At 39.6% G+C, this 288358-nt stretch overlaps 11 protein-coding genes and 2 long non-coding RNA genes across 28 annotated transcripts; 6 read left to right on the forward strand and 7 right to left on the reverse strand.

Annotated features, from left to right (window-relative positions):
• Positions 1-13457: 13457 nt before the first annotated feature.
• Positions 13458-45901, reverse strand: dchs2 (dachsous cadherin-related 2). The gene is made up of 20 exons (XM_038713013.1): positions 43675-45901; positions 40114-40305; positions 39682-39913; positions 37855-38091; positions 34967-35995; positions 34697-34884; positions 33975-34074; positions 33726-33895; positions 32108-32951; positions 31325-31564; positions 28191-28325; positions 25791-26000; positions 24385-25245; positions 24187-24300; positions 23167-23378; positions 22901-23052; positions 21942-22072; positions 20754-21040; positions 20078-20219; positions 13458-17122 (listed from the first exon to the last, which is right to left on the reverse strand). The coding sequence occupies exons 1-20, from the start codon at positions 45418-45420 to the stop codon at positions 14511-14513; spliced, it is 9834 nt and encodes a 3277-aa protein (XP_038568941.1). The 5' UTR covers positions 45421-45901; the 3' UTR covers positions 13458-14510.
• Positions 45902-48238: 2337 nt separating this feature from the next.
• On the reverse strand, positions 48239-54380 carry plrg1 (pleiotropic regulator 1). Of its 2 annotated transcripts, XM_038713015.1 has the most exons (15): positions 53843-54378; positions 53500-53606; positions 52852-52988; positions 52619-52672; positions 52408-52501; positions 52191-52281; positions 52000-52098; positions 51765-51857; positions 50994-51143; positions 50748-50849; positions 49948-50050; positions 49723-49831; positions 49220-49359; positions 48913-49106; positions 48239-48821 (listed from the first exon to the last, which is right to left on the reverse strand). In XM_038713015.1, exons 1-15 carry the CDS (start codon positions 53849-53851, stop codon positions 48762-48764), a joined length of 1542 nt encoding a protein of 513 aa, XP_038568943.1. In that variant the 5' UTR covers positions 53852-54378; the 3' UTR covers positions 48239-48761. The 2 variants fall into 2 exon arrangements, with proteins under 2 accessions (XP_038568943.1, XP_038568942.1); XM_038713014.1 differs by having other exon boundaries at positions 53500-54380.
• A 3077-nt stretch (positions 54381-57457) lies between these two features.
• Positions 57458-62383, reverse strand: LOC119898787 (fibrinogen gamma chain-like). Of its 3 annotated transcripts, XM_038713017.1 has the most exons (8): positions 60022-60137; positions 59897-59941; positions 59735-59781; positions 59200-59330; positions 58770-58903; positions 58468-58652; positions 58033-58310; positions 57458-57824 (listed from the first exon to the last, which is right to left on the reverse strand). In XM_038713017.1, exons 1-8 carry the CDS (start codon positions 60082-60084, stop codon positions 57637-57639), a joined length of 1071 nt encoding a protein of 356 aa, XP_038568945.1. In that variant the 5' UTR covers positions 60085-60137; the 3' UTR covers positions 57458-57636. The 3 variants fall into 3 exon arrangements, with proteins under 3 accessions (XP_038568945.1, XP_038568947.1, XP_038568946.1); XM_038713019.1 differs by having other exon boundaries at positions 59648-59781; positions 59897-60120; XM_038713018.1 differs by lacking the exons at positions 59735-59781; positions 59897-59941; positions 60022-60137 and adding an exon at positions 62349-62383.
• A 1572-nt stretch (positions 62384-63955) lies between these two features.
• LOC119898786 (fibrinogen gamma chain-like) lies at positions 63956-68949 on the reverse strand. Its single transcript, XM_038713016.1, has 9 exons — positions 68796-68949; positions 68671-68718; positions 68381-68567; positions 68041-68125; positions 67595-67725; positions 66849-66982; positions 66088-66272; positions 64807-65084; positions 63956-64601 (listed from the first exon to the last, which is right to left on the reverse strand). The coding sequence occupies exons 1-9, from the start codon at positions 68856-68858 to the stop codon at positions 64414-64416; spliced, it is 1299 nt and encodes a 432-aa protein (XP_038568944.1). The 5' UTR covers positions 68859-68949; the 3' UTR covers positions 63956-64413.
• Positions 68950-69092: 143 nt separating this feature from the next.
• Positions 69093-73195, forward strand: LOC119898788. Its single transcript, XR_005443631.1, has 2 exons — positions 69093-70610; positions 73017-73195. It is a non-coding gene; the product is annotated as an uncharacterized LOC119898788 (long non-coding RNA).
• A 4063-nt stretch (positions 73196-77258) lies between these two features.
• lrata (lecithin retinol acyltransferase a) lies at positions 77259-78511 on the forward strand. The gene is made up of 2 exons (XM_038713021.1): positions 77259-77926; positions 78359-78511. The coding sequence occupies exons 1-2, from the start codon at positions 77387-77389 to the stop codon at positions 78509-78511; spliced, it is 693 nt and encodes a 230-aa protein (XP_038568949.1). The 5' UTR covers positions 77259-77386.
• Positions 78512-79894: 1383 nt separating this feature from the next.
• si:dkey-30k22.5 (lecithin retinol acyltransferase family protein) lies at positions 79895-81793 on the forward strand. Its single transcript, XM_038713022.1, has 2 exons — positions 79895-80380; positions 81582-81793. Exons 1-2 carry the CDS (start codon positions 79895-79897, stop codon positions 81735-81737), a joined length of 642 nt encoding a protein of 213 aa, XP_038568950.1. The 3' UTR covers positions 81738-81793.
• A 10217-nt stretch (positions 81794-92010) lies between these two features.
• On the forward strand, positions 92011-93565 carry npy2r (neuropeptide Y receptor Y2). Its single transcript, XM_038714818.1, has one exon. The coding sequence runs from the start codon at positions 92026-92028 to the stop codon at positions 93127-93129; it is 1104 nt and encodes a 367-aa protein (XP_038570746.1). The 5' UTR covers positions 92011-92025; the 3' UTR covers positions 93130-93565.
• Positions 93566-100655: 7090 nt separating this feature from the next.
• Positions 100656-113806, reverse strand: LOC119898791 (PDZ and LIM domain protein 3-like). The gene is made up of 7 exons (XM_038713023.1): positions 113631-113806; positions 107321-107472; positions 106398-106482; positions 106089-106276; positions 104584-104711; positions 103662-103773; positions 100656-101139 (listed from the first exon to the last, which is right to left on the reverse strand). The coding sequence occupies exons 1-7, from the start codon at positions 113721-113723 to the stop codon at positions 100950-100952; spliced, it is 948 nt and encodes a 315-aa protein (XP_038568951.1). The 5' UTR covers positions 113724-113806; the 3' UTR covers positions 100656-100949.
• Positions 113807-116873: 3067 nt separating this feature from the next.
• Positions 116874-185977, reverse strand: sorbs2a (sorbin and SH3 domain containing 2a). 11 transcript variants are annotated; one of them, XR_005443634.1, is made up of 28 exons: positions 185839-185977; positions 181266-181305; positions 161587-161766; positions 150814-150869; positions 149161-149250; positions 146920-146946; positions 146648-146772; positions 145727-146359; positions 144549-144974; positions 142454-142580; positions 141720-141895; positions 139517-139583; positions 138638-138688; positions 138322-138535; positions 137916-138030; positions 135049-135120; positions 133409-133465; positions 132644-132693; positions 131464-131639; positions 128128-128207; positions 127767-127864; positions 127257-127371; positions 127008-127136; positions 126399-126593; positions 124989-126005; positions 122955-124230; positions 122524-122561; positions 122183-122286 (listed from the first exon to the last, which is right to left on the reverse strand). XR_005443634.1 is itself a non-coding variant. In XM_038713026.1 (27 exons), exons 3-27 carry the CDS (start codon positions 150821-150823, stop codon positions 119179-119181), a joined length of 5076 nt encoding a protein of 1691 aa, XP_038568954.1. In that variant the 5' UTR covers positions 150824-150869; positions 161587-161766; positions 167833-168327; the 3' UTR covers positions 116874-119178. The 11 variants fall into 11 exon arrangements, 3 of the variants coding, with proteins under 3 accessions (XP_038568954.1, XP_038568953.1, XP_038568952.1); XR_005443639.1 differs by having other exon boundaries at positions 149042-149250; XM_038713026.1 differs by lacking the exons at positions 122955-124230; positions 124989-126005; positions 181266-181305; positions 185839-185977 and adding exons at positions 116874-119240; positions 129306-131141; positions 167833-168327 and having other exon boundaries at positions 122180-122286.
• tlr3 (toll-like receptor 3) lies at positions 185841-195978 on the forward strand. Of its 3 annotated transcripts, none has more exons than XM_038713028.1 (6): positions 185841-185977; positions 190284-190409; positions 191816-192273; positions 192865-193056; positions 193214-195069; positions 195255-195978. In XM_038713028.1, exons 3-6 carry the CDS (start codon positions 191818-191820, stop codon positions 195484-195486), a joined length of 2736 nt encoding a protein of 911 aa, XP_038568956.1. In that variant the 5' UTR covers positions 185841-185977; positions 190284-190409; positions 191816-191817; the 3' UTR covers positions 195487-195978. The 3 variants fall into 3 exon arrangements, with proteins under 3 accessions (XP_038568956.1, XP_038568955.1, XP_038568958.1); XM_038713027.1 differs by lacking the exon at positions 185841-185977 and adding an exon at positions 189535-190124; XM_038713030.1 differs by lacking the exon at positions 185841-185977 and adding an exon at positions 189535-190082.
• Positions 195979-200708: 4730 nt separating this feature from the next.
• LOC119898795 (cytochrome P450 4V2) lies at positions 200709-208507 on the forward strand. Its single transcript, XM_038713031.1, has 11 exons — positions 200709-200976; positions 201096-201208; positions 203575-203660; positions 204391-204581; positions 204733-204802; positions 204907-205033; positions 205134-205307; positions 205465-205567; positions 206244-206378; positions 207315-207494; positions 207643-208507. The coding sequence occupies exons 1-11, from the start codon at positions 200784-200786 to the stop codon at positions 207819-207821; spliced, it is 1551 nt and encodes a 516-aa protein (XP_038568959.1). The 5' UTR covers positions 200709-200783; the 3' UTR covers positions 207822-208507.
• Positions 204130-207297, reverse strand: LOC119898796. The gene is made up of 3 exons (XR_005443640.1): positions 206927-207297; positions 206294-206402; positions 204130-204505 (listed from the first exon to the last, which is right to left on the reverse strand). It is a non-coding gene; the product is annotated as an uncharacterized LOC119898796 (long non-coding RNA).
• Positions 208508-288358: the final 79851 nt, after the last annotated feature.

The raw sequence follows: 288358 nt of genomic DNA on the forward strand, positions 1-288358 counted from the left end.
TATTTTTATAGTCACTGATCCTTGTGACAAGACATTTTAGCAGAAAGATTACATTTATAGTATTACATGTAATGCTCCTCACGGGATAATGGGTACTGTTAACATAGGACAAAACGGTCCAAAGTAGTTACCATCATATGTGACCTTTGTGATCATTTGGTCTGGGCTAGTATGGAAATTGACCCTGTCCAGATGGTGCAGAGTCAGGAGGATAGTATAGATATAGGAATACTGTAATTTGATACTTTGTGTATCAAATTTTCCAAAATGACTTTACAGCTTGCTCCTTCACAGGGAACAGCTGCTTGAAATCATGGCAGTTGCAATGGATTCCAATGGCAGCCCGGGTTCAAGATGAAAAATGTCCACATACTGTAACTTCTCAAATCATTTCTCCAGCATAATCCATGTCTCTGCTGTCTGTCTATCTGTTTGCTTAATATGTTCAAAATACTTAAAACCACTTTACCCTAAAAAGGGCTGAATATGCTGCTTCCATTTGTCACTTGCATAGTCAGATGTTAATGTCTGTTTTTCTCGATGTGTGCAACAAAGCTAAACAGTTTACCAAATAAGTGGCAAATGGAAAATGTTTATATATTTTGGTAAAAATGGCGACTTTCTGAGCCAAAACGTGGAGTTTCAAACCAAAGACTACAGTATTATTTTTACTCCCAGCCGAATTATTTGTAAATAAAACTCATTGACATTGACTAAAAAAAATGCCTCTCACCTAACCTCATCAGCATCAAACAAGATATATTTCTTGATCTATTTAATTCTTTTCTTCTTTTCATACTTTTGCCATCATGCCTGGCATTCTTATTTCACTGCTCTCCAAAGTTTATTTTATAGCTAATTTCCAAAAGTAAATGTCTCCATAGAAGTAAATGCTTTTGTAAAAGTGCTATGAACATTAAGTTGTGTAATGGACGCATCAGCATGCCATCATTGCTTCCCTGTTGTTTTCATATGAACATTAAAAGCCCACAAACGGAATTATCCTACTGTGGTAACAGAGGAAAACCCTAAATGCAGTCAGAGGGAATCACCAAGCCCTTTATTATTCCTCAGTAGATTCCTCAGAGGAGAGCGTGTTAACGCTAACTTACAGTAGCGTCCCTACCTTGTGTGTGTGTGTGTATTTATGGCAAATGGTGTGCGGAGGCAGATGGAACAAGCCAGAGGCAGTGCACATTAAACCTGCAGAGTCCTGCTGAGAGAAAGAGGAAAAGACCCTGTGTTATACTGAACTCATTGGGGAGACACATTACTGCACACACACTTAAAAACTGGCCTCATATTAACTAAATGATGGCTCCCCTTCAACGCCAAGGGCTTTTCCAACCTCAAACATCGAACAAAACGACCTCCTCTAAAGTGTTTCTGCTCTAATCATTTGACATTCTAGTTGTATTTGTCGCAGAGGGATGAAACAGAAGTCCTCTGAAAGTGTTTTAGAGCATCATCACTGCACCACAAGGCACATGACCAAAAAGTATGCTTATCTTCCGAGCTTAATTAAATATTCTGCAAATGTTTGCTTGACAGTCCAGGTTGAATTATAGTGATGGCGCAATATCGAGGTATAGTGTTCCAAACAAAACATCGCCCTGGATCTGCCTTATATAGGCCTACTGCCAGAGGTTACATATGCCCTATCAGATGACACATTCAGTGTATACTAGCTTATATATAACATTTATTTTAATCCATTCCATGCATGATGTCTGGGTTTTAAGACGGCTGTTACTACTAACATGTTAAGCAAGAAGTGACAAACTTGCTCAGTGTCAAGATGATGAGACTGCTGTGTTTGCTTTATGTTTTGAAGAAAAACTTTACTTAGTTACTGTTGCTCTGCCAAAGGAGCACAATAATAAAATGTCCCACTTATAAGAAATATTGAAAACAAAAGTTTCATTGTATTCTGAAAAACAATGCTGGCATTCCATCTTACTCCAGATGACATAATATTCAAAGTAATTTTAGGGTTGGTGAAGTACATGTATATTGTATAATGAATAGTAAAGTCATCGTTCTTTATAAAAATTACCTTTAAGGTTAAGCCTTGATAAGGAAATACTTAAAGATGTTACAACACAACTGACATAATAACATTTACATTCACATTTACTCATTTGGCAGATGCTTTTATCCAAAGTGACTTACACTTGAGGAACAACATACAAGCATCAATAAAGCATCAATACAGCAAGAGATCTACAAGTGACAATAGCTACTAGTAAGAGCAACAATAAATACTAGTAAGCGGTAATAGCACGTATGGCATAAATGGGGTAAATACCTAGGGGAAAGAAGTAAGAGGTAAAGAAATAGTGCAATCAATACAAGAGAATCGAAAGGGGATAGAAGAAGAAGAGCACAGGAATTGCATGTTAGAGGTTAGGGGTTAGAGGTGTTATAATAGAAAGTGTTCTCGGAAGAGATGAGTTTTCAAGAGCTTCTTGAAGTTAGAGAGGGACGCCCCCGTGAGCGAATGATCGGCCCCAGTGAAGTGGTGTAAATTGAGAAGAGAAGGGGCCCTAACACTGAGCCTTGGGGCACCCCTGTGGAGAGGCAGTGAGAAGAGGACAATTGTCCTTGCCACAACACAGAGAGGTAGGATTCTAACCACAGGAGTGCTTTACCTGAGATGCCGATTGCCGTGAGTGCGGATGGCAAGATCCCGTGATTGACTGTGTCAAAGGCAGCTGATAGGTCGAGCAGGATAAGAACCAAGCACTGGGTGGCAGCGTTAGCTGACCTTAGGGCTTCTGTCACAGACAACAGAGCCGTTTCAGTAGAGTGTCCACTGACTGATATGGATCTAGGACGACATTCCATGAGAGGAATTTTAATAGCTTTGGATAGAAATGGTAGAAGTCAAACTGGCTGATAGTTCTCAACTCGAGTGGGGTTGAGGGAGGGCTTTTTGAGCAGGGGTGTAACCCGAGCCCATTTGAAAGCAATAAGGCAAAATATTAGACACAAGCTCATATGGGACCTTCAGATGTGACCTTCATGAGCTACGAATTGTACCGTCATGTTTATGAACCTGCACAGTCTATGAATGCTTCATTGTAACAAACTCAGGAGATACAACGTGAGTCCAGCTCTCTGATGCATACGACATAGTTTGCATCCCCCCCCAAAGAAATTCAACATTTGGTTAAATACGCTCATTTACATTCTTCCCAAGAGATAGAGAAGAAGATTGATGCCACTCTGTCATCGAACAATTTCAATTTTCAATTTCAATTTGCTTTATTAGCATGAATGTCAAAAGAAAAATGTAGCCAAAGCTTTACAAGAAAGTAAATTTTCTATTCTTTTAAGTTTTAATCACTCACACTCCAGACACTTTAGTAATAATAATAACAATATATTTAGCAAAAAAAAAATTTAACTACTGGCTCTTAGATAGCAAAGATTGGATTCACTTTTCTGCTGCAGATTAAGGTTTAGGGTAAGAAATACTGTCTACTGTAGCTTTAATAGACAAAGCAATTATGTACAACATATTGACAGACATGAAATGACTCAGAAAACCAAACTGATGTACAAATAATTCACACAGGGAATAAAATGTAAGTTAAAAGATTATGAAGGATACATAACATTGGGAGATTGTTTTTATAATATTTCTGTCTTGTTTATACGTTTTTGCTCTGTATATAAGTACGCTAAGAAACTGAGAGAGACAATCACAATCCTTGTGTATGCCAGTAAACTCAATTCTTGAAATGCACACACGCTTTAAGCTTCTACACTCCGCAGATTATCCTCAAAGTGAAGGGGTAAAATGAGCTCCACATGGGACACTGTGCATAGTCCACAACATAGCTCTTTGGAACCCACACACACACACACACACACACACACACACACACACACCTCTATCTTCATGGGGACATCTCATTGACATAATTCATTCCCTAGCCCCTAACCCTAACCGTAACCTAATTGTAACTTGAAACCTAAAACTAAGTCTTAACCCCTCAAACAGTAGTCTCTACTCGTCCGGTAACACAAGTCCCCATCGGTTAGTGTGCATTCAGGTTACAGTCCCCACTGGGACATAAAAACATGACATATACACACACACACACTGAGCTTTTCCCTTCTGTCTCCCACATCTGTGTCTATGGCCTAAATTGTTTAATACCTCTCTCCTTCTAACCTCCCTGTGTGCAGCCGAGGCACTAATAGGCTCATCAAAAAAGTACCGGGGCCTCTAATTCTTGTTACCCTGAGTTTACTGATGGAGATTTCACTGGTCAGTGGATGAACTCATTCTACTCACCACCTGTGTTTATTCCACATGGTCGTTGTGGCAGGATTGTGTATATGAGTGTGTGTGGAGGATGGTAGAGTAGTTTGGAAAAACCCTGGGTTGTAGCTTCTTCAGGGGACTGAGGAAAAATAGGAGAAAAAAGTTTGTCGTCTGTTTGTTTGAGTCTGTCTGCCCTTAATTTATGCATGCTGTTGAAGTTTGACATGAAAAAAAATCCCATTGTTTTTCCACAGTTTTTCCACTTCACATGACATCAGCTTTCCTTTGTTGAGCAGGGCAAACCCAAAGACTCAACACTGGATCCAACGGAACAATTGACACTTGTGTCTGCGTCATTTGCTACCTGTACTGTTTCAAGTTTATCTACATGACACACACTGAGGGACACCCAGTGAAGACATTTAGGTTGGAGAAACTTGACCCTAAAGTTGTTTGAAGCCCTTCTTCCCCCTGATGGCCCGACAGACAAAAATGGATGAATTCTTTTTGGACTAGAAGGCAGGGAAGCTGTCATTGACACCTCGTCTACGCTGTGTCAGACACAGCCGTTTGAACCTGAGGTTGGGGCATAAATCTCCAACCTCGAGCCAGCCTTGACATTCTGTTCCCAGATGGTGCCTCCCCTGCTGTGGACTCCGCCCCAAAGGGACCTGGCGTCTCAACTAGACCCATCCATCACACAAGAACCAGGCCCCTTATACTGGGAGGGGAGGCCCCAGCAGGGAGCACCTGCCCTCGTGTTTTCACCCTTGTGTCTAAAACAACCCCAAGCTCACTTCATCCCCCGCTGCTTTCCTGAGGGGTTAGAGGTCATTTGAGGGTGTGAGACAACTTTACATGTCCAGAGACACTTTTTTAAGGTGACATTCACACTCAGATCTGTGGTTAAATGTATAAGGCTTCAAATTGCAAGCAGGTCAAAGGTTGAGATATTATTAATGTTAACAGAAGGCCACACAAGGTACATGCAACACACAATACTAATCAGTACTGGAGAAAAAATAATAGAGTGAAAACTACAAAACAACACTTTAAAGAAATATCATGGACATATGGACAACATATTAGAAAACAAAAAGGAATGCTGCAAAGCAAAGATATATTACTTTAAAAAGGAAAAGAATGTTGCTTCTTCGCTCTGAACGTGGTCCATCTGTTTTATATATTGTGGCCAAAAAACATCGCTGATTTGATTGGACCCAAATGTGATGCTTGAGGCTCCTTCATACATCCAAAGCCTGTTTGACCCTCCTTCTCCTGCCCTCCACCAACAAAGCTCCCTTTCCCTCTCCCCACTGGTCTCATTCAAGGAGCTACAGGCCTGACTGCATGTGCGTGTGTGTGTGTGTGTGTGTGTGTGTGTGCGTGTGTGTGTGCGTGTGTGGTGGGGGGTTCTTGTCCCAGTTAATTAGGCTCCCAGCTAAAGTCTGTACAGTCCATACTGTGAGGAATACTCAACCGAAAACCTATGATTTAACTATCTAGGCTTAAAAGATGGCTTGGATTCATCACAATTAAATTCCCACGGTGGACCCCATAATGTGCAAAAATATGGCTAAAAACACAGTAATCATTTGACACAAGCACGATTTGCTGTTTGTTTGATGCATGCAACTAACAACTAACAACTGGTGTCAAATGAAAGCTGTGTATAGTCATACACCAAAGTTTTGGACAAAATAAAACTTAAAACAATTCATCCAATAGTTTTTGCAACATTTCATTAAACCACAAACGCTAACCTTATTGTGACACTACAGGAAAAGTCAGACTGACATTGCCATCCATTGAGCCATGCCACTAGGATGACAAAAAAAAAGGATTTCGAATGGATTCATACATTTCTGGATATTATTTATGGTTTTATAGTTGTGAAACTGGATCGTTTTTGAAATCCACTGTAACTCTTGTGTGTCCAAGCTAACTACAGCTGCCTTCCTCCATGAAGGAGTGCTACAAAGAGCCACCATTCAACGAGGTAACTGATATTCAAAGCATAGCTTTGCAGTGGAGTATTCCTTGTTAGTTGGTTTGAAGTTACAAAATGTCAAAGTACATATTTGGATTTTATCTGAACAATTCTGAGCAGTTTCATTCTAGAATCACACAACATTTTAAAAAGCGTGCGTCTTACTGCTCTTGTATTTGCACTGATTGAAGATCTATACAATAAAAATGACAACACCTTTTCCAATTTTAAAAGGAACATTGGTAACTAGTGGCGGAGGAGGTTCTTTTATTTTAGTAAATGTAGCATTACCAAAACATCAAGGTACTCAATTACATATAATTATTTTTGGATTAATTTACTGAAGTGTCCACTATCTAATATTAATAAATTTTAACTATTAACTAATATTTTACATTATTTATATTATTGCTGATTCATTATATACTGTTGAATGATAACATTAAACAGTATTTACATCTGAAATGTAGTGCTGTATTATTATTATAAATAACATAAATGGACTTTTAGTAAGTCAAGTATTAGATATCTTTTGTACCTAAGTACACTACTTAAATAAATGTACTTAAATACTTCTTGTTTATATTGGTTTATATTAACAGGGTTTGATATATTTAGGATATATATATGAGGATTGGAAGATTTGTTTTCCAATGGGCTGCTTATTGTTTTGGAATGAAACTCCTCAATTACCAAAGATATTATTTAAAAAACGAGCCTCATTAAGAGTCTGGAAGAAATCTACCAAACATCAAGCCAGTCTCTATACGCTGCATGCTACCACCCCCACTTAAAATCCTGGTTCCCAGCGCAGCTATCCCACATTGTGTCTGTTTTAATTTCCATCAACACCAGGCACAGCAACATACTCTGGCATACAGCACCCTACACAGTTGTCAAACATCTGAAAAGAAGATAGAAAGGATGTTCCACATGGTTCTGATAAAAACAGATGTAATGGTAGAGATAGTGGCCAGCGCAGATTACTTGTACTCGTTCTGTGATTCATTCTTTATGTAAAGTGCATTTGGATTCCTTTATAAAGATTATAAATGTGGAAATGTCAGAGGAAATGGCTGCATTATAAATAAATACTATAACTGGTCCCCGTTGTTAATCAATCTTGATGGTAACATTTCTTTCTTCTGCTGTAGAAATGCATGTGGCACCTTTTACTTTTAGGGAAAAAATGTGGAAGCGAGAAAAAACAGAAAACATTTGGACTGTTTCCAGCTTGCAAATGAAGCATAAAACAAGCTCTCAGTGCGACAATGTTTATACAGTCTTTCAGCAACACACCTTAGATGAACTTACAGATTAATGGAAAAATATCAAGACTCTGCACATGATGATTGTCTGGAGTCAAAGGGTCCAGTGATAATTAATGATACTGAAGATGATATAGGCCATATGTTTTTGGCACAAACCTGCTGATAGACCGTAAACAGATTGTGGCTCTTCTATAAACTAAGAATTTGAACATCAAATTCAATGAAAGTTTCATCAGTGCAGATATAATTCTCCAGTAACTACTTACTTCGCACTGATAAGAAGCAAACTGTAACTGCCCTGATTAATTTATAAATAAAAAGTGGATGATCTCATTAACATTAGCAGTTGATTTAATCTTGCTCCACATAGCAACTCGAGGTTACATTAGCTGCTATAGTACACACAAATATCCAATAGTCAATAGTTAAGTTGAATATGGTTAAATTGGATAATACTATTTTAACTTTTCTTCTAGCACCTTAATTAAAATAATAAAATTTGTCAAATATTTTAGTTTATGACCAACTAAGTAAATGTACTTTCAGTCACCTCAACTGCAACCTACTTTGTGTTTAGTGCTAATTGGCAAATGGTAGCATCCTAATATGCTAAACTGAATTTAGCATTCAGCCGGTTAGCATAGTGCCTAAGTCCCTCGCTTACGCTTACACTTACACACCTTATTTTGGAAAAAATATGCAAGGTAGTCAATGGTAATAGCCAAGTTATTAATTTATCCCGTTAGAATTGTGCATTACACTTATGATGTTTGTCAATTGAAAAGATAACTTTGTCAGTCAAGAAAGTTGCAGTTTGTCATAAAACAGTAAAATAACATTTCGTTTTGTGTGAAAACCGTTCAATGAACTACTTTCGTCTTGCACAATATACGTCACCAACATATTAATGTGATAATGTTAGCTATGTTCATTACTTGGTTGCTCTTCCATGCTGAAATATATCTCACCTGATGTGTCTAGTCCAACAACTCGTGGTCCTTTCTTCACATCGTCTTCTCATGTAAGTTCTTTGACATAAGCTTCAGTAACGTTAGCTTCAGTCATTGAGAGAAAAAATTACGACGACACATACACGACTTTTGGGTTTGTGATCTTTGTAATTATATATTTTCTTATAGTCTTATACCTCAACAGTTTTACAACAAACTGTGTCTTTCTTGACTTTCAAATGTATATTTTAAATAGACAAACATTACATGTAAGTCAGGGCACAATTCAAACGGGATCAATAAAAATGTTGTCTCTTGCCACTGACTACCGTAAATATTTTTACTGAAATAAGGTCCCATGGTTGTTGTGACGGAAAGGCAAGAGCAGTAACCCCACTCGGATTTGAACCAGGGTCTACAGGGTACCAAACATGCAGCTTGACGGCTACATCAAAGAGCCAGGCTTGTTAGTATGGCAGTCCCAGCACATACTGAACCGTAGTGACAGTACACCGTCACAGTTGTCCACCGGAATGGGACGGATTAAGGATCTCTATTGTCATTGGGAGCATGCTGGCTTGCTGACTTTAGCATTAGCTCAAAGTACTGTCTAAAACTGGCAACTGTTATATTGAAATCAGGAACTATCTGATCAAAGAAAAAGTGAACAAGATTATGAATCTGCTCAGATATTTCATGCTAGCTTTTGGTTCTTGATAGTTTTGGATACTTGGTGCTATATTGTTACGTCCCACCCTTTGGTGGCAACATGGGACGAACAACATCCCAACACTGACCCAAACTCAACACAAATAAACACCTTTAAAACAACCAAATCAAGTGAATTTATTAATATTAACTAGACAATAAATTAAGAACACCAAAAACACAATACAAAAATGCCCCAGCTGGGACGCAGCAAGGCTAGCAGTACCAAATCAAGAAGGGTCCCCTCCTGACACTTGCACAGCAGCTTTTAAAGCCCGCCTTCAAAGGCCAGGTGGACCTTATTCGGTAATTAGCTGGAGCACTCCCAGAACAGAACTGAAAGACAGAAAACATGGGCACAGCACAGGGAAATACATACAGCCGTAGATGTTGGTTGGTATTAGTGTTTCCAACTTTGTCACTATGAAATAAGAGACAAAAAGTGACCTGCTGCAGCAGTACAGGTATGGTTTTGTGTGAATATACAGTGTATTGTTTTAAGCAATTTGTCATAATGATAGCTAATCTCTTAAATTAAATATTTGGTATGTTTAATAAGTTTATTTACAGCAGGTACCTCACAGTCCTTTAATTGAACCACTACGTGTTACTTTTACAATCTGTCAAAACACTTGTGGCTCTTGCACTGTAGGTTACAAAAGGTTATCCCCTTCATGTACATATGACAAACCAAAAAGAACATAGTTTGTGATGTGTTTTATTTCCAGTTCATGCTTTTTCAGGCAGTTCATCAGAACCTGATGAATACCACTTGCAGTTTAATCACTATCTTCATAAAAGTCAAGTAACTTGCACCGCACTCCATCAGACACAGAAAAATATCTCACGCACACAGGAAATATTTTTCTGTTTCCCTTGTTTGAGGCGTCGGTGGCAACAAAGTAAAACACAGACTCACCTTCAATTGGGGATAGATCATTCAGGATATCCCGCACAGTCTTTTAGGCCTAATATAAGGGACATCCCGGCTAATATGGGACATTTGGCAACCCTAGTTGGTATCAAAGTGATAATACTAAGAAACTTGTGCAACTGAATAGGATATGCATGCCTTTTTTAACTTGAAAAAGTATAATACTGTATATAAAACATTTAATAACACAACGCATAAATATGCATGATTAAAATGTCATATGAAGATAGAAGACTGATGAGCTGCTTAAGCTGTTTTCTTTTATGTAAAAGAACTTCCTAGTTCCTAGATGCTCTTGGACTTACAAAAGGTATAGAATTTGTAATGAAAATTGCATGCTCACAAATCTGCATTACATAAACACTTTCTACACTCCAACAAGCCACTATACCTCTGGCACCAAACATAACAAACCAGTATCAGACTGCTGCAATTAAATTTAATTGGATTATACATTTGTCAAAGTTAAAATATGTGTGTACGTGTGATAACACACAGTAAACACAAAAAATATGTCTACCATGCTCTGTATATAATCAAGACCTGACTACAAAACAGTTTCAAAACAACTTATTATAAAATCAGCTGTCACCCTGCCAAGTGAATGTAACCTAAATTCCTTCAGTGCATCATAAAGCCTCACTCCCCTGAGAACCTAGCCAGAAACCACAATGCAGAACTTAAGAGGCCAGTACATATCTCAGTAGAATGCATATAGAGATAAATATACAATCCAAGCCAGGATGAGAACACAGAGTTTATTTGTCACAATACCTCCTCTTGATAGTGACTTTCATATGATAATGTTTTCTTCTTGTTCTGCATGAAAAGAAGGCTCAGGAGGAACATTACTTGACCCTTGACCAGATTTGACGTGAAGTGATGATCTTTTTATGACTATGCATTATTGTGGAGATAAGCTATTTTTATTTGCCTTCATTTATCTGGGCCTTTTTGACTGCTCTGTACACCATCATTTGCTCAAGTGACACTGATGTATTTAGGATTAAGGCTTGATAGCCAACTGCACACAGTAGGTAACTGCCCAAGGCCCAAGACCCTCATGGGCTTCAGAAGACCCAGGCTCACTGTGGGTCAACTGGTTTGTGGTAATTTGATTAATGGAAATTTTATTTGCGAATATGTACCACTAAAGCATCTGATATGATCAGGGCCTTAAGAGGGATCCTGCTACATTAACTGATCTTGAAGCCCTGTCTTGAAGAGGGTCCATGTTTTAGCCTGGTTCCAATCCTCTGAATTTCAGCCCACATCTCAAATTTGTTCAGTAATTCAGTAGAGGCAGGCCTGTAATAAGCCCAGCACTGGCTGGCTTACAAGCCTGTCTACCTGCCTACCTGCATGCACTCTGCTTGTGCATGACAATTTGTTTTTAATAAGTGGCTTTGCCTGAAGGGAGGGGGCGGGATTCTTTCAGTTGGATACTCTAGCTGTCTCTTGCTAGTTTCGCCAATGTTATCTACCCTGGCTTTAAGACAAAATTGCTTCTAAAACTGTAAAGAAGTTGGTTTCTACCCCTAAACATTTTAATGCAGTGGCTGATACAGTGGCTTAGATCACAAATAATTTTTTTAGGAGAAAGCCATGTTTCCAAAATAAGGGTCAAGGGAGAAATCTGATAACAGACCTATTGTATGTCTACACAGATTTATAGTAACCAGGTTACTTCAGTGCATGTAAACATGTTCTATTACCTGCATAGGTGTCTCTGAGTAACCTGGTATGGAAACACTGTTACACTGAATAATGAAGTGAAAACAAAATGGCAATTCACTCTATCAGAGTGTCAAAATCTAGTTTTATGACCTTTTATAATGTTTGTGCTGACATGTTGCATATTCCTTAATTCATTTGTTTCATTTATTATTAGTGTTGAAAAGAAGTTCCCAAGCATCAAACATGGCAGTATTCTAGCATATCATACACAGTCCACATAGAGTAGGAGGTTCAGTAGGTTAATGGAGACCCAGCAGCACATTTTTGCTAAAGGGCTTCCTAGCAGATTAATCTGACCATGCTGGGAATGACATTCAGTTTACACACTTCTGATTTATCAAACTATGAATAATCTCAACTATATATTGTACATAAAAAAGTGTTTGTGTCAATTTAGAAACTTTCTGTCTTTATAGAACTGCCAAGGAATCCTATTGTACTTGAGACTTTCTGACCTCTTTCTGCAAACGTAGTCGCCTGACTGAATATTTAATAAAGATCCACTGAGCTGCTCTTTACCCCAGTTGGAACTGTTAAACTGTGTGCGGAAACACAGAAGCTTGTTTAGCCAGATCACCTGATATGGCGAGATCTCTTCCATCACCGTGATCCGGGGGCCAAGGACCCACTGAAATCACAAATACAGAAGAGCGTAGAGCTTCTCAAAACCTACTGAGGTGCAGAGGAGAGATTGGACTGAGTCAATAAATAATTATGCACCTATCAGTGACTACATGCACGGCACATTTGGTTAATATGGTTCAGGGCCTGACTGTTTATTATCTTTAATGAAACTATCTGATAAAGACTTTAGCTCCTCAGCTTCCTCAGCTCATATGTTCCCTGAGGGCAGCACATTAACAGCAGACCAAGTGGAGCCATGGTGAATCAGTGTATTTTTTTAAACTTTTCTTAGAGAAGCAAAATTCTTGGATGTTGAGATAACTGTTAAAATCAGCAAAAATAAAAGGTCTCTCAAGACTCTCAACCATTTCTAATAATAAATAAAAATTGCAGAGATTCTGGACAAAATTAACAGAGAGAACAAGCATCTAAAAAAATTCTAAAAACATTTGTAAAGTAAAAATGAGCTGCAATTATACATGAACACAGACGGATATATAATAAAGTGTCAGATTAATCAAAAATGAATATGACTACAAATTCCCATGGTTTATGTACGATAGTGTTGTTCTCTACCTCATAAAATGTTTGATAACTTTAAAGCTAAAAGTAAAACATTAAAGTTAAAAAGGTTAAGATCATGCTTTTAACCATGGCATTCCCATCTTTTTTTATGAGGGAAGCAGTGTGAATTGATTGAAACCCTTTTACCGTTACATTATGGATACTTCTTCAGAAAAAACACGGGAAAAAACTGAGGACGGGCATGTCAAAAATCGATTCAGGAAAAAATGCCCAAAATATATATGATACCATCATATGTTTTAAGAATTATTTCAATAAGAAATCCTGTCTTTGATTATAAAATTATACACACATGTAAGCACAAGCTAATAAATCTAATAAATCATCCCGAAAGACAATCAGTACCACAAAATCAGACCTTTAAATGCTTAACCCAAGAAAATACAGAAGAAAGTTTCTTTATTTTAATTTTTTTTTAATATTTATCAATATTTGAACTCATGCAATTCTCTGGTAATTGTCCATAAAGTGCTATTTATTAACAGAGTGTCCACAGTCTACAGTCAGCACACACAAAAAACAATCATGAAGGGAACAGACCATTTTCTGTTCATGAGAAAGAGCCAGAACCTGGAACTAGTTTTTGAATATCTGCCGCCATGCTGACCAGTGACAGCAACACAATATAATACCATGTCTTGAATCTGCACACAAATAGCCTGTGAAGCAGGGAAAAAATCCCTCATGTTTTAGTTTTAGATGATACCTGCATAAGCCTCAACGCTTATCTAGCTTTGAAGACTGAACATAATTTTGAAATTAAACACTCAAGATTTTATTGGTATTTAACAGGCAGAATATATTAAATAAGAGGTAGTGGATCTGTATTCAAAACATATTTTTTATGATTCCAATGAGACAGACTTAACCTCAGAATAATGTTGTTTTCTTAGGTTATTAAAGTTAAATCAACCTTGAAAAACTTCCATTTAGAAGCGGCAACCAACTGCAATAAGAAAGTGTTTCATTTTCTGCACATATAAACTTGTTTACAATAAAACATTCAACATTAATTGCTGACTCGAACATCTGCTCTTATTCAAAGTGCTGCATTATAAGAATATAATGCAAGACTGAGTTCAGGCTTTTCCAGATGTTAGTTTTATTACAGAAGTGAGTTATGAAATCAACCTCAATCTAAGTAATTAAATTACTATATTATGTTCAAATGACAAATTTGACTGGTATCACCCCTTTGAGACTAAACTCATGACACTCATGAGTCTAAAACCATAGAAATGGGGACAACAATGGAAATAAGTCCAGGACTTGTCTGAAAGGATATCACTGAAAAAGTATGATATGCTGTATTTAACTAAACGCAAAACTAAACTGCGCAGTTTTCTATCAAGTCTCTTAGAAATACTAAGAGAAATACCTTCAGGTGGTGAATGGAAGATGGAATTGAATGTCACAGATACAGTTGTTGTTGTGTTTACACCTGGATTTCTGCCTCCAATAGGCTCGCAGTGAGGGGCCCTGAGTCAAGTCTGATACCCCCCACCCCGGTCTCAGAGACAACTGGTGAGGCACTGGGGGTCCTGATGGTGAGAGAAGACAGTGATGGGGAGAAAGTGGGTGTCATGGCTGAAGGGGTAAGTCCTGTGTTCCTGGCTAAGGGGGAGTAAGCATATTTGGGGTAAGAGGGCTTCCTGCACAGGCTTGGCATACGTCCCGGCTTTCGTGGAGGTACAGTTCTAATGCCAGGCTGAGCTACTCCTGTTATGAGTGGTGGAGGGTACATGAGACAGCTTGCCTCTGCTGCTAAGTCCTCACGGCCGCCTTGAAGCTCCTCGTCAGGGAGCATTCCAATATCAGTGAAGACGGAGGCCAGAGTCTGGAAGCGTGGTTCCCAGTCCAAAATGTAGTCCCAGCTGTAGCTGCCCTGCAGCTGCTCCTCTAAACACAGAAGTGAAGAGAGAGAATCTGCAGAGATGTGGGATTCTGAGAGGGGAGCATACCCATTTGTCCTCATGCTCTCCTCCGAATCTCTCACCCTAAGTATTGCAGGAAGAAGTCCCTCACCTCCTCCTTCCTCTTTGAAGTGGTGGAGGCTTTCTGTGCTGGCCATCCCTGAGACTAAACATTTATTGACAGATAAAATGTGGTCTGGCCCTACATCGACAGAGTGGCAGGAGATGTTGTCCCCAGGTAAAGCAGAATCTGGCATCTCAATGGTCAGGGTGCCTTGCACAGATTTGTCTCTTTTACGGCAGGGGTACTCATTAATCCACTTAATCTCCTGGTCCTCAGCGGTCTCACCCTCTGCTGATCCACGGCCACTCGAGTCTGATTGATTGTATGGGTTTGATATGTCTCTCTTGTTCACCATGATCCCGGGCCGTTTAATGTCTTGCAGAGAGATGGCACTTTGCGTGTGGCTATTCGATCTACCAAATGAGCCTGTGTCGTGGTTCAAGTTAGCGGCGATGGCAGCTGCCTTTTTGATTGCTGCTTCCTTGATTTTGTACCTGAGAACCAAGCCCACAAAAATGAGCAGGATGAGGAGGAACATGATTAGTGAGACACTCAAACTGAGCATGTGTGCATCAAGACGCACCCCGGTGAGTGCCTCTGCAGAGCTGGAGATATTGACAAAAACTAGGCAGGTAGTGGTCCTGGAGGCCAATCTGGGACTACCTGCAGACACTACCAGCTTCACCATGTCCTCTGAGGCATGGCTGCTTCTTCTGCGATATACAGGGCCTGACACAAAAATGGCACCAATAGTTTTGTTTATTGAGAAAAATGGCGAAGACTTCACAAGTGAGTACTCAACCAGCCCATCCACCCCTCCATCATGGTCCATCGCCATCACATAACCAACTGTCTCTCCAAGCTTGGCATTTTCTGGCAGGAGGAAATGGTACTGCTTTTGGGTGAAGACAGGACTGAACTCATCCACTCCCTTGATGGTCACCTGCACTCTCACTGTAGCTGCTTTGCTGCCTTTATCCCTGGCCTCCGCTACAAAGCAGTACTCACTCTCGCGTTCGTAATCAAATGTCTGTCTGGTGTGAATGTCGCCTGTTAAGGGGTCAATGGTAAACGCCTCCTTCTTCTCAGGGCTGCCACTGCCATAGTCCATGAAGCAGGAGGACAAAATAGAGTAGGTGAGCTGGCCGTAGGGGCCTAAGTCATTGTCAACAGCATGGACAGAACAGGTGTGGGTAAAGGCTGGGAGGTTCTCCAGCACAGAACAGTTAACAGTAGGGAACATGAAATATGGAGTGTTGTCATTTTCATCCAACACTGTGATGAAGACCACTGTAAAAGCCACTTTACGTTCTTCAAATGATTCACTGCCATCAGATGCTCGGATAGTGAGGGTATATTTAGAGTCTTCCTCATAGTCAAGCGAGTGGTTGAGGACCAGAAGGCCAGACTGAGGGTCGAGCTTGAGGTGACCTTTGCTGTTCCCTGAGATAATGTCATACCGCAACAGGCCGTTGGTTCCCAGGTCAGGATCCTGAGCACTGACCTGGACCAGCCTGCTACCTACATGGCTGTTTTCACTCACCTGTGTATGGTATTCTGTGGTGGAAAAGACAGGGGTATTGTCATTGCAGTCCGTCACAGTCACCATAATGACAGCAGAGCTGTTCAGTGGAGGCGTTCCTCGATCAGACACACTCACTGATAGCGCATAGCTCTCCGTGGTCTCACGGTCTAAAGGGTTACACAGAACAAGTTTTCCTACATTTCGCATCTGATTCTCAACCTGAACCATTTTTACTTCCATACAGAATCGCTTCTCTTCATTTCCCCTGAAGATGGCATAGTCCAAATGGGTATTTTCAGGGCTCCAGTCTTGGTCCTCTGCAGACAGAGTCAGTAAGGTGGTGTCTGTGGGGGTGTCCTCTGGGACAGTGAGAGTGTAGATATCCTGGTGGAACAAAGGTGCATGATCGTTGGTGTCCAGAATCAGCACATCTATGGAGGTGACAGTAGACTGTACAGGATCACCTTCGTCTCTGGCCTCAACCAAAAGATGGATCAGGTTGCTGTTTGTGATGGTCTTTAAGGGTTTATTGGTGAAAACAGACCCTACAAGACAAAACATGTGTTAATGAGTGAATTTGATTTTTTTTAAGTCGCACTAATAACAGTGGATCCAATGACAAAGGAGTTGCTCATAATGACAAAACCACTAATAATTACCACCAAACTACCATTAGTTCTATGGAGCTTTTTGCTAAATGATTTTATTTTCCATCCCACCATACACTGTCACCAAACAACGACAAAGTCAGCGACTAGCTGTGAACATTGTGGAGCATCTAGCAAGTTAGAGACATATTTTTTGGCCCCCGGATATTTTTCTCAGGAGTTGGTACCAACAATTGAACCAATAATTCAAATGGGACAAAACGATCATAGAATCTTTCCATACCAAGTTCTATAAGAGCATCCTGTAGGTGCAGAAAAAAACACCAAATAATCAGTTCAGAGCAGAGCTTGGCCAATACCCCCTCTTACTAAAAATACAGAAAAGATCAATTAAATTTTACAATAACTTAAAATCAGTTAACCCCCAGACATACCATCACAAAGCCCTAATATACCAGGAACTAAAACCAGAGAAGAGTCCCCTCAGCCAGCAGGTCTTGAGGCTCTCTGCAGTAACAAGTCCCCAACAGCCTCAGGACAGCAACACCAACTCAAGCAGACCAAACCAAATTATCAACAAGCAAAAATAAAAATCTGACTCTAAAAAGAGAATTCACACTGGCAAATTACCTGAGCACAATAAAATGTCCTAAACTAAGAAAAATGTTGACAACAACAGACTGAGTGAACACAGCCTGGCCATAGAAAAGGGTCGCCACAGACAGAGCTGGCTACCACAAGAGGAGAGACTCTGCTCCCAGAGTGACAGAGGACAGGTAGAGACAGAGCTGCACTTTCTAACCTCATGCCCTAAATATAAACACTAAGACAAAAACACTTTGCAAACATTTCCCATATATACCCCGAATTCGAATTTATATCAGACCCACAAAAACTCCCCTATTTAAGAGAAATGCCCAAATGTCAAATAATTGCTGCAAAATATATCTCCTCATGCCACGAACTGAGGACAACCAGTGGAAACTCAGACTGATAAATAATTGTACAATTTTTTTTTAATTAATAAAAACAAATTTGTGTGTGTATTAATATACCCACACACATTTATGGTTTTATCTATTTATTTTATTTAAATTTGTAATATATTATTATAATAGCACACACGTTACTGTTTCATTTATTTATTTTATTTTAATTTTTTAAACATACACACACACTCACGCTACTGTTTTATTTATTCACTTTTATGGAATTTTTATATTTTATATATTTTTATTATTTTTTTATTTATTTTATTTTATATTAACACACACAAACACAAATTTTACTGTTTTATTTACTTATTTAATGAAATGTATGAAATTAATTGTTCTTATGTAATTTATATGTAGCTTTGGCAATACTGTTGTTGTACATCCATGGCAATAAAGCTGATTTGAATTGAATTGAATTGGTAGAAAGTAAAACAAAGCTTTAGGTTTCAGAAACCGAACTCCAAATAAATGCTGATGTTGCTCCGTATCTGCTTGGTGTGTAAATAAGCATCTGTTTGCTAACACATTACAACTTTTTGAGGATATAATATATCAGAGTTCAGTGGCCAAAAATCAATTACTAAAATCAGTTTCACTTCAAATATATTGCAGTCAGTCAGTCAGACATGTTCATTTTATCTTACAATGGAACTGCTTACAGGTAGAGAAAGACCTGACATCTGGTCTCACCAACATAAAACTATAAAACTCTTGTCAATTGATTTAACAGATGGTTTAACAAATACACTGATTGTTCCTGGATTTGTTTCTCTTCAGCATAAGAACTATAAAACATGTCTGATTATATGACAATATAGTGAGAGTTTAATCAAAATTGTACTTGTCATTAGACACTGCAATGCAACATAATTTCCTGTGTGACTATTATTTAATGAATTCCATATGTGAACTGCAAGAGCAAATTTTCCTCTTGGATTACAACAAAGTGTTTGTCCATACAATTTATTATTCCACTTCATTGCCACTTAAACTTTTCTATGTGAATTCTGAGGCACTACTCTAAAGTGGCACCATTCATTGTTTGTGAAACAAATTGGCATCGAATAACTGAGAAGCACTACACTGCAAAAAGCACCATATTAAATCTTTTTTTATTGAGCTTTAGTCAACATTGATGCGAATTTCACTTTCCATTAGTGCTCCTCACCGCAAAACAGGGCAAATGCATTTCTCTGATATTAAACTTTGGAGTTCAAACATGATAGAAGCTCATAAATCACACTTGAGTGGAAAAGACTGGCCAGAACTGAGGAGTTTCCTTTCAGCTCTGTAGGATTTTTCTTATTTCTTGGGTTTAGGGATTTTTAAAAGGGAGATAATAGAATAGGCATGGCTCCTCTGAAGCACTTTATCTCAATGACCTATAATTGCCTTCTCTGCTGCTTCTCTTCCACCCTGTCCAAGGAACCCACTTGCACGACAAAAATATAAACACTGCAGAAATACTCTCAGTAACCTCTGATACTGTATGATGAGCTTGATATGATGAACACCAGGCAAAGCCTTTCTCTGTGCCCTATTTCTTTGGCATGTTCCCATTTAAGTTAACTATACCAGAAAATGGATGGAATCAGAGGGATGAATATGAAAATCAGACCACCAGCCAATCATAAGTCATGAAACGTGTAAAGCTTGAAGTAATGTCATTCCCAGAAGAACTACCTTACATTTCAGATCAGTGTTTTATCCTTCTGGTGACTTCTTAACCTTTCTGATACATACACACATACTGTATATATGTACACACACACACACACACACACACACACACACACACACACACACTGATGGTTTGCTGTCAATGTGACATTTATATTAGCTAATGCTAATATGAGCTAATGCAGGATGTCATTTCCATCAGTTAAGCTGTTCTTACCATTGTCTGGCTCAATGTAAAAGCCTTGTAAAGGAGATGAAAGAAGTCTGTAGGTGATCTTGCCATTGAGTCCAGAGTCTCTGTCAGTAGCGGACATGGACAAAACCAACGTATCTGCTGAAACCAGCTCTGACAACTCCACCTTGAAGACAGATGAAGACAGAACAAAATGAGTCTCATCTGCAGCAAGATCAGGTACCACTTTCTAATGAGTCATACTTTTTCTAAATGGTTTACAATTGTGTTTATGATTTATAATTGTGTTGCGGTAAATTGAAGATCCAGTGATTTGCCCATAATAGGGACTTAAAGTCTTGATATCTCAACCTGCGCATTTTGACCATTCTGTTGTGAGTTCCCCAACTTTATGGAAGTGACAGACCAAATAACTGGAATACCTCTTTAATGACTTTCTAATAAGGCATTAAGTCTACAGTTAATGTTTGCAAGTCATCAATGAAGGGTCCCAATTTTCACCGTCTAATAAGCCATCAAAATTCATGAAAGAGCTAGCTAAAAAAAAAAGACCAAGTTATGCTGAAGGATAATGACACATGGACTTCTTTTGTCATTTTGCAGTGGTAAAAACATACTTGTACCCTTTCATTGGTTGGTGACCCCAACCATTTTATATATAGGCTGTCTACCTTTTTAGTGATAAATTTATCATTTGTACCTGGTAGGAGACCTTGGTGAAGACTGGAGCGTTGTCATTGACGTCAAGAACTTGAACTTTGACCTCTCCAGTGGTCTGGTGGAGGGAGTCAGAAGCCCAGACTGTCAGCATGTACTCCATCTGATCCTCATAGTCCAGGGCTCGGGTAAGGGTTACCACACCAGTATATCGGTCAATAGCAAAGGGAACATTGGTGCTACTGTTGTCTGAAAAGCTGTAAGTAATGGTTGAGCTTAGATCCACATCGTTTGCAGTCACCTGGGTGACCATGTAACCTGCCGGCAGATCTACGGTAAAACAGAAGATGTCAGAATAAGTCCACGAATAGACAAAGAATATAGACAGTGTTTATATCTTAAAGAGGTCATATTATGCAAATTTTCACGTTCAAAATCTTATTTAGGGGTTGTACCAGAACAGATTTACATGGTTTAATTTTCAGAAAACACCATATTTTTTGTCATACTGCACATTGCTGCAGTTCTTCTTTTCACCCTGTGGTTTGAATGCTTCGTTTTAGCTATGGAGTGATACATCTTATCCTCCAAAAGGTATTTGTTGTTAGTTGCACATACGCAGTTTCTAGTTAAGGACTACTAGCCAATTAGAGTCAGAGTAGGGTGGGTCGTGAGAAGCCGGTAAACATGACTTCGGTTCAACTGTATATCCCCTTACCAGCTTAGCAACATGGACTGGAGCAAGAGTAGTGAGTTATTAATTTGTAAAAAAAAAGTATCTTTCATCCATAAAGTTATAACTGGGCTCTGTCTCTACATCACAGTAACAACTTTATGTCCATTGACTGCTTGGAGGGTAGCTAGTGTTTGGAAGGGAGAGGAGAGGCAGCAGGTGGACGTCTTGTCACTGTGTGCTGCAGTTCAGTGAGTTTTTCCAGCCGTTTGGCATGCATTATGACGCGCATTTTGCTGTGACATCACAGGGATTAAGTGAAAAGGCTGGACTACAAACAAGCTGTTTTCAGGCAGTTCAGAGCAGTGTTTTCTGTGGGAGATGGGAACTCCCTTAGGGTGGACTTTAGGCTTTTTCACTTTGCAAACCTGTTACATGCACAAAAAAAGAGATATATAACTCAATAAAGGAGAATGAAAAAAACAAAAACCATATATGACCTCTTTAATCTATAATTGTCATTGAAAGCAGTCAGAGGGCACTGGGGGTTGGTCTTACTCTCTGCTATAACCACAGGCTCCATGGGGGGTATGGCAGGGCTGTTGTCATTGACGTCCACCACTTGGACCCTGATGGTGGCGATGCTGCTGAGCGGAGGGTTCCCCCTGTCTGCTGCCTGCAGAACCAGCCTGTAATATAAAGGCAGTAAACAAACGATGCCACTTAATCCAAATTCATATTATGGATAGGGTATTTATGTTTTATGCTAGGTTGGAAATGTACTTAATACTCTTAATGATAGAATTGATATTATTTATATTTTCGGTATTTGTACTTACATTACATACATTCCAATATTGTTATTTCTACTTTCATTTTATCAGATTTTTGGCTGAAAAGCAAGAAGTACAGAGTAGTCCACAGTTATGCTGTTAAAGCCAAATCACCTATGTGAATAACATATTCCAGTTTAGTTAGATTTAAATCCCTTTTGCCAAGTCAGGAAAGGACAGGTTTTTAATGAAGCAATTTCATTATGTCAGTTCACTGCCTCCAGTGAATTGACATAATGAAATTGCTGGGTCAGGATCAGGGGCCCATTTCATTACATTTGCAAGATGCAATTTGTAACATGAAATTGACACATTTCACAATTAAACTAGTAACCCATGTGTGAGCGTGAGGCTTGTAGGACATATTTTTCTGAAATCTTACGAGAGACAATGATTTGTGAAACATAATGCTGCCACCATTTGTGAAACTGGCCCCCACAATGCCACACATAGTAGAAGTTGAATGTAGACAGAAAACCCCAGTCTCATGTTTCAGCTTTTTAGACTACTGGCAATTAAGAAATATTAGAAAACTCACAAATGCTGGTGATACAGAAACTAGTTATGACAGGGAATGGTAGTCTCTATTTTGTAAGTAGAAACTTACTTATCTAGTTTTGTCTTGACCATCATACAAGCTAGAAAGAGTTACATAACAGTTTATAATATGTTAGGTCAGCATACTTGTATGACGCGGTGATCTCTCGGTCCAGTAAGAGATTGGTAGCAAGAATCCCACGAACAGAGTCTAAAATGAATGCTTCATTAAGGTTACCGGACACGATGGAGTACTCAACCTGCCCGTTTATACCACTGTCAGCATCAGATGCAAACACCTGTAGAAAATATGAGCGGTGATAGTTATACTCTTATTGCCAATAAACAACAAAATACATGCTATACCTGCTTGGTATTTCTAATGTAAGAGCTTAAATATTCATAGTATCTACCTGCATAACATAGGTGTTGTGCACTTGCCCCTCCCAGACAGCTGTTCTGTAGTTGCTGCGTTCAAACACTGGTACATTGTCATTCACATCCAGCAGGCTGATGGAGACCCTGCAGTGAGCTGTCTGCAGCCCGTTGTCAGCCAGCACCACCAATTGGATCTGAGGGCTCACCTCAAAGTCCAGAGAATTATCTTTCTGCACACGGATCTCACCTGGGTGAGAGGAAAAAACTATGGTATTGTATTCCCCAAACACTGTGCAAACCCAACATCAAAGACTGGCATAGCCCCTTCTATTTCAAGGGCAAAGTGTAATGTTTATTCTAAAACACAGTATTTATTATAATATTAAGTTTTGAATACATGTTCTGCTTTGGCAGTAGTCTTTTTCACTTTGGCCTTGTAATGTGTTTTTTTGTAAGAGGTATCTGGGTAAAATGAAGGAAAAAATGGAAAGAAAAACAAACTTTTAAAAAAGGTCCTGACAGAAGGACTTTTAGGTTCAAGTTTCTGTGGATCACACTGAAAAAAATATTCAGTCCAATGTCAGTTTAAGATTTGCATTTGAGCAACTGTGTCCATTTCATTTCTTTATGTAGACTTGAATAAAAAAAAGATTTCGAGGTAGAATATGATCAAATCAGGCAAGGGTTAGCAACAACAATAATAGTTCAGGAAACACTTGTATATAAACAACCAGATGAACCAGATAAGTTGAAAGTCAATTTTGAAGCGAGACAGAAAATAACAAGAGGGTTGGATTAGAAGCTCTGATTGCTTAGACATAAACAATGGTGAGGACTGGAAGTCAAAAGTAATTTTCTGGACACTTTTGTGGAAAATAAAATGGATGAGTGAATGAGAATTTGTGCTATTAGTATAACTTAAATAACGAAACCATGCTTGACGTTTCTGCAAATAAATAACAAGAATGCCGTCTGCTAATCATGATAAGCAAGAAACGGCAAGAAACTGGAACAAAAACAATGTTTTTGTTTGCAAAATGTCTTATATTTCTTACCCGTGTGACGGCTGATGGAGAAAATGCGATTCTCGTTGCCACTAAATATGGTATATGTGATCCTTTGTCTGCTGTTGGTTTGGTCACTGGCCTCCACTTTTGCAATCCAAGTACCTTCACAAAGAGAAAGTGAAAAGGTTGATGAGGTTTTTAATGGCATCAGTGAAAAAAGAAAGAATAAAGGTGGTTAAAACGTACCAGCTCTACTGTTCTCCTTGACAGTAGCATTGTACACTTTGTTTGTGAACTGTAATCCTTCACGTTCTCCCTTCAGATGGATAAAAAACAGGCAGGTGGAGGTCAAAGCAGGTCGTCCACGGTCTGAAACCACAACCTGCAGCTTCCTCCCGGAGAAACCTGCTCTCACTCGTCGTCTCAGCGAGATCTCTCCTGACTCGCTGTTGATGTCAAACAGGTTTTCATCATCTGACAACATAAACTGTATAGTCCCATTCTCACCCTGGTCACCGTCTGTTGCCGTCACTGTGGTGACTATCTCATTTGGAAGAGTCCTCATGGAAACCCATGCGTTTATAGGATTCTCGTCACAGACTGGCACATTGTCGTTCACATCCTCCACCTGTATGGTTACCGATGCCACAGAGCTCAGCGGTCCTTGAGTGCAGCCATCTGTAGCTACAGCTTTCAGGGTGTATTGAGCCCTGCTCTCTCTGTCCAGAGACCTGGTGGTACGGATCACTCCTGTGAGAGCGTCTACTGAGAAGGCCCCCTGGCTGCTGTCCTCTGTCAGAGAATAGGTCACGTCCCCATTGGACCCCTCGTCAGGGTCATAGGCGCTAACCCGGAGGACCTCAGCTCCTGCAGGTAAGCTTTCACTGATGGAGGCGTGGTAGCTCTTACGGGTGAAGGAGGGGATGTTATCGTTCTGGTCCAGCAGCACCAGCTGGAGTTGGGTGGAGGAGCTCAGCGGGGTTGGGCCATAGTCACGGGCCTGTATGGTGAGTGTATAATTCTGCCTTTCCTCACGGTCAAGGACCTGCGTGGTGCTGACAACACCTGTGTGGCTGTTGATGGTGAAGCGACCTCTGTAGTCCTCACCTAAAGACAGTGGATAGGAATTAAAGGGTAATTCCAGTTTATCATAACTTGGGTCTTGTGTTTACAAGTTGTCCATTATGTCTTTCCATTATGGTAACATTATACTCACCCATGTAATTACTTAGATGGGTGAGCATATGGTGAACAAGGGGTCATACATTTACACAGTTTGTAAACAAGACAACAGTTTATTCAAGTGATCTAAACCACTTTATTTGAAGGTAACCAAAAATGTCACTAATAATCCCTAACTGCACAGAAAAACTGTGCATGCGACTAAACTGAAAGTTGAACCAGTGAATTGTCAGTTAACTGGTATGGTTGTTTACAATAGACAGTTTGAGTGTTGTATAATTTGCCTCAATTTTATCTTCCAAATTAGTTTTGCTTAACCTCAGGGTTTGTTAATTTCACAATGTTAATGAGTTGCCAGACCTAAGCAATAACTTGTTAAGGTAATGTTATATCCGATAAAATGACAGCCAAAGCCACAAAATTATAATCTATGATCCACTGATATACAGAACACTATCTGGGTTCCTTACCTAATATGGAGTAGTGTATTGTTCCATTTTCCCCTTGGTCTGGATCAGAGGCCTGAGCAGTGTGGATGACCCCAGGAGGCAGGTTTTCTGGCAGGCTGATCTGGAAGGATGACTGCATGAACTCTGGAGGGTTGTCATTGTCATCCAGCACAGAGCACAGCACTGTGGCAGTACCCGACAGAGGCCGTGTGCTGCTGTCACGAGCCTGCACTGCAGACAGGAATCAAAGGGAATTCATACTTACGCTCACTGTAGAAATCTTGGTGTAATGTTTATTTTGTTTTGATTGTCACAAGATATCAGTAATCCAGTGTTTTTTGTTGCTCGAAAAAAAACAAAACAAGGATTCCCATTATAAACTATAGTTTGGATTAATTTGTTGGTGTTTTTAGGAGTGGGGAGTATCTACAGCTGGAAAACAGTGATCACAGTATATGCCTCTTAACCACTTGTCCACAATGATGCCCCTGATCTATGGTTCTTATTTCCTTCCTGGACTTAAATACAATGGAATAATGAAACATGCATTCCTGAGTACGCAGTGATTTCTGTGGGTGCACAGTGAGACTTTTGCTAGCATACAAGTTATATTTTGAAGAGGAAATATAAATTCGAAAACCAGCCAATCACAGACTTGGGGAACGTAATCCTGACTGGCTGTTTTTTGTATCTATTCAGGCCAATAAGTAGGGTTCCACATTCTAAAAGTACAACATCAAGTGGCTTGATTCAGATTCAAACATTTTGATTTATTATTATTGAATTACACCCAGAAATTCCTATTTAGTGCTACATTTGCATTGTTTCTCCACGTTTCTTGAGCTATTAGCTGATAATATACAAGGATGTGGGAATGCCCAGTCATCCACTGAAGCACATGCGAGAAGAGGCTCCTCACCAGCTGCACTGTTACCCCATCTGTAATTTGTGTAAATATATACAGTATTTCAAATAAAAAGAATTAAAAGCAATTTGAAGTAATAAAACTATTGCCCAAGGATGTTTACATGTGCTCTACACATTACACCAATAAATAATAATATATAATAATAATAATAATATGGTGAGCAGCACCCAGAATGCAATGTGCCATCCATGCGAAAATCTGTTGCATTCTATTCGTGGAAGTTAGCAGCCCGATTGGAAACAAAACAGCCAATCTGGGTTACTTTTTCAATGTCTGTGATTGGCTGGTTTTGTGGTACATTGTAACGCTGTGCCAAGTTGAGAAAGCCCACAGACAGAATTGAGAGCACACACAGCGAGATGTTGAGAGGGGAGAGAGAGAGACGATTGAGCGAGCCCACAGATGCCTAATATAAACGCCATATATTTTGGCACACCAGTGTTTTGAACTAATGGCTAACATCAACATGCTAAGCCATCAGTGACACCCCTAACATGCTTCTTATTGGTTCTGTCTCTGCTGACCAAGCCAGATTGGAGTTTAAATAAATTTTAAAAATCCTGTCAACATAAGGTATACTGTGACAGCTTTTAATACATGTTGAAAAGTCCTTGGTATTTAATTTCTCTGTAGTCAGAGAAAATTGTGCCCACATATTTCGGTATTTCCCAGTAAGCCCAGTGTGATTCTGGCACAACTTCAAGACAATCAGGCTTTCCTCTTATTATATTTTGTTATTATATTTAATTGTTCATCATACTGCAGACTGTACAAACATTATGATAAAACATCTGAAAGCAGTTTATCACTAAACACTGCTGAATAGTTTAAATGTAATTACTGACTGTATGCCCCTGAGAGAGTGAAAGCAAACACTTCAAAAGGCAGAGGGTGCAGCAGCGCAGTCAGTGGAGGTTAGATATACTGTACCTCAGCCCTTTAAAAGTCTACTGTTTCCTTTACATAAATCAATCTGCTGAATAATGTTTCCTTTATACAAAAGGCAGACCTTGAATTCTTTATGACTTTGACTGTGAAGCATGACAAGAAGGAAGAGAATGAGAAACGGAGGGGGGTAGAGACTGAGAGAAATGCCTGTGTTTGATAGAGACTGTAGGAGACTACTTCATATGTTTTGTTTTAGCAGATTCAGATTTTTTTAGATATAAGATATTTTTATAGTCTCACGATTTGAGCCAAGGATTGACTTAAATGTGTAGCCACTTGGGAATATTGTACAAAGAACAGCATTCACAGGCTTTCAAATAGTTGGTTGAGGTTGTGCTTATATTTTCAAACACATTTCATTTAAAGACATTTTTCATTTGGGAATTCCTGATCACAGCCATTGATCATCTACTTTAAACTTATATAAACTCCAAAACAAAACTCGCACAAATACATGGCCGTTGCTGTGTGATGTAGCACCACTGCTCCTTTTCCCTGAAGCTTAATAAGCAAAACAAAAGCATGTGTTTGTTCATGTGTCCTACCTCTGAGAGTGAAATGTTGCTGCTGTTCTCTGTCTAGGTAGGAGGTGGTGGTGATCAGACCGGTGTAAGGGTTGATGCTGAAGAGCTCGTAGCCAGTGCCAGGCAACAGACTGTACCACACCACAGCATTCTCCTCTGGGGGAGAGACACGGCAGGTTAATGTATGTTTTACACACTCTATGATTTTGATTGATTTTGAAGCATCTTGAACCACCTGGTCTCCAACTCCAGCTTCACATGATGACATGGCAGATCATAATGTACAGATCCACAAACAAAGATTTACTTAAAAGACATGCAAAGGACACATGGTACTCATATCCTAAACAAAAACCTACTCATTAAAAAGCCAACTCAACATCACATTTAGCCAAACTTTCAATTAAAATTACGGTGTTATGTCAGGTTGAGTTCAGCACCTCATCAGCTGAGTTTATGTGAGTTCCAACAGAAGCAGTGTCAGTGTGTTAAAAATTGACAGGAGAGCAAAAGCTTTATCTGAGCCCTTTGCTGCGCTAGTCTGGCACTGCTGCTTACAGGTCTTGTGATACACATTAACCAACAGAAAAAAGATTGCATTGAAATTACACACAAACTGTGGTGGTGAAGCTGTAACAGAATAATGCACAAGTTTTACATGATCTGAGATCAGAGGAACTCTGCAAAAATTCTCAATAGTCTAAGTGAAAGGTTGAACCATCTCCTCTTTACCTGTACTGGACAATGAATGGATGCAATTTTCATGGATATGAAATAGTGTGGGAGCTCTGAGTGTATGGTGCAAAGAAAACAAGGATGATGGGTGGTGTTCAAAAATTTAAATAACTGAAATATCATCATCATATGATCATTAATCATTCAGGTTTATTGATTGCTGTCAGGATTTCTGGATTGGGATGTTGTGGTTGAATCTATGTAATTATGAATTAATGTAATTTTCAATACTGTGAACACTAAGACAAAATTCAAACCATTCTACCCTTTGAAAGGTCTCCCCTCTCAACAGTCCAAAAACTGTGTTGAGTGATTGTCCACAGAGTGATGTGAATGTCTTTGTGCCCACAACTGCGAAACCTTGAATGACCTTTGATATTTGCTTGTTCTCAACCTTTAACCTATTATTAATTAAAGAATTGATTATATATTAATTATGTATTATTTATTTAGTGGCTCAATTAAAATTTATTTAGTGGCTGGTGGGCAAGCTACTGAAATGTGCTGTGTGTAAGGGTTACTTTTGATGTGACATAGTGTCTTCCATTTGTTATGTGCTGTGACATGTCTGACACGTATTTGTTATTTGTCACTGGTGCAATTAACAATTATATTCTTTAAAGATCATTCTGTTGATTATTTTCACGATTGATAAATTAATCAATCAGTATAAAAAATGTAAAACATTGTGAAAAAAGATCATCATAATTTCCCAGAGCACAAAGTGGCGTCTTCAAATGACTTCTTTTGTCTATCCAGTAGTTCAAAACCCAGTGAAAAATCACTGTAATGACTAATCGATTATCAAAATATTTAGCAATTAATTTTCTTTCAATCGACAAATCAATAAATCAACTAATTATTGCAGCTCTATTTGTCACTGTGCATGGGCGACTAAAATAGTTTCCGCTCTGGGGATTCATAAAGTTTACAGTGTGATATTTACTCAGCACTTAAGATCATTGATGTTCATCTTGATAACATATAGAAAACAAAAAAAAAGAGTGAAAAAAAATCCCAGTATTAGAATGTCCTTATGCAAATGTGTACTGATGTGGTGATGAATTCACAAAATGTATGTGTCTGTTTTCTTGTGACCCGAAAGACAAAGCAGTTGTTTTTTTTAAAAACAAAGTGAAATCCAGGACACGCAGAGTAACACAAAGGTTAGCTGTCACACTCGTTGATACTGCACATCTCCTCTGACTGACTCCAACACATGGAAACTGGATACAGAGACCAACACAGCCACAAAACAATGGTCATCTTTGGTAAGTGTTGGGGGGAGGGGGGGGAGCAACGCAAATGATAATCAAATAACACTGGTGGGAGAGTGGGCTGAGCTGCCAGACAAGGCGATTTGAGGAGAAAGATGAAAACACAGCGCCTATTGGCACAGATGGCTTGGATTATGGAAATCATCATGAGAGAGGACCTTTCAAATCTCCCAGAGGAGCTCTGTGCTTGCTATTCTTGGGCAATTCTCACCCTCAAGAATGTTAGTTCACATCAAAACCCTTCCTGGACAGATCCTTCTGCCACAAGCCCTCCACCCCGAGTATTTAAAAGGACTCATACTGTCAACATTACCAGACAAGATGGGATTTAGGAGGGCCTGTGGACAACGTGTTAAAATAAACAAGACTGATGTGTAGATTTGTGACTATGATTAGATATCAGATGATGGAGATTTCCTGGGATGTACAGTGAACATAATGCATAAAAAAAGACAGAAATGGAACAACTCATGAGGAAAAAGGGCAGGGGTTGGTTTCAATTATACTGCTAATGGAGTGAAACAAAACAGATGATGACCTTGATTCACTGCAGTGCTGAAGTTTACCAAAACATGGCAGAGTGAGCTGCTGCTCAACTGTATTTTGTATGTTTATATGTGTACCCTGGTTAAATAATAAAGAGGAATAGTTATACTACTGCTTAAACAGATAAATGTTGTTGGGTAATGTCTTCTTTTTGCTATTTAATACTAGTTTCATGCATGTGGTCTATGGTTTTGTTATGGTATGTTAGGGGCAGGAACACATGCTAGTGCTGCCATCTAGGCGCTTTGGAGCCACACTACCATCTCCACTTCTACAGAAGGACTATTTCAGGTTAAACATGACGCTACTAGATGAAAGCTGCAGCTCATCTAACAGTTTCCAAACTGAACACAGCTGGGTTTTTAGAGAAGAACAGACCTGTTATTTTTTTTAATTTTTTTTTTTTATCATTTACCTGTGAATCTACATAGCCCCAAAACTATACATGTATTTGGGAAAATAGGAAAAACTCCACAGAGAGAAATCAGCAGAAGAGAGATTTGTCTTCCAGGATGGACAGATGATGATATTGATAACACCAACTTACAAAAACATGATCCAACCGAAAACATGATATAAAAAGAGGATAATTATTACCTGAATCCTCATCAGTGGCAGAGACCCTGATCACTGGTTCTCCAGGGTCTCTGTTCTCAGCCACACTGGCGTTATAAATGTTCTGACTGAAGACAGGCAGCTGGTCGTTCACGTCCCCCACCTCCACTGTCAGAGTCTGGGTGGAAGAGAGCGAAGGTAGGCCGTGGTCCACTACGCGGACGGTCAGACGATGGAAACGTTGTGTCTCATAGTCCAGAGGGGCTGAGAGAAACAAAAGGCCTGTAGAAGATAGAAGAATGATGGACAAGAGGGGGAATGGCTTCTTAATCTTGGAGCATGGAGAGGTGGCTTGAGACTTTCTGAAGTCACATGCAATAAAACAAAACATCATTCTAATTTGTCAGGCTGATTTTTTAAAGTAACTTTTAACCTCATTGCTTATTTCCTTATGGATTTTGCATAGATTGAAAATTATCCAATTATTTTAAGCCAATATAAAGTTTTTTAACAACACATTACATAAACAAACATTATTCTTAAGGATCCCGTAAACTTATTTTTTTTCTATAGAATTGTACTTACGATATGCACTGACAGGGACATTTTACATTTAAAAAATAAAGATGGCAGTGCTCTGGTGGGCAAACAATGTAATGGAAACACTGCTTTTTAACTTTCTCTACTGCAATATCTTCTTTCTTATTGGCCGACACATGAGCCAATACAGATATAACAGCAATAAGCTAGTATCTGCAGATATATCAGCCCTGCCTATCGTTCTCTATTAGAAATTGTCATTAATACATCAGTCACAAGTCCTACCTGTTTTCTCCTCTAGTGTGAAAAACCCTTTCTTGTTTCCAGCCATGATCACGTAAGAGACGACCCCATTTTCACCTTGATCTCCATCTATGGCCACAAAATGATGCAGCAGACTCCCCACCTCTGCATCCTCCATCACCTGAGTAGTGTCTGCTGATATAAACACCGGCCGGTTATCGTTCACATCCAGCAGGAAGACCTGACCTGTCACAGATGTCTGTTTGCGCTCCTCTCTCATCCTCGCCTGGTCGGTGGCTGTCACAGTGAAGGCAAAGCTGGGGGTGGTCTCCCGGTCTAAAGGACCTGCTACAGTCAGACTCCCTGTGTGAGGGTTGATCTGAAAGGGGAAGCGTGATGAAGACCTGCTGAGTTGAGGGTCAAAGGTCAGGGAGTAGCGGAGAGCACTGTTAGGAAACGTCCCATCAGAGTCCCTGGCATGAAAAGCAAACGCCAGTGATCCGACTGCAGCATCCTCCCACAGACCGAACGTCACCAGTTTATCAGGGAACCAGGGTGCGTGGTCGTTTACATCCTCCACTATCACGCTGACCAGAACAGACATGTTCACTCCAGGAGCAAGTCCTATTTCTTCAGCTCGAACCATGACGAAGTACTGCATGGCGGACTCGTAGTCCAGCGGCTGGTTGATATATATGTCACCAGAGGAGCTGTCAATGCCGAAGTGAACACTCCCGTCGCCCTCAGTGATGGAATACTGGAATCTTCCTTTATCTGAAACACTGGCAGAGCCGATGACAGTGGCCAGCTCCGTGTCCTCCTTCACCGTAAAACGCCTCACAATTTGGTGGTCAGAGCTGCCATACAGAGCCTCTAACCCATGAACCTGCAGGTAAAATATGTCCAAGTGTGATATTGTTTGTTGGTTTATTTGCACAACATTTTGAAAGTCACATTAAAATTACAACAGCTCAAACAAATAGGAAGAATTAAAAAGTGGACGTGGTAGGGACACACAAAAAAAGCAAGTAATGTGACTCCCACTGAAGAGACATAAAATCTCCCAGAGTGGTGATTTTTCTGAATATACATACCTGTGTCACCCTGTGGTGTAGATAAAGACTTTGATAAACTGTAAATCCCTTTTTGTAAAATTAATTAATGTTTCCTACTTTGTTCTTTTCTTTTGCAAAATCACAACATTGTGACTAAAAAATATGTATTATATATCATGCAAATGCTAGGGCCTGTTTTATTCATATAGTGGTGACAATAGGGGTATTTTTGTATCATGTTATCTCCTATCTATGGTGCAGTATTCTGTACAGTATGTACACATACACATAGGAGATTGCAACTCTATTTGTAAACTTATTATGCTGAAAAAATTAAAATTACAGACAGTTGAGTGTTTTGAAATAAAGTTGCATGAACTGAACAAACCATCGTTTGTGATTTGGAAAACACAGAGAGGCAGAGTTTGCATAAAGGGCATCTGTGTGTTCACCAATTCACTGCAGTAACTTATGAAAAAGAAAATTACATAATTTACATATCATTCATGCAAGAGTTTAAGAGTCATCTATGAAAATAATTCAGAATCAATACAGTATAAAAAGAAAACTATAAGCCGTCGTATGAAGTGGAGGAAGGACTCTACCTGTACACGAATGACTGCGGTATCCTCCAGGTGTGTGGCTCCGTTGTCCTTGGCACTTATTTTCAGTGTGTAGTACGGTTTGGGGTTCTGGGTGAAAAGCTCCGTTGTACGGATGTCTCCACTGTTACTGTCAATCTCAAAATGTCCGAGACTCTCATCCTCTAAATCAACTGAGAGAAATAAAAGATCAGTTAAAGTGCATACTGTACAGCTCCACAGATCCAAAAAAACATAATGTGCCTAACTCACCTTTGACCAATGAAAGGGCGACTGTTCCATTTTCTCCTGCATCTAAATCTTTGGCAAACATGTTTGTCACCAAGGATCCTACTGGTAGACCAGCCCATATCTAAAATAAAGAGAGGAACATGTCCTGCTATAACAACATATCAACCACTCTGTACGCTTTAAAGATATATATCTGTGGTTCTGATGTCTATCCTTCCTTTATATAAGTCACTGTTGATGTATCGTTTGTCCACAGAAACAATCTCATCAGATGAATATATTACTGTAAACTTGACGCAACAGTCTCACCACAAGGTCCACACTTTCCAAATGAACTTTTAATCTCAGTTTGTAAACTGACATGGATGAAAAGTACTTAAAGTGAATTTAAATGTCTACAATTTCTGCAGAGGAAATTTGTGTGAGAATAACAAAATGGACAAATCAAGAATAATTAAGATATTTAGGGATTCACTCTTAATAGGCAAATACAACATAATCTCTTCATCATAGGCTCATATTGAGTAGAATAAAACATTAGAAATAAAATAATATAATGGTGTCTTTTTTGTTGCATTAGTGTTTTCTCCATAGCCTGTATAAAGTTTTTTTTCCCCTTTGTTTTTATAGTGCCATAATCTATTAGGAAATAATTCTTACCGCCATAAAGAAAAATGTCCTCTGAAGGATTCCAGAATCACACATACCAGGCCAATATACAGATAAAATCCCATCATGTTTACCTGGACATTAAGCTCCTTGCTTGCCGGCAGATGTGTAAACTGTGGAGTGTTATCATTGATGTCAGTGACCAGGATTTGAACGGTGGCAGTGGCATTGAGACGAGGGTGGCCCTGGTCTGTCACCATCACCTTCAGACTGTGCTGGCAGTGCTGCTCCCGGTCCAGCGCCACCCAGTTTATAATTTCACCTGGAAGAGTGCAGAGAAGAGACAGACAGGTGAGTACGAACAACTGCACAGTGAAGCTAAATATGACCTCCAATCTTTTTACCTGTTTTAGAGTTGATTCGAAAGAACTTCCCATCTGAAAGCAGGATGTAGGACAACTGGGCGTTTTTCCCAGAATCCTTATCCTTGGCCTTGACAGTTCCCACCAGGCCTTGAGGCGACGACCCCTCTGACACAGTGAAGTAGTAGACCTCACTGCTGAACACCGGGGCATTGTCATTGATGTCCAGCACCAGCACTGTCACTGTAGCTGTGGCTGTGATGTTGGCCAACGAGGCCTCTCTGGCCGTGGCAAAAACTCGAAAACGGAACACGGATTCTGCCTCATAGTCGAGATTGTGGGAGAGATGCAACCATCCGGTCTTTGGGTGAATCCGAAACGGAGCAGGAAGAAATCCGGCTTCTGCCTCCAAAGAGTAGGTGAGGCCTGAGTTTGACATGTGAGCTCCACGGCTACGGTGTGCCCTCACCTGGATGACCCTCGAATCTTTCCTGTAGCCCTCACCTATCTCCACCTGGTAGACTAATGTCTCGAAGGCCAGGCTGTCTTCAGCAGCAGTGCTATCCACATTGACTAGGAGGGTCAGTGTAGAGCTCAGCGAAGGTTCTCCTTCATCTTTGGCCACGATTTCCAGGATGTACCTCTGCTGATGATCCACCTGTAAACTCTGATTTAATGTAACTGTCCCACGATTGTGGTCAACAACAAACGTACCGTTTCTGGTACTTTTTAGGTAATAAAGCACCCTTCCATTGACACCACTGTCATAGTCGTGTGCATGAGCTATGAAGAACACCGTCCCTGGGAGTGTGTTTTGAGATACTGTGATGGTGTCACTGAGTTTAGGGAAAACAGGAGCATTGTCATTAACGTCAACAATAGTGATGTTGACCTGGGTGGTGCTGTAAACTGGAGAGGTGTCAGTGTAGGACTGAAGAATCAGCAGGGCATAAGGCTGCGACTCGTGGTCCAGAGGTTTGATGTTGCTGATCAGGCCGGACATTGGATGAACGAAGAAATAACCCTGAGGGTCTCCGGAGGAGATTCGGTAGGATACTGATTCTGTGAAGTCTGTGAAGACACAGAGTTTTTATTGACAGAGGGCATCAAAACACCAATCAAAATATAAAAAAATTCTCCTAAATTACAAACATTTTAAATCCTCCAACTTACCTTTAGTGGTTGCATTTAACCATGTGGATAGTTTTGGATTTATTTGTCCAGGCTTTAAAATATCTATATCTGAAATTGCGGCCTCATCAATGACGATAAATGGAATAAATAACAATGACGGTAAATGGAATTTACAGAATTTATGGAATTTTTGTTTTGGCGCTCACAGCTATTGAAACACATATATTACATAATACATTGAGAAAATAATAAAAAAAAGAAAGCAACCCACATAATCTATACATTAGTATGCACATGGTGAAGTATATGTAATACAACATACTATTTTACTTGCCACAAGAGTGCACGCCACACAGAATAAGCAACATCAGGTAATTACAGTGCAGGTCAGAAGCTCCCATTAATCCCCTCTAAGTGTTTGTTACACTTCAACAGTAATTACAAACCACTGAAACAAGCAGAGAGCTTAACGGTGCCCAGCCCCTCTCAAGCAGGCCCAATTCTGTTGTTTCCACTTTAAATTGAAGTGTTAATCTGCTAATTTATTAGACAACCTCGAATGACTGTCTAGTTTAATGGAGTGCTTTAGCTGTAGAAGGGACTTAGTGGCAACGTAACAAGTGGACTGTGAAGGGATAATCCTTTGAAAACTGGGGAGTCAGGAAACCCTCCACAGAGAGAGGAGACTCTATGTTACTGTAGATCAAAAGTTCCACGGAATACAAGCTGCTGTATCGCCGTCACTCAGAATCCTATTTATATTTCCAATTTGCAATTACTCAACTTTACCTGTAACCAAACTCAAATAATATTATAATAAGCATTTTTGTAGTAACAATAAATCCAAAGCCAGTCCAGGTGTGTGTACATTTATGACAGGACTATCTTTGACCTAAGTGTGTGCAATTGTCGTTGACCCTTTATCATCCGTCATCTGTACATGTGGCTAAAGAGGATTAAAGATTAAACAGCAGCCTTCCTCTTTACTACTGCTTTACTGCCTCTTTATGTCTGGAAGGTGATTTGAACAACGACATTGATCGCTCAATTGTCTTTGAAACAATCATTTGTCAGGACAAATCCTGCTTAAATACTGCATTACCGCAGCGTAAATTGCAGACTTGCTCTGAATCTGAACAATATATTTTTTTAACAAGAGTGATTGTTCATTTTGTACTCGTACCAATATTCTTTTTAACCTTGTGCAAAACTTTATTATATTGTTCTAAAGGGTCTATAAAATTGTGAGGCAAAGACACTGAGGTGAAAGGGACATGCATGCTGACTGGTGTACTATAAACAACTGGAAGTTGTGTTAAAACCTTTAGAGCCTTATTGCCATAATTTGCATCAAAATTCACAAACATGATACTCATATGTTAAAATTCCTTCATGAAGAAACACCCACAAATTGAACTGAATCACAACAAAAAAGATGTTCCTTATAATCCCAGAACTTGCCTGGGAATCCTCACGTTTTTAAGTTTACTTCAGCATCAAAGTAATCCAGTGATAGCTATCTGTGCATCCATGGGTACATTGCAGACAGGAAAAGTATAATAATGCTGAATAATAGCTAATTCAGCATACATTTAGTAGTAGTGCCAATTTGCCAAAATGTAATCTAATATAGTTTTGAAAAAGCTGTAGCACACAGCTAACTCACTGACTCCATGGTAATATTATACTTCTTGTCTACAAATGTTTAATAAAATATTGGATGTTGCTATCTCCACCCCCTCTCATACAGCTGCTCTCAGACTAAAGAACAAAGAAGTGGTGAGATATACACAAACCTGCTGGGTTGATGGCCTCCACTGTCCCGACAGAAGTCCCTGGCGGTGCATCCTCAGGCACCGAGAAGGTGTAGCGTGACCTCTGGAACACAGCTGGAGCCTGGGCGCTCTGTAAAACATTGATGGTGACCTCTGCAGGCTTGACTGAGGTCAAGCCCTCCCCATCCTGTGCTGTTATTGAGAGCTTCACACTGGCTGCACCCAGGTGGGTCAGAGTGGAGGTCAGGAAGAGCATTCCTACAGGGACAGAAATATGTTAAAGGTTTTATTTACTATGTTCTAACAGTCAGGTGATACAGTCCTTCCAAAGTTATTGTTTTGTTTATTGTTTTTTTGTTGTTTCACTTCAATAATACCTACTTAACTGAAGGTCATTATTTTCCTTTATTTGACCAGGTAAAAGTCTCATTGAGATTACAGCCAAGACGAGCTGATCAAATAAAATTAATCAGCGAAAGTAATGTATCAGTCATTTCTCTATGCTTCCAGATTCTCAAATGTGACAGTTTGAGAGTTTGTTTCATTTCAATGTAAAATTATTATTTTTTGGTTTTGGACTGTTGGTCAGACAAAACAAGCAATCTGAATGCATCACCTCTAGGCTCTAGGAAATTAATTAGAACATTTTTCACTCATGTCTGACATTTTTCAGACAAAACAATCAATGGATTGAGATAATAATCATTGGATTGATCCATAATGAAAATGATTGTTAGTTGCAGCCTTGATTGAGATTATAATATTTATATTATTAAAAATACAATTTAGACAACAAACAGGCAAAGAAACACTGCACAAAGAGACATGTGCAACATGCTGCATTACTACAAATGCCAGATGGCTCATTAGACGTGACTAATTTTTGTCACCAAAATTTACCTAGCAATCCCATCCAAAGCAGCAACTATTATTCAACACTTCTCATACTGCTCATTCGAACAAACTACTTAAAATTCTTACACTTCAAAAAGTTTAAAGTTTAAATTTTTATTCAGTTTTACATTGTGGCTGAGTGCAAATCTTATCACAGCCACATGGGGGTATAAAGCTTTGGGCTTTCTACACCACCCCTGCTGTGCAGTGACACTGGCAATCATATCACAGGGACTTACACAAAGTAAGTAGTTGTTTATCCCAGAATACTGGGCCTGCCAGTCACACAAGTTAAAGTTAAACTTAAAGACTAGTTAGTGTGACAAGTCACTTAAGCTTGATCATGTTGTGTAATCATTGCGTTACTTTCTGTTGATATGATGTGCAGTGTTTTGATTATGATGGGCTTATTGGCCGGTGAACGTGCAAACAGTAAGGCAGCTCTGAGGGGCAAACCGCCACAACATTTCACAAAACACAATGACATTTCTGTAAACACAACAATTTTTTAGAAAACATATTGTGCTTCAGCAGGTGTCAGTCAGTTGATCATTACCATTATCGCAGTCGATTTTTTGTCTCAAACTTCATCAGTTTGTTGAAATGTTTTGTATTTTTTGTTTTACTTTTGTTATTGTTTTGTCGAATGTTGTAGTTTTTTTGCCCCTCAGGCCACCAAATTTAAGACAGCTAGACAGATAAGATACAGTAAAATAACCCTCAGATGACCTTATACCCATTACACTATTTTGAAGGCACTGCAGATGTATGAATTGCTAGCAGTGCATACATTTCTTTATTCTATTACTTGATAATCTGTTGCTCTGTCTGAAAGTGCTGTGTGGTGCTCTTTTGTTCAGCACATTTTCTTTTTACTTTTTAACTGCAACACAACATTTTTCTACAAGAAAACAAAACAATAAAGATGTTCTGTGTTTTGTTATGCCTGCCTACCTGTTTGTTTATCCAGGGCAAACAAACTGGACATGTCACCAGGAAGGACTTCGTAGGTAACCTGTCCAAATCCGCCAGTATCTCGGTCAGTGGCGAGAACGTTGAGGATTTCTGTGCCGGGCTGTGCGTGGTTGCTGATGCTCATGGTGTACTCGTCAGGGTTAAACACTGGAGCGTTATCATTCAGGTCTTCTATGTCAATGTGAACGTAGGTTTGAGCGTTCAAGCCTCCCTGACATTAAAAAAGAAAAGAAGTGAATTTTGTGTGATGGATGGAATGAAATGTAAAAAATCTGCAGTTTGTCAGTCAAAGACAACCTTGAAATGTTGATGTGTTGATTACAGTGCAGGAAGTAAATGATGATTGTTCAAAAATGAGGGTCAGGTACACAGAATCTAAAAACATATTTTTCCCGAATGAATTCCACTCACTGGATCTTCAGCTTTGATCAGAATGTCGTGGACCGTTTGTCCTGAGTCTCGATCAATATCCTGAGAGACACACAGCTCTCCAGTCTGTGGGTGGATTTTGAAGAGAGGGTGTTTGTCTTGCTTGTCAAAGCCGTCAGACAAAGAGTACAGAAGTGTGCCAAACTCAGGGCTGTCTGCATCTGTGGCAACAACCTAAAAAGAAGAAAAACACAGTTTCATGCAAGCAACTGAAACAGCTATTAGATTTATTTTGTTATGGTTTCTATTTAAATAGCAGGTAGATAATTAATACTGGAATTACTCAAGCCTGAAAATAGTACTACTAAATGTGTATAAGAGTGCCAAAGAAGGTAATGTGTTTGCCTTTATGTTCCTGCAGCCAAGTTAAAAAAAAAAAACTAGCAACGGCAGCACTTTGTTTTTCTATTATCAAGACAAACCAAAAATGCCATAAAGCCTCAAAAAACGTTCACAGCTCTGCTGTGACTTATAGTGTAACCTAATCTTTGCTTTATGCAGCTGACCAAGTTACAGATACAGATGACCAAGTTTTTGTAAGTCTTTTGTGATAACATAACTCGAGGTCCACTAGCCTTTTCCAGAGTTTTTGATAGTATCTCTCTGCCTTCTTCTTAATTATTTTTAGTTTTGCATTTATATACACACATTTGTATTTAGAGCTATTCCTGCTAATCACTCACACTCTGTATGATGTAAATATTTTGGTTTTTCAAAGATACAATTTGCAGTTTTTCATGTACAATGTTATAATGAAACTGTTGTTAACAGTACTGCTACACTGTAGTCAGTGTCATCTGTCAAATATCAACGAGTAGCCTCTGTAGTAGCTGTGAATCATTATCCTTGTCTTGTTCTGCCAGAGAAGGTCAATATAATAAAAGCATAAAAATCCCCACAATCAAATGATGAAGAGTATCACCGCAAGGGAAAACAAGAAAAAGCCAATCTGCAGAGTAAAGGCCCGCCTCAGATCCGACAGACCTCCTTTCATGACTGACTGTGCCCGTGAGAAGCGGCACATTTACCAGATAGACAGCTCACTTTCCAGTCATAAAGATGATATCATCTCAGACTTATGAACTTTTCGAGAGATGGGCCAAGGTGTGATCAGATGTGTGACACACCCACACAAGCTTTTGAAGCAACATTACATCCTGAAACATCGCTAAGTGGTTACCAGTCTGACCTGTTAGCTTTCGTGTTAACAGAGTGTTAGCTGACCTTATGAAAATTATTTAGAATCCTAATCTTTATCTGTGCCTTTTTAAACAAAAAAATTAAAGGCGATTGTCTGTTTTAATGGCTGACCATAAAACTATTTTAAAATCCTGGATTCTCCTGATATCTGTGTGCAGTCATTATGGATAATATAATCTATTCAACATAGTTAATGTGTAATGTACCCCAGACTTAAAAACGCTCAATCTTCTATAGCTGAGGCCTGGGATTCCATATTGAGGGAGATCATTCATTCTACACTCAGTTCACACTTTATTTGGTACACCTAGTTAAAACAAATGTAGTCTAATAAAACTGTCCTGCAATAAATGCTCCCTTCATGAAGGTTATAATGTTCAGTTTTTGTTGAAACTCTTTATAAAAGGTGTTGAATCAACTTAATGGTCCTTTTGTAGGCTGTTGTTTATCTTGCTTTTGAATTGTATTTTGAACTCATTGTTTCATGAGCTGCTTTTGTTATTTCGCCTACCCTCACTGATGGTCCTGATATAAATGGCATGGACAAAATAATAAAATGTAATAGTGTATTAGACTGCATTAGTTTTAGCTAGGTGTACCTACCTGCTTTCCAATGTTTTATATTATTGTACATTTATAATCTTTGTATTTTGGACACATCACATTAAGCTCTGGGATGCTGTGCTGGGCATTTGTCATAATATTTTGTAATTTCATAGACTGAAAACTGATGACTCGATTCTGAAAGGAGCCCTAGTTGATTCTCTCTCACTTCTCTTCCATGTTGCTTTTGAAGACTCTTTCATATACAATATCTCACAGTACACCCCTCGCATTTTTGCAAAATATTTGATTATATCTTTTCATGTGACAACACTGAAGAAATAACACTTTGCTACAAAGTTAACTGTTACTGTTGTCTGTCTGTTGCAGAGTAAAAGTGTGTATGGAGCAACAGATTGTGAGTGACAATGTGCAACCAAACATCAGTGAAACAGCCTCTGTCTCACCTGCTCCAAATGGATTTGATTGTTTCTTCTTCTTCTGATTTTCTCAAAGTAACGTTTGTGCTTAGTCTGACTTAATCACTTTTCTGAAGGTATCTTCAGAAAGACTTAAAAGTAAAGGGTCTAAGCTCGTATGCAAAACAACACACACAGTTTGGCTAAGTCACTCTACAGTGAAAAAAGACATCACTGAAAAACTATGATTTCTATTATTTTCACTCCCTATTTATTTAAAATCTGAATTAAATGCCAAATATCACTTACGTTTACACAAAATGCATTGGTAAATGAGGCTTCTTTTGTAATGGGCTTCAGCTTGTGCCAGGCTGCAGGAGTGTGGTACCAGGCATCACATCTGTAATAGTGTGTGTGTGTGTCTGTTGCTTAGGAAGAACACTATTGTCTTTGTGTATATAGACTGAAGGCTACTTTTGTCTTATGCGATGTAAGAAGGAGACAGCAAGACAGAGAGCTTAAGATGTTGAATGCTCACACTGGAGATTTTTTTGAAAAACAAAAGTAGTTGATATATAACTGATGTATAACTGAGTTGCTGTTTTTTTTTTTGTCAGTGACAGGCTCAGGTTGTTATTATAAGTGTCTGACAACATTATGTAAAGAGATACCTTTTTGTTAAACCAGAAACAGTCTAACAGCTATGTCACTCTCATCAAAGCCACCAGACTCCTTTAACAAAAACAGCTATTTTGTTATTTGTGAATAATTATTTGACTAATTGTTTAATCTGTAGTATCAATTGGCCAGGTTTTAAGATTCAGAGATTTCTGCATCCATCACCAATACAATGGAAGTGAATGGAATTTCATTAGTGGTGCTCACAGCATAAAAAAAATACATTTAAAACCGCTTACAATGTGTTCTGTGGATTATCAAGAGTAAGCAGGACAATGTTTCTGGAAAGACATGTTGCCACCGAACATTAATATAAATTTTCAGTGCTTAAACCACCAAATTTAAATTCTGATCACTTAACTTTTTTTGGGTGAGGGGCATCATGGCGGCCTAAAAGTTTAAGACACTGACCATACAATTCCCATTTCCCTAGTCTGACGTCCGGCTAGGTACCTTTGTTGCATTTCTCTCTCTGCATTTCCTGCCAGCTCTACATACAGTACTTTCTAATGAAGGCATACAAATGCCCCGCCAAAAACATGAAAAGTGTACAGGGGTGAAGACAAAAATCTCACTATCTCAAAAGCTGGACAATTAAACAAAACTATTTGCATGGTAAGTTACCCATAAGGGAAACAGTTATTTATGTATTTGTTTACCCTGAGTAAATGGACAATTTTCAGCTAAATATTCTCCAACATACCTGTAAAAAGCAGCTCCCAATGTCACTGTGCTCTGGTATGGACACATTGTATAGCTGCTGCTGGAAGACAGGCTCGTTATCATTGACATCCTCCACCTGCACAGTGACTGTAGCCGTGGATGACAGAACCGGTTCTCCTCCATCAGCCGCCACCACCAGGAACCAAACCTCCATCTGTGTCTCTCTGTCCAGAGCTGCAGATGTCGTGACGAGGCCTGATTCCGGATCGATACTAATCAGGCTGTCCTGGTTGGATTTGAGGATGGAGTACCTGACGTCCGAGTTGACGCCCTCATCTGCGTCTTGGGCCTGCATCTGGATGATGGAACTCCCCTGAGGGGCGTCCTCGGCAATGCTGATGATGTATACATCCTTCTCAAAAGCTGGGTGGCAATCATTGGTGTCAGCCACCCTCAGGAGGAATACCATCTCACTGCTCAGGGGTGGGCTCCCAAAATCTGATGCTTGCACCTTCAACTCATACAGATCCTTTTCTTCCCTGTCTAGCTCTGCATTGACGCACAAAGCATACAGAAAATCATCTGTTTGCTTCAGGGTGAACTTCCCATCACCCCCCTCAAGCGTGACAGCGACCCTCTCCTTCTCAAAGTCGGCGTCCGACACGGAAATCCGGGCAACATAGTCCCCAATTGCTGCTGCCTCTGACACCACTGAATCACCTGTCTCACTGAGAAACAACACACTGATGGTGGGACTATTATCGTTCATATTAAGCACCTTCACACCCACAAAAGTGCTGCTGTACTCAGGCTGAGCCCCGTTATCTTTTGCGCTGATGATCAACTCATGAAAAGACTGAGTTTCATAATCAAGCAGCTTGTTGAGATACACCACCCCACTGGTTTCGTTGATGGAGAACACCTCATTTGGGTCACTCTGCCGCCTGTTGATCTCATAAGTGATTCTGCCGTTGTCGCCCAGGTCGAGGTCGGAGGCGTGCACCTGACACACAGCAGACATCACCGGAGCATCCTCAGGCAGTGAGGCGTGATATTCAGTCTGGTTGAACACAGGAGGGTTGTCGTTCTCATCCAGGACATGGATGTTCACCTTAAGAGTTCCCGTCCTGGCTGGGACGCCACCATCAAAGGCCTCAATGGTGAGGGAGTAGAAGTCCAGTGTTTCCCGGTCTAGTTTGCTTGTGAGGATGACATCCAGGCTTAGGTGGTTACCAGATCCACTGCGATACTCCAGGTGGAACAAGTCCCCCATTTCAGTCTCTGTGATCCTGTATCCCTGGGTACCAAACTCACCCTCATCCTCATCTTTAGCACCTTCAAGCTGAAATCGACTTCCTGGGGGGCTCAGTTCTGATATTTCCAGGTCAGCCTCCTCTGAGGGAAACACGGGGGAGTGGTCGTTCACATCTTTCACCTCTAGTTTAACTTTTATCATCTCACCTGTGAGAGTGGCTGCCACAAATTCATACTTATCTCTGCTCTCTCTGTCCAGGATCACAGCAGTGGAGATGATCCCCGTGTCTGCGTCTATTTCCAGGTCTCTGAACACATAGGAATCTCTGCTCTCTGAGATGAAGAATCCAGTGCTTGGCCTGCTTAAAACGGCTCCCAGATCTCCAACGATGGTTTTGGCAGGCAAACCCTCTTTAACAGAGAGCGTCAGGTTGAACACCTGCCCGAGCGACTGCGCGCAAAGCAGCAACAGGACGAGCGTCGGAAAGAGCGAAGTTGCGGCATTTTTGCGACCCATTCCTCCTTTACACATGGCTTTGAACTCTTGGTTAGTAAGTCGATAAGGCTACATATTTCCGTGTAAAAATTCAAAATCATAAATCACATTTTACAGCGTCTCTCCAAACGAAAACGGGTAAATGCGCCGTGCATTTTTGCGCGCAGGAAAACCGCCAGCAGTCATTCTCCATCACAATATTTCAACAGCTTGAGTGATTTTGGAGAGTAGAAATCCACACATCTAGTGACGCTAATCCCCTGAGCTTCTTCACACATCATGGCACTGAGTCGCCACAGAGCACCAACTGTGCGCATTGAACACACCTCCTGGCAGGCGGCACGTCCCACACTGATCGGATGTGGCCCTGATTGCTTAAGATTTAATTAGGCCGAGAGATTAAGTGCCACGTGCTGGCAGGTGACCTGTTGAAAATCATAAAGTGTGCATGAAAGCAGAAAAAGGTGGCAGTAGCTCAAGCTCAGTCAGCTCGGGTTAAGAGATACAGAGCTGAAGAGGTGCCAGTTCACCTCCTGGGCACTGCCGACGGTGGCCTTGAGAAAAGTCCTGAACCCACAACAACCCTCGCGCTCAGATCACTCCATGTGTAGATGTGTAGCCTAGTTGCATGCTGAATAGGTCCCATTTGAGTATGTGCGTGGACCTGTGTGTGTAATAATAACAGAGAAAAAACATTGACCCCCTAACGGGGATATAAAGTTTGTCTTCATCTTCTTATAAACCAATCAGTGATTTAGCACGCCTGGTTTTGGTTAAGTGGGATAATTCAAATAAGCGGTTTAATAGTTTTTAACAAAAGCCCATCCAGTGTTGGAGTGGCTCCATCTACTGGTAAAAACAAAAACTGCAGGCATTGCACAATGAAATATGTTCTTGTAACTCCCAACAGACAATCAAGCAAAGTTTATGGGGCCAATGGCGCGCTCAGTGTGCAAAAGTGTCAACAAGATTTTAAGCGACTGAAATGATGCTCGTGTGCATTTTATGGAAAAAGTGCACGTGACACTAATGTTTTTACATGCGCACAGATGTTAGGTGTGTTTTTTGGCCCTGCTTTTAGCTGTTAAAGCAGGGACAAAAGAAAGCATTCCTTTTAGCTGTGTCTGTTGCTATAATTTGTGCACACCTGTTATTTAAACTCTTTTTTTATACTACAAATCTTTCTATGTATTTACAACCTTGAATTAGATTTTTTTGAAGTTTAACAAATGATGATAACAACTGGCTTTGAAATCTCCTCTGAACATTCGTCTTTGAGCCCACTGCCATAAAATTAGGACAGAACATTGAAACAACCTCAGCATAAGAAAATCACCCCATGTGATGAATAAGGAGATGGAAATCCCTTGCTTTATGGAAGGCATAATGACACAGTTATAATCTAAGACTGGGCTACAGACAAATTAATAAAGATGGAAAGAGACAAATAAATTAATCAGAATACACAATAAAAGTGCAGGTTTGATGATGGACTAAGTGCTCAAGGTTCAGTTAAATACGTATTTTTTAATATATTTTTAATTGCCAGTTGTCTGTGTTTGTCTTTTCTTTTTAAGCAACCATAGAAGACAAACTAAGAATTCCATTGGACAGTACAGCTTGTTCTCTACACATATCATGGTTAAGCTTTGAATTATTTTATTCTATGCTTGTTATAGAATCCAGGCCTCCATAAACATTTTGAGCCTTGGAGCCCTTATTAGTCTGGCAGGCCTTAGTAGCCATCATGCATCCTCCCATTGGTGCCTGCAAGCACCGTCACCAAGCAACAGATGTAACTTGAGCTGTATACCTGAGTAAAGAAACTGCAGAGCTACTGCAGGCCTGCTGTGGGTAGACTTCAGGTGAGGAGACCTTTTGGTAAAATGAGTGTTATCCCATCAGCCAAACATTTGTGTTTAAATTCATGTAACAGTCTCAGTGATTCATTTTCAGAGAAAGAGAAGGTCTTGGCCAAATTAAGTGTATTTTAGAGATTGGATTATATGTATGCACACAACACTGATTAAACATCTTTCACCTGATCGCGCAGATATTTTACATCTACCGTCTATGGTGTTGCCTTTAGAAATGCAGAAAAGGATGAGGAGCACTTTGAGATGTGTCTCAGGTCTCTGGAGGAGGAGATCATGTTTAACGCCCATCACCTCCTAGCATTTAAAGAACCTCTAGAGAGCGGGTTTAACAGTCAGAACCAACAAAAATCCGGCCTTAAGAAGAAACCGAGCCGAGGGTTTTGCCATGCTCTCTCAGAGCTCTACATCCAAGAGTCAGGTAGATATGGATATAAAGCGCTCAAAAAAAAAAAATCCTCTGGGGTGCATGGATGTATGTAGGGAGGTCACGGAAATTAATAGCTGTGAACCAACTGACGCACACCGACATTCCTAGGATGTGTTTTTAACAGCTTTCATGTGGTTTTACACTGATATTTCAGAATAATCCAAAGTGGGACATTGTGAAAATATTGGTGTAATGTAACTGCATGGCAAGATACTTCTTGAAGTATGCATGAAAATGTCATTCTTGTAACTCTGGTGAACCCTTTACTCTAAAAAGCAATCTGACAATACACACGAAAATTCAGCTGGTGGGCTAACTATCTATACCTCTATTAAAATTTGTGTATTTGATGTATCTTGTTGTGCTGCGCTTTCCCAGCTAACCCGCCCAACTGGTGACACTATAAGCACAGTGGAGCTCAGTGATACACCTGGAGACAATTGCTACTGGGAGGAGATTAAGGGCAACAGCTGCAAGTACTACAGGAACATTGTCACCAACAGATACCTTAAGTACATAAAGCCCTTCACTGAACAAAAGACAAAGGCAGTGTGTGAAAAATGTGGTCTTTATTAAATGGAGCAAAATAAACTTCACATTTTCAGCCAGAAAAAGGGCAATGTTTGTTTCCACATCTGTACAACTGGCAATTCTGTTGAGTAAATACAAAAAAACATTTTCACAAACAATTTATTCGACACTGCAGCCAGAAGCAGGTCTACTCTGAGGCCAATCCGTCTGTATATAAGGAGTGGTCGATCAGACACACCATAGCCATCAGAGAGCCGTCATCATCAAGAACAAACACTCAGGGGAGGTTCCTGGCACTCCAAAATGGCCACTTTACCGGACTAATGTCATACAACGACGACTGCAAATGGTTTTTAGAATAAAACGGGACAATTGAACGTCATATCGGGATGTGGTTGCTTCTGTTAGACACGTTAGCTATGAAGAAGTTTGCCTGATGGAAAAAGTAGTAGCAAGAAAAACCTGACGTATATCTACAACAGGAGATTTGGTAGAAATAAAATGAAACGTTACTGTGACAAAGAGGAACAAATATAAAATCATTAGAATCTTTTTCTCTTGAGGATTTCTGGTTTCCAGTTGATTGGATGGCTTTCTTCCGTCTGCAAGAAAGAAAACAGGAGTTGTCACATGATCAGCTTGGGAACTCACACTTCAATCTAAATTGACTTTAAATAGAACAGTGTAACTTACGGCAGTGTCGTCTTCTTTGTATACTTTAATGGTCTTGTCAGCCTCAGCGGTGATCAGCCTGCTTTCTGAGTTGTCGAACATGCAAGCAAAGATGCCGGACTCGCTGTCCAGAGATCCAGGCTGCACAGCTGCATGAATCCGCTGGAAGTTGTAGCCTGTCCTCCAGTCCCACATGTGGATGGTTCCGTTGTCAGCTACAGAGAGAACAAAAATGCTACCATCTTATTAAGAATTAAAAGTGAAACATTTTCTGTGGATGAAACAAGCTGTTTAGGAAGAAAGTGACAGTGTAACTAGTTATGAATACCTCCAGACACCAACACGCCATCAGAGTTGACAGCCAGAGTGTTGATAATGGCGTTGTGGCCCGACAAGTTCTGGATGAAGTTGCCATCTGGGAACATCCACTGCTTGATGTTATCAGCAGAACCAGAAGCAAACGTGTATCTGTAAAACACAGGTAATAAGATGACAACAAATTAAGTACATTACTCTTAATTAGTTTTCATTATGGTATAATAGGTATAGTATAATCCCCTAGGATATAATATCTTACTGTTCATAATAACTCAAAAAGAGCTTTGACTAATGATTTGTTTTGTAATTGATTAAGCTTTTAGTCCATTAAAATAAAGATGAAAATTTGTATCGCCCCATCAAACCCCATACGGATTCAATTTAATATTATATAAAACTGAGGAAAGCCAAAACTCCAATTACTCTTAGCCATGTAATTGTTTCAGCACTATCCTTAACAACACTGACTAATTAAACCATATATGTTTAGGTTTGGTAACCTCGGTGACTTACTGTCTGGGGTGCAGCACAATACTTCGGACAGACTTCTTGTGGTTTGTCAGAGTCGCTCTGGTTTTTCCAGCAATCAAATCCCACAGTCTGATGGTTGAATCGTGACTGCCTGCAAGAAGTTAATCAGTTGCAGTTGTTATCTGACATTAACAGTGAAAAGGCCAACCAATCGGCTACAAGGTCAACCACTTAATGGTGATACACAATGATTTGTTTGGTATTTACCAGTGATGATCTGTGGTTCTGCAGCCTGACATCTCACTGTGGCAACAGTGTTGGTGTGGCCCGTTAGTGTGTGCACGTTCGCTTTTGTCCTGATGTCCCACACCTGCATGGACAGAGAAAAAAATCCAATTACTTTAATTAATGAATCCTGCAGAGGCCTTAATTACACGCATCAAATTCAAAACATATGCAACAGCTGCCTGATGTAAGGATGGTCTCTTTAAACACCAGTCCATTCTGAAACTTGTACTCCTTCGGTTTTGTGGGAGAGATACATGCTTAGGTACACCCCACATAAAACTACACTAAAACCAAGCAAAAAGAAAGCATTTTTTTTTATTATTAGGGAAGAATGAGTGTGGTATTCATTATTAAACTACTGTTCAATAACGACAGGTATAAGGTGACAAATGCAGAACTGTGAAAACCAGAAGTTATTCATGCTTGGAAAACACAACACAACATAAAGAGCTGAACGCAACCCACAGAATGGTAAATCACAGCCAGGAGCAAAGCAGCCATGATGTTTATCAGAAAATTCAGATACTGGAACCCTCTTGCCTGAATCTCAAATGAAGTTTTTTTAAAACTCAATCCAGAAGTAGGTAATTTTCAAACCCACATTTATTTACATGCTTTTATCCACTTGTAATTGTGCAGAGGAAAATGTGAATGAAAATGCAACAGTGACTGCTGAAAGTAAAGGTGAGAACTCTTTCTTAAAACAAAACTGAACCTGTTAAATTTCAACGTTAACATTCGTTTACATTCAATGACGAACATGCAACGTATGAGCTCACCCTTGCTGTGGCATCTCTGCTGCACGTCACCAGCACGTCAATGGTTGGATGTAGGTCTATACCATACACAGCACTAAGGTGTCCGTGGTAGTGCCTGATGACCTAATACACAGATTGACATTGTCAACAGGATCGAGAAATACGACAAATCAAATGAAAAGTCTTTTTATGGCTTTTTAAGACTTGTATGTATGGGTTCGGAAGTAATTCCATTGCATCAACCTCTTTCTCATTTTGATGTCATACCTTGTTGTACTCCAGATCCCAACACTTGACCTGCTTGTCTTCTCCACAGGAGAACAGGTAAGGGCTGCGAGTGCTGACCGCCACACCTCGCACTGTACTGATGTGTCCAGTCAAGGAGAGTTTCAGTTTCCCACTGGCCAGGTCCCAGATCTGTCAAGACAAACACCCATCAAGTTATGTTATGAACATTACAGAACATTTCCAGAAACAGTGCCATCTTGAGGTGACAGGAGGGATGTTATCATGAAAGCTGCAGCTGTAGACACTAGAAAAAGTGCTATACTGATCCAGCCTGTGGGTCCAGAAGAAAATGTAAAGGCGCTAAATATATAAAGTCTGATTTGATTAAAAGCAAAGTGTAATAATGCTGCAATTAACCATTCTGGCATTCATAAACCTACTTAAAATACAACAGATTTAATGAAAGAGAGGTTAGAAAAAATTTAGCACAGTAGATGAGGGGTAAATAGACCCTGCATCTCAGTCTAAATCAGCGAGATGTCTCAGTTGTCATCATGTGAGCAAACAGAGATGACTCCACGGCAACTGAAACAACTTCAATTTGCAGATGAAGACCATGGGATGCAGCTGAGAGCACTGGAGATAGAAAGTAGACCTTGAGTTTTTAATTTTGTCAAACTGCTATTCCTGAGATCAAAAAAGTGTTTTCATGCTCAAAATGTGTTCTTGTTCTTACACTTCAAGACACTCTTCAGTATAAAACCTCTGGATAACATTCATTATGAATTCGTTATTTTCAGCTTCACTCACCTTTATGGTTCTATCAGCAGACCCTGTGACAAACCACTGATTCCCAGGCTCCACAGCGATGGACCTCACCCAGCCAAGGTGACCACTGATGACCTATCAGATAAAACATACTACTGTTAAAAATAAGGAAACATCCCAGATGTAGGCTTCACTTTGGCATCAGTGCAGCAGGCACATCTACAAATAATGGGAAAATACAGCACACAAAGGAAAAGTTAAAATGATTTGTAGTTACCCGAAACAGCTTCCATGGTGGATGCCACTGGGGTTTAGGCATGGTTGGAGCTTTCCTCATTAGTGAAGAATTTCTGGTGCCGCCTCCCTCCAAGAGAGACTAAAATAAATGCATTCATTATCAGCTCTGCGCTGCTTTCAGAGATTTTACAACAAGGGTAACAAGATAGCTTTAAACACACTTCAACCTACCACAGCAGACGACTGAGGGTGAGACCTCTCCGCTCCTCCTGCATGCCGATGGATGTCACCAACACTAGCAGCGGTGCGGCTTACGTCCTGCCTGAAATTCAACAACGTGAACCTTTGTTTATATAAGTTCTTTCAAAATCCTGAAAAGTTCCAGAGTGTTTATACCAAATTACTACCAATAACTTATTACACTAACACACTGTAGGGGGGGCGTTACCTGGCCTGTGAGGGGGGCAAAGCCAGTGCCATGGAGTGGACTCCTCCGTCACTTGGATTCCTGTGCAACTTTGTGTCAGCAGTCAAGGCCACTCCTTTTGAATACAAAAAAACTGTCATAAACACTAGAATAATGCTGATGCAGTTCACTGAATGGGCTCAGAACAATTATACACATGCAGCTTGGTTAAATTAATAAGCATAGTACTTACCAGGTCCAGAGGGATAAGCGTGTGTCCCAGTGATCAGATAGTCTGGGTCATCCCCTGAAAGACATTGGAATAAAAACCACCACCTCTAATGAGTGAGTTCTAGAGCATCAATGTTCAGGACAACAACAACAACCTTTTTAGTTAGTCCAAATAAATTACAAAACAAAAACTGGGCTTTCTGGATCGACTGTTATGATACTGAGGGTAACATGCAGTGTTTGTTTCATCCTCACCTGGTTGTGTGTAGCCCTGGTGGCCTTGCATGCTGCCAGGAAGCAGTGAGACTCTGTCTTTCCCTTCCTTCAGGACAGGCATGTGTAAAACTGCACCATATTCCGCTTTCAGTTTCACACCCATCTTTAACTTGAAGCTACAAATACAGGAGACAATGGTGCATCATTTCTTCTTCAAAATCACTCATGTGCTCACTCAAGTAATGATTCTGTCATGTTATCATTTGGTCTTAAATGTCAAAACAAACATTAAGGTCCACAAAAGGCTGAGGAGAACTCCTGAAGTTTAGGGGAAAGTTAAGGGAAACATTTCTATGCCCATTCGCTCTTGTTAATTTAAATTTAAAATTAATTAACAAAGAGCTACTAGACATCATTTTGACAAGCCTAAAGATCTGACAGACTAATCAAAATCATGACAACGGAAATAAGAGCAATTTCACTGTTGTTTTTCTCTGTGACTTCCTGACCACACGGTCAAATTGAAAGCAAAAACCGCTGCCCCTCACCTGCTGGACTACATTAACATTGCAGACAAATGCTTGTTTTAAACCCAGTTCAAGATGTGTTAATCATTAAATTTACTTGCAGAAAACAATGGAAATAAAATGCAACATAAATTAATGTACGTTGAGTTGCCAGAATTACCTTTCATCATCCTGTGCGATGGTTTTCGCATGGTCGGACACAAACATATCGTGCGTCCTTTTGAGAGATCTGAAAACCAGTGTGTGGACTGAGTGCTTCTGGACATCCTGTAGAAGAAAATAGTGTCTTATGTTAAAAATATTATATTTAACACATTTAAAGGGGGCAAAATTTATAAACGACTCTGACGTTACCCTGAAGTATAAGTTTTGCATACAGAAAATCGTATCGTAAACGTAACGCTTTCCAGCCATTAGCCGGGCCCGGCGGGGCACAGGTTCGGTAGCCAGCGCTTTGCGGGCGCAAAGAAACATACACGAAAATACTTCAAACCTCGCCTTACCTCAGTCATCGTGGTGATATAAACACAGAAAAAACACCGCAGTTGAAGAAAATACTTTTTCAACGATTGTAGCTTGGTCGCGCTCAAACATATATCACAACCGTGAAAACATGCCCATCACCAAACACCGACGACCACACGACCCGGAAGTAAACAATACCAACAGCAGCTGGTAGTTTGTCATCGCCACCTACAGGTCGGGAAATGTAAGCCCATGTAATTCTGCAAAAAAGAATAATAGAAATAATGTATTCCATAAATGTCAACATTTTGAATTTTCACTAATAATTAGTGTCAATATATTGATACAGTTAATGTAATTTAAATGAATGTAACTTGCACTCGTTGAGCACATGCCAAAGTTTGGTTTTCTTGTCTTGTGTACAGGCCATGTTTGCCTAACAGAGTACATTTACCAATGTTTATCCAATCCTTCAATGGCAAACAAATAAATAAAAATGTACCTAGTTGGTGCAAAGTGTGTGGGTTGCTATGTTGTGAAATAGTAGGGCTACAAATAAAACAACCCTGTTCTCCCTTCAGACCAACCTCAAAAACACCTGTTGACTGATAGGAATTTAGGGAGTGAGGGGAGCTGTATATCCTTTATATATCCCTAGCCTTTTGCATAACCATCCTCTATATTAGGCCATACAAAGGCTTTTGACATTTGGCGGAACCATCTACCTCGAGCCAAATGGATTTTGGACTCTACAGGTGGTTATCAAGGTGAGTGTGATGAGGCATGAGGACAAGTACTACCAGTACACAATGCAAAGTAGATAAACTGTCCAAAAGGGGAATCAAAATAAACACGGCAACTGTGGCCCTGATAAGATCTAGGTCACCAAGAGGATTTGATGTCCTGTGAGACACAAAAACTGTAACCATATAATTCCTTCAGTTAGTCTTAGTTGGTACTATTCTAAATGAATCTGTTATTCTGGGGTCAGCTGAGGAAAAGTCTGTTTGGGGTGAGTTTATTTAACGTGAATACCCTGTCTAACCATGTCTATAAAGTGTACCCTTGAGGTTTTAGTGAGAAAAATAAAATCAATCCTCATGTCATTTGTAATTTGTTTTGCAAATAAATCAAAACCAATGCTTAAAAATGTGTCTAAGGATAATGGCATGCAAAAAAGTATATTTGGTTGAACATGACTAAAATCTGATCTCATAGGATGACATAGGCTATAAACAGCTTGCTAGACATTCCTGTTATATCTACACTTTTAAAGGTTTTCGCATGATTTTTAGAGCTGCTACAGATGCGGCATTTCACGAGTTTTGGAAGTGCAGGAAAGGACAAAGTCAGGTGAACTTTGTATTGATATGCAGATGACCATTGTCATCATGGTAACAAGAATGAACATGAGGTAAACATTATGAAAGTTTAGTTAGGTTTAGGCAGTAAAACTACTTGGTTTAGTGAAATAACTTGGTTTGGGTCAAAATACGTCGGCTACGTTAGGAGGTTAAGTTACGATATGTAAGTTAACTTCCATCAGTAAGTTAAAAGAAGTCCATGTTGACTTTTGGTTTCACACAGGACACGAACAGCGGTCTGCCAGGTGAAAGTCCTGTCCATCCATCCCGCTGATGGATAATAAGACCTGGATGGGGTGCTGCTGCTAAACCTTGCTTTCAATGTTGCCCAGTGGCCACCTGTGGTATTGAGCTGCATGGGCCAAAAAAAATCCCAGCCCGACAGTGTTTACAATTTTTAAGCCCAAGCCCGACCTGAGACTGACACCAATGTCATATATTAATACTCTAAGCTCTCTCTGAGGCGTGCTTTCTAATGTGTGCTTCAAACATAACTACCAGTGCCACCAACAATAGAAAATTAGGCTATGTCTAATATTTATAATATAATCAATATAGCCTACAACATTTCATACAGTGTATGTATAAATGGATACAATGGAAGGAGAGAAGTTAAATCAGTCAGAGCCCAATCTATACAAAAAAAACTTGACTCAGACCTCCACCCTGTGGTCCAAAAAGCACATTTCCCTTAGACCACCATATTAAAAAAGACGTTTGTAAAACTATATTTGTGAAACTTTCCTCATGCAAAAAAAGTGATCGAAGAATCCGTGATGTCATCACTATGTAAAGTCTATGGGCAGAGTAGGAACTTGCAGGTAAGATATGCAGGTGAAACATTACTGCACATATTTGTTGGGCTGCATACCCAGAAGCTAGAAATGTTTTTGGTGTATATGCCAGGCAGATGAATGGGCACCATCTTTGGATCCAGTCCCCAGGGGTTTGTTCCAATACTCATATTTCCATACTATTTTGGATGACAGAAAAATATCTAGTATGTCTCAATATATAGCATGTCAAATACAATATGCCAAAAACACCAGGATGTCCTGCATTCGGTTGCATTTTGCAGTGTGCAGGCCAGCATGCTTTTTTTCTAGCTATTCTGACCACAGTCCCCTCTGCATAGCATGCGCATGAGCAAGAGTCAAAGTTTAAGGGGCAATGTTTTGATTTTGAAGTAGTATATCCCAATTCTTTGTATACTGCATTCAAGTTGCAAGAGTACATACTTTGTGAGGGCAGTTGCAGTATGTACTAATAGTAAAAAGAAAAAGTATGAGATTTGGAATGCAGCACAGATAATCCAAATCATAGCTTCTGTAATAAATACAACAATTGTGCAACTTTGATCATTTTAAATGATTATTGACAGGGGTCAGGGGGTGTTGATTATATCAAGATAGCATAAACAAATGAAGAAGACAAAATAATGAAATTTAAGGTGGTATTAGAAGTAATTCTCAGGAAAACTCATGATGTCTTACAAAGCACTGCTTATTGAAGCAAACAGAGTGCGGACACAATGTGGTACCAAACTAATATGAAGAATACTTCCAATCTGGGGATATCTATCCTTCTTAGACATGCAGAGATTCACTAAGTGTCCAAATAAGATTATTGTGCACCCCTCTATGCTTGTTTGAAGACCCTATTGGATTTCGGTTCTAAACAAGACACTGTGCTTACCTAAGTCAACCCAATTCATGTTGTGTGTCATTCAAGTTACATGCAACACTTTCTAAAGAGAGTCAGTCAGTCAACAAAAAAACCCTTGGGTTACCTAGGAAGTGGCTCACAGAGTGCATCCTTACTGAGGCAAATGCTTCAAACAGGCACAACAGGCAGAAAGGAGAGACAGATTCTGACCTACTGTTTTGGCTTACTTTAGCTCAGCAATTGAGCTTATCATGACCAAAGGAAACCTGTGTCATAGTACACATTCAATTCTTCCACATTAATTTCAAACTTGATGCATTGCATTACATATAGGTGTGTAGAGCTGGTTTTTGCAATGTATTCAGACACATATTTTGGATTTTTTGATTATTTCTGTTTACCAGTTGCTTTTGTCTCATCTGCACATTGTTGTAACAAAACAGCTGCATGCCAAAGGACTTGGGTTTGACTCCAGGCTGGCAGACAAACTAAGTCCAGACCAAAGTAAGACGGCCAATGAGGTAACCCACAACTCATATTTGGTTAAGAAAATACTTTTATTTAGTGGTCAAAGCAACGCTGAGGAACACTTTTCTGAATGAAAAATGGGAAACTGTTGCCGGTCAGATCAGCAAAACATGGACACATCATAAAGTCGAGACATTATGGAGTCATGTTATTTACTAATTTCTGTCAGAGATCTTCCAAGGAGGCGCGTTATTTCATTTAAGGCGATTTCAGTGCTGTTATACTAAACACCTTAACTGCAGCCTTAACAGACCACAACCGTATTAATCTACATTTTAAGCATCTCCAAGTCCACCAAACTGTTTCTCCCCAGCCTGCTGTCGACTGCCTGCTGTGATGTGACTGAGGGGAATGAACTTCATGGTGGTCTCTTTCAGGGAGTACCAGCGGTCGTGCCATGTGACCCAAATAATGCCGTTGTCGTAGCCAAATTCACCTGCATCCTTCTCCGTGTACCTGCCACCTAGATGAAGAGAACACAAACAGTTTAGAGTGAACCTTAAAGGATTTTTACTTATATATATGTTTGGATAAAAGTTCTGTCTTTATTCTTCAGGGGCTAGTTGTTGATTTGTTAATAAAAACAAAATTGTAGATCCTTAAACAAAACCCATTAGCTAAATGAACACTGATTAAAGGGTTGGGCTCAGGTTTCCGCTATGTGGTCTTACCCTGGTAGTATTTGCCGTTCAAATGTGCAGCATGACATCTGTTCATCCACCAACCGGTGCCGTCCTGCGCAGCACAGTTGCCATCGTACTTGTCATTGTCCTTGTCGTGGGTACTGAACTGCATGCCATTGTGAGACGTGTAGAACTTATCACTGGGATCATCACCAAAGTCATAGCCATCGAAAGCATCTCCAGCATCACCGCCAAAGTAGAAGCCGTATGTTAGACGGTACATGTCGATCTCTGGTCCAACTCTGAACATGTTGTAGTCGGCATACCTGGAGAAAGGAAGCCACAGAGAGGAATGGAGGATTAATGTTGAGTTTGGGTAACCTCTAATGAGTAATTTTTTTCTTCTTCAAAGGAAACCTAATCCTCATGGTCATTTTTGCCTTGTGTGTGTGTATGTGTGTGTTGGTGTGTGTGTGAATGTACTTTTTGTTTCCCTCCCAGTCAACAAGGTCTATCCTGAGCACATTTGGAATGCTTGAAGTGGCAGTCAAGAGATGCATCTTCTCTAGGCCAAGCCAGAACTCAGTTGTGTCATCTGATGAGAGATTACCAAAGCCCTGCTTGTACTGGATCCAGTCCTTGCGGAAGTCCACGCTTCCATCGCGTCTCTGTAGACATGAAAAAGTGTCAAAATGTTCTTCTTCGACAAAATAATGTGTAGGAATCACACAGCGCAAGATGGAGACAATAAAGGGCCATTTCCCTTGATTTTGTTCATGGCATACCCTCTGTATTACTGTAAAGCCACGTCCAAAGCTGTCAATCTCACAATAGACCAGAAACTGCTCTGTGGCTTTTGCTGGTTTCACATAGTAAAGACCACTGGTGGTGGCTCCTTTGTTTGCAACATCCTGACAGTCTGATGAAAAAAAAGAACTAAAAACCTCACTCCAGACAATTGTTGTTCATTATAAAAAAAGACGAGACATTACAAAACATATCTTTACTAGCTGTTATATAATATATATAATATATATTATAATAATAATAATAATATAATGTCCACATTTATTTTAATTATGTTTAGAAATGACTTATTTGAATGATCTAGAATAAATCTTATAAATAAACTTTGCATTGATGCACTATATTAATTTTAGTCTCTAAATAAATGGGAATGCTCGAGGGTAAATTAAATGATCTTTTTCCTTTTACCTCTCCCTGTGGTAGGCTGGATCTTAACTGTGTCTTTGCAGGATTCCTTGCATTTCTGCTGCAGCTGAATGGAGAGTTGTTTCAAGTCTGCCATTTTCCTCTCGTTGTATGAAATTAAATTCTGAAGTTCACTGGAAAGACAAACAGATATGAGTCATGTGTCTCAGTTTCTTAAACAGTGAGAAGTACAAAACAATGGAGCTCCAAGAGGTTTTGCAAAATAGATAACACACAAATAAGAACATGAGAAAATGAAATAGAAGCAAAAAGAACAGAATATGAATGAAATTTGGAAAAAGACATGAAACATAATTAAATTTGAGTGCTCAATAAATGTCACAAGTGAGTCTGAGTTCCTGTGTTTATAGGGGAAAGATGAGTCGTGGCAAAACGCCCCACTGGTGTACAGTCCTAGCTGTGCGGGCGTGGAGTGTTGGTGTGCGTTGACCTGGAGGTTTGGGAGGCTGGGTCAAATTGGCAATTGTTTCAAGTTCCTGTTGCAAATTGTCCAATCCCTGTTCACCCCGGCATATACCTCAGCAAGTAATCAGCCATTCCACATGTAGTTGGACAGTACTTTCCCTGAATACAGACAGCGCAAGTGAAAAACATTGATGATAGTGTTCTCATAAATATATACATATACAATCCACACAGCAAAAACATGTAAGGTCATTATTTGTAACTGCATACTTACAAAGCCATTCGTGGTGCATGCTGTAACATTGTCTACTCTGACTTGCTACACAAAAAAGACAAAAACGATTTTGATTTTTTCCCAATAAAACTGTGTGAGTGAAAAACCTAAATTCAGTGACTCACTCCTGATGAGAAGGAGAAAAGTAACAGAAGTCCTCCTGCTGCTGCAAGAAGTGATGGAGCCATGCTACTTTGGCCACCAGTTGTGGTCTTGCCTTCTAGGAGAATGACAAGCTACTCGACTGTGTGGGATATTTATCTGGACAAGGTTCAGTGTTTGATGAGGGGTTCATATGCAAACATCCCACTCAGTAAAGCTGTAACTAAAACATCCAACAGCAGTCATTTCCCAGATTTTATTGGGGGGGGGGCATAGCAGTCAAATCGGACACATCTTATTTTGTTTTCTTTTTAGCCTACCAGATACTTTACTTCTTACAGTTGGTTGTCAGCTGACCCAAGAGCAGATGTAGAACATAACAATTAGTGGTAAAAACTAATAGTGTTTAAAGGTACTGTTGGTGAGATGGTAGATAAGGCTAAGGCAGGTTAGGTAAACAGCATGGCGAGAGCTGGTGTGTACACAAGAATCCTGGTGCACAGGAAAAACACACATTAGAGAGGGTCACTGGAGGCAACAACAAAACTACTAGTGAGTAGATACTGAAGACATGAGGCCACACGTACTTCACCACATTTAGACACTTGGAACACTCTTACGACAAGTAGTAGAAAGCCAGGAGTATTTGGATGATGAGATGATTGAAGTCAGGTGTGCTGCTCCACCAGGTGCCCTCCAATTTAGCCATGCCCATACACATATACACTCACTGGCCACTTTATTAGGTACACATTGCTAGTACCGGGTTGGACCCACTTTTGCATTCAGAACTGTCTTAGTTCTTCATGGCATAGTTTCAACAAGGGGTTGGAAACATTCCTCAAAAACCTTGGTCCATATTGACATGATAGCATTGCACAGTTGCTGCAGATTTGTTGGCTGCACATCTATGATGTGAATCTCCTGTTCCGCCACATCCCAAAGGTGCTCTATTGGATTTAGATCTGGTGAATGTGGAAGCCACTGGAGTACAGTAAACTCATTGTCATGCACAAGAAACCCGTTTGAGATGATTTGAGCTTTTTGACATGGTGCATTATCCTGCTGGAAGTAGCCATCAGAAGATGGGTACACTGTGGTCATAAAGGGATGGACATGGTCAGCAACAATACTCAGGAAGGCTTCCACAATTAACGATGACCCAAAGTGTGCCAACAAAATATTCCCCACACCATTACACCACCACCACTAGCCCGGACCGTTGATACAAGGCAGGATGGATCCATGCTTTCATGTTGTTCACACCATATTCTGACCCTACCATCTGAATGTCACAGCTGAAATTGAGACTCATCAGACCAGGCAATGTTTTTCCAATCTTCAATTTTCCCATTCTAGTGAGCCTGTGCAAGTTGGAGCCTCAGGTTCCTGTTCTTAGCTGACAGGAGTGGCACCCGGTGTGGTCCTCTGCTACTGTAGCCCATCTGCTTCAGTCTTCAACATGTTGTGTGTTCAGATTTGCATCCCGGCAGTTTGATGAAAAAAATGTGTAGCGTAAAACATTGTCTGGCTCACTCCAGACTATTGCTGTTCATTATAAAACAGGATTCAATTTTATTTCACTTTATAAAAAACAAGACAAAACATATCTTTACCTGCTGTTGGTGTGATTTATTTTTTGGGTAATAATGTTCACATTTAATTAAATTTTGAAGTTTAGAAATAACTAATTTGTTTAGTGTGTATTGATGCACCATATTGATTTAAGTCTCTAACTAAACATCGAACAAGGACAAACGTTGTTCAGATCAGGCATGATTGAGAAACCTCATGTGAAATGGTAATGACCAGATGGCTGATGATTTTATTTGTTTTCTTTTACCTGTCCCTGTGGTGGGCTGCATCTCAACTGTGTCTTTGCAACCCTCACTGCATTTCTGCTGCAGCTGAATGGAGAGTTGTTTCAAGTCAGCCAATTACTCGTTGGATGAAATTAAATTCTGAAGTTCACTGGAAAGACAAACAGATGTGAGTTGTATGTCTCAGTTTCTTAGACAGTGAGAAGTACAAAACAATGAAGCTCATAGATATTTTACAATATAGACATGACAAGCATAAGATGAAAAGGAAATCAAATAGAAGAAAGAAAAACAAAATATGAATGAAATTTGGAAAAAGACGTGAAACGTTAAGTTAGTCATTTAGTTCCTGCTTCTATAGGGAAAAGATGAGTCGTGCCAAAACACCCCACTGGTGTACAGTCCTAGCTGTGCGGGAGAGGAGGGTGGGTGTTCATTGAACGTGAGGCGTGGTCGGCTGGGTCAAATTGGCAATTGTTTTCAAGTTCCTGTTGCAAATTGTCCAAATCCTTGTTCATCCCGGCATATACCTCAGCAAGTAATCAGCCATTCCACATGTAGTAGGACAGTACTTTCCCTGAATACAGATGGGACAAGTGAAAAACATTGATATATATATATATACAGTCCACACAGCAAAACATATTAGCCCATTATTTGTAACTAGATACTTAATTACATAACTACATACTACTACAAAGCTGTCATTTGTGGCGCATGTGTCACGTACCCTCGGGCGTGATGACTGGCTGTTTTTGTTCTTTGTCTATGATTTGTGTGCTGGGAGCTTGGTGTGTTTTTGTTTTGTCTTGTGGTGTTCTGTGTCACTCTACTGACAGTGCTCGGGGACGTGCCTATCTCTGGCTGCTCACACACCTGGCTGAGCTCGTCACCACACCTGCTCGTCATCTAATCATCTGCAGTACTTAAGGAGCAGTGACACATCCAGTCACTGCTGGATTGTTGTGAAGTATAGAATATGCTACAGCTTTCTAGCCAGTTTATTGATGATGCTTTTTGCTGCCTGCCTGAGCTGTATACTTCCTGTCTGTTTCTGCCTGCAAATTAACCGTGTGTCTCTCTGCCTCAGGAATCATCATTGGAGACACAGTCCTGGAAATCCTGTCCGGAAACCCAGTTCGCCTAGCCCACGCTTCCTGTAAGCCAGTATTTGGATCTACCACTCTTCAAGCCTGCCAGCCAGCCACTCTCTGGATCACCCCCGCCTCTGGACTCCCACTCTCGCCTGCCAGCTTCCCCTTTTGCACCATTTACTCATTGTCTAAATAAACCGTTTAAACTCTTGTCCGATCTGCTTCTGGGTTCCCCTCAGAATCCTTACAGCATGTTGTGAAATTGTTTATCCTGATTTGCTACACAAAAAAGAAAAAGATGATTTAGATGGTTTTTCTCAAGAAAGCTCACTGCTTATGAGAAGGAGAAAAGTAACAGAAGTCCTCCTGCTGCTGCAAGAAGTGATGGAGCCATGTTGCTTTGGCCACCAGTTTTGGTCTTGCCTTCTAGGAGAATGACGAGCTGCTCAACTGTGTGGGATATTTATCTGGACAAGGTCCTTAGTTCAGTATTTGATGAGGGGTTCATATGCAAACATCCCACTCACTGTGTAGGGACAAACCTGTGACTCCAAAGTCCAACGGAGGTCATTTCCCAGATTTAATGGGGATCTGTAACTGACAGCTTTAGCTGAGTTATCAGAGCACAGCCATATGTGGCTTTACCATGAACTGTATATTTATGAATTAACCCAGTGCTGGTAATGATGACAAAGCAAGTCAAGAGAATGTTGACTCAGCTTTATATATCTTATCTTATTTACATGTACATGTCCCTGTAAACATTAACATTAGTATGTTGTCAATGAAGACGTGCCAACAAATACTGGACGAATGACATGTTTGTGAAACAAGACCACAACATGTCCATGGGAAATGCTAATTTTGAATTGGCGAGCAGATAAAACATTTTAATGTTAAAGACATCTTAAAATATGGAAAACAGTTTCTGCCAGGAAAAATAACAAAATAAAGGAAATGCTCAGGAGAAAATAAATGTTATGATTATTGAGTGGTGTTGATCATATGAAGACAGCATAAGCAATTGAAGCAGACGAAATATGTACATTTAAAATGGTATTTATTTCAAGCCTGTTGCATTACATACAGGTGTATATTTCTGGTTTTGCAGTCAATTCAGACATATATCTTATTTTAGCATTTTTGATTATTTCTTTTCACCAGGTGCTTTTGTCTCATCTCCATATAGTTTCACAAAACAGCTGCTTGCCATATGGACTTTACTAGATTGTGTCTCCAGACTGGCAGCCATTCAGTCCAAACTAAAACTGTCCAATGAAGTAGTAATGACAATCCATATCTGGTTAGTGCATTAGCCAAAGCTGAAGATGAAAAGGAAAAATGTAAACATCAGTGTCCATGCTGGGTCAGATCAGCAAAACATGGACACATCAGAGATCTTCCAAGGAGGCGTGTTATTTCATTTAAGGCGATTTCAGTGCTGTTTTACTAAACACCTTAACTGCAGCCTTAACAGACCACAACCATATTAATCTACATTTTAAGCATCTCCAAGTCCACCAAACTGTTTCTCCCCAGCCTGCTGTCCACCACCTGCTGTGATGCGACTGAGGGGAATGAACTTCATGGTGGTCTCTTTCAGGGAGTACCAGCGGTCGTGCCATGTGACCCAAATAATGCCGTTGTCGTAGCCAAATTCACCTGCATCCTTCTCCGTGTACCTGCCACCTAGATGAAGAGAACACAAACAGTTTAGAGTGAACCTTAAAGGACTGTTACTAATATGCTTCAATAACAGTTTGTTTCTTTGTGTTGAAGGGGGCTAGTTGTTAATTTGTTAATAAAAATAAAATCTTGGAGCCCTAAACAGCACGTTCAGGCAAATTAACACCAGTTGAAGGGTTTGGTGCTGGTTTCAGCCAGGTGGTCTTACCCTGGTAGTATTTGCCGTTCAAATGTGCAGCATGACATCTGTTCATCCACCAACCGGAGCCGTCCTGCGCAGCACAGTTGCCATCGTACTTGTCATTGTCCTTGTCGTGGGTACTGAACTGCATGCCATTGTGAGACGTGTAGAACTTATCACTGGGATCATCACCAAAGTCATAGCCATCGAAAGCATCTCCAGCATCACCGCCAAAGTAGAAGCCGTATGTTAGACGGTACATGTCGATCTCTGGTCCAACTCTGAACATGTTGTAGTCGGCATACCTGGAGAAAGGAAGCCACAGAGAGGAATGGAGGATTAATGCTGAGTTTTGGCCTCTAATGGGTCATTTTGTGGCTGGACTGCAGCATAGGGGGACCAGTCCCATAAACACAAAAGTCAGTCCCTGACTGAGAGATGAGGGTACACTGCTGGTTGGTCAAGTACTGGAGTATCCCCATTGGCAGTAGCTCTGTCTAAATGAGTAGGTGCAGACAGGCCACCACAGAGCTACGAGCATGCACAGAGGCGTTTATGCTCTGTTGTAATATTCTCCAAAATGCCTGGGGGCTCATAAACAAAACATTATATGAAGAAAGAAAATGGTCAATGAGTGTTACCGAAAGATCTCCATAGATCAAACATGGCTGCACACTCTGCTATATGTTCCAGAGGAAAAATTGTAATTAAGTGGAAAATCATATCTAGTCACGGACACACTTTATCGCTGTTACACAATCACTGTATAGAAAGAAGTTAAGTATTTGGAACAACTAATGTATTCTGAAAGTAAGGCTGAATATTCTCTAAGGAGCCTACACAATTTGATTTCTGCTGGCAAAATATGATTTACTCATATATAGAATTTTAAGATCTCCTGTTTTTGAAGTATTTAAAACAAATTGGCCGGCATTTTAGAATCATTGAGACATATTAATAGTAAGAAGTCAGTCATTACTTTCCTTGTTAATTTATTTGTTTTTTATTAGTACTTATGGTTCTGTGTTCAGTGTGTTCTCAGCTTTTGTATTCAACAAAGTGTGAACAAAACAAATAAATAAAAATAGCGCTTGGTGCAAGACGCACATTGCCATTACTTTTGGTAGACGTACCCTTGCGCTGGGGACACTGCCACTAAGTTTCCTAATCTTGTTTCTTCTTTAAAGGGAGCCTCATCATCAGGGTCATGATTTCCTTATCAGTGAGTCCCTTTGCTCTCCTCTTACATAATCTGTTATCGTGTGTGTGTATGTGTGTATGTGTGTGTTGGTGTGTGTGTGAACATACTTTTTGTTTCCCTCCCAGTCAACAAGTTCTATCCTGAGCACATTTGGCATGCTTGAAGTGGCAGTCAAGAGATGCATCTTCTCTAGGCCAAGCCAGAACTCAGTTGTGTCATCTGGTGAGAGATAACCGAAGCCGTTCTTGTACTGGATCCAGTCCTTGCGGAAGTCCACGCTGCCATCACGTCTCTGTGGACATGAAAAAGTGATCAATCCAACATTTATCACGGCATTGCTAGATTTGACTCCTGTTTCTGCAGTTAGTCAACCAAAACATTTCTCAAATGCTAATATTTGAATTCCACTCTTAAAATAGTCGTTTACTAAGGGACTGTATACTAACTTTCTCATGTATGTGTTAATTGGTCAGATATCAGACAGCTTTGAGCTATGATTTCATACATAAAAGCATTATATATGAGAATACTAACATTTAAAAGTAGCTACACTCCCATACATTATTATGCTTTGTCTCTTTCAGTTGTAAATGGTGAAATTAATTGTCATAGGGAAGGTCAAAAAGACATGTCACACACTGGGGAAGGCTGTTTTTAAAGATCAAAACATAATGTCCAGCCCCCGATCCCATCCAAATAACATTCATACAATCAGTATTATCAGTGGTTTGCTTTGAAGTTGGCGAATTACAAACTGTTTTTCTGGGTATTAAATTCTTCTTCTTCGACAAAATAATAATGGCAATAATCCAGAGCAAGATGAAGACAATAAAGAGCTATTTTCCTCAGTTGTTCAAGTGAAGCATACCCTCTGTATTACTGTGAAGCCACGTCCGAAGTTGTCAATCTCACAATAGACCAGGAACTGTTCTGTGGCTTTTGCTGGCTTCACATAGTAAAGACCACTGGTGGTGGCACCTTTGTTTGCAACATCCTGACAGTCTGATGAAAAAGGGAAGAAGAAGGAGAAAAAGGAAAGTTCACTATTATAAAATGTCACAACAAAACTAAAATCTCAACTTAAAGGATCATTTCAGTATTTTTAAACCTGGGCCCTGTTTTTACATATTTGATGTTGAAATGACTAGTAGGTACAAAAAGTTGTGGAAACTGTGCAGTAGAGAGGAGATATAACAGCCTGAGCCTGTCAGAAAGAAACACTTTTGTGGACGTAATTTTGACAGTTGCCCCTAAGGAATTTGTTGCAGCCCCTGCAGCCTGTTCATGGCTGCTGGGTTAAACCATCTACTGCACGGATTCCAAAATGTTTTGTACCTACAATTGGGCCCAGGTTTAACAATACTGAAATTTTCAAGTAATTACATCCATATTTCTTTAAGTTATGATGATTAGACGTAACCTTTTTGAAATTAGGTCACGACTTATTACATCTAAAATAAATCTGTTTACTTTGCATTGATGCACCGTATTGATTTTAGTCTACTAAACTAAACACCGAACAAGGACAAATGCTGTTGAGATGGGGCATGATTGAGAAATCATTTGTGAAATGGGAATGGCCAGAAGGTCAATGAATGGATTTTTTTCTTTTACCTGTCCCAGTGGTGGGCTGGATCTCAACTGTGTCTTTGCAGGGCTCACTGCATCTCTGCTTCAGCTCAACGGAGAGTTGTTTCAAATCTGCCATTCTCCTCTCATTGGATGAAATTAAATTCTGAAGTTCACTGGAAAGACAAACAGATATGAGTTGTATGTCTTGGAATTTGGAAAAAGATGTGAAACTTAAGTTAGTTATTTAGCCTGAGTTCCTGTGTCTATAGGGGGAGGAATGCAACTGGTAACTGCAGCTCTTAAATAAATGTATTGGATTATGAAGGGTGCAATGTTTACCTCTGAAACAAAGCAGAAGAATAAAGACACATATAAAAGAATTACCCAACTAGCTAAAAAAATAACTTAGATAAAGTAATTGAGTAAATGTCCTTAAGTACTTTCCACCACTCACTCATGTCAAATATTATACTTCTATGGTAACTTACAACATTTGCTGTTCCTGTGTGATGATGGTCTTTTCAAATCGAGCAACATCATCCAGCATACTTGAGGACTTTTTGAAGTATGAGTCTGAAATAAAAAGTCAGTAATTATCTCAGTGCAGTTTCAAAACTACATTTCACAAGCCAAGTCAAATAATGTATTAGAAGAGCAAATTTAAAAACAAGTGTTGCCCAAAGGGCTTTACAGGGGAATTTAAAGTAGTTAAATAAGCAAATAATTGTAACAGACAAATTGTCTTGTTATATTACAAAGGGACTCAAGCATAGTTAATTAAAGTTGAATCTTAAGACAATTTTTATGCTACCAAATTTAGTGTGTTACCTGATGGGGAACTCTTTTGAGCTGAAGTAGCAGAATCTTTCATGTTGACAACAGTTAATTCGGCCCCCTGGGTCAAATTGGCAATTGTTTCAAGTTCTCGTAGCAAATTGTCCAAATCCTTGTTCACCCCTGGCATATACCTCAGCAGGTAATCACTCACTCCACATGTAGTAGGACAGTACTTTCCCTGAATACAGACAGGGCAAGTGAAAAAACATTGATTTATACATACACAATCCAAACAGCAAAAACATACTGTATAAACGAATTATTTGTGACAGCATACTTACAAAGCCGTCATTTGGGGTGCATGATGCAATGTTGTCTCCTCTGATTTGCTACACCAAAAAGACAAAAACGATTTAGATTTCTCAAGAAAACTGTGTGAGTGAAAAATCTAAATTCTGGGACTTACTGCCGATGAGAAGGAGAAAAGTAACAGAAGTCCTCCTGCTGCTGCAAGAAGTGATGGAGCCATGTTGCTTTGGCCACCAGTTGTGGTCTTGCCTTCTTGGAGAATGACGAGCTGCTCGACTGTGTGGGATATTTATCTGGACAAGGTCCTTAGTTCAGTGTTTGATAAGGGGTTCATATGCAAACATCCCACTCACTGTGATGGAACAAAGCTGTGACTCAAATGTTCAACAGCAGTCATTTCCCAGATTTGATGGGCATCTGTAACTGACAGCTGGGATTGGAACACAGTTTATTTACCATTCTTATTCATAATATGATAAAAATCAAAGTCAAACGACAGCCTGAGTCATTCTTTACAGGCACAATGTCATTGTAACATGTCCCTGTAAAACATTAACATCAGTGTGTTGTCAATAAAGGCATGCCAACAAATACTGGACGAACGAATAAACAAGACCACAACATGTCGACATAAAAAATTCATTTTCAACTGTTAAAATATTTTACCAAGACATCTTACTTACTGTTGCATATCTAAGTGATTTTGATGAGATTCTAAGTAGACTTTTTTAAACTGAGTCAGAATTATGAGAGAGTAAGTAAAGTAAGTCAAAGGTTTAACTTAATACCGCCAAATTTAGAATTGCATGTTTGAAACCATGCTCCTAAAAACAAAACTATAGACTTTGACATGGGAAATGTCTGGGAAAAAAAACTGTGAATAATTACAAATAATTAATCTAAAAAATATTAAATTTGAGTCATAATTTTCCCTTACAAAATTTGATTTACACAGTCAAAAATACTTTCTAGGTCATAAAATTGTTAAAAATTCTAACTTTATGGAAAAAAATCTGATTTATCATCTCATTATTTTGAGTTTCTTTTTTAACATCCTTAGTTATCCTCTTTTACTTTTCCTGGCGGAAATGAGCGTCTATACAAATGTATGATGATAAATCGGAGTGTGTTACGACCCCCTGTTGGTCTAGGGGTGTTGGGGCCATAAACATATAGGCACAACTGGTAGATCTTAACAAGGTAACGTTTATTGGTAACAGAAGAGATGTAGACAGGTAACAAAAAAACAAAAGGAGGGTGGACGAGGGTGCTGCGAAAATAACAAACCAAGTTAAAATAAAAAGGTCCTCAAAAGGAGGCCTGTACCTATCTATCGTTTTAAACAGGGTTGATTCTTACTACAAAAGAACACAAAGAGCACAGCACCCACTCCACCTGGTGAAAACTAACACAATAGTAAACAGAACAATAAGTGAATTTCTCCACTGCACCCAAATGTGGAGCTAACATACAAAGGTATGCAAATGTTTACCTAAACACAACGTACAGCTAATAGGCAAGGAAGGTGGATAGTTCCACTACACACAAAGTACAACAGACAGGCTATGCAGTCAATACCAGCGGCACACAAGTCAACAGGCGGTGACAAGCTGCCTGGAGCAACAGGTGGACTCTCCTTATGAGCTGGAGGTAATTAACGTGGTGACGAGCCATTGGTTGAGTGGAAAACAGAGGGAACCAATGGGCGGTACAGATGTCAGCACCCCAGAAACCAGAAAGTAGGCGGGTCTTCATTCCCCAGGGACACAGCCTACTTGGTAGAGGTGAGACAGGGAAAAGGGGAAACACAAGGGTGACAGCGACAGCCGTGACAGAGTGCAGTATATTATATTGCAGATAATCATGGCAGCAGCTGCGCTCTCTATAGTCACAACTTGCTGAATGTAAAGCTGTTACTGTTGAGACGCTGGCATGGGGTAAACTATCAACACTAATTCTCTTTTTGCCTGTGGTAAGTGATCATAATATTACTCAGAGGTGTATATTAGATGAAAAAACTATGATTATAAGCTTTAGAACAAGACTTAACTTTGTGATAGTTTAGCTAGGAATAAAATTCAATATTTCTTTGCAATCATCCTTACTCATTCACTGAATAGGCTGCATGATAGGTTGATGGTGTTGACCTCTTATTTGAAACTTGGCTGCACTGGCAGGGAAAACCACTAGTGGGAGTTGAACGACAATAAACCAAAGATTCATACCTTACAATCAGGAGATTTCTAGGAGATCTGTGTGACAAGATACATTTTAACAAATGAAGCTCAATCTCACAACTACACACTGAAACCTACATGAAATACACTGTATCTATATATATACAACATTTGTCGATGTGTATCTGTTCATTTGTGGCACAGAAGGAAGACAAATAAATCACTGGTGGATTTAACTTTACATAAATTGTGGAGAATTAACATTTTGTATTTCAGAAACAAGGTATTCACTATTTGCTTACTGCAGTCTGCAGGAAAATCAGCTTCAGCATGTTTTTCTGAGAAAACAAAGCACATTTTTTACCGGCTTAATTTGTAAGAAGCACATGTGCAGCTGAGCTACTATTGACTTAAGTGGAGGTTGAACACAAGACAGATCAACAGAAGAAAGCAGAGAAAAAGAAATCTCCTGAGTGTAACCACTGAAAACAATTTTTTGTCATCAACAAATCAAATGACAGTCATGCTGTAAATGAATCATTATGATCTTGCTTGTCAAATCAGAAACCTGTCAGATGACCAGAGTAAAATAAAAGCAATTAACAACAAAGAGGCATGCTTTTTTGTATGTTGTGGTGGTACATTTTTCAAGTGATATTTTAATGTTGTGTCATAGTTCCTTTTTTTTACTCCCACTCAGTTAATCTGGAATACTCTCATTAGGAATCTTGTGTCAAATAAAGGATTTCTACAATACTTCTCAAAATTTTAAAAACTCTTCAACAATGAAAAACTAGCAACACAGCAATCTCAGCAACCCTCGTATTTAGGACACATACGTTTTTTGAAACACAATTTAGACTTAGATGTTGGGAAAAAACATTTACAAAAAAATGGAACTTAACAGCTAACTGAGTAAAAAAAACAACAAAGTATCCATAACTGACTTGATATATCCCCCATTACAAATTGTTTGGGGGTGTATTGGGGGATCTTGGTCCCTCCAGTCTCTTTGCCAGAGGAAACTTAATGTACGCGCATCTCATTTTGCTAGGTGAGCATTTTAAATTGTTGGACTGAATTCATGAATATATTTGATGAATAAGTTAATTAAAACTTTGTGAGAGGCTGTTACACCAGTTGCATCATGATCATACACAATATTTTTTGATGTGATACAGTGCATTTGTTGTTTAGCCAATAAAACACAGCATTACATTTACACAAAATACTTTTCCTGAACTCACAATTAAAAGAGCTAAAGGTGACGTGTCTTGGTGTGAAATCTCCTCAGAACCAGCTGAGAACTTTACGTGCATCAGTCAGTAGTGGTCAGTGAAAACTTTTCTCAGTACTCACAATGGATTTTCACACAAAGGGGCGGATGCACCAATTGTCAGTCAGTCTCTATTTGAAAATTCATTTTTTGGAAAAGGGGAGGGGCTACATGGTTAAATAGTAGTGGGGTACAAGATGCACCACGGCACATGCCAACCCACCCAAAAAGCATGATTTACTTGGTACTGGTTTCCTTAAATATAATGTAATAATTGTAATAATTGGAGCAAGATGGACTTCAGGAGTTCTTCATGGAGATCAGAAATTCAACTCTGAATTTTGCTGGTGATGATTTTACTTATAGAGAGAAAGACATTGCACATAAGTGATCTATCTAATGGTATGTTCAAAGACATCAAAGTGCATGTGAATGTTATAAAGTTTACTCATCCAATTTCACGTCTTCAAGACAGTAACAAATCCCCAATCACCACTTGTCTCAGGCACATTTAGCTTCCCCACAGGGCTCTGGTTTCATGCTGTTGTGCTTGTTTGAATTAAGTTATATAACTAATGTTCAGAAACAGGACCACGCCTCTCTCTCTCACTCACTGATTCAACGACCTGCGTCTCATTCAATTCCTAGAATCCAACCACCCGTGCTTCACTCATTTCATCCACCTGTGACTATCTAATACAGTCACCTGCACATACATATACAAGCCTGTCTAACCCCTTTCTCTCCCGTTTCTCAGTTTCAAACCCTGTTTCTCACCTCTTTCAATGGGCAGCACGGCGGCCCAGTATGCATGACTGTGACTCTGTGTGGAGTTTGCGTGTTTGCGTGGGTGTCCTCCCACCATCCTATACATGCATGCAAAAATCCATAATTCTGCCACAATATTGTTCTTCTTCTACTGCAGGAACCACAGGGTGTTGATTAGGAAGCTGCTTATCGAGATGAGCCCCAACCCTGAGTCTCGGTCCACGGGATCCATGCCGCTCTGGCCACCAAACCTTAGACAACCCCCTTCACCCTCCCCTCTATCCCTCCATCATAAATACTCCTTATTATCCAAATAAACTACCTTTTTATACCTCACATTGGCATGGTCTTTGTTACTAAAGTCACAGTTAATGGGCATACATGTATTTTCTTGTGACTGATGAGTTTGTGGCCTCTTTTTTTAGCCAGCCAATGGAAATGTTTGTCTGCTATGGATTTTAAAGGTTAAAATGTCTGTGGATCCATCACTTCCGCATTACAGATTGTACACATTCTTTAACACTGCTGGGTGAAAGTGAGCTAAGGCGATATCAACGAGTGAAGTGCAATGCTTTTCTTTTCTGACTGAGAAACTATTGGGGGTCAATTCAATACTGTTCAATCCCACGTTACACTGGTCTTATCACTCCAATATGGTGATAATGGTTAGCCAGTGGAATGGATATTCTTCAATGTGCTCCGGGCATACACATCTCTTTTTATTACATCAAAACAAACAGTGCAGATACTTGTGACAAAATAACGCTGAATGCCTCATCTATGGACCCCATGACATTAGTTGATAAATCTTACCTTAACTGCCTCTGTGTGACCTGGTTTTATTATGTGTAAAAAACAGACCTAGGATAGATATAAAGCCCCACTGACCTGAGAATGAACTGGTAGGCCCATGAACCTAAACAGTACTGAACCTTTGCTGAACTTGTCTCTTTGTGAAGAAACACCAGATGGAAAGTGTCTCTTTCTTTCTTTCTTTCTTTGGTGTATTCAGACACTGATGCCTGACTGACATTCGTACATTGTTTGTACATGATCAGGATGCAAAGAAACAGAAAAGTATTGTTTTCTTTATTGTGAGTGGTAGCTGAAATTCCCAAATGTTTAACATGTAAATCAAGCCAAACTAATATGGTGCTGAATCAGTGTTTCTCATAAAAACATTGTCTGTTTCAAGTTTCAAGGCTGAATAACAAAGAATATTTCACAAGTGTTCTGACCAGGAATTAAATTTAAAGAGACAATTAGATTTGTATTCACTGAGCTAAGAGACACTTAATATGGCCAGCACTGGTACTGTATGGTTGATAATTTCCTGGAATGAATCTTGAATGTCTGTTTTTAATGGAGGTGAGATTGATGATGGTATGCTCCCTAGTGGGAATTTAGTATTGTTTTTCTGTTGTTTGTTTTGGGGTAGTTGTAGTTTTTTTTGGTTTCTTAGTTTTTCGAATGGCGTTTTATTGTGTCTCATCGCGTCTTTGTTTTACTACAACTGATCTTTTATCTCTACTCCCATTAAAGATTTCAACCAAACCAATATGAGTGACTCAAAAATGATGAGGCATTTTAATAGATTAAACTACCCAATACAAATAATTAAATTAGGTCCTTGATCAGCTACAACAGCATCACTAACATTTGAAATGATAACTAACATCTAAAAGGAGCTATTGCATTTAATGTGTACTTGCGATGTTGATGCTGGCACTAAAATAAAGCATGAACCTTACTTAAGTAACACTGTGAATGAAAGACTTGTACATATAGTGATGTATTTTTACATTGCTGTTTTGCTAATTTTACTTAAAGTAAAATATCTGAATACTTCTTCCACCATTCATTAAGTAAATAAGTAAAGTTTTTTAGTATAGCACCTTTCACAGAGAAAGTCTATAGAAAGAGCTTTCCACAGCACACCACTCAAAGGCGCGATGCCCTTTTGTTATGTTTGTCAGAAGACCTAAGTGACCTACTTGTGATATATGGAGGAGGTCACGTACACAGCATGGTACACAGGTGCCTGATCACGTGTTTAGTTTTTATTTTCAAATACAACACGATAAACGGTATTAGACGTGTAGGCATGATTAATTTATCAATAAGCGAATTTGAGTAAAATAAGAGAGATTATTCTTGAGTTAGTTTTTTGCTTTTAATTTATGAAAAAAAGCTTATCATAAGTTTTTGCTGGTTATAAGTCCAATATTTGAGCAATGTAGTGCCGTATACTCATCAATGACACACTTCCTCAAAAGTAGTTTATGTGTGCTTTGAGGGTCAAACTGTTTTTCTCATAGTCTGAAAATGCTGGCTTAATTTAAATATTTTGCAAGGACTTTACAGTATCTAGGTCAACAAATGCCCTGTAACAAACTATTCAAAGATCAAAAAGGCTGAAGTGTTTCTCAAGGTATTTTCTGGGTTAAAAAATGAGTGCGTAATTGAAGCCTACAGGATTACGGTAATCTAGTCAAAAGAATGTTTTATCTCCTCATATGGTTCCTCTGAGAAGGTGCAGACCATCCAGCACAGCCTGCTTTTTCCAACACTGATCCTGGATTGAAAAACGGGACAGAAAAGATTAACCACTGTGAGTCAACAAAGTCCACTGCATACCGCTTTCTCTGTAACTCACCATCTGGAGGGTAACCAACTTAACCAGAAGGGTAAACAAAAGTTGGAAAACAAATACTGCACCCTGGAACTCACCAGTTCTCCACTCACTCTTCTGTGAATCCTACCAGACTGCCACAATACCTACCCTCTGGAAAACTGCTACCATAATCCCTGTACCCAACAAACCCTGGCCCACAGAACTCAAACACTTCTGCCCAGTTGCCCTAGCAGCCATAATAATGAAGTGCCTGGAGAAGTTGTTGCTAAATATCATCCTGCCAGTTGTTGTCCCACAACTGGATCCCCTCCAGTTTGTCTATAAGGCTAACAGGGGCACAGAGCATGCAGTGGCCTGCCTGCTGCACGTCCTCCTCCAGCACCTGGATTCCCCAGGCACCTTTGTCGGGATCCTTTTTGTGGACTTAAGCTCTGCTTTTAACACCATGCAAAGGCTGTCCTATCCATCTCATGGACAATTTGGGCCAATGTCACTTTCGGCTGACAAAAGTGACATTGACGAGTACATGTTTCAACAAAATGCACTTGATATAGCTAAATGGTCAGCTAGCCAAACCCAGACCTTCCTTATGTTCTCCCTGTCGTCTGTCTCACCACTTCTCTGTCTGTGGTTTTGTATGAAGAACTGCTCAAGTTGCCACAGAGCAACCCAAACAATCAGGATTTCTCCCTGTGCTCCGGTGGCCAGTAATTTTTTTTTCCTGGCAGTGTTTCAACAACTCTCATTTGACTTATACCTGCATTGCGTCACGTCCTGCCCCCTACTCAGGGCAGGGGTGTACTGAATGATTAACAGCGTGGCAGGTGGGTTAGGGGGATTACGGTAGGTTGTAGTTGGGGGTGGTGATGGTGCTCTGGATAAGACACATGCTTTTGGTGTGAGAGACCCAAGCCTTGCTGGCAAGGCACTATAGGTCTATATCAACCAAACCCACTTGCTTCAAAAACAGTCAGAACACTTAACACCCCCACTAAACCCCCCATGCACTGAAAACACTGGACTGAACTCAGACCGGACTCCATGAAAAATGTGTCAGACTCATAATCCTAGCATAAACAATAGGTTCCTTTCACTTCGTGCCAAGGACACCGTTGGTCACCTCAGCATTCCATTCTCATCAATAAACAAAACAGTTGAAATGGTTTTCAGTTTCAAATACCTTGGAGTTAGACTGGACAATAGTTTTGACCAGCACACTCATGACATCCAAAAAAGGAGCCACCAAAGACAATCATTCATCTGCAAGCTTAAATGACTATATGTTGCCCCTCGTTTCCTCCTCTTGTTGCTTAAGAGCATTATTCAGCCCACCCAATTGTACTGTTCCTGCTGCTTCTTTAACATGTTATCCGTTACAATCAGGCCAAACCTACATACATACATAACCAACACTGCTACCAGGATAATTGGTGTTCCCACACCCAACCTGGCAGAGCTAAATAGTAAGGCCATTGCACGCATTGCAACCTCAATAGCACAAGACATCAAACACATCAGTCACCATCTTATCCTACTGCCTTCTAGGCACAGGTAAAGAGCACTGAGATGCAGGAGGGCTCGTTTTGGGAAAAGCCTGATCCCCTCAGCCATATCCACCTTAAATAAAAGGCCTCGCTGAACTGGCTTGAGAGTGTACCGTTGTCTGTCTGTTATTGTATGTTGTTAACTGTGTGATGATGTCTGATGTGTACAGTGCTGTGAATTTCCCCCTGGGGCCAATAAAGCCTAAAGGAGAATGCACACGTGTACAAGGTGTCTCGTGGCTAATCGTATCCTAGGGATTTCCTCAAGAGCTTTCTCCTCCTCGTGCCAGAGAGGATAAAAAGCTAATTTCACTCAAGCATGTTTAGATTTTCCTCCCGAAAACTCTCATGATGCTGCAGCTGTTGACATTCCTGGTGGAGAAGCTTTCACTTCTCTCCATATTCAAACTTTTTGAGTCCAGCTGGTCAGACTGTGAAGACCAGGACCAGAAGAGGAATGCGCACCGCGGTCAACCACCACCCCTCCGAAGAGGAGACCTGCTTGAGGTCCCCAGGACCATTTTCACCCACTATGGCATATATTTAGGTGACAATAAGGTCGCTCACCTGATCCCTGACATCCTCCCCATGCTTACAAACGACAAGGAGCTCATCAGTTCTGTCATTACAAACAAGAGACTCATCCTTGGCTGCATCTACAAGTGCGCCACGGTGAGAGTGGACACATTAGAGGACTTTGCATATGGCTCCAACATACTGGTTAATCATTTTGATAAGATGAAGAATCAAGCATTTCCCAATGAAGCTGTTGCTAAGAGAGCTGAAAAACTCATCGGAGCCATTCCTTATAGTCTGCTGTGGAATAACTGTGAACACTTTGCAACATATTGCAGATATGGATCTGCAGCGAGCCGGCAAACAGAGAAGGTATAGTCCTTAACTCTTTCTTTTGAACGAATGCAGAAGTATCCTAATAAGTGTCGTTTTGGTTATTGATAATCTAAAATATATAATTATCTTTAGGGTATGTTCAGATTTAGTAGGTAAACATAAGGTGTGTTCCATATTTGCACCTTGGTGTGGATCATGTTTGTACTGTGGCTACTTACCACAGAAAAAAGATGCTGTGTTGAAATCATCATTCACTTTTTAAAGATTGTTTGTTGTCAGTTTAATCATGGTTGTATTAATGTGTGTTTTTGGGCGCCCACTGACCCCCCCTACATGTTTGTGGTAAGAAAGATATGATTTTAACGTTCCAGCTAACAGTTGATCAGAAATGTTTTGTAGCCTTAATAAAATTCTCAATAACATTAGTCTAACATGTGAAATAATTAACAGTATTTCTTTCCTTTGTAGTTCTGTGAGTGTGTGAAATCAATCATCAGAGACCAGCGCAGCATGATTGTCACAGTCCTTCTTGGAATTATCTCCATGGTATGTTTCGGCATGGCACCTTCAACTACATTACCCACAATCCTTATTCCCTTTACTTTGTGGATGGCTGGTTAAAGGAGTTCAGCACAAGGAACCTGCAAACAAACTGAACTGAACTTTTACTCGGCAAGGACTGAAAACCTCCTCACCATGGTGCACTCTTGTCATGTGATGTCTTATGAGTCTGCTTTACAACCATACTTTCATTTTATTGATTAGACAATGTTTAATTATTTGTGTTGAAACACACAATAATAATTTTTCTATTTGGCTCATGGTTGTGTTCTCACAAAAGTGTGGTGAAATACATTCTTTTATATAGGATTACGGTTAGCAATTCATTTTGCTACAACTGGTCACCACAAAAATGAATACAGCCTACAGTCTACAACAATGTGTTAATGTATACAGTGATTATTTTATAGTAGTGCTCTTAATTTAATGTTGTAAATATGACAAATGTTTAATAAACAACTTATTTTTATTTGTGTGATTGTGACTCTCCATACATCTTCAATAACATGCAAGTAAAATCAGAGCCCTAAAATGCGTGATATGAATTATGTGTGATATTATATTTCATGATTTATTTTGTTATTTAAAATGAGTTTTCTGAAACAGTATATGTGCAAATACACAGTATAAAAAGGCTGGAAAAATATTTATGTATGTAATGATTATATATTGAGTGATAAGGACAAATTTTCAATCAATCACATCAAAGCAGTGACGTCAAATTGAGGAATCTTTGCATTTTGTAACACTGAGTAACACTGCGCCTACTACCTTTTACTATATTGTAATGGAATTAGCCAGTTATATATTACGTTTTATATGTCATAACATTTATATAACTGTGATACCTATAAATGTTGCTACAAGAAAGTGCTGAATAATGGTGAGGCGAATTTAAAGGGTTGCAGACCAGTCAAGTCAACAAAAACAAGATAGATAGATAGATAGATAGATAGCACACAAAGACATTAAAAACTAATTAAAAAATACACAAACAAAACATTAAATAATTCACAAAAATATAAAGCAAATAATAAAGATATTAATCAAAGGCATCAATCAGTTTGTGGTGTACTTCACTACTGCCTCTATAACGTCTGCTTATTTTAGGCTGCTGTTTAAAACATTAAAAACTTATTTTTGATTCAAGTTACACAACTGAGCTCTTCATCCTGTTGCCTGTCGATTGCTCAATATTAGTGGAGGATTTAACTTGTTGCCAAGTCAGACTCCTAAATTAGGCTGCTTAATCTTAATACACCAGAAACAAAGCCTGAGTTTCAAAATCCAACCACACAACAAAGGGATCAGAGAAAGGGCATTTATTTTTGTCAAAATCACATTGAAACGTTGACCAATATCTAATCCTACTAACAACTCAGGCCCCTCCCAGTTCAAACATAAATAAAATGGGTGTCAAGCACTTTGCTGCCTGCTGCCATCATGTTTCTTTACCAACTACTCAACTTTTTCTTTGTGGCTTCCAAAAAGGAGGAGGACGCTGAATATGACCTGTCCCTTTACAAGCGTGGTGATTTATTAGAGGTCCCCAGGACATTATTCACACATTTTGGTATTTACTTGGGTGATAATCGTGTAGCTCATCTCATTCCGGACATCCTGCCTGTGATAACCAAGAATAAATCTGCAATTGCCAAGATGGTAACAAATAACCGTCTACTATTGGGGGTTATCACTAAGGTAGCCAGCGTCAGAGTGGACTCTGTGGTAGATTTTGCGTATGGCTCAGAGATTCTGGTCAACCACATGGACAAGGTGTGCAGCCAGCCAGCGTTGGACGGGGATGAGGTTGCCAGAAGGGCTGAGAAACTCCAGGGCTCTGTCACCTACAGCTTACTATGGTACAACTGTGAACACTACGTCATGTACTGCAGATATGGCATGGCCATCAGCTACCAGACCTACCAGGTAGATTCTCTGGCCTCCTGTCAGTAGGAAGACTAAACGATAAGTTCACTTTTTTCCCTTCATAAAAAGATCCTTTCCATACCAATGTACGTAACGGGGGACAAAATACTCTTCCTAAGCAAAACTGAATTTCAAAGTTTAACCAAAGCTAATATGATAATATTCAACATTCTGAGTTATAGTAGCCATAGTAAGTAGGTATCTTCCAAAGTTACATTCTTTTTACAGTCAAACCTTTTGCCATTTAATTTGATAAGTAAGGCTGCAGAAGCCTCATATTACCTTCAGATGAACACTGAAATACATTTTTGCATGGAAAGAGGACTGTAAATTTGATCCCCCATCACTTACAATGGAATTTCATAACCAATATGAAGATATGGAACCAATATAAAAGCCAGTAACTCTTCTAATGGACATAGATGTGTGAGTATGATTTTAGGGCAGATTTGAAAAAAACAACAACTATGAATTTATCCTTTAATATAAGATCAATTAAACCTTCCATCTAGTAGATTGAATTAGTCTATGAAGAAAATGTTTTGATATATATGATATATAAACAGTTATTTATGTTATGGTTCAACAGCCAGTCAAAAACACTTCTTTCCATGATTATTATTTTGGGCAATGATTTAGAGTTGTATATGGAAATGGAAATGGAAATGTTTTGTTTTTCCACAGTAATCTTTAATTTTTCACAAGTGTTTCTGTCTTTGCATCCCAGACACTATTGCATGAGAACGGTCACATGCAAAAACCAAAGGTTTAAGGTTAACTTCATGCGTAGCATTTACAATGCAATTAGTTATTTCCAGGGATTGAGTGAAAAACAGATTATTGGAAAAATGTTGTGAGTGCAAATAGTGGTATTAATCTAAAGGTACTTATGATAGTGTGTGACTGAAGTAAACAGTCTTACTTCAATATGACTGGCTACCTTAAAGCTGAAATGCAGACTTACTGACATTTGGTCATATGAGGATATTTTCACAGCAGAACGTTGTTTGCTCCAATCTGAGTCTACTGGAGAGAAAATTAACTTGCTAACTAGCTCCATCTAGTGTTATTTTATGCCGAAATTACTGCCATTCAGGAGGTAATGTAGACTTTCCCCTTGATGACACAGCTCTGCTGCAAAGTTAATTTGTGATTTCCGTAGCCTCAAATCACTGTCTAATTCTCACACTCTGTCTTGTAGTTCTGCACAACAGTACGGAAGATTGTTTTCAGCAGGATGAGCGCTTATTTGACTGCACTATGTGGTGCAGGAACCATGCTGTATCTGGGCTGCGTTACACCACTGACAGTTTTGCTGACCCTGGTCATCTCATTCACCATCTGGATGGCAGCCTAACAACCACTGAAAAGACGGCTCAGAATAAAAGACTCACTTAAACACGCTGGTGGAAGCAAAAATTCAGTCCTGTGGTTTAGCTACGTGATTAAAGGCATGTGGAAACAATTCTGTTCATGATAATAAAAATGTCAGTATTATTTGGGACAATTGTTTGTTTTTTTATATATCAATTGATGTTTTATTTTTCTTTGCCATCTGCTCCTGATAGGAAGGCTGTTTTAAAACTTTTCTTGTTAGATGCTTAAGTTATTTATCATCCATGTTCACCATGCACTGATATTCAATATTAATCTCATTTCAGTAACAGCTCATAGATTATAAATGGACCTTGACTCAGCATTGTGGGAAATTCATGAAGATTGGGATAAAGCTCAACAAAGATATTTGGAAGGATGAGACTGATGGTTGCATAAGGGTGTATGCAGATGGATGTAGTAGGAATGTAGCAGTGAATGCTTTTTTCTCATCAGTGTGATACTACATTTATGTCATGCTCTAGCTAAAAGGTTTCCTTGGACAAAGTGCGATAAGTGTCTTATTAATGGAGTACAGTATCATTTTGTGTGTTGGCTCATCGCTATGAAGTGCTGTGCCCAGTTAATGCATTCTTTAAGATATTTTCAGAACAGCAACAGTTGGTGGCGATTACATGCCCAAAAAACATAGCAATGTGCCAGGTGGGAGCGAAGAAGACTGCCAGCTGATGTAAACATGGATGTAAACAAGGCAAGCTTCAAAATATTAAAAAAGTTGGCTTTGGAAATATTTTGTGAAGAAGGAAATGTATTGAATATGTTTATTTGGCCTCAAAGGCCTGTCAAGGGCATGGAGCATGCGCAATAGCTGCTCCACACACATACATTGCTTTTTAGTAAGAAAAATTAAATGTAAACATAACTTTGGTTCTTTACACGTAATCTCTACTGGGTACCTTTAAAAACCTACAAGATGCACATTATCTTCTTCTGCATCTTGGTTTCAATGAGGATGTCAAAGAAAGAAATGTAAAAGCTTATGAGGGAGAAATGTCCCAAACTTTAAACATTTCATTTTGCTTGTTGGCAGAAATTATACAATGATGTTTATTGATAAAATAGTATTACTTATATTGACATCCATGATCACATCTATGATAACCTACTATAGTAAGTAGATCTTGAGGGAAGATTATTTTGTCTAATACTACTTCCTATGAACCTCTCACTCTACGTGTTGATAAAAGATGTAAAAAGTCACTGGGATTAAACTGTATAAATGTATCTCGGCATCAAACCTAATTAACACAGGTAAAGACCAGTGTTAACAAAGGATAATTGCCTTGACATTACACTTAGGCACTAATCCTGCAGAGAAGCACTATGTATTGATTTAAGAGAGGCTGATGTAATGGGCTGAAGCCCCCAAGTTCTATTAAGCGAGTGTGCAGGTGCACAGTCCTTGCTGAGATTGAAGAGTAACTGAGTTTTGTCACCTCTAAAATTGCAACCTTTCAGCTTTTAACCTGGATCCACTGAGGGAAATCTGATTTTCATATCTATATTTCCACATGGTGTCAAGGGTCTCCTTTATTTATCTACAAATAAATACATGTTTGGATCACATGGCTGCTTTAGAAATCAGGTTTTCTGTTTCTGTAAGAACAGAGTGGAATGAATCTATACAGAGAGCACAAACAAGCAGTCTGTCTCTAGGATGAAGTAGGATTTGCTCTAAGCATAAACATGGTTACAATGTGCAACATTCATAAGGACCATTGCAAGGAAAACAAGTTTACTGTACTCTTAGTCTTGATTAATTTGTTTATTAAAAATTCATGCTTTTGATATTCTTTGATCAATCTTGTGCTTTAAGAGTTGGGACTTTCTTTGTGTTTGCTATTTTAGCACAGCAGTAAGTCTTTATTTCCAACAGTTTTCGCCCTCACCACGGCCTTGAGGGATATTACAGCCCAAACATTCCAGCTGTGAAATGGTTCCCACACCATTGAAAGACTGGTAGTTCCTCAATTGAACAATAATCTTTCCAGCAGTGGTGTTTTTTGAAACATTTCAATTCAAGTTCAGATGCAGTATACAACACAATTATTATTATACTGCATTCAGTTATTTTGCTTATAATCTGATTTGAGTGCATCACTGTTCTTCACATCATACTTATCTAAATCAATGCCAGTGTGGAGAGTGGATGCCCACTGAAGCAGGAAAATTAGCCAATAGTGTATCAGAACTTATAGATGTACATCAATTTGCAATAATACACTTGAAGACACTGGTGGTATGCAGGGTATATAGAAAATAATGATGTGTGTCATACGCATGTTCTGCTCTCAAATGTGAGCCATAATTGGAACCTGGACCATAGACCATGTAGATTCTACCATGATGGAACAGTTGGACTAAAATGGTGCTGTCCAGCAATCAAGAATATATATCTGTAATTATGCCAAAAACTAGTTTTACATGAAGATGTTGGAAACCAAGTTCTGAATCACACAAAATGTGGGTTACTGCATGTCCATTAAATTTTCATTACAATACTTCCCAGCTCATGCTCTGTGGTACGACTCAAATTTTGTGATTTTCATGACAGTGTAGTACATATTCAAGTTATGATAATCAGATAAGAGGCGAGACATGTAGAAGAGAAACAGTACAATTGTTGTTTACCACATCTATTAAACGCTAAGGGTAAATATGAAACAGCAGAAACTGCAGTAACTTTGACGAATACTGAAACAGACAAGTAGCTATCCAACAGACAGAAAGAGAAGGACAATGATCATCTCATTTAGATTCAGAACAGACTCTAGTGTCTCTTGATATTCAGATAAAGATTGAAGTAAACACACCTGCTTCCTGGCTGTGAAACCTGCACGGCAATAAAAATACCTTAAAGTTATTATTGCATCTAAAACAAAAAGCTAATAAGAAATCCTGGTTTGAGAAATCATGTAATTTGTAGCATAGGGTTTGAATTTGGACATCTGCCGCATCATGTTTTCACAAGACGACCAACGAGCAGCAATACCTAAATGAATGAGGTGCATTGTACCTGAACCCAGTTCTGTCACCATTATTGCGTACATGAGGGATAGATATTAGATTTAAATGAGAGAAGAGATGTGAGTTTGGAAGCAGAAGTTTGGAACAGCCGAGCTTTATGGATGGAAAAACTGTTGGCTGTAATTAGGTCTATCGAACTTTGTGATACAGAGAACTGTGATGAGTATGAAATTTCTCATTTGTGATCGAGTGTAATGCACTGTGATGCAATGGATTTAACTGCTGACATGGTAATGGAGCAGCATGACAGTACAGAATATCAGATATATTGCAGGACAGACATGAAGGTTGATTGCACAATAGTTTTATAGTTGGAAGAAGACAAACATTCTTTAATTCTATACAAGAAGCCTGCTTTTTTGTTGATGATGTTGATTTTAAGTTTTTGAGTCAAATGTTGAATGTGAATCTTAAAGAATAGTCTGCTGTCAAGCCAAATTCCTAAATATGTGTAGGACTTAGCAAGAGAAATGTGGCATGTAAAGTTGTAATAGCAGTATAATTCGAGTCACTGGTGTAGGGGGATAATACCATGTACTTGGTCTTTTCTGCATTTAAAAGTAGGCTGTGAATAAAGGGTGATACTTGGAAAACATCAAAGGCAGACCGAAGACGAGTCAGGACTTGGGCTGGGGTGGCATCTGTAGCGTATACACAATGGTATCATCAGCAAAAATTTTATTGATTAGTAACAATTACGTTGTTTATGGATAATGTAAAGAACACAGGACCAAGAACAGAACCAATTTCTAAAGTTAAGAGAGCTTGACTGAGTACCAACAGCAACAACAGTCTGAGATTTCGAGGTCAACACATGTGGCTCTATCTTAACTAACAGACTTTGACTGGCTGTGACCCGGGCAAAAACCAGACTGCTGTGGCTGTTGTAAGTTAATTGAGTCAATAAAGGTGTGTAGTTGTAAACTTACCAATGTTCTAAGATTTTTAATAAGTTGAGTAGGTGATATTGGGCAGAAGATCGAAGAATGCCATTTTTGTGCAAGGGTATTACTGAGGTGCTTTTCCATGAAGCTGGAATCATACCTGTTAAAATGGTTTGGTTAAACATACAGTGTGTGGTAAATGGAGACAGATTAATGGGGCACTTAGATGAAGAAGACATGTATCCAGATTATCTCTACCAGAGTTTTTACAAGCTTTTAACCTAACCAGAGCTGCTTTGTAGATATCTTCACTGCCTACCAAATAAAAATAATGTACAGAAGAAACTGAGGCATTGGGGACTTCCTTAGCTGTAGAGATATGGTCTCTGTCTACAGCTGAATAAGCAGACATATTAAGTAAGACCAATGGACCGGAAATGGTGATTAGAAGCGTCAGCCACAGAAGGTCTATCAGTAATAAGACCAGATGCTTGTTTGATTTGAAGTGGAAGGTGTGAATGTGATTCTTAAGTGATGCTATGGTGTTTTTTTATAGCTGACTGATAATAATTTGATTTAGCCTTCCAAATCAATCTGGTTCAGATGTTTCTTTATTATTATTATGTGTTTATTTCCAATAAAACAGAAACATCTGTCAAGAAAATGCAATCAAATAAACAAAACAAAATGATTAAATAATACAAAGATTTTTTTTGAAACTCTTGTCAATTTCTTTAAATATTCGAAAAGGAGTGGGAAGAAGAAAATAAAACTGATTTAATACCACCCCTTGTCCACAAATCAAATGCTCATAAATAATCTACACGTGTTCCAAATTAATATTTACATATCTACTTTGTCATACCAAAAAGCAATTCAAAATGTCCATCAAATATTTAAAAAAAAACAACAAGAACAACAAAACTGAAAATAAATGCTAGCCCCAGATAACACTCGTTGATTATTCACCACCTTCTTCATCCCTGTAACCTGTGAAAACCATATCTTTATACCTAATTTTAAACCGATTTACGTTTGGACATTGCTTTAGTTCCTGACATAGACTGTATGGTTCCTCATTGAGACCGTTACTGGTTGTCCGTGTCCTCTTTGTTTTGAAATTGTGTTTCCCTCTTAAATTCAAACCTCCCTCTCTCACCCTGAATAATATTTGCATATTTCTCTGGAATCGGTTATTTTTGGCTTTGAACAGTATTTGGGCTTTTTGATATTTCACAAGGTCTATGAATTGTTAATAATTTCGACATTAAGCATAATGAGTGAGTGTGCTCTCGATACCCAGCGTTGTGAATAATCCTTATTGCTCTCTTTTGGAGAAGTGAATGTAATGAACTTTTGTAGATGTTTAATTTATATTCATATTGCCTGAAGGTTAACCAGGCCTCAATCGTGCCACTGGATCTATCCTTGGACCAGGCTTTGTCTCTATTGTGGAAGACACTGGAGAGTTGTGGGGAGAACCAAGGTCTGAAGCTGTTTTAATGTCTATATCTATCATATCTGTAAGCAACAACGTTAAAAGAGTTTTCAGTTTTCCAATGCCACGGCAGGATTGGCAGATTGACAATTCCGCCTCCCTTATATCTTCGATTACATCAAAAAACGTTGTATCCATCTAAAGTAATGTCATTTTTTGGGATCTTAGGGGAGAGCCAATGTCAGTCAGGGTGAGGACATCTGGGGAGGTTTAATGAATCAGAATATGAATGTTGTCAAATTTTGGAAGCAGGCTTCTGTTGTTAAAATGTAACAGTCTGAACCGGTGGGGAATTTTAAATATGCTGACGTGCCCTACAGACACAGTGTATAAGACATTAAAACTCCTGCAGGTATTTAGGTATGCTTCAGTCACTTCAGATATCTATGGAGCATTATTCTATTTAGATCGAGGAAATCAATTATCAGTCACTACTCTGTGCAGTCGTGTCTAATCACCAGCTTGCAGCATGTTATTGTTTAGTGATAGATGGGTAGTTCTAATTTATAGGACGTGAGTTAAGAAGATGATTGCTATAACTCTACAATACAATTACTGTATTACTGTGGGTTTTACTGCCCACAAGTTTATTATTTTGATTCAGTCTCAGCGGTATCAACAAGCTCGTTTTCAGGCACAGGAGGCTGCTGTTTCCAGCAAAAAATCTCCAAGGGCCCACTGTACGCTACCTGTCCAGCAGCAAACGTCAGACAGACGAAGTTGGACACTAGCTGGTGGAGCATATAGCAGCTTAAGAGCCAGGTTTACTTACTTAGGAGTTGACAGAAAAAGAGACCAAAAAAGAGCTAAAAAGAGAGTGAAAATTGGATTTACTTTCATCAGCCAGAAAAACAACTCCAAATCAATACTAATGTTGCCTCATGTCTGCTCGATGTGAAATAGGAAACCAAGTGGCCAAAAAATAAAAATAAAAATAAAAATCAGTTAAAGCCAGTTAACAGATTTCTGGCCTGTGACAGCATAGGCTGCTTGTGGATTTGCATGTTTCATCCAATTTACTACAAGTCACATGAATATTACCTCACAGCTATGCTATGCTGTTGTGCTTTAGAACATTTTTATTGACTTTTTCTATTCCAGGTGTCCATTGGTTTCCATTCAGTTCTTTACGGTATGAAAATCTATTAGCAGAATCTCAATGCTTTCGTGAGTCATGTAATCCAGCACAGTGAAGAACAAGTCTACGTTAAAGTTACATTACTGAGATGAGGTCATGAATGAACAACCTTTGCAGCCTGGAAATGTAAAATGGTGCCAAAAATAGTCAGCAAAAATGGCATATTAATAAATTGTAGTTAAAGACCTGAAACCTTATATCCCCTTAAATATCAGTCCTTTAATTTACTGTCACTAGAGGTGTCTCCAAATTCCTCTTTCTGTAGGAGTTTGTAGACATCCCTAAAATCTGAGATTCAAATGTAACCCAGGCAAGCTAGATTTGGTATGTAACAAATTTGAAAGTCTAGCAAATGCCACCAGCATAGATACCTGAAACCTCTAGCACAGACCAGACAGAGCAGTACAGAGAGTAAGAGTTTGCACTACCACAGTAACAGTTTTGACAGCAAACAAAGTAGAGTTTACTGCTTTTGGATGTAAACCGGAGCCTGGAGCTTCCTTCCACTATCTACTACTAAATTACAATGTAACAATGTGAATGCACTGTGACATCGTACCTGATGTTATTGCATGTTTCACAACCACTACCGCTGTGTCAGTCACTGCCAGTTACAAGCTAACAAGCTAACAAACAACGTAAACAAACACAAAAAAGCTAACTACAGTTACCATTCTGATACATCTGCCAGTCACTGATTTTGGTGCACAACAATCACCTCAATACTCGTCTGACGGAGGCTCAAGCATGTGGTCTATGGCTGTATCTGTTTCCTCTAACGCTAGCCATCTTGATGCGCAATGCTCTTTCAATGGTCAACCTAGTGCAGGCAGCAGTGGTGGGCGTGGGCATTTATAGATCCAGAACATCTCAATGAGGGAGAAAAAGTTGTTTTAGTTTTTTTTTACTTTTTATGTAAGAAAACCATGTTAAACCAATTATAGCAGTGTTTAATGTGTCTAAAGGGAAAATTTAAAACACTGTTATGGTTCATTAATGACAACAGAAGAAGAATTTTTTCTTGTGCTGACATTCACTTTAAAACAAGATCCTCCTTTACAGTCTGCTCCACCTCCTAAAATCATAGGGGAAACTCTTAACATGCCCATTTATTCAGGGTCTCCTGGTTTTTCTCATTACTTCACCATCTGTGAAGTTGCACTATAGGCGATGTGGGCTTTTGCCAAGGATGCTGCCTAACAGTAACTCAATTTCAAATGGTCACATGGTGTCTTGGTTTATAACAGTGGTAATCAAATGAAAAACCAATTACCAGCCAGAAGCTTAACAGTTTGAAATGGGTCTGCATGTGCTACACTTGAAATGGTAAACGCATTGTCAATGACCATAATAAAAAATGTTAGGGTTACTTCATGTGAGGTCTCTAGTGATGATGCTGGAGTAAAATCGATTAAGCTTCTGGATTGTAGCATCTCAGAAGAGTGGCACTTTGCTTTAATTACTCAGATTCATCTGGGCCAAAAGGACATTGTTGTCATCATTACTGTTACATTTCTGTAGAAATTATTTTCAGGCTCAGTGTTGAGATTTGCTCATTATTGTCAATATTGTACATTGTTGCTGTTGGCAGACTTGCCTATTAATTATTGCCTCATGTTCATTGTGCCTCTCATTAAATGGCACACTCTGTTTAGGTGTGTGCTCCCTACAGTGTGTGTCTGTGCGTGTTGGTCTTGTGGTAGACTGTGGTGAACCCTGCCTCTTGCCCATTTTTTGCTGGGATCCTCTGTGACACAGGTATCATTAATGGATGGGTGATATTTGAAAGAAGCAAACACAACCATGTGTGCACTCATGTATTCAGTCCTTCTTCTGCAGTCAAATTCATTCATAATAGGTGATGTAGCCATGTAATTCCCACTCGATTCTGACATGTGAAGCATTCTGTTTTTACCTCTAAGAATCTCTTCATTTTTGTCCTTTTAATCCGCAGGAAATGCTTGATCCTTCACACTAAATAAAGTCATGCAGATCCACACCATGCATTTGCTATAAATAATAAAGCTTCGTGTGCTCTTCACTGGATTAGTCTGCAAAGGCCTGCAGAACCATTGTTAAGTCAAAGAGACATCATCTCTTGGTTTGAGGATGTTGGACAGGAAAGGAGCGACTCCTCCCTGTGCCTCAACCAGCCTCATCTGTCTGTCAGGGCAGGTAATGCGCCCTCAATGCCAAACTGGCTGCAGTACGCACTGGCAAATGTTTGCTGTTGCGCGCACGCTGTTCCTCCTTGAAGAAGGTTATTCCGTCGGTTTTTGAGTGGATTACATTATTTTAGTTTTCTGGTTGCCGCCGGAACGAGAAGAAACATGTCAAAAGCTATCACTAAACTTTATTGGAGGCAGAAACAATGAGAGGAATCTGAATATCTCACTCGGCAGATCAAGGTGAGTGAGTGAGATCTTAATCTCAGTAAAAAAAATCTTGATCTTGATCTTGCATTTTATATTTCGTTTGATACGTACCATTCCAGTGTGGGCTTGCATATTAGCCTATAGTTACTGACCCATGTCACGCTTCACACTTATAATGTAATTTCTTTATAAATAAGTATCACAAAATGCCACAGGACACTTTTTCGGCATTACTAATTCATTAAATCTCAAAATAACCGAATGGGATATTCCCAAAGCTCACATAAAGGTTACTTCGACAACAGTTCATTGTTCCGCAGGTTGTCAGTGATCTTCACTGTTAAATAGTCCGGTTTGTCTAGAGAGTAAATAAATGAAGTGACGATATTTCTACAATAATATTAACAAGCGAATAATGCATGTGGCTATAGTTTCTGCGTTCATTGTGATAGCCCAAGATCTTTGTGAGGGAAAATCCACCCTAAAAAGAATGTGTGTATTCTGCTTTCTGATTGTAGGCTGTAAGTCACACATACAGCAGTTATCATAAAAGCTGGAAATTAGAACAGCAAGACTTGGATTGATGAAGTCATCAGATGTCACCTTTGTTGGACTGGCTGACTTCATAGCTAATAAATGTTTAATTTGACTTTTATTTGAAGATAGCTATTACCAGAAAATAATATTACTGCAAAATCACCATGACTGCTGTCAGTCTCCATAGCTTTTGTTGTATCTGTGAAACATATATAAGTCAGGATCCTGACTGCATCATCTACAGTATGTCTTATGTGATGTTTATTTCATTTTATCAAGACTAATGTAAATGTAAAAATTACAAATGTGCTGTATAACATCAGAGGTGTGGCATGTTTTAATGCTGGTTTATGGTTGACCTTTCACTGCTACAAGTATATTTGAAAATATCTCATGTGACATGTATACACATGTGCTTTTAACATGCACATCATAAATCATAGTTGATCTTCCTCTGTAATGCAAGTTAGATATTTAGTAGGCATCAGTGCAGCCTCAATTGAAATAAATGTTTTTTTTGAATTCCTTAAAATCTACACATGCGTTGAAAATAATACTTCTACAGCGTCACTGCTGTCTGGCGACACAGTGCCTTTTCAGTAAATGCAATGCTAAAAATAAAATTTTCTAGATTCCACCCTATTGTTTTTGCAGAAATACTCAACAGCCAGATGGTTCCTTGTGAACTATATAAAAACAGAATATCATTTACTTTGTCTGGGTCACAACATGTATGTTCATTGCTGAAACTGAAACTCTTTTCACAGACTGCTTTATGGGGACTGTTAGCCATGGATACAGCAGAGCAACTAAACACAACTCAAGTGGACGATTCACAACTTGAACTTAAATCTTCCAACTGCTGCTCAACAACAGGCACAATAAATGATGAGAACTTTTTGAAGCTGGACGACAGCACAAAGCTGGTTGGAGTTCAAGTTGTTCTCATCCTCGCTTACAGCACAATCATACTGTTTGGAGTCACTGGAAACTCCTTAGTGATATATGTCGTCTACAAGTTTAAAAATCTACGAACTGTAACCAATTTCTTTATTGTAAACTTAGCTGTGGCAGACTTGCTGGTGAACACGCTGTGCTTACCCTTCACCCTCGTCTACACTCTGTATGGCGAGTGGAAGTTGGGTCAGGTGCTGTGTTTCATGGTGCCCTGCGCTCAAGGCCTGGCAGTGCACGTATCCACCATCACCTTGAACATCATCGCCCTGGACCGCCACAGGAGCATCGTCTACCACATGGAGAGCAAGATGTCCAAAGACATGTGCACTGTGGTCATTGTCATCACGTGGGCCGTCAGCGCCTTGTTGGCCAGCCCGCTCGCCATCTTCAGGGAGTACGGGACGTTTGATCTTTCACCAGGCGAGTCTATTCAGGTGTGTACAGAGAAGTGGCCGGAAAACAGCATGAACGGAAGCATCTACAGTATATCAGCACTTCTGGTACAGTACGGTTTACCTCTGGTCATCAACTCTGTTGCTTACATCAGAATCTGGAATAAGCTGAAGAATCACATGAGTCATGGAGGTCGAAATGACCGCCATCAGCGCAGGAAGAAGACCACTAAGATGCTGCTGACCATGGTGGTGGTCTTCGCTGTCAGTTGGTTGCCTTTGCATGCATTTCAGTTGGCGGTTGACATTGACAGCACTGTGTTGTATATGAAGGACTTTAAGCTGCTTTTCACTGTGTTCCACATTGTGGCTATGTGCTCGACGTTCGTCAATCCCATCCTGTATGGGTGGATGAACAACAACTACAGGATAGCCTTCATGTCTGTGTGTAAGTGTTACATGCCCTTCAGTTTATGTTCTAAAGGCAGAGAGACACAAAAAGATGAAGACAGGGTTTTTACTGAATGCAAATCAACACATGTCTAAATTGCACTGTAAAAGAAGGTCAATTTCTGATCTGTTGTGGAATTGTGAAGTTGGTATTTTTGTTTTGTGTGGGCATGTTGGCCTCTCAGATGAGGGAGAATGAAAAGTAAGTAACTAAATCACCATTATCCAACACTGTGGCAAAGGTGGGTCAAGCTAGCTCTCGTTCCAATCAATACTTTGATGAGTCAAGCTATGATGGATATCCCTCTTTGTGTTTGGCCTTTACATGTATGATTTTTCAGACTGTTTGTTCTGATGTGTTAAACAATTTGAATCTTAAACTTGGAAACAGATGATGCAACCTTAAGAGCCTTGTTAATTCCACACACCTCTCACTTTTCAAAATCCTATTTTTATCCCCCTAACTTGGTTGATGTTTTTACTAAAGTCTCCAGATTCCAATTCTCCAGATGAGAGAAGATCTGACTGATAAAAATGTTGATACACTCATCTGAGTCACCTGCAGTTCTTACCTTGAGCTCAGAGCTATGAGATACGGAGCAGCAGTAAATCTTTGCAGGTGTTTTTAAGGTAAAAAAAGAGAGAATTTACTCTATATTTTTATTTACAGATATAATTTCAAAGACCGAAAAGATGCTAGAATTGAACACTGGTCAAAAATTAGATAAAAAAAGTCAAGCTGCAAAGATAACAAATAAGTTACTAACTGACATTCAATATAATGTGACCTACTATTGTCGCAGTGTTTGTTATTATGATTGTGTTACTAAGGATTAGTGAGTATTTATTATTTGGTTTCTCTTCTCATAACTACAGTCTAGTTATCAAGTGTTGACCATAGCAGTAAATGATAATTCAAACACCAAAAACATTATAATGAACCAGGAAATAATGTGTGTATATATATATCACATACAATGCAAATCACAAAACATTCATAAATTCACACATACAGCTATCATAATAAATAAACTAAAAAGTAACCTGCCAACATAAAATGATTTTCATACATACACAAAAACCTGTGTGCACAAGTCATCCGTATACACTTAAGAACTGAGGTAATATACTGCCATGAAATGACATCTCAAAAAGTTAAAAATAACTAACTAGTTTGGTCTATGCACAATACTAATTCTGAGTAGGTATTTAGATACTCTTCTAACCCTCATTTTAGTAAAAGTTTTGATGTGATTGAAAGACTTTGAAGCATGTAAATACACATGATACAATTGTTGGGTTTCTCTAAATAATATTACAAAGAGTACGTTCTTGACCTTCTCTATGAAAAGTGCAATAACTTCTTTTATGAATTTGCGCTATATGAATAAAATTTTATTGAATTGAACATGATTATGGTGAAATATGGTGACTATGATATATGGCAATGCTTCTTTAGAAAAAAGAAGATGGTCATATCTAATAAACCTCCAGAATTCTTTAGAATAATTATTTTGCAACTTTCTGGCAAGTGAACCTGCCTTTATAGTACTTTAATTTGGTTAAATGAAGCTGAGAGCTTGAACAAGGGCCAATGCTTAACTTTTCTGTACCATAAAAGCCTCTCACCGCAGTGTGCATTTCAATAATAATAATAATGAATGCTTTGTTTTTACAGTTTAGCCCTTACATACCACCTTATAAAGTTTGTCAATATGATGTCAAACTGTCATAACCTCAGTATGTTTCCCTAATATGTTGTTGTACATTTCTGCAGTGTACACCTCTACATGAAGTATCATCTCTAGGTTGTTCTATGCTATTCAAAAGTAGCTCAGTTGACCTGGCATACTTGATTATAGAACTGTGATATAGTTACCACCACTATTATCATTTAAAGTCAGGTAACTACAGTTAGTATAAGTTATCAGAGGACATATGTCCGTGTTAAATGTATTTTTCAAAATGTATACATTACTATAAGAAGGTGGTATTGTGTTTTTTATACTTGTGTTGTTGCTGCTTTATAGAACAAGCACATCTCATAACTGGATCTTTTGTAGATGAATGTGTAATGATGCTTTTACATCAACAAGCAATGATTGGTTTGCCAGAGCTGAATGGGGGAGCAACCCAGAGCCATGTAGAGAGCTCCATGATGCTGTAAGTAAAAATGGTCAATTAGACATAATGTTTATTATTGAGAATTGTTTATTGTTTATTTTTGTATAGTATGATTGTATAGAAAAACAGTGTACGCAGTCATGCCAATAAAGCCACTTGAAATTGAAATGGATAGATAAAGCTACTTTGTCTCTACATGGCTCTGGAGCAACCTTATGGATGGAGTGGGCAAAAGCAGCCGGGGTGCATGGCAGAGACTATACGGAAAAACCTAACCCCTCTATATTTCTGAACAAGAGCCTGGAGTGAGCTCAACTGCAGGCAAACATCATAAGCATGCGCTTGTGTAGTTACCTTCACTGCCAGAAGAAGAGACAAAAGTTCTGCACTGCAGGTGACATCTAGTACTAATATGCTCCACAATGACAGTGCTTTGACACTTGTTTAATAAAGCCTTATGGCTTACTAAAACCAATGGTAAAACAAATAGTCAATTAACAGAAAAGTAATCATTTATGTCATTTATGGAGAAAAAATGTTTATTGTTGATTGATTCTTGATTATAAAATTAATGGATTCATTGTAAATATAATATAATCAACTGCTGAATGTTAGTCCTTAAAAATATATGTGGATCTCTTTGACATACTACATGTGAGATTATCTTCTAAAGCCTCTTGTTTATTTTGGCTGTTAACGAGTTGGAAGAATAGCTATGGGTTTCAGTGAGGGGTCAATGATAACTGTCAGGATTCAGGCATACTGTATATGGACTGGTAAACTGGCAACCGTGCAAAGTTTTGTGTTTTTTTATACTGGAATCTAGTCATTTAATTCAGTGTTACTGCACTAATAATGTTGCTAAATGGAAATTTAGTGGACATGCCATAATCTCCCACATATTATCAGCCTGGTTGGTCATACTAATAGTAATATCTTGTCAAATGTCAGCAATCCAGCCAAGTTAAAAAGTGCTTTATTTATTTTACTGCATGCTATATAATATAAAAATAAATATTATTCAGGGAACATGTGAAATGGAGAAACTGACACGTGAAGTATACCACTGAGTAATCTACATTCTTCAGCCTTGACATTTATTAGGGTCTTTGTTATGTGGTCTGAGCTACAGTCTCAGAGGGATGCAGATGTTTGCGTGTGTTAGCATTATGTGCTCAGTAGGAAACTGAAATAGGATTTCTTATTAGACAGACGGGAGGAGTTCCTCCCCTTCCCCGACTTGTCTTTGTTCGCAGTGAGCATCCTAATTACCATTATTTGCTTTTACACTGATTACACCGGTGCTCAGGTTTGAAGAGCTCTTCCTGTTGACTAGGTCCTCACTGATTTATTTTGTGCATACGTGAGGAGCCAAGGGACTGGGAAATTAGCTCTACATCTCCATTTTTAGTAGCTAAATTATTCATGGTGTATTCAGCACAAAATCAATAATTGTTTCTTTAACTGTCTGATGTTATTGAGCAGCTGCTGCAGCCACAAAGTGTACCCTCAGGAGGATGATACTTGCTAATCAAGTAAAATGAACAATAGCTTTGAAACTAATTAAATTAATCCTTGTTTGCTGATGTCTTGTCTTTCTGCTTTCATAAGAGAGAGCACTTACGTCATTCCCTATGTTTGTCTCTTGGCTTTCCATCCATATATATTAACATTTGATTGTCAATTAATTGTATTTCTTTTGTGAAATAATTAAGTGGGGTTGGTACTGAAACACAATGTGACAGTGTATTCCGAGATGGCTCACTTAAAGTAGAGCCTTTTAGCTTAGTGGTGACTCATGCCGTTCTTTAGCCACTTGAGTGCATTTAAGTGGGATGTCGGTACTATACGATTTTAATTCATTAAATTATTTAATTCATTATATTATTAATGGAAAGCTAATGCTCAAAAGATTAGTCATAGTTGTCAATTACTCAATTAGGTAGATAATTCACTGTGTATGAGGTCAAACTGCCCTTGGGCTTCAACTTATCTAATTTGTTTGCTCATCAGATTATTGTAATGTAGATAGTTTTAAACCAATGGAATAGGAAATAAGATTTTTAAAGCTGTATTAATTTTTGGAAATAACAGCCCTGACATAATATTGCCGTATAAAATGATTATACTGCAGCTAATATGAGCAACACCTACTTACACATCCAGCTTTCATTTTGACTAATTTGTTTGCCATCTGTAGAATCTCAGACATTCGTTGACCTTGTAGCTGTGGGTGTGTCCAGCTCCACAGAAAAAAAATACTGTCTTGCTAGTTTGCTAGGTGTTGGACTTGCTTCCCCAACTTTGATGCTAAGTTTGTCTGTTTTCTGTTTGACAATGCAGGCAGCATACAATGGCTTTATCAGAAGTTTCTTAAAACAACCACCTGTGGTTGTTACTTCAAGCTGCTGAGAGTCAACCATAAATTGTATAAATCAGGAAATCAGCTCGGTGGAACTGTGGCGTGGTGTGGTGGTAATAATCTGTGTTTGTCAGTACAAGCCACACCTTCCACTTAATTTAACATCAAGATAAAAAATGTATTAAAGTAGCAGTCTCAGGTAACTTGTGGTGGGCATTCCTGTTTGTTTGTTTGTTTGATATTTTACAGACTTAACAATAACTCACCAATAAATTATATACTCAATCAATAATCAAAATAATCATTATTTGCAGCACTAGAGTGAAATCTACCATTAAACATACAACAGAATACCTGATACAGACTGTAGGCATTTTTTAATCTCAAAACATACAAGTCAATGCATTAGTTTGACTACAGTGTTTTCTGTTGTCATTTCCGATGGTCAAATAGCTAAAATTTGATACTTTAGTTCCCTCCAGTGTCTCAACAGGGTCTTACAACAGCAGCAGGATCAACTTCTCTCAGTATATAGTAGGCTATGTGCAGCGGACTCTGTCATAGAAGCAATATTGGTGCTACTGTTGAGGCTTATTCTTATTAAGCAATGTCGCTGTTTTTGTTTGTATCCTGCTGTGCAAGTGCGTTCACTTGACAGTTTCAGGGGTTTATGAACCAATAGAAGGCTGATGTGTTTATTCAGGGTGCGAACTATGGGGGAGCCAGGGGAAGCCTAGTTCCCCTAAAAGCATGATTTGTGATATTTTTGGGGGGGTCTCTAAAATATTGACAGCATGCTTTATCGCCATTAATTTCTATATATTTCTCTATCATCATGGATCCATGTGTAAATTCGGGAGTGTCAGACTTCATCCAGCCAGAGGGGACAGTTACTGACAGATACCACAGATGGCCGGTCTCTCCGCGACCTCCTGGCCCAGTACGCTCCACCGCCCCACTCCCCCTTTCGGTACAGGTTGTGTCGCTAGTACGTCCGACGCTCTGTAAACAGTTCGTGATCGTTCCGTCTGGCTGGATATTAGCATGATCCATGCAGTAGACTGCAGCTGGGGGCTCTCCACAGCGCCACGCAACTTTTCAAAATTCTTCCCTCTCACGAGAAAAGAAAGGATGGGTCGCAAACAGCTGTTGTGTGAAGCGTAATTGTAGCAAATAGCTATATGATAATAATATTATTAATAATATTTTTCTTATTATAATAAAAAGACAAACATGCCTGATACTTTCACAGACAGCCCAGGCCTACATGCTTGCAGCTATTGAAGAATCAGTCTGCCCCCTCCAGAGTGAAAAAAAAGTGAGCTCCCCCGAAAGCCATGGTATAGATCGCACATTTGAGTTTATTCTTAACACAGCATTACCGCATCATAAATTCTCTTTCTGACTGTTTCAACACTTGATGATTATATGCTTTCCATAATATAATATTTCTTATACCGCACCATGTCATCACATGGAAATATTTTTGTGCGTCATTTAAACATTTTCGACTCGAGTAATCTGAGCGCGTCCTCTTCATCATCTGTATGGAGAGTTGGAGCTTCTCCCCCATGGTCAGAGATTTACCAAAGGTCTAGCAGGGTAAATAGTTTTTTTTCCCAGGTCACCAAACTGTTAAATACTTTTAATGATTAAAACTATTATGGGGTGATGATGTTTTTTTAACCATTGATGGTTGGATTGAATGGCGATGGCTGAACATATTCATAAATACATATATGTTGTCACTTGATGTATAGGCCTACATGTATGGATTTTATTTTGATTTTATTTTTAGTCTGTGTGCCTAAGTATCTGCATGTTCTATGTTTTACCTGGCTGCTAGTCAAATGTCCCCTCACAGACAACAAAGCTGAAGTGTTTAATTATTTTCAGTATATCAGGCTGATTACATATGAGCTCAAACTGAGGATTAGGCAAAGATCTGCTTTTAAGTATGAGGTTACTATTAAGAGTGATAAATGTATAACCTGCCCTATCAGGTGCAACAAAGCAAGAGGAGAGTCAGGGAGATGTCAATCAAATAGACTGACTTTGTACACTCCCAGAGTTCTGAAAGTGATCTAATCAAATTGGTGACTTCAAGTGAAGTCACCAGTGTGGTTTAACCATGGATGTGCCAGGTTTTAAAACTTTAAGAAAAATTGAATTTAATGGATCTAATTTTGCTTTTTTTGTGTTTTGTTGTTTGATGAAAACATTTTGTAGAAAACATTATCTTCCATCCAAAATCTAAGCTTGTAGTATCATTTACACCTGTGCTTTTTCTAATTTGACATGTCAAAATGTCTTTTGTAAAAAGGTATATGGTTTCATGGTAAATAAACATCCTTTGAAACTTCTCAAACCACTCCTGCAGCATAATTTACACTAATATACAATCTGGCTGAATAATTATTTTTGTTTGTAGTTTGTACAGTTATCTGCTTACAGCATAGTCATGACCATATTGCTAGCTGCTCTGTGGGGCTGTGCTACTTAACACAAACTATAGTTGAGAATGATGGGAATGTCAGTTAGTTTTTCAATGGCTTTCAAATTTTGACCTAATGATGGTGCTAGATGTAAAGTCCTGTGATCACCAGAGTTATTACAATTCATCCAGAGGGGGGCATGAATATGTGTGGACCAAAATTCATGGTAATCCATCCAATAATTGTGTGAGACAAAAATAAAAAAATGTCAATCTCTTGATGGCACCACAGGGAAAGTCAGGGGATCAAAAATGTCAGCAGGCGTTATCCTCTGGGGACCACAGATGTCTGTGCAAAATTTAATTGCAATCCATCCAATAGCTGATGAGATATTTCAGTCTGGACCAAAGTTGTGGACCAACTGACAAGCTGAAATGTCAGAATTGAAAAGATGAACATCCATTGATTTTCTCATTGTCTCTTTGATGTGCTTTGAATGACAAACTTTGTGTAATGTGTAAAACTGTACAACTCCACTTGTAAACATTTGATCCATCTCTCGTTTCCTTTATGACTATTTGCATGCTTATACTATAGCTACGCTGGGTTATGCTGCTTTTTTGGTACAGCCTTTCTTCTCAGTACGTTGCCATATGGAGGCTATTTTCTTTTAATAATGAAAAAAATATTAAGACTTTACATACAGATGCCATCTTACAGTATGGACAAAGGTCTTTATTGGAAAGACACCAAATTGTGAGAAACCGGCAAGATGAATGTAGCAAGTCTCATTTGTGTTTTGTACTCACTGCTGCTACATCATACTGTTACATTCAGAGAGAAAAGTGTATTCTTATATATGAAATATTATTGCACACAGACACCATGAAGGTGCAGATAAACACATGACACAGATGAAGGACATAGGGGTGTTGGCCAAAGTGTATCTGTGTGTGTGCCTGAGTGTTTGTGTCTGTGCTCATAATCTGGGGAATCTATGCAGAAGGAAAAGTTGTGATGAGGTCGTGTCCCTCCGGTGGTCTCATTCTAGCACGAGCATGAGTCTCGCAGTACAGCTGACCCTCCACAAAGAAATAGCCCTTCTGTTTGAGGTTGATGTCACAGTCGGAGCACACAAAGCATCCAGGGTGACGATATTTGTCTCGAGCTTTCACCACTGTCCCACTGCAGCACAGAAGACAAGAGGGGAAGATGTGCATCTTTATACAGTAAAGGAAATTATTTTCAGCAAGTTGATTGTTGTAAGGTTTACAGAATTGTAGAACAGTATGTGCACGACATACACCTCTAAGTTTGCAAATGTAAGCGATGGACAAAATAATAGGAAAACATATTTCCCATTTTACTGGAAATCTTGCAGTATTTTATTGAGGACGCTATGTGTGTGTCTGTGGAAATCTGATTTGTTAAACATGATGATTCACAAAGACTGAATTTTGACATAGATAACTTTTAAAATACCTCTTTAACATCTAGCAATCATATGCAGTGCATGAATATCTACTAATTTTTTTATAAACACACTATAATCAAGGTTGGGACTTTAAAAATGTAATCTGGTACAATTACTAATTACTTGTTTAAAAATGTAATCAGTGACGTAATCAAAGTACCACAAAATAAAAGTAATGTAATCTGATTACTTTTAGTTACTTTTGGATTACTTCAATGCCAAATAGGCAAATGAAGACAAGAGAAGTATCAATGATGCGTCGTCTGCTCAGTGTATTTTTAGAGAAACATAGAATATCAAAATCTCCCATTCCCAAAATCCATGTTTAAAATGTTTTTATATGACATGCTGTGCACCATGACACCACTATGGCAGTATCTGGCCCGTTAATGACAAAAAATGTTTTGTAGGTATTCTTGATGACATTTAAGAGTTTGTCATTTGGAAAACCATTTTAAGATGTTGATGACTCATTCTGCACTTATTGTATTCATTTAGCATCCAATGAAAAGATATGTCAATATGACGCTGCTGGAGCATAGTGTTTCTGATTACTGTACAAAAACACAACTTGTTTTCACAGATTTTGGTGAAACTGGATCATATTTGAAGGAGAAATATTAGAAATATGAAGAAAATATTGTTTCTAGTTTTCTCTCTGATGTCCCCCGGCTGCTCTGCCTCAACTCTGTGATTCACAGAGTTTCTTGATGTACAGACAGCTTTACTTGTGGCATAAGTTAGTTAACAGCCGACTTAACTAGCTGCTGTTGTTAGCTCAGTTTGCTGTGCAACCACTGGTCATGTTAGCGCTGCCCGTACAGGGAGCTCGGACCACCGGGGGAGTGTTAAGAGTTTACTTTACACTGTATAAAGGTGTTTACACCTTTACTCGAGCACTGGAGGTTTTCAGTACAATGGCAGGGGGACCCACCAGGGAGTGATGGCGGGGTGCAGTACTCTGGTGCAGCGCCTGATTGGGAACCCAGAGCCGGGCGAGCGGGTAACGACACCTCGCTCAGCAGCTTCGCAGTGAACACGGAATCAAACTCTTTGCTAAACCGTAACTGTAGCATATCTGCCTGTATCTGTGGCTGGTTAGCCGTACTGCTAGTGGTTCTATTAGCTAACTCAGCCCCCGGGTGCCAAGAGCCAAACCCAGCAAAGAAAACCACCTCAGTGCTGTATTCTCAGTAGTCACACTGGCCTCTCTCAGTCTCGGAGGCGGGGGCGCAACATTAACACACACTAGGCGCTACTAGCGAATGTAAACGCCAATCAATATCTGCGACACGTCCCTCCCTAGCTTTGGGTTTTTACCTACACAGTCTATGGTTTTTACTAAGCCGGAAGCTTCCAGTCGAGACGTGAATCCAACGCGAATGTCCCTCAAACCTGCATTCCATTGAACGACCAGCAGGGGCGACTCTTCTGGTTGCAAAAAGAAGTCCAGTTCAAATAGAAAAAATGGTAAAATGACCCTACTTCCTACTTCTTAACTGAATAATTACTAATGACGATACAATAATGAGTTTATGGTCTCAATCGCTAATTTCCTGTCTTTTGCAATACAGCATGATGTTCATTTAGAAAATTATGGTCCCATTTAGAGGAAAATAGACCACAAAGCAGAGTATGCTCCAGGGCGGGATTATCTATGATTGACAAGTCGTTACCATGGTGACCTGTCAATCAGACTAGAGTGGCTCGTACCCACGGCACCGTGTAAATTTAGCCAGCGCCGTTGAAAAAGATTATTAGGAGTTGGCTGTTTACTTTCTCTGGTGAGTAGGGCTTACATTTAGTTTTAAGACTGTTGTTCGCTAGACAAAATTGTCAGCCCTGTTAAAATGACAGTTAATGTGAATTACAGATGCACCTAACTAAGCAAGCTAGCTAGCTCCACACACGGCCGTTAGCTCCACCGTCAAGTGTTTATTAATGTATTTGCCAACCATGATAACTCCTCCTATCAAGTATCTTTAACTGGTGTATAAACTGTTGTTTTAATGAACACTTGATAACACAGTAAAACATAAATATATCAGATATAATGACACATGATAAATAACTACATGATTAACGTTACACACATGAACACTGTTAATTCATTTCTATACATGTATGTGGTGTTGCTGTACTTGTTCCTGTAATGTTCTCCACCCTTTGTTAGTATTGACTCATGGAGGCTATGAATGTGAATCACAGATGATTTCGTTCTATTTTTACTCACACAATCCCATTCCCACACTTGTCGCAGACGGGCAGTTTCTGCAGGTTTCCTGTGGGCGGAGTTGGTTTGGTTGTCGGGGCTTTTACTGTCCTGGTCACAATGGGACGAGTGCCTGCCCACATGGGAGAGAAAGCACTCAACAAAACAACTCTGTACTTATACATGATTGGAGCACATAAATAAAAACAAAACAGAATGTCCTTATTGGTTACAAGCACATTTCATAACCTCTAATCTATCAGGGCAACATTTTTACAACTTCATTCAAGGAAACACATGGAGAAGTGCTTATAAAGACGTATTGTGTAGCATTAACACTACACTAATTAACTAATAAGGGAAACACATGGCGGTGTGACTTATAATGACAGATTGTGTAGCTTCAACAGTGTCTGTTAATAGACCAGTTACATCGTAATCGCCAGTTCTCAAAATATTGCATAAATGATTTAGATACAAATGTTATGCATTGGTAAAGTGTATTTTTGTTCCATTATATAATCAAGAGTGCTGTTAATTGCTTGAAAAGTCATCTAATTTAGGTAAGGTAAAAATCTGTGTAGATGTGCGTTGATCAAATTTTGACAGCCCAGAAATTGTCATCAGATGCTAAATCTTGATTGGTGCCCCAAAGTATATGTGACAGCCCCTGTTTTTGCAAGAGAGCCCCGCTAATTTGAAACCAGTGAGAAGAGAGGAGACAAAAAAAGAAATGCAAAAATCTCTCATGTGAATTAACAAAAACTGATTAAAACATTTCAGGGCCATTAAAACATCTGTACGTGTTTCTACAGTGAGGCAGTTTGTCTTTTTGTCTCTCAGCAAACGTACAAATATTTGTCAGTACAGTCATTAATCATTAAATCCTGTAAGATGTTTTTGTGTTGTGGAGGAAATTGTCTGGGAAAGAGGAAGAGCTCACCATCACTGTCAATAAACTCCTGCAGGGCTTTGAATGAGCCAGATTGCCGAGGCTCCTGGGGCTCCTCCTGGTCTTTCTGTAACATCTGGTACACGTCAGAATCCTCAATGCTGGTCAAAGTCCTGGGGCTGAGCAGCGCACATACATACAGAACAATACCTGGTTAGAAACCAAACACAAAATCGCATGCTAGTATGTATGACACAGACTTTCTTTGGTCCGCCATATAATTGTGACAAGTCCATCTTCTTTTTCCCAGACCACCATAAGTCACTTTCATTAAGAGGGACTCCTTCATGCTAGTGGCAGAAATGATTGCAATCTTTACTGCATTGCCCTGAGTCTTTTTTAACTTGTGGTTACTGAATGAAGGAGATCAGGTGACAATAACCAGCTGGATATTGTCATATTGCCAGCACAGTATGTCAACCTTAAAAGGAGAAAAAAGGTTAGAAATCTGGTTCATGAGCTGGACCGCATAGAGGAAATCAGAAAGGAAAGAGGATATTGATTAATTTTAGCTGAGTTTTACAGCATGCTGTCCTTTTCATTTTGTTAGATTATGTTTTTGTAATCATGGTCTTTTATATAATAATTATGTGGTGTCTGCTGGTTATAGTGGTTATGAAAACATTACAATGATATCTACATATCTACTTTTCCATGTAAAGTAGCCTAGAAGTGATGTAGAGTGAGTCTATATTGTCTCCGCTGACATGACTTAGGTTTGATGTGATATATGTCTTCTAAAGAAGTTGTGGTTAAGTCGTGGAAAGATTGATTCCTGTGGGCTATGGTATTATATTCTTGGTGGTGACACACCGTATATCAGGTTGCCTAATGAAGTTCACATGAACGGAGGGGAAGGCTGAAGGCTAACGGTAGCACATGTGTGGCTGTATTAAGATACTCAGCTGACAACTTCAAACAAACCAAAGTGAGTGATTCCGGAGGTGAGTCATGTATAGACCAGGTGGACTAAAGTTAATGTAACAGCAGAAAGAAATCTACAGGAAGTAAACCCTGTGAGGCTGTGATGATCACTCCACACCAGAAACTAATAACTAAGGATCCTTAGATACTTAACACTAAGGGGGAAACACATTTGCCCTAAGGGTGGTGCCAGAGGAAAGGCTATTTATGTTGAAACAATTAGTCAATTGATATTGAATTCTGTGACTATTTCATCAGGATCAGGATACAGTATGTGTTTCCAAGGTCATAAATTAACCTCCAAGCTCATTTCATTTGTAGTTTGGCAGAAAAGTTATGTATTATTTAAGCTTCTAATCAAGCAAACATGCCAACATCTTGTTCTAAGATGTCACTGCTTGTCTCTGTTTTTACGACTGTAACTCTAATATATTTGTGTTTTGAACTCTTAGGTCATACAACACAAGCAATGTGAAAGTCTTTAGCTTTGGAACATTGAGACTTTATGGTATGTGTGACGCAGGGCTTGGAAAAAAACCTGACTGCCATGAGAACAGAGTGAGAACCATCACCTCACAGGCTTTTGGGGAACCAGACCTCGGACCTGGCCCTCCATGGCGTCCTGGATGTTGCCCGAGGAGTAGAGGCCTATAGGAGTGTTGTAGGCTGTGCTGACCACCTGACGCTTGTCATCGATGTTCGCTGCCGCAACAAACGGCTGAGCTCTACGGTTGTGAGCAGCACCAATTGGTTTATATTCCTGTTGGGAAGAGAAGGAAACCAGGTAATTACAGAGACAATTATGGGATAACTATGTGAAGCTAAATGGCTGCTGTATGCTTTAACAAACCTGAATCAGCTTCTCACAAACTCTTACAAACCTGCTGTTCTGCTTCCAGGTTGACTTTATATGGGTGAGCTTTACCTTCGTTCACAACACGTGGTGACCAGAGTCTTGATTGATTCCTGAAAATTAAAAACAGACCCTGGTCAGAAGTTCATTTCGACATGACTGACGAACTGACTTGAATGAGTCTGAATGTGTGTGAGCTGTTTATAATTCCAACCTATAAAACATTTAAACTGAGGTTTAAACTTCTCCTTACATGTTTGACTTTTCCTGCCATACCATAAGATACTTTTTTTTTTTTTTTTACTTACAGCAAGGTTAAAAATATTTTCCTTTCATGAAAGTTTTTATAACAGCAGTCTAACTGATGTTAGCACAGATCTTGTATCATTTTCTGTAAGTACAAAAAAAAAGGGATATATTAATTTCTTGAATACTTACTGTACAGCACAGTCGTATAAAGATTAGTATGTTGTTCATACTGCATAGCAGTGGCTCACAACCTGGAGGTTGGCAACCACACAAATGGATCACAAGATAAATCTCAGGGGCCGTGAGATGATGGCATGCATTTCTATTTATTTTTCTGTTTACTCTTATTTCTTGTGAATTACTAGACAATTTTGCCTCTTCGGGCCTCCATAAATTATATACATAAAACACTTGCACACAAATAACATAACAAGGGTAACAGGCCAAAAACGTATGGAACCCGGGCACAGTAAAAGCAACAACTGTACAATATGTAAGTCAATACAATACCACAACAACGGCTTTTTAACTTAATTTAAAATTGAATCAACACAAACGTAGAACAATATCAGCTTCACAAACACAGTAATTATTGCAAGGCTAATGTAAAACATTTCAGATTTCAGTGTACTGTGCAGACGTTGCCTTTACTGAGTGGGTCCACCACCTGTTTGTGGCATGCTTTTTGTTTCTGCATATAACCTTTCAACAGTAAGACAGAGCTGATTGGTGGAGTCTTTTATCTTGTTCTGGGCTTCACAGTGCAACATGTCTGCGGCTGGGACTCCCTCAATGGCCAGGATGACATCACCAGGACACAAGTTTGCTGCGGAGGCTTTACTGCCGGGTGTGATCTGGAAGGGAACAAGAAAGAATGGGAGAGGAATGGACAAAAAATAAAGACTGTGGCTTTAGGTATTCAATGAGATGATCCATACAGGTGACAAATTAAAAGACAATACACTAGTGGAGAAACATAACAAATACAAATGTAAGGGCATGAATGGTCACCAGGTCTCATTGCGTGAGTCCTGTCTACCATCATTATCAAAACGTAAACTGAGGGAATATATGTAGAAAGATTGATATTTATCCCCTCCACGGTGGTTCAACACCTTACTAAGATGCTTTGTTTTTATTCCTTTGCTAAGTCATTACCCATTTGTATACTGAGAAAACAGAGGGACTGATTATTTCAACAATCAGACTGATATCAGTTTAATCCCCTGAAAAATAAATCCACTTTTGCGTTCCAACCACAATCAAAAATATGCCTTGCTCAAATTCAACTGACATCTCTGATTGCTGGGGGTCATGAGAAGTTTGGGACCTAAAAACAGACTCATGGGGCAGAAAATGTTGGATAATCCTTGATTTAGCTCTTCAAGAGGTGAAGAGAAATAAATCTGTTCTGTTTTTCATATAAAAGTTATTTCCCAGTTAAATTGTGTTTATTGTTTGCAATACAATAAACCAACAAAAACATTTTCATGTTTGCATACAACTTAATGAGTTTCAGCATTTTAAACTCCACGCTGACTCATGAGTCCCATTTTAGTTGGACCACATTTTTTTTTCATAACAACCACACTCAGCATTCAATCCTGGTTTCAGAAACCTCTTTAAAATGTTATTTACTGGTTGACAGAAAATTGTTCGCTTAGAACAAAACCGTAACATTATGTGAGAGAGTAGCTATCATTTGGTAACATAAATAACACAAAGAATCAATGTGTCTTATCTACTGAAAATAAATTCTAATTTAAGTCCCAGCCCAGTGTATAATGCTCTGGAGGATGTCTTCTAATTTTGTCAGCCAAAAAACAAAAAACTGTCGCTCCTTTGCTTTATGTCTCTTTATAAATTGTATTTCAAGAGTCCAGTATGTACAGGTGGGGCAGCCTGGTGAAAGGTTTTGGTCTGTTCTCCATCACTGGCACTTAATACAGAACTCAGCTGCAAAGCCCCTCCATTCATGTTCCCCTGCTGGGATCACAGTTTTATATGTTTTCCTGTTCTTTCTGAGTCTCACCTGGCCCAAGTAAAAGACAAAACGCAGACTTCAGTCACACTTGTAACAGAAAAGATTCGGGCCAATTATGACCTAAATCTAAAAAGAATTTACCACACAAACTCTGCAAAACACTAACTGCTCTCTGAGATGCAGGAGGAGGGTTCCCACTGCGGGACGGTATTACCCTGGTTGGTATGCATGTGTGTAAACTGTCTGGCCCTTGTCTTGGAGATAAAGTAAACATGCACTGCTTCCCACTAAATGACAGTATCCAGATGGAGTATGTATTCTGTTAACAAGGAAGTGATCAAAAGTCATAAGAACCATCACAAGTCATCAGGGTCACAGTGAATACCTCAAGAGGCAGCTTCAAAAGCAACCGAACGTTCCCACTTACACTACACAGGCCATGACCTATGCTCAGCCATATTGCATTACGGGACATGGGAAATTTAGCTACACTGGGATGTTACATTGAAACTTCAATTAGGTCATCTGCCTATAAATAACTGGATGAAAGTGCTAAGGGGATGTCTCATGCAGCCAAAGAGGGAGCAATAATTTACAGTGGAGCATTTGTTGGAGTGCTGCTGTCTGCCTGTATTTTTTAATGCTCAATGTGCGTTACATGAATCTGTGCACAACTATGCTTTTTATTGGATTCTTTTGTTTCCACACACCCCAGTTGTCATGTCAAACATATGTCTTTGTTAAATTTACAACCTTCTTTTCCTTTTTTATCCCAGTCTGTTTTCTTTCATGCTTCTTTGTATATTTCTTTCTCTCTCTCTCTCTCTCTGCTGTTTCCTTAAGGAAAAAGGTTTAAAAAAAAAGCTTTTTCCTCCTTCAGTTTTGGGGATTTTTTATGTCGATCAGTTGAAGAAGGAAAGGGAGGGAGGAAAGGTGGAAGACACAAGGATGTCAGGGGAAAAAGGAAAGAAATAAGGAAACAAAGCACTGTTACTTTGAATGCCTGAGTACAATTTACTAATATTTGTCTACGTGCTTGTTTGTAAGCAAAAAAAACCCAAAGTATAAATGAATAAAGTGAGGAATTAAAAAAGAAAGAGAGATTTAAGTTACACTAATAAGCTATCCACAGCCATGGGGAAACAAATCTAATGTTTTCTCATATGACTTGAAATCCTTCATAAAGAGGTCACATTATGCTCATTTTCACAGCTGTGTTTAGAGGTTGTACCAGAATGGTTTTACATGGTTAAATTTTCCAAAACCATCATATTTTTGGGGTCGTACTGCACATTGCTGCAGCACCACTTTTAACCCTGCGCGTTGAATGCTTGATTTTAGCCACTGAGTGAAGCATCTCACTTCTTTTCGATCTTCGTTGGGAGTTGCACATTCGCAGTACGTAGTTAAGGACTACTATCTGATTAGAAGGAGAGTAAGGCAGGTCCTGACAAGCAAGGCAGTGTGATCAAAATCAAAGCCACTTCAGCCAGTAACCACGGATTCAGTTCAGAAGTATATGCTCCCGAACCAGTTTCGCAACCTAGACTGGAGCAAGACATTTCAGAGTGGTAAGTATTTAATTTGTAACAAATTTATCTTTCACACATAACAGTTTAACTGTGCACCGTCTCTGCATCAAAGTTACAGCTTTATGTCCATTGATAGAGGGTATCTAACGTTCAGTAGGGAGGGTGGCGGTGAAGGGAGGCAGCAAGCGGACTTATTGTTACTGTGTGTGCTGCAGCTCAGTGTGTTCTTCCAACAGTGTTTCTGAGGGCGTGCCTGACTACCCGCAAGGCGAGCATTATGACGCGTGATACTGAGTGATGCAGATAGGTTCCGGAAGTAAAGACTGGACTTCAATTGAGTTGTTTTCAGGCGGTTCAGGAGCACTGCTTTCTGTGAGAGATAATAATAACTTACTTTGGGCTTTTTCACTTTGCAAACCTATTACATGGACAACAAGACATATGACACAATAAAGGTTAAAGGATAAGCCAAAAAGTATAATATGACCTCTTTAAAAGGAGTACTGCAGCTATCTACGTAGTATTCAACTTACAGCTGTACTCATCAATGATACTTGCAATGTGTAAACTTAGTGACAAAACCTCAGAGCATTATAAGCCGACTCAGCAGTTCCCCTCAGCTCTACAAGAGCATTTTAGCACCTTTCATTGTTTTGGCTTTAGCCAGCAACTTTACTTATTTGCCTTACTTACTGCAATTAGATACTTGGTTCTTTCTCACCACTGTCATCTGACAGCAAGCAATCATTTTCAGCAAATAAGCTCTGATAAATCTAAATGTCTGGTACAAAACAGCAGCAAGACAAAGTTAGTGATCAGTTCATGAACACAGTGGAGCATGTAGCTGCTAAAGAGCCCGACGTTTCCCTCAGGGGTTGGTGGTGGCTAAAACCGAGCTAAACAGATAGTGACCAGAAACATGACTCCAAATAAGACTTTTGTATTTGCTTGATGTGTTCATAGGTAACAACTTGCTAACACTTTCGCCAGAACAACTTTATAAGTTTATAAATTGTCAAAAATAATGTTTGCATCTTGTCGGTGTGGCCAAAGTCGCTAAAATATCAATGCATGTTTAAAATTGTTAAAGTTGTGAGAGGCAGATTAAGAGAAGAGTTGATGCAGCAGAGCATATCTTGACTCTGACCGTGCTATACTCTTCCCATAATGCACTCTTCACACCCTCCTTCCCCTTTAAATGCCTGTGTCTATCGACGTCCCAAGTATAAATAAATTACTTTTGTGTCCACGCTTAAGCCAAGATAACCCTGATGATGTCACCAGGGTTTGTTTCTCAGACTTTTACAGGATCAGTTGTACTCAGCAATGACATGAAGATAAAAAAAAATATTAAGCTGAGTGCCCCTTTAAAGCCGCTGTCTGTTGAAGAAAAAGATGATAATCACTTGTGTTTACTTTCCTCAGCCAGCTGGGAACACCGGCGGGTCATAAAGAGGAAGACGTTCCTGACCAAAAATGGCAGTGAAGGAAGACACTGGATTCACTTGTACTTAAATAAACCCTGAGGGTTCACAGCAGCAACAATTCCTTTCATTTGTCTCATGGACAGTGAATGCGCTGGTGAGGTGTTTTGTCTGGTATGACAGAGATTTTCACATTCTTTTCTTTAATGTACCTCTCTCTTACACTTCAACACTTTGCTTCTTGTATTACTGCTCACATATCGTTTACCCTCCCTGCTTCCTCACTCTCTCCCATACCTCTCCTTCCTCGTCCATCCCAGTCTTCTCTCATCACTGTTCTTATATGGGCCACTGAGTGTCCGCTAACACAACAGGTGTGAGGTTATTGGACAGAGCCAGTGGTTCAGAGACCTAACTATGCATTTGGTCAGGATAATTCCTGAGGTCTTTCCCTAAATATAGACACACGTAACCCCAACAGAGCAGGATTACTGGGTCTCCTCACATCTGATCCTGTGTGATAAAGTCTGAATGCTGATGAAGACACAACTGTTCATTATTCAGAATGTTTACTTTGCAGAGAGAAAAAAAAAGAAGGTAATGCATAATAAAGGAAAATACAGACATTTTATACTACAGTGGAAACTCTAGATTGGTATTCATGTTCATGTTTCTCTATGTCATGTAATTCTGTGCATATATATTTTTTTGTGTTTTCCCTAATGCAACAATTCCCCTCTTCTGTATTTCCTTCCTTTGTTTCTTAACTTAGCTTAGCATAAAGACCTGACACAGGTGGAAACACCTAGCCTGTTCAGAAGTAACAAAATCTGCCTACCAACACCTTTAAAACTCACGGATTCCAGTCTTTGTGCTAAGCTAGGTCACTAGCCCTTGCTAGATATTTACTGTACAGTAACGGGAGTGGTATTAATCTTCTCATCTAACTCTTAAAAGTAAATAAGAAAAACATCTACTTTCCCAAAATGTTAAACAACTTTTGGAATAAAGTCTTATAATAACTGCCTGGTTATTTCATGGCTACATGTGATTTCGTTGTTTGGCTGTTTTTGTGGACTATAAACAGGAAATACCAAACAAGTTCCAGGAAATAGTCATTTTCATCAACAGATGAAGATAAATTCTAATTAACAAATCAGAATCAGCAGCCAAAACATTCTAAACTGTTTGCCCTTTTCTTTCTAACCAAGTATCTTTAGTGAAGTAACTGTGAGTTTGCTTTATAGTTAGGTTTAATTTTACACATGTAATCTGTCATCTCAGTCTGCAGTGATGACAAGTGGCATGATGCTGCATGCTGACCTCAAGCTGCAGTTTACTAGCTCTGGAACAGCTGCACCGTTATAATAGGTGCACATACACTAACACTGTCCTCATCTTCTCCAGTCAAATTCAGTCATCTATGTGTTAACTCGGCTTTCAGAATGATGTCCTGCATGTGTGGAGGATTTAAACAAGTCTGTCTAAACATATGAAGTGGATTCTACAGCTGGATGATTCTAGCTTTCTTTTAGTCCACATTTTTCATCAGGTTTTAGTCAGAATTGATTAACACACTCAAGACTGTTCAGGCACGATGTCGTGACCTCACTGTGCTTCCAAATTCTTCAGTCTGAAATCCACTCAGTGAGACATTTGTGTGTGTGTGTGTGTGTGCGCACATGTCAGAGTACGATGTAATCTGCTATTTGTATCTAAGCCTCTTGCATTTGCTGTAGCACAGGTGCAAACCCCATACCACACTGAGTCCAGACAGACTCTTTCTAGAATGAACCCTCCTGGAAAGACGGTGTTAACGCTAACGCAAACACTCACTCCTCTGGACTGGACCACCAAAGGATTAAAGCACATTCATATTTTAGATGTTTGGCAGACGTGCCACAACAGCAGAAACATTGTCAAATCCTTGATCATCAAACTAGTAAGGAAGTAAAAAGTAAAGACTTGTTTTGATCTAGTTATTAAAAGGAAGATATATTTTTTTGCAAACTGAGTCCTATACCACTTTTCATCTTTTTTTATATAATGGAGACGTCTCATCACTCACTCACCCTGGAGATGGTCAGGGGTTGGTTGAAGTCCTTTCCTCCAGCCAGGCGAAACCCCCAGGGGGCCGGACCGTCCAGCACAACATTTAGTGGCATGACCTTATAATGTCTCCCCGCTGTGAGATAACAGCACAGGCAGTAAACTGCAGGCTGCGGGGAACACAGTTAAAGAGCAAAGCAATATCAAAGTGATGGAGATTTTGAACCATGTGGGAGGGGGCAGAGGGAGGAGAATGGACAGACACCGCCCCAGGAGTGAAGTAATTGGTCAGATTTTGGGAACTAGCTCCTAAGCTGTTTGACCAGCACTTGCTCGCCAGTTTTCCTATGTCTGTTTGTTGAGCACTTTTTCTTATTTCTTCTTTTCTTCCTCACTACTTCTCTCTCCATATAGAAGCCAAGGTTTTGCCACTTAAATCAGGTGCTACCAAAACGTCAGTTGTCCTACTCAAAGCTACAATTAGGCTCACAGCCTGTACCTATATGGACACTTGTAGACAGAATGAGGATGTGACAGCCCCTGTTGCTTCTCATCCCTGGGCAGCTCAGTCTGGCTGGCCTCCTCTCGTTTTGGTTGACGGGTCTTGCTGCTCCTGTCCTTATTTGGTCTGGAAGTACAGCTCCACTCTGGAGCCCTGGAGGTCCCACAGGCACATTCCAGCCACTATTGATCTGGATGGGACCCAGGACTCTCACCCTGAGCTTGTTTACAATCCAGTTCAACACACCATCTCATGTTTTCTGTGTCTATACAGAAACAGGGTCTGGTTTGCCTTTGAAAATATTTTTTTCATCTCTCAAAAGATTTCCTCTACGCTACAAAAAATGTCTTTGCTCTTTGTTTATGATCACAGTGTTTTATTCCAGCCAGCTGAGGACATTTTTCTCTTGTTTCCACATGCCTGCATTATATCCAGAATTATAAAAAAACACCAGAGGCTTTCTGTTGCTACTAGAGCACTTTGTCAACAAACTGTGAGTAAGCCTTGTTATTCTATGTCAGCACTGATAGGCTTTCGCTCTGAGTAGGGCATGTAAATAAATGAATACAGCGCCAGTTAAAACAGTTGAGCACATTCAGAATCGCACCACAAAATCCATCATGTGCGTAAAGCACTGAATATCTTACTTCATGCAAGTAACCTATTTCAAAGTGGACCATATTCATGGTTTGTTTCTGCAGTTGCCATGCCGATGTACGTCAATGACAATTAAGTGCAGTTGACGATGGAGAATTCTTACACCAGCATTTCTCTCTCTGGACAGACACGCAAGAGTTTCCTTATTTTTACACTAATTCTCTCTCTTTTGTCTCGGTCACTAATTCACACCTGTAACAAAAGCATGTGAGCATATCATACATGTCCACTGTCAAAGCCAGTAATACTGTCCGGTTGTGTTTGCTTTACTTGCCAGATGACCTATGTAACCTTTATGTAACACATATCAACTGAAACACTGGTTAGATCATCAATGCAATTTTTTCAAGAGCTTGGGGGAGTCCTGCAAGGCCTAGTTTGCCATGTCCTACCTGCAACAATTTTAAAAGCATCATTAAAAACAAAATCATTAAAAGTGTTTCTGATTTTAGGCTGTGAAGGTTAAGTCACGTTTGAGAGTTACATGAATCTGTAACTAAACAAACTCTTAGTCACTAATTGCCATCGGTCACCAAACTGCAAGCACTAGGTCTGGGAGCCAGTCTTTGTTGATGGATCAAAGACTTTCTAACTAACAGACCCCAGCATGTCAGGCTTGGCCAACACTGTTCCTCCACCATCACTCTCAGCACTGGGGTCCCGCAAGGCTGTGTTCTTAGCCCATCCCTTTATTCTCTGTTCACACATGACTGCAACTCCTCCCATGTTTCCAAAACGCTCATTAAATTTGCAGATGACACAATCATAGTGGGACTCATAACCAACAATCATAAAACTGCATACGGAGAGGAGGTTCAGGCACCAACAACCTGGTGCAAGGACAACGACCTCATCCTCAACACGAAAAAAACAAAAGAAATCATAATAGATGGTGCACAATGGTTTGTACATCAATGGAGAGGAGGTGGAGAGAGTACCTAGCTTTAAGTTCCATGGAGTACACATCACTGACAATCTAACCAGAGCCTGAACACAACCCACATCATCAAGAGAGCCCAGCAGAGACACAGCAAGCTTCCCCAGAGACTGCTGATCAGCTTCTACCGCTGCACAATAGAAAGTGTCTTGACTTATTGCTGTAGGCTACTGTGTGGTACTCCAGCTGCACTGCTGCGGACAAGAAAGACCTGCAGCGTGTGTTGAAGACAGCTGAGAGGATTATCGGCTCCCCCCTCCCAAAGCTGCTGGACATCCACATGCAATATATTTTACTCTATTTATTGTTATGCAATGACAATAAAGAGCTATCTAACTATCCATCTCTCTATATGAATTCAGAGTATTGCTTAAAACCTTGAAGACTTAACAGCAATTTTTCAGTGCCCTCTCTAGTTGAAAGTGTTGCAACCATAACCACATCCAACAACGATGTCATGGTGTACTGACACACCCTGGAGTACACTTACACATCACTGCAGAAAGTTGAGAGGGCGATAAGATAAAGAAGATAAAGGACAAGTCTGGTAATACTTTATATATTTGTTATTGTCAACAATTCCAATGAATACACCAAAACTAACAATGAAATGATCGCAATAAGACCTATTTTCTGTATTGCAAAAGTCTGATATAGCTTATTCCGCTCTGCCGTGGACATCCGTTATTGTCTACAAACTATTGTTGTTGTCCACAAACTATTACAAACACATCAATGAGCCTCAGTGTTTTACTGGGCAACATGTTCATTAAAATGCAACAGACAGTCGGGAAGCCATACAGTGCTGAGATTAACTATTAGACAGCTGATTTTGGTCTTTTCATGGGTTTTGTGGAAAATAAGAAAAATACATATTACCAGCCTCATCCTTTCGACCACTGGAGGTCAGCAATAACAAGATTTTCAGCTGTTGTGAGTTTGCTTTTTGAGGTTAACCATTTGTCAAATTTCATGAATGTGACGTCTTCATACAAGACACCCTGTGCCTCTATCGAGTTTTCATAGCGATCAAACTATTTTGTTTACATTCAACATTTCTAACCAAAACCATTGTGCAATGAATCTTTAAATGTCATAAATTAGATTTCTTTTTAGTCATCAAAAAAGATAGTTGTCTTTTCTGTTAAGCTGAAAGAAAAAAAGGAAATATTTCATATACCAGCTGGATTTTATTAGCAATACAGCCCCATAAAACCATCCAAGAAATGCTAAGATATTGTAGAAATACTTAGGTCCAAGAGTGTGCATTGAATTTGATTTAACATGAATAACATATAAGATTTATATTTTTATTACATGTATAAACATCTTAGGAGTCAAATTCTTGTCTTCAATCCAAATTTGTTTCAAATGTTGTATCAAAGGTAGACTAGAGGCTTACTGTACGTTTTGACACTCTCGAGTTGGTGATCATGTTCTGTGCACACTTTCACACGCTTTCCTGACGTTTTCTAGACTATATATGCATAAATTAATTTTTTGCATCACAGAAGAGGTTTACATATACATGGCTATTAAATTAGTAAGTTGGATGTAAGGCAGCAATCACCAACTCTACTCACTCTACCTACAGTGACCTCAGTTTAAATATGTCACTGGCTCTTAAAAGGACAAATAACTGGAAAAAAAGGCCTACATGCCTGGCTACAAGAATAACTTTAGAAGTGTGGAAATTAGCACCACTGATGAAAGAAGAGAGGAAACCAAATGTGATGATGGGTGACAAAAAGCTGACTTTATAAAGCAAGTGGATGTTGGCCATTTTACAGCTCTCATACAAAAGGCTTACAAAAACACTACAGACAGACAGACAGACACACACACACACACACACACACACACACACACACACGTGTTCTCAAACTAGCTGAAAAAGTGGACGACAGGGGATGATGTATAATGTGTGAAGGATAAAATAAAATATATCTTAAGGTGCTTTAACAACTGTTTTGTCATCAGTGTCCATCCTATGTGAAACACGTAAAATGAGGAAAAAAAACAAATCAAAAACAACATAAATCATATTCACTGAGCATGACAAGATTAGATGAAAACTGCCAATTATTCCAAATAGTATATAACTACATGAAACAGTGACCCACTCACTGACAACAGAGATGCCACCAAAGTCTAGTGGAAAAACTGCAGTTACATGACTGCAGTGTTTGATAGAATGTCATCTCTTCCTGCATCTGACTTAAATAATCCAACATAAAACATCCTGACACCTGGCATAATTGTAGCCCATGAACTATTATTGTGTTACCTATCTCATACAATACTTTACTTGACAATTATACAACTATCCTTCAAATGTGGGGTTTCTGCTGTTGAAAGATGTTAATAAAGCAACATGTTGTTCTATCCTTTCTAGAATCATCTTACAACACAGTATGACCAGCACTTGTCCTCTAATAAATATAATACCTAAAGGTTGGTAACCTTTTTGCATACACTTTTCAAACATGACCAATACAAGTCCCACAGTTGTATTAACCTGCAGTGTGTAAAATCTGACGTGAAATTTGAGATAAAACAAACACTACATTGTGTTAACGTTTCGTTAAAGTGCATCAATCCTACGGTGAAGAACCAACAAGTTGAAATTATTTTTGTATTTTCCTATCTTATACTTTAAATCTAATGTATAAGGTTTAGACAGCAAGTGCAACAGTGTCAATGATATTTCTCCCACTTCCTCATTTGCAATATTTGAAAAAACAGCTTAATAATGATTAACGATAGTGTTTCAGAACAAATATATCCCCAAATTCTTATCAACCAATCAATACCTTGGGTAGCACATAACATTGATACATGCACAGTCTTTATCAAATGTAACTGTGGGAAGTAACATCCTTTTACCTGAAATATTGGCTGCATGGCTGCAATCCCTTGAACACAGTTCATAACAAACCTGCTGACAGAATACTGTTTTAACAACACTCTGCACTGAATGTCTTTGGGGATATTTGTAATTTAACACTGAAATGAAATGTAACAAGTGTTTTAAATGTGAGATACTGCAGAAAAAAAAAAGGTGATCGTGGTGAGCTCGCTGCCCTTTAACAGAAAGAAAAGCATCAAGTGCCCTGTTTTCTTTCATTGAGTGTTTGCAAAGTTCCTTCGAGATCCTTCCATCACTGTCAAAAGTTAAAGGTCACTGACTGGAGCACAAAGTTTGGGTTCTCCATGATAGAAAAATAAGGATAAAAAGATAAGATTAAAAAAACAACATTATTTTATAGAAGTCTTCCATTAAAGATGGCTAGTTAGAGCTAAATGTTCTGTCTGTGTGAAGCTGACGAGCCACACATACACGCAAACACATAAATGTGCCACAGGTCTTGTGGGGACCAGTGTTGGGAGGTGGTGTCCTGCAGGTGCTGTGCTGAGGGCGATGAACGTGTCACAGAAAGGGGGCAGGGTGGGACTCTGGAGTCTGGAATCATCATTATAGCTGCTTTACGTAGTTTCCTGGGAACGTTCCAAACAACTTGCTCCTCCGAGAGGTCCCTTCAAAATCAAAGAGCAATACAATGAGATTGTCAGTGCTTGAAACTTAGCAGTAGCTCTCACTAATATTATTCTAGCTCACTGCAGTCTGGAAATAAGCCAAACATGGAGATCACTCAAACTGAAACAGATTAAAACATCTTTAGAGGGCAAAGTTTTTCATACAACAATGTAAAGATTAACACGGTAAACAGATTCTCAGGACTTTCAGACTCAGCTGTGCAGGATTATTCTCATCTCTTTAAAAGCCATGTTATCAATATGTGGTGGGATCACGGTGACATCTAGTGGTCTCAGTTTGTTAATATTTAAGTTCTTCTACACCAGTGGTTCTTAACCTGGGAGTCGGGACACCCCTGGTGGGGGAATTTTAAAAAAGGCAACTAGCTAGCTAACGTTGATCCCATGAAGTGAGTAAGATGGAGGTGTATGTGTGTGTGTGGTGGTGGTCCTCAAAAAAGAGTCAGACTGCCAGAAAGGTTAAGTGTGTAGACAGTTTGAGCATCTATTACAGCATCATCTAAGACATGTATCTAGTATTATACCTACTTGCCTGTATAATTGGTATGGTTGCGGAAGTATTCAGATCCTGATTTGTATTGCACAGAGAGGTTTTTCTATACCTTTGTCCAGCCCATGTATATCAATCATGGTAGGTGAATAAAAGAAACACCTGTTTGTATAATGCAATACAGTTCAACAGCTCCTCAAATTGCAGCTTCATAAATGATCAGAAAGTTGAATCAACAGTTTTAATAAAAAGCTCAACATTATAACCTTCATGAAGGGAGGATTTATTGCAGGACTGTATTTGTCTAATAAATCTAATTAACTGGCAACAGTGTGTACATGAAGCACAAAATGATAAAACTTGAGTAAAGTATCTTTCATTTTTGTCTAGTTATCCTCCCCTCACTTGTGTATTTAAGTCTTTGTGCTCCCCTCGTCTGTTGCCAAGTTGGTCTTTGTTAGTTTGTTAAGCATTCCAGTCCTCTGTGCCCTGTGTTTCCTGTTTCCTGGGATTATCTGCCTAACTTCTTTGGACTCCCTGGATTTTGATTCTTGCCTGCTCCCCTTTTGGATTAGTTTTTTTTTTGTAGACTGCTTGCCTTGTTTGACCCTTGCCCGCCTTCACCTTTCTGTATTCCAGTGAACTCAATGTGTGAGGTCCCTATTGAAACTGAAGGGATTATTTTTTCACCAAACGTAGCACATAATTCAGACGCTGCGAAAAATTTCATATTTTATGGGTTTCGCATATGGGCGTGGCAAAATGGCTTGCTAGCGCCCCCTACAGAGCAGTCCCCCGGACAAAGTTTCACCTACGTGTATGAAATTTCCGTGGTACGTGTATCATGGCCAGTCATTCAAAAAAGCCTTTTGAAGCGATGCCCGACAACCTACAGGAAGTTGGCCATTTTGGATTTAATGGTCATTTTTGGCGATTTACACACTTTGTACTTTAACAAACTCCTCCTAGGGATTTAGTCCAATCAAATTCTAATTGCACTCTAAACCCACTGACAATTAAAAGTTATTCAAACGGTTATTACAAGTCAACCAGTTTGCCCGTGGTGTGTCATCGAAAATTGGTCATAAAACAGGAAGTTGTTATAACTTCAGTACACATAATCACATCTGCACCAAATTTGATAAGTGTAACAATAGCCCCGCCAACACATGTACATGCCAATATTCACTCAAAGTCATAGCGCCACCTGCTGGCAACAGGAAATGACACGTTTTACGCTGTAATGTACTACTCCGAGCAGGTTGGACATATGAACTTCAAAACTGTCCCAGGAAACCCTTAACACATTGATGAGGCCATATTGTAAAATTTGTGAATTTTTGGTTAACGGCTTGGTGGTGGCGTGGCGGCAAAGTGCCATGCTTCGCCATGACACAGGAAGTTGTTGTAACTTTACTGTACATGCTCAGATCTGTACCACACTTTACATGTTTCAGAAGAGTCCCGCCTTGAACACATGTACATGAAATTTCTGTGGCAGATGTATCATGTCAAGATGTACAAAAAAGCTTCTTGGAGCGATGCCCTAAATCCAACAGGAAGTCCGCCATTTTGAATTTTACGGTTTTATTTTTGGATTTTTTTTACACACTCCGTACTTTAACGAACTCCTCCTAGAGAATTAGTGCGACCGACTTCAGATTTTCCCTGTCTACTCTAAAGCCATTGACAATTAAAAGTTGTACAAACAGTGAGTTTTCGTGGACTGGCGTGCCGTGGCATGGGTTCCAATATCGATGATTTGCCATGACACAGGAAGTTGTTGTACCTTGACTGTACATGCTCAGATCTGTACCACACTTTACATGTTTCAGAAGAGTCCCGCTCCGAAAACATCTACATGTTCAGTTATACTCGTAGTGCGAAGTGCTATGTAGCGCCACAAAGGGGACACAGGAAGTGATGATTAACACATTTGTGCAGCATCTGAAGCCCGTGGCAAATTTACAGTTACACCGGCAGAGCTCCAGAATCTGCAAGGCAGCCGCATCACACCTTGATGCGCTACACGTGCAAGGGCCTGCCCAACGCTGCTTGCAGCTTTAATTTTATTATTAAAATCATAGAACAGAACCTGCTCGGCCTCTGTGTTTGGTGCATCTGGGTCCCCTCTCTTGGTTTTCTCGCTTGATTAACTGTGACAAAGTGGTTCTGATCCAGTTATACATCATGGATGTACAGTAAAATAATTAATTCTCATACATATTTGTTTATTCTTTTATTGACTACATTTTTAGGAGCTGTGCCAATGTCTATAGAAGAGACACTATACTTGAATTATTCACTTGCCTGCTCTCTGTTGTATTGCTGAACAGTAACACAATGAAAATAATGTTTTTTTTTTAAAAGGCATCAACTAAAATATGTTCCTAATAGACAAGAACAACCCTGTATTCTGTCCTCTCACCAACAAACCAGCCGTCATCGCACTTCTCCATCACATCTACAATGTCGCCCTCCTTCAGCTCCAGCTCGTCCTCGTTGCGAGGCAGGTAGTTGTACACAGCCTGGTACCTGTGTTAGAAAAAACGATGGTGACCTGACACCCATGCTACAGTAATGCTACTGAGCAGTAATGCTATTTTTTGCTGTTATGTCTAATATGATCACCCATTTCTAATATCTGTTAAAGTAAATCTAACACTTGGTATTTGTTGATTATAATTACTGCACACATACTGTATACATTGCTAAGCCTATAGTTTAGCTCAAAGATATTATCTTTTCAGTGGAATAACAAATATCACTTACGGGTCTCCTCCACCATGAAGTGCATCTTGTACTAACCGCTGTGAGAAAGACAGAAACAGACAGGAAGTGAAAATGTGGCATTCCTAAGGCTTTTGTTTAGGGTTTGATGAGGCTGAACGGAATGACATGTGTAGTGTTGTCGCTTTACACGAATAAGGTATAATTTCATACCCACAGCTGTGACCAATTCCTTTGGAAACAAACATGAATAGACAAACCAACCAAACACTTCAATTGATTCGGCACAAATACTACTGTGTAAATGTACACTGTATGTAACCCCCCCCCCCCAAAAAAAACAGCACACTTTAGTATGCATGCTCTAGAACTTCTGATCTGTTATGAATGATATGGTTATTCTGAAGATTTCCTTCCTGCACAGAGACAAGAGTACAGTCAGAGCATGATTAAATGAAGACATGCCCCCCTACCCTTCGACCTCTAATGGACAGATAGGACCTCCGGGACAAGATGGGGCTACGAGGAGGTTTACCACCAACAACTGGATCCTGCTTAACAGGCAGAAAGACCAGAGGCAACACAACAATAATCTTAGAACATTAGGCGAGTAAGCAGCCTTCACTATGAGCCTAACACACCAAGCACAAAGCCTAATCACATGCTATAAAACATCATCCATCAGCATGCAGATGCCAAATTAAATCCTCCTAAACACACACACCATAGTGCAACCGACATCATCAACACACTAATTATAGGATGTTCTCTGCTGTCAATAAATCATTACTTCCATGATAGTGTACAATGTATGTTAGTGTACAAAAGATAAGGTATTCTCAGCTACAGCTGCAACAAACGATTATTTTCCATATCTGTTAATCTGTTGACAATGACATTTTAACCGTTAAGTCTATAAAGAGTACAAAATAATTGTGAAAAAAACAATTTACGAGGGCTCAAAGTGACGTCTTCAAATTGTACTTTTGTCCAACTAACATTCTAAAACCTAAAGATAGTGAGTTTACAATGATATAAAACTGAGAAAAAGAATCATATTGTCTTGGCATTTTTCCCGCTTAAATGACCAATCAGATTATTGTTGTCCAATGATTTTCTGTTATTGATTAGTTGACTTCAACCACAGTCTCAGCTGCACTAATGTCAATGACACAAAAGTTAGCAAAGCATATTATCAAACGAGTTCTTGTCATAATCCCTGGCATTACAAACATGATCTAAATCAATGCCATCATCTCCACATTCCAGCTTTACCTTCACCTTGGGAGACCTACATCCTGCATGGGGTACAGTTGGAGGAGTGGGGGGAGAGCGTGGAGTGGTGAGGGGGGGGGAGGCTGGTTTCAGGGGAGACAAGGCGGGATGGGGAATAGGCGAGTCTGAGTTGTAGGCAGAGCTTGCGGGGTGAGAGACAGAGCGCTGTGAGGAGACGTTTGGAGAGGGGTGAGAGGAGAGGACGGGAGGTGTCAAGACAGGTGGAGAGGGAGAGACTGGAGGTAGCGGTGATGTCATGAGGTGAGGAAGGGATGGGGGTCGAAGGGAGACAAGAGGAGAGGCAGGGATGGTGTTAGAGTCCTGCTGTTGTGACCAGGAGAAAGAAGGTGAAGAAGGAGTGAAAGAACAAGTAGAAGAAGAAGCAGGTGGTAAGGAGGTCAGAGGTGGTGGTACGGAGGGTGAGGGCAGGCTGGGGTGAGGAAGCTGTATCAGGGTGGAAGGAGACACATCAGCCTACGGAGGCAATGACACACAATTCAATTATGAAGCTGAATTCACAACATCACAGAAGCTCAATGCTGAGGAAATCTTTTAATTAAATTCTGTTAAAGTTTCAAAATATGGCTGTATTGTACGGAGCCTCGGAAGGGTCATGGAGGAAATTATTTTACATGGATTTTTTAAGTTGTACTTTTGAGTCTTTGAGTCTAAGAAAAATATAACACTTCCAACATAAATCCTTAAAAACATACAGCATTTTTTTGTCACAACAAAAGTTAAATGATCAGACAACTGTGTAAGAAAAGAACTAAAGGCTGCCAAAAGCACCATGCTGCCAAACAGTGATATTTTCTTACTTGAGCATCCATGCATATTTTTTGATTGTTAACACACAAATAATATGTGGAAAAACTCCTCCTCCTCACATATATAATACTTTATCCTTATACTGGCTATATTCAAGATCATTCAATGTTTACTATGTAGTGTACTACATTTACTGTTCATCATTTATTTGATGATCTACCCACTATATAGCACACTCATAAATTCCAACAACAACAGGCTTTTTCACAGCAGACATTTTGACTTGTCATAGTAGAAAAGGCTCAGGTGTTCCTAACAATTACTTGTAACATGTACTTTTATAAGAGAATCCAAAAGCTGGTATATTTTTCATATATATATATATTTTTTATATCCCTCCATCTCCATTCCAGGGCCCTGTAGTGTTTCCAAACTCAATAGATGCAGCTCACACCATGCTCTACCTGTGGACTGAGTCTCTCATTAAAACCTTTTATGTCCTCCTCTTTGTCTTCTCTACCATCATCCTCTTCCTCAATGAACAATTCAGTACATTCCCTTCCTTTCATCGATGGTAGTCTCTGGGACTCGACTGTTTGCTCATTCAAAGCTTCTGAAAGCCCTCCCCAAGTGATGGAAAGCGGCTCAATCATCACAGGATTGTGAAACTGCACCTCTAACCGAGCACCGCCTGTCGAGTCGCTAGCTAGAGTGACAACTGGGGGTTTCTCTGCTGGCTGATGGGATTCTTCTGCTTTTAGCTCAAACCTGCCCCGGGGTTCATTGACTAGCATAGCTGGTGGGGAATCTACCGCAGACAATCTTGAAAAGTCAGCTGAACTGGTACCACTATCCAGAATCATGGACAACAGCTCATCGTAAGGGTCTTTTACTTGCAGCTTGACATCAGGGATTTTACTGCTTTTGTGTACTTGCACGTTTGACTTGTGCTGCAGAGGAAATTGCGCTAGTGATTTTATTGGTTCCTTCACTGTGCAGGATAAAACCTCTGGCTTAGAAATGTGTAAAGTTTGGACTATTCCTTTGTCACTGTTGTATCGAAATGAAGAATCAGGCAGTGGCGAGGTAAATGAGGAACGAGGAAGGGGAGGTGGAGAAGGAGGTGGAGGTTGGGAGAAAGGCAGAGCAGCTGGGGTGTGACCTAAAGTGAGTCTCCCTTCTTTAAAAGGAGGAGTTCTGGAAAATGTCTGGGTTGGCAGGGCGGAGCCTCTTTGTGATGGCACAGGTGAGAGTGCCTTAGGCTCCTGAGCCTTTAGAAAAGGTGCAAGGTCAGCAGGGAGAGGGGGTGGTGTGGGCGGTACAGGTGTGGTCGTGAGGGAACGAGTGGGAGTGGACATTGATGGGTCCAATGTGAGGGACAGCCACTCGTTGGTGATAGCTTGCAGCTCAGGCCTTCTCAATGAGGGGTGAAGGGAGGGGAGGTCATGAGTAGTGGAGGATGGAGGTAGATGGTTGAAAGGCTCCATGTAGGTAAAGTAAAAAAGAAGGAACAGTGTAATTTATAAAACTGTAACACGGAGGTTTTGTGTGTGTGTTGTATGTCAACACAGAGCTTAAAAGCTATGTTTGCACCCTTATGCAGATGATGTATTTATTTAAATACATTCCCAAATAACTATAACATGTTACTTTTTGAGGATGTAAATTGTTTGTTGACATTTGTGATGCTGGTTAAAAACCAACACTACTGTTCACATGCATTAATAAATACCCCAAACATATAAATCAATCAATTAATTTATAAAGCAGCTTTTTTGTTTTAAATTTAACAAAGTGCCACTTAGAAAATGTGTATGTCTATTCCATTAGTTAACTGTATTCTGTTGTGTCACAATGTTGTAGTGATTCCCTACCTTGATGGGTGTAGAGCTTGGTGTCCGGCTACCAGGGTAACCATGTGGGTCTATTTGGTGGGCGGAGCTCTTGGACGGGGAGCGCTTGATGATGTCAACGTATGACACAGGAAAGATTCCCTGTTTGGTTGTATCTGGGATCTTCCCCTCATACCAGTTCTGGTCCACCTGCCTTATCACAATTACTCTCTCACCCTACACACACGCAACACAAACAAAATATACACACGATTTTTAATGCACTGTTGTAATAAACAGAACTCCAAAGTACTAGTTCTCATACTTCTTATAGCCACTGTGTAGAATTTTTTATGTGATCATAGCATGTTCAAAATCATCAAATTAGTCACATGGCTTACTTTTTCTGTAGACACTGATGATTTTCATGTTTTAACTACATCTGGATGATTACTTGTTTCTCAATAATTTGATAAAATGTGTATCATTTGGTATCCAGTCCAGTAAAACTCAAAACAGTATAGTTCCTCAAGAAATACAAGGTTTCACCTCATAATTATAAACCAATGTAAACCTATTACATTGTTGCAGCTTTTCATTTGCACACACACACACACACACACACACACACACACACACTAAACAGGCTACCTTTCTGAGAGACAGCTCCACATTAGTATCAGCATTGAAGTTGTAGCGAGCTACTGCCTCTCCAACTTCTCTGACATGTGCTGGCGGAGGAGGACGAATCGGCTGCTGCTTCTCTGAGGACGGCACCTTCTGTTCATGTGCATTTATTGTAAATGTGTGTGTTGAAGAGGGACAGAAGTCATTACATATAAGATATAAAATTGTGCACATCAAAAGTACTCACATACAGTTTATTAGTTGCACACTTACTTCTACATATGACATGGGAAAAATCCCAACATGTCCATGGTGTTCTCCTTCATACCAGTTGTTATCTATCTGCCGGATGATGTTCACTGCATCACCCTTCTTAAAGGTCAGCTCCCTGCAACACATTCGTGTCATAAAAGTGCCAGCACACAGGTGTGCACATGACCTGACCAATTCAACCAGCAAAATTAATTTCGTGTAAGCAGCGTCAGCTACAGAACGTCAGCCACTGAAGCAAGATGAAATAAAATCGAGTGCAGCAGAAATCAGCTTTATTCATGCGTATATTCAAAGACTGCATAAAATAAATCAGTTAAAGCCATTCAAGTGTGGTGGTTAGATGGGACAATGAAGTTTCTTAGAAAGCAAACAAAACTTTATGCAAGAAATGCTAAATAATCTGACATCATAACATTGAATGCAATTAGTAGATGTGTTCATATGCAGTTAGATACTCATGCTTTAAAGCTTTTCTTCCTTGTGCTTGCACTGTGCATTTACTGTACTCACTTAGCTGTTTGTGCCTTAAAATCATAAATGGCTCTTGCAGGCTGTTTCTGATGGAGGAGAGAGAACAGAATAAGTTGTGTCATCTGTTTATGGGAGACCTAAGAGATGGAAGTGAGAGAACAAAAAGCCGGCAAGCATTACCAGGCAAAAATAAAATATAGCTCTTTAAAGTTTGTGAGAAAATATGTGGTACTGTGAAGCTAAGGACAAAAAAAGTAGGTGTTATTTCTCAATAAATTTTAAGAACAAAAAAGATTAACTATTTAGTGCTACTATTTAAGTGCACATTGGTGTCACAAATACTAGCTATTATTACACAAACAATAATAATAATATACTATTATTAGTTTCAATGTTGTACCTCTCTGTCAGGAGTAGGCCTTCTACTCTGGGGTGTTTGGCGTCCATCGATTGTGGAATAACACCTGGAGACATCCTGGTCTGTGATTAGCAGAGACATATGAAAAGGTCATGGGGGTTACACCACAGTAACCAAAATGACACATGCACGCTCACAATACAACAATGTGCTTTCGGGAAGTACCGAATGGTACACTGATGACGCCATTCCAACAGGTAAATGAGGGAATGAGAGCTCGGAGTCAAAAATAAGTGCGTTTTATTTCTATTTCATAGGAAAAAACAAGGAGATTGTGATAGAGACACAATATTACACATGCAATCCTACAAAATAGCTGAAACATGAAACAAGGGGAAGACAGCCGAAAAACACCATTTACAAACATAACCATACAAGCAAATGGATTGAGGGAATAAACGATTGTGGGATAATATGATGACTCCATGAATGCATGTGCAAAACAGACAAATAATACAACCAAAAAAACCAAAACACAAACAAACAATAGAAAAAACAACAGAGGAACATTCACACCAACCAGACTAATATAGCCTACTCAAATCTCAAATATTTCTTTACCTCAACTACGGAGAAACCCAGGCCTTTATTTGAGACAATCTCTTGTTTTATAAGCATATATTTATCACTTTTTAGTACTGTAAGAAGCCTCCCTTTTTTCTGAACTGCTCCTGTTTTAATTTGCTATTTCCAGTGAGGGTAGCAAAGTCACGTCTTACTTAACATTCTGTTGCTCTGATTCTGACAGACATGTTGTTCTACCACACTACGTTACTAGCAGACCATTAATGTGAAACATCAGCATTTAGTGTTTAGTTTCACTGACATTAGCTTAACACGGAACAAAAGAATGGCCATTATTTTAATACCAGTTTTTACTTGAGAATTTATTGTAAACAGGTCTTAGGTCTGAATGTTGATGTAGATATATTAAAAAGCACAGTAATGGATGTATCGGCTGAAAAATGACAGAAAAAGGGAAATGAGCCTAGGTGATACTGGAACAGACATTGAGGTAATGTATGTTGATGCATATTTGGAATGTGTATGCATGTATGTGTGTATGTTTATGTAGAAAAAAAATTATATGTAAGTATGACTGGCAACATGACAACATGCACATGTGCATATTTGAGGTATGATGTGTGTATTATCTCCACCTGAATAACAGAGACCATTTCCATTGCCCTGCACCTCTCCATATTCATTATTGTTTGAGGTGTGTGAGGGGTGTCCGTAACAGGCACTGATTGGTGACTGTAGCCGTGGTGACTGTAACCGTGGTGTGGAGGGATCCCCTCTATACGAGGCATACCCAGTTGGGCTCCCATCTGGGTATAAAGATGTAGAGGAGTGACCGCCGAGCCAACACCCCCTCCTCCCCCGCAAAGAGGAGCTTCGTTCAGGCACATTTGGGAGCAGTTCGGCCAGTATTCTCCTTAGGATGCTATCATCAGGTGCCCTAGTTCCTCTGTGGCCTCTCTCTGATTGAATGTGCTCATATATGTCTCTCAAGGCTGCATCTAGTGCTTCATAAATGGCCTGTTTGGACTTGGGTCTGCTACCTCGATCTCCGGCACCACTGCTTCTTCTAGAGGTAGGTGGTGAGCCCTTTTTCCTGCGGAAAGGCACTGGGCTGACCAGGAAGGCCAGTTTGGACATCGCTTGTTGAGATTGCGAGCTCTGGTTTTGGGAATGGCTGCTGCGGCTCTGATGTGAAGGTCTCTGGTGCTCCTGGCGTGCTCGTTCTCGCTCATGGCGAAGCATGGTTGTGAAACGAGTATAAGAGGCCGGGCAGCGGCCTTTACAGGTGCTGATGAGGTGCCGGTGTTGGTAGCCCTGGCTCTGGCCTAGACTTTGGTGACCAGGGTGGTGGTGATGATGGTGGAGGTGATGACGGAGGTGGTGGTGGTGGTGGAGGGTGGAGGAGCCGTACAAGCTCTCAGAGGAGGTTAGCGAGCAATGGTCAAAGTCACTCTCACTGCAAAATGAGGAACCCTCCACCTGGATGAAGTCACTGAGGTCTGACGCAACAGCGTCTTGTTCACTGTCAGAGAAGTCTGGGTTGGTTTGTGGGCCTTGGGGAACAGGAGGAGCGGGAAAGGACCTCCCGCGGCCGGGCTCTGGTCCAGCACGAGGTTGGCCCTCAGGTGGGCTACGAGGTCGATGCAAGTGTTCCATGGAGTGAGGTACTGTTCCACTGTTGCCGTTGTTATCTTCCTCAAGTAAAGATTCTATTGAAAAACGGCGTTTTGGAAAACTGGGTGTGCCACCACCACCACTGCTGGCTCGAGATGAGGACCCACCTGGTGTGGTAGTTCCTGAAGGCATCTCATTGTCACCCAAGTTGGGCATGGATTTAGACTTCTTAATAAGGCGCTCATATTCAGAAATGCGATTTGGCACCATATCGCGTGGCACCTCCATGCCCCAAGAGGGTGTCCAAGGAGAGAGGCGATGGCGATGCAGGTGAGGTTGGCGCTCTAGCTCCAGGATGCGAGCCCGGACCGAGCGTATTACTTCAGATGGGATGATCTGAGCTCGGTCAATCTGGTGCATCTTGCGATAGAGCTGGAGAAAGCCTGGTGAATCATGAGCCCGTCGCCGTTGGAGACGAGGCAATGAGCGAGTGGACGTGGATACAGTCGAACCTGAGGGATTCCCATCACAAACCAGTGACCCAGCACTTTCTGAGCGGGTGGCGTTGCGCCCGCCTGAGCCAGAATGCCCATCATTGAGTAAGTCATCACAGCTGCGTGACTTGAGCTTGCCAGTGGAGGGCGGTACTTCCTCCGCACTGCTCCATGTCTCGGGATCCTGGGATTCGGTCTGCCAACTGTTTTTAAAACAGACAGACTGCTTGGAAGAGGAGCTACCTTCCCGGCTGGCATCCTCATGGCAATGGACAGTGTCAGAGGGGTCAGGGGGCAGATAAGGGTGCTGATAAGGACCTGGGGAGGTCAAACTGTTTGAATACATGTTGCATGCGTCCCCACCTTTCAGTTGTCCAATATAGAGCAGCGTGGTGAAAGAGAAGAAGGAGGAAAGCATGTTAAGCAGAAAAAGCCAGCAAAAAGGTGTAAGCGCAGGGGAGAGGAATAAGAATAAGAAGAGAAAAGAAGGTGAAAAAAAAGTGAAATAAGTGATTTTATGTTTTTTTTTCTTTAGACTTCCACCAATACCAACCAAGGAAACTTATGACCACACCAGAGACATTATATTGTGAAAAACACAACAAATGACAACAAAGTACACACATAAGACAGAGAGAAAAAAATATCAAGTAAAAAGGAGTTGTATGTGTGTACGCGTGTGTACCTTTGGCTCTGGAGGGTGAGGATGGTGAGGAACGAATCATAGGCTTCTTTAGGCTACTACTGGGTCTGTAAGCATCCACTGGTTTAGGGGAAGTTGCAGCTCTACTCTGAGACTGAGCATTCGCTTGGGAACTGGATGGCTCAGACTTCCTTCTCTTCCTGTAGTCGCTGGCAGCACTGCAACACAGTCAGACATCAATGATGACTGCTTTCAGAGCAATACACTGGTTGATGCAGTTTGCAGATGGCAAATTGAATTTGAGGTACTATAAATGTCTTGTGAGTACATTCTATTTACTAAATTTCCTGAATCATCTGTATTGTACAAACACAGTATAGACCAAAGTATAATAAATAACCACCAAGTGAATAGTGCTTCACATCTCTAATCAACCTCTGTGATCTTTGTGAAAACAGTATAAAACATTTTTACTCTTTTCTAAACCTGTAAGTTTAATTCCAGGCAAATGAACTTCATATACACATATTGCTACAGATGGTCAAAAACCTTTTTTCCCCAATTCTGGGAATTTTCTAAGTTTAACTTAGCTGAAGGTTTCCATGGTTATTCATGGACTGAGACAACGTTACCATCCATGGAACTATTAATGCATTTTTAAGTACATCCTACAAAAAATCTGGCTATTATTCTTGTGCTCGAAAAGATGAGACAACGAGTTATGTTAACTTCTCTTATTCAAAATGTCTAAAAAGCCAATGGGCTTTCTATTGAGAACAAACAGACTCACTGTCACTAACATGCATTACACGGCCTATTCATCACATCCTATTTCTGCCCTTTCTGTTCACCGAGGAAAATGCGACTGAATAAGCAGGCCATTTGTGAAAAGGGAGTAGGACAAGGAGAGGGGGGAGGGGGGGGAGGGAAGGATAGGAGGTGAAGGGCAGAATCAATAGGTTGGGTGGGTTAATTTATTCTGGCTCAGCTAGTGAGAGGGAGATGCAAAGTGCCCTGCCTTTAGTGACAAAAGCAAATAAAGACTAACACTTATCCTTGCAAATCATCCTTAATAGCAGACAGAGAGTCTATTTGCACCAGAAGCGAGGCAATTTAGAGCAGTTCTGATTCTGTGCTGAATCACAACAAGGACCACTGCTGTTCAGAGGATGGGGGGAGGGAAGGAGGTGATGCAGGGGAAAATAAAAGAAACGGAGGTTACCTCGCAGGTCTCTCCGGAGGCTTGTCAGCAGGAGCGATGTGCAGGGAAGTCTGAAATAGGGGAGACAACAAAAGAGAAAAGTGAGCTCTGTAACAACAAAGACTCGAGGCAGAGCAGCTCACAATGCACAGCTTGCATGCGGTTGTTGCTGTGCCACACTCAAAGAGCTCCCTCAGCATAAGGTGCGATGAATGCTGGTTCCACATGGCACACCTGCCTGAGAAGACACCTACCAGTGTAAACAGTGAAGAGAAATTTCTGCTCTCTCTTGGGATGTTCTGGAGGACGATGGCAAAGGTGATATAGCAAAGGATGTTGTGAGCTGAGCTCAGGGGGCAAATGTTGCCCTGCAAAATCTGGCATGGATCAACTGGAATGGGTCTTACTGATAAAGAATGTTTGATATGCTTTCACAGCAAATGTCACACAATAATGTTGGGAAAAGATTTCCAGTGAATTCTATTTTGAGCTCTAAATCAAAAAATCTAGATCTTATAATAATAACCAATATTTTTACAAGAAATATTATAACCAGCACATGTTCATACAATGCCAAGGAAGAAGATGAATAGCATTTCAAAGCTATACGTTTTCACAGAGCAACATCATACTTGTGTTGATGAAATCACACTAAATTGGGCTACATTAAATTATACTCATTTTAGGCAATCATATGTTACATTTAACAATATAGATTTAGGTTCCTGTGATTGGTTAGGAATTGTGAGATTAACAACACTACTGGAACACAGAATGTGAGATTACCTCAATGCGCTGGCGAGCGGAGATGTCTGGATTATAATCCAGCCTTTTTTTAGGAGGCTTGAGCCCCAAGCAGCAACAGTGAGCAGGAGGAGGAGGAATAGGAAGAAGGTGAAAATGAGGTGAAGGAGGAGAAGCAGTGGTGACATCATGGGGAGAAACCAAAAAACAAGGAACATGTGGAGAGAGTGACACCCATTAGAGAATATGAGTAACCAGAGATGGACTAAGTCACAAACGTTGCACATGTGCTTTGCATGTACAATGCACACATGTGTACAAACTCAATACACACACACACACACACACTAAACATAACGTTCATTCATATCACATTCTGATATCATCTATTGATGCTTTATTCCTATGCTAATTGCAAAAAGCTTCCTTTAAACTACAGTATGTAACACATTAGGCCTATATCAACCTTTATACCACACACAAATACACGCAGAAATGTGCCCATGTACCACACACACATGCAAAGTATCAGAGCAAGCTGTAAAGCAAAAAGCAGAGTGAAGCACAAGCTGCAGTGTTGTGTTTATTAGAGAGTGCAATGAACTGCACTCTCAAATGCTGTGATTTAGTGCTGGTTTCCAAGTGCAGCTAATCTATTGTTCAGTCAAAACGTCGTGTGACTTGTCACCTCAATAAACACTCAAACACTGAACATATGAGATCCTGTCCCAGCTGGACCAGTCAGTGCATGTTGGGAAACCATCTATACTCTAAGGGCTTATTCGGTGATGTGAAGCATTCAAAATATTGCAGGTAGAAATCTCAGTCCACAGCCCAGCATGACTCTGGGAAGTCATGCCAGCACAAGATGTGACATTTTCACCTGAACATTTCGAATAAGCCCATCAAATCATCACATGATGTCATGCTGGCATGGACAGAGGCATGTTCTAAAGATAATTAGGGCAATTTGATCCCAGATCTGTGGCTAGAGGCAATCCCTGCTCTGAGCCACTAGGACATTATTACAACCTACATCCAGCAGAGGGCACTAAAGCATGTCGCTTAAAGATATGCAGAAAATTCCTCTACCAAAAGTGAAGATAAACAAAATGCTAGAAGAAATGAACAAATGATCAAATGAATAAATAAAAGGCTGATTCATTGATACACATGTTCAAGAGATGGTAAAGAAACTGCACATACTCAGACTGTTATGCAGAGCAAAATTATAATATTCATCATTAGGAAACTAATCTAGTGCATGTCAATGTTTTGATTGACTGTTCTGTGCAGTTCTAACAGCCTTAAAATCAGGTCATCTAGAGCATCTGGAGTACACTTTATTTTAACCTATTGTCCTGCTTAATTTGGGGCAAAATGCAATAATGAACCAACTGAAAATAAAATTTCAATGTAAAAGTCTGTGTGTGAACATATCAGTGCCTGCTAGCCACCAGATCAAAAAACCCAGCAACGCAGAGACATAAAACAGTCTGTCACAAGGGTGGGGAGGGTGGGGGGGGGAGGTCACAGCACCCAACAAGTACCACATGCCCAAACAACTAGCCCCACCCAGTCTATTGGTGGAGACATTTAAAAAATCATGGGTGGGGTGGAGAAAGTGGGTGTATGCCTAGGGCAGGGTTGTGGTTGAGGGAGTAGCTATGGCCCTGACTTACCGGCCGCCCAAACTCCAGCTCGGAAAAGAACTTATACCAAGGCTCGTTCTCTAAATCTATGTCATCATAGGTCTAGGGAAAGCATGACAGGGACAGAGAGAGGAGGTAGAAGAAAGACAGAAGAAAGGGAGTGTGGAAAGAAGTCACACACAAAGAGAGACATGGACCTCATGGTTAGGAATGGGCAAAGTGAGATGGGCACAAGATGAACCAGGATGAAGATTTAGACTGGCTCGTGGGGGCGAAAGCAGTGACGCAAAACACATATTCACTGAGAAATTAAAAACAAAAAAGGGTAACTTTTTTCTTCACTGCTTTAACTGGTTTAACAGTAATTCCAAAACTTTAGGGAATCCAAACTGTTTGCTAAGCAGTGTACAACAGTGCCATATTATCAGACAGTAATTAATCTAATATGCACAGTCCAACTCTTGTCACCACTGGGAACCAAAGAGGCAGACAATTTCCCCATTTAGACCCTTTTGAATTGATATTCATTAATTTCATATGCAGAAAAATGAATAGGGCTGCCTTACTCTAAGCCATAATACAGGTGACCGATAATGAAAATCAGCATGTTACAATGACCACCACACAGTCTTTCACTGAGTAATGTCAGAGTCTCACTAGTGGAATTCATTACATTTAAGAAGATGATGAAGGGGCACATATTGAAGAACTGTTTGGGAAAGACACGAGGGGTGATTTACATGTGTAAGTGTCACTTCTACACTGGTGGGAGGAGTATAGTATCAGTATCACCGTCAGCCAGCCAACTTACCCAAGTGCTACACACTGCCATAGTCTAACTAATGCTCATGTTAAGTGCTTGCTCAGAGAACAGGTAAAACACCAAGGGAGGACAGTGCTATAAAAGGCTAAACTGGCCAAGAGTGTTTGTATTAAGAGATGTGTGATAAACTGCCTAGCAGCTCATTAGAAATAAGAAAATTACCAAATTCTTCCCATTTAATCCTATTTACATCTTTTTAAATTGCTTTGTTTATCTTTTTAAGCCTGTCTTACTGCCTTCTTATGTCCTGTGTAAAGCACTGTGAATTACCTTGATGTCGAAAAGTTCTTCACATTTCTGTTATCTGCCACATTATCCCCTATCAGCACCCGTCATGTCACAACAATATATTACTAAGATGCTTTTAAAGGTGGATTTTTTTTAAATAAAAAATTTATTTAGGTTTCAGAACTGAGATGTATATTTGATGTAAAGGCTTGTCAGCTGCCATCCAATGTTGCATTTTGCTAAATGTTATTAGCGGAAACAAATACTGCCATTTTGCATGTATGCATGTAAATTATAGACAATTTGCCTTTAGGCAGCAGATGTTTATCTCTACTAATTTGATGGATTATAACACCCAGCTCTTCCTTTGATTTACAGAGATACATTTTCATACCCTATCTATCTGCAATAAACTGTGTCAGATGGGATGTAAGTATTTACATGCAACAAAATTAGGCATGTAAAGCAAAAACAATGGTTACCACTGTGTAGCTGTTAATCATCTACTTGTTTCTGTTGTAGGGTATGTTTAAACTCCAACAAGTACAGCTTTCTCCATTTTTATCTCCATTTACAAAGTTCAGTGTGAACTACAGTCAAGAGGCTTATTCATTTTACTGTTATTTTAACTGTAGAGATGATGCAGTGGTTTAATACTCTGCTCCCACATGGAAATGGAGTTTTCACACCAAATGAAACCCTGCAGGAAATGTTTTGTAGGTGTTGCGGTGTCACATCTCTCTAAAAAGAGAATTCTGCTTTGAGATAAATGACTCACATTGTAAAAAAACAGACGCCTGGGGCAGGGACTGACACAGACTGTAGACAGAAAGCAGAAACTAAAGAAATAGAGTACCAGAAAAACATTTTTGTTCGCTGTGACTCATAATTGTCCAAATGGACACCACCGAATAAGATGTGTTTGGGTGCCATTTATTACCTTGAAGAGTGCAGAAAAAAGCTTCTGAACAGACAACATATTTAGGGAGTCTCAGACAGCAGATTAGCCAGCGTGGGTTCACATCTACTCTCTTCAGCTTTCTCCTTTTATTGCCTTCTCAGGAACTGACTCATGCATTATTGCTCAGGGAAAGCTCTCTGCAGCCATCACATTAAACATCTGCAAAACCTTCCCAAAAACCTTTTCTTTTTAATGTTTCCACACATAATAGACTTATCATCTATAACACATTCTCCATTATCTTGTCCTCATCTCAGATACCTCATGTCTACTATTTTTTGCCCACACAGTAATTATCTCTGCTGTCTGCTTTGTCATTCACCCCACACAGAGTAAAGGCACAGTACAGTCACTATAGGATGTACTACTGAAAACCTTCGCTTTTTAACGCCCACACTGTGTCTGACAGTGAAAGAAGTCCAAGCAAAAGCCCATAATATGAAAATGTATTGACAACACAGTAATGTCTGCAAAAACTAGCAAGTAAGGAAGGTAAATGTGCCTGTGACTCTTCTCAATGTAGTTTTTTTTTTTTTTTATACTGTCACTCCATCTCTGCAGTGGGGTTCACTTAATGTTGTTTATTGTTACCTCATCAGACATTAACTTTTTAATTTAGCAGAGCAGCAACAGAATATATATTTCATTGAACAATTACAAGAATAGCTACAACAATAGCTTCACGTTCAGCATCATGTCTTCTAAATGTTATAAAGATCACATTTCATAGCCTGAGCTGATTCCATACTGCCTCCTACAGGCCTCACAGTTTAATCAAGGAAGTCAGTGAGGTGACGATGGCCACTAACTTGTCAGTGTGTTTTAACAGGAACATTTCAGAATTCATTATAATCAAATGAAATAATTTTTTTTACATATACTCACTGGTCTTTCATGCTCCAAAATAGAGGACTTCCCAGGCTCATACTCAAAAATACTCTTGGGCTCTGCGCGGTACTTTCGTGTGTCCACTTTCCTGTTGGGAGGACCCCATTCATTTCTGGTGCAAAAAAACAAAAGTTTCTTAAAAACAGATTCTTCTTAAAAAACATCCTGACTCTAAGTTAGTTAATTATTCAAGCACATAGTACATTTTTAAATTAACATAATTTAAGGTGGCTCAGAATTCATGTGAGCAAAAAAATATTAAAATAAATACTTAACCCATTCCATGTATTAGTTCACGTACATCACAGCGGGATTTCAATTTTGTGCTTGTACAATACTGATTGGCATTATTTCATAACTAATACAGAGTCATAAATGAAAGAGAGAAGACAAACTCTCTTACGCGTCAGGGGAGTCTTTCTCGCGGTCACTGTCTCTGGCCCTCAGTTGGAGGAGAGATGGCATGGGCGGAGGTGGTGGAGGTACAGGGGATGGCGAAGGTTCCCGAGGCCCCAGATGCCCCCCGTTGTCTGAGGGGCTTTTGGAGAGTGGCCTGTATGTATGCGTACGGGGAGCGGGGTGGGCCATGGTGGCGCTGGATGACAGGCTGTAGTCATCTGTTAAGGACAGGACAGAGGAGACATCAGAGGGAGACATAATGAGGCAGAGCAAACCAGAGAGGAGGAGACAACTTTTGTAATATTTAAAACATCTCTCACCATTGTTTATGACAGCATACGTTGCATTGTATGTGTCAGAGTAGTCATCATCTGTAGAAGAAAGGAACACAGACTGATATGCAATACATGCAATTCTCCGGGGTGAACTGCACCCTTAAAGTCAGGTACAAAGTAATTTCCAATAGTGACCATTTTTCACAGAGTCAGGAAGTATCAAAACCACCCAAGCAGCATAAAACACTTCTCCTTTGTTCTGCCACAAGCTCACCGTGTTTCAAACTATTGTTTTTCCAATATTTCTTTTTTTTAATTATAACAAGGGCGATCGCATCCCAGCGCAGCAGCATATCAGCCATATTTTGATTTAACTGTAGTATTTGATTCTGGCAGAATTCAAAGCTGCTGTTTTCTGCAAATGAGGAAACTTCACATGTTCTTGAGTATTTTCAATTCTACAAGGAGGTGACTCAAAAGATGCGATTGGAATATTGCTCGTGGGGACTCTCCAAGATGCATCATAAAATGTTTTCATTAAATAGTGTGTGTGTGTGTGTGTGTGTGTGTGTGTGTGTGTGTGTGTGTGCGTGCGTACGTACGTGTGTGCAGCCTGAGCAGTTATGAACAAACAAGCCTTGTACTGACTGTGTGATTCTGTGAAGCCTACAAAATTATAGAAGATTTCCCAGGACAGCTCAGTCTCTAATAGAGGTTTCTATCAATTCCTCCTGCTCTCAGACTCCATAGCTCTCATCTAATGAGTTATGGCTCATGAGTTTTTGATTTAACAATAATTGACATGCACAGACACAAAGATACACACTTGCATGCATGACCAATTCCGCTCATAATGTCTGATGATCAGATCACATAAAATAATGGGACATTTCTGCTGTTTAGTGTGTTTTGGTCCAGACTTACCTGCTTTGTGAACCTTGTGGATCTGTTTGAACATAGTTTTGTACCAATCCTTAGGCCTATCCACCGTCTGTGTAGAGAGAAATAATCATAAAGATTTATGTGCTGTGAAATGCAATATAAACTGCATAGCTGAAATTAGAATGTGGAAAGGGTTCCCGCTGTTTTATAGGAGTAGAGAAAAACACACAGCCTCTCAGATCCATATTTCCCTAACAGATAATTTAACTTTTGCTGAGACATGAATAAATTATTTATAAGATTCAGTCATATCATATTTAGAGTCATTCTCCATACCATGCTTTTAAGAAATGTTGATTAAGCTTGTTCAGTGAAAAAAATAGGATGACTTAAGAATGACCAAGTCTCCTTTTTTTCTTTTCAACGATAAATGATCATGTCATAAATCATTAGCATCAGGCTTTTTAACTTAATTCAAGGTAACTTCTCTTAATTTGTCTTATTAAGATATACAATCTATTTATCAGCTATATAACATGACTGTAAACTGAAAAGTGGATTGACATTGTCATCACCTGCACATCGAAGACATCTATTAAAGAGGCAGTGCAAAGAAAAATACATTTTCCAAGTAATCATGTGTTACTTATGTTATATGTGAAATATGTGTAAAAAGTAAACATTTTTTAAGTATGTTTATATCAAAATGCCTCTCCTTTCTTTTTCTGTAAAACAATGAAATGTTTTTGATTACTCATCTTAAACATGGGGAAGTATACATTTATCCAATCAAATGTGATTTGGGGCAACAAGCCACACCTATTAATCCATACATGTCTATTAGCTCTTGGGTTGTAGTAGGAAGTAGAGCAATGTCATAGTAGGATATGTGTTTGGATATCAGTTGGGGAAGAGTTTGTTTACTTTTCCAAATAATGTGGCTGAAGTTTTAATTAATTAATTTTTCCCTGCTCCTCCTCCTGATCTAAGAATCAGGTGATGGAGGTGTCCTATGGCAACCCAGTCAAACCTGAAGGATTTGATTTAAATCCCTCTTGTCTTTATACCTTGTGTACATATCCTTTTTCGCTGGGAAATAGGTCACATTACAGAAGATAAAGACGCTCTTCCTTCGGTTTCACTGTGACGTCAAGAGAAAAATATATGTTGCATTCAATCACTGCATATTGTACAGTGTGGTATATTTTTTGTGTTCTTCGGCCAGTCTGACGTTTTCCCTGCTTACTAACAAAGAAGTGAAAAAAAAAACACGATGCTTATTCATCATTCAAAAGATCTAATTGTGTGTAAAGTTGATATTTCAGCTTTCAGACATCCTCCATGTTGCCACAAAAGCCAAACATATAGCCAAAACAGCAAAACAAATGCATAACAGTGTTATCAGTAACTTGATAAAGTACTATGGCGTTTAGAGAAATTGATTTCAGCAGGTTTTGTTTCGCAGCACAGAGGATAAAGAAGCCATGTTGCTACAAAACTAAAGTGGGAGCTTTTGATGCTTTGCGTGCAAAATCCAGGAGAAACCCTGGTATGTGTGTCTTTGTGTATGTAGTATGGACAACAGCCACTTCAAAAAAGAGCTATCAAATGGCAGAGAGACTTAATCCTCTCTTTATTCAGTAGCACTAAACACTGTGTCTGGACTCTGGTCAGAGAAGAGGTAGTTTGGCTCCACAGTGAAGGAGTGTGTGTGACCGAGCATGTAGCAGTGGCACGGCCAATTACCACTTCACTCTCCACGGTTACTAAAAGAAGTGCCCACAAAAATGTTTTTCTGCTCACAACAAAAAGCATCTGTTTTTTCAGTAACTTTCTATTGCTCACTCATCAACATGTCTGCCTTTAAACACTGCTGTTGAAGAAATGTATAGCTGAGTGAAGTGTTAATATATGAAATGCCTTAGAGAAAACACACAGTCACAGGCTTTAGCACTGCAAGGTCCTCGCTGCTTACTTGACAAAGACCTCGTCTGAGCTCATCTTTTTAACTAGCACACAGAGGGAGAGTAAAAGAAACACTGAGAGATGGGGGAGTGAGACAGGAAGGGCTTTTAATATGGGTGAAAAGCTGCTGACAGCTGAAAGTAATTCCCTCTCATGAGCCTGATCACATATCAAGACAACAGAAATGGGCCAAGAGATACTCCAGTGCAACACTACAGTACCTAACTGAGCCAGTCTGAAGCTAACCAAAGTGTTTAGCTCTGTGTATGTTTGACCTCACCGTGCGGATGGCAATAGGGATGCCAGACTCGTCCACGGGGCCGATGCCTTCATAATGAGGGGCTTTAATTACGGACACCCTTTTCTCTTCTTCTGAGAAGCGGGCAATGGGCACCGTGCTGCTGACGCTGGTGTGGCCCGACACCACAGACTCTCTGGTAACTGACTCGCTACCCTCTAGATATAAGGAGGAAGAGGAGAGAAAAGAGAGACACACTGTCAGTTGAACTTACTAATAATGATCAGAAATAGAACAGAAATCCATGTTCAGGCACCAACACCAGCTGAACAAGCAAACACTAAATCATCCTAAGACTAACTGCTTTTTTGTATGCTTCAAGATCATGGTAGTAGTACAAGAACAACCATTCTATTTCTCACCATTTTGTAGTGATGATTTTCTTACTGTGCTCCACAACTGAATGGTTCTGTCTTCTACTAATGGGTGTACACATATCATATCCTGGCATTCATCAGTTCTTAAAAGTACTTAGCAGGTTTTATAAATATGATATGCAACCAAGACCGGTTTAATGCTTTTTCTTTGTTGTAGGTTCTTAGGGAGAGCAGGATGTTCTGAAGCAAATATGTAATGTACTTGTCAAAGCATCATGACTTCCCTAATCATGCATGTGGATGATTTTCTTATAGTGAGCAGAGATATTTTCAAAAGATTGTTATAAAAAATGTGGTGTCCTTGGCTCAAATAAAAAGAAAAAAAGATCAGGGACTCACCTGAACTCCTGCTCTGTCTCTGGAGCCCAGTGTGGAGTGAGGCGGGGGGAGGAGGATAGGACGGGGGAGAGAGGGGCCTCTGCGGATGGCTAGTGCTTCCGTTCATAGTTTGAGAGAGGACCTGGCCCTAGGAGTGACCCACAAGCCAGAAACGGAGATAATTAGCCGACACTAATCTCAAATGTCAGCAAAATGTACAAATTCGAATTTACCATTTACTATAGTGGAGAATGTTCTTGTTCTGCCCTACATGACCAGATAACTAAAGAGTGTAATGGTAAAAAACAAGAGAATTATTCATTTATTAAAATCCATTATTAGTCATCATATTGCTATCAGCGATTTAAAGGGGTAGAGGAACCTAGTATGGAAAGTAATGTACATGTAGACAGATACTGGGGCTGTTGTGATTCATAGGATTAGCTGAATCTGAAGGGACTGTACAACGTAATAACAGTTAGTGAGGGAAAGGAAGGGGCACTTAACGAATCACTTCACTTCAAAACAGACAGAAGAGATTAAAACAGTGACGGTAAACAAATATAACTTTTCCAGATTCACAAACATTTCATTATGGATTAGTTTTGACATAAACAAGACAATGGACATGATAAAGTTACAATGGGAGGCTCTTCTGAAGAATGCTCTCCCATTCAATATGACACGGGAACATGTGATTTCATCTGACAAAGGATAAAAACAGTATTTTAATTTAAAGGCCTGTGTGTTCAGATCAAAGACTCTAAAACCATGATGATAGCTCTAAAACCAATGACTACTGTACCTAGCAAAAGGAAATTCCACATTATTTACATGAAAGCAACCCACAAACACTGTGTTGACAACACGTTTCAGCCGTGTTTATTCAGTCGTCCCTCTCATGTATCTGATGGAACAGATACGCTTCTATTTTAAACAATCCAGCTGTCTAAAGGCCACGTAACAGCTTGCATATTGCACCATCGACGTGTAACTGTATATTTTATGCTTCGAGTCTACTTCTTTCCGTTTTATGCTCATTGGGCTATGAGTGCTGCTAAAACATGGGTGACCTAGACTCAGTACCATGCCTGAACGCATCCAGCAGAGACAAAGACAAAGCAGTGAAGCTGGTGCTCTGCTAACCTTCTGCTCTTGCTACGCCTCCTGTGTAGACACAATGTTAGTCCTACATCTTCCTTGTGTAGTTCTAAAAGTAAAGTGGATAATTCAATGACCGTGACTGCTGTTACTGTGATTATAATGCCAGAGCTAATAATCCCAGACCAAGTGTTTGAAGCTGGCCATTAGAACATGGCTCCAGTCTGGACCAGTGAATAACTGGCCACTGTCTCAAATTTTCAAAAGTTTCAAAAGTCTGGTTGCTCTTGTGAACGGCTCTTCCCTGGGTTGGAGAAGCAACCATGAAAATCAGAACCTTTGTAGGTGGGACAGAATGTATGGTTGGAGTTAAAAGTGACAACTGCACCTTTAATTGACGGGAAACTAGGAAAATATTTTTACAACTGGAAAAACAAGGTCAACATGGAAATTTATGCCATAATCCAGAGATGTACTATTCTTTCTCAGCGTCCCTTACATTGATTCCCCGGACAATATAATGAACTGACAGGAAACATAGCTACAATCCTCATGCATATTACATTATTACACCCTCCTATTACCCCTGGACACGTTTAGTCTTTAAAGATACCAGTAACCTGCAGCCAACTGTTTCCAACTTCACCCTGCAACAACTTCTCTGAAAAACGGTTTTATCTGATCATACATGTTTGATAAGAACTGGCCTTTAAGAGACAGTATGATTGCATTGGATTGCAAAAGAAAAGGCATAACAAAAAGAAACAAAGACAAACACACTTAGAGTTCTAATGAGTACAGACACATTAACATAATAAGGGAACATAGTGGGCTGAATTAAATGCTCGATCTGAGAGGTGGGTTGTAGTTGATGGTTAGTAAAAGGTAAAAAATCGGTAGTAATAACACATTTTGTGAAGGTTTGGTTCAGCCATCCAAATGAGTTGGGAGAGGGAGGGGACCATTTGTTTTTGGTAATGATGGTGTTACAGCAGTGACTTGTTGGGATAATTACGTTAGTGACAGTGGCTGCTGCCGCAGTGGAGGCCACAGAGGTTGTTAGCACATCATCAGGGCCAGCAGTGGAAGTGTAGGTAGAGACATGGCTGAGGGTGGGCGACGGCGTGGGTGAGGCGCCAGGTGAGTCCAGGCTACAGATCTGCAGCTCGTCCAGCAGACCCGCTGTGGATGACGAGTAGTGGCTGAGAGCTGACACCGTCACGGGGGAAGCCGAGGGTGATACGCAGCCAAAGATGCTCGCACTGGTGACTGTGGTAAAGCTCGGCCCACTGACTGCGCCAGCTGTGCTGCCAGCTCCACTAGGAACATACGGGGTGGGCGATAGAGTCTTGGGCATTAAGCCTGACAGGTAGTCGAGTGATTCTGAGCTGTGGTAGCGATAAGGGGAGTGCTGTGCTGTGTGGTCGGGGGAGGGAGGTCCCTGGTGTTGGAGGGAGAAGGAGTTGATTGGGGAAGGAGGAAAGGAGGAGAGTGCTTAGTGATATCACTCATTAGCCACACTGTCACAAAGGATGTGTGGAAGTAACATATGAGCCTAACAGAAGGTGAAAAGCTGTTGTGAAACCACACTGAAGTGTAATGAGGCTGCAGCATCATCTTCTGAAACATGACTAATGCTGTGAATCGACGAGGCTCTGTTAGTTCAAACTCTGTGGAAGGCAGCAAATAAAGTACACAGACAGTTACAGTGTTAAAAAAAATAAATGAAACAGTTGTGTGTTGCACATATAGTATGAGCTCACACATTTGAAGAACCAATTAGTTTGGTTGGTTGGATGGCAGCACCAAGACTAACAAACTAAAGGGCAACACACATAAGCAGCATATGACGTGCATTATGTTTTCTATGTAAAGCCAAACACGAGTGGCTTCAAGGAACACCACTGTCAGAATTCCCAGTGTTCGTGTGCATCACAACACCAGAAAAACAAAGCAATTTAATCACTTTTGTGCCACAGAATTTGGCACATCCCGGCTACAGTACCTTGACTACTTCTTCTATTTGTATGGTGTGTTCATGGTGTGCCACGGTGTGCCAGTGTGTTACCCTTTATTCACTCTTGATGTCACCAAGATAAAAACGCAGGGATGTTGTATTATAGTGACCTTAAAATGAACACAATCATTGCTTTTTTTTTGGTATATTGTTAGAATATGTAGTCAGTTATGTACCAACAGTTCTGCAGCAGAGGGTCTTGGTGGAACTGCAGGAGGAGCCTTCGGTATCTCCACCTGGGATGGAGCTGGACTTGGGCTTTCATTTGGGGCTTGATCTGGGACCTTGAGTTCCACTGTGTTGTTTGTAGGCTCTCGATGTTTTATATTCTCAGGACCCAAGTATACAGAAAGTGTGGCTGCATGTGTTAGGGGCTGAGACATGGTGGGATACCTTTGTGGAGGTGGGGAAGTGCATGGAGGGGGTTGGGGGTCAAGGCAAGAGTTGAGGTGAGCTGGGGGGTCAGCGATGGTAACAGGGGTTAATTTGAGGGAAGATACCTTACGCTCCTGGGCCTGTGTATTAGTGGTGGAAGATCCACTAGAGTTGCTAACATAACTTGGGACAGTGGACTGATGTGCCTGTTGGACTGGGTTTGTACTTGTCTCTGAGTAGGAGTAAGAAGATGCACTACTAATAGTGTAGGACTCTTTTAAAACAGTTTTCTCATTCTGAGTGAACGTTAGCATTCCAGGGCTAAAATCATTAGCCAGGGCAATGAGGGAGCTGTAGTCTGGTGGATTAGTGCCAGTGGGCGATAAGTGGAAACTCTCTCTCCTGGGGGGTGGCAATGGCACGTGATTGATATCCTGATTGGCCAATTAGAATGCAACAGCCAAAAGAAGTTCAAGCAACAACAACAAAAATCATCAGTGGAAAGCTTTTATACAATCATCAAGTTGTTCCAAAGACATAATATAGCATAGTTCTGTGTTAATTATCCATAATTATGGTGGTTTGTGGTATGATTAAGAATACCAATTTTCTTATACCTTTACAAGCCAAACACAATTTTTTAAATTAAAATCTAAATATAACTAAAAAAGAAAAAATGGAAAATGTCAACATCTGTGAGTGTGGTGTGCGAGACATTTTACCGGTGTTGGGGATTTTTTGTCCTGTAGGTTGGGCCTGACGCTGCGGAAGCCTTTGGCAGCAAGAGATGAGCTGCTGGCGTCTCCATTCTTGAGGCCATCTGTTGCACTGCGTGACCGCCAAGAATCTGAAGAAAAATAATAATATTAACATCACACACTGCTTTGGGTTTTGAATAAGTTTCCTTTCTCTTATTGGGTGTTTCAAAGCTTCTATTGTCACGTGCAATGTCAAGATTCTCCACCTCAAGTCACCAAAAGAAACAGAGACTTACCCAAGTCTGATGAGTGAGAATCACTCCCTGGGGAAGAGAGAAGACACAACAATAATCAGTGATATGACTCAATGTGTGATCACATTCATCCCTGCTACAAATCTCAATACTAATGCATAAGATTACATCTAAGTAGACATCATCTCACAAAATGCTTGTTGGAATGATTTGTATGACAGAGACTTGGTGATGGGGTTAAAGGAGTTAACACAGGGCTGAAAAGACACAGACCGAAGAGGAAAAAGCACAGAACAGAACAATTCTTAAGGACTGCATGACTTATCCTGACGTGTTACACAATATCGCCAGCTTTTAGCATTCACAAGAACTCTCTGAATTAGCAACCACTTTCTTATAAGTCTGCAACCACATGATCCACGTGATCACGATGAACAACTGCTACTGCTTCTAATACTAATGCTAGTGATGCTTATGGTTATTAGTACCAGATAGTACCATTACCAGATAATGTAGTTTTACTGTGAACCTTTGAAGATGGAAACAAGAAAGCCACACTAATTCATTGGGCAAACTAACAATTGGTTAGCATTCAAGGTTCAAGATGCTGTTGCCAAAGACATATACACATTTCTAAAGACAAAACTCTCACAGCATTACCAGCATAAATGAATGATATAGCAATAGATTATTTGTATGAAAGTGGGCTTACTTCAGAAGGTTGCTCTTTATATACAGTGGGTACACCTCTATAGATTATTAACAGATTCTGACTCTGATACAGAAATAAGCACAGAGTGTGTGGTCTTAATGGCCATTTCAGGTGGCTTCATGCCGTTTCTTTTCAGTTAGACTCAGAGTTTAAAATGATTAATATAAAAAAGCCTAGATATTTAGAAAGCTTTTGGGGGCTTGTGCAGCTTGCCCACAAGCCCCCAAATATATGTTGGCAAGTGCAAGTTAGCACAAGCCACAATAGCCACATTTATGGGAAATACACCCATTGAAACTGAATCGAAGGTTTAAACCAGAAGTATCGGACAGCTGCGGATGTGGACTACTTCTGTTAACTACTATCTGGAGTCAGCTTTGCGGACTCGTTGCACACATGCACAGGAGATTGGTTGGTGCCCTGGTAGCGTAGTGGGTCACAAAAAACGGGAGGCACACGGATGTCCGCACAGAGCCTACGCGTACACCCCGTGATGACGATTTTTTCGTACTCGTGGAAGCGGAAAGTATAATACTTGCTTTATGCTCTAGTTGCTGAAGGGTGGTTTGATCAGAACTACTCCTTCTATATCTGAACAGCATCTCAGTTTCACACAGTGTCCTACTATTGTTTAATTAAGCTGACAGTGCTAGAATGTCTACATGGGTGCAGCTGTTAACCTGGATGCTGAAAATGTTCAGGCACAAACACTGCTCTTTCAGCAGAGGAAAGGGACAGGCAGCTTGTAGCCTCTGGAAGCTGAGAAAATACTTTACCTTTAGGTCTTCCCTAATCTCTCTAAGGTTTAATTAAGTGTGACAAAAATAAGTAGCAATTTTAGAACAAGGGAGCTTATACATACAGCAGATCTGTTGTATGTTTGCTTACATGAAACTGAAACACTGATCAGGAAGAATAAAGCAGAGTGGTGCCATTTAGTCAACATAAGTCAACACAGCAAGCCCATTCAAGGGCATTTCCACATTCTCCAAGAGCTCAGGGTCAAGGGAGCTGTGCCATGTCTAAACAATCAATGTTGACTGAGGAGAAAGAGTAAGGAAAAACAGTGATTCAAAAACTGTAAGACAACAGGAAGAGTAGAATAAACTACCCATAAAGAGGGGGAAATGGTATGAAGCAGTGTGAGAGCATGATATATGAGAGCTGCCAAAAGGAAGGAAAGATATCAACAACAGGGGAGGTGCAGTATGACATATGACTGATTTAGTAGGCAAAAACAAGACCAAGACGGAAGAGACTAAACAAAAGGAAACAAAAGAATTGTACAATGAACTGATTAGAAAAAAATGTAATCCCGCATTCCAAAAATTTCTTAAGCATACTGAGTCAGCCGCAGCCTATTTAAAAGTATTTCAAATATGCTAAAGCCACATCAGGTTGATAAAGCCTAAACATGGCTCTGAAGAACAACAAGGCACATTTTAGACTTACCTCACGCTTTGACCGTTTAGTCCAGTCAGTACCTGAAGTTGCCTGCTGGAATTTTGCTACTTATTTAGCTCTTCTTGTTGAAACATGTTGATTTATAGTGTGTTTGTGAGTGTTAGTACCTGTGCCTAGATTTGGTGAGCTCTGGACCCTCTTCATGGGAGAGAGTATGAGTGACAAGCCCACACTTTTGCGAGCGAATCCTCCGCTATCTGAGAAATCATAGCCAGGCAGGTGGTCATACAAGCAGAAGCAGCAGCGCACATGCACATGCATATATATACACACAAAGACACGAATACACACACACGAATACACACACACGAATACACACACACACACACACACACACACACACACACACACAGGTGTATGGAGTCAGATCAATCAATATTAATGGATGCACAGAGAAGGATTCACACATTTATTTTGGGATTTATATACATAAAAAAAAACCACTCTTCCCAGAAGAATATTTTTCACTGCAGGCAAAAATATTTGTAAACCTTATTTTTTAATTGACTTTGTTGAATTCGTCTGTGTACATTCATTTATACTGAGACTGATCTAGCTCCGTACAAATGAGCTCAGGCAGAAACATAACGCAAACAAATGGAGGCAAAGCACGTGCATTTAAACAGCCTGATCTTTACTGCATGAGCTCAGGATATGCAGTGAAAGTGGTGTACAGAACAATTACAAAGTGTAATTGTAAAGTAGAGGTTTGAAGACGCTGCATGGCATTAGCTTACATTAGCCTAACTTTTCAGTCAGACACAGTTTGCTTATGACAACAGGAAGTGTCATGACTTTGATAAGAATAATGTGATGCATTTACATAACATGGGGGACATTTGTTAATAGTGGAGAAATAAAGTGTCAATATCGTATAAAATTTCTAATAACAAATATCCTAAAAACTCTGTTTACCGGTCTGCTGAAATACTTATGAAACACCTCTAACTTAATGTAGTAAAATGCCTACACTCATTTTTAGTAAAACAACAAGCTGTAGTTCTTCTGTAAGGCAATCTTGTTTTGTTTCTCCGTCAAATAATTTTGTATTATTCTTTCTTATTTCTTGTCTTTCAACACATGACAAAGAAAATCTGTATTGTAAACGCAGGCGAACAACTAAGAGTCAGGCTACCACTGGCAGCCACACAGAGTGGTGGTGTGTGGTGTGTAGAGAAGGCACAAAGATGGATTACTCATCATTGATTGTGCGGCTGAAATACTCACTTCAGCTTTGGATGACTTCCAAGTTTAGGACAGAGTCTTGCAAATGTATTGAAGGAGGAATACGTCACTGTGGTTAAAAGCAACAAAGCTACTATACTTGATGCCTTCAGTCACAATAACCCAGGCCCAAAATGGACCAACACCAATGTGGTGAAACAGAGTCAGGGATAAAACCATAGTCTCATGACTGCGGTAGCGGAAAACTAGCACACATACCGGCTTTTAAATAGGTAGGCGGTTTGAAATGTAGAAATATAAGTTTCCACATTTACACAAGTATAAAATGTAAACAATAGATTCATGCTTATTTAATCTGTACTGTGAAATACAAGATACACTGCAAAAATGAAAACATAATAATGGACATGGACGATGATGATGGATGATTCCCCACCAGACATGAACATGTCATACAGTGTGTGTGTGTGTGTGTGTGTGTGTGTGTGTGTGTGTGTGTGTGTGTGTGTGTGTGTGTGTGTGCGCAAGCGAGAGAGAGTATTTGTGTGTGTACACACACGCGTATACTTTTATACCTGTATTCATATTGAAGAGCACTTCTTACTGATCTACTGCAGGGGGACACACCTTCCTGGAAAAAAAACAAAGTTTTCAGACAAACAAATAATATAAATAATCCCAAATAACAATGAATATTTTCTAGAACAGCTGATTCACCCTCTAAAACAGAGCAAAAGTTACTGTCCTTTCAAGTGATTTACATCTACAAAATTATCTTAATGAGACTGCTACAAAAAAACACATTATATTATGACAGTTATTGCAATTACAGACGCAACACTGTTTTGTGTAAAACTCTTTCATATTGAATCTCAAACATAAGCAATTATTTTAGAAATCCATTTATTTTGGAAAGTTGCCCGTTTCCTGCAGCCCACTAGTTCATTAGATTTTCTTTGATTCAAATAACGCCACCTAAAGAGCTAAAACCTCTGTGCAGGGAAACTCTGGACAGATTAATGATGTTTAGGAGTAGGTCTGCTGTGAGCTGACATATTGCAACTGACTGCAAGTCAGCTCAATTTTAAACTCTTTTCACACATTGAATTTTCCAATATTCAGAAAACCTATGGGCTGAAATATCGACCCCCTGGACATGAAATATGACAAACCTAGTAATGAACTCAATCATTAACTGCACTTGTGATTTTCCAGGAAATATAAGGTTTAATTAGCCTGATTTCAGACCTTGGAACTACCAACCACATCTCGGATTTGTTCACTGATTCATGTGAAGTTATCTGAAATGTCTATTCAGTCTGCTTATCAGGCTAAGGTGGCACAAATCTCTGGTTGACTATCAACATAAGGTGTGCCTGCCCTCCTGCCCAAAATGTGCCAGGATAGGCTTTAGCAACACTGAATGGGACAGAAGGATTAGAATATGGATACATGGATAATGTGGCATTGATATGAATGACCAACGGATACTGATCAAAATGATTAGGAATGCTTAAAATCTTATAGGTATAACTTTTAAACTGCTGAATGGACATCTAACAGGTAAAATGGGTGTCTTGTTTTTAAATAAGTGTTTTTTATGTGAACAGAAATGTACTGTGCTGAAACTGTCTGTGATTTGGTGTAGCTAAAAAAGGAAATAAGCTACAAAAGGGCTCCTATTATCTTCTCATAAGAGCTGTGGAAGTGCTAAATACCAGGGCTGAGCTTGGTCACTTATACACTTTCACTTCTCTTTCACTTGAGTTACTATGCATCACTGTACAAAAAAGTAAGAGGTTAAATTAAATCAACACATAGTGCCTGTCATGTTCAAAAAGATGTTTAAGCCAAAGCCTAAACCCATGGAATCCAAATGTGGGAACATAACTTCTTCCTGCTGAGTGAGACTTGAATGACCTTAGCAGATGCTTACAGCACATAGATGAAACATAAATAACTTAAATGGTAAATGATAAATAATACAAAACGCCATGTTTATTTAACTATACCAATATGTGATGCCTGCCTCTTGTTATGCGGAGACCTCTTCTTGGAACTGTTGCAGTAGCATGCATGATTGATATGAATGGGGCACACATCAAAAGCCAAAAGGCACAACACAGACTGTTGCATCGCTGTGTGAATGCAGGCACATGTGTGTCATCACAGGACTTAGTGCGTATGACAGATACTACAAGTGAGAGCATCCAGTGGCTGCAAAAGGGATCATACATGTCTGGTATGTAAATAACTATGACTTACACATGGCTAACTTTGCCTTACCACACACATAGATATTGCTGTGAAGTTGTGGGAATGTGATATAAAGTAGCGGTTGTTCAAATGTTAGAATAGGTGACTCCAGAACTCTTATTCTTATATACTGATATTATGACTGAGGATGATTTCAGTAACTTAACCGTAGATGTAACAGAAAGAAAGAAATAAAAAAGAAAGAGGACAAAGTCACAAATATAATTGGCAAATATATAACTACCAAATCAATCAGAATGCTCTTTTTAATTATATTCTTTCGATTTCTATGTTAAGCACAGGGGAGTAAAATGCACAGATGTTTCAGCTACGCCTTCAGTGTGTCAAGTAAGTAAATCTGTACAAATTATATCACACAACAGTACATTAAAAAGTCACACACATTGTGTTTGCATAAATGAGTGGAGATCTCCCCTAGACATAAAGTCTATGTAAGGATAAAAACACATACCCAGGTTAGCAGTTTGTGCTTAAACTCATGTTTAATCATTCTTAGCATTTGTTACAGGGTAAGACTGCAGATGGGAATTAGCTTTTAGCTATATCTGGTACAGTACATATTGTGCATGGTCCCTGTTTAATAAATAAATGAACAAACTGACAATACAAATGGTAAATCATTGCTGGACAATTGCTTCAACACTTAACACTCTGATTGAAAGTCCTGATAATTTACAGGGGCTTATTTTGGAGAAGGCACGCAACCATATTCTGACAAGAATGTGTAAACTGCCTTAGCAGCTGGCTCTAGTGATGAGTGGCACTAGATGGAAAGCTAACATTAACATACATGTGAACATGCTGAAACTGTAACAGCTTTTCTCATATAGGGGTTGTGCGTATTGTGCTTGGACTTGTGTGGCATAAGCAACACAGGTGGTGCCATTTATGTCAAAACACATAAACAGTCTTTCAATAATCGTTATAAGAGCTCTCCAGCAACAAGCATAAGTTCTATATTTCACCCTCTAATATTAATAAGCATCAGTATACTATAATTTGACCACCATGTGAGTGTATCCAAACACAATTAACACTGGTGAGAAGGAAGTGCTTTTACTTGTGGGAATACATCAAGCTATGTGTCGTGCGATACTTTCAGTCCCTCAAGACCTAATCTTCACCCTCATACAGTATGCCCTCGTAAATCTATCTCTGAGAAACACACAGCGCACACACGCGCTGGGGTAAATCACGGGTCTGGCGTCGCTGGCAGTCGGCATCCAAATGATGGTCAGATTATAAACAGGATCATGTTTCTTGGGGACAGATCAGCGGCGACACAGCAGCTGTGGCCATGGTGTAATGTTATGGCTGGACACTGGAAGAAAACCTGCCAGGCTCTACCCTTCTGACCAACTCTGACTATCTGTCCAGATAAACCTTTTTAAGCTTTGAAATGTGAAATGTACAGCACTCTCTAAAGCCAGTGATAGATCATTAGCAGCATTTCAGCATGCATATCACAGTTTGATCAAAATCTTGCCATTAACATTCAGTGAGTTCTTCTCCAAAATATAATGCTTAATGTAATACTTAGATGGGAAGTAGTGGGAATCAAACATTTGTTATCCTATAATCTCTAATAATGAATAAAGTTAAATTACTCAGTCAGTTACTAGAAGTTATCTCTGCACTGAATTCTACTATTTCTTTACTAAAGGAAAACTAAATGTGCTTAAAAAACAAAACAAAAACAAAAACAAAAAAAAGGATATTAAACAAGGGGACCTTTATTTCCAAAGAGATGTTTTCAATTCTAGTCCTAGTTTTGCTGGCCAAAGCATTTGGTAAGTTCCTTTCGAGTGATTTTATTTTCTTACTTTGCCGTGGTTTATCCACTGACTGTAATTTAGGCATTGGTGGGCCACTCTGGAGACTAGTGTGTATATAATTGCTGAGTGTAATAGCTGTGGGACTGCAAATACACAAGTCAGAGCTATAAGCCACAGAAAGCAGTAATGTCCAACACCACAAGCCCATCAAGTCTCATTAGTCTGTTGAGTGACCCACTGGGACCCGTTTGGTTCATTTCAGTGGACTAATAGGGTTTGAGCTTTGAATCCTTTTGAAACATAAGACTGCAATAACTATAGCAGGAAGCTCATTCTCTTTCTTTATTGAAAGACCATTACCACTGACTTGTGCTCGTCACCAGAAACTGTTTCTGTCATGGCATGGCCATTTTCCTCCCCTTGATGACATAGTCATTTTCCACACTGAAAGAGTTTTAATATTGTTTACCTTGACAAAACTCTTGTAGGCACAAATTCAGTTCCAAAGACAAAACATAATTTGCAGTCATAATGTGGGAATTACCATGAGTAAAAGGACTCTTTGTGCACTATTTAAATTATATCATAGAATTAGTGTGGAGACAGCAATTAGATAAAAAAACTGATGCTATTAGAGAATGAAGTTTAAGCTTATCATAAAATGTCATGAACCACTATCTTTGACCTTAGTAACCAAACAAGAGAAATTTAGCTTATACTATATGATGTTATTTTCTTTTATATATTGTTTACAATGTTTATATATTGTCATTGCCATTATTGTTATTCACCAAGTCACAGCAAATTCCTTGTGTGTATAAACCTACTTGGCTATAAAGCTGATTATGATGTCCTGAAAAAAACAATAACATGAAGAAAAATGTAACCCAGACAGTATGATGGAAACACACAAGGAAGGAAAGAAAAACACAAACATGTCCTCAAAGAGCACTGGCCGGGATGCCATTAGTCACTGGCAGTCTGCCTTGGAATAGACAAAACAAGTGCCTAAAAACAAATTTCTCACCATCCCCCCATGAGAAATATTTGAACCATGAAAACATGAAATTAATAACAAGGATTTAACTGTCTGAAGAAATATTTAAGAAATTTACACAACTTTTGTTTGTGCCTACTTCACGGTTAATGTTGTTTGTTATTCAAGCTCATTAAACCACCTGCTCTTACAGAATGTCACTAGTAGAGACTGCAGTAGTGGATGGCAGTAAACACTGGAAATACTTTATGCTACTTTGTATTTCTACCCAATCCTCAATGTTATTTCCCTTTTTAACTTAAGTGTTTCCCTTGTTTTATACACATACAGAGAGGTAAAACTTTGGCTTTGGACAAGGGAGCGATATAGCGACTGTTTCAGGTTAATCAAAATGGGTCTTACTTTACTTAAAAAGCAACTACATGCAAGAATTACATTGAAGCCCTGTTTCACTGCTGCCGACTGTAGCGTACTCGTTCAATACAGTACCAATTTCAAAAAACGTTGCCCCAATTAGTCACAGAGATAAAAACATTGGAAAACAGGGTCCAGGTAGCAAAATACCGAACTTACCCTTTTACTAGCTCACTAGCAAATCTTCCTACATTCATAACTTGTTCTCTGTATTTACCATTTCAGGTACTTATGAGAGTGAGTGAGTGAGTGAGTGATTTGAAAATGGCACATACTAAATAAATAAATACACCATAATGAAAAAAAAAATCTTATGAATGAATCCTGCAATATATATCAGTGTTTATATGAAGACTCATTATAAACTATAACTTGGGGTGAATTATAACTTTTAATATACATGTCTCATTGTACCCATTGAATTCATTATTTATATTTATTTAATCGTAGTTCAAATGCCATGCAATTTCAGAATGGCATTTTAACAAAGCTTTTAAAAGATCCTTTTTTTGTGTGTGCGCGCATGTTTGCAGACAGCAGCAGAGAGTGAACAATCTTTGGAGATAAGCCGACTATAGCCTCAAGGGTCTTGACCCTGGAATGGTCACTCAGACTGAGACATACTCACAGGATGTCAAAAGATTAAGCTCCTTAGCAAATCTATTTAGAGACCTAACCCAAAAAGTCATCAGATAGACATTTTCTGTTCAGCTGTTCTATATGCAAAAGCTTGTCGGCTGATTAAAGAGTAATACATTCTGTGTAAATTAATAATAAACAATATGTATTATCTGTAGTGAACATTAGTTATAAGCCTAGACTCAGGAGCTTGATTCTGATAAAACTGAAGGGCGATTCTTACTGTAGGAATCCAAAGAGAACAAATCCCTTTTCAAAATGGAAAAAGAATTTCCCTGGTGTTCAAACAATAAATCCCAGTCGAGACATGGCTAGCCTGAAACCCAACTGACAGCGAGAGTCACTCCTCCAAAAAAGGCAGAATTTAGAATTACTTCATTCCTTAATTACTGAATTGGAGCCAAGTTATTTTAGTGGTGCATTTTTGTGGTAAAATGTGGGGAGTTTAGGGTTGTGGCAAGAAAAACAGGCTCGGAATCAAAGTAAGCGTCTAGCTATAAGGAATGACCCATTGTGCTTTAAGTGGAGACATCATTTTACAGCTTCGAGTATTTGTAGTATTTCAAGTATTCACGTTGGACATCAAGGAAACATTTCAACCGTATATAATTTCAGTACTATAATAAAACAGTAAAGGAGAAGGATAACTGTAATATCTTGGGTTTAACAGTTAAAATTTCAAACAGTGAACTTTAAAGTTTGAATCACAGGAAATCATCAGACGCAGACAGTCTTGATCCAATTAATGTTTTACTCGAAGCCACTGCAAGATGAAGAGACAATCAGCTAATCATCCTAACAATGCATGACTTCAGATAGAGGTTCGGCACGTCATACTAAATAGGCAATGTTGGACCATAAGCATGTAAATTTGTTGAAAGTTTATTTACATACAAGCAAGACAATAAATGAAACCAAGTTCTTCTCTATGTTTTGTTTAAAACTCTATCTTGGCAGAATGGTCCAACGAAAAATTACACTGGAAAAGTCAGAAAAATAAATATATAAATAAATAAATTCCACCACAATAGTCTCATTGTTCAGTAAAATCAAATTCATTTGAGAGTGTGACATTAAGTTCGAAATCCACATCAAGGTGTGTTTAATGACTTAAGGACATTTAAATCCTTGCTGAGGGTACTTCTTAGCTGCAGTGTTAAAATCCTTTAATGCACACATCAGAATGATTATCCTGCTTATACCCTGGACACTTGCCAAAAAATGTTGAACAGGAATATTCACTCATATTTGGATGTTTTGGTGTTCACGTCTTTGTAAAGAGCTTAAGCCATGCTCTTCCACAAGTCACACATAAGGTCATCATTCAGCCAAAGCAATGTTTTAAACTTCTTTCACACAAATTTAACACTACTTGTTGTTTGATGAAGGAATATTTTATCAGCACCATGAAACTGTCCCATCACGCCATTACTGCCACTAGTTGAACAACAACCACTTCCAGCGAAGTCTCTGTTTGTTCAACCTTGCCACTCATTAGTAGACCTCCCTCTGGCTGTCTAAATGGATAGGCAAGGTCAATACAATGACCCTGCATGCCCACTCACTGCCCATACTGCAAACAACAGAGGCCCGTGTGTTCTGCAGATTGCATCACAAACCCACTAACGAGCAGAGCCACTGGCCTGAGAGCACTAATGCAATTATGCAACACAAGCCCCGGCACTGTGAGTCGGGCTATGGGGGGGGAAGAAGATTGAATTGGATGTGACAATTTGTGGGTTTGTTATCTTACCATTACTATACAGAACTAAAGATGCAGATTCACTGTATATCCTGATACACGGAGAGGAAGAAACAGATTAAAAAAAGATACAATAAAAAAAGAGTATGGACAAGCACTGAAGAAAAAGGCAAATAAAAAAATAATAAACAGGAAAATATTTAGATTGCAAAGAGGATGAGAGATTATGAAAAGGAATAAGGAAGTTTGAAGGCGCAAACACGGACTAAATGACATTCCAATGAAAACAGGAAGAAGCCGATATTAGCAGGATTATGTAAGCTGTCTGGCTAAAGCCGTCTGGGGACACATCATCACCAGTAAACAACACCTCTAGAGCTGCCACTGTTTCATCTCCTCATCTCCAAAATGCCTACACTTCATGTAAGAGCTCTGTAATAAAGGCCAGTGATTACAAGACTACCAAACCCCAGGCTACAAACAGAGACCAACACAACAAGCTAATATAAGCAGAGCTGCAATAAAATGATAGGATGCACAAATGGGGGCACAATGTTACATGGCGCTGAATGCCAAAGCAATTTCAAAGATGAAACTTGAGCTTTTCCTGACTAGACGGTTTGACTTAATGTTATAACTGGGTCCCAGTTATGGCTTCCACTTTTTCAAATGGTTGAGTGAAGGGAGAACAACTGCTGGTCACCTCGACATCTCAAACACTTTCAGTTTAAAATGTGATATTTGAAGTGTAATGCTGTCAGCTGAAGACAAACTAAACCACACTGCATGTTACATGGTATGCTCACAATATAGTGAGCACAGGCTCTAGCAAAGCAAAAAATAGAGTCCTTTCTCAAAATGCTTCAGGGATGATTATCTTTATGAGCTTTTAACAGCAAGAATCCATGGCAGGTAAATGCAACCTAATGCAAGTGAACAGAGACAAACTAAGATGAGTACCAAAGCATAACAGGCCATAGTCATAAAAGACCGTAAAGAGGTTGTAAATTACACTTAATCCGTTGTGTGCTTTTAAATATGAGTTTTCCAAATCATGTTCATAACTTTCAGAAATAATTTCCATGGCTGACAAATGCCGATTTAATTGCCCAACACTATCTAGTAATTAAGATGCCTGCCTAAGATGTGTTATAAGAGGCCTAATAGAGAAAAGACTTTCAGAAGAATGCAGAAATTAGCTTATTCAAACATTGGGATAATACATCTATCTAGAGAATGAGGAAGGGATGGTGAAGCAGCAGTGAAGAAATTAATCCTGAAAAATAGTCTCTTTCTGTACTTACAGCTAAATTCATTGTAAACACTGCTTATTATTAATCACTCTTGTGGAAAAGTTAGTTCCATACAAAATGCAGCTTGGCACTGAAGAAGCCTTGTAGATCACTGCTGCTTAACAGGAAAAAAGTGAGCAGCTAAAAAACAATATAAGTATCTTCCATCTAGAAATATTTGATATCACAGAGAGAAACGTTGCTGCAAATTACATCCCAATGTACAGTTTGTTTAGTAAAGACTTTGTTTGCGTCATTAGATTTTGAAAATGTTATAAAAGAAGCACAAAAGCTAAATATTGCAGATACATACTTTGATGACAAAAAAGTCTGTCATTTGACGTAAGGGGTACACTACAGCAGAATGGCTATCAACTGTGGCTAACATTACATTCCCAGTGCACAGTCTGGATTCCCCAGGTACCGGTGTTAAGTGTCGAGCATGAAGATAAGAGGAACTTGATTAGCAGGGGTGCTATATTTACTACCATTAGACAGGACCCTTTACCCTCTAAGGTTCACCGGGAAAATCCTGTACTTTGTGTGTAAAACATGGAGGAAATATTATCGTTTTTCATTTTTAAATTTCTAAAATTCAGCAGTTAACAAGAAATGGCAGATCTTACCATCACAACAGGAAGTATCGCAGAGAGGTGACCGTATCCGTTTACCTCAGTCACTATGCATCAGACTCCAACTTTTGAGACTTTTGTTTATGTGTGGGCACAATAACAGATCTAACCGTTGCAATTAACCACAAAAACCTCCTTCCTCTTACAGAACTTTGTTTATGTTAGTGGTAATGAAAATAATAAGAAGAATGAATCAACATATTCACAAGGTATTTTTAAATGTTTGTTTCATGTCAGACAGATAAAGAAAGCTGCCTGTTTACTGAGAGTATCACACATTCAGATGAGACTAAAATTCAAGAGCAACGTGTTATTCTGACACATTTGTGTGCTTCTAAACAAATACCCAGAACCATGAAGAAATGACAAAGAGGAGGGCAAAACAGAGCTGCAGTAACAAGGGATTTCAGGTTTTCAATGTGCTGAAAGTGAGTAGTATTCATAGTACACAGCTCTGATAAACTCCCTGATTTGCAGGACACACATACCTCAAAACATTTGGTACTGTGTTCTAGACATAAATAAATAAATCTGCGTTTGAGAGGGATTTATTTTGGTCTCTGACACTGTAGAGATCTGCAAACAAATAAAGTTTTAGTGGGACTGGAATGAATCCTTTATATGTATTTATAATCACACCGTGGAAAAATGGGGTGCGTTGTGACGTTTACAGGGAACAGACAAAATGCCTCACTGTATGTCAGGACCAGGAGGAAGGTAACCAAGCAAACCCATGCTACAAGCCCAGGCTGGGAACCACCCCTTACTGTGTACCCAAGGGGTCAAGGTGACATTCCACAACACCTCTGAGACTGGCCTAATGGAGGGATTGGTGCATGGCTTTTGTTGAGTGGGAAAGAAGATACCACGAAAAAGTGTGTAACAAGAGATGGAAGTATGTAAAAAAGGACAGAAGGAGGAAAATGAGTTTCTGAAGCAAAATTATTGGAGGGTAAGAGGGGAATTGAAAGAGGAAGGGGAATAAAATAAAACCTTTCTCCACATTTAGTCAAAAATTCAACAGATTATTTTTTGCTGTATACATTAAATGTTCCCTTTTCAGTTAAAAAATTACAAACATCAAACCTTAATTAACCTTTTAGGTTGATGTAAACTTTTCAGTCCACAAAACTGTAATCTAAGTTATTGGCTGATGCTATTTCGGAGGTGACCACGGTAGCAGCCACTGTTTTATTTGACACAATTTCCCCTGTCCACTGTCACAAAAAACAAAAATTCCACTCTTGGTCTATAATTTTGCGTTCTGGCAGAGCAGATAAATACAATTCCCTTTTGGAGTTTGGGTTGTAAAATCTATTCAGATCCGTTTTAATTTGCATTCCCTTTAAAGCATCAATGTGTCCATAGCAAGTAAATATGGACACATCACTAATAGTAGACAGCACTAAGTGATTGGTTGTGTGTGTTTTGAAATGTGACATTAAAGACGGTTTTTAACTGAAATTTAAATAAAACAGTTCTCCTGAAAAAGCACATGAGCGCATTATTTCGTAATGAAATTCAACTCTGCGGTATCATTTGTGACATTTAATCCTAAAACCTTGACCTCTCAACCAGCCGAGTGCAGGTGCAACAGTCCATCAAGCAGAGAACTCTTACCGTCATAAAACCAAAAGACTGGAGACTTGCTAAGAAGAGTAAGGTATAGGTGAGCTGTGAGTCCAAGTGCCTTTTCCTTCCTCTTCTATCCTGACTTGTGTTTCCTTCCTCTTCCCTCTGCTCAGGAGAAGTCTCTCCTCCCGGTCAAGCTTTATTCCGAGATCTTACCCAGTTTAATGCCTGGGAAGCACAGAGACAACAGAACAAGGAGAAAGTTAGAGAGGCAAAGAGAGGGAGTGACAGAGAAAGAGAGTTCCCCGTTTGGGTGAAGCAGTGATCAGATACGGCTATTTTCAGACTCAGGCATGCTCGTCTATGAGACTGGAAAGTTACCCCCCAGTGTATGGGTGGGGGCTAAGTGACAGGGCTGACTATCTCTATTTTACCACACGCACACATGTTTGCATGCATGCATACCACACAATATGCACACGCACACACACACACACGCGCATGCAAAGACAGACCATAATTATATACACAATTACATACTGTACTCACAACAACACAGTCACATACACATTGTGTACAGGTACTATAGGTACACCTCTGATGATTTAGGCCTGGTTAAATGAACTAGGTTTAGGAGAGCTGTGGGAGCAAACAGAGAGGGGTGTTACAGAGCCTCCACACGCCCATCACTCCTCCCGGGCTTTAATGTCACACAGCAGCCAGTGTCGTCAGTGTGGGGCTATGTAAAGTGGACTACACCGTGCAGAAACTGACAGGAGTGTCAGATTTTTCTCACATGAGATTTTCTTTCACTTTCTGTTGCTGACACTTTGATTGCCTGTGAAGAAGGGTCGCTCAGAGATGTGCAATTGAACACGCACAAGCATGGAGAGAGAAGCACACGCACCAACTGCTACCTTTTTTGTCACAAATAAACTAAGTGCAGTCAGTGTCATATTAGACAGTAATTATATACAGACTAATTATGTGTCCACTCATTTGTATCATTAATAATCTTACTGCTGTCTAATCCATATGGGAATGTATATTTGGAAATGACCACACACACACACACACACACACACACACACACACACACACACACACACACACACACACACACACACGAGGGGGTCAGCCAGAAGCACCTCTAGACCCCAGACTCCCTGCTATTCCCAGAATGATGATGTAACTACTGCTATTAGCATCTGATATTTAGAGCCTGGACACCTAAAACCAACCAGGAAGCTACTGTGCAAGATGCTTTTTCAGACGATTTCCACCTCCTCCCTTCACACACATACTTGACAATAAACAAAACAGGCACAAAAATCTGCAACTAACAAATGACTGTGTAGTAAGGTTCAGGAAGGGTTCAGCAGTCACTACAATGGAAATCTGTTAACTTACGGTGATGAGGCTCCATTAGCAGCAAGATTGCTGAGTGGTGACTTATTTTTCCCTTACAAAAAGCAGATAGCCAAAATAACTGTGATTCTAACTATGACATCACCTCGGTCCACAACCTGTCTTAAGATGTCATGCTAATAACTAAAAACAAACCCTTGTGTAGTTCTACAACTTAAAAGGACCCATTATTGCTAGTGTATCAAAAACAATAAGTCCAGGTATAACCCACAAAAGGTAAAAAATTTAACTCATGAACAAGCTCAGTCAAGTGTCAACATGTTGCCAACCTTTAAATCAAGCACAGATGGACTTAGTTGAGTTGTCCTGGATCAACACTATGTGTCCACTGTCATCATGCCTTTTGATGAAGTGGTAATGTAAAAATCCCATTTACACGGGTACAGATGGCTCCAATGATAAGTAGCACTGCTGTAACTATGTCCACCCCCAAACACCCGAGCTTCAGGCCTTGGGGTTCCCACAGCCAATTACAGTGATTGGTGTGTCAGTAGACATGGTTTGCCAGTAGGCATGATCAAACAGCAGTTGGCTCCCAGAAATTTGTGGTCACGTGCCAAGGATCACGAAGGTATGGTGAAAAGCTCACAACTGACAGGTGCTAATGATGTAACCTTGGGGCCAGAATCAGGGGAGTATCAGGAGACCAATAAAACACTGAAAGGCCAAAGCAACTGAGTTTAGTTCTCTATTATAATCATCACCTTTTTACTTTAGACATGACCCTTTAACCTGCATGAGGCTTTACAAAAGATGTCCATCAACCCCTCATGCATTCAAACTAAAATGTGACTTTGATAAGCATCTCCTATCACGTTTTGCATGTGAAGGAATGATTTATACAAACAATTAAAACTAACATGGCACAGCAGTAGCTTGGGAATGATCTCATTAAAGTACCAGAGCAAAGTATTTTTATAGCGACTGACACACACTCATACTCAAACACATAGACACTTTGACCTATGCGCCACTCCGGACTACAGTGGCCGCGTCGACATGATCTCACCCGTACAGTTTCAACACCTAATTCATTATCAGCTTCTGCAAGGCCCTGCCATTCCCAGTTAAGTAAGTGGCAGGTTATAAAAAGCAGAAGCGCCATGCATACACATTAGTAAGTGTCACTTACTGGAAAACACTTAAACCTGGGAGCAGATCAAAAAAGAAAAAATATATATCCACAAATATGTTGTTCAACAGAGACAGTGCCAACTTCTTGTTGCTTTGCAACACACAATGCAGAGGAATATGAGCTAGTAGGAGCTCATAGTGTTGTTACAGATAATACAAGTTTTTAGATGGAATTAAGCTTATAGAAGTAATTCATAATACATTTCAAATCAGCTGACCATAAATTTCATAATAATTTACACAGCCATTGATTAGAAGAATCCCACAAAAACTCTCTTACAACACAACAGATGGACACATTTTACTCCACATCATTACATATTTTAAACAGTAAAGTATTAGCTTTTTGATTGTTGTAGTGAACGCAGGCAGAATGTAACAAAGCATATAGCTTTCCTTAAGACCTTTCAGAATTGCCTAGGTTGATCTCTGATGGGTATGGAAATACTACAGCAGCGTGTAGAAGTGTGGTGCTGCATGTGTTTCTGTTTAAAATGAACACAAATGATAAAAACTATGTTGCATGTGCTTATCCATTCACCACAATCTGCAAGCACCAGGAAGCAAACACTTGTCTAACACCATCTCAAGCTCAGCAGACAAAATTTGTGAATTCTCACCTAACTTGTGCGCTCAAGGTAGTCTTCCAACACTTTATCCGAGTTTAGCAGAACAGACTATTTTCTCTCTCTTGTGTCGCTAATAAGTTTAAAGTATGTCTTGATCCTTGACTACTTATGACCTGTTTTATACTCATGCAATACATTTATGACCACTGAAATGAATACATTTCATTCACTGAACTGAAATAGTATTTAGATGCCAGGATAATTAAAAACAAATGCAGGATCCTGGCTGGGAAGGACAGTTCTAAGTAAAGATAGGTAGGTAGGAAAGTACATTTATTTCTCACAAAATAGTGAAAGTGAGTTTGTAACTCCCTTCTGCTACATAGCATACAATATACATTAAAATAGAAGTAATTATAAAAATGGTAAACAGAAATAAACTATGATCAGTGGAGCAGTGCTGAGAAAGAATTTGAGCTTTGGATAGCTTGGGGGAAAAAGCTGCTCTGCAGTCTGGTGGTGCGGCAGCTGAAACTTCTACATCTCTTCCCAGAAGGCAGAAGGGTGAACAAGCTGTGGCTGGGGTGGGTACTGTCCTTTAGTATCCTTTCTGCTCGGCGCACCTCACCTCACTGATTAAAAAAAGATGTACCCGATGTACCAGTAAACTAATTTATTTTTTCATATTTTATTAATTATGCACTTGTGAGTTGCACTGCAGGGCATATTAGCCAATAATTTCAGGTTGTCTAAAACTTATTTTAAAACACATTTTAAATGAAACACACACACACACACACACACACACACACACACACTGCACTTTCCTTGGTATCCTCATTTTCTGTCTCTGCCACTTCTGTGCACCAGAATGCCACTATTTCCAATCAGTGTCCAAACAGTGTGTGTGACGCAAGATGATTCTCCTAGTGTCCATTGTTAGTTATTGCAAATGTGGAACTTAATAAGACTGAGCTTTGTTTTCCCACAAGGTGACATAAGTACCTATTTTTATAGTTGGACTGTCTAATCTTTCAAAATAATCACTTTTTTAATGAATCCATACATTCAACATTATTATGACATCCTGGGCTTAAACTGACACAGAAACACTGATCATTCCCATCAATCTCCACTGTCGATATCAAATGTTTATAAAAGGAAATTGAATAAAAGGAATAGGGTAAAAAGTGATTATCAAACAGCCCGGTCTTTGAGAAAGCTCAGGCAGCAAGCATGCCATGCAAGCGGCCTCTATTATCAGTGAGACCAGTGAAGAATTAGGCAAGCTTTTCACACACCACTTGATCCATGACATCAGCCTCTGAAGAAGGGCAGTGAGGGGGGGAAGATGAAGGAGGGAAACACACCACAGGGACAATGAGGAAAATAGAGGGCAGCAAAACAACAGACAAAGGGAAATTAAAAGGCGTGTGCGTGAGATAGAGAGAGCTTAAGAGAGTGACAGAGAGAGAAAAAGAAAGTGAACTATGAAAGTAAACCTCTGCTACATTCTGTACTTTCAAGAGAAAATGCATCACATTCTGCTATACCCTGATGGCCATGATCCCCTTTCCTTCTCTCACACAAACATGCATGTGCATGCACACACAAACACACACACAAACACACACACACACACACAATCTTTCTCAGTAACTCAAAACTGGCAGGTGCAACTGAGTTAACGCTCACAGAGACATACTTTCTAGCTCATTGGTCATCAATCAAGTCAAAATGCTATGATCCCCATTAAGTGTACATTTAAGCCTCTGTGAGAAGGAGCTGTTTATTGGTGCAGCAGCCCCTCGAGAGCAGCCAACTGTTGCTCGTCAGATTGCACCCCGCTGTGTCGCTTCCTCTCCCCCAGACACAAGCATGCAGTCATAGAAATACATGAAATACTGCATGAAAGATACCATCTAGTAAAGCTTACACACACACACACACACACACACACACACACACAGGCCAGGTAGGCCACAGTGGGAGAGGTATGAGGTTGATCGAGTTACACTTTATGAATCCTGGGCTCCTCCCCCACTCTCCCTGTTCATCCAGCATTCAAATGGGTCTTACAGATACCATCCATTGCTGCTGGTCTTTTATTTTCTTTCCTCATTACATCATCCCATATGCCAGATACCAGGTACTACCAAAGAAACACAAGGGTTCACTATTCCTTAGTGTTTCTGTCAGATCTAGAATATGATATCTGCAACAGATTAGCCTTAAAACATGACATAATATGCACTACTACAGTAGCACTCCAGAGTCCCTCTGGTTTTAATCCAAGCCCATATAATGAGATACTGACTGATTTAAACCTTTAGTGGCAGGTGAATGCAAAAAACACTGGTAGCAGGAGTGAGGAAATACTGTACCACAATACTGACTTCACAGTGCTCATGTGAAGCAAGGGACTTCACAATACACAACTCTCAGATGTATTTTGGTGGGTTAGTGTTGGCATGTAAAATAAGAGACTGAGACTCCATATATGGAGTTTAAAACGCACAGTCCGGTTTTCTCTAGTCTTAACTGGTAAAGCATTTGGGAAGATAAACCTACACAATAGACCAAACTAAGCTTCCTGCATATATGTTTTCATGATTACACATAAATTACTGTACTGCGCTGCAGAAGTGCAAGCTAACAATAGAGATTATCCTAAGCATTTGGGATGTAGGTTAAACATGGTTATCTCAAATTCATACTTATTCCTACCAAGCATCCTGTTTGTTATTGTACGCCTCTCATGCTGACGGTCTTTACACTCCTACAAATGTTAAGCAATTTCTTTTTCCCTCCAACTGCTTGGAAGCTTGTGGTTTGAGTATGTAACATCATCCCAGCCCTGACCGCATCTTCCTTTAATGCACTGGAAACAGCAGTCCACTGGAATACACTTTAGTGGCGACTTCAACGCATCCCGGATGAGCTGATTCATTTGCCCTGGTCAGTCCGATTACGACTATAGGGTCATTGTTGTCTGTAAGGCACTTTAAAAAAAACCCAAACACTCAAAATAACCTGTTTACCTCCTATAACAGCTCGAAATTCAGCTCTGGGTCATACCCGCTGCAGCTGCTAAAAGCAACGCGGAGGGAAATTTATTATTAACCTCACAACAACAACACTGCTGACACAGTGTGTGACTTACCTTAAAACAACTGCCGTCTCGCTCGACACACCCGCACCCTATCGTCAGGTATTGAGCTGTCTTCCACGTTAAATGACTTAAGTCATCACACGGACAAGCGCAGAAGTAGCACACAAACACAGCAACACAGCGAGCTTCCGCCGGTCGGAAGCTAGTGCGGTGTCCGTGTGATGAAACCGTACACCTGTTTTTCGACGCGCATGGATGTTGCCGGTGTCGGTCAGCTTACTGAAGGCAACTCCCTCTCTCAGGGGTCACAGGGGCTTGGATAGCAATGCGGTGAAGCTGTCCTCTCCCCTTTCCTGACGACACAAACCTCCAAGGAAGAGGCGACGCGGCGGCACGTTAGTTACCGCATGCCTTCTTTTTTTTTTTGACTACATGCGCCAGTCGCACCGTCTCACACCACTCTCCCCGCTCTAAAAAACACTCGTGTCTGTCCAGAAATGGACTGAACCTGCCTCCCGTTTCCGTTTTTATTATTATTGAATGATGCCGTGGCTCCGTGCGCAAAATGGCCTCTGTTATTTTCATTCAGCAACAGTCTACCGCGAGCTTCTCATTGGGTCTTTGTGTAGCCATGGTAACGACCGCGGTTCAATCAGTGCTTGCAGAGGACACAGTGGGCCTGTGTGCAGCTCACTGCTGACAGCAAAGTGCCACTTTACCTTCCTTGCTGCAGCAGAAACGCACAAACTACTGACCTCAGCTGTGATCTGCTGAAAGGTAATGGGGGTTACAGGCTATGTGTTAATGTTTAGGCCATGATACATCCAGGCTTATAGTGAGTGATCCTCAGCCCCATGCTAGGAATAAGTTAGAGCTGTGCCAAAATGTGTGTCTCAGTGTTTCCCAGGCAGCATATCATGTTGTCATCAAACTCAAAGGGAATCTTTGAGCTATATATAAGTGACTTACTTCCTTGTAGATATAGTGGACGGTTTGAGACTGGCCTAACTTGTGTTTTGAAGATAGGTTTTCAAATTCTAGTGCATAATTGGAAAAGAGAAATCTCAAGTAAGCCAGCTACACACGGTTTCATTATAATCACAATACACTGTTAAAAATGCAAGCTAATAATGAATAGAGATCTGGAGCATATGTAGGATGTATCGGTTAAACAATTAGATATATGATAAGTAGCATATACATCATTTTTTATATATATCTATAAAGAAGTATAGCAAAAACCGAGAAAGTGTCTTCAAACTAAATGTATACAATATGCTACTGTAGCTGAGAGTACAGTAGCATATTGTATATATTTAGTTTGAAGACACTTTCTCGGTTTTTGCTATACTTCCTTGTAGATTTTAAGACAAAATAAGTGAATTATTTTTTATTTGTTACCTGGTGTGTACATTTGTAGAGGATATGATTACAAATTCTAATAGCCAGGAGCTACAGTGCTATGTGGTGTTTTAGATAAATGAGTTTCTGTAATTAGTTACCAATCATTAATCCTTGTGGTGCATCTACACAGCAAATGTTTCTGGGTTAACACTGCAAGTGCTGATTTTTCAGTTGTCAGTTGTTGAGCTGACATGATTTTGTGGCAGCAAAGCACTGTAACGATCTGAAAGTGTTTAACTATGATGTGTGCGGATTTATATCCGCTCTGGCATGGTGTTTGTTTTAATACACAGCATTTTAAATTAAAACTGACATTTTTTGCTGTGAGGTCTTCTGCCTTGCTGGGTAAACATCATAAACTGAATAATGGTTTTGTGTGTTGAAGTGTTACCCTGTAACAAAGCTGTATTTGTTGTACCTCTGTCTTCATTAAGCAAAGCCACTGAACCGTGTCTTGATTTTTGATAGCTTAACTGGAGAATTTGCCCCCTCTGTGTTTGTTGGTGTCCCTCTTTCACTCACACACCAAGCTGTTGAATTATTTACAGACAGGAATGGTAGCGAATGCTAGGTATCCTGTGACCATGGCAGGAAAAATGCCCTTTACACATTTATCACATTGTTTTGCTTTTGTTTCAAAGGAAATAGCATGAGTAGCCTGTCCTCCGTGTATAGTCTGGTGTTGTGAAGAAGCTGATAAACCAACAGGTTCAGACCAAAATCTATCTATCTGTATATCCTTTGAACTATTTACAAATGTGAAGTCTCAGTTCAACATCAGAGACATATCTAAAGACATGGAGTGAGAAAGCGAAGGCAAAAGCCCTATTGCTTATGAATTCTTAAAACCTTTAGAGGGCTGTTAGAGATTCCCTAGTGACTTGATATAGAATCATCATATACAAGGCAAAGATGTGGCTGACCTTATGAAAATAACACTTTAGCAGTGCATGTATTCTTCTGAAAATGTGACAAATACAATCCTTATTTGAGCTTATGTAAATATCAACTCTGTGTTTGTAATAGTGTCAATTCTGTATTCACCTGTTTAGCTCTATAGTATCATTAATAGCTTTGTGATAATGCAAAGCTAGCTCATAACATCAACTAAACAGCAGCATAACTTGCACTGCTTAATGTAAATCTAAATAATTAACCCTTTTTTCAACAGTAAAAAATCTTCTTATGTCAATATTTTCCACATACTGCCTGACAATGTGAGCTTCCCCATCAGTTAAACCTCTTGCACATAATTAAATTGATAAATGACATTCTTTACCTAATAAAATGTAAATGATGCAGTGCTTTTAATCTGTATGTTACCCAATTTTATTTATAAAATTCAAAAAGTCTTCACTCTAATTATATTTTTAATTGATTTTCCTGACAGTTGATATGGTGAATATTACTGACCATGTTTCACTGTTTAATGCTGCAAAATGAAGGGACTTCTTAATATGGTTAATTAACATGCCATTTTAGTCATAATTAATTAAGTTACCTTTACCACAAATAACTAATCAACAGTTTTAAAGCTGCAATGTTATTTTGGTCTTGATACACATAACAGGTCCTTTCTTCTGTCTACATTAAAGGTGTACAGATTTAGACTGTTATTGATAGCTGACCTTTCTGAAGTGTCAACAAGACCACATCTGTGAGTGTGTGTGCATGCATGTGTTTGGTCTTTTATCACCAGCTCTTATGTGTAGTATAGGCAGCCCTTACTGAATCTTAGTGTCAAGTAGGTGCCTTTTTATAGGTGGTATGTTATCCACAGACATAGTCTCAGCAATCCATTCTGACAGGGCCAGCAGGGATCATGACGATACATTATGTCTGGTATGCAGTGGTCCATTGGTGATACAGGTGTAGACATATTAAGGGTGGAGTTTAGGGCAATATAGAATAGACTAACGGCGTGTCTATGCAGGAGGTGTTTCAGCCACAATTTTCTGTCATCTGTCTCATGCACATCTGACAATAGACAGATAAGCTTTATTTCAATCAGTACAGCTGTTTACATAGGCAGCAATATCCCACATTTCACTGGCACTATATGCATGTAACCACACCAAGCATAATCTCTACAATTAAAGTGTATTTTGTTCCCTTTTACGTGCAGTGATTGGGCTGTGTTGAAGCATACAGTCATTATAGCGGGTTTGTGAGTCATGACAATGCTAACATGCTGATGATTAGCATACAAAATGCTTACTACCATATGTTCATTCCTGTTATCATTCTAAAATTTGCTAATTATCGCTAAACACAAAGTACAGCGGAGACTGATAAGAATGTTGTTACTTTTGTAGGTATAAATTCCTTAAATAAAATATTGAATAAAATATTAAATTGATTGGATGATGGCGCTAAATGAAAAGTTAAGGAACATAAAAATTATTAGAGTTCATCTTTAAAGGGAAAATTAATGTTTACACCAACTGGCAATCATTCCAATAGTTGTCAAGACATTTCACTAAAAAACTAAAAACAGTAATCATGGTGTTGCTAGAGTATAACTCAAGAGATAACCAAATTCAGTAGGCTTGATACTGTGGGGACAAAATTTAATGGTAAACCATCCAATACTGTAGTTTGATATTTCAGTCTGGACCAAAGTGGTGAACCAACCAACAGAACAACTGACAGATCTACATTGCTAGACAAACAAGATAGCTAAACCTCCTGGACTGTGTCCCTACATATAGTCACAGGAATCCTCACCAACCCCCTCTGAGAGCCAAGAATGGGCTTTAGGCATAGGTAGTAGAGGTGCCACCGCTGTGCACCATTCATTTATTTGAGTCTTGACGTGTGTGCAGTCCAAAAGCAGGCCTTGGATACAAGATATACGGAAGCTGACCCCGGTCAAAAGACCGCTACATCACAACCCACACGAAGTATCTGGATCTCTGCCAGACCTTCATCCAAATGCAAATGTGTAATAATGCTTCCCGTAATAGTATTTCTCTTTTAGGATGGCAACATGAACCTTATCTTAGAGGGCATGACATCATTAACCGCATGTCATGCTTTTATGGCCACAGCTACCTATCCTCATCCACAGCATGTCTGCAATTATCTAATGCCCAAGCCCCAACACATACTACCAGCACACCCTCATGGCCTCTCTTAGAATAGCCCACAATAAAGGAGAGCAGGCTGGCACACGGATCTTATGTGAAAATAACTCTTTTATCTGAGCAGTGGCACTGTCTCACATCTTTCCACTGTTGCTTTCCAAAGAGATCCACATTTGGAACTGCTGATACTGAGGTTCACTCGTCTGGCCAATGTTAAAGTAGCACAGTGGTGCTGAATGAGTGAATGGCATATGAGTGCATGAGGACATTGTCTGGCAATGACATCATGCCACTTCCACTTATGTTCCAGACTTGCTTTGATGTCTAAGAGCTGACCAGGTGAAATGCCCAAGCAAATCTGTGAGAGAACAGGGCTGCTGATGTAGAGTCCTGCATCATCTCTCTGTTTAGCACGGTCAGAAAGTGCAAGTCGAGCCTTTACCCTCTCTTAATTGTTGTGGGCTTGTATTTTCATGTTAACAATGTTGTTACATTTTCTTATTATACTCGTTTTCACTTAATTACTTGCAGTTAGTCAGACATCTACCATAATTACACATCATTGGCGGCTGCAGTTTTAACATAGTCAATCCCGAACACAACTAAATGACAAGTATAGAGAGATGAAATGCTGGGGATGAATCCAACTTGCGTGCTTATTTCCATATACTATTTTTTATTACTTGAATTAACTGAAATGTAAAATCTTAAAGTCTGGTAAGTATCGTAACGACTTACTCAATTACTGATAATACAGTAGTGCCAAGGATGTTTGACAATGGAGTCTGTCGGCAGAGCAAAGTGAGACAGGAACAAATGAGTCTTCGGTAAAATTTGTCATACACATACTTGCAATAGTTGGTTTAAAATATACAAAGTGGGTGTTAATGTTCATTTAAAGCTCTACAAATCAATATGGGCTATAATAATCACAATGCATCAGATGACTGTGTAATATAAGGGTTGCTCATAGTGACAAAGTCACAGAGAATTATAACCAAACTCTGCAGCACTACAGTGCTTTTTAGCCTCTTTTAGATTATTGTTTTGGTTGTAATACTTGTAAATTCCATTCTCATAAACTCCTGTTTCCAGTCACAACAGGCAGCAGTTGCAGGGCACAAAGCTCTAATATACCCATCTGTCTAGCACAAAGTGCAGACAGACAAATATAGCACCCAGCTGGTGAAGAAAATGAAACTGCTAGCAAGCCAAAGACACAGAAATTTCTCTCAGGAGTCGGTAGAGACCAAAACAGAGCTACAGCAAGATGAACATTAGACTTTCATTCAGCATATGGACAAAAACACTACTCCACTTGAATGAAAATGCTGCTCCATGACTTCTTGGTGTGTAAATAGGCTACACTATTTGTTATCCATTACAGGTTTTGTAAGGCGATATGTCATAATTGTGTTTTTCAGGTTGTTGTGCTTTCTGCCCTCAAGTGGCCAAAAAGCATTGTTAGTGCATCTACAACAAATAAAAACAACATGATCTTCCCAAGTCATGTACAATAAGACAGTGATTTCTGTTGCCTATGTGAATGAAGTTTTCAGTTTCCTCTATATTGAGTGGAGTCCTTTTCAGGTTGACAAGCTGACAATGTCAGTTATAATTAGTGACAATATTTTATGTTCAGCACATCTGCGTGACGCAATAAAGGCAGGCCTTGCTGTTTTCCTACCGCCCGATGAGGAGTCAGCAGCTGTCAAACATTCAGAGGCAGCACACACCAACAGAGGCTGTAGTTGTATAATGTACAGAGGCAAACACGAGGATGCTTTTAGCCTACGAGAGTGGTAATTCATCTGCCTGTCTCACAATTTCCTTATGTGTGAAGCTACTAGCTAATAGCTAATATTTCATTTCTAAAACACAATTGTGTTTAGACCTGAGGGCTCTTGTGTGCCAATAAAATTCCCATTTAAAATGGAATCTGTGTTGCAATAACAATAAGTAAAAATAATTGTAACCAAACATTTTACTGTCAGCCGGATTCCGCACAGACCTGCATTAGTGGTCTGCATTAGCGAGACACACCACCAAGTTTCCCCACAATAAAGTGACACAAAGGTTTTGTGGTAAATGTCTTAAAAATTATTGAATGGGTTGCCATGACATTTGGTTGAGACATTGGCGTTCCCCTCGGCATGAATGAACTGTAATAACTAACAATCATCTTGGCCAAACTTTCAATTTGTGCAGTCCTTTAGTTTATAACCAAATACTTTCAAAACTAATGACATTCCCATCATCCTCAACTCTACTTTGTGTTTAGTGCTAATTAGCAAATGTTACCATGCTAACACACAAAAAACTAAAATGGTGACCAAAGTACCTGCTCAACATTGTGCACATGTTAGCATATTGACATTAGCATTTCTCTTATAGCACCTCTGGTAGACTCATGAGCTGCTAGCATGGCTGTAGACTATTTGTCTTATTTTTATACTTAGTCATATGCATTTCTAATCTCTTTAATCATTTAAGTTCTGGGATCATTGGGATACCTCTACATACGGTATGATCCGTTACCCCATCCTGATTTTGAAACATCTCATCTGACTCTTGGAGCTCACACCCTCCTACACCTCTCTGCTTTTCCTTATCAGGGCATGGAGCAAATGCCGAGTAGCTTACTCTGGTTATGCAACATACCTCTTCATGTTTCCCACGTGTGTCTTCCAAACACAATTACTGATAGACTGTCTCTCTGGAACACATTTCTAATATTACTCTGCACTTTATCTACCTCAGTACCCTTCACTGATGTTGGTAAGCCAGGTCTCCTGTGTGACTGCTAAGTGAATTGATAAGTGGTGTTGTGGCTGATGAAATGTTGCATAGCTGGATGCTGATGCGGTGTCTGCCAGAATGCTCACTAGCAGTGAGGGAAGATGAGACATGCCAACCAACACAGAAAAGACAAAATCAACATAAAAGATGAGGAGTAAGAGCTGGTGGGAGACGATACTTTCACAAAAGAAACAATGTACTACAAGGAAGTGAAATGAGAGTGTGTACAGAGGCAAACAGTATGCAGGGAACAATGAAAAGTGGCATGACTGAGATTGTAAGAGCATCTCCAAGAGAATGTGATGCCAGTTAACTAGTGGATATGCCTGCTGGCTCAGACTGTGTATCCACGTAGTCTTTGAACCTTTCAGGTTCACAATATCAGATGTTTTATAAGGACATGCGCACATTCTCAGCTCAGGAGAGAAGTCTTGACAGTGCTATCACATTGTCTTATTATAACTATCATTCTTTGTTGCTTTGTCATTTATTTATTTCTCTTTAAAACTACCACATAGCTTCCTTTTTTCAGAGAAAAGCAAAGAGTGTTCAACTTATGTGATTGCATACCAAGACAAGCAGATATGGGCACTTCAAGAGCAACACATCTACCATATAAAGCAACCAACTACAGTACAACAATACTAATAGTATGAGCCTCATGTATAACTTTTTACAGATAACTTTTTGAAATAATTCTGACTTTTTCCTTATGTAAAATTCATGCAAAACGCCTATTCAAGGCATATTCAAAGTAAATTGAATGTAGTTCTTGAACCATTTGGAGTATATGCCTGGTTTAAGATAACACTCTGGGAGTGTCTAACCCAAAAGTCAGAATGACTGTAAGTGCTACTGGAACTGATTAATATAAGTTTAAACACACTAATCATTTTCGCTTGAAAATGCTTGCTAACAAATGCATGGAGACAACTATAGCTGGGACTTATTAGCTGGAAAACACTGTAGGACCACAGGATAAAGCATTACCTACTCCTAGTTTAAATTTAATACCAATACCATGAAAAATGACTATTTTACACAGGTTTTTCTGAGTGTATGTCTTAGCGTATTTTTTCTAAAACAGCAACGCCCCTTGGCGGCAGGTGGCTGCTGCTCCATCACTCCGTATTAGCCGGTAGCTCGACGCAGGTGTGTTTTTTTGCTGGTAGATCATGAACTTTCTACTTAAAGCTGGATATCATTATTTTCAGAATATTATTGGCTACACAAAGTGCCAGTCATCGGCACAATTGCTTGCAATTAGCTCGGCCTACCCACGAAATAATAGGAGCTGGCCCTTCCTTACGGCGCGGGCGCTCATTGGCTATTGTAGGCTGTGAAAGAGACATGTGAGCTCTTATTGGGTCGGATTTGGTGTCACTCTAAAGGTTAGAGTTCAGTGGCTAATTTGAATACAAGCTATAGTAGTTGTTTACATTCAAATCGGTGTTATTACGGTTAAAATTACAAACAAGCCACGTCTGTCAGCAAATATGAAACAATGTGGCAGCAGTCCCTGGGAATAATGTGTTTTGGACTAAATGTTTTTACTGGATTGGATCGTTTGGAACCTTGACAACGTAACAAGACCATTTTTGTTATATATATATATATATAAATATAATCGATCGGTGGATTACTATGAGGCTTCATAGATGAGTCGCGTCAATTTTGCTTATACAGGTTGGTCTGACAGAAGCGTCCAGCATCCATACACCACCAAGCAAACCAAAACACAAGCGAATATGCAAGAATAACATTGTGATCATTGTATTCTGGTGGATAACATGCTTGTTTATCATGGCGCTACCACAGAGAATACAGAGAATCAGGACAGTTTTAGATGGGTTGTGATGCAAGCCAAAGTGGTCATAAACACGTGGTCGGGTGTTAGATTTCACATAGACACATCAAAAGCATGTGATTTGACATCAAACTGTACATTTCTGACGTGCGCTTTGGATTTGTATAACAAAAACATGCTTCGAAAATGTGCGTTTTGAGTCAGACAAAACACACATTATGAACGTGTAACCAAACAAGCAATGCAAGCGTGTGTTTGAAGTGTCTAAAGAATGTGCTCTTCTTGCCTGTTAGCCTTCTTGCACATTTTCAACGTGTGCTTAGGATTCGCGAAACATGCCTTTTTTTATGAATCCAAAGTGCACGTCGAAAATGTACATTTTGCTGTCAGGCATTTTTGACGTGTCAGTGTGCAATCAGAAGCACGACTGGGCATTTATGACCACTTTGGCTTGCCAAAGGGCTGTGTGCTTAAAGTTACACTTGAGATGTTCAGGTGGTAGCACTCCCTGCTGTTATAGCTGCATGTGTCCATTCTCCATTGCCTTCTTTTGAAACATATTCCATCCTTACAGTAGATGGAGTTTCAAGATATTCTGTAGCCAGCCAATAGAGGGTATCATAGGGACCATCTCAAATAAACTATCCATCAATTTCTTACACTTTTCATATTGTATTACGACTCATATCCTGAGACACCCAGGACATGTCGATATTAAATTACAGCAGGACAGTTACACTAAAAGCCAAAGCATTCTTTGACCCTAGGTTTATATCTTAAAGGTACTCACTTGTATATTTATTTATACCATATATGCCTATTTGTGGGTGTGCTGCAGTCTTATCAGTGATTTACACACACACAATCACACACACATATATGAAATTTACACTACTGTGCATAAAAATAACTAATCATTTTATATTAATTTAGTTAACAAAAGGTTTGTAATTCACAATAGCACATATGTGATGTATTTTTGCCTGTCTCTGCACCTTCCCATGTTCACATACTAACACTGAGTAATTATTGTGATATGCCATATCTGCAGTAGAGAAACCAGCTGGGGTTGCTTATACAGAGCTGGTGGAATCTTTCACATTACCAGCTCTTTCCATCGTCTACTTACTAATGAGCCTGTTTGTGGAAAGTATTTATGAAAAAAAGATCTGCTTTAGAATTCTGTCCTTAATTTATTGTTAAAGCTGTAAATCCTCTTCAGCTTCTTCTCAGGCTTGTAATTAAGTAATGGCTCAATTAATCCTATCAAACCTGCATTGCCAAAGGGGAGAGAAGGGACATTAATTAGGAGCCAACTGGAGGAGATTAATAAAGACCAAACATACACTAGTGGTACACAATTGTGCAAATAATGGCACCAGTTTAGAAATTAAATAAATTGACAAGCGGCCTGTTCAACTCTCTGAGTCTCTATAAGCGGATCTGTGGGCTTCAGTAAAAGAATAACACTGTACTGTTTACCTTTTTCTTCCTCTTTAATGTATGAGCATCAGAGAAAATTGGCTGCTAATACATTTTGGCAATCACTGTCACAAATCTCACACAGTCTCACTTTCCATTCTTCAGTTCTTGCACAGCTAGTACATTTTTAGCATATAAATGTTTCACAGGAAATGGGAATAATGATTATGTACAGTAGCAAATTGTTCTGCTGTCTTTGGGGCAAAACAATCTGTCCAGGCAGAGAGTTTTTAGGATGAGGAATGTGACCCCTAAATCTCCCTCTTCCTTCTTTGGTAAGAGTGCTGCTTCGCTACATCAAAAGAGGCCTAAATCACTAAATCAGTTTTGACCACATGACCCAGAGAAATATTTGTGTATTTAGCCAAAGGGGGATGAACTTGAACTTGAACTTGAAGTGAACGAAAAGAAAATGTCATGAGTGTTTATTTTTTTGTTTATCAGCTGTAACCTACTTATAATCTACTAAATCCTATCACAATGGTAGATCTCATTGCTTTATTTGCTTTGGTCTTTTAGTCTTTTTGGTTTCTCTTTGACCGAAGATAATGTCCTCCGGTGGACACTTGAACAGATATTCTATCACCACATACAATGTGAGAAAATGGTAAAAGTCTGTTGCCAGTTGCAATTAAAGTAATATATATATATATATATATATATATATATATATATATATATATATATATATATATATATATATATATATATATATCTGAGCTGTCTGCAACATCAAGACACTCCTGAATTAGGGTGATGAAAGACAGCTAATGTACCATTGTTGACTTTGAAAAGATTCTCCTGATAGATGAAATTCTTCTAATTGTGATATCCTATTTGTATGTTGGAAGGGACTATTATACATCAAACCATATGGCTTTTTAAATCAAGAAGGCATTAAGTCCCATCTGCTAACTATCACTGACAGGCTAGGTTGTTTGCACTGCCAGACTGTTGTAGCCAAAGCTTAAGGTGCTGGCACAAAGCTCTGCCTGCCTTCCATGCACTCAGTCTGGTGTTAGAAAGGTGTAATCTCCCTCTGAAAAGGACACTTGTGTCACAGCTTTTAGCACATGGTCAAAGCCTCGCAGTGTCAACTCTTCACACAAAACATTCTTGCTTAACCGGGGGACAAAGCTCTAGGCTCTGTCTGTAAACTGCAGGCACAAATTTCATCATACAGCCATTTGATTGGGATGTGAGAAGCTAAAATGTAGTTAAAATGATAATGAAAATCTGCAGGTTATTCATGATTTAGACTGAAACCAATATAAATACAAAGACCAAAGTAACTTTTATATTTATTAGCACTATGTAAGCAAATAAGCATTACAGCCATGCTTGAATAATCTCTAAAAGCTCTAATCAATATTTTTATATTATCGATGAGGTATGTGCAATGTGAAATGTGTTAACTTGCTGTGATGAACCCACAAAGAATTATAACCTACTTTTGAAATCTATTGCTGGACAGAGAAGGGAATTTGAAGGCTTCTCTTTGGGCTACACGGATGTCTTCAATTGATTAAGTGCAATTGTATTCATTAAGTTGTAGCCCTAACAAGGTTTTCATTGTATCTGCCATATTTCCAGCCATGCTCTCTACACACTGAAATGTCTCGTTTTACTGAGCTGCACTGCAGAGAGTTAACAGCACAGTAGTAGATCCATGCTGCTGATTCCAGTTCAGTATTGATGTCCTGTCACCCCTGGGGACCACTTTTAGTGAGAAGAAACCTGAGTCAGCACTTACTGAGCACTAGCCAGTGATGAGAAACACATACCATCAGCTAATGCTCAGATAAAAAAATAAAATTCAATGAATATGTCGATAATAATAATAACAGTTGCAGCTGACAGTGTATCTATTCATTGATGACAAGCAAAGAAATTCTGTAATTTTCAGTAACATAGCAAGTCTGTTTTATCTGTCATATGGGTTTCATTAATCACAGTAAGGAATAAAGGCTTCCACAATCCAGTAGGATGCTACATCTGTCCACAGCAGAGTGACATTGACTGCTTATTCTCCCGTGTCTTACACAACTGTCATATTCACATTAGTGGCGTCATCCACGTAAATGTGTGTGTCCATGTCCTTAAGAAAATCTGATAAGGAACACGCAGCTTATATATCCATGTTCTGCTTCGTTCTGTATTCTCTCCAGCATGTAATTGAAATCAAAATGCACATACATTACTAACCATTTGCCCCCCTTCCTCTAAGGTGTAATAACCACCATGTTCTTGAACAAGGTGTGTCAGTGGCTGACACCAGTAGCAGAGCTGGGCGTCTGACCTACAAACATCATTGGTCAGCAAACTGGGGAGGGGGAGATATACTGCAGTGTCTTTTTTTTTCTGCAGAGGGCAGGGAGAACATGCTACAACATTGCTGCTACAGCCTGCACCACTCCTTGAATGAACATTTACTCTCACCCACATATCTCACATCTAAAAAATCTCTTCATCTCTCTCCCCCCCCCCTGTCTTCTCTCGTCTTTACCAGCCTCATGTGAAGATGAAAATGGAATTTATCCCCCCTCTTCTGGAAATGTCATTGCAAAGTCAAGCAAACAAAGACTTCAATTGGCACAGCTTCTCTGCTGTTTAGGAACACTTCCTCTAGTTTTTGTTTCTCTCCCTTGAGCTGCACATAGAGTAGATGCCCCTTACATCAGATAATGACAATGCATTGCTGTAAGACTACAACTAACTCCATCAGCCACTTCATGATGTTTAAATACACAAATAAGTACAGATTACATTTCACAGCTTTATGGTGAATATCAGTGTGTAGTGAAGATTTGATAATGGAGTCACTGCATGAGTTAATGTACAGGATTACATAACATAGGTTAACATCCACCATGTATAGCAGGGAAGAGCCAAGTGGGCAAACTCACCTTTTGTTTCAAGGCTTTTCCGACACTCCAGAGATTCAATCTGCAAATGAGGGAGAGGAGATTTAACCAAGCTGGTTAAGATGAAGAATGTGGCACACACACACTCTCATTGATGGAGCCGCTGCCCCCCTATTTATCCCTTTTGCATGAGTGAATTCAATCACACACGCATGACACACACTAGCCACTCTCAGGCTAAGTAAAAACATGCACAGCAATGCCTGTCACTCAGTCCACAGTACAGTAGGGGTGTTTCTCCTTACTTGTAATCCTTCATTTCAGTGCCAAGTTGTTTCTCCTGAGTCTGATGTGCACCTAATTCCTGTCAGCTTTCATGTCTCTGTTTGCCTCCTTCCCCTCCTGAGCTGTTGACAGTGCACTTCATAATTTAGCCGATATTAAAGCAGAATGGAGCTGCATCAGTTCCCTGCTGCATCATTTGCTCTGGTTCTCATCACGGACCTTTCTATCTGTGTATTTTATAGGGGAAACCCCTGAATCTTATCTCTCTTTTTTATTTATCACATTACTAACTTGACCACCACCACAGTGCTGGACATAGCTCTCTCCACTTTTTACAGGTCTTCAGCAATCCAGCCATTGGCACAAAGCCCTGTAAGCTGCCTCAGCTTAGCACCGGTATAAACCAATCAGGTGGCCTGAGGTCTATCCCAGGAAGGACCTGCTCTATTAATCTGATGGAAGGATAAAGAGGAAAAGAGAGGGGATGGAAGGGTGTGCGTCTGCCTCTGTATGACTGAGGAGGATGAGGGGGGAGTTAATTGCAGTCTTGGGAGAATCTAATGTTTCCTGCTTTGCATATTGTAGAATCACCAACATGAAAGGTCACATGGTCTGTGTCCTCCCTCCATAAATCTCCACACAGTCAATCTATTAGCCAAGAGAGTGTGCAAGGGAGATGGAAGACGAGGAAAATCTGTTGTTGATTGTTACCACTTGGTGCAGGAAAATTCTATGGCACCAAAGCATAATTACATTTAAAAAAAAAACAATCACAAATATTTGTTTACAGCCCATTGTAATGTGTGTGTATGACTGTGGCCATGTGTAAAACAAGACTAAGAGTCTACAGCCATGCTAGCGGCGCTGTGTGGCTGCACATACGTTAAGTGGTGCTTTGAGCTTAATGCTTGCATCAGCATGCTAACATACTCACAATGACAATGCTGCATGCTGATGTTTTGCATGTATAATGTTTTCATGTATGTCATCTCAGTTTTAACTGTTAGCAAGCTAAAATTAGCTAATTAGCACTAAACACAAAGTACAGAAGGACATAAGTGTCATTAGTTTTGCAGGTATTTAGTCATTAACCAAGGTATTGGTCACATCAAAAGTTTGACCTGATGATGGCGCTACATAAGAACGTTAGGGGTTCAAAGTGATTCAAATGTATCCTTTGGGCACCAAGAATGTTTGTAACATATTTCTCAGAAATACATCCAACAGATGTCAAGATATTTTCATAAAAACAAAAAAAGTCAATCTCATGGCTGTGCCAGAGGATAGTCAGGTGACCACCACCTGCGCCAACTCTTGGAACCTTGCAGATCTGTAGCAAATTTCATCCAAAGATCTTTTAAATAGTTAGATTTGAACCTCAAATGGCAACCTCATGTTGGCCCCAGAGGAAATCTCAAGGATTCATCAAGTCTTGGGGATTCTTCCTCTGGGGATCATGAATGTCTGTACCAACTTTCATGGCAATGAAAAAGAGGTTTTCACAAATGCAAAGATAGAATTGTCCTGTGTACGGTAGCTGATACCGCCTGAACAAACAATCACAAATATTTGTTTACAGCCCAATTTAATGTGTGTAATAAACAAGGTGAACACAGACAGACTTCTAATCAAAATGTATGATGGATTTCAGTGGGAGAAATTACTTTCCAGTGGCACTTTGACCAGCGTTGGTTTGGATTTGGCACACTTGGGAGTGATAGGACATGTGCTCTGCTGTGTGACAGCTGATGTCAAGCCAATTAACATACTGTGGTTCAAAGTGTTTGTTGGTATGATACAATTAAAGATTTGAAATGACACTGAGGGTATTCCAGTGAGAGATATCCTTAGTCAGGAAAATGTCAACAGGATATTAAAGTAATAATGGAAAAAAATGTGTCTGTTAGAAATGAAATTTATTTAAACTGAAGCTTACTTTAAATCATCAATCCATGATAAAATTTATGAAATGACTTCAATATCTCTTATGCATAATCAATAACAAGACATTGATTGTTTCTGCAGGGTTTGTTGGTTCAAATTTATGACTCATTTAGCACCATCAGCAGGTCATTTCTGCTTTTTCATTACTGCTGACTTTCCAAAATGGGTTTGGACATGTGGTTATATTTAGATTTATTGCTGTTTGGACAGTCTCTGCAATGCACTTACTTGCAGCCTAGAACTGTAATGATAAATACTGTTAAATTAGCTTCACTCTATTTACCTGTAAAGGTAAATGCTCCGTACTTGTATAGTGCCTTTCTAGTCTTTTCGACCACTCAAAGCGCTTTTACACTACATCTGCATTCACCATTCAACCACATTCATACACTGAATGAAACAGAAACTAGCATTCACACACATTCATACACTGGCGGAACAGCCGCCAGGGGCAATTCGGGGTTCAGTATCTTGCACTTCGACGTGCAGCCTGGGGGAGCCGGGATTGAACCGGCGACCTTCCGATTAACGGCCAACCCGCTCTACCTCCTGAGCCTGCAATGTATATCTTACTGGAAGTGCATTTCATTTAAGATTCATACTTTTTAATTAACTAATCATTTTTAGTGGAAAATGTAATGTAATGTGTTATAAATAAAGGATTAACAGTTCAAGAGGGCCCAGATGAATTTAGGCAAAGCTCAAAATAAATGACTACACACTTTGTGGTACAATTGTTGACACTGGGTAATGTTTTTCATAGTTTTTCAGGTACAAAAACTTGTAGCTACCTGGTTTTAGTCACCTTTGTTGCATGTATCCACTCTTGAGTCACCTATAGAGTAGACACATGCAACATAGGCCCTCAACTGGACCCAAACCAGGGACATTGTGACAACATGGTCAGACCCCTAGGACATATTGTACAGTTACAATGAAATCTGAATTCTTGCAGTGTGGATAACATTTTTGACATTTCTGTCTTTTTCTTCAAGCTCTTTTAAGCCACTGCTTTCAAAATGTGATACAAACTAGTTACATGTGTCTGATATTTAATGGTGTAACTGTTATCTCTGCAACACAGACAGAAAATGCTTGGTTTAGTCTCAAACACAAGGACAACAATGTTACAATTCACTATTGCAAATGTGCACCAACTGAACTGTGTGTGTGTGTTTGTGTTTGTTTGTATTGCATCATCACAGTGGTGATAGACATATGGCACTCCAGGGGCGCAGGCCTCATAGGCCTCCAGAGAAGCCTACAGCTTTTACACTAAAATTTGAACATAGTAATAAAACATCCCATAAAACGATACATATAATGCCAAATCCCATACTAAATACTTAAAGGAGAAACAAAGGCATAGCAACATGATGCAGGAAGGCAACAACTTAGCAGATCATATGCTGCAGTATGAGAGTATGTGCACAGTATGTATACAAGAAAGAATATCTGTTGTATCTGTTCATAAATGAATAAGCTATATATGAAACATGCTTTAACTACAAGGAAGATGAGTACCAATCATTACACTGTAGCATAAATTGACTATTGCTGGGATGTTGCATGGGTCAATAACAATATTTTACTGCCCTCTGGTGGTTATTACCCGCATTGTTTTTGTTCCAGCTTAGGTCACTTAAGTTTTATTTCACAATTTAGAGGTTGGCCCAGAGGAGTGACTGAACGGCAAGTGCCCTTAAGCAAAGGCACATGAGGCCAATAAAAGAACATGTTGGTAATGGGCAGCTCCCAGCTTTGTGTTTGTGTGTGTGCATGACTATGAAAGAGAGTATTCATGCTCAGAAAACCTACCCTTGGTGTATAAATAATATAAATGTGACTGTTAACATCACAAGCATAACAGGAAAAACAACTGCTTGTGCTTCACAGTGTATATGTAAACAGATCTTCAATGAGTGGGTGGTTTCTGTGTCTACACCCTTGTGTGCATTCTCAGACCTGAGCACTAAAACCTTCTTCTCTTAAGATTCTTCTACTTCTGTATATTTGAGGGAACTAGATGACACAGTTGAGTGAATCTCTCACTTCTAAAACCGAGACATGTATTTTATTGGTCACACACATGGTTGAATTCTCATACTTAGTTTCCCGAGTCATATCATAGTCAGCTTCAGTGACAATAATAGGTGGGAGCATTATATGCCACAGTCACCTAATATTTGACCTTTGGACTGCACAAGTGATACCATAATTGTGTTTGCCTGTCCCATCCTGAACAAGCTGCGTTGGATTCTAACAACCTTGTACAAATAATATGTGTCGTTGCAGATTCAAATATTTTTTTTTTTTTACAACATTTGAGTGAGTGGATTGGCGCACCTGGCATTTTTAAGTCATTCCAGAGCAAGACTGGACCTACCTGTCTTCCAGAAAGTGACACATCATGGATGGAGAACAAGTTCATTCTTGTCAACTACAGCAGATAGCCAGAAGTCAGACACATAAGATCATGCTGTGTTTCCAGAAGATATATCACAAGAAAAGAAATAACTAAATAAGTAAGTAAAATATTTTAAAGAGGTGGTATTATGCTTTTTGGCTTTTCCCCTCTCCTTTATTGAGTTATGTAACAGGTTTGCAGAGTGAAAAAGCCCAAAGTCCAGCCCAAAGGGAGTTCCCATCTCACCACAGAAAACTCTGCTCTGAACTGCCTGAAAACAGCTCGTTTGTAGTCCAGCCGCTTCCCTTTCATCCATCGAGGTTCCAAGCGAGCTGAGGGATACTAAAATTTAACGTGAAAACATGACAGACTGCTGATTGGTCAGAGACAATATACACTATTCACTGCATCATCTTTGCCTGCGCCAGACAGAGGCCAGCAACAGAAAGTTTTATATTTTACAGTTTTCGTATGTAATTTCATCATTAAATCCACTTCTGAGAAGTTTTGAGGTGAGAAATCAGTTATGTAGATTTCGAATATTGACAGTTTTACGAGAAGTGATGGCGGAACAAAAATGTGCTTGAATATTTTCGGAGTTGAGGAGCTCCGCAAGCGGCTGCGGGGGAAGCTTGCGCCAACCCGCAGGAGGAGCTCGCGAGGCCGGCCAGCCGCCCGCTCACAGAGCCCTCTGCTCCCGCCGTCACACAGACCGCTGCAGCTACAACGGCAGAGGAAAACACAGCTGGAAGGTTTTCATACCGCTTATCTGTCTTTACATTCTGAGTAAGGTTGAAACATTTTAACTTAAATGTGTGTCGCATTGAACATTACATCGCGGCAGTTGTGTGTGGCGTCGCTATGACGACAAGCTACGTACTATCTCTGGGTACTCAATGGAAAACGGAGCAGGGCCGAGTAGAGTCGAGTCTGTCGATTTGCGCTATGGTAGCATTTTTCGGCAAGGCAGCATAGATCGTCAGAACACCGGCAACAGTTCAACGTTTAGTCCTAAAAGACGATGCAACTCTGACTCTGTTTGGGCCTGGAAACTCACAGTCACAACCTGTAAGTTTGCTTTATTGGTTGTGAATTATATTTAAAATAAACACGGCAATGTAACTTAACAGTGTTCAAGTGTGGAGTTGTTGTAAACGTTGGCTAACACAGCTAAAGTTATAACTATAATGCTAAAGTTACATCTGATGTGAAAGCTACTGTGCAAACATTCAAATTGTTTGGCCAGTTTTTATGTAAAACTGAGTTGAAATATGGTGATTTTTGTAGTGGTTTATGGTAAGATGTGGAACAATGATGTTGTGGACTTGTGAGTAACTTATACCATCTGCTAGGTTGCGGTCGCAGTCTGAAGCGGCTTTGATTTGGATCACACTACCTTGTCTATGAAGATTCTCAGTCATCCAGGTCATAGTTTCATATGGTTGAAGGTATCTTCAACCAAGTCCAGTTGCCCTTGACTTTAACCTTCGTTGGATCACACTACCTTGTTTCTTACGACCCGCCCTTCTCTGCTTCTGATTGGCTAGTAGTCCTTACCTGGGAACTGCGCATGTGCAACTCCCAACAAAGATTTTGTACAAGTAAGATGCATCACTCTGTAGCTCAAGAGCGGAGTGTACAACACACAGGGTGAAAAGAGGAGCTGCAGCAATGTGCAGAATGAGAAAAAATATGGTGTTTTTTGAAAATTAAACCCTGTAAACCTGTTCTGGTACAACACCTAATTAAGATTTTGAACCTGCAGCAAGCTTTGGTCCTCCACATTAAATCTTTTGTGGAGGACCAAAGCTTGTAAATGTAATGCTGGACGGATTTGTGTTGAGTTTTGTGTAAACACAAATCCGTCCAGCATTACATTTACTTTTATTTATTTAGCTGACGCTTTTATCCAAAGCGACTTACAATAGCTATATTCAGGGACACAATAGGGGACTGAACCCCGGTCTCTCTCACCAAAGGCATAGTCTTTTGCCTTTTTTTTTTTTAGTCCATTGTGCCATCGACACCCCCAGCAGTTAGTTTTATTGACAATACCACACATATGACCTCATAAATAGGATGTTTAAAACAGATTTACAAGATTTTCCGATTTGGCAATTGAAAAAAACAGAGCCAATTGGCATCAACTTGCCCTTACTTAGCACACTACAGCCTTATAAGATATTGGAGACCGGATATGGTTGTAACACTTTTTGCTTCAGTAACCATAACCATAACATTTTTATACAAAGTACCCACATTTGTTCACTACAAATGGCACCAATTCAATCTTCTACAAGAATATCACAGACCTTGTGAGTTGATGTCAAATGCATTGTGTTCCCTTGTTACAACCTACCCCAATAGCGGGGTAGGTTGTAACACATGCTGGGGTAGGTTGTAACAATCACACAAAAGAATCAAAAATAGATGCCACACTATATGATATGCTTCCAAAACTGGTAGTTATATAAAAGAGCAATGTTTCTCTCTTGCTGTAACAGACTTTGTCTGATGACTCACGCGCATGGACAGTTTGTGTATGTAAATTTATCTATAGAATAAACTTACTTAAAAGTATACTTAATAAATACTAATAAAATGTAATTAATTAAAGAACATCTCTGTACAGCCTTAGGTCTTACTAAAAAGAGGTGTTTGTCAATGTGTGTATATTCTTATTCAGTCACAGTCAGTGCTTTAAGTGGGCTGGTATTCACCGGTACGTATACCAGCACTTCTATATTTTACTCTTTGGCGTACCGGGACTTTTTCTTGCGCACAGGCACTTCTCACAAGCTGCCCATACACTTTTCTACCCTCTCCACCAGTGGAGAGCGAGTATGGCAAAGGTCGAGTGACAATACATACGCCAACATGTGTACAACATGTGTATGGGGAGTAGGTTACTGGTCACAGTGCTGACAAATTAATTCTGGTAACCCTGGAGTGCGGGTTTGTACGTGGGAACATATTCAAATTAAGAAAGTACCTAGTTTTACGTACCCGCCCCCCCCCCCGTCAGCCAATGTTTAGCTAGCTGTATTACCATAGTGGTTTGAAATTAGAAAGGAAAAAATGCATCACATGTTGCCTGAGAAACTATATTTCAATCTAATATAGGTCAAGCAATTCTATCTGCAATAGTATAGACACTAGATAAAAAAATAGTCTTGGTCAAAAACTTTACTTTCTTACCTCAAAATCATTTTTTTCTCTATATATTCTGAATGCACCTCTTTCCAGACTTGATAACCACCACGCCTGATCGAGGAGGAAGTAGGTAAATACTGAAATGATGGCCTAACTCCTATCTTATCTCTAATTGGTGGAATTGGTGTTGTTACAACTCTCCCCATGTTACAACCATACCCGGTCTTCCCTAGATCCAGAGCCCAAGTCAGAGCCCCACAAAGTGCCAGTGAGTTAGAAAGTTGTATTCGGTGTTGTCCATTAATTCATCATTCATTTACCAGACCTACATTTTCTTAATGGATACATTTGTGGAAATGTGCTATTTATGAGGATGTAGGCTACATTACATCAATAGCCAAGATATTTGTACAGTGTTATTCTGAGGGGAGTCAACACAAGGGTCAGCAACTGAAGAATAGGCCTGTAGAACAAAGACACAGAGATAATGTGTTTGAGATTTTAATTTGTAAAGGCTCAAGGGCTACAGATTTGACATAACACATACAGGCTCAACAGCATTCAGTGGTGTTACTTCAGCTAGTTCAACGCGTGTAGTAGGCCTACATTTAAACACCTGAAGTCACTAAATCGCTGTCAAAAGTCGGTCTGACTCAGCCAATAAACATTTTAGTGGAACTGTTCTATAAAGAGTGTTATTGAAAAAAGGACTGATATTTATTCTGATGCTGCAGTATTTATTTCTATGTGAGGGCAAACACCGCTGTTCAAAGAAATAACTGGCAGCACATAAAAGCGGTAACTTTAACTAGTCCTGACTAACAATCTAATATCCAGTAAGGGTTTTGATTCTGACCGACAGTAAATCCCCGCCCTAATGCGCTTTGATACGGACTGGGAAATGAAACAGGTTTGTTGAAGAAAACCTGGCCACGAAGCGCGCAGGCTGTTAACATCTCCCTCTGGAACTGAAAACCCAGAGTTTCCCTCATCTCCGCGTAACTTCATTAAAACCGCTTTCTCTGCACATTTACCGATACGGCCATGGAAAGAGCAACAGGCTCTGGGAGGTAGGCTGCTACACACGCTGGCTTCAGTCCGGTTTGTCGGAAGTGAGTAGGACTTTCATTCAAACTTCCCAAATACGTGTTATGTTTGCATATGTTTATGCTCCTGCACGAAACGGTTAAATCATTCAGTTGATTTGGCCAATGTGGAAGTGAAACCGGAGCTGCCAGTTTCTCATTTCCGCATTTCTTTGACTTATGCAGAGTCTGCTTCATGAGATCCAATTGAGACTGCTGTCTGCCCTTCTGAAAAAGAAACTGTGCTGCTGGAAATGAATGCTTTCTGTTTGAATTCTGGGTGCAACAGATAATAGGCAAAGGCAACATCTGGTAAGAACTCTGCAGTTAATATATTCAAAATATTGGTCTTAAGAGTGTGTGGAATGTCAAGATGACATGTGCTATTATTATCATCCTAGCAATACTCAGGTTAGCATTCTGTGATACTAATATCACATTGATTTGATACCTGGACAATCCTGTAGAGTAAAGCTGCGCTAATCAATATTTTTTAACAGTGGATCAAATGACTATGTGTAAACTGAAAGCTCAGAGTGATGAATCCACAGAGACTTATTTCCCGACCCAACTTGGTCCCCCTCAGCTCAAGGATCTTTTAGTTCATTGTTTTGGTTTTATGGCCTGCAACTTTGTTTTTATTGAGACTCACTGCTCTAATCAGCATACTTTTTAGCTGTAGCAGATAGCTCTTTATTGAAAAAGCTAAGAAAACTCACTGGTCACTCTCCAGCAGACAGACGAAGCTAGCTGCTAACTGATAAACACACACACACACACACACACACACACACACATACATACATACATACATACATACATACATATATAATAAATATAACAATAACTGACATTTTGCCAGAAACACAACTTCAAATCTCCTAATGTTGCTCTGTGTCTTCCCAATATGTAAATAAGTAAAGTCAAATTTTATTATCTCATCAGGGGAAATTTGGTTGCAGTCAGCTATTAAAACACATTCAATCCATCATAAATACAACATGAAGACAACATACCAGACAGGACACAAGAGACAGCAGTACCATACAGTACAGTGCAAGATCACTTTATGTGAAGACAAGTTCAGCAAATTGCTCAGTGCAAAAGTGCTTAGTGACAAATATAGCCTGCTAGTTGCAGTGCAAACAAAATAGTCTTTGAAACTTTTAGTTCTATGAGAAGGAAGTACCTGAGGGCAGAATCTCAAACTTCCCCTTCAGAGGGTGGTCAGTATGGGCCAATATGGCATGTGTCTTCCTTACGAACTGCTAATCGTGAAAGGTTAGATTCATCATTTTGGTGCATTAAAAGAGTAGATTTTTCTCAAGAAGTAAAGATGTCTGGCTTCTTAGAAATGGCATCTGCATCAGCCTGACCTCCCTATTATCAAACACAGTACTCAAATATTTGTAGTTCTCCATCCTTTAGCAGGATAACTATGACCGAGTCATTTGCAAATTTTATAATGTGTCTGTTCTCAAACTTGCTCTGACAGCTTTTGTGTAAAGAATATAACCAAGGGGAGATAGATACACATCCTTGGGATGAACAAGTGGAAGAGTGGACTGTTGATTGTTTGCTAACATGTTTTCCATATCAACTTTATAAGCTAATAAAATGTCAGTGCTATTGTTTTTGTGTTGCTGAAAAGAGCAATAAATGTAGTTTTATGGCTTATGGAGATTTTATTCTATTTCTTTTTTTAAACACTTCTGAAGTGATGCGTGCTCCTTGGTCCCTTCTTCTCCCGGCGGCGGTCATCATGTGTTATTTTATGACGGGGCCGCACAATTGCGTGGCCTCCCAGAAGAAGACCTCCTGCTATGTGAAGGATGGTCGAGCTGACTGCAGCCATCTCAGCCTCAGCGCAGTCCCTCCAAACCTTCCCGGGAACATCACCACTCTGGATATGTCTCACAACAGATTGAAGGAAATTCCTCCTGTTTCTCTAATCCCGTACCCAGGCCTCCTCCATCTTGATGTCAGTTACAACAGCATCACCAAGCTGGACAAGGGTTTGTGCCAGACACTGTCTCTGCTGCAGACACTGAACATAGAACACAATGAAGTACATTTGCTGAAGAAGGAGGATGTGAGCCATTGCACCAATCTAACACAGCTGATTATGGCTAGTAATAGGCTAAAGCTACAAGGAGAGCCCTTCTCTGCACTACAGGTACAGAAACCAATTGCAAGCATTCTAAGTGTATTGTCAAATGTCAAACTATTCCATTAAGTGAAGAATCATTCTCATGCCACAGTTTCCGTAACAGGCTAAGAAAACATTTTTAGAAAGCTTGCAGCAAAAGAAAAAAACAGAATACAAGCATGTACATGCATTATAATCAGCAGAGAGGCAAACAAATCAATACATAAAGGCAGTATTTATTATGATACAGATGAATTACTTTATCAGAAAGATGAACTATAATTAAATAAAAATAAAGAGGCCTTGACTTCAATATGTGTAGGTAAGGCTCAACATATAGGCTGCTTATGCTATGGGTAAATGAATGCTGAGTGCTATCTCACCAGATGTGGAGTAAGCTGTAGGGACAGGGAGGGAGGAGTCTTGTGACCTGAGAGCGGCATTTTTTAAATTCAGATCATGTTTGCTGTGTATGCTGTGGCGCATGGCATTAAGAGATTTAAACACCAAAAGTAGGAACCATGTTACTTTTGGGGGTTGAATTGTTTTATATGCCTCTGGTGCATTGCATTAAATAACTTTTTTTTCCTGTTTTTATTCTCCTTTCATAATTCAAAGAGCCTGAAATTTCTTGATGTTTCCATGAACAAACTGCAGTCAGCCAAGCTCAGCTCTCAGCCTCAACTGCCCAGCCTGGTGAACCTCAATCTGGCATTCAATGAGTTCACCACTCTGAAGAATGATGACTTTTCCTTCCTTAACCACTCATCCTTACGTGTCCTCAACCTGTCATCTGTGTCTCTAAAAACAGTAAGGAACTTACCTTGAAAGGGGAAATGAAATGGGGTTGTCATAATTAGAACCAGTTGTAGAAAGTCAAGTTATTGTGGTACCATACCTTCAGTTGTCTGTTTCGTTTCCCTTTTTTTTTCTCACAGCAAGATCTCTTTGTTATGTTTTGTTGCAGTTGGAGCCTGGTTGTTTTACACCCATTTCAAGCCTACAAACTTTAATCATGGATGGGAGCAATATGGCCACACTGGTTATTTCTAGACTCTGCTCAGAGCTGTCAGGGACAGCCATTGATGCCCTGTCTCTTCAGAATGTAAAGCTGGTCACACTCACAAAAGCAACCTTTGCAGGTCTAGAGAAAACAAATGTAACCTTTCTAGATCTTTCCCGCAATGGTATTGACAAAATTGAAGAAGGCTCATTTCAGTGGCTGTCCAGACTTGAAACTCTAATTATGGCAGACAACAACATCAAGCACCTGACCAAGGACACATTTCAGGGACTCAAAAGCCTGAAAAAACTTGACTTGAAAAAAGCTCTGGTGAAAAGTCATACCTCTGCCACCCCGATTATTGATGATTTCTCTTTCCAACCTTTAAGTGCCCTGGAGAGTTTGATATTACAGAGAACTGCAGTCCGGGAAATCACGGAGCACACATTTACCGGCCTGACGAGTCTTAAAGAACTTGATATGAGCTGGAGTAGCTATACTTCACTCAGAAACATCACCAACAAGACCTTAGTTTCACTTGCGGGATCACCTCTCTCAAAGCTCAATCTGACAGGGGCAGACATAACACAGATTAATCCTGGAAGCTTCTCCGTTTTGAGAAACCTCACCACTCTTCTTCTGGATTTCAACTTTATCAAGCAAACGCTCACTGGCAAAGAGTTTGAAGGCCTGGGTCAAGTTCAAGAGATTCGCATGTCCAATAACCACCAGACGGTCGATCTAAGCTCCACGTCATTTGCCAATGTGCCAAATCTTAGGATCCTGACTTTGGGAAAAAGTCTTAAAGCCACAGCCTTGAACTTGGACCGCTCTCCATTCAGTCTCCTGTCCAACCTCACCTTCCTGGATCTCAGCAACAACAACATTGCGAATATCAAAGAGAATATGTTGGAGGGGCTTGTGAACTTGAAGGTGCTGAAGCTCCAACACAATAACTTAGCCCGTTTATGGAAGACTGCCAACCTAGGTGGGCCAGTGTTGTTTCTCAAAGGGGCACAGAACCTGATAAGCTTGTACATGGATTTTAACGGGCTGGATGAGATCCCAGTTGAGGCTCTGAGAGGGTTGAGTAACCTCCATGAACTAAGCCTGGCCAACAATCTTCTTAATAGTCTTAAGGACTCAATTTTTGATGATCTGAACTCAATGCGGGCTTTATATTTACAGAAGAATCTGATCACAACTGTGAGGCCTGAAGTGTTCAAAACACCTATGAGCAACCTCAGCCTGCTCGTCATGGACAAAAATCCATTTGACTGCACATGTGAAAGCATCCTGTGGTTTGTGACGTGGTTGAATAACACAAATATGAGCCGTGTGCCAGGTCTCCGGGAGCATTATATGTGCAATACTCCACTAGCTTACTTTAATCACTCTATAATGGATTTTGACGCCCTTTCTTGCAAAGATATGACCCCATTTCAGGCTCTTTACATACTGAGCAGCACAATTGTTATCATGCTAACTGTAACTGCACTTTTGGTACGGTTCCATGGCTGGAGGATTCAGTTTTATTGGAACATTTTGATCAACCGCACATTAGGATTTAGTGATGCCAAAGTTGAAGAAGGCAGGGAGTTTGAGTATGATGCTTATGTCATACATGCAAAGGAAGACAGCAACTGGGTGAAGAGAAGATTGGTCCCATTAGAGAAGAGAAACTGTCAGTTTTGTTTGGAGGATCGTGATTCAATCCCTGGCATGTCACAGCTTGAAACCATTGTGGATAATATGAGAAGGTCCAGAAAGATCTTGTTTGTCGTCACTGAAACTCTTCTCAATGATCCCTGGTGTAGAAGGTAAATAAAACATACAGTACATTGCTTGCTTTAAACATTATTATAGATAGAGATATATAAAAATCTGTCATTTACTGTGTGATGTGTAGTATTTTCCTCATTGCTATTTTTGTTATATATTTGTGATAAAATGAGTTCTTAAAGATGTCTCTCTGCCCTCCTACCCTGTGTCCTTCCTTATCCAGATTCAAGGCCCATCATGCTCTTCATCAGGTCATTGAAGACAGCAGGGACTCTGTGGTTCTGGTCTTCCTGCAGGATGTTCATGACTACAAGTTATCTCAGTCACTCTTTCTTCGCAGGGGCATGTTGCGTTCATGCTGCATCCTGGACTGGCCTGTCCATAAGGAGAGAGTGCCGGCCTTTCACCAGAAGCTCCTCATAGCACTTGGCATGACTAATCGATTGCAGGAGTGACTGTATTCCATTGGTAGCAACTGGAAATACCCTTTGTAATTATAATGACCAATGTATTTTCATGTATTACTAATTGCTACCAATTGCTGATTGTTTTGCCCTCTGTGTGAATATTGTGCTTATTTATGTACTGCATACTGTATCACCTGTCATATTGTGTATATATATTTAATTTCAGTTTTACATCAACAAAAAATCCAATAAGAGCATCACTCCCATGGTAATTAATGAAAAGTGTTGTTTGTGCATGTGTCTGCACAAAACACCACTGCACATTTGGTCACACAGCAGTAACAATAACTATTCATTTTTTTGTGTGTTTGTGCATTAATTATTTGCCTGTTCAAGTAACGTAACATCTGAGGTGTTTATTTTAAACAAACTCCAGATGAACAGTTACATTTTGATAAGTGTTATTTAGCAATTTACTGTATATGTAATATACAGTAAAAACTATCTGGAATAATAAAAGAAAATGGGTTCAGAAACAGATCCTCTCCATATTAATTTTTCTAAATCATGTTATTTTACTGTACACACCAGGGAATATCAATCAAACTAGTGTTGGTTTATTCATTTCAAGAATAGTTTGTAATTTAATCTCTTAATAAAGTGTTTGCAAAAAGGTTGGCCCATCGAAAAGTGTCAAAGTATAATAAACTTTAAATGAACTCAAATACATTATTTGAAGTAAAGTATCTCAGTCTTGTTTTGTGATGGCAGAACATGGTTTTTTTTAATGTGTAATTTAGATTAAAAGGTATTTTTACATGGTAATCTTAGTATTGCAGTGATAAATTTAGAAAAAAGCTTTATTTTTTCACAGCGAAAAGCTCCGCTTCAGTTTGATTAAATATTGTGTTATCATGACATCTATAGGTTAACATAAGAAACTACACCATTTTATATGCCTCATACTCAACAAATCTTCCAGTACTGATATGACTACCTGTACATATTGTTCTTATTTAATTTGATAATTGTCCAGATAGTCTATGTATTCTTAATACAAATGGGAAGATTATAGACAATTTGTTTAATACAAGCTGCACAATCTACAGAAAGTTGGAATTAGGCCATATTTAAGAAACTTAGCAAGATTTAATTTTAGCAGTCTTTTTCTCTTTACTGCATGTTTTTAAGTTACCTTTTTATAGTAGTGACATTTCAGTAAGCTTCTAAATAATAAAAGCTTCAAAATATGTGTGTGCAAGATAAATGTTAGATCAAAGTGAGTACCATTAAGTAAGCTTACAATATAATGTTAAACAAAATTTTACAAATGCTGATGTCATGAGTGCCACCAAAATCTCTACATTTGTTGAGCTAGCTACATTAGGTGTTCAGTAGCAAGTCAACAGGAAAAGGTCTCAGAAAAACTCAGGATGTCTTACAAGCATTGTTTATTGAAACCTGACCATAGAGACTGGCCACAACATACGTAGTGTGGACACAATGTAGTACCAAGCCAAATATGAAGATTTCCTCCTAGTCCACAATATTTATCCCTTTGACATCCCATACTGTCTATGGCGTGCTGCATACAAGGTTATTCTTAACTGACCTAATTACCTATAGTAGTTCTACTGGTTCCTACATTGGAATATCTTACGTAAGCTGCACTGGAAGTTGAGGGCACATGCATTACATTCTGAAGAGAGCCAGTCAGTATGTACGTGATAAAAAAAAAGATAATCTTGACCTGCGTCAATCAGTCAACCAACCAGGTAGAGAGAGAGCGACAGAATCTGACCTTTTGTTTCGGAGAGTCACAAACTGTCACCTTTGGCTTACTGTACTTTAGTTCAGCAATTGACAACCTGAGGAAACCTGTGTCTTAGTACTCATGAAATTCCTTCACAGTAACTATGACCTGGATGACTGAGAATCTTTACCAACATCTGAATAAATAAATAAATAATACACTTTATTTGTTTAGCACCTTTCATACAGGAAAATCAATTTGAAGTGCTTTACAACAGAGAAATTACATACACCAATTTCTTCACATAAAAACACAGAATGAACATAAAAACACAAAAAAGATGGAATGCCATATTAAAATATGATAGAGAGTAAAACCCACTTCATTATAATAGTAAATATAAGATAAAAATGAGGAATGCATGACATGTAAACCCACAGAACCAGTACCACCATTACTACTGTTATACATCTCTATGTGGATATTGCATTGGGCTACTGTGTTCTCGTTCACTCTCTCTCTCTTTCTCTATGCTGAGTTTAGGGTCTTCTCAAGGTTTCTGCCTGAGTTTTTCCTTGCCACTGTCTTCAAGTGCTTGATCAGGGTGTAAATTGTTGGGTCTCTAAATAATGTTACAAAGAGTACAGTCTAGACTTGCTTCTGAAAACTGCAACAAGATAACTTCTTGGCGATAGATAAATATAACTGAATTGTGAACCAAATAGTAAAATAATGAATAGAGTACATACAATATGTAAAATTTAGTAAAATACAATATTTTTTAAAGAAGCATATGCAGCATTGCATAAGTGCGAGGCAAAACACACTGACTATCAGTAAAGTCATAAAAGGATAAAGTGAAAAGGTTTTTATAAATATATTTAGCGAACTGGTTTCCCTGTTATGTATTTTTTTTTGGGGGGGGTAAGTAAAGTGGGGGAGACCGGTGATGGTTGTCACATCTTTCATTTCTTTACATTTCTCTGTATTTCGGAGCTCATTTAACCCAATGTGTTCAAAATGTGCTGCAAACTAGATACATGTGTCTGTTATTAAATGGTGTAACTCTTATTTCTGCACATAGACAGAAAATGCTTGGTTTAGTCTCAAACACAAGGAGTACAATGTTATAATTCACCCCGTAGTCTGGGTTAGTTGTGACATACCCTGGGGTGAAATTTAACATCATATAATAAGGAATATGAGAAAAACATAATATTGAAAGCTTGTTATTCAACACATGTTTTTTACACATTTGGTGTATCTGTGTGTTTGTGTGTGTTTAGGGCTCAATCAAGTATCTTAGTTATTGTCAGTAATAGTACTAAACAATAAATTAATAAAATGTGCACCAATTGAATATCTGTGTGTTTGTGTTGCAGTGGTGACAGACATATGACACTGCTGGAGTGCCACAGAAAATCCTACAGGTCTTACACTAACATTTGGACATAATAACAAAACAATTATAAATATAATAAAAATGCACTTTCTCCCGATGTCAGCTGGGATTGGCTCTAGCCCCCCGCGACCCTGTACGCAGGATAACCGGTTGATGATGGATGGATGGATAAATAAGTATGTTCAGCATTTTGACTAGGACAGAGACATCCTCTGAACACCTTTGGTGATGTGGAGCGGAGTATCTGCGTGTGTGTGTGTCTCCTGTATCAGGCAAAGTCATTTTCAGGATCTCCAAGCCAGTTGTCCATCGCAGAATGTCAAAAGACCCAGCATTATTAGTAATCCTCATGTTACTTGGATGTGAGAGGATAACTGGCAACAGCCCTGATAGCTCCCTGACAGATATATCATTTATAGTTAGCTGCCTTTGCCATATTTACATGATCAGAATAGTGTCTGGTTTATAAGGAGTTAATCACGGAGTGACCATTATTTTGTCTGATCCTCGGCTTATCAGGTGTGGCGTTAGCAATGTTTCTTCTGGCCATCAGCCTACCAGTGGTTCTTGGGACTACATGGTTAGTAGTGTGATATTGCTTCCCTGGAGTCAGTTAGTATAATTACACATTTTGTTCAGTCAGTCGATCATACCTGCTTTGCCTCGGTTGGGAGTTCTGGTTGGGAAGTGAGAGTTGATGCTCTCTTATTTTATTTCTGGCTGGCTATGCCTCTGGATTGACGACGTCAGACCAAGTCCTCAGTGTTTTCGGTCTAGTGCTGGTGATGTGCCAGTAAGGTGTGTTATCAGGGAAGGCTGGTTCGGCAAACTATGCAGCTAATCCAGTAAGTGGTGTTAAGACACATCCGAAGGAGTGTGTCAGCCAGTGATGGGATGCTTCCTCATTTGATGTAATCTTGTGTATAAAAGTCTGTCGCTTAGCATCTGGTAGCTGCGCACCTTGTTGAGTAGCTGCAGATTGCTCACCCTATTAAATACAGCTTTTCATTCTTCTTATCCTCTTAGTCATTGGTACATTCCCTTTATACCCCCAGGCTGATGTTCAGTCTTGAGAATGTGTCAGAGAGATATTGATTAAACAAGTCCATTTTGAGGCACCACAAACTACACGTGGCCTTGAAAAACAAAAATGATCAGGGTTATAATGAAGTAATCGTGCTTCCTAAACACTTGTCTTAGCTACTTTTAAAATGTCGTTTAGACTTTCAAACAGCTATTTACAGTATTTTATGAAAAATACCTACATATTGAATGTATAAATCATCAGTGATATTTGTGAGGTGCCTGCGCAGAGCCGAAAGGATACTAAAAGACAATACCCACTCCAGCTACAGCCTGTTTACTCTGCTGCTGTACCACCAGACGTCTTCCCTAAGGCTTTGAGACTACTTAATTCATCTTCAGCACTGTAAAATAGTTTTATTACTTATTATTTATTCACCCATCTACTGCATATAATTTTTGTATACTATGTTTGTTTTTATGAGTAGCATTAAGTGGAACTTCAACTTAATCTTGTTATACAACCCTGTGTTGTAAAATGTTAAATAAATCTACCTTGTACCTTAAATCATTTTGTATTTATAAAGATAAAATAATGTAAATGTTTTCATTTAAATCAAGACTGAGATGCCTCTGCAAAGAGAGATTTTGGGGTAAACTGTAAGTAATACTACTTTTAATATTATTTACATTCATTTAACAACAGTGAAACATTTTCATAAAAGATATATGGCACTAAGATAAGGCTATTTTATTTGCCAATCAGGTTGGATGTGATATGAGAGGACGTTGACAAATACCAGACAAGGAGAGAATAAATAGGACAAAGGCCAGGGCTACCATAAAGTGAATTATTAACATTTATTATATAATTTGTGCCAACATTTACAGTTTGTGCACATTTTATTACTGTTTATATATCTCCTATATCTCCCGTGTCGTGTATGTCCTATTTCTATCTAAAGCATTATATAACAAGTCCAAGAGCCAATAATGACATTAAATACAGTGGTCCCCCTTGACCCAATAAGCTGTCAGTGGATTGACTGTAGAGAAAGGGAGGGGCAAAAACTGAGATGACACGCCACACTTTAATTATAAAAGCAAAGGAGGACAGCTTGGTACAGCTAGCTTTACGCATTACTCTACATACACGCAGCAACAAAGATGGCAGTTTTACCTGGCAATTACGCAATTCCTTTACTTGGAGTCAGCATCTTCATTGCTACTCTAACCTACATCACCTACAAGCTGCTCAGTGATTACCTGCACAAATGGTTTGAGATGAAGCCTATTCCGCAGGTGGAAGGGACGTATCCCTTCATTGGAAATGCACTGCAGTTTAAAACCAATGCAGGAGGTAAGAAAGCAATTTATGTGCAGATTGCCAAGTCACAGACCATAAGGTACAGAGGAACACATATTATACAACATTTTAAATCAACTGGCATAAGTGATGTCCTTATTACTTCATTTCAGAGTTCTTTCGTCAAATTCAGGATTATACCCGTGAGTTCAGGGATGCACCGCTGCTTAAACTCTGGATTGGACCAATTCCATTTGTGGTTCTGTTTCATGCTGAAACTGTTGAGGTATAGTGGCGGACAACTCCACATTTATAACAGCAAGTACACAGTACGGGTGCAATGGGGGAGGGGGGGGAGTAGCGGAGTGTGTCGGAGGGACGGTAGCCGATATTATTGAAGACGCATAAACGTAACAATCTGATGATCTGTTTCTATGATCACTGAGCAGCCCAGTGTCCCAGTTTCACCAATGATAATACCCGAACACACTACGGGGTTTCACTCAATGACGCTCTTGAAAGTGACGTTTTTTTTTTTTTTTTAAATCAGTCGCTCTGCTCTTACACGCTCACTGCTCATCAGAGTTAAACATGTATCCGTGTTTTCTATCTGTTCACTGCAGCTCTTCATCGCGATGTAACCACGCCCGGCGCCAGGATGAAGTGACTGAGGGGGCAGTTAAAAATGGGAGGGGACAAATCTTTATATATGTATATATATATATCAATACACAGGGCCCTTTAAGGCGTGAAGCGCAAGGCGCAGTTGCGTTTGGGGCGTCTCCAACTCCAATTGTGCTCGTTTGACGGCATAAAAAATGGTCTGTGCGCCGGGCGCATTGTTCAAAAGGGTCGTACTTTGTCTGTAAATTAGTCATGGGTGTGTAGGGCATAACATGCAATACACCAATCAGTGTCATCTCCCATTTAGAGCCAGGTGCGCTTGTACTGTGGCGCATTGCCATTAAAGCTATGAACAGCAGAGAGGGGATATGGACATAAGTGTGGACGTGAAGTAAAAACCATCTCTGATCATGAATCCTGTGTTTCTCTACTGCTCTGCAGTTTATGAGTGATGTGTCGGAACTCTGTTGTCTGTTAACAGACAGACGCTGTCTACTCTTTGAAACGTCTAGATCCCCACTGCACTGCGTTAATATAAACTATGATGAACGGGTCGTGGGTCACATCTCTCCCCTACACTGGTTTCTTTATTTTGTGTTTAATTGACGTATGAGTGTTTTCTTTAAGGATTTACTTTCATGATTAGAGAGGCTGCTGTCAGTCATTTTAAACGTCATGAGCGCAATAAAGTCGCAACAAACATCGTGGGGTTTTTGAGCAGCAAAACAGAAAAAGCCTGAAGTTCTAAACTTGACATGACAGGACAGAGGAAACTCTCCAAAGGAAACAGAATTCAAATGTTACTTTCTGAAATGATTTAGACGCTCTGATGGAGGACTGATCAGGAGGATGGCTGTTTTACTCCAAACAGTTTCACTGGATGAACCTGGACTGTGTGAGAGCTTTTTGATTTGTAAAAGAACACAGGACATTATTAACTTTAGATCCTGACCGATCCTGTCGGCGTGTAAGATTTTAATAATCAATAAAGTTACGCTGCTGTGCCTCGTGCGTAAATACGCAGTGTCACAGTAATGCGTCCCTAAAGTAACAAAAACTATCGCTTTCTGCTGCCTCAATAGCAACGCGCCAACAATGTGCCTGACCTCACCTCATTTTAAGACCAACACTCCCATGAGTTCACAGATGGGTGCAAGTGCATTTCCTATTTAAACAACTTGGTCACTGGGCGTGCAAATTTCAACTGCAGCGGTTGGAAACCAGACACTTTCGCCGCGCTTTGTGCTGGGTGCAAGATAGGGCCAATAATCGTTTTGGTCTTTTTGATAACCGTAGGTTTTCAGCCTGCTATGCCAATTTCTGTATTTATTTTCATCCTGTGGGTGGGAAAATGTCGGTGCTGCATCATTCGTGATGATCATCCCTCCCTAAAGGTTTTCACTCTATTCAGCCCATCCTTGCTGTTGGCAGAGGAAAATTAATACAGCGTTTGTGCATGTTTACTCTGTGCAAGTGGATCGCTGTCAGATGCAGAATGAATCCAAGAGACATCACTGTCCTAATCCCCCCACCATCAGCCTCTCCTTACTGAGCAAGTCTGCATGCCTGTTTAGTAGTAGACTAAAGGTGTTGCCAGTAGCAACGCAAAATGTTTATCTAAAGTGGGAAATTAATAGTTTTAATTAGCGCGAAAATGACTGCGTTCTCTATAGATAAACTTTTACCCGCTGGCGCTTATGCAAAAATCGCGTTTTTTTTCAATCAGTCTTTATCTTCACAGTGACACCTCCACAAATCTCACCCTTCATTCAGTACATGTAACTGTAAATGTCCTCATGCCTCATCTTTTAATGTGTCTTTGATGCAACAAGTAATCTCATTTACTGTCTAAATAGGAGTTAGTTCATATTCAGTAAAATGTTAAGCAATTACAGTCAGTGTTTGACTAGTCACCCTAACATCAAATAGTGAAGGATATCATGCACTGCTGTAACTGCTACTGCTTGCCATTCTAGCAATCTATTGAATAACAACTTTGCTGTTTAACTGATTACTCTTTTTATGTAGACAGTTCTGACCAACCCTGTTCATATGGAAAAAGCCTATGCATACAAGTTCCTCCACCCTTGGCTTGGAACTGGCCTTCTTACTAGGTATGTACCACTGCATGATATTAAAAGGCTGTATGTGATGATCAAATAAATAAAATATCATGAAGCTAGCATTAATAAAGAGAAAGACATGAATACAAATAATAAGGCCATAGCTATGTCCCAGAAGCATATTGGAGACTAAGTCTAAGCAGGTTCTGAGTATATGTGTCCACAAAATTATGTACAGTATATACTGGGAGGCAGAGGCAGAGGGTGGTGCTAGAGAAACTGTTTGTAATGTCAAATATAGATTCTGTGGGAGTATATAAGTGTATAAAAAGAACTTGGTAACCTGTCACTTGATTTCTAAATATTTTATATAAGTGGACATTTTGGTCTGAGGGTGGGAAAAGGTCAAGGGGTCACCACAATCAATAAGGTTCATTAACAGGGAATCTAGTTAAATCAGTTTTTAATTTAACCTGAAGGTGGCACGATAAAAAAGTGTTCGGTAAACATCACAACAATCTTTTTATCCGATTTTATTATTCCGATGGAAATGCTAGACTGATTGTGGAGCTATGGTAAAGGTCAGGGGGTCATGAAAAACATTATTACATTCATTCTCTTGTGACCATGAATGTCCACAGCAAATGTCATGTTTTCCACTTTATTATGACCCAAAGTGTTGCAGAAACATTGAAGGGATAATCTTGACCTTAATTTAAGATTTATACAAGAGTATAAACATGGGTCTTGTCTTTCTTTGATGTCTTCTTCTTTTGATCAGCACCGGGCCTAAGTGGCGTCAGCGGAGAAAGATGCTGACTCCCACCTTCCACTTCTCCATCCTGACGGACTTCTTGGAAGTGATGAACGAACAGGCTGAGATTCTGGTGGAGAAACTGGAGAAACAGGCAGGGGAAGGTCAATTCAACTGCTTCAATCACATTACCCTGTGTGCCCTGGACATTATCTGTGGTGAGCATATGTACATTGAACGTGCATGTATGGATGAACCTTTTACCTCCAAATGCACATAACATATGTTAAGTAATCTATTTCTAATAAGACAGATTCCCAGAGCCTTTAATTCGAATGTGAATGTATATTTGAAACAATGTCTTTTCAGAAACTGCAATGGGAAAGAAAATTTATGCCCAGAGTAATTCTGATTCAATATATGTTAAGAGCGTATACAAGTGAGTTATACTTTGAGTCTCACAAATACAGACATAATAAGGGAATATTTATCTGATCATTAATTTCATGTTTTTTTGTCTTTCTCCTGATGTTTTGTCCTTAGAATGAGTGACATTCTAAGCCGCAGGCAGAGGACACCTTGGTTTTGGTCTGACTTTGTGTACAACTACTTTGGTGATGGCCGGGAGCACGACAAGATACTCGAGATCCTACACTCCTTTACGTACAACGTGAGTAAAGGAGCCAGTGGTTTGAAAATCAGTGAATGTTCAGCGTTTATGACATCCGAATTATGGCAACTTTCAACCCTTCACCTTTGTTTTGTCTCAGGTGATACGCGAAAGAGCAGAGAAGATTTCCTATACTGAATCAGAGAGAGACTCTGACCACGGCGCAAAGAAAAGACGTGCATTTCTGGACATGCTCCTGAAGACCACAGATGAGGATGGCAACAGGATGAGCCACCAGGACATTCAGGAGGAAGTGGACACCTTTATGTTTAGGGTGGGTGGTTAGAAATGCAACTCACAACATGAGTAAAAATACTTAAACCTGATCTATTTCTTCTATTTGAAAAATCAATTCATGCTGCTCTAAAGTTGTACATACACGTACAGTTGTACATGTTGTTTTTCTGTATTTAACTGTCCTTGTTGTGCAGGGACATGATACTACAGCAGCCTCCATGAACTGGGCCCTACATCTGCTGGGCTCCCACCCTGAGGTGCACAGCAAAGTTCAACAAGAGCTCCAGGAGGTGTTCGGTAACAGTAACATTCCCCCCCCCCCCCCATCACCGCACACCTTCTCACTTTCATGACATTATGACATCACTTATTTTCCCGCTGAAGGCGTTTTGACTCATCTTTGCTCAGATTCATTTGTTCTTTACAAGTCAAGGGGAGCTTAAACAGGCATAATAGCTGTGAAAATCCTTGCCAAAATACATAGAGAGTAATTGAATTATTTTCACTGCTGTGCTGGATTTACCATGGCCTCCATGCATTTTTCCATGATGTAAGCTAGATGGCCTTGTAATAATAACAGATGCTAAGTTTGCACCAGTTAGAGGATCTAAACTTGTCCTCAAGCATAGACTCAATTTGCACAACCTTACCGCACCTACTTATATAATCAATTTGTTCTAGGAATTTATTTTTCTACATACACATGCACCGTAAAATTAACTGCAGTGTAGACTGCCGACTCTTGAACTTATGTCTTATCAAATAATCACAAAATATCCATGGGGTGTGTCACTTAAACAATACAGTACTATTATATGTATCTCTTATCAATTGTAGAAGGTGGGAAAAGTAGAGAATGTGTCAAGGATACAGAAGTAGGCAAAAGTGCAACTGCAGGACTGTCTCACCTAAGAACTAGTTTATACTCTTATCTATTATCAGAGTTTAACAGTGTTCTTATTAATGTGCAAAGGTACATCTGACCGGCACGTTACTACAGAGGACCTGAAGAAGCTCAAATACCTGGAGTGTACTATCAAGGAGGCCCTGCGACTGTTTCCCTCTGTGCCTTTCTTTGCCCGCAGCATTGGTGAAGACTGCCATATCAGTGAGTTACAGATGAGTGATGACACTTGAACGAAAGATTCATTTGTTGAATGCAAATCCCCCAAGGCAGTGGTATTTTTATACGAGGCCAGCAGAAGACAGGCTTCCTCTGTTATAGTCATTTGTCACATAGCACTTTTTTTGTGTGGTGCTGTTGCAGCCATATCTTTCTCTCTCCCAGTTTCCACATGCAAAATTCAATTTGTGTGGTAAAAGAGTGAATGAAGCTGTACATTAGATGCTTATGTTAATAGTAGTAAATAATAGAAATTAGGTTTCTGGAAATGGAGATTGTGAAGCAAAGACACCTGAAATATCACTCAAACCATAGCAAGTTAGCAACTTTGTCTCTGTTTTATCAGCAAATGGGGAGTCCCTTTTTTTTACCCTTACTGTTTTGAGTCTCACTTTCTTTCTCACGTCATGCAACTACAGCATTAACTTGTGTGGTCAAAAATCCTTCATATTAAAGTAAAATTCCATTTTATTACAACTTCTTTTCATAGTTCTGACTATAATTCCTATCTGTAATAATAACAGCATACTCACTAAGTCAACAGCTGAGTTCCAGGAATATGGTGACATGACTCAGTTCAACAGTCAGATACTCAGACAGGTTGTTTGATCTCATGGCTCTGATTTCCTGCCCACTGGACTTTGTTGTAGAGATGTCACATTTTTTCCAGACCTCATTTAGTGGTTACAATGTTATCTCAATCCTTAGAAATGCTGGCCAAACTACAAAAATAAGACTCTTTTAATCTAGCCTTCCTTTCTTTTGTACCTGAACAGCTCTCATCTGTCTGTCATGATTCATATTGTCTTAAGCTGAGGCAGTGAAATTTGTAATGATTTTGTGTGAAATAAAATATGTTCCGAGATTAGTAAGGACGTGTTTTTTTCCCCTTACAGTACTATGTTTCTTTTGTACCTATAGATGGTTTCAAGGTCCCCAAAGGTGCCAATGCCATTGTCATTACCTACGCTCTCCACCGTGACCCGCGATACTACCCTGAGCCTGAGGAGTTCAGGCCTGAACGCTTTCTGCCTGAGAATTCAGTTGGAAGGCCTCCATACGCATACATCCCCTTCTCCGCTGGACTCCGCAACTGTATCGGTAAGAACAGGACAGTTTCCTTTGTAGTATACTGGATCTGTCTCCATGCATACTTTCCTGAGTTTCCTCAATAATGCTCCTGAATCTGTGCATCACATCCTGAATCACTGCTGTGTGTGTGTGTGTGTTCCACTATAATGCTCTTCAGGTCAGCGTTTTGCACTAATGGAAGAAAAGGTGATCTTGGCGTCCATTTTGCGTAAGTTTAACGTTGAAGCTTGTCAGAAACGTGAAGACCTGCAGCCGTTAGGAGAGCTCATCCTGCGACCAGAGAAGGGCATCTGGATCAAACTGGAAAAGAGGAAACCCCAGACTTCATCAAACTAGCACTGCTGGTCTTTATTTACAGTACATCCTTCCCAATTATAAAGATGGTGGAAGTCGTAATGCTTTCCAAATACTCTTTGAGAGGTCAGGGAGAGTAGTGACCTCGGTGTTTGGATTTTAGAATGTTCTCATCATCATAGACATCATAATTACAAAAAGTAATCCTTATGAAAATAAATTGAGATTGTTTTTTGACATTGTTAGTTTTTAGGGAAATGGCTACACAATGCACTATTTTGGCTCTGTATATCAACAACTCTGCACTATTTTTGTGCCCCAAGAATGTTTTAACACAAAAAAGCACTGTACAAATAAGTGATTTAATTAATTAAAAAAATGTAAAAGTATTAAAATGCTATAAACAGCTAAGCGATGATAGCATTTGGGAATTCAATTAAATTATGAAAATACTGAAAATACTTTTTAAGAAAAAGAACATAATACTGTACATGGAATCATTCATACATCTAAAACGAATTTACTATTAAAACTATTTTATATCCTTAACCACAATTCTAGAGGAAACAAATAATATGGGGGGTGGGGGGGGTTTCAAACCCCTAGCTGCAGTTTGTACGTAGATCATCCGTTTACTGTGTTTCTGTCTTTCTCTTGTCTTGTGTAAGTCAGACTGTTTGTGTAACTGTGGGAGTATGGTGCTGAATAAACAAACATATTCCACAGTATCATATGATCCTCATGCTTTACCTTTTAAATTTTATTGGAAAGCTGCGTTAAGTGACATAAAAGTGAACACAATCCCAAACCCGGACAAATATTGACATATAAAGCTGCTATGGAAAATGTGTTAGCAAACATGCTTTCTTATTGTACACATCCAGCAAAGACAGAACAACATCATCATCCCATTGGAGTTCTCCGAGACACATTGGTAAACTAATACTTACATTCACTTGACTTTTAGAATACAATAGTATTAAGTCTTATTATATATTAACCTGCATCTTGCTGCCATGTCATGCTAAGCATGTTTGCTGGAAAACAGCTTTTTTTTTTTTTTATCTGGGGAAATTGATAAGATTGGTGAGACAAAAGAATGCTGTCTATGTTCAGCAGAAAATAATTAGCTAAAAAGAGGCTAAAATCTCTGTTGAGTTGTCTGGTGTCCATCTTATTCTCTGCTGCACTAATCACCCGTTCACATTTTACAGTCATTTTAGTCACTGTTAAGATAGAAATGTATGTCTTGCAGGGATACTTCATAACACAACACATCTTTCAAACTCCACACCCACAGTTTATAACACAGAACACGAAGCTTATGACCAATCTAAGGTAACCCTAATGACATCACTGTCACATCTCAGGGTTGTTTTTTCTTAGACTTGACAAGGTGCTTTCACATCACATTTACAACTGAGTATTTTGATCAACACATCCTCATACCTAAATGTTAGGTTAAAGTAAGTAATGTATGTAATGTGTGATGTAACATTTAACAAAACTTTAAATAAGTCAATGTTGACTTAGTTTCACACAGGGCTCAAACTCCAGTCCCCTGGGTGAAAGTCCTGTGTGTTTTTCTCACTCTTTATACTATGTCACCTGACTTACTCCTTTGCAACCATCATATGGCCACTATAGGTAGCGGTCTAACAAATGTAAAAATTGGTCCTACATGGCTGTTTTTCTGGAAAGGACAGGCTGATTTTAATCTACATGTGTAACATTGTGTAAACAAGTGTAAAATTCAATGTGTCTGTCAGTGTTTGTTTAAGCAACAAAACTACTCACACTCAAATATGCCTTCAGTACTTTTATAAAGCACTTTTTGGTACAACTCCTGACATCTCATCACCCTGGTGGCTGGAACTCTTAATAAAATACATCCCAGTAATAATGAGCAAAACACTCAGTGAATCATTGAGGTCAGAAGGAGCCATTGTAACAAAGTAGTAATCATAGCATGACACAGTTACAAATGACCCCATCCATAATGTCATAAGATGATTTAGCTGGCATGCCTGCAACGGTCATTGCCTAACACCAAAATGACATGAGTGATGATGAATTGCAAGCTCTTTTCCGATGCTATAATTTGAATTATTGAGCACATCTCTAGTCAGTGGCTGGATAGAGCTGAAGTGTCTGAGCTCCAAATGAAGCAGGAAGAGTTCATTTATCTGAGGATCTCTAATAAATGGCTCAGATAAAGCAGTCTTTGCTCAGGCTTAGTGGCTACAGAGTGCATGAGAAACATTTTCCAGACATTATGCATCTGTTTAGTTTCCAATGACAAAACATTCATTTTACTTTGTAGTATAAGTTTTAAGTACTTTCATAGTGAGCCAAAGATATTTAAACAATGCTATAAAACATTATGTCAATGGTGGCTGAAAGTTTTTCCTGTATCTACTTCTGTTATAGAAAATATGTAATGATGAATGTCATTTTGTTATTTTTCTTGTGTGCATGGTGAGTAAAGATTTCCTCTTTACTTGCCATGCCATTTTAGATGGTCAAATCTTTGTTTTGTTGAACATTTTTTAAAAGAAAAAATACTACTTCAAATGGAAAAAAGCTTGCACAGGACTCACCCATTAGTCTGCTCAAGGTCACTCAACTCCTCCATCCTTGGTGTTTTTATTTTACTGTGCATTGCAGTTATGTAATCATTTTCAATAACATTTCAGTTACTTGCAGCACCAACTGTAAGCTACATGTGTACTGTAGTATCAGTTCTACAGTTAGAGGAAGACAGATTACTAATTCATGTAGAGACGTGTTTGACATGGTACAAGGCATTAAGTAGATAATTTGCGATTTTGACACTATCATCAGTGCAGATTTAGCAGTTGGCAGGATTGCCAAGGAAGGTTTGCAAAGCACCCTGTTGAAAGTGTGAGTGCAGTTTCAGTTTCCAAAACAGATACTGTATGAACCAAAGAAGTATTGGTTCAGAACCTGGGGATCAGAATCAGAAGATAAATCTGATCAGTCATGAGATTATTAACAGGATAGGACAGAATTATTATTATTTTTTTTTATTTGTGTGTAATCTTGCTGTGTTTTGGTGGAATCTTTGACAGTTGTACCTCTTCAGCTATATTATCATTATTCAAGTTTGAGAAGGAAAATTCACCTATTTTATTTTATAGCTTTTAAAATGAGCAACCCTCTCACCCCCAGATCATTTTGAAAAGGCCTTTCTGTAAAACATCCTGGCCATATTGAGAGGAGCAGATTAACTAAGTATACCAGGAGGGGTGAGTATAATCAGATACAGGTGATTCACATTAGACAACACATAGACAGGAAGTCTATGAAGATTCTCAGTCATCCAGGTCATAGTTATCCAACAAAGGTAAAAAAAAAATAACATAGACAGGAACAACAGCACCAGGGACAGAACAACATTAAAGTAAAACAGGGACCATAAAACACAAACACCCACACCACAGAACAGTGACATATATTTTTCCATGAGTAATCTATTAATTTAAAAAAATATTATGTGATTGTTTCTCTGCAAAATGGTATAAAAGCTCTTTTCTAAGATTATTCATTACACTTCTAAGGACCAATTCTGCTATTTGTTAAATTGTTCAATTTATTGATGCATTTATCAAGTCCAAAACAGGTTGGTATGTGCCTCTTCAAATTTATAACTTTTAATTTTAAGAATGTGAATTGCACTTCAGGGTCATATCCCCAGGAAACAAACACTGAGGCCATGACCTCTGTGTAGTTGCAGCTCTGCACTTACACAATCTGTGTTCAGTTTTGAGGAGTTACAAGCCAAAAAGTTTTTGAACCACGGCACTGGATTGAGCAACAATAAGACCTCAAACTTTTTGCAATTTTAACAGGGAAAGATTTCTGTCATTATAGTGTTACCCATATACCAAACACTTGGAAATATTCTGTGTTGTACTCATTTAAGATGGTCCACCATACACATGTGGAACAATGTGAAATAACAATAAAAACATGAAAGGCTTCAATCAGACTTTAATGTCAGCGAGTTTCATCTGAGACACACACGCCCTTGGGCTCTGTGATGAAATTTAATGAAATCACTTTGAGGGGCAAAATGAGGATAGATTTCCCATTTCACTTTCAAGATGGAAATTTAACACACAATATGTTCTTGATATTCAAGTACGTAGCAGTGGATTATAAAATGACCATCATGAAACTGCCCTGCTTTTAAAAAAGGTGTAATTCAAATTGATGTCCAGAGAGAGGCAGCAGTGTATGCTTTTCTAGAAGTGTAGGAGGAGAGGATAAGCACGAGTTCTGTGTGTGTGTGTGTGTTTGTGTGTGTGTGTGTGTGTGTGTGTGTGTGTGTGTGTGTGTGTGTGTGTGTGTGTGTGTGTGTGTGTGTGAGGGGGATGGAAGAACAGCACAAACAGCAGAATCTATCTACATTTTTTTTTTTGTCTCAGTGCCCGGTAGCTTCATGTTGATGTGAGTGACAGCTGTATTCAGCATGTGTACAGTTTATAGCCTGTGAGTCTCTGATTTTCAGTGTTCTGACACTTGAATGACACATGATAAATGTGCAAAGACCTTTTTAAAAATGGTTAATTAACACAAGTCCAGTCCAGGAACACTGTAGCTGGGATCCACAATGTTTACTACAGATTCAATCCTCTTGTTATGAGAATAATCAAATTTTTAAAGCGAATTTAAAAGCTCTGCTACCTATTTGCATATGAAAATATCAGTCTAACCATGACATAAACATAGTGTAAGCAAAAAGCAACCAACTGGCTGACATCTGCAAATAGCTGCTAGACTGTCTCAAAAAACTCATGTCCTCTTGAAGCAGCTGATCTGGTGTGACTCGCTCAAAATAATTTTCTCAAGTATAGAGCTATACAGTAAAGGAAGGTCTCAATACAGGTCAGGGTTCATGGTGCAAATAGGGGAAGCCCAGTAGGAGTCAAACCAGCAACTCACCAAAACATGATCTACCAGATCCATAATCTCCCATAGGTGTTCTGCTTGGTTGACATGACTGGTGACTGTATAAGACTTATATCATTTTCAGACTTGTCAAGTCTACCAGAGCGGCTTTTTGTCCATGTTATTACAGTTATTACAACTCATGCCCCATGAAAAATAGGTTTAATTTCCCCACACTATGAAGTCACCTAACTGTAATAACTTCCCCTATTTGCACCATGAACCCTGACCTGTATTGAGACCTTCCTTTACCCGTAATTTAATTTAAATGATGATTTGAAGTTAAAGGATAAAGCTGTTGATTTTCTACATTTTAATTATTGTCGAGAAACCATAAAAAGACAAAAACCATGAATTGAACCTAGCAACAAATAGGGCTGTCACTTTTTATTTTGAAATTTGAACTTTCATTCGAACAAGAGAGAAACAATCAAATACTCAAACTTCACAATCACGAATGATTGATTCGATGGAAGTGCTTGTTCACTGGAATTCGTTCGAAACTTGACCTTTTGAAAAATTTGCTATACCAACAAGTATTGTCTGTGTGACTAAATTACATTAATAAACCACACTCTTACACTGTCTGGTTCTAAGTGAAAAAAGTGACAGGCTGACAAAAAAGTTTTGTCTTATTACTGAATTTGTCAGAAAAATGCCAGTCTTATCCTTTAAAATAGAAATCGTACTGTACTAATAGTGATAATCAAGCCACAATTAAATGTTGAAAAGACAAAAGAAACCAAAAGGAAATTGGATATTGGAATGACAAATGGACAATATTGAAATGGCAATTTCAAAATGGAAAATTAAATTAAAACATTTTAAGTCTGGGTAAACACAAAAACAGGAATAGCTTTTGTAGGGTATCTTATTCATGGTTTTTATGGTGATTTAAAGTCCAGTCTTATGTGACTATAAATTTTGCACACTGCCACGTGAGTTACAAAACATAAGTTTAATTATTATTGATGTTGTTCGCTTGAAATAATGGTCAAATCCTTTTTATTGACCCATTGAGATCAATGGAGTAGATTGAATCTGCTGCCCTCAGGACACTAGAAAAAGGTGTAGCTAGGATGGTGTAGTATTTTTATCTACATCTCTGTGATGTCTTATAGACCTCGCTGGCCCACAGAGCACAGAGACCAGTGTTGAGGAGGATAGGATGTGACAGTATCCCTGGATCTGACTGTGCACCATGCTGGAGCTTCATGACACACTGCTATCTCTGTTGGTTGCTTTTAGTCACTCTCCCGTGCACATGCATGTGTGCACAAACACACACAAACGCCACACCAGCACTCACAGTTAACCACCCACTCATTTAGCTCTGCCTTCACAGTCAGCCTCGATTTGGTCTATTTTCAAATCAAATGAATGCCCCTATTAGAAACCAAACTCAGATCAGGATTGTGTCGTCCAATATGGAAGACAGGGGGATGTGGAAGGAGAGTGAAGGAGAAAGAGACAAACAAAGGCGTGAACTGGAAGTGACTGAGATTAGATAGGGGGAAAACAAATGAGGTATCGGGCTGAGTGAAAGCGTGACAGCAGGAGACACGTTGAAAATGAGGATCAGTGAGAAGCAATGATCACACAAACCAGATAATCTGTCTACCACAACTATTCGCTAAGGACACTGCAGTCACAGCAAAGGAGGGATTTCTCTGGGTTAAAATAAACCCATCTGCCTGCCATCTTTACTATTCCCATAGAAACATGTGAGCCAGTTAGCCACCAACTTTGAGGTGGACAGGCATCCATTGCTCAAGGCGCCAAGGCCACGCATTCTTCACTTCCTTTGAAGTACCCCAATACTTAATCTCACAGCTAAATTGTTGGAAATGTAGGTCATGGCTCCAATTTTACTACAGTGGGGTAAGACTTAAAAGCCAGCCACAGCTCAATATATCAGTGCTTAGTCCCTCTTGCACCTTGACGCCAGAATAATCTTTCTATATTCATTTCTCATTTATCAGAAGAGTTTCTGGACATGCTTCATGTTAAATTTCAATTATAAGATGCCGCAGGTAAACAAAGGTGTTGGATTGGGGTCAAAACTATTTGTTGAAGCTGCTGATGAGAAGCCCAAAGAAGGACCAGTAATAGGAAGGAACGTTTGTGCAACTGAATGTTAAATAACTAGATTCAGACTTTTTCTCCTTCATCCTTTTCACAAAAATTAGCTTTTTTATTAGATCATAAATGTGTTACAATGTGCTTTTTTAAGTTTTTGTGGTCTTGTACAATATTTATATTTATTTACATATATTGAGTTTTTCCATTAATTTGCATGCTTTAAACTTGCCAGCTGATAAAACCAATGTGAGCTCTTTACATTGATTTTTAATTTTTCCAGCTGATTTTTAAAGGGATCCTAAATATGCACTTACATACATGATATTGTGCAAATAAACTGAGGCTAAAGCTATCCCACTCACATGGTTAGTATCCTCACCAGTTGATGATACATGTAGAAGAGATGAAAGTAAAGAAGCATTCTTGTATTGCAGTGTCATAGTATTATATTATGTGTGAGATCAGATCAGTCATTTCGTTCTAACATAACCTTGTTTGGGTGCTTAGCTTACATACCGTTTCGTTTCCTTTTGACTTTACAAGAGAGAAAAGTTATTTTAGGATAAGGACTTACTGAACGTAATGAACTTTCTTGGTTAACGTTGGCTGGGGTTGCTTCAGTGTAAACTTCCTTAAGTAAGAGAAATGGGTTTGGCAATTACAACACAGTGTTTCCTGAATGAGGCTGCAGGAACAGTGAGAAGTGTAAGGCTAGTGCTCTAAACCTGCATGAGAATGATCAGATGTTACTCATCAGCTGAGAGCCACTCAGAGGTGAATGAGCTGAGTTATGGTTAAGCCTGAATGAAACACTTGACGCCAAGCAGCATGAAAGGATGGTTTTAGAGGTCTGCCTGAACTAACGCTATGCTCCATTACTCTGAATCAGAATGAGACTCAGATAAGCTTCATTGTCCACAAAAGGAATTTGACTGCATTACATTATGTCAGGATGGAGGGTGCAAAGTGGTTAAAGACAGATGTTTTCTTGATTTGATTGATTGAGCTGTCTTGATTTGTGTATTCCCAGATGTAAATATGCAACTAAAACAATCTTTCTAACCTTGAAACCTGAAACAAGATTGCTTTACAAACATATTTAAGGATTGTAAGCGGTGTTAATGGAGTTAGTATGCACATACAAGACATGACTTCCGTTCTCAGTAGCTCAAAGCATATGGCAAGAAAAACAACACAGATATACGGTTAAACAAAGATAATAGTGCTAGACAAGCATAAACAAGTACATAAACAGCAATTTTGTACAGAAAAGCACCAGTAGTGAGATGAACCCCATTGTTCCAAAAGGTATTCTTTCATTCAGTGTTTTAATGATGGTGGTGGAGATCACTGTCGAAAATGTCGCTCCATAATCTCCCATAGGTGTTCTGCTTGGTTGAGATGACTGGTGACTGTGAAGCCGTATAAGACTTATATAATTTTCAGACTTGTCAAACCATTCAGTCATGACCCCTGGTGCCCTGTATGGAAGCATCAACATTCACTGTGTTTCTCTGCTCATTTACTCAGGTTTTTCCTCTTATTTGTCGCCCGTCTGTACATTTCTCAATAGAAAAGGATGTTTTGTGCAGTCCATGATGGTATGTACAGCTACAGCACAATGCAGGTTTATTGTACTTGACTGTAGTGGGACATCACGGCAAGTTTAACTGGGTGATCGCATGTGTGTTGAAAATATTATCCCTGTGTTGATAGTATACAAAAGCTCAGTTAATAGTCAAACCAACCATGCAGCTCAAGTTCAATACAGAATAGGACAAATACAAATGATATCCGATAAGTGACCTCTGTGAGAGTTCTCCCTACTGTAGTTGAAAAGAGAAACAGACAGAGAAGGGTTTGAAATGATTCTCAAAGTCTGTACCTTATCAGGCTCTCCATGACTTGCTTCTCCACAAGTCCCTGGGGTTCCCAGTGGGCACAAAGAAAGGGAAAGAAAGAGATGAACAGCATGCAGAATGAGTACCACTTTGGCTTGAACTAGAGAGCAGTGTGTGATTACCATTTTGAGGGCAGAGGAGTGTGTTAAAAGAAGTAAAGTGGCATAATCATTAGCTGGGCCTGACACGCACAAGAGGGCCAAGGTTAAAGCCTCAGCAAGGTTACAGCAGCTGCAGCTCCATATATGATAAAGACTTTAAGAAACCATTCAAGCATCACAAAGAAAAACTACACTCCTCTTCACTTCCAAAAGCTGAGCATGTTCTCCAAAGATGGATATTATAACTTCAGCTTCAGGGTCCTTCTAACAAGTGACTTCGTTTTTCTGCCAAGCAATTTATTTTCTTTAATCACAGAGCTTGAATTAGAATAACTGCTCCCATGTTAGACTTATTTCCAAGATCAAGTCTGTGATGGAAAGGTTCAGTGCTATTTGTGTGAACTCAAATAATGCAATGATAAAATTAGATTACTGAAAACTAAGTCACTGTATCCATTCTGTTCATCTTGCCTGTATTTGAAAGCATACGTTGGTTAAGTAAACAGGGAGAGATGTGATGGGTCAAAACTGCCTGACCAAACAACCAGAACTGCCATGGAATATTTATTCTGGCAGCAAAGTTTGGCTAAATATTAACTGTCCATGATGGGAAAGCAAATGTGTCCCTGTTTATTTGGATTGAAGCAGATTTGTGTATATTTGTTATGCTCTGCCCATCCTCACCTTGCCTGGACAAAATCAGCGTGACCTTGACAGATGCCGCTTGACTCACCAAGTATTACTCATGTGCCATTTCAAATTACTCCAATTGCAAATATCTTAATTGGGGCTTAAGTAGATGAAACAATACGCCAACGAAATAAATATAAAACTTCAATTACCCCATTCTAACCTCATGCCCATCTCCATTTCTCATTCCAGAACTCCAGTGCTCCAATTACCTTCCCATAAAAGGCAACGCTTTATACGGCACCACAGTTTGATGCAAAGTCAACAACACTGGTAATAAGCTTCAACTGTCATTCACATAATATTAGAAAAGTGAATATCAATAGCCAGTATATTAAGCATTAATGGAACGTTAGATGTTTTGGGAAATGAGCTTATTCATTTTACCAGACATGAGAGCAGCATCCATCTTCTCATCTTACTCTTTTGTAAGAAAGCAAATAAGAATATTTCCCAAAATGTTGAACTACTCATTTAACAACCCGCCTTGACAAGTTCAAGTCATTCAAGTCATAGTTCAAGTCATTTTTTACTTGCCATTGGTTTTGTACTCAAGAGATACCTTATTCTCAGTGACTACCCTCTGTACAAATAAAGGTTTTGATAAAACTGCTAATTTTCTTGATACAACTGTGAGTAATTGTATAAAGCTGTAATATGTTGGAAAAAACAGTTGCTCTGCCTCGTGACATTTGAAAACTGTTCTTTTGCAATAGAAATATGGTAAATGGACTGCATAACAGTTTTCTACCTTAACAGTCTACCTTCTTTTGGAGTAATTTTTATGTTCAGCTGCAGAATGTAAATACATTCTTCACTCTTCCTTTAGCTCAGTTTTGGTCTTCGCTGACTCCTGAGGGAAATATCTGCAATTTCTAGCTGCTAAATGCTCGACTGTGTTCATCAGGTAGTCGCAAACTTTGTCTGACAGCTTTTCGGTGCTGCACAGATAGTGAACCTTCTGTGTTTACACCTTTGTCAATCAAGACTTTCCAGAGCTGAAGGAACAGCATGGTCACGGGATTGTTTTCTGTGGGTTTGACACAAACAACCCATTTTATATTACACAAAGTCACGTGATCCATTATAAACAAATACATACTGATTAATGCAATTTTAAAACTCCCTTTTTTATTTTCAAATACAGTATGAACTTTTGGTATCACTGCTACTCTCAGCTTCTTGTATGTGTTTGTATGCAGCTCTAAATTGCAAGACCAGATGTCAAAAGTGTTCTATGGTTGCAATGTCTCTTCTCACTCAACTAGTATCTGAAGTAGCCACAAGTGAACTCCCACAAGTCACTACAAAGAAGACCAAGGCCTTGTCCTGAAACTCTCTCTTAACCCATTTCCTTTGTCTGGATTTGTCCTTGATGTGGCCACAAAGACACAGCAGTGGGGAATTAATGCCACCCTGAATGTGATGCTAATCATTACCAAAAAAGTGACAGCAGCACACGAAGAGACCATCAAGGGTGTGAGAAGGACACTTTTGCATACTATCAACACTGGGATAACGTCAAATGATGAGGGTGTCATGAATGAGTTTTTTTGTTGTTGTTGGGTTGTTGTTTTTTCTGCATAATTTAACTACTTGGATAAAGTTAAAAATGCACTGCATAAGACCTAAAATATTTTTCTTGTTACACCTTACATATGGTGTCAACATAATGCATGTTATGCCACATTAACCTCATTTAGTCCTATTAATTTGTCCAGTAATGATTTTTTTCTAAATATAGTTGTCTTCTTTGTACTACAGCGTGGCTTTATGGTGAGCTACCTGTCTATTAAATCCATTTCACCCTGACAGGCTTGATTTATCGACGTCAAAACACATTAACATCATTTGCTTCTATTTCTATTCTGATGATTGTTTTTGCCCACCCTACTTAATTGCATGATCTCTTTATCCCTCTCTGCTGTTTCAATCAAAGACATTATGTCATTCAATGAAGTCCTTGCTGTTGCCTCAATTAATGATATTTTATTGTTTTTCATTTAGTATACATTTAGTATAAGCAAGTTTTCCTAGTAAGTAATGTCATTAACCATAATAAACACATTTTCGTCTATACAGTCCTGGATTCTGAGATATTCAAGAACTACTTATTAACAATCAAAAAATGATGAGTTCCTGAATCGTTCCTCACTCGTTCCTGAGTAATGGCTCACAATTTTGTGTACCGTAATGTAAAGTGTCAGAATATTTTCTCAAGTTTTTGCAATAACGTGTTTAGAACCCTCCTGCATGTGGGATCTTTGCAATTCCTGTCCTGACTGGAATTGAAAGTGAAGCTCTGTGGCCATGTGCATGGCTACACAAGAGGCATTTGTTATCATGGAGACTGATTAGTTCTGATGAGTTCAGGGGGTTGCCATTGTTACAATCTTAACCAATTTTGAATGCGTACAGTACTGAATCACACACACACACACACACACACACACACACACACACACACACACGCACACACATTGTTGATCTGACTGGATATGTCTCCCAGATATAAATATGCTCACAACAGAAGATTAGGCGAAGATGGGCTTTCACACATAATAACTGAGATTATCCTGCTGACTCCTCTGACGTCAGAACTACTGATCTCACAGGAAGTTGCACGATTCAACGTGACACCAATCAAAACATCAGGGGAGACAGGTGCCCACACTCAGATTACTCCTCTTCAATGAAAAATAAACCTCTCACAGTTAGCCTCTGTGCTTGTACAATAAACACCTCAGAACTTGTTTATGATTCACAGGTTCACATAAACACATACTTAAAAATAAATACACATTTTACACCTTCCACTGGGGGTGGCCGATACCATAGCATTTGGTTTCAATCTGACACAAGGATCATTGATATCAATATTGGCATTGATATTTGTCATTATTAAAAGCCGCTAATGTACTATCAGAGATAAATATGTCATGATTTATGTATGAGGTAACTGTACTATTACTGTAAAACTTCAGCTAATAGCTCAGGATTGTTTTTGCTTTAATCATTGAACTCACCCTGTCTATATTTGGGACAGGCCTGTAATTAATTTCCCACAAAACTCTTGCTTAGCAAAGATGGGAAATAGGGTACTATCAAATGCTTTATTAAAACCAGTATGAATATTACATATTTACTTAATAAAAATTAGGCTATGGAATAACATATCAATTAAGAATCGTTCATTTGATGTAGCTTACAGAGACAACGCATCTAGGCCAACCTTATGCACAGAGAGAGAAAGAAAGAGAGAGAAACTCGCTTTGGCAACTTTGTTTAACTTAAACATTCATGTATATTCCAATAAAGCATATTGAATAGCACTGAGAGAGAGAGAGAAAGCCCAGTATCAAAGTAGAGCCTAAGATGAAAGCCGAATGTTATCGAAGTTATTTCAGACTGGACCATCTTAATGAGACTTGCATTTATTTGTAAAAACATGTAGCCACACCAGGCCAGTAAAAGGAATGGGCATCTAATTGGGACTTGGTTTGAGGCCATTTCTAACAAAATAAAAAATGTTTAAACACAAAACAGTTTTTAATGGTAAATAACAAATATTCACATCCTGTGAAGATACCTTACAATTACTGTTAAATAAAAAATAAATAGTCAACAGAAGTATGTAAATGTCAAACTCAGTGGCTTGTCGACTGTCAGAACACACTGTGAAGAATATAGGGTGGTGATGGTTCAGTGGACAAGACATGTGCCTTTGGTGTGAGAGACCCAGCTTCAATCCCTCACTGTGACCCATCCACTAATGTGTCCCTGAGCCAGTGGCGTGGGGTGGGGTAAATTTTTGGGGAAGCCAAGTGAGAGGGGATGTCCTTTTTGGAGGGCAATTATCTAATGCATTGTGCTATTACAGTGCAGGGTATAATTTTACAAAAATGTAATCAAACTTTAAAGATGCGCACTTGCATCTGTTATCAATACACACGCTCAAAGTTGCGGCAAATGTGCGGCAAATGTGCAGCAAGAATCTCCGACCATGTTCCATAACACATTATAACCACCAACTCTGCCTCGTTATGAATACACTAATATAAAATAGCTTATAGTAATGTTTAATTTTATGGAACATGGTTGGAGATTCTTGGCGCACAGTAATATAAACTGGTATTACTATTAGTTATAAAACATTAAATCAAAAGTTGATAATACATTATGAACTTTGCTATAGCACCTAATGCATGTTTGTAAGTGATTATAACAACTGTTATAATGTCTTACGGACGCATTATATCGTGTTATAAATATATGCATAAGTCATGATAGCGATGAGCTTCATAAAAAGTGCTTCTAATGGACAAAGGAAACATTTTGTAGTTTGTCCATTGTTTGTTGCTCCCATGATAAATAATAGTTTAGGAGTAATGAATAATCTGAGTAACTTCTCCAACACTTAGTTGTGATAAACATTGTACATCAGTGTAGTTCACAGATTTCAACCTTCCTTAGAATGAGAATGATTATGAATTAAATCTGAGAACAAAAGCAGAATGCAGATTTTAAAGGGTTAAGTGAAAGTAGGCTCATACAATTATTAGACATATGCACCTCAAATTAAAATGTACTCATGTGTACATAATATCCTGGTGGTAATTTATGTGTAGTTTTTGGGAGAGGGGAGACACAAGCCACAATCATGTGCCCCACATCGATCAATTCAGGGTTGAATGCATGAGCATCTATCAGATTTACCTCATGGGAACTCCAGCCTAAAGTGACGATAAAGCAGACACTCTTAACTGAGGATGATCTCACCAATAAGACTGCAGGGACTCGCAGAAATCCATTTGTGATATGCATCTTCACAGTCAGTCAAGTCAGAGAGTTTTTGCTTCAAGGTCAGCCATTCCTGCCATCCTGAGAACACACCACAACATTGATATTATGTTTAATAGACAGAATTAAAACTGAGAATTAAGCAAACACAGATGTTTCCACTCAGCAACAATAAATCATAATGGGATACCAGCTTTTGGAGAATCGTCTTTTCAGCACTTTATAATGTCAGTAATCTCAAGAGATGTCATGTCCAGAGTCATAGGGATGCAATGCATTCCAAAAGGTGAATTAGACAGCTGGCTGCTTTGATCTGTGTGCTTTGATGAAGTGAGACTTCTGTAGAGCCTAAAATTAGCTACACAACTGATTGGCCCTCGAGTTCTTGTGCACTTACTAAACAAATGAACAATGTAGAGGCTTCAGAATGATCTGGTGGACGTGTGTGGATATGATTTTGGTTGTAATTAGATTGAAAGCTTGAAGAACTTAAGAAAACTAAAGTCTTTGAAAGTCAAGAAAGACAAGTGTTATATTGTTTAAGTCAGGGAGTCTTTGCAAATGAATTTTCATAACATGAAAGTATTATGTGATGGAATTATGACTAGAAAAGCTGACTAGTGAAATAACCCAGTAGAAAGTGTTGACGATAAGTGTAATTCTTAAATTATAATATCCTTAGTTAATTTTCTAGCTATCTTTTATTGTGGTGAAGTATTCATGTTTAACAAAAAGTGTTTCTTTTGAGCCTGTAAATATGAACCCAACTTCCTCCACTACTGTTCAGCACCTAGTGGAGCACCAACAAAGGAGAGTAAAAGGGGTCTGACATGTGTTTGTACAATTTAAGATTTAAGTTCTACTAACTCAATAACACTGGTACTACACATCCAAGGCAATAATTAAAGACATTCAGTATTGCTTCAGGTTGACTCTGTGAACCAACTGAATGCTGGTAAAAACACCCATCCCCGTCGGATTATGCTTAATTTGTAGTTCTCCTGTGGTCCAGGTACTGAGGCAGCCACTGGGATCAGAATATGAACCTACTGTCTACGTTGACTCCAACATACAACCTTGTTAAGAGAAACTATTTATGACAACTTGGGTTTTAATTTTGTAGCTCCGTTCATCAGTTTTATTGGCTCGTTCTTTATGGCCAACGGGGAAGCATGTGCGGTCAAAGGAAAGGGAAAATGAAGGTGAAGTGTGAACCAAAAGATCCATTAATGGAGTTATGTAAACTGAGGTTCAGGAACAGGACCACACCTCCCTCACTTATTCTCCCACCTGTGCTTCATTCAATTCCTCCAATCAACCACCCGTACTTCACTCATTCCATCCACCTGTACTTCTCAAATCCAGTCACATGCACTCACGTATATAAGCCGTCTAACCCGACTTCTCTCCCATTTCTCAGTTCCCACATCCCTCCAACCCAAACCTTGCTTGTTCACCTCTCTTAATAGACAGCACGGTGGCCCAGTAGCCAGCACTGCGGCCTCACAGCAGCACAGGTCTGAGTTTAGACCTCGCTCAGCCCAGACCTCTCTGCACAGAGTTTGCATGTTCTCCCCGCTTTTGAGTGGGTGACCCCCGGGCGCTCCGGTTTCCTCCCACCATGAAAGACATGCACGCTAAAATACATAATTCTGCCTAGTAATCATTTTGTCTTCTTCTACAACAGGAACCACAGGGGCGTTCATTAGACCAAGCTGCTTATCGAGACGAGCCCCCACCCTAAATCTCGACCCCTCGGGTTCCTAGCCGCTCCGGCCACCAAACCCTAAACAACCTGCTCGACCCCTTCATCCCTCTTCTCTCGACCCCTTTTCATCCCTCTTCTCTCGACCCCTTCATCCCTTTTCTCTTGACCCCTTTTCATCCCTCTTCTCTCAAACCCTTCATCCCTTTTCTCTCGACCCCTTTTCATCCCTCTTCTCTCGACCCCTTCATTCCTCTTCTCTCGACCCCTTTTCATCCCTCTTCTCTCGACCCCTTCATCCCTTTTCTCTCGACCCCTTCATTCCTCTTCTCTCGAACCCTTCATCCCTCTTCTCTCAAACCCTTCATCCCTTTTCTCTCGACCCCTTCATTCCTCTTCTCTCGAACCCTTCATGCCTCTTCTCTCAAACCCTTCATCCCTCCCCTCTCGACCCGTCCTTTCATAACTATTCATCATAATAAACCACTATAAAATCTAACATTGGCGTGGTTCTTGTTAGTGAACTGTTTACTGCTAGGTAGGTGTCACTGCCACAAAACTGCCACATTATCCAATCAAATTATAGTTCTGGGATGTGATGCAGTCTGTGTTTATGTACCACAAAAAGCCAATGTACTGACAGTACAGATGTACAGAACTATACATTCTGTCGCTGCACATTTATGAAGTGGAGGGGTGTGTCAGGATATGCACACATTTTTCACTTAATATTACATTATGGTTTTAGGTTTTGGAGATTTGTGATTTCCTGTTTTATTTTGAAAGGATCCTTCCTAGTGTGTCCTGTGTCGCTTTGCTTCCTGTCTTTGTGTTCTGTGGTAGATTGTTTGACCTGCCCCAATGTGTTCCACCTGTATCAATCAGTGTTTCCATTGTTAGTTGGTGTGGTCATTTGTCAAGTGTTTTTATTCGTGTTTCCTATGTGCATTATCTGTGTGCCTTACTTCCTGGACTCTTTTGTATTTAGATTACCTGCCTGCTCTCCTGTGGATTTGTTTGTTTTCGGACTGTCCATTACTCTGGACTCCATCACTGCCACATAAGCCTTATTGGATCAGTGATAAACACTAAGACTCTGAATCTGTTCTCCTCAGTGTCCTGCATTTAGGGTCAGAAATACTGCTGCACCTGCTCCCTGCTTGAAGTAACATGACAAATGGTTGTTCTTCATCTATTCAGCAATGACCACTAAGACAGGACTTTTACATGTTGTGACAAGTGGGACATCAATACAAGCTTCATATTTGAATATTTAAGAACGCTGGAGACTTTCTCTAATGTGGCTGCTTAAGCATTCGGGGAAACTGGATGGGAAGTGAAACACTAACAGGGCTGTGCTGAAGAGTTTCATCACCTTCTCAGTTACAATGTGTTATGTCAACTTTAACCACCCAGGAGAGAAAGTAGTTGGATAGAGCTGAATGCACAACAAATGAGATCATTGGCTGCCACTCTTCTCTTACAATACTTGGTCCAAGAGGAGGTGCACAAAGTGATTGGTTATCCATCACATTCCCCTCTCTCTCTCTCTTCTCTTTTCAAGTTCCCCAGATACAGAAACACCTACCTCACAAGAGTAATGCTGTCATTAGCATGTTCGATCATCAGGCACCACACAACAATGACTCAATTAAGCATTTATGTGTGAGAAAGTACATGTGGATGTTGGATGTTCTGTTGCATCTATTGAGATTAATATTAAAATATCCAGTTTATGCATTTGTCACATAATCCAATATGTAATGAGAGAACATTACATTTATAATGTCCTAATTTCATAGCCTGGGTGTAAAAGGATGACTTTGTTACATCTGCCCAGGGACTACAGGTGAAAAACAGCTTTTTGGCTAACTGGTGCATTTTATATAAATGTATTGTGTGCTGTTAAATAAACCAATAAATAAAATACATTGCATTCACAACAAATTTTGTTTCTTAGAAATTTTACATGGATTTGATGGATTGATAATAAACATGGTGAGGGCAAAACTTCAGAAAAAGAAAAAACAAAACATCTTATTGTGGTAAAACTAAATTTTTCTAACCCTCATCAAATCACATCAAGGAGATTGTAGAAACATCAGCCTTTATGATGTGACTTCATTTTCACCTCTGGGAATGTGATCTTATAGAAATCAGAAATATGTCAGATAGTGCTCCACCTAATGAGCAAAGGGATAACCAATATGGAAACTGGTATGAGTCCTTGCATCCTTAAACATGAGCAGAAAGGCTCTCTGTATTCACACATGCACACAAATGCATGCATGTGTATACACTGGATGTGCAAATGCATTCTTCTGCCCTATCAATTTGGATGGAACCATTTCAGAAATCTTTATGAATGCATTTCTTATACATCGCCAAGCATTTGCATAAATATTTCAACCATCTAGTATGTCAAGGTTCTTTATTTATAACATGCACAAAGATGCACACAGTGAAATGAGGGGGATGCTCAGTTATGGTGCAAGAATACCAAAAGGATCAAAAAGTACAATAATATCAGTAAGCTCAGATAAACCCACTATACGCTCCCTACCCAACACCAACTGCTGATTGCCAAAGTTGGCAAGTTGCTAGTGAACACAGTGGAGCATTTAGCAGATATGTTTCTCAGGTATTTTTCTCAGGAGTTGGTGGAGACCAAAACAGAGTTAAAATGAAACTGTCTGGACTCAAATTCCCCAGATGGTCAGAAACACAAATCTAAATTAATGTGTTACTCCATGTCTGCTAGATGTGGAAACATGCCAACTTGTCTGACTCTGACACCTTTCCTGTGACGACCTGGGGCCATCCTTTCCAAAAGCATCTTAAGGCTGAGATAACTTAGGCCTAAAGGGCTAAGATAATCTCAGCCATAAGATGCTTTTGGGAAACAGGGACCAGGTCATGCTATCTCCTTTTGCTCCTGCTTCCCCAGTGGAAGAATGAGTCGATAATTAATTGCAGTCACTATATAAATGTCATAATTGCTTCTGGGATACACATGTGAAATAGGGTGAGTGAAATTATTAAAGTAAAACATTCAATGAGTTTCTTTATGAGCCAAGTGAAGAATATTAGCCCATGACAGTGTGTTTGATATGAAGTCTGACACAGGTTATTAAGAGGGGAATACACTGACCCTCAAACTCTATTGCCATCCGCTCATCTTCACTTCTGTGGCAGTTAACAGAGAGATGAGATGGATCACTGGATGTGCTGGAGATATATACTTCCACATGTCATGGGTGATTACATTTAGCTTTACCAGATGCTACTATGCAACTGAAACAAACCTGTTTCAGTGCTATGAAACCTGAGGAACATACACAATGTGTTATGTGAGAGACATGTACATGCAAGAAAGTACATGCATAATGTGTGCTTGTGACTGGATGCAGTGTAGCTTTTGGGCCAATCCAGAGGACAATATGTCAATCAAACAGGTGTGGCCACCAAACACAAAGCTCAAAATTAAAAGCACATAAAGATGGTGTGGTACCATTTTAGTCTATAACAACAGATATTATATTAACTGATATTAACAATTTTTTAATTCAGTATACCTACCTAAAATAATAACATTATTATATTATTATATATTTTACATCCTCCATTTAGGAACTAGAGATATGATGATCAACCAACCACCAATAATATAGCCATTATCGGAAAATTAGATATAACTAGTGCAGTGCCCATTCACAAGGGCTGATGTGAAGCTTCTCTGTCCGTTTTATAGTGCAGTGCTTCTTAAAAATGTGACTCTCACATTGGTTTCATCTACAGCATTAATAACACTGAAACAACACAACAATGGTGGAGTTACTGCTAGATATTCAGCGGTTCCTTAGAACTTCATTACAGTCTTACAACTCCATTTCAACACTTTTGTTTCTAACCTGTAGCACTCTGTTTCAACAATTCACCACCACATCGAAAAAGGAATCCTGACTGACTTTTTGAGCCCATAGATTACCCACATTGCAGTGTTCCCCTGTCTGAGCCTGCGGACTTCCTGTCAGCTCCTTGTATACATGAATGGCACAAAAATAATTTGCTGATACCGCTCTTTGAGGCTTCATTTATACCTAATAGCTCAAATTCTGATAGTACAAAGAGTCAATGAGGAGTGTTTGTGATGCCCTGAAAACTTAATTCAGAGTAAACAGCCGTTCCTTTTGCAATGATTAAGTATGGGGAAACTTCACCAGCGTTTCTTACAAAATTAGCTTCACAGCCCAGTCCCTAAAGGCTTAGTTACAATCAATTGCTTAACTGACACCTAATTAATTAGGTTCACATTTGGATTATATAATAAATACCATGTCCTCATTGTTAATTGGTGTGTTGCATCCATCAGCAGAATTGTTGCTATGGTTACGTCAAGTTCAATAGATCAGGTCACCAATTATGGTGTGTGGAGTGGTGATTTAACCTAAAAACTTAAACACTCTGCAGTCTTCGCAGTCAAATGCTTCTGCATACTTATTATTATCGGTATTAAAACTGATTTTTTTTGTTAGTTTAGATTCAGTGAGTGCTTGGAGTGAAACTAACAATAATCTATACTGTCAATTGTTAAAGTGCTATTATATAGTGTAACCTTTGTTGTCACAATAATGAAGGTAATCAGAGCATCTATACTGTATTAATCACGCAGCAGATACACAAATACTTCTGCACACATACGGGTCATTAACACTAATGAGGCTGACAGCAGATGTGAAGCGCCACATGGGAAAATCTCTCTTCCGCATTTTTCTGTCCGCCAGAACATCCTGTTAGTTTGCTGCTGTGTTGCCGGCCTGTGGACCAGCAGATACACGCTCATCCTCTTTTTCAGCTCTGAACATGCTTTAGATTTTTAGATAATTGCAAGTCATAGCAGTTGTCACGTTTTTCCCAGTGACTCACTGTCCGCCATCAGTAAAGGCTCTCTCTCTCTGTGCTCTTGTCCTCTCACTCTGCCTATACTGGTCATCGTCACAAGGCATGATCAATACGTTGCACTTGAGAGAAACTTTCATTGTTCCTCTGCTGTCTTCTTGATACTGGCAGATTGACTCAAGACAGACAAATACCCTTTGCTATTTCTGAAAGATGTCTTGATCTGTTCTCTCTTGTGTCCCTGTCCCAGTTTCGACTTTCTCTTCCCTCCTCTGTTTTTCTCACATTTCCTTCCTTGGCTCATTTCTAATTGACAAGCCAAGATTGAACTGAGTTTACAAGCATTATCCTGAAGCTGTTCTTTGTTAGGGTTTTCTTTTGTTTTTGTTTAAATAACTTTTCAAAAGGTAAACGAGAGCCAGGGTGAGTAAGTGAAAGATGGTGCTGCAAAACTCGATCATCAAAGCCGAAGACAAGAAGGAACTGAACCAGAGAATTGCACTGGTAGTGGTTATTGATTAAACATTTAGTTCATTTGCAAAAACAAAACCAACTAGAACTGCAAGCAGTTGTAAGCGGGGTCCAAGCCAGGGTCCCCCCCTGGCCCCGCGGAGGGCACGCAAGTCGGCCTGGGCGCCCCGCCGTCGTGCCGCATAAGGTCCCCGCGTTTGGTGTTGATGGGCCGTTCCAAACAGAGGCAAAACGTCCTGCCTTTGAAAATGCCATAGGAATGAATGGGATTTAGTGAGAGATTTGAGCTTTGCACCAAAATTGTCATGTGTGATCAGGGCCCCAAATTTGGTATCAATCGGAGTTGTGGTTGTGGAGATGTAAAATGCATGTAAGTCTATGGGATTTTTTTGAATAGCGCCAACTAGGGGCTAACTGTACCAAATTTTGCACAGCCCCTCAGGGGGGTATGCCACATAAGGTTCTCAAGTTTTGTGTTGATCGGCCTTTCCATGCCTGAGATATGTCATACTTGCTGTTTTTAGCGTTTTTGCAAATATTTGTTAGCTTGTAATTGGGACATTTATTGTCGGATCAAAATTCCCTCTACAAACTTTCTTCGGCTCGGTCCAGAGATCGGACTTGCGGCTTCAGAGGAGTTAATTAAAGTAAGTTTTCCAGAAATGAAAATGTCATCGCACAGAGGTGTGTCCTATACCATCGGAATCGGCAGCATCCCCCAAACACGTAGACGTAAGTTTTATGAATGTGCAATGTAGTGAGCCGTAGTTATCCTGCAAAATGTCCTTTGGTTGAAAATCCCATTGAAATGAATGGGGTATTTGAGCTTCAATTATAGCGCCACCTTATTCAGATGTTATTGGGGCCCCATAGGGAACAATTGACCCAAATGTGGTGTCAATCGGACTTGTGGTTATGGAGATATAAAATGCATGTAAGTCAATGGGATTTTTTTTTTCTTTAATCTGCAACAACAGCGCCACCTATAGGTATATTTGGGTCAACTTTGGTGCATGTAGTAAGGGTAGCATGATGAAGAATTCAGCACTGATTTCATGTGAGTGTGACTTGTGTTTATAGAGGAACAATTTTCTTGGATTAAATAGCGCCACCTAGGGGCGAGTTGCACTAAATTTTGCACAGGCCCTCAGGGGGGCGTCCCACATTAACGCACCAAATTTGGTGTCGATCGGCCATTCCAAAGCGAAGATATGACATCATTTCCTGTTAGTAGCGTTTTTTTGCAAATGTTTGCTAGCATATAATTGCGACTTTTTTTGTCGGATCAAAATTTCCTCTACAAACTTTTATCAGCTTGGTCCAGAGATTATGGTGTCGATCGGACTTGCGGCTTCGGAGGAGTTAATTAAAATAGGTTTTTCAGTTTTTGCGATGTAGCGAAAAAAAAAGTCTAGGCGGAAATGGGCGTGGCCTATACCACAAGATTCAGCTCGATCCCCCGAACGCGTAGATATAAGGTTTTTGATATACGCCTTCGTACGCGGAAGTTCCAAGCCCAAACGTGTTGACCTTGCTTATAGCGCCCTCTAGAGGTAGAAGTGTACGAAGTGTGCGCCTGAGGTACTCTTAAGGCTGTGAACCTACCTTGTGAGTTTCGCGGCCCTAGCAGTTACCATCTAGGCCGCAGTATGAGTTTTACGCACGGAAGAAAAAAAAATAAAAAATCTGAGTGAAAACAATAGGGTTCCCAGCTCCTCTGTTACTGGGAACCGCGATGCCTTGCATTCATGGGTTCCCAGCCCACTCGGGCTTGGACCCCTAATAAATTACATTCTTAAAATGAATAAACCAACACAAGTTTCATTGATATTCCCTGGAGTGCAAAACCCCCCTACATGATTTAGGAAAATAAATAAAAACAGGGATATATGTTTTTACAAATGAACCCTTCTGTTCAGCAGGTCTGCAGTACTTTAGGCCAGTTTGCTTACAGTCTGTGGTATGGTACCAGTAGAACATGTGTCTATTCCTTTATAATAGAGGCAGACAGGATCAGATCCAGAGTGACCTGAACATAGATCTAAAGTAACTGTGGCAGTTAGTCACATAAGCCACAGAAATGAGAAACAGCAAACATTTGTCAAATTAATGAGATGTTATACATCCAGAAAGGTGTTTGAGGAATTTTGTTTTATTTTTTAATTACTTTCTGACACTGTGTGGGAAGATGTATCACAGCTTGTGCTTGCTAAGTTGGACCGGTGCATTTGGCAACAAGCAGAGAACAGTGGGAGCATCACAGGCACCTATCTGAGGAGCACAGAGGGCTGAGGAAACAGATAGAAACCATGCTGAGGGAAATTAGCAGAAGGTTTTATTATGGCTATTGAATGACACGTTAAAGGAGGAGGCAGTGAGTTATTACAAAAGAGACTAGATGGTTAAATCAGCCTTGACACCTTCGTCTCAAAGTAGGTCACAAAATCCTCAGAACAAAGAAAAAAGCAGGTGGAGGGTAATAAGGAGGGAAATATAAACACTTACATGTGTTCTAGTGTTCCAAAGCAGATTGGACCATCAAAGATTGGATTTGAGAATAGAAGTTTGATTTAGTGAGTGATGGATGAGAAGGTAAAGGAGACCAAAGGGGTCATGGACAATTTTAATAAGTAACACTTTCTCTCAGAACTGTGCTTTAGATTGCTTCTCCTAAAGTAGAGAAGTCAGACAGTTTGGGAAATATACTTGTTTGCTGACAAATCCTCACTCATTTGAAAAGATCAATATCAATTTCTTCTCTGTGCAGTCATTCAGTACTGAGATAGATCTACTTCGTGTCTAGCCTAGCTAGCTGTTCTATTGAAGCAATATGTCAAAGTCACATAATTATTGTTCATGATAGAGTAACGGCTAACCTGGCAACCCCACTGTGACAACAACTACGCTCTGCACAGCAGTTGCTCTTTCAAGAAAGAGCTATGAAGTGAAACTGCACTAAAACAACATTATTCTTTTTCTGCTAATTTGAAGCAAGGCTACATTTTGGTGATGTGATGTTTGTGCAAAAGTGGACTAAACATGTTGAGGACCTTTCTGTATTTGGCGTGAGGGATTCAATTAATCTTCTGTCTGTAGATTAAACCCAGGTAAAAAGTCAGTTGGAAATGAAATGAAAAGTTGAAGAGTCTGTGGAGGAAAAAATCTAGCGGAGAGGATGAGAAAAGTGAGGAGAACATGAGTTGGAACGAGAGCCTGAAGGTTTGTCATAAAGTTGTCAAAATAGAACTGGCCAAGGACGCATGAAAGTGATAGGAGAGGTCACAGAAGGTCAGTTTGAAGAAAATCTCCTGCTGTGTGATCACGGTCAAATGAAGAAAGAAAATCAAAGGAATTGTAAAATAATAAATGTAAATTATAAGTAATGTATTATTAAGACTGGGATTGCTTTGGTGTCTATCAAAATTATCACACAGTCTACAGCCATGTTAGCAGTATTCAGATCCTTTACTCAAGTAAAAGTAAAAATACTCTTAAAAATAAGTAAAATTATTGCATTGAAAAATAAATTTACTTAAGTAAAAGTATATAAATATAATCAGGAAATGTACTTTAAAGTATTAAAAGTTAAAGTACTCAAACACCTTCACAAAGCTTGCTTTGTCTAAACCTCAAAATGATTAAAAATACATTAAAATAATCAAAAGAAAAAGCAGCAAATCTTCACATTTGTGAAGCTGGAACCATCAAATGTATTTACATTAAAAATGACTTAAATGATTATCGAGATAGTTGCCAATTAAATTTCAACTGAATAATGTACTTGCTGTACTTGTATTAACTATTGAGTCTTCATATGTTTTGTGTAAAAAATTTACTTTGTAAAATAAGTAGTAACTGAAGCTGTCAGAAAAATGTAGTGAAGTAAAAAGTACAATATTTCCTTCTGATAGTAGAAGTAGAAAACAGCATGATATAATGTTAGTTAAAAACATGTTTGGGGGGGGAAGGGGGGTTGTAGGGAAAGCAGTGTTTCCCATAATTGGCCTATAATTTGGATAATTATCAATGCGGACCGCCACATATTGATTTTCCAAGTTTTTACTAGGCGTGTTTAAAATCATATTTGATTAAGGAGCACTTCCTGGCTCGGCTCGCTCCCTCGTTCTCTCTCTCTCTCTCCCTCTCTCTCGTGAACACCGCTGCACAAATCGAAGTTAGAATAACACCCCCCCACCCCCACCCCTGTCATTCTGTGGGAAATGCTGGAAAGTAATATACGTAACTAGTTACTTTTATCACCCAGTAATAAGTTAAGTAATAATATTTCTTTTTTAAGGAGTGATAAGTAACTGGTAATATATTACTATTTCTGATTCCTGCATGATTGTTTTCTTACATATTTTTTACTTATTACTAATTATTATCCCCTTATTGTCTATTTCTTATATTCTTACTTAATCACCTATTCTGCAAGTACTGCTAAGGTTACATGAAATGTTTGTATCCTTAAGTTTGGTTAGCATAAAATGCTAAAAGGGAGTAAATGTTACGGGAATTCCAAACATATTGCATGTAACCCTGGACTCAGGGAGACTCATCTGTGATGTGGCACTGAATCTGTGTAAACGTAACAGTCAAAATATCTCTGTTCTCTGTGTTATCCAGACTTCCGGGACAACGTGTCTCTGTGGGATGATATGATTGACCCTAAAGCTGGATAAATAACAGGCTCACTGAGCTCTCCTTACTCATTCGAGCATACATGTGCACGGCGTATGTGTGTTGCTATGAGTCCTTCTGCAGAAGACTTGAATAAAGTGTTTGCCTGAGCTGTTTATTTGAAAACTCGAATTGTCATCACACTTGCCCAACACTGAATGTAACTGTGTAGACATGCATAGTGTGATGTATCCTAATGACTTTGGTGAGTCGGTGGCTTTAAATCTAGAACAACCAAATACTTTTGTGAATAAATGAAGTAAAATAAAAGTAATAACATTCCCATCAGCCTCAGCTGTGTTTTGTGTTTAGTGATTGTTAGCACACCAAACTAAGATTGGTGAAAAAAGTAAACATTATTCAGTTAATCCTGCTAAATATCAGCATGTTAACATTATCATTGTGAGTGAGATTGACATTGGCATGTAGCACAATCTACATTTAGGGAGTTTGACTAATAATCAGCAGGTCATATGCAATGTCTCCCCAATTTTATACAGTATGTTTTTTCTATTACCAAAGCTTTTTGTTTTTTTCTAAAGCTTTCCTCATCACAAGAGGATCTAATTTACTACAAACTGTTACGTCATTGTGTTGCACTAAACTTTTTGGTTTTGGTGAGTGAGAACATACCACCCAGAGGAAAATATTAAATAACAAAAACTATGGGACGTTTATAGAACAAATTTATATGGGCTTTAACTGCGCACTCATATGCAGCAGAACGTTGTCATTGATTGGGGACATCTCCTTGTCATAATGCAGTCCCTAAGCCCTTTACCCTAATCATTACAACTTCATGCCTAACCTTAACACTTTCCCTAACCCTAACCAAGTCTTAACCCTCAAACAGCCCTTTAAACTTGTGAGGTCCAGTATTTTGGTCCTGACAAAGCTGTCTGACCCCACAAGTATAGTATATAGTTGAATCCCGGTTTTTGGACCCCATGAATATACAGTATTAAAACAAGCTTAAGCACACACACACACACACACACACACACTCACATCCTTGTGTCACTATCTTCATGGGGATCACACACACAGACACACACACACACACACACACACACACACACACAAGGCTATTTGAAACTTTTTAGGTTGTCACGTTTCACTCAGCAGTGAAGACCTGCACACCTCCAGACTGCGGTAGCTTAGGGAACGACCTGCTGCAAATCCTTCAGATGCACATCCATTGTTTCAAAACCGATCATTCTTTGAACTGAATTGATGTCATTTCCCCCAGGAGACCTGATTTCATCTTGAAAACACTGGGAGAAGAAGAGGTTCCCACGCCTCGGCCTTTCAATTACTAATCCTCATCAGACAGCTCTAGATAGTGTGGGTGTGTGGTCCATTGTGTGAATGTGCATGTGTGTGCATGTGCGTGTGCATGTGCGTGTGCATGTGTGTGTAGGAGGAGGATGGTCCACAGAACGCTAACCTAGATTATGTTTACTCAATCTAGTTGATGATGGGGTTTAACCATCGATGGCTCTTCATCTAATTTAGGTCTACTTCATTTGAGACTTCCACTGAGTGTATAAATCAATGAAAATGAGCTCCTCCTGTAATGATCTCTTGGAGATGCAAATGTCACAGTGCTTTGAGAAAACATTTCAAAATAGTTCAAATAATCCTAAGCGAGTTTTCCAGTAGAAAGGAAATGGCTGATAAAATTGGAAAAGTCAGTGACAAAACAGTCATGTTTTTTTGTAGGTGAGGTGAACATGTTGCCTCTGTCTAAAACTTTGAATCCATCCGCTCCATCAAGCTGACTGATCGTGGTCTGGCATCATGACATGAAACAACTGTTTCTCGGCTGCGAGTGATCCAATGAGCTGCGCAAGTGGAACGATAAGCCAATCAGCATCAGGTGGGACTAATGCTGTTTTCAAGCTGTGTGTGGGAACCAAGGAGGACTAATAACAATAATGCCGACCGCTATTCACTTTATTTTTCATGACGGCATTGCATTGCATTCGTCATCCTTCTTCCGGCTGAGTGGGACCGAAGCTAGCTGCTAGCTGTAACGTTAGAGGATTATATTTTCAGTTTCAGGAGGCGAGAACAATTGTTAATAGCATAATTGGAAGAGTTCTGAGTGTTCACGTGCATTTTGCAACTTACACCTACCACCTAAAACACTTGAGGCTAACTAAATTTGAAGCGCACTGCGCCCCCTGTGATCATAACATTTCATGGATGGGAAGCTGACTGATGAAGCCACATTGGGTGCTGAACAGGTTGTGAGATTCAGGTAAGCTAGCCATAAATGTGTTCAATTGCATAATGTTACGTTTGTTGAGCCTGTTCTATAAATACATTTAAAGATCAATAACGAGCAGGTAACTAAATACAATGAATTTTGCATGATTACCATTGCCTACCTAATTTTATGTATTTCATATTTGACATCTTACATTACATTTAGCTGATGCTTTATCCAAAGCGACTTACAATTGCCATATATGTCTCTGGAGCAACCAGGGGTTAAGTGTCTTGCTCAGGGACACAATGGTGGATGGTCGCAGTGGGGAGTTGAACCCGGGTCTCGCACACCAAAGGTATCTGTCTTATCCACTGCGCCGTCACCACCCCTGTAGAATATTGCAAGATATTATGATCTCCTCCATTACAGACCAGAACAATCTCACGTTATTCCTGTAAGTTACATATATCACAGATGTTAGCCGGCCAGCTTAGTTAACTACATCTCTCATTCAGATGTTAGTATTGACCTTCATATTAACAAAAGAGTTAGAGATTGTGTCTATACTGTCTCGTTTTTAATACACCTCTCTCACACACACTGTTCTGTTCAATTGTGGTGGCCATGATATATTAAACTCATGATGTATTTTAAAAAATATGTTTATTGTTATATTATTTACACAGAAGCAGTGGAGAACTGTGAGGATGACCACATATACATGCCTCCGTGCTATGATGCAGAAACAAAATGGGAGGATCTATTTGTCTCTGACCACAGCTTCGCTTCAAAATCACCACTCAACCTGAAGTCACCTACATCTGATATAGTAACCCAATGTGTTGAGCCAGCTGCATTGTACATATAACTCTACTGAGGAACAACCATCGTTGTCAGTTATTCTTTATAAACCTTTACTCTTTACCTTACTTTAACTTTTATATATACTTGCCTGACCTCCAGGAGATTTGACATGATACTTGCAGATGGTCATCAGCTGTGTATGTCATAAACACATCCTGTCAATTTGTTGGGTTTATGCAGTACTAACATACGTCTGTTAACAACACGAACATTGCAAGATAATAATAATAATAATGTGCATATAATCTAGATAGTCTTACCTTTCTTAATATTAAGGCCGCGTGGCTACACGACCTTCCCGAACCAGTGACAAAGCCACTGATCCCTGGGTGCTAACTAGTAACGTTAGTACAGGCGCCAGAAGGTTCGGGCTGCTGGACTGGCTGGGCTTCACATCTGCCTTGAAAAAGATGAAATCCCCCTCTGTGTGTAACAGTTTGTGTATTTATGAAAACAGCATCTCATGTGTACTCCATAGTACATGACGCACTGACACAGTCCTATGTTAAAAACACTATGACATATACCATAATGCATTCACTACTTGAACACAATATGTAATTTGTAGTCCTTTCATGTACACTGAAAATGTAACACACAAACAAAAACAGAACACTTGACAAACACCCACGGTGATCACAAAGGCAGATCTCACTTTAACAACTGCAGGGGATGAGCGTCTTTTCTGTTTAATGAGTAATGCATTTTTAAAAAAAACAGTTTCACCAAAAATATCTCAATCTTTTCAGAGATGCAGATTGTATTATGATAACCCATGAATAAAATATTTCTTTGCAAATTCATGCCTCAAAATAAAGACTATACACACATCTTTAAATTCTTTGTAAAGAGTACATACTGATAAGAAGGAAAGATAATTTAGTCTTTAACTGGACAATATCTCTTCCCAGGTAATAAACCACAACAGAACAGGGATTCATTCATTGTAAAGACACAGCCTCACTGTTCAATTTTGTCCAGTGACACGTACATCATTTTCAATACCTTTTCAATGCGGGGACTTTTTTGTATGAACGGGGCTGTTGAGGCATCCGATTACTGATGCCCAGTCAGGAAGATACTTCTATGTTTGCTTTGGTAAATGGCTTAAAAACAGTGTGACCCTGAAAGAAGCTGTAATCAATACAATTTATACAGAATCAGAGAAATAAATGCAAATGTTGTCATAAGCATTATCAAAGAAAAAAGAAAAGTATGTGTTTTGTGTTTGTAAAATGTTTGACAGAAAAACTTTCTGGCTAACTGATTGAGATAGCAAAGCTGAAGTATACACAATAAAGATTTATTAAGTTGCAGAGAAGACCAAACAATTGGGGAGTGGAAGTATATCTGCATCTTACATCTTAAATGGGTATATTTTCCTTACCCATGGCACAATTACAGTCAATGAATGTTTAAAACAATGAGTGAGTTTTTCCAGCCCCATTCTTGAAAGGCCGCTTTAGGCTAATCACTGATAAAACAAATGACAGGTCAGAAAGCAGTGTGCACATTGGCACAGTGGGGGGAAGATTCTGGTTCAGACAGCTGAGGAGGATTAATTCATAATGCGGTGTAACTGGATAACAGCACAGGCTTCTGGGTAAAGACCTAGAGCAGAGTTAAGGAGGCAGGGTGGTGAAAAGCTGCTGGCTTATGTGTCCTTCCATTAGTGTTAAAAATATAGTGACAGTGACTGAGATGACAGCTTGTTCACTCTAAAGCAGGCAGGTAACCTCCAGGTAAACATCCTGTAAGCAAAACCCTTTGTCATTGTAAAGAAAGTTGCATGCATGGAAACTTTCCATGCATGCATTGTGCCCTTTTAGTATTCTGCTTATGCCAAGGTCGAGCAGCTGAGGTCTCATTTTCATATAGTCACACACCCCTGGCAATGTCAATCAAACCCATGTGTAGAGGAGCGGGAAGGGGCATGGGACAAGACTGAGCCTTTCCATGGGTAATGGCCTGATTAATAATAAATCCTCTGTCTAATTATGAAATGGTCAAAACTAATGAGATTTCTGCCACATGTTTTCTAATGAGCATATTACCAATTCCACTCACTGTCTCTCTTCCACACAAATGATAACATCTGCATGTCATGCTCCTTGAAGCTTGCGCAAGAAATGAATATGAAACTTTCTGTTTTGCACACACTGTTTCTTCAGCTAACAGGTGTTCAGGGAAGGAAAACAATGAGACTGTTCCTCTATGGGTTTCTCTGAGCGACTGCACTTGTCTTTCATTCTGACTATCTGCAGCTCATTCCCAATCCAGTACCTACACACTCGCCTTATCCACTCTGCATTGGTTTGCACATGGGCAGGGAGGGTTTGTCATACTGTCCTATGCCAGCTAGGATGGGCACGAGGTGGACAAAATACTCAGACAGTGAGCACCAAGCCCCCAGGAAGTGGTGGTAAAACTTTGGGGTTCTCCTTTTTTACAGCCATAGTTTGCACTGGTACAGATTGGGACTCAGGGGGGTGAACCCAAAAGCAGTCACCAAACACCACTGTTAAGTATTGTCTGTGCAAGACCTATACAGATTATTCCTCTGTGCAATGGACTTCCGTTGTTGTCATAAAACGATTAAAAACACTCTTGCACTGAGTGACAAGTGACTTCATTACCAAGAACACAGCCAGTGTAGTACACTTTGAGTCCATCACACATACACCATCCAGCAGCCGCAAACGCTCACTAGCCAAACAAATGTGTATTCATGTGTAGCTGAAAATAGTCCTCCCCAAAAATCCACTATTTTATGCTGTTTGAGTAGGATTTGCTAATACCTACAGTACCCAGCTGCTTTGGAAAATTAAAGGTTCAGTATGTAAGTTTTAGTGGCATATAGTGGTGGGGTTTGCAAATTGCAACCTGCTGCTAACGGTGCATTCAAGTGCTCCTCGGATGGCCCAAAATTTCCCCATAGAGTTGGAATCAGGAAAACATTTCCAAGCGGGCTAGGAAATGGTTAAAATTAGGCAGGGTGAAACACAGGCATGGGGGAGGGACAACTTAGCATATTACAACAAATACAGTTACGTTACTGCAGTAACCAGACAGGTACTGTAAATTGTGGGGATAATGGGATAATGAGGGGCAAGTGTGTAGGAGCAGCAGGATCAGGTGACTGGCAAGCTGGAAACCCCATGAGGTAAGCTGGTGTACATGTACTGTAAGGGGAAGATGCAATATATAAATATTTTTTTATTGCAGATGCTGACTGTTTTGGATGATGGTATGTATCATCTTATACATTTAAAGTTAAACAGTATATAATACAAAGTATATATAAAGTAACCAAGGTGACTGATGTTTCTTGCTCATGGCAGAGAGCGGCAAGGTCATCCCAGTTTACCTGCTTTTATACCCTCCACAGCCTCAAGTCTGACTTTCAGATACAGAATAACACTCCATAGTGATGGGTTAGTGAGTAGAAATCAGTTTGGGAAACCACCTGAGTGTTAACAGCGAAGCATAGGCACGTGACATCATGTTTAGACAGCTGGAATTCAACCAGCGGGATTAGAATTTAGACCCTCAGGCTCACATGCAGCAGATGATCCGATGACCTCATTCAGCATGGTATGCGCACGGACAAATACATATAATTGATATAATGACCCCCAGCACACTATGATCTTTCACATGGATGAGTCAGATACACATGGGCCATGCAAATACTTGAAGGCTGCAGCTAATTTGGCATATTAATGCTTGTTGACAGTCAAATATGTATTATTTAACCTAACCAACACCAGAAGTGAAATTGTCAAGATAAGGGTGAATTTGGTTCATTGCCAAGCCAGCCTGTCACTCTTGGCTACTTGAGCGCTGTGATGCATCTTCTTGTCAATCCAACAGTGTCCTGCTTGCTTCCAAATTAATTTGCTATTATAACATTTTTGGTGAAACCCCTATGTTAACTTGACTTCCAAATGTTTGGTGTGTGTACTGCATGGTAGTAATTGTATTTTTCTGGATAAGAAGCACTTACTAAAATATATAACATGAAAATGTTTCCTTATTGGTCTATCTGATCTATTTCATTTCCATGGACATGGTTTGTTTGATTGGCTGCTTGTTATTAATAATTTAATCTACTTTTATATATTATTGGCATATTTTTTTCATCTGTGACACATATGCATACAGGCACACATAATAAGCCTAATATTACAGGCTATATGTCTGTCTCTGAAGCGGAATTTCCACTCCATGGTAAGGCTCAACTCGACTCTCTTTTGGCGTCAGGTGCTTATCTCAATTTTTTTTCCCACTGCAAATAGTACTCCCTCGACGTAGGCAGGATAGCAACGGCATGTGAAACTGCTGTGACATCATCTTCAATACGACATAAACACACAAACACATTCACAGTAGAGTATATAGAAGGGATGGTGTTCTTGATTTCTCACAGCGAGGAGACAAATCTTGTTCCAGAAAAGGCTGAAGGCATCAAGCCAAAAGAAGAATTTGTGAAATCCTACATGAGAGCGCAGATTTCCTGCGCAAGTGACATTTCTCTCTGACAAATCAGTGGTCTGCAGTGTTTTAAAACTGGGAATCATGTTATTACATTTATTGCAAACAATCACCATCAATAAAATACATAGGTCTAAATAAAAAATGTCTCTCATGTATTTGTTCAAGTAAAACTTGAATATGGAATTTTCACAGTTGTGCAAAAAAACTGTTTTTGTAGTGTATTTGAGAAGTTTGCATTTCACACAAGTCTGATCTGCTTATTTCGAAATATAATCTGAAAAAACTTGATTTATCCCATTTTTAATGATTACACATTTTCCCATATTTCCCTCTTTTTTAATGCACTGATAATATTGTTTTACCTGCACATTTTCCACAGGAAAGAATTGGTATACTGTAAACTCAGGATTGTTTTAAAACTCATCTGTAAAAAGCAGAAGCCTTAAATAGATGAGGCAGATTTAAACAAAACGTTTATTACCTCATAAGCAGGAATTACATAATTTAAAGCTCTGACACGTTGGAATTCATCTTAAAAATCATTTACTCTATCATTGTAAGGTATATCAGGTTGCTTCCTTCTGCATAGCAAGAAATAATCTATAAACAATATTCTCTGGTGAGGGATTAAATACATGTCAGATCTCAGGTGTAATTGGTTACCATGCCACAATTTTCCCAGAGGTCACAGTTTACTGAATTAAACGTTTCTCCCTGCCCAACCCAAATATACAACGGAAAATCCGATCATTCTCTGCTTGAGTGATTCACCGCTCCTCATAGAAAATGAATGGATGGCAGTGTCTCCACCTAGCTCACCGCATCTGGCACAGCCTCACAGTAAGACTGTCGCAGACTAGTTTAAACAGTGTAATAACTGGATACTGCCATTAACTTTAATAAGTCAAATGAAGTAGCAGCCACAGCCACTGTTGATTTGGTTAAATTGTCATAGACATATAATGTAAAAGGCCTGGTAGTGCTTATTACCTAACACATTATGTAACAATTGCTGCCGTTTTGTGTGTGGTTGTGTCTGTCTGTCTGTGTGTGTGTGTGTGAGAGAGATGGACAGCAGACAGCGGCAGTAAGGGCAAGCAGTGGAAGTGTAGCAGATGTTTCGCTGCTAAAGCTGAGGATGAATTATGTCTGTTAATATGAGATATTAGTTTTTCTGTTACTGTTGTTGAATGAGATTCACTTCAATACATCGTAACACTATTCAAATACTGTAACCACATTCATCCTCATCAGTTAAATTTTTTGGTGCAGGTTTTAAAAAAACAGAAATATTGTGTACTGAAGTTATTTGTAGAGAAAGACACTACGTCAACATTTTAGACAGTTTATGGAATAAGATGACATGGTAATATAACTTGGTTTCATCTGTAAACGAGTATGATTTATCTCCTGTACACAGTGTCTGCAGGGCACAAGAGGAAGTAAATTATATCCTGCTGCAGTACATAAAAGCAGACCTGAGCAGATCAAATCTGAAGTGTTGGCTGGTGTGCAAAAAGTAACAGAATCTGCATATCGCGAAGTGAAACAGCAGCAGATTGCTGACCAGCAGACTGCATGGGCCAAGGCTTTGAAATTGTCCACCCAGTCCATGCATGGTGAGTGTAAATGAACACAAACAAACAGGATGGAACACATACAAAATTACAGCATACACAAAAGTATGTAACACACACACACACACACACACACTCGCAAGGATGGACTGTTGGTTTGTGACGGGACACAAACTCCATCCTCTAGCTTGACAGTTGGACGTTCTACTCACCCTTCAACTACCCTGACCTTTATGCACTCACTTTCCACCCCACTGCATAATGGTACTTCCTGTTTTGGCAGTAAATGTTGGCATTGGACGTAAATGATGTGCTGCTGAATCATCTAGCACCAACATAATAAAGAGAGTGAATGTGGTTCGATTTGAGGTGCGTTCGGACGTTCAAAATGCTTCACTGTTGTTTGTGCTTTAATCCCCACCTCACTGTCTCCACCAGCATCATACAACAACACCATCTTGGAACAAGAATTGTCTATTTGGTGTTGCCAACTGACCTGTTATTGTATGTTTTCGGCAGCCTAAAGGAACATGGGGTAGTTAATCCACCGAGCTGACACTGTTTCGACACAGTTTTTATGTTCTCACCTTTCAAGATTATCTTTCTAATTTACGTGTAAAACAGCTGAATCATGTGCAATAATTTCCCATGTATTTAGTGTTAATTTTTTACACTGATTCTGCAGCTATCAGCTTCAATCTTTAAAATGTAGCGCACATACATACACCTTCTTAGGAAAAAAAATCACCCTTGATACTGCCACTCACCTTGTCAGTCTTTTTTTAATCCCTTCCTCGTCAAGCTGTACTCGCCGTGACATCTGTCCCATGCCTCATTATTAGGAGTAAAGAGTGAACGTCAACTTATTTCTACTGCTTTTATTGATACATACATCAAAGATGAAATGAGGTTCCAGGCTTTTTTATGTCTACGAAATAACTGTGTTACGTAAGAGTGTGTGTATGTGTGTGTGTGTGTGTTTGTGTGTGTGACTGAAAAATGAGTATCGATCAGTCGATGGTATCATTTGCAAGCACAGCATTACACAGGTGTTTGACCTGTATGTGTGGACATTATGCGCCTTAATTGACAACATAATTTATGGGGAAATGTGCTGATATTACTGGTTCAGACAGATGTTGTATGGGGATGCTTCAACAAGTGTACAGGTGAGTAAAACTATGCTAATTAAACATTTTAATATTATAAATATACATAGTAAAAATTTACTAACCAGAGAAAAACGTATAAATGAACATAAACATAATACAAGGTGAATGTGTATGAGGATCACAGACGTTGCATACTTAGCCATACAGTGGTGTTTGGACCGCATTGTAATAAGTTTTTTTGGATGTTTTGATACTAAACGTGTTACAATTGAAACCAAAAATGTATGTGAACTATTCCTTTAATGGTTAGGTCTACTCTATTGGGAGTCACTTGCAGATGTCTTCTGTTTTTTTCTTATGTAATTTTCACAACTGAAGACATCCATAAAAAGTAAGGCTAGATTGATATGGAAACCCATAATTATGGGAATGTCTTAACTGTGGGAGTGGACCTAAGGCTTGTGCATTTACGCCCAGTACAGAAATAATTGAAATTTTTAAAACACAACTATGTGTACACACAACTTTGTAATTCTGAAGAAAAGAAAGCATTTGCATTTGTTTTTGTGCGTACACTGAGTTTTGGGGATTTTGGACTGTCAGCATCATAGTTCACAAATGTTACTCATCCATTCAATTAACACTATAGATAGTTGAAGAAGTAGAATTACAGTGGTCACCTTGGTCGTTAGTTGCATACATATAGACAATTAACTGGCTATATGGAAATTACTGGAACGTAATGGCTACCTAAAAGGTGGTAACCTAAAGACATACAGTGTGCATCATGTTAATCAATATAACGTTAACATAATGGTATCCCTTTTATGGAGACTGGACAGTATGGTTATTTAAAGTCGACAACAGCCTTCCTTGGCAATATATTTTACACTTTTTTAAATATTTGAGGTACTACATATCATCACTTTGGGACTCTACAACCCCTGAACATTAGTTTGGCCAGGGCTCTCTTCCCAACTCATTACCACTGTCACTGTACATCATTAGGACATTGCTTTAAAAAGAGTTAGCTGGTTTGATTGGCCTGCTAACATGGTACTCCTCCAATTGACAATTTTTTCTCCCTGCACATTTAGCCTGCTTAATGATGTGTTCATGTCCTCCAATACCCAAAAAAAAAGGTAGATGCCAAGATTGTTAGGTGCTAGGTTGGGGGTCATTACCTTCGAGACTAATATTATTTACAATCAACTGAGCTTAGAGCTTTTTAAATGTGTTTTTTTGTAAACATGAAATTCAAGATACATATGTTTAAGTGATTAATATTTCTTCCACTGGCATATAATAAAATTTTGTCACAAATCACAAAAAAGAACAATGAACCCTGTTTTCGAATGAACGATCCAATACCAGTACCAGTATTTTTCTGTAATAGTAATGAAGTATTTTACTAGTATATAAAGAACCTTTTCTTTTAGTTTTTGTTGCAGAAGTTATACTTGAATCTTTGATACATCGTTCAAATGAATACTTCCTTTTGTGCCAAGAAAAGACTCCTTTTCTATTATCCGTTATTTTTTATACATTAGAAGTGACATATGCGATTTCAGTGCAGACCAATTAGCAGTAAATGTCAAAAACAAGATGGTATGGTATTGTCCTTGATAGCATGGGAAACTACAGCTATAACTCTCTTTGATCTGGTGAGATAAAAGCTCTTCAAATACCTCTGAGACCAGCACACCAGGGCACAAAACTGAAGCCAAGTTTCTATCTGCTCTGGGTTTCACTTTGGCCCATTGTATGCACATGCATGCCCACGCACACACACAGTCCCATACACAGACACTCAAACACAAGGGCATCCTGTCAGAAGTAGATCCATACCAAGTCCTTTGCCAGAGCCCTGGAGCCATGAGATATCTTGTGCCTAGAATTTGTTTGAATACATAAGCCAGTTTATTTGGCACAACCGACTCTAAAACATAGCTCTGAAATGAGTGCAAATTATTCATTTATGTAATAAATTGTGCTGCTTTATCTTATATGAAGATAGAAAAAAGAGAGTTGAGCTTAGCATAGCACCCTGTTATTCATTCCCTTGCTGTATATGAGACTGTATGAACTGTCTGACACTGATGTCCTTGCATGCCCTGGGATGGACACAAATATAAAGGATGCAGAACACTCCATGTCAGCACAGCCAAACACGGTCATGCATACGTGACAAATACTGACATGCTTACCTTACAGTTTTCCACCGCTGCAGCTTGCCCTTGCATAGACCGCCATGCCTTTAAAAGAACAGCTAGCATGCTCTCGTTGTAATCACTGTCTCCTCCACAATGACATTGGTTGGCTGACTCATAACATATATGACTTTGGGAAGGATAAGTGGTCGTTACAACATGTCATAGTGTGAAGTGTAAGATGAACCAGAGGGGATGAGGAAAGAAATCAGGGGCTACAGTACACGTAAACCACAAACACTGTAGAGTTACACGGCACAGAAACGATGAGTTAACAACTGCAGCATGACCATGAGCTGCTTTTTACGAGACTGTAGATGTCATTTTACCTTTACCTTAGCTATTGGACAAGGGCAAAGCCAGGTCACATGGTTTGTAGTAGGCTACAGCATGATGGTAAGTTTCAAACTTTAGACAAAATTAAATAAAAATGTCTTCTGTGGAGTGTTGATGATTTTTGCAGCAGCAGATTGAACTTTCAGCAGGCACACTATACATTATGTATCTTGCTCACCACCAAGGTGGTTTATGACTCCTGTGCACTTGTCTTTCTGCGATACAGACAGGTGGTAACTACACAATGTATTTGTTCAGTGTTTGTATTTGGTTCAGCTTTACGTTGTGCCATAACAATTCAACACAGCCACTAATGAATACCATAATACGGCCTGTATTTTATGGTGTGTGTGTGTGTGTGTGTGTGTGTGTGTGTGTGTGTGTGTACATATATATATATACACACACACACACACACACACACACACACACACACAGTACAGGTGCTGGTCATATAATTAGAATATCATCAAAAAGTTGATTTATTTCAGTAATTCCAATCAAAAAGTGAAACTTGTATAATGTATAAATTCATTCCACACAGACTGATATATTCATTCATATATGTTCATTCCTTTTAATTTTGATGATTATATATTATATATATATATATATGATTATGAAACCCCCCAAATCAGTATCTCAGAAAATTAGAATATTGTGAAAAGGTTCAATATTGAAGACACCTGGTGCCACACTCTAATCAGCTAATTAACTCAAAACACACCTGCAAAGGCCTTTAAATGGTCTCTCAGTCTAGTTCTGTAGGCTACACAATCATGGGGAAGACCGCTGACTTGACAGCTGTCCAAAAGACGACCACTGACACCTTGCACAAGGAGGGCAAGACACAAAAGGTCATTGATAAAGAGGCTGGCTGTTCACAGAGCTCTGTGTCCAAGCACATTAGTAGAGAGGCGAAGGGAAGGAAAAGATGTGGTAGAAAAAATTGTACAAGCAATAGGGATAACCGCACCCTGGAGAGGATTGTGAAACAAAACAAAACCCATTCAAAAATGTGGGGGAGATTCACAAAGAGTGGACTGCAGCTGGAGTCAGTGCTTCAAGAACCACCACGCACAGACGTCTGCAAAACATGGGTTTCAGCTGTCGCATTCCTTGTGTCAAGCCACTCTTGAACAAGACACAGCGTCAGAAGCGTCTCACCTGGGCTAAAGACAAAAAGGACTGGACTGCTGCTGAGTGGTCCAAAGTTATGTTCTCTGATGAAAGTAAATTTTGCATTTCCTTTGGAAATCAAGGTCCCAGAGTCTGGAGGAAGAGAGGAGAGGCACAGAATCCACGTTGCTTGAAGTCCAGTATAGTTTCCACAGTGATGGTTTGGGGTGCCACGTCATCTGCTGGTGTTGGTCCACTGTGTTTTCTGAGGTCCAAGGTCAACGCAGCCGTCTACCAGGAAGTTTTAGAGCACTTCATGCTTCCTGCTGCTGACCAACTTTATGGAGATGCAGATTTCATTTTCCAACAGGACTTGGCACCTGCACACAGTGCCAAAGCTACCAGTACCTGGTTTAAGGACCATGGTATCCCTGTTCTTAATTGGCCAGCAAACTCGCCTGACCTTAACCCTATAGAAAATCTATGGGGTATTGTGAAGAGGAAGATGCAACAATGCAGAAGAGCTGAAGGCCACTATCAGAGCAACCTGGGCTCTCATAACACCTGAGCAGTGCCACAGACTGATCGACTCCATGCCATGCTGCATTGCTGCAGGAATTCAGGCAAAAGGAGCCTCAACTAAGTATTGAGTGCTGTACATGCTCATACTTTTCAGTTGGCCAACATTTCTTTTCCAAATGGAAATTTAGAGATGCATTAAGCCTGCCCACAGCTTTCAACAGTAAGATCTAGCTATCTTATGAACAGTAATTCATTTGCAGTAGCACATATTTTGCTGAGCTCCACAAATGTCAACATTACATCCCAACATAAAATGATTTTGTTTATTAACACCAGATGAAGTGCAATGCTCTAAGTGGAGATAGAAAAAACATTCAGATATTTTACTTAAGTGAATGTGGCAATACCAAAATATAAAAAAAGTATTTATAAGTATACATAAGGTAGATGACTCACCACTGTCAGTATTATATAATTATTAGATTAACAATAGTGATGCATTAATGTGTAAGCAACATTTTAATGTTGTGGCTGTCTGAGGTAATTTTAATTAGGTCATATACTGTTAGGTACTTTATTCAATAACAGTGCATTGCATTTTTAAGATCATGGTGGCAGAGGCATGGGGTGCACAGGAAATAAATAAATAGTTAAACTAATGATTCCAATATTGTCCGTGGAAAAAACCCCATAAAAATATGTTCGTACAGACTGCATATGTCAAAGCATATTTGAGTGGTCCACAAAAAGACCACAAAATGTTTTAGTCAAAACACTGAATGTGGATTTTAGTGAAAGTGAATTTTAATACAACTCACCTGTAACTGTCTCAAAGACATGTTTAATTGAAATGTGTATTTTGTATATTTGTTTGTGTAAGTTCATGAATATGAGTTCATACAGACATTTAAAAATAGGAAAAACATGTGAAGTAAGATGTTAAAAGGGGTAACATTCACAAAAATGTCTTATAATGTGTAATTTAAATACTGTTAAAAATGTTGTGCTTTTATGTAAGGTTTATTTCAACGAACAACAGTAAGTAATGGGAAATGGGTCACATGAACAGAGTTAAGATAAGGGCATAACCATGGCATTATGGGTAAGAGACAACGTGGAGGCAGAGCAGAGCATGCAGAGGAACGACATAAAGCCCCAAAATAACCGTATTCTGCACTTTGTTCAAGAGGCGCACACGGTAATTGCCTTTCATTTGTTTACCTTTGTGTATGGTACTTGTTGGTGTACTTTACATGGACAATATTTATGTTTGGTTATATTGTATGATTTCATTGCATTTCGCTTGTGTTAATGTGTTTGGGCCTGTTTATCAATGGACACTAGCTTGAAAGGCCTTAAAGTGAATGTGAGATGAATGTTTTAAGCTGTATGTCTTTTATTTTCTTGTAGTTTTCACAGTGTCTGCTGACGAAGGAGAGCGATAAAATAAATCTTCAAAAGACATCTGTATGATGCGTGGCCATTATTTCTTGGGACCAGTGTAGCTACATCACCCGTTTAAATTATATTAAAGTTATGAATAATTAAGGGCATGGCCACTGTGAATGACAGGTGGGTGCCGTCTACAGGTCATTTGTACCGAATGTGTATGTTGAAATCTCCATTTTTACAGACAGGCTTCTGCTGTACTATTTCTTGTGGAGCATTGCTCAGCAATACACAGAGCCCAGAAAGTCGCTATTCTAACTACCTAATTAATTAACCTGTCGCACACCAAAGGAAAAGAATATTCAAAGCACTGCTGAATGATCTGAAAGTACAGCGTGGTGGCTTTCTGCTGTTATGAGTGTCGGACATGCATGGTTTTAGAGAAACAACTTTATTTTTACAACTAGCGTACTGATTTCCGTGTGCCGTTTGGACTACTCTTTTGGAGAAATGTCCCTCATGAAACAAAGGATGACAGACATTAAATCTGCAGTAAGAGATGCTGATAAAATAACAAAATCATATGTCATGACAACGCTCTTTTTAGCACACACTATCAACTGTCCCTGTTTTGCTCTCTCCCTGTTTCTTCTTTTTACTTGTCTTAACATTTCAGTGAGACATCTTGATGTTGTTCTCGTTTCACATCCCTCTGTACAGCATGTATCTGCTAATATGAAGGCTAGTGGACTGCTTTGTGAGACCCTTTCTATATCACACACTGAGATAATTGTTGACTGTTAATGTAAATATCCTTTGCATTGGAAGTCATACAATGTGTATGTGCATGTATTTACAGTTCCATGGTTATGTCAATAACCTTGGCAAGTTGAATTTTCATGATGTTTTTATGTCTCTGGTTTTCAAAAGAACAGATACATGATATAGAAATTTTAATGAAACAGGTGTAAAGCCTAATATAGATTTTGCGGTAACACTAAGAAGTGTTTTTGATGAGCAGACGGCTGTGAGTTTCAAAGCCAGCTTTCCATCCACCTCAACAGCTGAGGAAGAGCTTTGCTTTTGTAGACGGCTTATAAAAATCTATACACATGGTTCTGTGGAGTGCTCATTAGAGCTAAGCATATTTTTCTACCCAGGCATTGTCACAGCAATAACAGCCTTTGTATGGATAATACATTAGTTTAATGATTGAGCTGTGCACTTTTAGTTTCCACTAAAAATTCACTTCAAACGCTGTACACCTGCATATTTGGAGCGTGTAATTATTTAGGCAATCAGCACCAATGTGCTCCCAAAAGGTTTAGAATTGCTGGCAGAGCCCAAGATGCCACCACACCCCATTGTGTCTGCAATAATGGGGTTTGAATTTTGGCAGCTTGTATCATTGTGTTCAAACACGGCACTGTTTTATGAAGCCAGTGGCTGAAAACTGACTTGGCTTCAGTTCTATTTGAACATGAACTCAGATGTGTTTGTGAGCCTGAGGCTGTTGTTTGAAATCAATTGGAGGACAGAAAGAAATTCATAGATAAGATAACTTGTGATTGGATACCCTTCACTTGGTTTAAATCAGTTGATTATTCATTTTGTGCTTTATCCCTTTTGTCTTTTTGGGGTGAGGTAAAAATATATGCATATTTTACTTATTTCGGGTCAAATGATGCTACTTCTACTTGTAATAATGCTTATGTAATTGTTTGCATTGATCTGGGTTGATCAGTCTAAGATGGAAATGGAATTAAATTGAGCCTAAAGACTACAAACATTTAAGAGCTCTCTGTCCAACGCATTCTCACTCCCAAGTCGTCACATATGAACGTTTGGTCAAGACCCTTTGGTGTGACTTTTTAATCGCTCTGGGTACCCCTTAGCGTGACGGGCTCCACAGACAAGTTACCAACAATAAATATGCTTTGTCCGGTCAAGTTAGCAATAATAAAAACACAACAATCGGCAAGACTTTCAAAATAAAGCACATGGTTCATGTTGTGAAATGCTAACAGTTTGGTTTGGTTTAGGCACCAAACTACTTGGTTAGGTTTAGAAAAGGATTGTGGTTTGGGTTAAAATAAGTAAGTTAGTTACATAAGTTAAGTTACGTAACTTACCACTAGTCTCTGGGTGAAAGTCTGGTGTTTGGTTAGGTTTAGGAAAGGATTGTGTTTTCGGTTAAAATAAGTACGTTAGTTTCACACACAAATTGAACACCAGTCTCCTAGGTGAAAGTCCGGTGTTTGTTTGACTAACCCATCATCCCCAACAACCTTCTTGTGCAGACTATGTTGCTATTTATACTACGTGAGCTGACATTGACCTGACCTATAATGCTTGTAGCATTGGAAAATTACACTAAAGGCGTACCCAGTGCATTAAAAAGTGATGCCAAGGGGTCTTGACCCAGCATCCATGTGAGACGACCTGGGAGTGAGTTCAGTGTGGCAGGGATGCGCCAGATGCACTTTTGGTATTTTGGGGCACGTCAGGGGTGGGATCATTACCATAGATTATGGATTGCCATGTTTCAAATATGAATACAGCAGGTCAAATACACTGCCAAGAGCATATTTTACTTTTTTCTCTGACATCAATGATCCATACAATAACCATCAGCAGTTAAATATTGCCATGTTCTACAAATAAAATTAAAGAAGAATTAAAAATGCGGTCTATCTTTTAACAATATATTTTTTTATAATTTTTTTTTTGTTTTGACTGATTTACATACAAAAATAATTGCTGACAATCAGGGAATAGTTTGCTGTTCAATCTGCATCTTTACTGCAGAAACAGACATACAACTTAATCATCTATCCATCTGCAATTCATTGCAGATGTCACAAATACAAGTAAATTCTATTTTAAGAGAGAAAAGGTCCAAAGACGAAGAATATCTTGTCTTTAGACTAACAGTATCTTAGGGAAAATTTGAATGCTAAAATAGTTTGTGTCTTCAAAATGTCTTCTTCCAAAAATAGTTGTTGGACAAAGTCGGCTTGTTTTATAATAAAGGTTTTCTTATACTGGGGCTGATACAATAGTCAGACATTTTTTTTTGTCATCTGGATTTTCATAAATTATTGTCCAGTTCATGCCTGTGAATCCGTGGACAAGGAGATTAACGGGATTTACTCTATTCATCCATCCATTTTAGACCGCTTGTCCAGGTCCAGGTCGTGGTGGTACCATGGATACGCTGGGGATCTTGATACGTTCCTAGGCTAGATGGGATTTATAATCCCTCCAGCATGTTCTGGCTCTGCTCAGGGTATGTCTCTCAGCTGGACGTGCCTAGAATAGCTTCACAGGGAGGCATCTAGGGGCCATCCTAATCAGATGGCTACATTCAATGCAAAGTACTAGTAGCTGAACTCCTTTCAGACATCGAAGCTTTTTACTCTGTCTCTATTGGTGAGCTCAGACATCCTTCAAAAGACACTCATTTCAGTCATATTGTATGAATATGAATTTAATTAGATCAGAGCTCATTATTGTAGATAAGGGCTGCAACGCAACTTGAGTGGTAATTTGGGTGCTTAGTCTTCAAGGTCATTAGTAAGGACCAAGGAAATAAAAACAATGTTGCATAAATATGTTGATGACAGAGGACAACTGTTCCACTTATATGCCTACATTTTGAGGATATATTCTAAATGCAACCTGAATAATGGAATTTGTCACAAATTTTATTTAGGATGAGGTCAGTACTCAATAGTTTTTTAAAGCCTTTGTTTTATCACATCCTTCTGACTGCAAATGTGCCATTTTCAGTGTGGGCAATGTAGGGGATGCCCCCATCACAATGTTAAATATTTGAGTTTGTCCTTGTCATTTTACAAACTGCCATTAATCGAGGGAATCAGCTGGAGCACAAGTAGCCTCTCTGTAGATGCAAATTAACTCGCAATAATGTTTGATGTTCCTGCCCAGAATGATGCCACAGAAAATTTGCAGCTGCTTTGGACCAATTCTGTGACAATTCCAGCCAATAGAAAATGCAACCTGCATTGGGAACAAACTGGGACTGTTACAACCATCAGTGCCTTATCCTCCGAATTAAAATTACACACTTTTGGCAACTTGGCAAACCTGTTGTTCAGTTTAGCAACTTTCAACCACACTGGTGAAAAATCAACAAATTCTTGACATTTAGATTTTTGCCAAAAATCTGTTGATGCTGATTTGCTCCACTTTCCCGTCCATGAGCCAAAGATGTGTGATCATGTAGCATTACCCAGTGAGAGCAGGGACCAGAGAATATGGTGATATGCAAATTTGCTCAAGATGAAGACTTCTTAAACTGGACTTGCAATTTTCTATGAAAAAGACTTAACAACATTGGAAAGTGATGAATAGCACAAGACGGGCAGACAATCATATCTCCTGGATAATTATGTTGTGGATAAGCCTTGCTTGCCTCCCACTGGCCACCACAGAACAGTCCCATGTTATGTGACTGAACAAATGAAGAAAAATGAATTTTTTTTTACATTTTTAAAATGAATGTCAAAGAATTATGGAATACATGTTTCTTTCTGGATTTATCAGGTTCATCACAAAGTTTAGTAATGGAAAGCCTTACCGCCCATTGTGCTGTGTGATTGAATTGCACATTTTTGAGTGGCCTTTTATTTTGGCCAGCCTAAGGCACACCTGTGCAATACTGATGCTGTCTGATCAGCATCTTGATATTCCACACCTGTGAGGTGGATGGATTATCTTGGCAAAGAAGAAGTGCTCACTAACACAAATTTTGAAACATTTGTGAACAATTTGAGGGAAATAGGCCTTTTGTGTACATAGAGAAAGTCTTAGATCTTTGAGTTCAGCTTATGATGAATGGGGGCAAAAACAAAAGTGTTGCCTTTATAATTTTGTTCAGTGTATGAAAATGGATACTGGAAATATGACAGAATGCCATTCACTTTAAACTGAATATCAAAAAACATGCTGGAGCCCACCATGATTCAAGGCTCACAAGTCATCGAACAGACTGACTTGGGGAAGTTGAGAAAGGTAAGTAAATGACATAAAAGTACTTCAAACTAAATGGAGGAAAACCCGATCATCGTGGTCAACAGTCTCCTGATTCTGTTTAAGCCACAGGGACTTGAATAAGAAAAACAATGCATGGAAAGATTGCCAGGGAAATGAACTACTTTGTTTTGTACTAAGAACAGGAGAAATTGGGGTTGAGTATGTGCTTAACGCTAAACACGCCTGCAAGCCTCAGCCTGGTGAGAGGCAAGAGAGAGCCTGTCACTTTGTGTCTAATGACTTGCCTGTGAGTTTACTTCAGTTTATTCAGATAGCATAATTCAGATTGTTTTAATCTGAGTCAAGTTTTTTGTATTTGTGTCCCTGGAAAAATTGATGAATATGTCTTCTCCATTGTGTGTTTTCTGAAATTCTATTGTCTTAGAATCTCTCAGGCATCCTGTAACGTCTCAGAATTGTAATGTCAGGCATGTCTCCAAATTGTCTTAATTATCACCAGATTTCCATTCTGTCTGTTGAACTTGGACCCTACATTACACTGACTGTGCTGAGTAAGTTTATAATGTATATCTGTGATGATGGCTCAGTACTTGATTGTTTAATTAGCATTTTAGTTCACATGGCTTCTTGGTAATTAATATTTAGCCTATTATTTTTTATGATAATGTTAATTAGAGACATAACACTGTTTCTCAAAGGAGATGAATTATTATATATGCAAATATATAACAGTTCAAATATATAGTACAAATAATAAAAATATATAAAGATGATGATACAATAATACATTTAAACGGTTCTTATGTCTCAAATTGTCACGTTATTTTGGTCTGTTGGGTTTTGGGGGTCTGTCTTGTCTGTCGTCTAGTGTTCGGTAACCCTTGTCATGTCTGTTACCCCAGTGATCCCTCTGCATGTCTGTCTCTGTTTTCCCCTGCTCTCTCTCTCCCTGCCTGTGCCTTGTTAGCCTCATGTCTTTCACCTGTGTTGCTCCCGCCCTGTTAGTCCCTGTGTATATATACCTGGTGTTTCTGTCTTGTCCTTGTTGGGTCATTGTTTATTGTCACCCAGTGTTGCAGTTTGTGCTTGTGTCTTCAACCTTACTCGCTGTGTCTCCCTGTTACCCTGCTCATTTTTGGATTCTGGTTTTCACCCTTTTGGATTTCTTTTTTGTCAGCCTTTGTTTTTGGACTCAGTCAATCAGCCACTCTGTTTGTAAGTGTGCTCGTCTTTTGTTGTATTAAAACCCTTCTCTGAACTGTTCCTGCTGGCTTTCGTGTCCTGCATTTGGGTCCTACAACCTGCTTCACCACCCACTTATTGTGATACAAATTGGTTGCTATGCAAGCTGGAGCAGCCCATAATTAAACTTATAAGATACTTTCTCATTTGGTTTTTGATTCTCTCAATTCATTCATTAATTGTAATTTATCTATTTGGTGTAAGATGAGTGTCTAAGTGCTGTGAATGATGTAATATGACATATTTAGTATATGCACAGCAACACCTGCTTGTTGAACAATTAAACATGTCTGTTGTAATAATACTGTTTAATTTAGCAGGTGAAAAATACATGTTGGAATATATCATGACTATTCTCCACTTGTCTTCATGCGGCATCTGCGTGCATGGCACATCATCTCTCTCTCTCTAATTGTTGGCATACATACCACAATCCTGCAACTGCACAGTACTCAACCTGAAGAAAATTGAGTTCCCCTTTCATTAATTCTTCAATTACTTTGCAATAACTTACAGTATATCAGTTGCATCCACAGTAGCAGCTTTCATTACAGTCATTCTGACTTTTAATTAAAAAAAAAAAAACTGCTGGCAACTATTACCTGATAGTGTAAGATGATAGTGCGTACGCATGTGCGATAGACATTCTGACTCTGTATGTGTGCGAATGTCTGTATGTAGTCATTTTCTCCTTTCACATTACAATTATGGCTGCCTAATGGAAACACCATTTAATAATGTACACAAGTAACCTTATAGATTCCATTTATTGCCTTTTTTTATAGCATGCATAACCCTCGAAAGGAGGAAGGAACTGAAGAAGAAACTGTTGGTTGAGGAAAGGTTTAGCTATAGCAAGCCCTGTAATTGTAAGGATGTCAAGTTCTAATAGCATTTCTTACCTCTTTCTCATGACAAAAAAACAAATAGATTAGATTAGTTACTTTGCCCCCCACTGGTTCAAGTCAGCTCATTACATGGTCTGAGGTTTGTAGAAAAATTCCACTGTATACAGAATAAAAGCTTCCTGCTCTTCTTCCAAAGCCCCACTGAACTGTTTACCTTGTCTGATTTTCAGCCAAAACTCAAAACAATATAACAGCAAGAATAATAACAACAGCAGCAAAGTCTAGCAGGCATTTATATAAAATTCCTGGGTTATGAATAATTGATATTCTGCTGGGGTCAGTCACCAGCACTGCTGTGTTGTTTTGCTGACACAGGTCCTCATTAGAACCAGTTGCTGATTAAAAGCAAGCCAATTTCGTCATCCTCCTATTCCCCCTCCTTCTCCCATCTTCTCTTCCTCACTCCGCCCTTCCCTGTGCTGTTGGTTCAACATCAAAGGGAACAATTTGCATAGAGCGAGAAGGGAGTACTGAGAGCCAACCTTGTTTAGCTAGTCAGTGTTCTGGTGATGCTTAATGGCTGCTGACAGATGAAAGGAAAACTGTTCCACTACCCAAGTACAGCATCTTCTTTTTCGAACTGCCATGATAAAAGATAATTCTCTCAGTAACTGAACATCCTCTCAACTATCTACAAGTATGCACATAATAATTAGAGTTTGAGTGAGAACAATAACACAAACACTTCAGTCACCATTTATGATGTGCAATGAGCTCCTCACTATATAATTGACTTGTATATGATTACTGGTTTCACTATCTTGCTTTGGCTATTATGTGCAATTAACCATGCAGATCAAGAGCTTGATGACCAAACAGAGATTGTTAAAATGATAAGTGATTCTTATCTAACATTATTAATACCTGACCACAATGTCACAATGTGTGTATGTGTTTGTGTCTACATGCCTGAGCATGTGTTTACAAGCTTGTATGTATACTTGCTATGCATCACTGCTTTACATCAGCCCTAATGAGATTATGGGTTCTAGTTTCATGGCAGCGCACAGACTGGCAGAAGGAGCTCTACACAAGTTGATATTTTCTTGACCTTTTCCCACTTATAAGGTATATTTGTTCCCAGCGTAGCGCAACGATGGCATGAAAATGTGCTAAAAGAAGGGTTTTTCAATCAAATGAGCATGCAAGGTTTTGCTGCATGTTTGTTAACATTGGTTAAATCACTGAACTCAAATGGCGTACACCCAAAAATATTCAGACTAATAAAACCGTGTGTACGCACACTTGTAAATAAGTTCCCTTTTATAAATCACAATCAACTTGAAAAGGGAACTATGAGCTCTTACTAGTATTTATTGCTGCTCTTACTAGTATGTATTGTCAGTTGTAGATCTGTATTTGATGCTCTGTTGATGCTTGTATGTTTTTCCTCAAATGTAAGTCGCTTTGGATAAAGAGTAAATGTAAATGTGGGCATGTGAGGGAGCTCCACATCAAACGCCCATAGTTGCCTATAAATGGTCAGTGCAACACCCCTCATGAATATTAGTACGTACTGACTGCATGAAGAAAAGAAGGCAAATTCTGACAGAAAAGCTAAAACACCGACATCGATTTGATCCTGGTTTGGCATTTGTGTATCTCCAGAGAAACATAATTCAAGCTGATGTTGACATGAACGTTGTGTAAAATTCCATAAAAGTTTATCTCATGTGGTGGTCTTTATAATTGTCTAATGGAAGAGGAGTGAACTAAGAGCTTAGGGACATTATGGTAAAAGGTTCCAGCTTGTTTGCTGTTTTACAGTTTGTGGTTTCTCTGTGTCCAGCGGACAGATGAGTTAGCTTGTTAGCAAGGGCTGGAGTTGAGGGGAGGTGGTACGATCTACTAAAAGAAGACATTTGACTGTAATTTGGTCATTTTCTTCAGCTTTTCCTGTTGAAATGGTCTTGAGAAATTTGATTTGATTGAATTACTGGTGGTCGAATGTTGGAAAAAGTTTGGTCTGGTGAAAAGGTGCATGTCTGAATACAAGTTGAAGATAACCACTGGAGACTTGATTTACAAAATGCCCTTTTATCCAACAATGCAGAAAAGATTTGACGTTTGGATAGAAAGGAGAGGCACAAGTATACTGTAATTGTATAGAGGAAAGGTAAGACATAATGCATGAGTTCTTCAAAGATGTTAAAGGACTTTTGTGCACAAATAAATGTGTTATCACTGGCAAAATCATAAATATTTATTTTATTTTAATATGTCCGGTGGAATATCAAACAGGTCCCATTATTGAACAGGAAATTGTAGGCTAAACGTTTCATTTTCTGGTAGTTTTCCCCTGTAGGGTCTATCTGCAGTCAGACTGAACAAATCTTGCCTTTTTTCTAACACAGAACACAGTATTGCCATTAATTGTAATGCATAGTCATTCTGTAATCAACTACATGGGTGACCTATGACAGCCTGTAAGTATATACATAGAAGACCTTTAAGTGACATTGTTTCTGTTTATCTATATTGGCCTGATGCTGATCCACACTAGCTTGATTTAGAGCCTGCCTATAAACAAATGAGCTGGATGAGCAGTATTACTTCCTTTTAGTGTGCCTTTTTCCTCAGTGGGTTCCGACTCTACCAAACCACTTTATCGTCTTTACCGTGTGACCTCCATCAATATCCATCTCACCTATCAGCAAGCATGTAAGCACCGCCAGGGAACGGGGTGCAGTGGGTTGGGGGTCATGTTTTAGTGAATCATATTGGCTCATCCTGCCAGAGTCAGGCCACAGTAACCACCACTGAAAGGATGCAGACCAGTTTTACGCCAGACACACATCATTTAGTATTAAGGGCATAACTGGAATTGTATCATTTCCTGTGAGATTACAGGCAGGGTTGGGTTTAGGTCTGGAGACTGGCTAGGCCACGCCAGAACCTTGAGATGCTTCTCACAGAGCCACTCCTTGGTTATCCTGGCTGTGTGCTTCGGGTCATTGTCATGTTGGAAGACCCAGCCTCGACCCATCTTCAATGCTCTAACTGAGGGAAGGAGGTTGTTCCCCAAAATCTTGCAATACATGGCCCCGGTCATCCTCTCCTTAATACAGTGCAGTCGCCCTGTCCCATGTGCAGAAAAACACCCCCAAAGCATGATGCTACCACCCCCATGCTTCACAGTAGGGATGGTGTTCTTGGGATGGTACTCATCATTCTTCTTCCTCCAAACACGGTTAGTGAAATTATGACCAAAAAGTTCTATTTTGGTCTCATCTGACCACATGACTTTCTCCCATGACTCCTCTGGATCATCCAAATGGTCATTGGCAAACTGAAGACGGGCCTTGACATGTGCTGGTTTAAGCAGGGGAACCTTCTGTGCCATGCATGATTTCAAACCATGACGTCTTGGTGTATTACCAACAGTAACCTTGGAAACGGTGGTCCCAGCTCTTTTCAGGTCATTGACCAGCTCCTCCCGTGTAGTTCTGGGCTGATTTTCTCACCTTTCTTAGGATCATTGAGACCCCACGAGGTGAGATCTTGCATGGAGCCCCAGTCCGAGGGAGATTGACAGTCATGTTTAGCTTCTTCCATTTTCTAATGATTGCGCCAACAGTGGACTTTTTTTCACCAAGCTGCTTAGCAATTTCCCCGTAGCTATTTCCAGCCTTGTGGAGGTGTACAATTTTTGTCTCTAGTGTCTTTGGACAGCTCTTTGGTCTTGGCCATGTTAGTAGTTGGATTCTTACTGATTGTATGGGGTGGACAGGTGTCTTTATGCAGCTAACGACCTCAAACAGGTGCATCTAATTTAGGATAATAAATGGAGTGGAGGTGGACATTTTGAAGGCAGACTAACAGGTCTTTGAGAGTCAGAATTCTAGCTGATAGACAGGTGTTCAAATACTTATTTGCAGCTGTATCATACAAAAATAGTTAAAAAATCATACATTGTGATTTCTGGATTTATCTTTTTTTTTTTTTTAGATTATGTCTCTCACAGTGGACATGCACCTACGATGACAATTTCAGACCCCTCCATGATTTCTAAGTGGGAGAACTTGCAAAATAGCAAGGTGTTCAAATACTTATTTTCCTCACTGTAGGAGGAACAGGTCAGGTTAAACAAGATGAAGTCAATTTTATAATGATTACAGGGCTCAATTGGCCCCATTTTCAGCAGGTGCTGACTTAATCCAGGCTCTGGATAATGACATTCTACCCTTGTGTTGACCTGTGATATTTAGGGTACTATTGAAGCCACAACTCTCTTACCATGGCATATGGTAATGTGTTGATTAATCAGTTTCAAGGAATTTTGCCTTCTCTTGGTGAAGGATAATATATATCCTATTAAGCTATGAAAAAGTTTTTTATGTTTGGCATTTATATCTAAAGAGCTTTACTGTGTGCACAGACATCACCGCTGTTACCGTCAAGTTAAGTGTTTTTTTTATGACAATAATCATCATCATAAAACTCACAAAAAAGACAAGAAAAGATGGGAGTGAGGCCAGTTAGGCATTTAATTACAACCACATGACCCTAACCTCAGACTCTTGTCAAGGAGTGGTGCCTTTATTGAAACCATTGTTATTACGCCAACAAATGGGTCTTTCTCAGAATTCCCTTTAATCCCTTGTGATAAATTAAGAGTGAACCGAATCACTTTGATTTCAGTTTGCTCTGTTGATTTCAGTTTTCTCTGTTTGCAATTTGGTGTTGTTTCAAATTCCTCACCACCATGACTATAAGCCACATTGTCTTAATGAAGACATGGATTTGCTTTCCTTCTTGTGATATTTCACCTTAATACATTTGCTTTTATCATTAGAGGTTTTGTGACATTGGCTAAATGTAACCAAAGTCCAGGTCTTGTTCCAAATGTTTTTCAGTTGCTGGGAGCATGTGATGGATGGTTCTCTAGTAAACTGGGTTTATGATTGACCTTTCACCTGCGCATTGTCTTCATCACCAACAATACATCAGCATTAGAAAACCTACAGGAGAAAACAGAAGCAGCCCAAGTTGACCAATCACAGTTCCTACAATCTCCACAACTCCATTGCCACCAGTTGGCGTTTAGTTACATTACACAGAGGTGCATGTTGGAAATAACGTTGACTACCCTTAACGCACATCTATACAGCTTCTACAGCATTTATGAAGACATAATTTTTGAAAAACAAAAACAATAAAGCATGTCAGACTGCAGCAATAAGGTCTTGAATTAGTCTCCCAAATAAGCCTCTATTGCAGTTTATGATGCTCCATGTAAATGTATTGGCACTTAAAGTAGTATGCACAAAGTAGTGCTCATTAGACAAATCAACACATATATATATATATATATATATATATATATATATATATATATATATATATATATATATATATATATATATATATATATATATATATTATTTGATAGGATTGAACTAAATATTCTAGTATGTTTGTATTGTGTATGATTTCTTTGAGAGACTGAACTTGATGTGATCTCATCAACACATTGAAATTGATAAAACTACTGACATTTGCAGTAACATTAGTGTATGCTAAATTAATTAGATTAAAAAAAGTTTTGGTGAATAAGAGGAACTATACTGTATTTATCAAGTGTCAGAGTAGTAAATTCGAGAGTGGCAAATATTTAGTTTTACTTTCAGGAACAGTGGTAAAGCAGCATTTTATTACTTGTTCTGGCTATTGTAGCTTACAATAACACATCAACATAGTTCTTAACATCCCATCCACAATCTCACATTAGCACACTGGTGGTCATGTATACAAACTACACACAACTCCTTAAGGCTGTGTTCAAATGGTCGAGGCAGATGGCCGCCCACCCTGAGTCATTGTTCTGCTCGAGGTTTCTGCCTCTTAAAAGGAAGTTTTTCCTTGCCTCTGTCGCCAAATCACAACAACAGTTATCTCACAGCGCTTTTCATAAAAGAGCAGGTCTAGACCATACTCTATGATGTTATTTACAGAAGCCCAACAACTCCCACTAAGAGCAAGCACTAGGTGACAGAGGCAGAAACCTCAAGCAGAACCATGGCTCAGGGTGGGCGGTCATCTGCCTCGACCGGTTGGGGGGGGGGGAGCACAATATACACACAGAGGAAAAAGGAAAACTATATCTTTAGATAATACATCATAGAGGTGCTTAGGCCCCAGAACAATAACTTCAGTTTCATCTGAGTTTAACATTAGAAAATTACAGGTCATCCAGGTTTTAACACCCTGAAGGCACATTTGAAGTTTAGCTAACTGATGAGTTTCATCTGCATAACAATGAAAGTTTATGGAATATTTCCTGATAATATTGCCTAAAGGAAGCATATATAAATTGAAGAGGATTGGTCCGAGGACAGATCCTTGTGGAACTCCATGACTAACTTTGGCGTGCATGGAGGACTCATCGTTAACATGTACAAACTGAAATCGATCTGATAAATAGTATAAATAGGACTTAAACCAGCTTAGAGCGGTTCCTTTAATACCAATGAAATGATCCAGTCTCTGTAATAGAATCTGATGGTCAATGGTATCAAATGCAGCACTAAAATCTAATAAAACCAGTACAGAGACAAGTCCTTTGTCTGATGCAATTAGGAGGTCATTAGTAATTTTCACCAGTGCTATCTCTGTGCTATGATGAGCTCTAAATCCTGACTGAAAATCCTCAGACTATTGCTCTGTAGAAAGTCACACAGCTGTTTAGCAACTGCTTTCTCCAGGATCTTAGAGAGAAATGGAAGGATAGATATAGGTCTATAGTTGGCTAAAACATCCGGATCAAGTTTGGGCTTTTTCAGAAGAGGTTTAATTACAGCTACTTTAAAGTACTGTGGTACATAGCCCGTTGATAGAGATAGATTGATCATATCTAGTACAGAAGTGCTGACTAAGGGTAAAACATCTTTAAGCAACCTAGTCGGGATGGGGTCTAAGAGGCAGGTTGATGGTTTAGATGAAGAAATTATTGAAGTTAGTTGGTAAGGTTGAGGGAAGCAAAACAGTCTAAACATATCTGGTTCTACAGCGTTAAGAGATAAGTTGGTGCCAGTTGAGGGCAGGTCTTGGTGAAATTTGTTTCTAATAGTTAGAATTTGATCATTAAAGAAGCTCATGAAGTCATAACTACTGAGAGCTATGGGAATACTTGGCTCAATAGAGCTGTGACTCTGTCAGCCTGGCTACAGTGCTGAAAAGAAACCTGGGGTTGTTGCCATTTTCCTCTATTAATGATGAGTATTACGCTGCTCTGGCATTACGGAGGACCTTCCGATGAGACTATCTTCACTATTAAGACTATCACTATTAAGACTATCTTGCCAAATTAAACGAGAATTTTCCAGTTTGGTGGAACGCCAATTCCTCTCAAGTTTCCGCGATATTTGCTTTAATTTGCGAGTTTCAGTATTATACCATGGAGCTAACCGTCTTTGTTTTATTATTTTCTTTTTTAGAGGGGCTACAGAGTTGAGTGTCATTCGCAGCGAGCCTGCAGCACTATCAACAAGATGATCGATTTGGGAGGGACTGAAATTAGCATAGGAGTCCTCCGTTACTTTGTGACTTGATAATGAATTTAGAGCTGATGGAATCGCATCCTTAAATTTAGCTACAGCACTATCAGACAGACATCTTGTATAGAAATTTTTGCCCAATGGCGTGTAGTTCAGCAATACAAACTCAAAAGTTATCAAACCATGATTGGATTAAGAGGGATTCTTTGGGAACACTATTTAAATGTTCAATTTCAATACCATACACCAAAACAAGGTCGAGGTTGTGGTTAAAACAGTGAGTCGGTTCATGAACACAGAGAAGCCAATAGAATCTAACAGAGAGATAAACGCAGTACTGAAGCTGTCATTCTCAACGTCCACATGAATATTAAAATCCCCTACAATAATAACTTTGTCTGTTTCAAGGACTAAAGTTGACAAAAACTCTGCAAATTTAGATAAGAATTCAGAGTACGGACCAGGTGTTCGGTACACTATAACGAAAAGAATTGGTTGCAGTGATTTCCAACTTGGGTGCGAAAGACTAAGAACAAGGCTTTCAAATGAGTTATAGTTTAGTTTAGGTTTAGAGCTGATTAGTAGGCTAGAGTCGAAGATAGCTGCAACTCCACCTCCTTGGCCTGTGCCTCCAGGAATGTGAGTATTAATATGACTGGGAGGGGTGGATTTTTTTTAGGCTAACATTCTCCATCACCCAGCCAGGTTTCAGTAAGACAAAATAAATCAATATCATAATCTGATATTAGTTCATTTACTAGTACACCTTTAGAAGAGAGAGATCTGATGTTTAAGAGTCCACATTTAATTTTCCTATTAGTTTGCACTATTGCTCTTGTGGTTTTTATGCAAGGCTCCTCTCTCTTCTGTTTACCTTTGATTTAACTAATTTCGATGGTTGGGGGACAGACACCGTCACAATAGGATTTTCACTAAGTAACTCCTGAAATGGAGGAGCAGAGAAGTGTGTTAGATTGCGACTCTGCCTCCTGGTCTCAACTCTGGGTTGTCATGGAGTTAACTGCCTGAAAACTACACTTTTATTGGCTTAATTTTTCAGGAAGTGAGACAGACACTGATTTGACTTAAGGTCAGATGATTGACTCGCCCAGTCATTCCACAGTTTGGCCCTAAAAAAACAGTAAAAGTCAGCACTTCATCCTCAATAATTGTGTAATTTCCATTCCATTGTGCTGGGTTTGACACAATTCTTCACCCATTTTCCTCTTTTACATAATAATGGTTTCTAATTGTTCAGACAATGCAGTAACAGAAAATGACTTCTCTGCTTGGTTCTGCTCACAATTGAAATTCTCAAAAGCATCTCACTGGGGATAGACTAGACAAGCATTGTATTTCTCCCAAGATGGCAAGGCAGATCTAATCTGGAAAACAATGGCAATACATTGACACGCAGACAACAAGATTAAGGTAAAAATGATTATGCTATTAGAAATATACACATTGATAGGCTAGGCTATATACTTAAATTACTTGTTATCTAGCTAGCACAAGCTAGCGGTAACAGCAAACTGCTCCCACATGCGATCAGAAAGCAAACAAAGCATTGGAAACAAACAATAACTACATGGTTTGCCAGCTAAGTAATCATAAAGCATAGGCAATTAATAATTTTTTCGTGTCATGCAGCCTAGTCAATGACACTGACAGCAAAGGAAACAAACAGTGCGAGTGGCTTAGCACACCTCCTAAGTTACCTACCTACCTTATCACACACACAAGCTCAGCAGTGGCAATTCACAAATTAATAGATGGCCTACCTTTTCTTGTAACCTCATTAAAAAAAAAAAAAAACCTTGCAAACAATGTCCTCTGAGAAGTTAAATCCACAACATGAGTTTTGAGATTTAGGTACGCTGGCGTTCAACAGGTTAAATCCATAACAAGTCATTTTTGAGGATCCTACTCTTGTCACACTGTGGGCGTGTCTGCTCTGTTTTGGTTCTCAGTCATGTTGTTTGTAGTCTTGTTAGTATCTGTCTTATAGTATGTTGAGTTTTGGGTTCTGTTCATTGCCCGGTGTCCAGTATCTGTTATATAGTTAAGTCTGTGTTTTGAGTTTCAGTTAAGTGTGCCTTTTGTTTGTTTAATTAAACCTTTGAACTGTACCTGCTCCGCACGACGTGTCCTGCATTTGGGTCCACCTACCTGCCTCACCACGACAAACTATGACAGCTCTGGCATTCATCCAGAGAATTTGAGCAGGGAATTTTGGAACATGTCTCAGATAACAGAGAAGAGGGTTTACAAGCCCATCATGACAACGAATCCAATGACCCGGACTGGCTTTGTGCATTTCACAAGACACTGTTTCAGAAAAGCCAGGACTCACAGAACATTGGGGGATGGGACAGGTGGTCATGGCTGACTATAGGCGAATGGAACCAGCACCTTTTGTGCTGATAAAAATGTTGACTCCATTGTACATCATTCTTGGTGCTTTCCTCCTCCTGACATGGTGTGTGATTCCTTGTGTTAGATCTATGATTGCTACAACTATTAAATCTTCTATGGGCCAGTATATGCAACTACCAACTGAGCTAACTGATTCAATGGAGTGGACCTTTCAGTGGGGGAGAAAGTGAAATAATCTGAACCATTTCTTTGAATTTGAATGACAAATTATGATAATGCACATCGGTTACTCATTGTTTATTTTAGGGCTGCACGATTTGGAGAAAGTCATATTGCAATTATTGTGGACAATATTGCGATTCGATAGTAATGGAACAAATGGTACTATGAGTGTACTTGCTTAATTATCACCTCCACTGTCAGGCCAGGAAATACACGCAAAAAATACAATAAGTGTGCGATTTGACAGGAAACGCATTAACAAATTATAAAGTTTAATCACGTAGACATAGGGGGAGGGTTTTTTTTCCCGTTGATTTATTTAGTCAACATTGTAACGGGAAAGTAGCAGGCTAATTCCTTTCAACTAGTAGGCTTAAGTTTTTTTCTATTTATTCTGTTACAATAGGACGTTAACTCCGTCCATACAGCTAGCCAAACATCGCCGTTGATTAAGAGTGTAACTTAGCCTCTCTTCCAGTACACACACACACACACACACACACACACACACACACACACACACACACACACACACACACACACACACACACACACACCTCATTCATAATTTCCCTTTGAAGAGTAATAAGCTATATACTATGGCATATTACTGCTATCAGCTGAATTTAATAGGAAGAACGGACAACTGTGGGAGCTGGACTACAATTTGAGCTTCGTGGGGGTCTGTAGTATAACGGACGTTACTGGCAGAGATTAATAAATAGGCCTAAATAATAGAAGCCTGGACAGAGACTTCATTGCTCATTACGTGGTCAACACTTTCTCTCACACACACACACACACACACAGCAGCCCACTACTTGCCCCGGATGTGTGTGATACTGCAACAAAGTTTAAGTTTCAAAAGCCTGAAATAAACCAACAAAGACTACTGCTCAAGAAGAGACTCACATCCCGCCCTTTATGGCATCATACTGTAAAAACTGACCGGCCTGACAGTGGAGGTCTGCAGTTGGGCCCCCCTCGAAATACTGACATTTTGAAATATGTATTTCTCAACTTGAACAAAGTTAAACAATAAGCAATATTTATAACTAAGTAAAACAGAACAAGGGGAGCGTGTTCTACGGAGGAGGCAGCTAGAAGCAGCAAATATTGGCACACTGGCTCAATGTCCATCTGTCTAATGCAGCGGCGCGGGTGCACGGGGCTCAGCATTGTATTCCCCAACCTGGTTCAATGTCCATTCTAAAATTGGTAAGCGTTCTTGTTGTTCTTTAATGTGCATTATCGGTTTTCGCAGTTCATAAAGTGTAATTTTTATTACTTGTAGCGTGCGGCGGCTAGGCTTAGGCCTTAGTTGGTGCGCGCTCGCCTCCAGCGCGGGGGTGCGAATTTATTCTCAACTGCGGTGTGTATTTCTTTCTCCTTTTTCTTTCTTGCTACATATGACCGGGACATTCCTTACATTATATTGTTTCCCAATTTATAGGCATTGACGTTGAACTTTTCCTCGCGGGTTTCCCCTTCTTTGATGGTCCTTACAAGTTTGACGGCCTTCTTTCTGCTCGTAATCCACCAAAGTAACTTCAGGTCTCAGCCTATCAGCTCATCATCCAGGTGGGATGCACAAACTGGGAATAGACTAACGGGTAGGACTGATTGTACCCACATTGGAACAGTTTTGCTGCTGCTGTTATTGGGACTGATATAGTCTACAGGTATTGGTTCTGTTAATACCTCATGTGGTTTTGTGAATGGAGAGTGTGTGTGTGGCCTATGTTTTATGCATTTAAAATAGATGAAGTATATTTTGGCAAATTGAAAATTATAAATAAAGCTTTATATTTGTGGATGCATGTCTCTGTTCACTCAGTTCTAGGACCTGTTACACTGTCCTGTAGGATAGTGTTGGCGTAGTTATTCTTGCTTATTTGGTTCCCTGATAAAGGTATTTTTTAGTTCTTTTCAGTTTGTAGGGACTTAATTCTAGTATTGTTTATATATAATTCCACCCTCGAGTCGCTACAAACTTGGCGTTGTCGGCAGGATTACTGATGAACAGACATAGAATGTCACTGGTATGAAAGTAAATTAACACTGTTCTAGGTAAAGTATAGTGCTGAATCCAGATCGCCTTGATGTGGTGTTCCTAATTTTGTGGTCACATAATTAAAGGTGCTTCATGCATTTTTGAAATTTTTTTTTGCTTGCAGTGTTATTTGAATTTGCATGCCTTGTTTGCAATGTTGTTTACTTGCAGTGTTATTTGAATTTGTGTTTTGTTTTTTTGCTGTGTGCCTATTTTTATTGACTGCATTGGGTTTGCACCATGAATGTGTAGCTGCTAAGGTATCATACTGTCATTGGTAAAGAGGATTGCATTATTACTGCCAACAGTTGAACAGTGTTATTGTGAACAATACTGCAGCAGAATTTCTTGGTCCATTGTTTTTGAACCTCCCCCTTTTGGGTCGAAATGGAGGACCAGCTCCGAGAACTGCAAGAGCAGGTGGCTAAATTGAGAGCAGATAATGAACGGTTACAACGGGAGCGTTCTAATTCTGTTTCAGATGCTGGTGCCGGGCCCTCTACTGCTTCTGATCAACCTACTGTTCCCCTAGTGCATAGTAACACAGAGCGGCTGTTTTTTGTCCTCCGGGACCACAAGTGTCCCATGTTCCGGGGTAGAGTAGGTATAAATCTGGGTGAGTGGTTAGAGGAGGCGGAAGCCTGTACAAGAGCTATCTTCCCCAAGCCGATCGGGCATTTTTCCTGTTTGACCATCTTGAAGGGGAGGCACGCGAAGAAATTAAGTACCGTTCCGCAGCTGAACGGTGTGATCCCACAAAAATTACTAGTATTCTAGAGGAGCTGTATGGGTGCTCCGAGTCATATGTAGCACTGCAAGAAGCCTTCTTTTCCCGTAGGCAACAAGAAGGAGAGACGTTTTTGGAGTATTCCCTCGCCTTACTGTCACTAATGGAAAAAGTGGAACAGCGAGCTCCTGACCACATGGTCAATTTTGAAGTATTATTGCGAGACCAATTCGTTGAACATGTGATAGATTGTTCACTCCGCCACGCACTTAAGCAATACGTGCGGCTTAATCCAGGGACCACATTGCTCGACTTCAGAGGCGAGGCTATCAGGTTGGAGCGTGAGGGGCTGCCAGTGGGTGTGCATGGCAGAAGCCACTCCCTTCAGTTTTCTGGACCTAGTATGTGGTGCAGGGTGGCCACCAGCAGTCGGGAGGCGGTTCACCGTCCTCAGAGGTGAGTGAGGTGAAGGAGCTATTGCGGTGCCAGCAGGAGCAACTGGACCGTCTCACGCAGAGTATTGCTCAGTTACGATCTTCTCGACGTGGACGTTCTCCTCGCCCTGGCCCCTTTATCTGCAGGCGCTGCCCGCAGCCTGGCCATTTTGCTCAGGACTGCGATGGGCCTCGCGTTCAGTCTCGTCCTCGTTCTTCCAACTCCGGTCATGCACAGCCTCATCGATTGCCGGAAAACTAGAGCCCACCGTGCTGCAGATCCACAGCTCGGGTGGGGCATCCACTGGCTCAGAAGATATTTCAGGTTCTTCGGCTGATGCTTCTAAACTTATCGCGTCCTGCCCCCATATCGAGGTAGACATGGCTGGTGTTGAGGTGCCATGCTTGGTGGACACAGGATCCATGGTGTCCACGATGACTGAGAGCTTCTTCAGAGAGTATTTTGAGTCGAGCGGGGAGGAGCGTATTAAGGCTTGCCGCTGGTTGTATCGGCTACTTGTGGGGTTCTAGTTGTGAAGGATCCGCCATGCGTGTCCGCTGTCCCTGGCATCCTAGGGATGAACATGATCAGGAGGTGCAACCAGGAACTTTTTGGGCAATATGGGCCGGCGTTGTTCAACACCACTCCTGTGGTAGACTCTCCTTCATCCTTGGTCCACGCACTCCAGAAGTGTCATCTGGCTTCCCAACAGCCACTCCCAACACAACCAGGCAAGGCCCGGTTGCGGGGAAAGCAGGCCTGCCGCATTCCCGCTGGAACGTTGAAGATTGTGCCTGCTATGTGCGCTGAGCACTACTCTGGCACCACAGTGCTCTTTGAACCTTTGCAGTCTGGCCTGCCTGCTGGCTTGCTCGCTTCCCCTGCTTTGGTACAAGTAGTCAGGGTAACTGCTTATGTTCCAATTGTCAATGTTGGTGACCACGATGTACTGCTCTACCCCCGTACCCATTTGGGTACCCTGGACAGCGGCAATGCGGTGAGTCTCCCAGCTGGAGTAACAGAGGATTCGTCAGTGGCTGTGAGCATCTCCTCCCAAATTGCTGCCTCCGCTCCAGACCCCGTTGCAGCAGTTGACCTATCCCCTCTGCCCACAGAGGATCAGGAGAGGGTGCGGGCGTTACTTGGAAAGTACACTGCCATATTTGCTGCACATGATCCGGATTTAGGGCGTACTAACCTGATCACTCACGACATCCCCCTCTTGGATGATGTCCCAGTCCGGCAGCGATACCGCTGTATCCCCCCCCGTCGGAGTACAAGCTGGTGAAAGAGCATATCAACAAGCTCTTGGAAACACAAGTCATACGGAAGAGATCCAGCCCATATGCATCACCCATTGTCTTGGTCCGAAAGAAGGACGGAAGTTGCTGGGAAGCGGTCAAGGAAGAAGGGTGACCAGAGTACCACTGGGGCCTGGACGGAGGAGTGTCAGCGGAGCTTCGAGGCCCTTAAGGCGAAGCTCACAGCTGCCCCAGTGCTTGCTTACACTGACTTTTCGCTCCCCTTCATCCTAGAGGTAGACGGCAGTCACGCCGGATTAGGTGCAGTGCTTTCCCAGAAGCAGGAAGGTGAGGTTCGACCTATTGCGTATGCCAGTTGTGGACTGCGTCTGACTGAGCGCAATATGTTGAACTATAGCTTCATGAAATTGGAGCTATTGGCCCTTAAGTGGCAGAAAAGTTCAGGGAGTATCTGTTGGGCCACAAGTGTGTGGTCTATGCAGACAACAATCCCCTGAGCCACCTTGCCATTGCCAGACTAGGTGCTGTCGAGCAGCGCTGGGCAGCTCAACTGGCCTCCTTTGATTTTGAGTTGCGTTATAGGTCAGGCAAGTCGAACTGTAACGCTGATGCGCTGTCTCGCCAGCAAGATGTTGGTTCACTAGGGACAACTGGTCTGGCTCCTGGCTTGGTGGTGCCCTTTCCACTGCAGCAAGTGGCACCTCCACCTGTGGAGGAAGCCACTCTGGCTGCGACCACAGTCTTACCGGGTTATCCCCCCGATGACATCCGTGCTCTGCAGAACGCGGATCCCGTCATCCAGGAGGTTATGGCGTTTGAGACAGAAGCGAAACCCTAACTTTGAAGAGCGACAGCGGTTTTCTCCGCCTGCCCTGATTTTGCTCCGTCAATGGGACAGGTTGGTTGAACTGGAAGGACTGGTGTACCGCCAGGTCTATCGACCGGATGGTGGTGAAGTTGTGCGTCAGCTCTTGTTGCTCAGTGCGCTGGTGGATGAGGTCTTAACGCAGGTGCATCAGGAGCACGGACATCAGGGAGTTGAAAGGACCCTCTCCTTACTGCAGCCCCGATGCTATTGGCCTGGGATGTCCAAAGCGGTGCGGCAATGGTGTGAACAGTGCGAGCGATGCCAAATCGCTAAGGACTCCCGGCCAAAGGCTCGGACCTTCATGGGTCACCTCTTGGCATCAAGGCCGAACGAAATTCTTGCACTCTTTCACTTTGCTGGAACCTTCGCAGAACGGAGTGGAAAACGTGTTGGTCATCACCAACGTGTTCAGCAAGTTCACTCTCGCCATTCCAACGCGAGATCAGCGAGCAGCAACTGTGGCACAAGTCTTGGTGTCCGAGTGGTTCTTGAAGTTTGGGGTCCCTGCGAGAATCTATTCGGATCAGGGTCGCAGTTTTGAGAGTTCCTTGATGCATCAGCTTTGTGCCCTCTATGGCATTGCAAAATCGTACACTACTCCTTATCACCCCACTGGAAATGACCAGTGTGAACAATTTAATCGAACATTGCACAACCTTCTCAGAACTTTGCCTGTGTCACGAAAGCGGGATTGGTGTGTTTGTCTACCTCAGCTATTATTTGCTTATTACACCACGCAACATCAATCCACGGGTGAGTCCCCGTTCTTCCTGATGTTTGGTCAGGAGCCTAGATTGCCTGTCGACTTCTTGTTGGGGAGAGTTGCAGACCCTGTCCCGGGGGAGCCACACGAATGGATCCGGGAACATCAAACGCGCCTTCGTTTGGCATTTGAGGGGGCTGGAGAGCGCCTTTGAATAGCTGCCAACCGCCGGAAAGAACATCATGACCAACGGGTGCGGGATGAACCTTTGAAGGAAGGTGACCTAGTGTTGGTACGCAATACTGGTGCAAGGGGCCGTTGTAAAATGCAAGACTTGTGGTACTCTGTTATGTTATTGTATGTTATTATAACCAGAACTGAAGAAGTCTCTTGGATGAGGGACGAAACGTCTTTTAGCATCTTCTAACAAGTCCAGTTGCCCTTGACCTCAACCTTCGTTGGATGAACATGTATACAATGCCTTGCAAAAGTGTTCACAAATCGATGGAGAGTATAAGTAGGCCTACTGGAGAGGAGCTAGAGCGGAGCGGGTGAGTCAAGCACGTCACTTTGTGTTGAAAAGTGGTGGGGACATAAGGGGTCAGATTAGGGGCGTGATGATACATTTGGGTCATGAGACGTGATGATGCACGAGAAGAAGATTTTTTGCACTATTTAGATTCAGTAGGTGATGCTGAAATATGTGTGTGGGGTCTGGGGGTCCTCCGCCTGACGATTTTGAGCATTAAACTTGGATTTTCTGCTTCAATTTAAGGTGGAAATGTCTGTTTTTATGAGGGAAAAGTATATTGCATTTTCTTATTGTGCAAATAAACCTTTCTCAAAGCATTTTCATTTGTTAGTTAACATTTCTTGGTGCAAGCTATTTTTCAGAACATTTTTAACAAATGCTTTCAAAAAGTGGTGGGGACAAAATCAGCCATTTGAAAATGTGGTGAGAACATGTCCCCAGCATCCCCAGTATAAATGACACGTATGGGGTCATTGGACCGGTTAGGGTCACACAGCAGTGTGGAGCTGTAGGCTCGTGTTTACTCCCTCAGAGGAGGGAGGGTGTTAAAAGTGTTTACTAATTTAAGTTTTCAGTCTTGTGTTTTCAGGTAAATCTTGTTACATGCTTTTTACATGCTTACTTTCTCTTTTAAGGAAGTAGTTGCGTTTAATTTGTTAATAAAAATCTTTATTTTGGTTGCACAGAATCTGTGGAGTATAAATCATTTAAGTATAATATTTAAAATTAAACATTAAATTAAAACTAATTTCATAGCATAACTAATATTACTTCTCATTTTACATTTACTCATTTTCCCAATAACTTTAATGGATTACTATTTCCAAAACATTATACAGTTACTAATCCAAGTAATGCTACGGTACTGAGTTACTGAATGCACCATCCTTGGCGTGAATGCGCACTGGACTTGATCAAGTCAGCTGTTAGTATAGTGTTACTACTTATTACTTACATAATCAGCATATTCAATACATTTTCATATACTGTATAGTTACCATAAGTTTAGGCCTATTATGAATATTATATTCCGGTTGAAAAGCAGTTATTCATCATTTAGAAAAGTTATCAAAAGTGATAAGTTAAATTACACTGTAAATTTACGTCAAGATTTGAACAGTATTAACCTTTTTTTCTTAAATACAGGCCTTTACTGTTAAATTACGCTCCATTAATGTTTTCTCAAACAGTACTTTGACAGAGTAATTGAAATAGTTAACGTAGGCTACTGTTACATTTTAAATAGGGTAACTTGTAATAGGTAACCTAGTACATTTCCAAAGTAACGTTCCCAAAACTGCCCAGTGTTACAGCAGTTTAATTTTGTGGAATGTTTCCATTTATAAAATCTATGTGCAAGAAAACAGTCTACATTGGTCTCTAAGTTATTATTGCTAAGTAAATACTTGTCAATAATCATAACCATTCATGCAGAACAGTTACAATAGGTTGTAGTCTTTTCATCATTTTTCCACTTCCCATGTTTTTATGTTTTGGGATATATGAGTGAAATACTCTGTACAGCCCTGCATCATCCATCCTGGCAACTGGTCCCCTCGCGCTGCTGTTCTGCTTGTTTTATTGGTGGGTGCCGTTGACTTCCCATCTCTGTTACAGCTAATGTTCTAATGTTACATACTGCAACTGGCTTTACTGGAGGGGAACGTAACAAACATTTCAAATACGCCCAGCATAAGTTACAGTATACTAACATGTGTACAGCCCGTCAGAGTGCTAAAATAGTTAAATTTAATCAAAAACTACAACACAGTCCCATAAAATACAGTCTGTGTGTGTTTGAATAAAAATCAAATCCCACATCTTCAGTTCTGAGTAGACCTCTCCCTGGTTCAGCTTCCCCTGTGCTGAACCCTGCCTCTGCTGATTGTACAGCTACATATGCATGAGAAGAACATCAGTAATAAATTTGACTAACAATCCATTTTCTAATTCTGTCTCTACATATCATTGCCTAATCATCCTTGCACACTGCCCCTGTACCTGTCACTGTTTTTTCTGTTTCCATTGACCTTCTCCTCCTTTTGCAGCTCCTCCTCTTTCTTCTCTCACTCTTGTTCAACATGAGTGGGATCATCATCACCCTGTACCTCTGCATCACCTCCACTGACTTTAACAGCTAATATACGTACAGACATAAAAAGATTCCTTGCTTATAGAAGGATGTTGTCTTGCCTGTTTATACATAGTGCACCTATTTCTTCTGCTGCTGAGTCCTGCCTCATCTGCAATTGCCACAGCAACTTCCAGCAAGGAGGCAGTCAGTTAATTTGGCGCATTCAGCTACATCTTTTTCTTATTTTTTTCGGCACCACATTTCTTTTTCCTCTCTTTTTCGCCATATTTACCTTCTCTGTAACACTTCTCACACAACCCTGGGCCTATAAAATGTAGCAAACCGGTGCAAAAGGTTTTGGATTAAACTCGCCCCAGATGGAAAGTAAACTCCTCTGATCGGCGCCGTTGAGCCAATCAGAATTCAGCAAAAACGAGGATCAGTCCAAAGTGGGAGGGGCAGCTCGTATCCCCCCTCAATAGTGAAAGTAGTTTGGCCCAGACTGACAGACACCTAAACAGTGTTGCGCTGCAGTTGACCAGTCCGCCAGCGCGGTCGCGGATCATTCAGTAAAACATTAGAAACTGAAAAATGCCAGTATTTAGGGACATTAAATCTGTTTAATGTAAGAAAAGCCATATGGAACTGTAGGCTAATTGGTTATGCCTTCTCTTGCTTCTCCAAAATCTAACATTAGAGGACAAAAAATAATTTTCAGAAAATAATAAATTGTCTTATTGATCTAAAATTGCCTGAGTCATACAAATGACTATTCTTTAAATGACATTGTTGAAAATTTCAGCAGTACCTTGTCATGTGCTTTAAATACTGCTGCTCCACTAAAGGTTAAAACGAGGTTGACTGACAGAAACTCCCCATCGTTCAACAATAACACTGTTAATAAGATTAGGAGAAACTGTCGAGAAGCTAAAAGAAAATGGAGGAAAGTAGGCTCACGGTTCAATGTAATATATGCAAAGAAGCCATGACTGTCTATAACAAAGCAATATGTCTGTCAAAAAGGGATTACTTTTCCAAGATTATGGCAGAGCATGCTGGAAACTCTAGAATATTATTTCCACTATTGACCAGCTACTCAGCACTGTCACCACACATATGCAGTTCTCTGCATCAAATTCATCAAAGAACTTCCATTGTTCTTCAAAAACAAAATATCTTTAAAAGCTGCAAGTAGCATTGCACCGGCTCGGGGAGAGATCACAGCTCTCCCAATGCGGCTCTGAAATGTCACTTGCTTGGGACACTGAATGAAGGACTTCCTATATCAAGTAGCATACCAAGTATAGTATACCAAGTAGCACTAGAAAGCACCCAGTAATCATACGTTATGTCCCAGTAAGTCAAGTGTGGAACACTCGTTAAGCTTTTATGTAAATCGCATGATGATTGTCATACAGAGCTAACTTCCTGTCCAGTAGGTGGACATATTGGACTGTAACTGACTATTGGCATGTAGATGTGTTCAGGGTGGGACCGTTATGAAGCATTTTAAGTTCCTGTGCCATGGTAAAGCATGGAACTTTACCGACACGCTGTGAAACGAAAACTCACAAGCTTCACAACATAACATCGTCAATGTCTTAATGGTTGTCTGAGATACTTTTAAAGTGGATCTGGCCAACCGGGTAGGAGTAGTTCACAGCATAAAAGTAGTCCCTTCCTGTTGCACTCGGTGGCCCTTTGACTATGAGTCATGAATATTGGCTTGTAGATGTGTTCAGGGCGGGACTCTTATCAAACATGTAAAGTCTGGTGCAGATTTGAGCATTTGACACCAGACGAGGCAGAGCTGATCTGTATACATTAGGTGTACATAATTCAGATAGGGGTTGCACTACACACTTTATGTTCCACTCCCACCATGCTCACTCCGCCTGTCTCACGGGTTGGTGTGTGGTATTGAGGTAGGATAGGCAGGTACAGTTCAATGATTTATTAAACAAAAGCAAGTCCAGAGAAACCAAAGTAAAATATATCCGCGAGCGGCAATGATCGGGATCCAAGCAAGTCGCGAAGAACGCAACATTTGACATTTTCAGAGGAGAAGAACAGATGCAGATGACTTGAGTGATGAAATAATTTGGGAAACGCAAACCTGATTTTTACAGCATCACCTTGGCATCAGAGTGTCATATGTACCTGGATAGTTTTGTCAGTTTAAACGCTTATGTCAGACGGTTAGTGATAAAATTCTGAAAGAAAAAAAAAAAATCACACATCATTTTGCCGGTTTTGGGTGTGTTGTCAATTATTTTGGTTGCATTGTATCCAACACTGAGCAAAAAAGAAAGTGTGCATACTGTACTAGTTATAACAAGATACTGAATATCACTGCAGACTCACCGTTTGACTGACCTAAAAACCCTTTGCAACACTATATAACACGATATCGGCCATCTACAGAATGTCTGTCGATTTTGGTAGCATTTGAAGAAAGACTTGTGGAGATATAGATGTTAATTGAATTAGCATATTCTGAAAAATATAGAGTGACTGACTTCTGAATTGACCATTGCAGTGAGGCAAACATTTGTCACACATCAGTGGGTGTGCTGAAAAGATTTCAGCTCTCTAGTGATTCTTAGATTTTTTGAAGTTTGAAATGAGAAATGTGTAGAAATTTACATTTGTTGTAATAAGCCACTCCCACTTTGAGCAATCATTACCAAATTTTATGCATCAACTGAGTAGTGACCTTAGATCATACATACCGAATTTTGTACGAATCCATGCAGCAAATTACGAGGTATAAACTTTTAGCAAGTGTAGTACCCTCTCGTGGAAGAACATCCCAGGACTGCCCAGCAAAGCTCAGACCAAACATCTGAACAGATGCGTCAAGTTTGGTGACAATAGCTTAAACCAATTTTGATTTATGGGCATTTATGCAAAAAAAACACAGATTGGGGTTTCATTATTAAATCCAGAGATTTAATCACACAGAAACAGACACCACATGGATCTTAATTACCCTGGTTATTTTCAGAATCAGAAATACTTTATTGATCCCGATCGGAAATTCTTAAATTGTTAAAGTTGCTCACTTTGCATATCAAGGTATTAAGGAATAGAAATAATTATAGAAAGATGATAAGTACAAAACAACAAGATCTATGATCTGAAAATATAAATATAAAGAAATGTAGATATGTACAGTATTTTATAGTATTAACAGAAATGTAATGATAAATAGTTGTGAATTCAACTGTAATAGTAATAATGAGTACGGGTAGAGTTGATAGATACAGTCCTTAAAAACTACAGTACTGGGACGGAGTAACCAGAGTTCTGAAGCATATAATATTGCACATTAGTATTAAAATTAAATAAAATGTGTTATACTTTATAATATAATAATTAGTAAATTATAAAAATATATTAAATTAAAAATAGTATTTTTTTCCCCTGATTTTACTTTGTTTGATTCATTCATTCATTGATTCTTTCTCATTATTTTGCAACATCATTGAGTAATTCATTCATCTTGTGACAAGTCAGGTTTGGGCCTCTGTAACCAGTTCAAATGAAACGTGTGTTTTCAGTTATCCTTGTGCCAAATTCACTTCAAATGTATTTCTGCACTGAAAGCATGATTTTTATTTTCATGACAACAGTCGTATAGTTTCACACGGGGTGGATGATCAATGGAGAATTGCAAGAAGATTAGTCCATCAGGCAGGCAAGCTCAGCCTGATGGGTTTACAGAAAAATCAAAGAAAACATAGGCAGGTGGCTCCCTTAATCCGACCGTAGCTTGACAATTCCATTATCATTTTGTTGAACATTGTCAGGCAAGGTATATTATTCTTAATACATTTCCTACATTTACCTCAATCTGAGGATATCTAAGTTATAAACTATTGTTTGGTCATAATCTTTTCAAGTTACTGTTTTTAGAGAGAGTGAAATATAGCCATTTTCTATTTAAAACAAAGAAAACTGCGTATGGATGAACTTTTCTAGAGCATCTCTCACTCTCACGACATGGAATTAAATCAATCTGCTCGTAAACAAATCAGAATATTCTCCATAATGATGAACTGTTCATTTGAGCTAAAAGCAGTAATTTGGGGGCATTACCAAATTTTAGGGGTCCTTTTTCAATACTGTAGTTGGAGATCAATGAAAATGGTTAGGGGTATAAATGTCTATCAACGTTTAAGTATTGACTCATAGAATTCCAACAGTGCAGGTGTGTATTATAGTCATTTAATGCCCTGCATGGCATTCATATCACATGCTTCTAATACCTCACTGAAATGAACTACATATCAAATTTTTAATTTTTTTGTGGGTCACTGCTATGTATCTAAGTAAACTTAATATTTCTCAAGAGGCTTAATAGTCACGCAACATCAAACAACTAGGGCACATACAGTATAAAAACTAATTTGTTATCCAATATAAGCAGACCAGGTAGCCTATCTTAGAATCATGAGTGTCCTCTAAAATAAAAAGTAAATACCTACTCCATCTCATTGTCTGACACTAATGAACTGGAGAAAAAAAAGCAACAGTGAATAATAAATTGTGTAGTTAAAAAAAAGGGTCAGAATCCAAGGTTGTTATTGTGGCTTTTAACAGAGTACTCTCTGTTAAAAGCCCCAATTAACCTGGCGCTAGTGTGGGTCTAACTGAATTGCATGCTAATGAGCACATTAACAGCCAGAGTGTAGGGCCACACAAGTGTCAGTGCTGGTAAAAAGTACACCAAAATTCAATTTGCAGCACAAATTTAACAGGAGGGGAAGATAATCAGCCTGAGTCATGTTGGCCCAGAACACTTGATTAGCAAAGATGAAACATGAAGGCAAAAAGGCATTGGGTTTAAAAGAAACTGAATGGAAAAGTTAACAGATGGGTTAATGTGTGGAGAGAAATTTGACTCAAAATGGTCACAAAATGTGTATTACATGATCTACAAATGAAAACAAATTAACAGTGGCAGTCAGGTGGCCCTCAGGTGATTGCTCTGAGCCTTGAAATGGGCATGATAAATCTGTCATGCCTGAGAGACAGACAGAAACTCACCACCCCCTACCGGAGCTGAGGCTGGAAATCCGTTTGACGGTGCTGAGCATGGACTCGTTCCACAACAACCATCCCTCCGCAGCACCCATTTTTCCACCATCACTTGCTGGTGATAATATCGTTCAGGGGCTCTCACTCCCCTTTTCCATGGAACAGCTGCAGCGATGCACTTTTTCCCTCGGAGCACGTTTGTTGACTTTAGCACACAGCGTTCAGCCGTGCTTGGAAAACATTAATGTGAGTACTGTGGCACATATTTGCAACGACACTTTTCACTATGAGTCCAAAACTTTAAGAGGAACACATTAAAAGTTTTTCACCACCCTTAAAGCGACTGTAAAAAACACTGAATTTTCAGGACCCCTACCAACTTACAAAATCAATAAAAAAATATTCAGTCTTCTGTTCTGTTTAAATTCATGGCTAAAATCTGCATGTGACAATTGTAACAACACTTCTTTCCTGCAGCCACCCACAAGGGCTTTTAGGTGCTTGCCCACAACCAACACATTCTCACGGCCCTTTGGTTTCGCTTTATAACGCCCTGGGTACCCCTTTTGCGTCATTTTTAGACCTTTAGGGCTCCGCAGTCAAGTTAGCAACGCTTAGCAACAAATATACAACATCTGGTAAAGTTAGCAACAATAAGTATGCAACATCTGGTTAGATTTTCAAAATAAAATGCTAGCATTTCGAAACATCGCCATTTTTTGAAACGGCACGTTATTAAAGTTGTGAAACGTTGCAATTTGGTTAGGTTTAGGCAACAAAACTACATGGTTAAGGTTAAATAAAAATATTTAATGTTGACTTTTTGTTTCACACCGGACACAAACACCATTCTCATGGTTCAAAGTCTGGGTTCTGGCCATCCACCCCAACCACCTCCTTTCTCATTCTTTTCTGTTAAATATCATATACTGTCAAAAACTGACACTACAGGGCTTCCCCCACTGTGTTGAACTATGACTGTATAGGGATCCTCAGTGTGTGACGCTGATGGGTCTTGACCATGCGTCCATATGTGACGAGTCAGGGAGTGAGAACGGGTTGCCACAACATATGCAATGTATTTCCCCATGACTACCTACCCCATCCACCCCTGTTGGTTTCATAAAACCTATCCTCTCAACTCAACTTGGATTGTCTGGGCTATTGATTGACCCATTTTGTCCAAATTTTTATCTATTGTTTTAGTTTCCCCCCACCCTATATTTGTAAAATCTTTCCATAATTCATTTCTCTTAATCACCATGTTTCCCTAACCTTAACCATACATCATTTCCATGCAGATACCGTTCAAAAAAGTAATTTATAAAAATGCTGGCATTTGACCTTTGTCATTGAAAGCAATATCTGTTTTGAAAAATCATCCAATATCAACATTTTTTCTAGGGATAGGGTTGAGATTGAACCATAAGGACCAGAAAACTACAACATTACTGCTGTAAAAATCATCAGCTATAAAGTTTTTGTCAAGTTAAATGTCCCCTAGTAGTAGCAGAAGATTGGTATTGTTGGCTCAATTGTCCATGCTATTTCAACCCTGCAAGCACTTAAACAGCAAGCCTTCCCTACAGCAATCAAGAGCGCAGAAGTTGTTTTTCCTAAATATTAACTGGCAGCATATGGTCCACCCGAGGTGGCTGAAACTAACCTCAGTTTCTGAGATGACAGACGACCTTGAAATAAGATGCCTTGCTAAAGCAGTCTGTGTTGATTGATCTTCAATGTTCTTGATGATTGCTCCATTTCGCCATGTCAGTATTTGTGAAAGATGTACAGCAATGCACTTGCTAGTTTCCTGTTTCCATAATCCCTTAACATCCTCCTAGCTGGCAGAGCCAGAGGCCATTTGTGCAGTAAATGTTGTCTGTTAAATGTACAGTCTGCTGGCTAATGTCGTAAACGTATACGCAAGCACTGTAGCACTGTGCGGGAATAAGGCAGAGTACCTAAGCACCTTCAGTATCCACCGGAGAGACTTGATGTTGTGTTCAGACTACCCATAGGAAAGCAAAATCCAAGATGAGCTCTCATAGTTGTTTCCTTCTTTTCTCCTAGACACAACTGAGGTGCTTTTAATACCAAGGTGAGACCAAAGGTCTTTTCTCCCACTTCTCAAATTCATCTCAGAAGAAACAACCATATAAAATCTCATTTATGTCTGACTTTGATCAAAACAAGAGATCTCTAACAGATCTTAAATAAGTCTCTCGCTCTCCCTCATATTTGAAGTACTAACACATTGTCTAAATACGACAAATATATGAAGCAGATTCTACATCTACAGTATAACTTGTAACTTACATACAGAAAACCCTCAGAGCTAAACTACCCTAATCCTACCCAGTGGTCCCAAGAAATTCATTACATCAGTCTCTAGCTCTATCATTCTTGGTTAAATAGATGAAATACAATTAATGGAGGTGTTGGACAGCAAGAAATTGAAAGATAGTGGAGGCCCCCCTTGGAGCCACAAACAGGTCCCTAGCACCCTGAAGGCAAGTCTGACTGGAAAGCAGTCAAAAAATAGAGTCTATGTTAAAAGCACAAAGAGACCGGTTGGCTGAGATATGAATGAGCCCATAAAACACACACACTGGCTGACATGCAGTAAATATAATGAACAGCAGACACGTTAACCCAGCGCAAGGGGAGCTGAAAATCCCACCAACTACCAGATGATCCCTACCTGGGTCTCCCCGACTAAGTTAGCTACACTGCGGCCAGACGCTGCCCTGACCCCTTGATGGATAAAGCAATCGTGGCAGGACAGCCACATGACACACAGCGTGCCAGCTCTTCACACGGAGGACAAAAGCATTCTGGAGTTTGCTATTTGCTAATCACTGCGCGCACCTCTAAACTGCCGGTCCGGCAAGATCAACTGCCCGCAACATCGATTCCCCCAGCTTCATATCCACTTGAAATGTACACTTCGGCCCTCTGAAATAAATACATGAAAACTAAGGACTTTTACTCTTTCATTTTAGTTACTTTTAGTTAGTTTTGCAAACCTACAAAATAGTTTATCATTTTTTTCTAAAGCTTGGTTTTTATTTTAGTTAACGACAATGTTTTTTCTCATCTAGTTTTCGTTATTTCGTTCGTCTTCGTTTACAATAATAACCTTGGTAGCCACTGATAGAGGGGAGGAGGTGGTCATTGGACTTGGCAAGATGGCACCTGTGTTTGGCTTGGCCGCTGCTGCGTCACATGTGTCAACTGTCAGTGTTTGTACTGGTATGTTATCAGCCCTAACGTCTAATGATTGTGTCTCTGCTGCTCGAACTTATGATCGATGCTCGTTGTTGGACATCTGAGAGTCTATGGAAGGACTCTTTGATAGCTGGGAAAGTTACAAACAAACTTTTCCGACCCCGCTCGTGTGTCCTCCCTCTTTACCTGTGTACTGGCTTCTGTTTGCGATCAGGGGCCCTGGTAATCCCAAGAAGAGATCGAGGAGAAGGGGCTGCAGAGCTGGTGCTCAGGTCAAAATGCGGCGACATTCCTGGATGGTTGTGCTCTGGCCTCAGTGCGGAGAACGAACCCGGTGGTTGCGGCTGGTTTCCCTCCAGACTGCGGGTGGAAATGCTCCCCAGCTGCAGCGCCCCTGAATGTCTCTACCCGTCGGAGGAGAACCTCTTCTGTACCAACATGCTGATGGGAACGCGGACCTGCCACTACTGATGGTTACTGTGCTGTCGCCCCCCCCCCCAAACATTGCCACAAATTACTTGAATCTCCCCCAGCTGTAACCTTCCACCCCCTGACTGTTGGTGTCAATCTGCCTCCTGTCCCCACTGTCCCCTGTTTTGAAAACCAAAATATGGTTACCCTAATTACAGTGATTTGGATGCCATATGAATAGCCATAGTCTAAGTCAAGATCACCAGTCGTCCAAATTACCCCTTGGTGAGACAGCTTTTAGTCAAGTGAACCCTGAGGTGCACTAGGCGGAATATATGTCGATGTACAACTCATGCAATTCCATCATTCACAACAACTAATTTCTTCTCATGGGCATCAGCTTTGCAATGACACAGACTTTCCATTAGCTCTGAGCTAACACTGTTGTCAGGTACCACATTGCTACTTTGCTACCAGTACCAAACATGTCTGAACACATTTACAGGGCACTGACAGCAACTTGCCTTTCCTCACTCTTCATACAAGCTGCCAAAAGGTCTAAGCTATAGCACACTGTACTGTGGTTTCCTATGCACAGTGGTGCATTCATCTTTCCTGTTCAGTAGGCTTATGCACAGACTTTTGGTTAAATGAAACGAAAATGCATGTTGCATGAGTGTGTAAAATCTTGTTTTTTCTCCCCAGAGCAAATAGTTTCCTTTTATAACTTGAACTTTGGACCAACATCAGTAACATTAGCTGTCAAAAACGGTGAAGAAAAGCCTAGAGTGACCTGATGTGCTGACCTGGAGGCATAATGTTTGTGTGTATGTTTAATTGGCTCAGTAATACAACCTTTTTATTCAGACTCAGAGTCCTTCTGCACAGGTCAAAATAGAGCATTATTCTCCGCAGTTGATGCTGTGGATTACACATGGATGTGGTTTTCTAGCACTGCAAAAGCATTGTTTAATGGTGTTGGAGGTTCACTGTGGCTGCAGAGCTGTTAACCATTCAAGCCTGCAATATTTAAAACTGATTACAGCAAGTGTTGATTGCCACAGATGCCAACACATGGCACACTGCACCACCGGCACGACCTTCTTGCTGAAGGTCGTGGGTTCAAACCCCGGTTGCCCCGGTCTTTCTGTGTGGAGTTTGCATGTTCTCTCCAGGTGCTCCGGCTTCCTCCCACCGTCCAAAGACATGCAGGCTAGGTTGATTGGTGACCCTAAATTGTCCTTAGGTGTGAGTGGTTGTTTGTCTATGTGTGGCCCTGTGATGGACTGGCGACCTGTCCAGGGTGTACCCCACCTTTCGCCCAATGTCAGCTAGGACTGGCTCCAGCCCCTCACGACCCTGTACGCAGGATAAGCGGTTGACGATGGATGGAGGTTTATTGAACAATAGCACCCCTAACGATGCACTGCTAATGTCATTGACAAATACATTGCATTCCCTATAGCTGCTTCACAATACAGTAAATGGTTTGCAGGTGGAACGCTTTCAGTGTGAGCCAGCAGCAACAGGAGATGTTTAGTTTAAAGTAGCACTAAATTAACATAGCAAATACAGCTCTGATAGTCCAAGTCAGGTCTCAAGTAATGAATGTTTTATCACCTGCTGCGTTCAAACCAGGCTGTTTAGAACACTGCATAGCTATAAGGGATTCTGTAACTGTAACCTGTTTTTCACTTACAGAGAACCAGAAACTCGAACCAGTGTAACATTAAATAAATAAAACTGTAACGTTATATGATCAACAACAAACCTGTAACCTGTTGTTAGCAGCCAACGTTAATAATTAACGTAATGGCAGCCAGCGGGACGCTGTTTGGCAAGAAAACAAACGCTCATTCATCCTTTCATAACAAATGACAGTGAAAGTCTCGTAGGTCGTAGCCAATGCTAAGCTAAACATGTTTGCTAACCTCAGGTTACTAACCTATTTTGCATTCAATGCTTTTTTTGTTTGGGCCTTGCTGTATGTTGTATGGCCTCGATGATGAATGTCACAGTAGCTGCCGGTGTTTGTTGTCCTCTCACATGTGGCCATGTGCAGCAGATATGTAGTATGTGTTACGTAAGTAGGTTATAGGTAACGCATGGAGGGGCATAATAGCAAGCTCGTCAGAGGTTTCCTAAAAATAAATATTGTTTTGGAGTCCTGCACCTCGAATCTGAGTCAAGTCTGAAGTCACTGTGTTTGCGACTTAAGTGCGACTCAAGTCTGAGTCTCAAACTTGAGTCCCATCTCTGGGTTCAGGTACAAAAATGACTGTTACATTTAGGGAAAGATTATGATTTGGGTTAAAATAAGTACTTTGTTAAGGTTTGGGTTAAATTGTGGACTGAGTTGGAAATGGGAAATTAACTGTGACCTTGTTGTCTGATGCGTTATTGACCCATCCTTCCAATCAGGCTCACCATTAACTGCAATCAGTTAATGGTGAGCCTGATATCTGTTAGATGAAGTTATAAACAGGAACACAGCAGTGGAACAAAACTCCAAACCAGAAGCTCAGTTAGTAGCTACAAAACGTTTCAGAGAGCTGCATATAGACAATTAAAAACTGCAATTTCTCTCTAGTCGCCAACCTGACCACACGTGTGTTGAGCCAATCACAGAACAGCCCCACTACCAAACAGGATCACAATAGTGCAGATATCCCTTGCTACAAAAGGGGGCAATACCCAACACATTCTTACTCCCAACTCGTCACATATGGATGCTTGGTCAAGACCCTTCAAGCAGTTAGCAATAATAAATATGCAGCATCCAGACTTTCAAAATTAAACATGTGGTTAATAACCAAACTGTAAACATTTCACATGTTTACAGTTTGGTTAGGCTTAGGCACCAAAACTACTTGGTTAGCTTTAGGAAAAGATCATGGTTTGGGTCAAAAAATATAGTTATGTAAGGTAAGTAACTCATGTAAAGTAACGTTAAGCATAATTGAAAATTAATCACTGTTAACCATTTGTTTCACACGGGTTTCACACCTGTCTACTGAGTGAAAGTCCAGTGTGGACTAGTGTTTTGGCTGTCGGCATCTTGGGTTTTTGTCACAAGAACTGACCATATTTGGACAAGGGAGTGGAGCTGGGGATGGATACGAATTGCTATGCCTGACAGGCCGCCATGGTAGCGACTTGTCAATCACAAGGTAGCCACGCCTTAAAATCTTAATTGTCTATTTTTCCTGTAAATAGGACCATTATTTACAAAATGAAAGAGCAATTGGGACCATAATCTAAATAGGAAAGTGTTTACCGAGGTAGTAAATCAGGACGTAGGCCCATTTTCAATCTGTGTATGGTTTGTTTTTTGATTATTCCATTTCAAAAAGAAATAAAATTTAAAAAAAAGTTTTTTTTGGTTTCTGTTTTTAAACCAAAAGGAAAAATAGAAAAACGGTAAACAAAAAAGACATCTGTTTTTGTTTTTCTGCTTTAATCCCAAAACGGAAAAACAAAAGGGGCTGCGTTTTGTTCTGTCTTTGACGGGTGTTGTATCCCTACAACCCGTTCTCACTTCCCCACTTGTCACATTCTGGCTCAAACCCTAATCCAAGATGGCGGCAGATCAACAGAGTGCTGTGTTGCTCTGAGAAGCATGTCTTGCTTTTTAATGTGTTGTAATGTGAAATTTTAGTCTGAAAATAGAGTCACTTTTAGCTTTAAAGTCAAAGCCTTTGAGCTTTTTATATTACAGTTTATATTACATTTTGGACTCTAAATTAGACTCCTCACATGTGCGACTAGCCTGCAGGCTGTTTCCTCACCTTGGGCCTGCACCACCTGGCTGCTAGCAGATTCCACACCCTGGG

Source organism: Micropterus salmoides, unplaced genomic scaffold, assembly GCF_014851395.1.
Source record: "Micropterus salmoides isolate LMB-PRFRI ecotype aquatic unplaced genomic scaffold, ASM1485139v1 Ms_hic_scaffold_12, whole genome shotgun sequence".
In the NCBI taxonomy this organism is placed as follows: Eukaryota; Metazoa; Chordata; class Actinopteri; order Centrarchiformes; family Centrarchidae; genus Micropterus; species Micropterus salmoides.

Excerpts from the sequence above, each read along its gene's own strand:
- dchs2 (XM_038713013.1), bottom strand. The coding sequence starts at position 45,420 with ATGTGTAAAGGAGGAATGGGTCGCAAAAATGCCGCAACTTCGCTCTTT. Across the intron at positions 25,246-25,790 it reads AATACACTACTCCATATTAG|GTGAGGACTACAGAGGTCGC; the intron begins GTAAGGAACCCA and ends CACTGTCTTTAG. Across the intron at positions 21,041-21,941 it reads GCCTGTGGTTATAGCAGAGA|ATCTGCCGGCAGGTTACATG; the intron begins GTAAGACCAACC and ends GTTTTACCGTAG.
- plrg1 (XM_038713014.1), bottom strand. The coding sequence starts at position 53,813 with ATGTTTCTTTGCGCCCGCAAAGCGCTGGCTACCGAACCTGTGCCCCGC. Across the intron at positions 49,107-49,219 it reads TGGCGTGTTGGTGTCTGGAG|CTGACAACGGAACCATCCAC; the intron begins GTATTCATAACT and ends TTCTCTCTGTAG. Across the intron at positions 48,822-48,912 it reads ACAAAGAAGACGACACTGCC|ACGGAAGAAAGCCATCCAAT; the intron begins GTAAGTTACACT and ends TCTTTCTTGCAG.
- LOC119898787 (XM_038713017.1), bottom strand. The coding sequence starts at position 60,084 with ATGGCTCCATCACTTCTTGCAGCAGCAGGAGGACTTCTGTTACTTTTC. Across the intron at positions 59,782-59,896 it reads CATGCACCACGAATGGCTTT|GGAAAGTACTGTCCAACTAC; the intron begins GTAAGTATGCAG and ends GTCTGTATTCAG. Across the intron at positions 58,311-58,467 it reads GACTGGGAGGGAAACAAAAA|GTATGCCGACTACAACATGT; the intron begins GTACATTCACAC and ends TCCTTTCTCCAG.
- LOC119898786 (XM_038713016.1), bottom strand. The coding sequence starts at position 68,858 with ATGGCTCCATCACTTCTTGCAGCAGCAGGAGGACTTCTGTTACTTTTC. Across the intron at positions 68,719-68,795 it reads TTTTCTCCTTCTCATCGGCA|CAAATCAGAGGAGACAACAT; the intron begins GTAAGTCCCAGA and ends TTTTTGGTGTAG. Across the intron at positions 65,085-66,087 it reads GACTGGGAGGGAAACAAAAA|GTATGCCGACTACAACATGT; the intron begins GTATGTTCACAC and ends TCCTTTCTCCAG.
- lrata (XM_038713021.1), top strand. The coding sequence starts at position 77,387 with ATGATGCTGCAGCTGTTGACATTCCTGGTGGAGAAGCTTTCACTTCTC. Across the intron at positions 77,927-78,358 it reads CGAGCCGGCAAACAGAGAAG|TTCTGTGAGTGTGTGAAATC; the intron begins GTATAGTCCTTA and ends TTTCCTTTGTAG.
- si:dkey-30k22.5 (XM_038713022.1), top strand. The coding sequence starts at position 79,895 with ATGTTTCTTTACCAACTACTCAACTTTTTCTTTGTGGCTTCCAAAAAG. Across the intron at positions 80,381-81,581 it reads TCAGCTACCAGACCTACCAG|TTCTGCACAACAGTACGGAA; the intron begins GTAGATTCTCTG and ends TCTGTCTTGTAG.
- npy2r (XM_038714818.1), top strand. The coding sequence starts at position 92,026 with ATGGATACAGCAGAGCAACTAAACACAACTCAAGTGGACGATTCACAA.
- LOC119898791 (XM_038713023.1), bottom strand. The coding sequence starts at position 113,723 with ATGCCACTAAATGTTGTGCTGGACGGTCCGGCCCCCTGGGGGTTTCGC. Across the intron at positions 104,712-106,088 it reads GTTCCCCAAAAGCCTGTGAG|CCCCAGGACTTTGACCAGCA; the intron begins GTGATGGTTCTC and ends TGCGCTGCTCAG. Across the intron at positions 103,774-104,583 it reads GGAGTTTATTGACAGTGATG|GCACTCGTCCCATTGTGACC; the intron begins GTGAGCTCTTCC and ends CCATGTGGGCAG.
- sorbs2a (XM_038713026.1), bottom strand. Across the intron at positions 135,121-137,915 it reads TTTTGGAGCATGAAAGACCA|ACCTATGATGACATAGATTT; the intron begins GTGAGTATATGT and ends TGCTTTCCCTAG. Across the intron at positions 127,865-128,127 it reads GGCCTACTCCTGACAGAGAG|GTCTCCCATAAACAGATGAC; the intron begins GTACAACATTGA and ends TCCATCTCTTAG.
- tlr3 (XM_038713028.1), top strand. The coding sequence starts at position 191,818 with ATGCGTGCTCCTTGGTCCCTTCTTCTCCCGGCGGCGGTCATCATGTGT. Across the intron at positions 193,057-193,213 it reads CATCTGTGTCTCTAAAAACA|TTGGAGCCTGGTTGTTTTAC; the intron begins GTAAGGAACTTA and ends GTTTTGTTGCAG. Across the intron at positions 195,070-195,254 it reads AATGATCCCTGGTGTAGAAG|ATTCAAGGCCCATCATGCTC; the intron begins GTAAATAAAACA and ends TTCCTTATCCAG.
- LOC119898795 (XM_038713031.1), top strand. The coding sequence starts at position 200,784 with ATGGCAGTTTTACCTGGCAATTACGCAATTCCTTTACTTGGAGTCAGC. Across the intron at positions 204,582-204,732 it reads TGCCCTGGACATTATCTGTG|AAACTGCAATGGGAAAGAAA; the intron begins GTGAGCATATGT and ends ATGTCTTTTCAG. Across the intron at positions 204,803-204,906 it reads TATGTTAAGAGCGTATACAA|AATGAGTGACATTCTAAGCC; the intron begins GTGAGTTATACT and ends TTTTGTCCTTAG.